This window comes from Drosophila mojavensis, unplaced genomic scaffold (genome assembly GCF_018153725.1).
Source record: "Drosophila mojavensis isolate 15081-1352.22 unplaced genomic scaffold, ASM1815372v1 contig_36, whole genome shotgun sequence".
In the NCBI taxonomy this organism is placed as follows: domain Eukaryota; kingdom Metazoa; phylum Arthropoda; class Insecta; order Diptera; family Drosophilidae; genus Drosophila; species Drosophila mojavensis.
Window position 1 is genome coordinate 23,466,038 of NW_025318858.1, and position 256,365 is coordinate 23,722,402.

At 38.6% G+C, this 256,365-nt stretch overlaps 33 protein-coding genes and 2 non-coding genes across 47 annotated transcripts; 20 read left to right on the forward strand and 15 right to left on the reverse strand.

The window, feature by feature from the left end:
- Nucleotides 1–20,091: 20,091 nt before the first annotated feature.
- On the forward strand, nt 20,092–26,930 carry LOC6577616 (T-box protein H15). The gene is made up of 4 exons (XM_002003531.4): nt 20,092–20,642; nt 22,850–23,288; nt 25,176–25,461; nt 26,004–26,930. The coding sequence occupies exons 1-4, from the start codon at nt 20,426–20,428 to the stop codon at nt 26,838–26,840; spliced, it is 1,779 nt and encodes a 592-aa protein (XP_002003567.1). The 5' UTR covers nt 20,092–20,425; the 3' UTR covers nt 26,841–26,930.
- Nucleotides 26,931–113,888: 86,958 nt separating this feature from the next.
- On the forward strand, nt 113,889–115,204 carry LOC6577618 (transmembrane protein 231). Its single transcript, XM_002003533.4, has one exon. The coding sequence runs from the start codon at nt 114,111–114,113 to the stop codon at nt 115,095–115,097; it is 987 nt and encodes a 328-aa protein (XP_002003569.3). The 5' UTR covers nt 113,889–114,110; the 3' UTR covers nt 115,098–115,204.
- LOC6577619 (mitochondrial import inner membrane translocase subunit Tim21) lies at nt 115,163–116,181 on the reverse strand. Its single transcript, XM_002003534.4, has 3 exons — nt 115,946–116,181; nt 115,481–115,890; nt 115,163–115,416 (listed from the first exon to the last, which is right to left on the reverse strand). Exons 1-3 carry the CDS (start codon nt 116,073–116,075, stop codon nt 115,252–115,254), a joined length of 705 nt encoding a protein of 234 aa, XP_002003570.1. The 5' UTR covers nt 116,076–116,181; the 3' UTR covers nt 115,163–115,251.
- A 123-nt stretch (nt 116,182–116,304) lies between these two features.
- On the forward strand, nt 116,305–117,779 carry LOC6577620 (thioredoxin domain-containing protein 17). Its single transcript, XM_002003535.4, has 3 exons — nt 116,305–116,636; nt 116,741–116,822; nt 117,497–117,779. The coding sequence occupies exons 1-3, from the start codon at nt 116,486–116,488 to the stop codon at nt 117,648–117,650; spliced, it is 387 nt and encodes a 128-aa protein (XP_002003571.4). The 5' UTR covers nt 116,305–116,485; the 3' UTR covers nt 117,651–117,779.
- On the reverse strand, nt 117,664–120,282 carry LOC6577621 (vacuolar protein sorting-associated protein 52 homolog). The gene is made up of 6 exons (XM_002003536.2): nt 119,322–120,282; nt 119,052–119,267; nt 118,839–118,994; nt 118,644–118,762; nt 118,461–118,581; nt 117,664–118,405 (listed from the first exon to the last, which is right to left on the reverse strand). Exons 1-6 carry the CDS (start codon nt 120,153–120,155, stop codon nt 117,776–117,778), a joined length of 2,076 nt encoding a protein of 691 aa, XP_002003572.2. The 5' UTR covers nt 120,156–120,282; the 3' UTR covers nt 117,664–117,775.
- A 93-nt stretch (nt 120,283–120,375) lies between these two features.
- Nucleotides 120,376–130,448, forward strand: LOC6577622. The gene is made up of 7 exons (XM_002003537.4): nt 120,376–121,188; nt 126,861–127,126; nt 127,193–128,005; nt 128,067–128,230; nt 128,290–129,476; nt 129,534–129,805; nt 129,868–130,448. The coding sequence occupies exons 1-7, from the start codon at nt 120,483–120,485 to the stop codon at nt 130,252–130,254; spliced, it is 3,795 nt and encodes a 1,264-aa protein (XP_002003573.1). The 5' UTR covers nt 120,376–120,482; the 3' UTR covers nt 130,255–130,448.
- On the forward strand, nt 121,417–122,510 carry LOC26527756 (cytochrome c oxidase assembly protein COX11, mitochondrial). The gene has a single exon (XM_015165768.3). It carries the CDS (start codon nt 121,736–121,738, stop codon nt 122,459–122,461), a length of 726 nt encoding a protein of 241 aa, XP_015021254.1. The 5' UTR covers nt 121,417–121,735; the 3' UTR covers nt 122,462–122,510.
- Nucleotides 122,655–124,906, forward strand: LOC26527811 (glycosyltransferase 25 family member). The gene is made up of 2 exons (XM_015165769.3): nt 122,655–123,008; nt 123,074–124,906. Exons 1-2 carry the CDS (start codon nt 122,827–122,829, stop codon nt 124,734–124,736), a joined length of 1,845 nt encoding a protein of 614 aa, XP_015021255.1. The 5' UTR covers nt 122,655–122,826; the 3' UTR covers nt 124,737–124,906.
- On the reverse strand, nt 125,051–126,640 carry LOC6577623 (ubiquinone biosynthesis monooxygenase COQ6, mitochondrial). The gene has a single exon (XM_002003538.4). The coding sequence runs from the start codon at nt 126,551–126,553 to the stop codon at nt 125,138–125,140; it is 1,416 nt and encodes a 471-aa protein (XP_002003574.1). The 5' UTR covers nt 126,554–126,640; the 3' UTR covers nt 125,051–125,137.
- On the reverse strand, nt 130,356–131,462 carry LOC6577624 (protein lin-54 homolog). Its single transcript, XM_002003539.4, has 2 exons — nt 131,053–131,462; nt 130,356–130,990 (listed from the first exon to the last, which is right to left on the reverse strand). The coding sequence occupies exons 1-2, from the start codon at nt 131,216–131,218 to the stop codon at nt 130,452–130,454; spliced, it is 705 nt and encodes a 234-aa protein (XP_002003575.1). The 5' UTR covers nt 131,219–131,462; the 3' UTR covers nt 130,356–130,451.
- Nucleotides 131,463–131,824: 362 nt separating this feature from the next.
- On the reverse strand, nt 131,825–134,437 carry LOC6577625 (glycoprotein endo-alpha-1,2-mannosidase). The gene is made up of 3 exons (XM_002003540.4): nt 133,053–134,437; nt 132,768–132,996; nt 131,825–132,357 (listed from the first exon to the last, which is right to left on the reverse strand). Exons 1-3 carry the CDS (start codon nt 134,021–134,023, stop codon nt 132,088–132,090), a joined length of 1,470 nt encoding a protein of 489 aa, XP_002003576.1. The 5' UTR covers nt 134,024–134,437; the 3' UTR covers nt 131,825–132,087.
- A 100-nt stretch (nt 134,438–134,537) lies between these two features.
- On the reverse strand, nt 134,538–137,563 carry LOC6577626 (ATP-dependent RNA helicase WM6). Its single transcript, XM_002003541.4, has 8 exons — nt 137,445–137,563; nt 136,983–137,239; nt 136,699–136,922; nt 136,451–136,634; nt 136,263–136,381; nt 135,239–135,370; nt 134,758–135,160; nt 134,538–134,691 (listed from the first exon to the last, which is right to left on the reverse strand). The coding sequence occupies exons 2-8, from the start codon at nt 137,179–137,181 to the stop codon at nt 134,678–134,680; spliced, it is 1,275 nt and encodes a 424-aa protein (XP_002003577.1). The 5' UTR covers nt 137,182–137,239; nt 137,445–137,563; the 3' UTR covers nt 134,538–134,677.
- A 271-nt stretch (nt 137,564–137,834) lies between these two features.
- Nucleotides 137,835–141,409, forward strand: LOC6577627 (lamin Dm0). Of its 3 annotated transcripts, XM_015165771.3 has the most exons (5): nt 137,835–137,926; nt 138,459–138,516; nt 138,585–139,075; nt 139,135–139,838; nt 139,899–141,409. In XM_015165771.3, exons 3-5 carry the CDS (start codon nt 138,601–138,603, stop codon nt 140,592–140,594), a joined length of 1,875 nt encoding a protein of 624 aa, XP_015021257.1. In that variant the 5' UTR covers nt 137,835–137,926; nt 138,459–138,516; nt 138,585–138,600; the 3' UTR covers nt 140,595–141,409. The 3 variants fall into 3 exon arrangements, with proteins under 3 accessions (XP_015021257.1, XP_043864699.1, XP_043864700.1); XM_044008764.1 differs by lacking the exon at nt 138,459–138,516 and having other exon boundaries at nt 138,582–139,075; XM_044008765.1 differs by lacking the exon at nt 138,459–138,516 and having other exon boundaries at nt 137,836–137,926.
- LOC6577628 (glucosamine-6-phosphate isomerase) lies at nt 137,837–145,375 on the forward strand. Of its 4 annotated transcripts, XM_002003543.4 has the most exons (6): nt 142,182–142,575; nt 143,083–143,195; nt 143,269–143,396; nt 143,464–144,005; nt 144,210–144,261; nt 145,170–145,375. In XM_002003543.4, coding segments are annotated over exons 2-6 (822 nt in total). In that variant the 5' UTR covers nt 142,182–142,575; nt 143,083–143,097; the 3' UTR covers nt 145,172–145,375. The 4 variants fall into 4 exon arrangements, with proteins under 4 accessions (XP_043864701.1, XP_002003579.2, XP_015021258.1 ...); XM_044008766.1 differs by lacking the exons at nt 142,182–142,575; nt 144,210–144,261 and adding an exon at nt 137,837–137,926; XM_015165772.3 differs by lacking the exon at nt 144,210–144,261 and having other exon boundaries at nt 142,183–142,486.
- LOC6577629 lies at nt 145,279–146,611 on the reverse strand. Its single transcript, XM_032728602.2, has 2 exons — nt 146,596–146,611; nt 145,279–146,535 (listed from the first exon to the last, which is right to left on the reverse strand). Exon 2 carries the CDS (start codon nt 146,365–146,367, stop codon nt 145,399–145,401), a length of 969 nt encoding a protein of 322 aa, XP_032584493.1. The 5' UTR covers nt 146,368–146,535; nt 146,596–146,611; the 3' UTR covers nt 145,279–145,398.
- A 76-nt stretch (nt 146,612–146,687) lies between these two features.
- Nucleotides 146,688–147,963, forward strand: LOC6577630 (probable serine/threonine-protein kinase kinX). The gene has a single exon (XM_002003545.4). The coding sequence runs from the start codon at nt 147,330–147,332 to the stop codon at nt 147,915–147,917; it is 588 nt and encodes a 195-aa protein (XP_002003581.1). The 5' UTR covers nt 146,688–147,329; the 3' UTR covers nt 147,918–147,963.
- A 3,495-nt stretch (nt 147,964–151,458) lies between these two features.
- Nucleotides 151,459–152,723, forward strand: LOC6577631 (transforming growth factor beta-1-induced transcript 1 protein). The gene has a single exon (XM_002003546.4). It carries the CDS (start codon nt 151,863–151,865, stop codon nt 152,412–152,414), a length of 552 nt encoding a protein of 183 aa, XP_002003582.1. The 5' UTR covers nt 151,459–151,862; the 3' UTR covers nt 152,415–152,723.
- Nucleotides 152,724–153,900: 1,177 nt separating this feature from the next.
- LOC6577632 lies at nt 153,901–175,408 on the forward strand. Of its 6 annotated transcripts, none has more exons than XM_044008865.1 (7): nt 153,901–154,044; nt 159,578–160,044; nt 168,628–169,430; nt 171,120–171,285; nt 171,956–173,694; nt 174,180–174,320; nt 174,379–175,408. In XM_044008865.1, the coding sequence occupies exons 2-7, from the start codon at nt 159,963–159,965 to the stop codon at nt 175,243–175,245; spliced, it is 3,798 nt and encodes a 1,265-aa protein (XP_043864800.1). In that variant the 5' UTR covers nt 153,901–154,044; nt 159,578–159,962; the 3' UTR covers nt 175,246–175,408. The 6 variants fall into 6 exon arrangements, with proteins under 6 accessions (XP_043864800.1, XP_032584972.1, XP_002003583.1 ...); XM_032729081.2 differs by having other exon boundaries at nt 159,604–160,044; XM_002003547.4 differs by lacking the exon at nt 153,901–154,044 and adding an exon at nt 156,070–156,732.
- Nucleotides 175,409–176,101: 693 nt separating this feature from the next.
- On the reverse strand, nt 176,102–178,963 carry LOC6577633 (protein MCM10 homolog). Its single transcript, XM_002003548.4, has 2 exons — nt 177,645–178,963; nt 176,102–177,590 (listed from the first exon to the last, which is right to left on the reverse strand). The coding sequence occupies exons 1-2, from the start codon at nt 178,855–178,857 to the stop codon at nt 176,434–176,436; spliced, it is 2,370 nt and encodes a 789-aa protein (XP_002003584.1). The 5' UTR covers nt 178,858–178,963; the 3' UTR covers nt 176,102–176,433.
- A 329-nt stretch (nt 178,964–179,292) lies between these two features.
- On the forward strand, nt 179,293–184,252 carry LOC6577634 (GMP synthase [glutamine-hydrolyzing]). Its single transcript, XM_002003549.4, has 10 exons — nt 179,293–179,711; nt 181,143–181,250; nt 181,324–181,628; nt 181,884–182,184; nt 182,248–182,344; nt 182,412–182,781; nt 183,076–183,268; nt 183,338–183,742; nt 183,814–184,005; nt 184,069–184,252. The coding sequence occupies exons 2-10, from the start codon at nt 181,161–181,163 to the stop codon at nt 184,168–184,170; spliced, it is 2,055 nt and encodes a 684-aa protein (XP_002003585.2). The 5' UTR covers nt 179,293–179,711; nt 181,143–181,160; the 3' UTR covers nt 184,171–184,252.
- LOC116804005 lies at nt 181,684–181,817 on the forward strand. Its single transcript, XR_004364053.1, has one exon.
- Nucleotides 184,253–185,082: 830 nt separating the features above from the next.
- LOC6577635 lies at nt 185,083–186,602 on the reverse strand. Its single transcript, XM_002003550.4, has 2 exons — nt 185,844–186,602; nt 185,083–185,394 (listed from the first exon to the last, which is right to left on the reverse strand). The coding sequence occupies exons 1-2, from the start codon at nt 186,276–186,278 to the stop codon at nt 185,209–185,211; spliced, it is 621 nt and encodes a 206-aa protein (XP_002003586.1). The 5' UTR covers nt 186,279–186,602; the 3' UTR covers nt 185,083–185,208.
- A 104-nt stretch (nt 186,603–186,706) lies between these two features.
- Nucleotides 186,707–191,011, reverse strand: LOC6577636 (probable aconitate hydratase, mitochondrial). Its single transcript, XM_002003551.4, has 4 exons — nt 190,840–191,011; nt 187,827–189,458; nt 187,258–187,761; nt 186,707–187,187 (listed from the first exon to the last, which is right to left on the reverse strand). The coding sequence occupies exons 1-4, from the start codon at nt 190,870–190,872 to the stop codon at nt 186,999–187,001; spliced, it is 2,358 nt and encodes a 785-aa protein (XP_002003587.1). The 5' UTR covers nt 190,873–191,011; the 3' UTR covers nt 186,707–186,998.
- Nucleotides 191,012–191,330: 319 nt separating this feature from the next.
- LOC6577637 (5'-3' exonuclease PLD3) lies at nt 191,331–193,448 on the forward strand. The gene is made up of 2 exons (XM_002003552.4): nt 191,331–192,714; nt 192,782–193,448. Exons 1-2 carry the CDS (start codon nt 191,452–191,454, stop codon nt 193,058–193,060), a joined length of 1,542 nt encoding a protein of 513 aa, XP_002003588.2. The 5' UTR covers nt 191,331–191,451; the 3' UTR covers nt 193,061–193,448.
- Nucleotides 193,358–193,961, forward strand: LOC6577638 (NADH dehydrogenase [ubiquinone] 1 alpha subcomplex assembly factor 2). Its single transcript, XM_002003553.4, has one exon. It carries the CDS (start codon nt 193,447–193,449, stop codon nt 193,897–193,899), a length of 453 nt encoding a protein of 150 aa, XP_002003589.1. The 5' UTR covers nt 193,358–193,446; the 3' UTR covers nt 193,900–193,961.
- On the reverse strand, nt 193,875–196,376 carry LOC6577639 (nucleolar complex protein 2 homolog). Its single transcript, XM_002003554.4, has 2 exons — nt 195,321–196,376; nt 193,875–195,261 (listed from the first exon to the last, which is right to left on the reverse strand). Exons 1-2 carry the CDS (start codon nt 196,299–196,301, stop codon nt 194,002–194,004), a joined length of 2,241 nt encoding a protein of 746 aa, XP_002003590.1. The 5' UTR covers nt 196,302–196,376; the 3' UTR covers nt 193,875–194,001.
- A 4,484-nt stretch (nt 196,377–200,860) lies between these two features.
- LOC6577640 (ATP synthase subunit g, mitochondrial) lies at nt 200,861–201,454 on the reverse strand. Its single transcript, XM_002003555.4, has 2 exons — nt 201,280–201,454; nt 200,861–201,221 (listed from the first exon to the last, which is right to left on the reverse strand). Exons 1-2 carry the CDS (start codon nt 201,317–201,319, stop codon nt 200,968–200,970), a joined length of 294 nt encoding a protein of 97 aa, XP_002003591.1. The 5' UTR covers nt 201,320–201,454; the 3' UTR covers nt 200,861–200,967.
- A 2,525-nt stretch (nt 201,455–203,979) lies between these two features.
- On the forward strand, nt 203,980–205,335 carry LOC6577641 (adult cuticle protein 1). Its single transcript, XM_002003556.4, has 2 exons — nt 203,980–204,090; nt 204,216–205,335. Exons 1-2 carry the CDS (start codon nt 204,085–204,087, stop codon nt 204,636–204,638), a joined length of 429 nt encoding a protein of 142 aa, XP_002003592.1. The 5' UTR covers nt 203,980–204,084; the 3' UTR covers nt 204,639–205,335.
- Nucleotides 205,336–208,009: 2,674 nt separating this feature from the next.
- On the forward strand, nt 208,010–208,873 carry LOC6577642 (adult cuticle protein 1). Its single transcript, XM_002003557.4, has 2 exons — nt 208,010–208,120; nt 208,188–208,873. Exons 1-2 carry the CDS (start codon nt 208,115–208,117, stop codon nt 208,614–208,616), a joined length of 435 nt encoding a protein of 144 aa, XP_002003593.1. The 5' UTR covers nt 208,010–208,114; the 3' UTR covers nt 208,617–208,873.
- A 1,902-nt stretch (nt 208,874–210,775) lies between these two features.
- Nucleotides 210,776–216,980, forward strand: LOC6577643 (sodium- and chloride-dependent glycine transporter 1). 2 transcript variants are annotated; one of them, XM_015165776.3, is made up of 11 exons: nt 210,776–211,070; nt 212,483–213,417; nt 214,253–214,384; nt 214,464–214,639; nt 215,075–215,115; nt 215,174–215,294; nt 215,354–215,693; nt 215,763–215,914; nt 215,975–216,103; nt 216,163–216,369; nt 216,430–216,980. In XM_015165776.3, exons 2-11 carry the CDS (start codon nt 213,030–213,032, stop codon nt 216,685–216,687), a joined length of 1,944 nt encoding a protein of 647 aa, XP_015021262.1. In that variant the 5' UTR covers nt 210,776–211,070; nt 212,483–213,029; the 3' UTR covers nt 216,688–216,980. The 2 variants fall into 2 exon arrangements, with proteins under 2 accessions (XP_015021262.1, XP_002003594.1); XM_002003558.4 differs by having other exon boundaries at nt 210,776–210,918.
- A 2,054-nt stretch (nt 216,981–219,034) lies between these two features.
- Nucleotides 219,035–223,365, forward strand: LOC6577644 (sodium-dependent proline transporter). Its single transcript, XM_015165777.3, has 11 exons — nt 219,035–219,135; nt 219,350–219,654; nt 220,762–220,893; nt 220,948–221,099; nt 221,163–221,275; nt 221,334–221,475; nt 221,534–221,861; nt 222,122–222,270; nt 222,460–222,588; nt 222,741–222,947; nt 223,013–223,365. The coding sequence occupies exons 2-11, from the start codon at nt 219,492–219,494 to the stop codon at nt 223,292–223,294; spliced, it is 1,797 nt and encodes a 598-aa protein (XP_015021263.1). The 5' UTR covers nt 219,035–219,135; nt 219,350–219,491; the 3' UTR covers nt 223,295–223,365.
- Nucleotides 223,359–227,128, reverse strand: LOC6577645 (sodium- and chloride-dependent glycine transporter 1). Of its 2 annotated transcripts, XM_002003560.4 has the most exons (9): nt 226,768–227,128; nt 225,475–225,770; nt 225,351–225,400; nt 225,168–225,291; nt 224,768–225,101; nt 224,552–224,703; nt 224,061–224,189; nt 223,806–224,006; nt 223,359–223,731 (listed from the first exon to the last, which is right to left on the reverse strand). In XM_002003560.4, exons 1-9 carry the CDS (start codon nt 226,943–226,945, stop codon nt 223,417–223,419), a joined length of 1,779 nt encoding a protein of 592 aa, XP_002003596.2. In that variant the 5' UTR covers nt 226,946–227,128; the 3' UTR covers nt 223,359–223,416. The 2 variants fall into 2 exon arrangements, with proteins under 2 accessions (XP_002003596.2, XP_015021264.1); XM_015165778.2 differs by lacking the exon at nt 226,768–227,128 and having other exon boundaries at nt 225,347–225,400; nt 225,475–225,567.
- Nucleotides 226,088–226,278, reverse strand: Trnay-gua. Its single transcript has 2 exons — nt 226,242–226,278; nt 226,088–226,123 (listed from the first exon to the last, which is right to left on the reverse strand). It is a non-coding gene; the product is annotated as a tRNA-Tyr (tRNA).
- A 207-nt stretch (nt 227,129–227,335) lies between the features above and the next one.
- LOC6577647 (peptide transporter family 1) lies at nt 227,336–229,619 on the forward strand. The gene has a single exon (XM_002003561.3). It carries the CDS (start codon nt 227,410–227,412, stop codon nt 229,603–229,605), a length of 2,196 nt encoding a protein of 731 aa, XP_002003597.1. The 5' UTR covers nt 227,336–227,409; the 3' UTR covers nt 229,606–229,619.
- Nucleotides 229,620–229,876: 257 nt separating this feature from the next.
- On the reverse strand, nt 229,877–242,718 carry LOC6577648 (CD109 antigen). Its single transcript, XM_002003562.4, has 16 exons — nt 242,205–242,718; nt 236,084–236,261; nt 235,535–236,013; nt 234,935–235,265; nt 234,573–234,856; nt 234,159–234,270; nt 233,950–234,096; nt 233,769–233,892; nt 233,571–233,708; nt 233,101–233,514; nt 232,914–233,045; nt 232,433–232,851; nt 231,437–231,784; nt 230,848–231,381; nt 230,325–230,778; nt 229,877–230,257 (listed from the first exon to the last, which is right to left on the reverse strand). The coding sequence occupies exons 1-16, from the start codon at nt 242,276–242,278 to the stop codon at nt 230,037–230,039; spliced, it is 4,389 nt and encodes a 1,462-aa protein (XP_002003598.2). The 5' UTR covers nt 242,279–242,718; the 3' UTR covers nt 229,877–230,036.
- Nucleotides 242,719–256,365: the final 13,647 nt, after the last annotated feature.

Genomic DNA, 256,365 nt, shown 5'->3' on the forward strand with positions numbered 1-256,365 from the left:
TACATCTGTACATATACGAGCAGAGGTAGATATAAAATTATATGGGCTGCCAGGTGTAGTCAACGCTTTTGGTTCTGTCTACACGTGTGTTAGCCCCCACGGTCACCCGCACCAGGAAAAACACTTGCTAAGTGGGGTCAGAGGGCACCAAAGTGAGTGTATAAAATTTCAGAAAATTTATAAAACACAAACAGGAGACATAAAAATGTCGAACCTACTTTAAGATCTGCCCATAATATTTAAATAAAAATAAAACAAAGAAGAAATAATATTTTGAGCAATTTATTTGCGCAAAAAATGTAAAAATTAAATTAGATTTCGAAAAACAGCTTTAAAATATAGGATTTTAAAAGCCCAATAAATGAAAAAAAAAAAAGAAAGAATAATAATAGAAGTTGATTTGATTAAATTCTTATTTATTTAAAAAAAATATATTTTTTTTTCTTTAAAATAAAATAGTTTTTTAGTTTTTGTTTGTAAGCAAATTATAATACTTTTTCTCTATCTTTTTTTATAAAAATATTTTATAACTTTTATTTCCTGTATTTCTGTTTAAAATTCTATATGATCTAATGATATGTTGATTTAATCATTTCTTAAATTAACAACACTTTAAGCAAACTAGCTTTATTTTTTTTATTTTATTTTTTTTTTTTTTAGATAAAATAGTTTAATATTTAATAACTTTCACTCTAAAATTCTTTGTTTAGTCTTTTTAATTATATTGTATTATTTTTTCTTTTTTTATAACTTGGTGTAATTCCTAACATCTTCTCCCTGAGGAAACTCATCCACTTGTAGGCTACTTGGTAATCTTGGATATCTTTAGCATTTCATCTAAAAATTTGGTGTCTAACGACCCAGTTAGGCAGCGAACAAAGCTGAAACTGTAATTTCCACCAAGTACAAAAAACACTATCACAACATTTTCATCTGCCCAAAAGAAATGATATGTATAATAAATATATGCATATATAAATGCTTTGTAAGCTAAGCAACAAAGTCATCTAACGGTGCTCAGCGCGATGTCAGCTGGCGATTACAGATCCCAAGCAGAAAAAATAAGTAAGAAAAAATGCTACGCTACACGAAACTGCAAAAAAAAAAAAAAAAAAAAAAAAAATGACTCCAGGAAATGTCAAGTGTCAATCAAATGCGCTGCTGGAGCTCTGACTTGGACTTCAGCTCTGACCAGAGAAAGAAAGAGGGAGAGGGAGGCAGAGAGAGGGAGAGAGTGAGTCGCACTGCCAAATAATACTTGAGCGCGAGCCCATTGAAAATCCTTGAACAGACGAACGATCCAATCGGGTCAGCGGCAAGCGAGCGTTAGGGGTCTCCCCAAAGAGACGGGAGTCGGCGTAAAAACTGTTTATCATTTAAAGTCAAAGTTGAGTGTAGTTGGCTAATAGAGGCGTTGCACACCGGACAGCTACAGCTGGACAGCAGCGGCATTATTAATTACTCTATTTTCATTTCATTTCATTTCCAATTCTACTTTTTTCTTTCCGAAAAACCTCAAGTGCGACGCCCATTTGAATTTGTGGAAGCCACTGCTTATTACAATTTAATTGTTTTACAATTTTGTTTCGCTGGCGCCCATTACCATGTTTTTTTAAAATATTTTTCGGTGTGGTGCACGCACCACACGTGGTGGTAAGGTCAAAACTGCGCATGGCTGACTTTCAGCTACAGCCGAAAAATATACACAACAATCATGTAATTGAAGTACAGTGAGCACTGCGCGAGAGAGACACTTGAAAAGCGTTGCGTCTGATTTTTACCATAAATTATGCAGATAAGCATAAGTGGGGGGAGTTTTCTTTTTCCCTATTTTATTTAATTGTTTTCGTTTTTTCTTGCTTTTTCGTGGCAACCATTTTCGGTTGTCTGTGTGTAGGTCTAATGAACAGTTTTGTATTGTATTTGGTGGGCGCTGGAGTCGGTGGATGGGCGGGGTTTCGAGGGTAAGAAGGCGTGTAATTGTCAGTTGAGTTATGCCAGAGTAAGGGAAAAGCTTTGAATGTTCTTCAATTCGGTTGGGACGAAGAGATACCCAGCCTTTTCCTCGTTTTTACTGCTACTACTATTAGTTTCTAGTGCTATTGTTAGTATCTACTACTATTACTACTACTATTACTATCTACTACTTATACTGCCATTACTAAACTTTCCTATTGTCACTAGTATTAATTATTTCTACTACTATTTATACCTAGTACTATCTACTACTATTCCTTCTACTGCTTCAACGCTTACTTGCTGTCGCTTCTTTTACTGTCTTCTTATATTACTTCCGACTGCTTTTATTACTATCTACTACTGATCTTATTACTTGCTACTTCTACTACTATTTATTCCTTCTACTACTACTATTTGTTTCTGCTACTACTAATTTCTCAACTACTACCACTATTTTCTTAACTACTCTCCTACTAACATTTTTTTTATACTACTACTAATATTGGTTTCTAATACTACTAATTTTTTCTATTACTATAACAATTTACTACTATACCAATTTATTCATCTACTACTACTAGTACTACTACTATTCATTTCTACTATTGCTACTACTGTTTTTTTCTACTATTACTACCCACTATTTTTTCTACTCCTACTGATACTACTTTCTTCTACATTACTTCTGCTACTACTATTTTGACATTAGATAATTTTACTTACAGTAACTACTTCTATTACACAGTTTTACTACTAGCCACAAGCACTACTCACTTTTACACTTTATTAAATATGATTTTTTATACTATTCTTACGATTAATTTTCTTACTTTTTTATTTCATGCTGAATTTATATCTATTTTTATTTATACGTTTTGCTTTCTTGCAATCTACAACATCTAATACTTCTTTATCTACTAAAACGAAAATTACTAATAAAACTAGATCAAAGTTCGCCTTTTTTTCTCACAAGTTACAGGATATCTTTTCGATTCGCTCTTGTGTAAGTAAGCCGGTATTCACATTTGAAATTCACAGCACATTTTCTCCGCGTTGCGCTGCAAGTAACAATATTGACAAAAACACGCAGACACACAGACGCACTAACACACACACACACACAGATATGGAATACGGAGGGGCAGGAGAAGGACGAAAAGGAGTCGCTGCTACTGCTGCTGCTGCTGCTTAAAATTCTGTGAGCATCGTTTCACAACTTTCCAACTTGCCAAAAAATCGAAAACGGCAAAAAGAGAAAACGCATCACGAATAAAAAAAGAAGGAAGAGAACAAAAATAAAAGAAGAGTAAGGAAAAGGCTGGCAAAGCGCATAAATTTCACGTAGCTGGCAAAGGACTTGATGCCCGTTCGGGAAGATAGCACTTTGTGTGTGTGTGTGTGTGTGTGTGTATGAGTGTGGGTGCGGCGCAAACAGATAGAGAAAGAGACAGAGACAGAGCGACGAGTGAACTGGAGCCAAAATGTGCGGAAAATAAATGAAAATGCTCAAAGCTCGTTCACAACGGTGCTTACGGCGTCCGCAAGGAGCTGTTGAAGTGGCAAATTTGCGCAAGCGACACCCGAGGCGAATGCCAAAGGAGGCGGCGGCAACCAAAGAGGGAGAGCTGCTCGCTAGATGGCACCAAGGCGTGGCAGGCAGGACAACGACTCGGGCTGCCATTTGCTGCCTCTGTTGCCGCTGCTGCCTCTGCTGTCTTTGCTGCCACGGCTGCCATCGTTACTTACAACAACTACATGCCAGTGTCAACACATACTTGGCCATTTAAGTGGGCAACGGCACAGCTGGAAAAAACATATATACATAGAGACACAGAGACAGAGAGACAGCGAGACACAAGAGACATTGGGCGAGGAGTCAGCCGCCATATTTGTTTCGCTTAACCCCAAACCCTTCAGTTTGATGTCTTTGACATAAAAACCAAATGCAGACGCGCAGAAATGACATTTGATATAGCTGCATCTCACTCTAACCCGTTGTCTGTATAATTAACCCATTTTTATGATTTTTTTTTCTTTCTTTCTTTCAGATACTCTACAAGCCTTGGTCGTAGCTGAGGGCATGTTAAAGCTGTGTGGGTGAAGTGAAAAACGTTTCTTAAGTGAAACATTTATTTTTAAGAACATTTTCGATGCAGGAAATTGTTTTCATACTTAGAAAACATTTTATTTATTTATTTTTTATTGTTTTCCTAATGAAAATTTCAGCTGATAAATTAACTAGGGCAGTAAAATAATAATAATATGTATATATTATGTACACTGACGTTCTGGTATGCTAGGCGTTCAGATTTCATAACATTAAAATAAGTCAGGGAAACTAACAAAAAACTCCCAATCATGCCAGCTTTACTAGAGTCTGATCCCTAGTAGACAGAAAGATCTACAGAGTATTTCAACACCACCAATCCTCCTTTACCAAACAGCTAAGTGTACCGAGTCTTTCCATAAATATATAAACAGATATGGAAGTAAACTTAAAGTCGTTTTCTTTTTTTTTATAAAAGTCATCCAAAATTCTCTCATTCTACGAAATTTTAAGCCTTAGTCCAACTCCTCAACAAAGGCTCAACCCTTAACAACTTCATTGAGCTTTACTATAGGGTATTGACCTAGTCAAAATGTCGCCTACCTTTACATCTTTTTTTTCTCTCATTTCACATTGGCCAACGCGCACTTGTGAGACAATAAACTTTCTGCTGAGAAAAGCCTTTTAATGCCTTTGGCGACAAAGTTTTGCAATTTTTTCGCAATTTGCCGCCGCAACAATTTGCGTTTAATTAACCAAAAGTTGCCATTGTGCTTTGGAAAGCTAATGAACTTGCCAAATTGTTGTTGCTGAAAGTTTTTGGCTGGCAATAAAATTAATTTTGATGACAACAGTTATTGCTATTGTTGTTGTTGCTCGAAATGATTGTCAAAGCACTGCATCAACAAACACGGCCCGAAAACTCGAAATGGCAATTGCCAAAATGTCTAAAACGACGATCCAAAAACTTGGCAAGAAAAGTTATGGAAACTGTGCAAGGGGTAATTAGTGCCAGAAGCTCATTTAATGGACTGTCATTTAAGGGGCTCAAGGTGTCTGAGCTTAAGTCATATCATCAGAAAGCAGTTCATCATGAAGTTGGTGCTGAGAAACTGAATCAACATGCAGAAGTAAGAATAAACTTTCCTTCCTATTGCACTGCCAACTGATTAAGTTTATATAGTTGTTTTTATTTTTTTATATATTTTTTATTTTAAGAAGTGTAACGAAAGTGATTTATGGCTTGCATTTTTAAACAATAATAAAAATAAACCCTTAAGCCAAACATACTTAAGTCCAGCAAATTTCTCCCAAAAATTGAGCCGCAAATTGATTGTTAAATCAAATTAAAGCATAAAACTTGATGCGGGAAACAACCCTAAACAAAATGCCACCTGAAAATAGTAAAAACTAAAAACACACAGAGAGAGTCAGAGAGGGGAAGGAGATGCAGAGAGGGTGAGAGTGAGTGAGAGTGAGTTCAACTTTAATCTGAAAATGCGGCGTGTAAATGATGCCATCATAATATTTTGATTTGTAAACCGCACCATGCCGCAGCCACATCATCAGTTAAGGGGTTAATAAAGCGCATAAAATACTCGCAAACAGATTTTCCCGAAAACCGAGAGACGCTGCGGGCAGGGCGGAGGGAAGATAGAGTCCCTCTCTCTGGCGGCAGCATAAGGTGCGCATTACTCATAATGCGAGCGTGTGATATGAAGACGAAGAAGAGTTTAGAGGATGCCACCTATTGTAGCAAGGCAGTGGCAGTTCGAATACACTGAAAAAATCAACACTTGATATGAATGGAAGCGAATTTATATATCAAATTTACCTTTTGTTTCCAAATATATATTTGAAAAATGTATGATATAATTTAATTAGTTATTTATTAATTTTTTTTAATGAAAAATAATAAATTAATTAGTAAAAATTACAAAATATGCAATATATATTAAAGATTAATAAAAAATATATAAAATAAATGCAAGCTTTTTTAATCAAACACAAATGTTCTTGAAAAAAATATATATTGTATATATCATTAAAAATTTTAATTTATTTACTATTTTCAAAATAAATATTGTAAAATGGAAAAAAAAAAACATCAGATCAAATAAAAAATCTAGTTTATAAATATACGCTTATTTATATAAAAACATAAATATATTTTAAATCAAAAATTCATATTATAAAATACACCGCATCAAAGTACAATATGCTGCCCACTTTCTCAGAGTGTACTCCATACAGTATGGCTCGGCATTCACCCCTCTTAAAGCCGTATACCGCCAATCAGGCTAATCGCTTTCGTTGCGCCGCACGGCTTAACTTTTGTTGTTGGCCAAAAGTTGATATTGAGCGACTTTCGACTCGAATAGAGGAGCATGTGTGGCACGAGCGCGAGTGTTGCATGATAATCAGCTACAACAGCAGCAGACACTGCCTCATCAACATTGTCAACCCCCAAGCCCCAATCTCTGTATGTGTCGCCATATTTGTTTTTATTGCTCTTCCTTTTTGTTTATTATGTGATTTCCTTCTTGCATATGGACGAGGCAATTCGTGCCTGTGTGTGTGTGTGTATGTGTGAGTGTGTGCTTGTGCGTGAGTTTTCCAGTTAATCGCACAAAATTTTATGTTAATTTTCATAAATTTTATTGCCGCCCCCTCATACAGCTCCCTTTTTAGACCCACCAAAAAAAATGTCTTCTTAATTAGTTTCTCTGTGTGGGATTTGTTTTATGTGCGCAATAAGTTTTTTATGGCCAGGGGCAGCTGCCTGGATGGGGGCGTGTTATTTTGCTTTTTAAGAGTTGTAACCCATAAACTTGACACAAGACAAAACACTCGTGCTTTCTTTTAGTGTTTTGTAGTAGATTTTTGGGTTATTTCATTTTGATTTTTTTTTTTTTTTCAGAAAAATGTTTTTTCTGCTTTTTAGCCAGCATTTTTTAAGACACGCAGTCAAGTGTCAAATTATATTTGACGCCGCTTTGGGAGCTGTTAACGTTTAGTCAGGGCTTTAAAATTGTGGGCAATAAAAGTAAAAACAAACAGCGAGAAGAACAAGAACAACAATAATAATGAATGAATACTTTCACTAATGATTATGTGTAAAGAAATATATCTAGTATAGATATAGTAGATCCTACATAGATTAGAGTATGACAGTTTGATAGTAAAGTATTTTAATTTTAGATATATGTAGTTCAAGAAATTTAGATCGTCATTTAGTATATTTAATAAAATATTTAATAAAATTAATATAGTTCTTATTCATAAACAACTCAAATTTGGAATGATCTTTAGTATCTGTTCTATCCTTAGCCAAATGAAAAGCAGCTACCAAGGGAAACAGATAGAGATCGATACAAAGAATAAGAATGTGAAGGATACAAGATAGAGTACTAAAAAGAGAATGAGCAAGAGATAAAGAAAACGAAGAAGCACAAATATAAGAGAAGGATAGGAGAACAAACAGGATGAAACAGAAGCAAAGAGAAAAGATAAATATATATATGCAAAAACGAAAAATAAAAAGATAATAGATATATAAGAAAACAAAATAAGGAAAAGAAACAGGACAGCAAAAGAAAAGAGCGACAAAGCGAAAAAAAAAATAGAAAAGAAAAATATTCAAAGCAAATGAATTTATATAAGAGCTTTAAGAGCTACCCCCAACTCTCCTTTGCTGTCTATCTACTCTTTATAGCACTATCTCTCTCTCTCACTCCAATTCTATTTCTGCCAATAAATAGACAACGTTCACGTGTGGCCTATCTCTGCACACACGATTCAAAGGACACAAAGCGAACGTGATCGTGCGATCGATCATCGTCAGACTGATTTTTGGCATGTGTGTGGTAAACAGTGAAATCGATGGGCGGCAAGCGAGCATGTGAGAGCGAAAACCTCCCTGATCTGCCATCAAAACCAGATCGATCAATGACGAAATGAGTGCAAAAATCAAAAGAAACCAAATTTCCAAAAGCAAACAAAATCAAATGGATATTTGATTTGAATACACGTTGAAATTGAAAACAAAATTGAAAAACTGTCGCACAATGAACAGCTGTGGTTACACGCATAAGTATATGTGTGTCCACAAATAACCATACAGAACTAATCGAGTCCTAAACAGATCTAGCCGCATTACCAATATGATAGATGGACGAGCCAATTTGAGTGAGTGCGTGGCGAGTTCGAATTATCGGAACTGCTGCTAATGTAATTACAAAACAACAAACCGAACAGCAGACAAAAAAATAAAAATAAATAAATAAAAGGACAGAGCACAAAAGCGCAGCGCATCAACTTAATCATTTTAACTAATTGCCAAAAGAGGGAGATAGACATAGAGAGTGAGAGAGAGAGGGAGCAAGAGAGAGTGCGCCTAAGATAGAGAAGGGCATAAAAAAGCGCTTAAAAAGGCTGAAGTGGGCCCAGGGGACCGAACCAATTATGTTGATGGTAAACAAATTGCGCACGTTTCACGTTGGCATAAAAATTAGTGAAAACAAAAACAGAAAGTGAACAAAAAAAGTAAATTGATAGCTACTTAATACTACTCTATATACTATAGAGAGTAAAATCGAGCGCAAAAAGGACACGCCAAGTCGGCAAAAGATCTAATTACACTAATGACAGCCAGCCAGCCTGATGAAGAAGAAGAAGAAGAAGAGTAGAGTAGAGTATTGTAGCTTAGAGTAGTTCGAGCGCCGTCTGGTTGCAATTAAACGCGTTTCAATTGCGCTGCGTGCAACGGCAACATAAGGTCAAAGCCAGAGAGTCGGTGTCAGCTGGCAAATGAATTGGCACGAGCATTATTCAGTTTGAGTGATATTCGTTTAATAACGAAGCCATTCGAAACGACAGAAGCTGCTGTCGATTTGTTGCAACGTGTGGCGCACGCAATGATGAAGCTATAAGCTGGGCTTTAACTTCAACTCGTTCCTTTCAGTCTTCACAGAGGGAGTAGGGCTAGCTACTCTCAATATAATTTTTTTTTTTTTTGTCTTAGTTCTGCTGGCTTTTGCCGTTTGCCATCCTTTACTTCCGTTCGGGCATTTAAGCGGATTTAGCGCCTGTTGACGCCTCTCAAATTTCTCGACCGCACACAACGCGTCCATTAACAATCCACCTACCGAAAACGAAGTCAAGTAAGAGACACCTCTATTCGTATCCTGCTTCTTGCATCATCATCATCATCATCATCATCAACATCATCGTCATTGCCATCGTCAGACGGGTTAAGCCCCCTTCGCCCAAGAAACCCTAAACGTGCTCACAGAAAATGGGGCGTTCCACAGACCTCACAACGCGCGCTGACTCTGAGCTACAAATACAAATGATATATGTAGGGTATGCGCGCATGTTGTGTAGAGCCAAGGATCTTAATTCTTTGTCCTGCTCATGTGTGAAAAGGTTAGGGGCGCATGTGTGAGAGGTTTAACACTTTTAGCTTATGTAATTGTAGTTATTGAAGATTGGTTAAGACGAGAGGAATAAACAAGAGCGTGGGAGAGATAAAGAGACAGAGAGGGTGTTGGAGAGAGATGGAAGGAGCTAGAGAGAGAGAGAGAGAGAGTGAGAGAGGGAGAGAGAGAGAGCAAGAGAGGAAGATAGAGAAAGTTATTTATTCAAATTCTTCTTCAACTTCAAAAAATTCTTTTAAGAAAGGTCAAGGATTTCTCTTTTATCCAAAAAACCAATCTCTTTAAAAAAAAAGAAACCAAATAACAGACTCATCTGAATACACTTACTCTAAGGCTATAATTATTAATCATTCTTCCCTAGATGTATACAATATGCAATAAAACAATAATAAAATTTGAATCAGTTCTCAAATTTCAGTAACTATTTAACTCCATAATAAACTAACTAAAAAGTACTTACTGAAGTTTTCATCTCAAGCAACATAACATATATATAAATATCATAACAAGCATATATACGCCCAAATGTGGTTAAAGCTGCATTATTAGTTGACAATATCCATAAATCTCTAACCCACTCTATAAATGTCAGGGAAAAAAACTAATAAAAGAAATCCTAGCCACACACAAGATATTCTAATTATGATTGATGTGAGAGCAGCCCAAGCCATATTCATATATAATTTTTGTGGAGAGTGAGGCCCATTGAAACCGCATCAAATGTGAACAATGGCAAAGCAATGGCTTCCTTCAGGGAAGGCGAGCTATGCAAATCGTAAATATGAAATAATTTCAAATATTTTGTTGGCACAACACAACAAATTTCAATATAATGGAAAAGGCAGCCACACAGAGCGTGGAAAATGATCTATTGCCGTGTCGCAGAGACCGAAACCGAACCGCACCAAACGAGACGAAGGACGAGACAAGGTCTCTGATCTTTAAACAAGCAGATGCTGCAGCATCTTGCGCTTGCCGTTGTCCTTACCCCGTCACAATTTGAATTCAATTTAGAGCAGCGAACGGTGTTTGGCCTAACTGCCTGCCTGCCTGCCTTTGACTTGTGCCCGGTGACAGAGGACATTTGGTTTGCTTGCTTTGCTGTCCTGGAGACAAAAGGACATGTGCAACCGTGAGGACTGTGTGCCCCTTTTTTATTTATTCATTATAAATGTCTGCCATTTTGAGTGCGTCTGTCCATTAATCAAAAATGCTGCTGCCGCTGCTGCTGTTGCTGCACGTGTCCTGGGCGCTAAGAAGTCAATTTATAGGCCCCCAAAAAGTGGGCAGGACTAATCCAGACAAGAAGACGAAGAAGCAGAAGTGTAACCTACAATTAGCTGCGGCCTCTATTATCTGTTGTGCAATGAATGAAAGTGAGATTGCGGCCAGTGTGTTGATCCTCTGGATCCTGTCGCTTTGTTTGCCATTTGTAATTGCGCTGCCCATTTTCACAGCTCTAACAGTCGCTACACCTGTGCCGGTTCACACACGCACGCACACACACACAGTTGGTGGGTTTCTCACTTGCGTTTAGTCCTCTCCATAATTGCAGTTCCTGTGCTGCCTGCACCGCCCTCCGACTGTGCTGTGGGTGTTGCGCCTTTAGCGGCTTAAGAGTTTAGGGCGCTGCCAAAAAAAAACCAACTTAAACGTTGCCGCTGCACATCAAAAAACGAAAAGGAATTTAGGGCCCAGAAATAAGAATGTTTTAATAGACAGCTAGACTAAACTCCATGCAGTCGGTCCAGTCTTTGATATATGCCTCACGCCAGTAGCCAAGAGTTCGCAGAATCGAGCACTACAAATGCGCCGACTAGACAAATGGGGATTAGCTTTTACATAGAACATATAGAGGGATATATAGCTAATGTTTTAAACTGAGAACTAGCTTATTTACTCAAAAATATCGATTTTTATATATATTAGTTGTGTAGATATCTTTAAAGGAAATATATTATATTTCTTATTATTATATTTATTATTATTATTATTATTATTATTATTATTATTATAATATTTTACTTATATTGTATTTAATATTTACTGACTAAACTTATATTTATATAAATTTAAAATTGAATGATCAAACTAATGTCATGTTTCTTAAATATAGCATTACTTTTGACTAGATAATTTACTTATTTAATTTGCATACTATTGTAGAACTTGAAACACATTAAGAATTATATAATTTGATCATATATCTTACAAAAATTATTGCAGGCTTGAAAAAATAAAAATCTACACCAGAGTTAATCAACAAGTTAAAAAATAAATAAATAAATTAAATAAAAGTAAATAAATATTTATTGTACAATAGAGAAATAAAGCTTTTTTCAACATGCATAAATACAAATAAAAAATTATAAAAATATAAATAAAATTGTTTTTCCAATTTTCATATCACAATTGTATATACGTGAATAACAATACATATAAAAAAAATTTATAAATATAGAAATTGAAAACTTATTTTTTCCCACTTTCATATGATCGTTATGTAACTATATATAGAGAGAAATAACATAACAATAAAAAGCACTGTTATAAATATAGAAACAAAATATTTTTCATCACTTTTATTTACATAACATGTCTATTTATTATAGCATCTCTACATATATTTAAAATTATAACATTTACGTATATTTAAAGTCTCAATTTTTGTAAAAAAGTAAAAAACCAATCAATTTGCCACATGAAACCTTGTTCGTAATTGCATCTCCTTTACAGAGCAACAGCTGCGGCTGCTGCAGGCCTCATCTCCACTCATCTCAATATTTCTTTATGTAAATTTAGTGTTAAGGTGCATAAAAGAGGCGTGGCTCATGAGGTTTACGAAGCGATTAAGCTTAACCACTAAAGAGCAACCAAAGAGTGTTTTTTTCTCTCTGTTATCAACTTCTTTTTCTGCTTCTTCTGTTTCTGTTGTTTAAAGGGCGTTGCACAACGCCTGTTGCAATGACATAAATTTGAAAATCGCAGCGGCAGAAAAGGCAACAAACATAAATAAATAAATACGAGCGCGTATTTAAGATAGAGTGACTGAGAAAGAACCAGAAAGAGGGGGAGGGGGAGGAGCGTAAGAGAGGCCTAAAGTAATTTAACGAAATTACGCATCGTTTAAGTTGTGATTTATGTGGCATGCGAGGCAACACATAGAAACCAAAACCGAAACCGAATCCAAAACGAGAAACCCTTCAGTCTCTGCCACACACACACGCAGCCACAGACAGGACAAGCCTCGTATTGTTAATGAGTCGAATTACACACACACATAGGGCGAGAGAGGGCGACAGCAGGGGCATCAGCTAAAGGGGAGCCGAGAGAGAGGCTTCGCTCTGGCTGCTGAGTGGCCGCCGAAAGGTGTGACAATTGCTACGCACACACACACACACACACATACACAGAGAGAGAATGAACAGAGATAAAGTCAGGCGCATGACTCTGGCAAGTTGGCAAAGATTTATGCGACTGCCAAATGGAATTCCCAGAAAATGCGAAACAATTCCTTGCTTGCGGTCGCTCGATCCTGGCTAGCTCTGGAGGCAGGATCTGTTTAGAGGGCGCCCTTTTGTCTAGGCTACACACTTTTTTTTTTTTTTTACCTTCTTTTCCTATTTCTTTTTTTTTTTTTTGCATAAGCCAAAAACACAAAACGTTTTAACGGAATTGGCTACCGGCATTTGCGGCGGCGCGCATAAAAAAGAATCTCGAAGAAAAAAGTTGCTGCGGTAGCCGCCAATTCCCTCGAGCGAGCGGCGGCGCACAATTTATCAAAGCGGCGGCTTTTACAGCAACAAGAAGAAGAAGCAGCAGCAGCAGCACAGCAAATGCAGTGCAGTCCAAAAGTCCGGCCAACTCCCTCGGGGCCTTGGCCAATGAGTTTCATTAATAAATTCCAAACAAAAAATTGTTTCTTTCTTGTGGACTTAAACATAATGAAACAGATTTTCTAGAGGCGTGCACTATGCATGGAAAATGTTTGGGAAAAACACATGAAAAATATTTGGTAAATATTTGCAAACTGTTGTGGCAACTGTTAAAGGGCACAGCATACAAATGCTGCAGGAGTGTGTGTGTGTGGTGTGTGTGGCATGTGTGAAAGGCAAGACTCTAAATAAAAGATGAAAAATGAAGGGACAACAAAAAGAAAATATTAATGAGAAGCAAAAGAAATTGAATTTAATATATAAATGAATTTTAAATATTTTAAGGGCGTATTAAAGGATTGTATTTTTTGCTACTCCATATATAGAGCTGGAACTGTAGATAAAATCTAAAGTCTAACTGCTCAATTAAACAAATACTAAATTATATTTCATACTAAATTATATTTATTATATTATTTATAATGTTTTTCGGTTACATTTTTTCATATCATAACTATAGAAACCATAAAAAATACATATTTAAAGTAAACTAATGAAATTTTTTTATTCTCTTCAGTTCATAAATAATATCACAATATTTTGAGTAGCCTAAAATGTTTATTTTTTATTTATGTTTAATATACATATTTAATAGTATTATTTTAATTATTTTTTTTTTAAATATTATTATTATTATATTACATTATTATTACATAAAAGTATATTTAGAAGCCAAATATGTATGCAGTTATTAAATAACGACTTTTCTCACTTCTCATTATATTTATATCAATCCAAAAAGAAACTTCTTTGATGCATCGGGCAGATAATATCAAATTTTTTCTACATTATTCACTCAAAGTTTCAGGAAACAGATATGATTCATGGAAAATCTAATTGAATTGAAATGAATTCTTTACAAATGATTCACATTTGAAATTCTATAACAATTCAAGAACCGAAATCAAATCGAAATTGAATTCTAAATATAAACATTTGAAACATTTCCGGCCACAGATTGAGGCAAGTGGCACTATAAAGTGTAGCCGGATGAACACGTGCCCCAAAGAGTTGCAAGTGCCCGGACGCACCTAAGAGCGACTCAAGTATTTGAATGCATTGATAAAGCCAAAAATTCAATTGTAATGGAAGTGTAAAGGAAGTGAATGAGGCGAGCTTAAGATCAACTTGAATTGTTTTTACAGCGATCAGCATTAGAGATGAGTTGAGTCAAGCCTCAGCATCAATCACAGATGCCGGCCACGTAGGTGGCCCAAAGAGGAAGTTCAACTGGAAGAAATGTCCAGAGATTGTTATTGAATTGAGCCAAAGAGATGTCCGCATTGTTTTCACTCGTCACTGGACCAGGACGAATTCAAGTCCTGGCGGCATTTCACACGACCAGCCAAAAGAAAGTGTTCAATTTCCAACAGACGATGTGAGGAGAAATGAGAGCTCGTTAAAAATATTAATGAGCAATTGGGCGGCACGAAATGAAACGAAGCACTTGAGGGGGTTTTACAACAACAGCAACAACAACAACAGCAACTGCAACTCAGAGAAAGTACAAGAGACATTTTACAACACTAATTAACAAGCGAAATCTTGCTCGTCTTTTTGTTTATTTTTACAAGTGGCACTTGGCTTGGTTCTTGAACTGTTTCTGTCCAAGTCTCGTAAATTAGGCGGCTGCTTTTGTTTTCACAACTTGTGTTTTTCCTCTTCTTTGGTGACATGCGCGTTTGCCACTGTCACACACACAAACACACACAGGCACACACACGCACAGTTGCTCACTCTCACAATCTGTGGCACATCCTTGAGCCGAGGAAGCTGTGCAAAGCGCGAAACGCGCACCACACACGTTGCGCTCTTTGGCATTTGACATTTGCCTTGGTGAAAGTGTCACATTGACAGCCCCAGAAACATGCCCACTTTGCCTGCCACGCCTCTAGTCTGTGCCCTTGAACGAGGGCTGTCATTAAAGTTATTATCCTACTATATTCATTGATCATATTCTAATTTTACCAAACTAATTTTTTTTTCTTTTAATTATTTAATTTAACAATATTTTTTATCTTGAGCAAAGGTTTTCAAATCTTCAACAACTATAAAATTCAAATTAAAAACTTGTTTATATCTAGATTTTAGCTAGGGCAGTAAATGAGCTGAATAATTTATAGACCAAAATTATATATTTTATATATAAGCAAAAATTCTATTATGACAAGATTTTATTAAATATAAAATAAGTGTTTAATATGAAATATCTTAAAACTAGGTTTTTAGAAGTAAGAATAAATAAATTAATAAAATAATAAAAAAAAAAGTAAAAAAATAAAAACAAATAAATATATAAATACTGAATATAACTTCAAAAATTCCTAATAAAAATTATTTTTATATTATATGTTTACTATAGTATTTCTTTATTAATTTATTACAAAGCCTGGGAAACTAAACATTTATGAAAAATCTTTCGATATTCATAATGCATTAATTCATCTATTATCTACATACATACACTGCGCGTCATCAGGTTAGCGCCCCCCTTTACACTCAACCTCAAAGCTAAATAAAATCTAAACCAGCAGAGCTCCATCTTTGAAATTTTTTTACAATATACTCCATTTATTTCTCTTTAAAATACAAAAAGAATGGCTACTGTAACAATAAGGATTATTTTTAAATAATTTTTTTTGTAAAATGTACAAAAAACATGTAACAAAAATTTGGTCATCAGATTAGCGCCCCCTGCGCTAAATTCAATTTATTTAAGTTAATTACCAAAAATAACACCTGTATTTTAAGCTATTGTTATTTTTAAGTAATATTAGTAGTGCGTAGTGCCGTTTTTGTTTGAAATTACTTTAAAAATTCGATTAGGAATGGAATTATAAAGTTGTTCAATATTATTCAAGGATATGGTTGATTAAGCGTGTTCAGTACCTTCGATTAACTCTGTCTTTGTACTATAATGCTTTCCGGACTCATATACTTTCCTGACCAACCATCCCCAGACGTTTCCAATGATATTAAGGTCGAGTGAGTATGGTGGCCACTCCATGAGATCAATTTTTTGGCCCTGAATCCAGGACTTCAGAGATCGGGCGGTCTGAATTGAGGCATTATCATGCTGGAAAATCTAATGCCGGTTTTCAGACAGGTTATAGAAATGCGGAACAGCAGTTTTAAACACGATATTATGGTCTTATGCGTTCATGCGCGATGTCAAAAATTGAAGCTTGCAAGTGCTGTAGTAAGATATTGATACCTACACAAATGCCACACCACCCCCCCGCCGCAGCGGCTTGGAAACCGTTCCAAATAATGCTCTTCTATGAGTAGGTCATGGATATAATAATTATATCCATCAGTTCCTTCCAAATTCAATTTTTCTCATCAGAAAAGACAACATGCTGCCATTGGGTAGACCACGTCATATTCGCCCGGCCAAAATTAATGCGTATTTCTTTTCTCAGCATATCGACTGGTGTCTTTTTTTTTACATTCTGTTTCTTTAAGTAATTAACTTTCTTAATTGCTCTTTAGACCGTTGATAAGCTCGTCCTAACACTGATTTTAACCCTAATCTTGGTGGTCGATTCGTGGGAATTCAAAGCTTCTCGAACTAATGCTCTTCTATTTCCTTCTGAAATCACTTGATTATTGCCGCTTATATAGTTTTTTCCATAGTTTTCCCTATTTGTAAGAAAATTGCCACTTAGTTTTGTGTTTTTTCCTGATTTTTCAGCAATTTTATGGTTGCATAGTCTAGATTCAAAGTATGCCTCAATCTTTGATTTTCAACCAAAGATAAAACTGTTTCTTTACCCATACTATAAATATATTGAATACTTTGAGCTTCACAAAAAATTTGGTGAGTGTAATTGCCAAAATAAGCAAGATAATTACAATTGCATTTGGGGGCGCTAATCTGATGACGCAAAATAAGTGCACACATTTTTTGCGAAAATTGAGCAGAATAGAAAATAAAACATAACGGGTTTTCACTCGCGCTTTTTTTTGGTATGAGAGACATCTCATATGATGATAATGAAATAAAAAAAAAACCAAGAAGTTACGTGCAATAGGCAAAGAGAAAAACGTAAAAGAAAATGAGTGTAAGGGGGGGCGCTAACCTGATGACGCGAAGTGTATATCTTTACTATATTCAATATACTATTTACATATTTCCACAATTGCTTCGTGCAACCCTCGTTAGCCTTGATCTCCGCGCTGAGTGTTTTGTTTAGCGCATGGAAAAGTGTCAAATTACAAAAATCACACGAGTGAAAGGTCTGCTGCTGCTGTCCCCTGCTCAAGGCAATCGAGGGCCAGCAATCGAGGGTTAAACGGGATTAGTGCGCAGACTTTCAGCAGTGAGTGTGTTTTGCCAGCTAATTGGCGAAAACTAGAGGCGACTCAAGAGCTGACGAACTGTCAAGCTAGACGAATCCTAGTTTGGCTCACAATTTTCCATTTTATGAACTTTCTAGGCGATCAGCTCTGAGAGTTTAATTGGCAATGACAAAGGTCTCGACTTGTTTAGCATGCAATTTAGCTGACATAGCAAACTTGTGTAACAAAAGGTGAATTTAGAGACAGACAAAAAACAAGTAGGAACGTTCCAATCGGTCGTTACCGACTGCTGAATTCTTACTCACAGCCCAAGCGGTGGCAGACCGATTTTTCGACCTACCACGCCCTACAAGACTCTCACGTCTCTAGCTTTAACGAACAGACAAACAGTGCATAGAGCCAATATACTCTTTTCACTTGCGTGAATGAGTATAACAAGTAAAGTTGCGCAACTGAACGAAATGACAGAGGGCCAACGAATGGGGCGTTTCTGAACTGTTTTGCATGTGCCTTATGTCCGGTTCAGTTGACTTAAGTTATATATACATACATACATACATAAATACACTCCATATTTTAGTTAAAGCCATGCATTATTTGTTTTGCAATAGCTGCATTCGCTAATGTGCTGCAATCAGCATTTAAATTCCAACTTGTAATTAGAGACAATCTTAAAAAAAAAAAAAAAAAAACAAATAAAACAAAGTACAAGAAAACCACAAATTTCCATGGAAATGGCCGGTTCACTTCTTCATATTTTTTTTTTTTTATGATTTTGCAATAGATTGGAATTGTGTGCACAAATATACAATTATGCTTTATTATATGTTATATTGAATGACATATTTCTCAAAATAAAAGCACGTTTTGGAAAAATTTTTTCTGAGCGAACGAAGGTTGCGCATAATTAGAATTACTTGAAAACTGCTTAGTAAAAAAAATAAAATACTACTAACAATTAAGCCAATGGGAATGCCAAGGGTTAAATTCACTCTATTAATGATTATAATATATTAATAATATTTTTAAATTTGGAATTCATAAAATAAAGTTATCATAACAATATACTTACAATCAAACTCAGAGAAATTACAATGTGCAATCAAAAATTAATAAATGAATTTAAAAAAATATATGTGTATATACCAATTAGAAATTATCAAATTTATGTACTATAAAAAATAAGAAATAAATAAAAAATACAAAATAAATTTGTATTACTATTTTTCTGAATTAAGAATTTACATTAAAGAAAAAAAGATTTTTATAAAAACCGTCAAAAAATAATAAAAATTGTAACAGCAAATAGAAATACTCTTTAATGTATATTTACTCTAATAGAAATATAGAAAATATATCAACTATTCATATTTATATTTATTATATATAATGAAAAAAAAAAAAAACATTTAATAAAAATACAATGTTTTTTTTTTCAGTTTATTTCCAACAAACCTCAAACATAACATGTCAACAGGTTGCAGTTAAGCAGCAAAGGAAAAATATAATAAATACGAGATATCCTAGAGCAAAAGCTTTCAGGAGTGGCGAAAGCGGAAACTGTTGCCAATTAGCCAGAACTGACCTGAAAAAGCAAACGAATAATTGAGCATGAAGAAACAAACAAACCGAAACAAGCAGCAGCAACGTCGCACAGAAAGAAAAAACTCACTCAACAACGTAATGCGGAACGTGTTGGAATTGTGTGAAACGACGCAAAGACGCTCAACGGCAGCGACAACAGCCTGGCAGAGATAACAAGAGACGACAACAGCGAAAAGTTGTCTAAAACCCCGAACTAACAAAAAATAACGAATACTTACAACACAAAGGAAACATGAAAAACCGCAAGCAAAACGTTTGCACTTCATAAATGCCACAACGTGTGCTAGAGCGAGAGCGAACGCTAAAGCGCCGACATTTTTAATTGTAAATGAGTTATGACGACGACGTCGACGTCGCAGCCAGCAAGAACATCTCTCTGCACAGCGCTGCGACCGCTGAGTGGCCATCAACGCCGTCGCTGCTCACTCCCACTCAGTCACACTCAGTCCGCGGCAGCGCATGCGTGCGAGTGCAATGACAGGCGACACGTACATGTGTACGCCTAATGGCTGTCACGCTCTTGCGCACACACCATACCGCAACCCCTGCGCTCAAATAGCAAATATGAGTTGAATATGTTCCAGCTGAATTCGCTGCGTCTGCTGCTGTTTGCCCGTTCGCACTTGTGCAAGTTCAGTTAGCTGTGCTGTACATGCATCCATCTCGCTTTCACTTGCTCTATGGTTAGTTGGTAAACTGGTTTCCCGCTGCCATTCGTCGCTGCTGCTGCCGCTGCCGCTGCTGGTTGCTTTTTTTCGCAGCCACAACACGTTCCCTCACAAATTTCCAACACACAATTCAGTTCGTCGTCGCCTGTCTTACGTAGCGCACACACTCAATTCGCGTTGCGCTGCATTTTTTGCATTCTACTCAAAACTCGCGTGAGTTACAACACTTGCTCAACACACTGTCTCCGTGTGTGTGTATGTCTGTGTATATGTACGTGTGTACGTGTGTGATCTAGTGTATTTATATGTGCGTGCATATGTATTGCATTTACAGTTACAATTACAATATATATACAACAATGCAATAAATTTGATTTAATTAGTGCTAAATTCAAGTTCAATCATATTTAGCTACGAAAACTCTATCTCGCAATTCTCTATAAAAAGCTTAAAGCTAAGAGCTCTACCAAAATGCTTGTTGGCTCGCATCCGTATCTATGCAATGGCGCTCTGCCGCCCGTCGCACCCACCAGCAACAACACCAACAACAATGCAGCCACGGCAACGCCAACAACAACAACAACGGCTGGCAACAAAAGTGCCGCCGGCTCAGCAACGGATTTCTCCATAGCCGCGATTATGGCACGCGAAGATGCCTCCAGTCGCGAGTCCTCGGTGCGCAGTGCAAGTAAGTTGAACAAAAAGAGAACCAAATAAAGATGAAGGAGAAGAAGAGAAGCAGAAGAAGAAGTAGAAGTAGAAGCAGAAGGATATAGTATTTATATATGGATATGAGATATTGGCTTATAGGTCGAGCTTACGAAGTTTGAAAAGAATTCAAGAATGTTGTATATATTTTGAAATTGTTTATAAATGTGTAAATATATAAAAGACAAAGCATATACAATATATAAATATCATATTAGCAAACATTCTGCATTGGGAGCTATCAAGCAATTTTAAGCTCAATTTAAACAAAACATTTTAAGAAGCATTCAACGGTAGTTTAACTACATTTAATTTTAAAACGATATTGTGGAAAGCTCTGACAGCTTAACTAATATTAAACTGGCATTTAGTGTAAAGAATCTTACAAAATTTTTTATGTGATTATAAAGCTTTTCATTAGTTTTCTTCTACTAACAGTTTTATTTTATAATTTCCTATATCAATTTCTGAATTCCTGTATATATGTCTTTTTTTATAAAACATTTCACTCAAATCAGCGCATTTCAGCTAAAGCTTCAACAATTCTCACATAATTTAAGCTTGACAAACTTGCAAATTGCTTTAAGAGCACGACAAAACTATAAATCATACAGGGAGAAAGTGAAGTTCGGCAACACTGGGAGCTCCTTATAGAGTGTGTCTATATAGGTCTATGAATATCGAAAATATTCATATACTATGATCATGCTCTATATATATGTCATATGCAAATTCAACTTGAAATAAGCTTAGACAAGAGTTAAGCAGCATACTTACTAAAATATGATTAATAAATATTTCATTTATATTGAAATGATAATCAAAGTACATCAAATTCATAAGCTTTATGGAAAATCTGATCTCAAGACTAGATAAATCATTTATCAAGCATTTATTCATATGTCTAGCTAGACTGGATATAAAAATTAAATACAGCCATACAAGAAAACGAAAAACTGCGAAAACGAGCTTACAGCTCAATAAAATGTCGCCAAAAATAGCCGACGGATAAAAAAGCTAAAGCTACTGCAACATTACTCAATTATTTATAGTGCTTAATATTTTAAATTCGCCAAAAACGAAACTTTTCAAACCTCAAGCTGATCTTAATAATAAAATTCCTAAGCAATTCTCATATGAAATCAACTTCAAGCCCAAACAAAAAGCAGTCAAAGTAAACAAGCAATACAGTTAACAACAACAAAAATCTCTATAGTTCAGCTACTAAATAATTATAAACAATTAACAAGCCAAACACAAAATATGATAGATAAAAACTTGTTTCTAGAGCAGCCGACGGCAAATGCAATTAAAGCTAGCTGAGACATAAAAAACAGTTGAGCAAAAAGTTAACTTAGTTTAAAGTTAGCTTAATAATACAATAGATTGTTAATTATGCTAATTTGTTATTAATTCCATAACGAGGCGCAAAAATAAGCGACGGCAAAATGAAATATTTATTAAACATGTGCATAACTAAACAAATTGAATATTATTATTTAGTAAGCTGAAAAAAAATAATTAAAAAACAAAAGCAAATTTTTTATGCTGATTTTGCATATGAAACGAAAGACAGCTGAACAGAGGCGGCGACTAAAAAGTGGGCGTGGGTTGGAGTAAAGCACAAACAGTACAGACAAACTATATAAATAAGATATATATATAAACATATATATATAGCAATCTATCTTGCAATTTCATTAAAAATAGATAAAGCTTAGTAAGTTTAATAAACTGAAACTTTTATTTTGGTTTTGCCTTTGCTCTGAGGCTTTGTTTGTTTTGTAGTTGAACGAGTTCACAAAAAAAAAAGCAAAAAACTGAACAAAATTGCAATTGCAGCGATTTTGTTAACTTGTTTTAATTGCCAATTTACCAAACGTAGCGGAAATTGTGACGACGGCCTGTCTGCCACAGTCAAAATCCGAGACAGACACACTGAGAGAGTGAGGAAGAAAGAGAGAGAGAGGGAGAAGTAGAGAGGGAGTGGTAGAGGTAGAGAAAGGTAGAATCCAGAGCGCGCGCTCGCAGCACTCAGCAAAGTCAGCAACATGGCTCGCAACATTGTTGCCGCAACATGCTGCGCGCTTTTCTTTTCTGTTTTTCGATGCAGTTAAATAACAATACTTTCATTCAATTTGCGCGCATTCGTTTTAATTTTCAATTTACCCAATCCAATTTTCCCAGGTCCCATTTCGGTTGAGGACGAGGTCGATGTGGATGTCGTTGATTGCAGCGATGCTGAAGAGCCGCCAGCCAAGGCGCGTCGCTTGAGTCATCATCACACTAATCATCATCATCACCATCACAATAACAACAACAACAATAATAACAACAACCATAACAACAACAACAACAATAGTGTGTCACACAAAAGTCGCAACGAATCACAGCTAAACACCAGCTCCACATCAAGCCAAGGACGCTGCTCCACACCGCCCCAATCGCCCGGCACTGAGGACAGCGAGGAGCGGCTGACACCCGAACCGGTCCAAAAGACACCCAAAATCGTTGGCTCCTGCAACTGTGACGATCTGAAGCCGGTGCAATGCCACCTGGAGACCAAAGAGCTGTGGGATCGCTTTCACGAGCTGGGCACCGAAATGATTATCACCAAAACTGGCAGGTAAGAGCGAGACAGAGTATAAGAGAGAGAGAGAGAGCTGTGCTACAAATAATTATTAGTTACAACAATCAGCTAAACAGTTAGCAGACAGTGTAAACAAGCTATACTTAAAGCCAAAGCAAATCAGTTAAACGAAAGAAAGTGCAAAAGTATCAAGAGAAAAGGGCCAAAATAATACAACAATTGATTTAGACTATAGTTGGATAGTGGGAGGTTTGTTTATTTATCCCTTAATATAAAATCTTATACAAGTATAGTATTTAAAAGCAGTTGTCTACTGCATTCTGAAATAGCAAAAAGCTAGATGAAAAGATCTTAGATTACTGTATTTATATAATTCATATAATATTCAACATTTTCGATATTTTATATCATATAAAATTAGTTGAAATATAAATTTTAGATATTGAATATTTGTTTAATCCTAATATATATTTAAACTGAAAAAATACCTTTTCGTCTTAAAGTTTTAGTTGCAGTATTAAGTAGACAGCGCTTTATAGATATCATATGAAATAATTTCATTATTTACTTCTTTTACTTACTTGTTCCCCTATTTCCTTTGCTCAGAAGACTCGCAGAAGTGCTTTGTGTTTTAGCATATTCACAATTTCCCCAAACACATTTCACCTGCAATAATATGGAAAGAAAATTTTATATGTTGATTATTATTGAAAGTTTTAGTTATTCAATTAGAGTTTTCATTAAATAAAAATTGTATTTTCTATACATTTTACAAATCGTATTACATATTTAAATGCAGCAAACTAATTTGAAATGTATTATTAAGTATATGAGCAGCTCTCTTAATAAGAATAAGCGTGATAGGCATATTATATACCCTATCATGTGCTATGTATCGATTGCTATAACATTACCTCGCCCATTCGCCCTGTTGAATATTTTAAAATTATACATCACAAATATTTAAAAAAAAAAAAAAAATCCTACACGAATTGTCTCTTTCTCGAATTGATTTCCAACTAAGAATCTCACCCACTCACCCAAAATAAATCAATTTCTTTGCCTTCCTTGCCCACTGCTTCAACTTCTTCGACTCTGCCAATCATTAGCCTTCTATCAATCTAGTCCGAGCTCTTGGCATGTCAAATTTTTGCAATGTCAACACAAATTTCATGCAGTTGCACGCATAAAAGCAAAGCAAGGGAAACACATTTGAGCCGTGTGCGGTCCGGTCCCCAGGTTACAATTGCAAAAGATTTTTTTTGCTTTGCGATCTACCTGTGCAACCACAGTAGAGTGATGTTTTTTTTTTCGGTTTTTGTTATTTGGGCGTTGCTCATGTCAGCAGGCGAGGAATCAAGGCTACAATGACCACGGGTTGTCCACACCTAGCTCCCACACAGCTGACCACACAGAGAGTGAGCTAGTTAAGGGCCCAAGAGATAGATTGAGAGAGAGAGAGAGAGAGAGAGAGGGAGGGAGTGAGTGTGAGAGGGGACACACACACGCACCTAGCTCTATTTAATGATATTGTAAAAATCACACCTTAGAGCACACACAGACACACACACGCAGCAGACAGCAGACGAGACGACGTAGAAGAGACAATCAGGGCGGTCCCCTGGTTATGTCACACGCAGCCTTCGAGCGCATTAAAGCCACAGGATGTCAGTCCTAAAGAGTTCCCACCTATTGTTCGCACTTGTCACAGCAACAGCAACTGGGGAAAATAGAAATAGAATCGAGAAATAGAAAGCAACCAGAATAATAATAATATTTCCACTCTTTTTAGTCGGGGTTATAAATTTCCCAGCTGAAATTACTTGTTTGTGACTTTAATTAATAACAAACTGAAAATCTTATGAAATTCCTTTAAATAAAATCTCTTTTTTTCTTTTCCTCCTTTCATCATTCTGCTTGCAGACGCATGTTCCCCACGGTGCGCGTCTCATTCTCTGGGCCATTGCGTCAGATCCAGCCAGCCGATCGCTATGCCGTGTTGCTGGATATAATACCGATGGACTCGAAACGCTATCGCTATGCATATCATCGCTCTGCTTGGCTGGTTGCCGGCAAAGCCGATCCAGCGCCGCCCGCCCGCCTCTACTCCCATCCGGATAGCCCCTTCAGCTGCGAGGCGCTGCGCAAACAAGTTATCTCCTTCGAGAAGGTCAAGCTGACTAATAACGAAATGGATAAGAACGGACAGGTGAGTTCAGATGCGAGATCAGACAGAGACAGACAGATATTGAGGGAGAAAGAGAGAGCAGAGAGAGAGAGAGAGAGAGAGTGTGTGCCAAGATCTCTCTGTTTGAGATTGTGGGCGCGATAGACGCGTGTTAAATGATTGATAATTGTCTGAGGATCAGCAACGTATGCTAGCAACATGAAAAGGTTAGCTAGAAGGAAGGGAAAGATATATTTATAAATCTGAAGTATCATATATTCATAAAACAATATATAAATTTAATCATATTATGCTTCTTTGATCTTTATGAAACATATATTCATATATTCATGCCTAATAGGCATTTAGATTTTGAGCATAATGTATTAATGAAGAGTAAAATAAATAAAATTAAATAATATATATTTAATTTTCTATCAAAATCTATTCACACATTCTCAAAGGCACCTCAAAAATACTTCTCTAGAGACATACACACACATACATACACCATAATTTCCTGAAATTTTACACACAACTAACGTTCGATTCCTTTCCATCTTCTCTTCCCTCATCCTACTTAGATTGTGCTCAACTCGATGCATCGCTATCAGCCGCGCATTCATCTCGTGCGCCTGTCGCATGGCCAGAGCATACCCAGCAATCCCAAGGAGTTGCAGGAGCTCGATCACAAGACCTATGTCTTCTCGGAGACCGTCTTTACGGCTGTGACGGCGTATCAGAATCAGCTGATAACCAAATTGAAAATCGACTCGAATCCATTTGCCAAAGGCTTCCGTGACTCGTCGCGCCTCACCGACTTCGATCGCGATCCAATGGAGGCACTGCTGCTGGAGCAGCAGCTGCGCTCGCCGCTGCGCCTCTTTCCCGATCCGCTGATGCAACAGTTTGCCGCCCAACAGGGCGCCGCCGATCCCGCTTCGATGGCGCTCTTCGAGAAGGCGCGTCAGCATCTGCAAATGTTTGGCGGCAATTCGCCGTACGCCCAGCTCATGATGCCGCAAATGTATCAGGCAGCAGCGGCAGCACCACCGCCGCCCGGCCTCGGCGCCTTTCACATGTTCCAGCAGCAATGGCCGCAGCTGACGGCCGGCTTTTTGGCCAGCGCCAATCAGCAGGCCGCTGCCGCCCAGGCCGCCGCTCAGGCGCAGGCGCAAGCGCAGGCGGCGGCCGCTGCGGCCATGGCCGCCAATCGCACACCCCCGCCGCCGCCCACAGCCTCCACGCCCTCGTCGACATCGTCGGGCTCGCCCTCGCCCGATATGCGACCGCGTCAATATCAGCGCTTCAGTCCGTATCAGTTGCCCGCGCAGGCTCAACAACAACAACAACAACAGCAGCAGCAACAGCAGCCGCCGCCCACAGCGGGCTCGCCAGCCTCGCGCAGCCCCGCCCACTAAACGCTGGCATAGGCTGCCCAAAAAAAAACAGTATTAATCCAAAAATAAAATTCAGAAATGAAAATGAGCAGATGAAAAAAAAAAAAAAATCAACTAACTAAATGTTGTAAATTATTTGTTATCCATTAATTCCCTCGCGCTCTCACTCTCGCTTCCCCTCTCTATCTCTCTCACTCTCTCGCTCTCTTTGTGTTGTAAAAAATTTCAACATTTTCGACCCGTGTACAGTTAGAAAATTTTAGCTTAAAACATATTGTAAAAAGTGTTTAAGTGTTGTTTGAAAACTCATCTCAGTGTAAAGTTTAAACAAAATTCGAAAAAAATCAATTAAAAAAAAAAACAGTAAATTAAAGCTTCATCTCCTGTAAACACTAAATGTTAGTTATGCTATAGCATAAAATTATATATATAAATATAAATAATAATAATAATTATATATGGCTAGTATTAATATATAAATTCATAGACGCTTCAGTTAGTTTTATTTATATGGAAATTTCTTATTTAAGTTTCGAGCAAAAATTTGGCAAACAATAAAAAATTATTAAATCAAAATAAGAAAATTACAAAAATAATAAAAAAAAAAAATGATATAAACATTAGAATAATATGTTTCAACAGTGTGAAAAAAAACATGAACAAAATATTTAAAGAAAATTTATTAAAAAAAAAAAAAAAAAAAAAAAAAAAAACAAAAAAACTAAATATGTGAAAAACAAAACAAAAATGGTCGTTTATTAAAATTAATTTATTTTTACCAATATTTTAAAATTTACAGAAAAGCTTGCAGATGAAAAGCTTCAATCATGGGCAGCAGAAATTATAAAACAATTTTGGAAGTATTTTTTTGTTGTTGTTTTTTTTTTTTTGTAAAAGAGCAATACAAATGCTACAAGAAATATTTTAAATAAAAACAAAAAATAATTTAATAGAGAAGACATTAATAATTAAACGCTATTCAAAATTTGTTCCCATATTTAATTTGGTTTGATATTTCAACAAGGTGCATAAATTGTCTTTAAAGAAAACTGGAACCCAAAGTTAAGTAAAAAAAAAATGACCACAGTTACTTTTTATTCAACTAAAATAAAAGAGAAATACAATAGTTTCCATTACAATTAAAAAAAAACTCTTCCGTCAAATAAAATTTCTAGCATTTTTTCCGGCACTTTCAAGAAAATGCATAAATTACATTTTTAAAGCCGAGCAAAAACACTTGAATTTAACTATCCAAATATCCTGCGCAGTCAAAGTGGGAATTTCTCACACGTCTGCACTTGTTTCGTCACACTGTGCACTCAGCATATCCTGCATGCCGAGGACTCTTTCTAGCTCCAACATAATAGGGCAAGCTGGGACAGAGGCAGACGCACTGAAATGGGCTTAAATAGAAGTCAAGGCATGGGCATACGCATAGGCGTAATTCCTTAGTTGGCAGTGAGGCATGCGGCAGAACAAATTGAAACCAGGCAGCAAGAGAAAGAGATGAAAAGTGGAAAGGGAGACAGAGACAGGCAAATAGAGTGAGGCAAAACAGCAGCATGGGGAATACAAATGTTTAACGAATGCATTTTCATGGTCACTCAAAGTGAAATTCTTGATGTTGAGAAAACTCGCTGGGCTCGTTGGGCTTGCTCGTCGCTCGTTGTGGAAAGGCAGAAACCAGAGAATTCGTTTGACACGCTCAACAGTTCGATGAATGATGCGTCTGTCTATCGGCGTCTTGTCAGACCCAAAGACTTGTGAATGAAGCGTAGCCAAAGAGCTATTGAAAGTTCAGTCAATAAATCTTAGGCATACAAAATATTATTTTGATAGCTACTATGTATGGAAAACAAAGAGAGAAATGTTCTGCAACCCTCCGAAAGGCATTTAACAATTATAAAGAAATTAACTTTTAATGTGCGTTAGGATAAAGATCTTAACACAATTATCTGAGGAACTTATTGAAAAAGGGCCAAATTATAAATATATATATATGGTAGGCTGTAATTACGTAAAAGGTGTTATCGACATTTGTCTATCTGGCACCTAGCGTGAACCCCTCTATGTACCTAGCTGCTTTATCAGCTAAAGTCAATCTACTCAGCAAAGTTAATTACAAACTAATCACAAGAAAATGAAGCAAGAGAGAAACAAATAAAACATTAGGCTATCTGGCAGTGAAAGATCTGAACAGTGGCCAGCCATATAATCGGAGGGAACATAATGCTATATGCACATGTCAAAATGTCATAGCTAATTTATAAGCAAGGCCGCCAGAGATCCATGTACTTCCACTGTCAAAACAAACACGAAATTCATGGGAGCAGACGGCGAGGAAGTGGAGTATGTGAAGAACTTTGGCTCCCTTTGGCATAAATTGTGTCTGCGCTCGCTTTGGCGTTCCTTTGGCGTTCCTTTTGGCGTTTCATTTTAATTTGAATGTAAATGAATGCTGCGCGACATTGGGCGCCCAGCCACATGGGAGCAGCTGTGAATGTGTCTGAAAGTTCTTTCAGTCCCTTCTCCCCCACAACGACGACGACATCTCTACCAACTGCTCCTCCCCCTACTCACGCCCCACTGTACACACCCACAAATCAGCGTTGGCAGGCGACACACAAGACAGACCGACGGACAGAGAGACAGACAGACCATGCGACAGGGTGTCAGTCGAGTGTGGGGGGAAGGGGGGCTCGTTGGGGGCTTTTGCAGGTCTTGAGGTTAAATGTCAGCAGGCGCTACAAAACAGTGACAAAATATTTAATTTTTGGGGCGTTTGTAAATATTTGAGCCACTTAATTGGCGGGGCTGGCTGCAATGTTGTTGTCTGCCCCCCCGCCCCATTGATTTATGAACTCGAATGGTAAACGGTTGGGGGCGTAGGGCAACGGAACTATATGCTAAGGCTAACTGAACTAACAGTCATTTTGGTATATCCGAAAATTAATTGGAGTTGTATAGAAGTTGGAGTGAAGTTTGCTTCAAAAATAAAATAAAACTAAAGTGAAAATTAAAATAAATAAAGTAGGTTAAATTCGTAAAGAATATGGAATACATATTTTCTAAAAGTTGATTAATTTTTTACAATAACTTTATTTTATATATTTTAATTTTTTTTTTTTTTTAAATTATTATTATAAAAAGTATCATTTATTTACTTTAATTAATATATTTAAATTATATTTACATTTTTATCACTCAATATACATGAGTTCTATATGTTGATAACACAGTGATTAATAATTGAATATATATTTTAAATTAAGATTAATGTATATTAATTATTATTTGCATGTTTTATAAATTAAGTAAAATTTTGAATATTAATCTTGTTCACCTGGAATATTTTATTTAAATTACCATTAATATAAATTATAATATATATAAGTAAATAAATAAAATTTGATTTCTTAATATATATTAAAATGTAATTATTATTATTGCGTTTTTTTATTTTAAACATTTTTATATATTAATTTAACAACTCTTACTTTTTTTTATATATATAAACGATGCTTTAATAATTATATATATTTTCAATTATTTGTATATTATATTATTGCACACTTGAACTCCCCTAACTTTATGCTTACACTGCTTCTGCTATCTGGCCCGTGCCTCTTCTTTGTTTTCTTTTTGCGCTGTTTGCCCTTATCACACTTTGTGCAGCTGTGGGGATGACATTTACAAACTGAACTGGGCAATCAACGCGCCGCTGCCACGCCCCAATCATTAACCCGAACATGACCAGGCAAACACTGTTTTGGGCCCTAACGGTAGATGGCCAGCACAGCAACAACAACACATGCAACATTATGCGGCACGTGCTGCGGCAATTGCCACGTGAGTGTGCCGGAGTCCATTGGGCAATAAGCTAGTTGAAGAGCCTCGGCGGCTCCATAACCTGCGCCATGATGACGCTGCCAACGCTTCTGCCGCGCTGGCGTCTGTCAAGTGAAAATTTGTAGAAATTAACGTTTTTTTTTTCTCCCTTCCCATTTCCATTCCCATTCTTTTTATTTGTAATCAAATGAAATTGCAGAAAAAAATCAATAAATTTTAAAAGACAAACTCTGTCATGCTATATCGAACTAGAGATCTATAAGGTTTTCTTACCCATATACATACATATGTATATCTATTGTTTTAGGGCCCTTTAATGACTTTATAAACACACACATCAACGAAACATGTCAAAGACAGAAGAAAAGAAAAACGTTCCCTGACACAACCACAACTGTCAAGCTAATTGAACAGAGACAGATAGAGAAAGAGAGAGAGAGAGAGAGAGAGGGAGAGAGAGAGAGAGAGAGAGAGAGAGGGAGGGAGGAAAATCAATTAGATAGCACTGGACGCGGGCCAGTTTCGTTTGATGGAAAAACTCATATATCATTAACAATTTTCATGTCATATTGCATTTACGTGTGACGTCTTATAAGCCCCCTGCCCCTCCCCTTTCCCACAACCAAATCGAAATTCCCAATCGAATCGAGGCAGACAGACAACCGTGTGCACATTCATCAAATATTCAAAATATAATATTTTACATGAAATCAATTTTCCAGAAGGCAAGCACAAAATTAGGCAAAATTGTCCGACCACGCCCCCTCTCGACAACTGGCGCTTCTATATAATTACAGTTGACCGGACAAAAGACGTTAGAAAATTGATTTTCTTTTGTGAAAGGCGCTTTATTGGCTTCCATTGAAGGGGCGTGTGAGGCCGTTGAGGTTAGCGTTGGCCAAAAGCAAAGCAAAGGCTCTTGCAAAGGGTTTATTTTCGGTTTACGGAAGAGAGGAAAGTCAAAAAAAAAAAAAAAAAAAAAAAACAACAACAGCATAAGGCTGCAAAGCAAGTAAATCCCATTCTGTCCCTTTGCTGAGCACTTAATGCTGCTCTAAATGAGAAACTTTTTGCTCCAAATCCTTGTGGTCAACGTCTGACGAAAATAACACTCGTTTAAGCGACTAAATGTGTTGCCTTGCGTTTGTGTGTGAGAATACCCTGTTAAAACAGTGACAAAAGAGTTTGAGAGACTCAATAAATGTATGATAAATACAACTAAATGACTATTGGGGAGATGGCGAAAGATTCTGAATCATCGCATCATAAAATCAAAATGCTAATACTTTCTATAAAGATCTAAAGATCAAAATTATATTTTTAGGTTTTAGGCTTTACTTAAATATAGATCGAAGGAAGTGTTCATAGTAAATTGCCTGCATATTTAAAACTGATCAAATAAAATTGTATATATATGTATATATTTTATAGCTTTAAAGATTTTATAATATTTTTGATTTTAAAGACAGATAAAGACAGCAGGAGAGCTACAAATTCTTGCCCTACACCCACATCCAGGGTATCTAGTATATCATACACACAGAACTCTTTACTCTTTCAGCCTCTGCTGGTTTTATTTGCTGTTGTTTTTGGCAATTGATTAAAAGGCTTAGCATTCGAGACAATCGGCTATTTCTGTGGAGCTCTGGTGCTCTGGAGCACAGCTAGTGGCATTAGTGGCAAATTAGTATCTGGCACTTTGGGTATACGGTTAAATGTTGGATGCCTAATGTGTGAGTTTATGGCTGAAGCCGAAAAACCAAATATGGGATTAGTGCTACACATTGCGGAAATTCATTAGGAGCTGAAATAAATGTGCTCAATGTGTAAATAATGAAATTAAATAAATGAAAATCAAATAAAAAAAAAACAATTTGAATTAACTTAACTTAAACTTAAGATATTTCAAGAAATATCAATTAAGTTTATAATGAATTTAAATTTGCTGTTAAAAGTCTCAACAAAGTATTTATTAAATTTTAAACAAAACTCATGCAATAACCAAAATGTAGGTTTCCATTGGACATTAATTTAATGGAGTTTTTTTAAAATTCCCAATGCTGGCTTATGAATTCTCATAAATTCTGTGATATGCAAAAAGTAGATATATTTTCTGCTATACGTTATTATTCACGTCGACTACTTGTATACTCTTGCGAGAAATTTTTATAGCTGTTTAATGAAATATAACATGTATTATAAAACAGCATACAACATATATATATAAAATATATTCTGATCTGATCATTAAGAACTGAACTGATATGACCCTGATTTTTTATATGTTTCATAGCAAACGAATATTTTAAATTTTCAAATATTATTTATGAAGTTTCTCATAGAAATTATCTAGAATGCAGCAGCATAAACAATATTGCTATCATATTAATAGATGTAAATGAAAACTCAACTGGGATATGAAAAGTTTTATAAAAATTTTACCACAGTAAATATATTATATATATATAGTATGTATGTACATATATTATATATATAGTATGTGTGCTACATCCGATAGCAAATAGTGTATAAATAATTCAACAAGTCGCATTCTGTGGTGCTTTTAGATTTTGCCTGTTTCACATTGCTCAAGCTGAAATTTATTAATTTCTATGATATACGTTGACACTTTGATGAAACGTTGCCATTGAATGCAGATAAGCATAAGATATATGATATGCCAGATACAATAACAACAACAAGAAGAAACAGCAGCAACAAAATGTTCAAAATGTTGAATACAATTTGTAAAACAAGCAAATGAAGCAACAGAAAAAAAAAACGACAAATATTAAATGAAACCAAAACGTGTTGCGAGCACATTTAAATAAATATATATATAATATAAATATGTATACATGTAAATTAAATATATACATATACCTTTCAAATTAACTCAAATTACGTTTCAAGAGGAAGTTAGGGAGCTGCATAACGACGCCAAACAACAACAACAACAACACTGACCAAAAATCGCATTAATATGCATAATAAAAATACAATAAGAACAACAATAATTTTAAAAAGATACAACACTTCATTAGCAGCAGACGACACAGCAATGAAATCTGTGGAAAATGAAAAAGAAGCAGACACGAGAGAGATATAAAAATATAAAAGTACAACAAGGTAAGTAGTAAAAATCTGCGGGTTCGACACGAAACTTAAAAAAAAAGAAAATAAAATAAAAAACGGTTTAATTCTTTAAAATATGCAAAAATCGTTAAAAAAAACTCAGCAGCAACAACAACCACAACAGCTAAAACTAGTCATAACAAAAACTTAAGAGGCAGATGATTTATGTGTGTGTGTTTGTGTGTGTAAAAGCCAGGCCAATGGGCTTGGCCAACATATCGATTCGATACGAAAAGGCTAAAACGAAGCATCAGAAAAAATATATGGAAAAAATTCTTTTGTTAATAATGTCTTAATAGAAATATTGTTGCAAAAATATGGTAAAAATAAACCAAACCCCGGCGGCAGAGAAACAGAGCGGAGGAAGTGCTCGACTAGCAGATGCCCTGTAATTTAATAGAAAATGTACTAAGACTAATTTAATGTTAGATATTAGATCAAATATTATTTATACCCGGATGAAGAGCTTTGCAAGACTATAGTATATAGGCAGACTAGTAGGTACCCCGTATTTTTATTTAATGTATATAATGTAATATTTCATAGACTGACTAGTGTACACTCTCTACATTAATTGTAAATGTTTCATATAGAACTTTTAGCTATTATCAGCTTCTAATTAGTCTGAAAAATTCCATCTACCTTATATTCCCCCAATCTAAAGTTACAGGGTATCATAACAACAATTAAATGATGACTACAAGTTGACAGAGTCATTAAGTATTTTGAAGCGAGCTTCGATTTCGCTCTTTGAACTTTGGGCAGGGCCAGTCCACAGAGCGGCAAAAGCTTCAAAACTTGAGCTTGTCTTCACATTGACTTTTTCATTATTGTTGTTGTAGTTTTTGTCGATTAATTCTTTTCACGCCCACAGAAACGTATTATGCCATATGGACAATTTTTTAGTTTTGCATTTTCTACTCAAATTTCAAGTAATTTTTTACATGGCCAAGAAGTCTGGAATTGACATTCTGAGAATTTGTTAAATGTATTTGAGAGTGTGGAGAACAAAATTTTCAAAATTAAGTTTGATGTGATTTATGTAAAGATTTTTTGATAGATATGCTTAGATATGATAGCGGAAATATGTTTTAACTATTGATTAGCGATTAAGATTAGCTGTAAAGAAACGTCTGCTCTTTGATTCCATTCGATGCTTAAGCAAACAAGTCTCTCAATCAAAACTTTGATTTTGACAAAGAATAAATTGATTATATTAAATAACAATTTTAAATTTTAAACAACAATTAAAATCTAATTTTAAAAAATAATTGTATTTTATTAAAGTTTTTTATTTTAAAAAATGAAGATATTTGCTTAAAAATAATTAGTTTATGAATTTTAAACTAGAATTTTAAGATAAATATGTAATATTTATTTTAAAAAAATATTTTGTATATGTGTTGCAATCTATTTATTCTCCGCAGCAAATAATTTTGCTATCACGGATATCCGGATGTTAAATATATGAGCATATGCTCTGTGTGTGTGTGTGTGTGTGTGTGTGTGTGTGTGTGTGTGTGTGTGTGTGTGTGAAGGTGACTACACATCGTTAGGCATTTTGAAAGTATTCCCAGGCATTGCTCATCGCACGAATTCAACCACCCAATAGTATATACATATATACATAAATATATCTAGCTGTAAAGCTAGAGTGGGTGCATGAAATTTTGATGGGAACTTGCTGTATGTCTGCGTTTGTAATTCTATTTGCTTGTTTTTTTTTTCAGTTTTGCTGCTTTTCCTCTCATTGAAATTATTGACAACACAAATGACAATTTTTGCAAGTATGTTGCACTTGTCTCATTATTGCCACATGTGTACGTGCCACGAAGCGGAGGTGATGCTTTTGCTGTTGCTGCTGGTGGTGGTGGTGGTGCACGCTTTTCTGCTGCCACTTTGATGTCTGGCCGAGTTTGGCACTTGTCAGTTTTATGGCTCAACATTTTTCCGATATGAACGCAAACGTGTGGGAAAATTATGGTCGAACGTTTTTCTGGGTGTCGATATGTAATTGCTAATTTCTAACTGAGTGTGTGCGTGTGCTTGTGTGTGTTTTGTTGGTGTGAGCGTATCCGTGTATGTTATGCGATATGTTTGGGAAAGTTTAAGTGTTAAAGAATGCATGCACACTAAGAGAAAAGAATGAATAACTTTCTAAACGATGCCAAAGTGAAGGAGAAAAGAAATCAAAGTAATTTAAAAGAGATTTTTTTTCAGTATATATAGGTTCTATGTCTATAGTAAACTGAAAAAGTAAATTACACTTGAATTGATCTACCAAAAATAATAATCAAGAAGAAGTGAGATCAAAGAACATTGGTAAATATTTCCTAATACTCCTTCAATATTTTTTTAATTTCTAAAAAATCGGATAAAATATTTAGTTTATAAATAAAAAATATCAGAAGTATAAAATCTTTTAAAATATATTAAAATTATTCGAACTCTCAGTTAATTTCAATTAATCAATATCTTTCTTTTTTCCAAAATCAGATTTTTCTACTTCTTTTTCCTTTCTAAGATTTTTCTGCTTGATTTACGAATATTTCAAACTACAATTTGATTTACCACACGTATGTTGTTTTTTTTTTCTCTCAGTGTAGTCAGTTTCAAGTGCAGGATATGCTTGTTGAGGGCAATCCTTAACGGGGTAATTCACGGCTACAATGTTTTGCGCCGGCTTCTAGCAGAGCCATGCAGTCTGGTATGTTTTAGTAGATCGGTCTGGAGCGCTATGCGATCGCATCTCTCTGTGTTGTGGTCTCTTTGGACTCTTTTGGACTTTGATGTTCTTTGGTTTTGCTATTGAAATGTGCAGAGCACATGTGGCGTGTATTGCGACTGTTTATTAACTACTAAAAATAATGGAAACAAGTAGTAAAAAGTATAAATTTACTATGTAAACAACAATGAGCGCTGAATTATGAATGAAGATGCGAGACAAGAGAGAGAGAGACAACAGATAGTACAAGTAGATATATAAATATCTTTATATATATATATATGTGTGTGTATATAATGTATTACAAGTTGAGCATAGGAAATCGTTAAGTAGATGTTTATGGACGTATTGCCCGGTTGCGCTTTGTGTGTGTCGCTTTCATGTGGTCGTCGTCACATTTGTTGCGCCCCCTTTGATGCCGTTAGCCGCAGGAGGAGGAGCAGGAGCAGGAAGAGAAGTAGGTGGAGTCAATCGAAGGGGCATGTCTGCTCTCTGATGTGGCAACAAATTGCACCGAAAGGTAATTATGACAAGTTATGTGCGGCCGTAAAATATGAATTCAGTCAAGGGTGGTCTATTAAATAGACATGATTCATATATAAATGCCCATATATATGTATAATCATACATACAGACACATAGCGAAAGTATATTTGTATAGAAAGCTTGCTTCAATTGCAATCATGAAACGCATAATCAAGTTATTAGCAATTTGTTACGCGTCAACAACTAAAACAAGCTAAAAGCGAGTGCTCCAATTTAGACAAACTAGACTGAAAAATACTCTTTAATATACTATGGAACAATGATCAAATTTCATGAAAATGTATTATTAATTTAAGAGAAAATATTAAGCACCTATATAGAGTAATTTCACAAAATCTCTTAATAATATTTACTATATGAGGCACTTCATATATTATTATTATGTTTATAATTTATAATTTATGTTTATCAAAGTTATCTAGCTATATATAGGGTATATATCTAACTACAATCGTATGCTCTATTTTCACCACGTAAGGGTCCCGTGAGGCATTTGCGTTGCGTGTTTACGCAACTACGACAAAAATCAAATAAAATATGTACAAATAATTTGCCATGCGTAATTTGTGCAAATAATATGCGTAATTGCCTGACGAGTTGCGACATTAAAAAGTATATGAGAGGAGAGCTGTGCGGGAGTAGGAGCAGTCTATATAGGGCTAGAGAGCGGGTTAAAGTCATTGCCGACGGCACATCAAAGCACACACACAGACACATGCACGCGATTTTCTTTAAACAAACTACTGAAAATTTATGTTTCATTTTTATGAGACTTTGAGACAATAAAATTTAAGGCCACAGGCGACAAAGTAAACACAACAATAAACAATTGATTGTAAAAACCTAACAAGACGAGGCAATAAATACACTATGCAAATGTAGATCAAGTAAAGGAGAGACTGTGAAGAGTGTATGCGAATTGGAGAGTAAGGTGCTGTAGGGAAAACAGAGTTATGGAATGGAAATATCAAGAGAAATGTTGTTAAATGCAATAGCTGAAGAAGGAATTGTGACACATAGTTAAGTAATTGCTGAAATAAATTTTAATATAGTATGTAATGTTAATGTCTGGACTATCTAGATATATGTTAAGCAAGATATCTTCAACTATAAACGCCTGAAAACATTCCTTTATTGCAAACAAAATAATAATAAAAATAATAAAAATAATAAAAATAAAAAAATTATAGAACATCTTTTATCTTAATTTTTTTTCTTTTTATTTTACTTTGAGGATATGTAAAAGATCAAATTTTTTAATGTTTTTTTTTAATTATATTTCATATAAACATATTAATAAAACCAAACGTTTTTAATAAAAAAAAAAAAATAATAATAATAATACTTTTTTCTTTATTTATTTATTTATTTTTTTCTTTAATATTTAGATATGAAGAACAAAATATATCAAAAACAAAATTAACATGTTAAGCAATAAATTGATTGCCTTCTGCGCAGCATATATGTATATACATTTATATTTTATATAATTAATATCACCATTATTATCAATACAATTTCAACACATTCACGTAGTGCACATACCCTAAACTAGACCAGAGCATATAACTCATGCCGAAGCCACATCAAAAATCAGTGAATCAGTTTGATGATTGATATACTGACTGACGCCTGACTGAGGCAAGTGCTAAGGCAGTGCCAAGGCGTGGGCGGCAACTGGAACGGAAGTAGTTACAAATGGAAAACCAAACAACCAAAAGCAAAGTCAACAGAATTGAGGAAAAGCAAATATATACATTAGGCGAGTGCGATTAAATAACTCAATTGGCAATTGCCTAGCGCGACAATCAGTTAAGTGCTCAATGCGAATGTACCTGGAGTACGAGAGCATCAGGATAACAGATCCTGGCGAACGTACTTCCATTTGTGTGTGTTTAGTGACCTTGGCCATATCAAGGCTCTGGCCAGAGCCATTAACTGCGTGTGGCAGCTCATTATGCACATTTTGGTCAAACAATGTCGCATTGATGGGCGAATGGGCCGGCAAATGGGTTTATGGCCCATTTACGTGTCCTTCGGTTGCTATGTGCTGTGTCCGGTAATGAGCAATGCCACGCCCTCCGTCACCTTGATTTTTAGTACACTTAGTACACTTACTCGTATGACATTTGACACGCGCATTTACAAAATTAATAATGGTATCTCTTCTTGGGCAACGCGTGTTCCCGGCCAATTCCATGGAAAACAAGGCAACCTTAAACTAGACTTTGACTTTTGCCTTTGGCCAGAGCATTTCAATGGCAACTGGCATCCGCGGGTGTCGCAGCGCTTGTAAAATTTTATTGATATCTTTTTGTCTGATCGATTCACAGTTCTTGGGCTTTTGTTCTCTCTGACTGTTTAAGTAGTCGTCGTGCTGTTGCAGTCGGAGGACACGCGCCAGGAGCTGGTGACAAGTTTTTCCTTTTGTCACCGAGAGCACTGGGAAAGTTTGACAAGCATTTAGGACACTCTCCTCAAGGTTGCCTCGAGCGAGCCAAATGACTATGCACTACCGGGGGGTGCTGGAGATATATAAATATTTACTATGCCAGAAGCCTGACACTAAAGTCCTTGAGAGTCTTTACTTAAGGGTTGCAGCGCTCACATTGAGACTAGCAAACAAATTTTTAAGTTTCAACTGGAGTCATTCTGAAAATACGATATTATATATATTTTCTTATATATTTATGGAATAAAATTATAAACTGAAAAATAAATTGATTTTTTTCTATATATGTATATGTAGGTAGGAGTGTCAAGATGTTCGATTTGTTTACATTTAAATTGAGACGACAGTAACTATGACTATATAACTATATACAGATCATATATAAAACCTGTATGTCATAATATAACATTTGTCATCGAAGGACCCGCCATACAAATTCATAGAATTCAAGCCAAGTTTGCATATCTTTGACATGCCTCCAGATCGTCAACTTCATGCACTTGAAATACAAAAAAAAAAAATATTCTGAGATACTTTTTACTGATATTTCCGCTCACTTCCTAACAAATGACTTTTTCTTGTACAATTCCCAGGACCCAGTCCTTTGGCCTAATCTTCCAGGAACAAATTTACTGGTACATCAACTAATCTGCAACTGTCAGAAAAATTACGTTACACGTGTATATAGATAAAGCCTGCCCCATATATCATTCAATCAGAAATGAGAATTTCAAATTCAAAGCTACCTGCCTTGATTGCGCCTTAAAAAATAACATCAACAAAATGAAAGAAAGAACAAGAGCAACGCCTTCGAACAGGGCACACTCGCTCCAGCACCTAGATCATTAAGAGTTGTTCGACCCACGTTGACGACGACTACTCCATAAGTTGTGTGTGATTAATGATTTCCAGCAAATAGAGGCACAAATCTGTGGCCCGAACCACAACAATAGGGAGCCAGAAGGCACACCTATTAACACCAAAGTCGAGGTTGGCCTAGCACCTACATGGCATACAGAGGATAGAGACTCTGGGAGACTGGCTTCCACGAAGCGAACAACAATTGCAGCAGCGGCAGCAGCAGCAGCAGCAGCAGCGGCAGCAAACAGCATTATTAATTACATGCATTAATTTCTGGCAACGGGGCAAGTGTTGCAATAGCTCTAGCTTCATATATATGGAGAGAGAGCGAGAGAGAGAAAACGTGAGCCAGGTTTTAGGCGCCACTGTTGATGGATTCGTGGCAAGCACTGTCTGAACTGTGATGTGATGAACAGCCGTCTAAATTATGGAAACGCGCCTGTCACCCGCTGAGAGACAAACGAAAAGAGCTCGACAACTGCCCAGTTAGACCCCACAGGCAGGCCGTGCAGCCCATGTGAACGAAAGAAACCTGTAAGTTTTAATGGTTATACATATAACGTAAAAAATGCCTAGTATATCATCTACACACACACACACACACAAAGACAGGTATACACTCACACTCATGCAGTGCAGCCGCCATATCGTTAATTTAATTTGTGCAATTTTGTGGCCAAATATTTTCCACACGGCCACAACTGCCAATAAAGCCCACGCAAGCGCAAACCTGGCAACTTGGTTGGCCAGTTAACCACCAACTGCACAAAATCTCAATTGCGACAAGTCTTCTATATATATATATATATATATATATATATATATATATATATATATATATATATATATATATATATATATATATATAAATATATTTATATATGTATATGCATCTCTTTCTGGCATAAGTTTTGCTTTGGTCGCTGAAAACAAGTTTTTCCAGTTTTTTGGCCAATTTTCTTTGTGCGCGCGCAATTTTTCATAATTATACCCTGTAATTTAGAGTGATGCATCAGTTTTAAGAACTAAACATGCACTTGAGAATGCATTTTTATCATTCTTAGACTTAGAAATATGAAATTCTTGGATTCAGTATAAATCTGATGCTTCTCTCCTTTAATATTTAAAGATAAATCAAATTTTCTAGCATTAAATTGCTGCAAAGTAAGAATATTATAATTTAAAAAAAGGATTATTAATAAAAACGACTACTTCAAAGTAAGAATATCATAATATATAAAATGCTAAGCTTGATCACTCAGGCCATTACTATGATAGCAAGCTATTTTTTTTTATTTTTTTTTTTATTTTTATTTTAAAAATATATACAATTCGGGAAATAGCACTTAGGATATATAAGACAATAAAATGGGATTTGGTATTATGATCAAGAAATTTTAGAAAGCAAACAAGACAGAAATTTTGCTATCCACAACGGAAGGAAAAAAGTTATGCTAAATTTAATAAATATAGTCCAGAAATAGAAACACTAATTTAGATGGCTGTTGACAGTGAAAAAGTAAATAATTAATCAAATAAATATTTATATGACCTTTATGTATAATAATTAAGAGAACAAAAAAGGCTAACTTGTGTCATATATTATAGATATTTCATATTAATGAATGATATCATTTTTTCTCAACTATCACTTGTAAGTCTCTATCAACTGATACTCCAGGGCATTTGCAGGTCCATCAGCTGGCACTTACAGCCTACTTGGCTACTTGTTTTAAAAAAGACACTTTGGCGCTTCCTGTTTGGCAGAGCGAAGGCAACACTTGAAGTTGCATTCGCTGCAATTTAGTTGCATTGTTTTTGTTGTGCACGCTGCACGCTTCCATAACAGCAAAACCCAAAATAAAATAATACACATAGATATCATATATATATCTGTATATATACATCCGATATAGTCAAACACACATTAGCACATATATACATATATTTATATTTAATTCACAAAAAGCTTTTTCGCAATTACTGTCGATAAGGCAAATGTGTTGTCTGTGTGAAAATTGTTGATCGAATTCCTGGAATTAACGCCAGCAGAACGGAAGCGCTTTTTGGCAACGTCGTCACTAAAAGACATTGTCGGATTGTTGCTGTTGTTGTTTTTGCTTGTTGCATTTGAATTTGAGTAACTGCTGCCTGACCCAATTTGTCAGCGCTTTGCAGCCGCTACAATTCTGTGTTATAAAATCAAAAAGTAAAATGTAAAAAAAAAAAAAGAGAATAAAGACAAAAAATAAATAAACCTGAGACGCTTTTGAGTTTGACGCGTGCCCGTGGCCAGCATGACATGCTACAAAAGCTTGTAAGAGAATTGTTTGTTTTTTTTTTCTTCTGCATTTCTCTTGTGTATTTTGTTGCACATCATTGTTGCAACATCAGCAGCAGCAGCAGCAGGCGCGTGTTGCATTCAAGTGCTCGATCGCGTCAGAGTCAAACTCTCGAGTGCTAATAAAATAAAAAATAAAAAAAAAACCCACAGAGTGACTGACAGTCTCAACAACAATCGTGAGTTATTGAGGCAGCTAATCTGGACTGGGCTGGGCTGGTCTGGCTGGAGATCTGGGCACGGGATTCGAGCCCTGCCTGGCCAACAGATCCTAAGCCTGTTAGACAGACAGGCGGCTGCGCATGAATTGTTGTTGCTGCTGTTGTTGTTGTGCGTGTGTACATATGTAAGTGTGTATGTGTGGGGTGCATAACAAACAAGCTATTTAACACCGCAACACAAAATGCTGAGCAATCGCCGCAATGAGACAGCGAAATACAAGCAACAGATCCACTGTAAAGCATGCTCCGCTCAGATATACCCAGTACATAGTTTTATTTTATATATGGTTGGCAAATCCAAATCAAAAGAAGTTTGTTCAAGCAGAAATCTCGTACAGATTTTCTAATCTGAGAGATCGAAATAAATATTGTGTTTCCCAGGCATCGATATCGATTCGATAGTGAGACACAAATAACATTGTTTTCCATAAATATCGATAGTTACCATAATCACAATGTGGCTATAATCGATATAAAACAGACAGGGTGACCATAAATGCAAATTGAATAAAATATTTGTAATATCTTTTAAAGTTTCGTATCAAGTGACATTCAATAACTAACTCCAATAACAACAACAATCACCGCCTGTACCGTTTACATACCTATGAAAACAACTTATATACTCACTGTAAATGCAAACAGGGTATCATCAGAAAAAATTACTGCAGAATACACACAGTTGAGATCTGAGATCTCTCTATAGAGATTCACAGCTTTAAAGTCTCCACACAGTGCCACAAAAAGTGTCGAAGATCAAAATCAGCAGCGTTAGCTGACGATGCCAAGGAGGGGCTATGGTCGGCGGTGGACGGGGGTTAGGTGAATTGATCGCGTCGATTAATTTGTCTTGCGCACACACATACACACAGTTATAGAAAGAGAGAACTGCGAGACCAGTGTCTGGGCAGCATGAGTCTGCAACATGTTGCCTGTGTAGCAAATGGAATGCACTTAATCACGATTAGTTGTAATCGATAAGCACAGTGAACCAACCAGCAACAGCAACAGCAGCAGATTCAAAACTTAGAAGCAACAGCAACAACAACAACAACAACAACAAAAACAAACATTAACTTAAATAAAATATATGTGAGAGTATTTTCTATTCGGGGTGGTCTACTATTTAAGCCATTTGCATATGAAAAGCTCAACACGGCGTTGCCTTAAATGGCTGCTCAATGATTTCAACATAATATTGTAAGGCATTGTTATGGCTGTCCTCCCCAGCCTCTTAGTTTTAACCTCCCCTCCCCACATCGATCAATGATAAATGGCGCAATTTATTAAAATCAACAAGCCCACATTCCATCCTACCTCCCTCCCCCACCTTGGAGCTGCTGCTCCAACTGTAGGTCTGCTCCTCTTGACCAACTCAATTCGGTGCTACTAATAATTTGGAATTTATCAACATTTGTTAGCCGCGATTATGAATGACGTGTGAGGCCAGAGACCGACCGGACAGAGGCAAAGCCTCGGCCAGGTAGCCAAATGGTCGCCAGCCAGCATCCAAATCACTAAAATCTCTTGTATTCATTCATAAAACGTTGCGCCGCGGGTTGCCTTTCATACAAAAAGAAACGAAGCCTTATGCAAAAAAAAAAAAAAAAAAAAAAAGGTATTTGTTTTCAATTATTTTATCTGTTTGCATTAAAAAACATGTATTTCCAAAAGAGAAATATATACATATATGAATTTTTTGCTTTCAGGTTTTATTTATCCCCGACTGTGTGAGTGTTCGTGCGTGTGGAATGCGTTGTACAACACTTATGACAATTGCTTTTAACAATTTGTAAAATGTTAAAAAAAAGAAAACGAATTGCAATTAATTTCTTTAAAATTTATGGTTATTCCATTTATAATTTAATCTGAACATTTTTTGCTCTTAAAAAAAAAAAAATAAATAAATGAATTGATTTATAGTAAAAAGGTTGATACACAAAAGAATTTTCTATGAATAATATTGTAAATTTAGGTCAGGAAGAGTAAAGCAAATGAAAGTAAAATTGAAGAGTAAAGAGAAAAAATTACATTTAATAGAGAAAAATTAAGAAATAGTAAAATATATGGGTACATAATTCTTATTTTAATTTATTTATGATTTATTTATATATTTGTATATAACATTTAAATAGCTTAAGCACTGGCTGCTAAGACCTTCAGCTTGATATATTGTATATAGCATTATATTCAAGCATACAAACTTACAATCTTATATAATAAAAGAATATACCCACACACACATATGATATTTACATTTCCAACCATAACTCATTTTTTTACCTTTTACAAACCTCATCCTTTTACCACCTGACATAGCTCATCAGCAAAAAAAAAAAAAAAAAAAAAAAAAATACAAGGACCAGCAAACAAATATTGAAAACAGATTTACAGCAATAAAAACAAAAAAACAGGAAAATTAAATATAAAATAAACCCAGACGATGCTAAAAAACGCTCCACTAAATTTCTGGTACATAAGACGGCGCCACGTGTGGTCCCTTGTTAAACATGAAGCGAAAAATGCATTAAATCAAAATTTTAAACAAGTGCAAAAATGTCAATAAAAAAGCAGAACGAACCAAAAGCTCTTTTGAGTGTGAAGAGCTGAGAGAAAGAGAGAGCCTCTCGGCCGTAGCATGCTGTGCATTTAATTTTCAGCTTTTGACATATTTATGATAACTTGGGTCATTTACGTGCAACCTTTGTCTTGTTGAACAACCCGAGTTGGTGCCCCGAACGCCAGGTGGAAGGTGCTGCGCATGCGCAACGCTTTATGTCTCCACCTTGTGGCATTCCACACACACACACACATACAACAGAGAGAAGGCAAGCGATTGCCAAAAGGGCAACCGAGAGAGTGTGAGAGAGAGAGAGAGACTCGGTCAGGGCAGACAGTCAGTCAGCAGACGACGCGGCAGGACATCGTTTAATTGCGAACAAGTTTTTTAACACGATGTTGTACAACTTCGCCTTGTTTGCATAAGCCAAAACATATAGTAAAACACAACTGGAAAATAATGCTGCGATCGAGCTGATGAACGCACAGATACCCTTGTTCGCTTATCTCTTTTGGAATTTGAACTTTTAGGATGTGCAGAAATTCAACTATGAAGAGGCTTCAGTAATGTCGTGTCTAAAGCTTGATTTAAATCGATATTTATCGATATATTGCAATGAAGTTTTCTTGAGATTATCTGAGCCAAATAATAATAATAGCTTATAAAACTTATCTTGTGTAGATAATCGATACTTATCGATTTAGTGCAAGGTAAATATCGATTTTGTGCAAGTAGCTGGTAAAGTCTGATAAATCAGAATTATCGACTCGACTGCTTAACGAGTCCCAATAACTCGAAATGCCTAGGGGATTTTGATTCTATTTACACAGAAATTCAAATTTTTAAGAACTATTTTTCTATTCAAAGGGATAGCATTATTTCGATTTATCGCGATTTTTGATTAAGCGAGGTACACATTATCGAGACTCGACTTTATATTTATAACATATATTTCTCAATGAAATGTATTCAACTGTAGCTTTAAAGACTTGCTCTAAGAATCAATTTGAACAAAATATTACTTTAATTTCTTTAATAATACAATTTATCAGTAAAAAAAAGAAAATTGTAAATATCATTTAAATATGCCAATCAAAAATAAACGAGCTTTTGCTTTACAGGGTATTTGCCTAAGATCTCCCCTCTATATGATTGTTAAGCTTGCAGTTAGCTGCTCGCATTTCTGAGCTCGTTTATTTAGAGCCACGTTTATTTTGGCTGATTATCCTGCTGCTGACCGCTGCCCGCTGGCCGCTGGCCGTTGGCTCCGTTCCCCCCACTTGCTTATCTGTGATAATGAGTCTTAACAGCAATTTTTATTATTTTTTTATTGGAATCAGCAGCTGCCCTTGGGCCAGCCATCACACACTGAGAGGATCCTGGCTCAGCGTTGATCCTGGCGCACTGATAACGCGCTGAAAGCCACACCACAAATTAATTAATTTATGAGCCAAAGCGAGCGACAGGTCGGACGGCAGCGATGGCAACGCGTCTTGGCATTGAGAAATGCGCCACACTGATGAGCATAAAATTGTTGACCATTCTCGCGCGAGAACTAACCCACATTCGCATTCGTGGCCAATCATAAATTCCAGGGACAACAACAACAACGACAATGAAAATTGTTCATGCTAATGAGCCGCACGCTAACTGTACAAATGTCTAGGCACTGCAAAAAAAAAAATGGGAAACGCGAAAGAGAAACTGAAACTGAATTATAAAATAAAAGTGCAACACATGTCCCTGCTCTGGACTCGGTCTCTGGCCATAGGCTTAGCCAAATGAAGCTTGGCCGTTCGGCCGCCTGCGCCTTACCTTGCCTTGGCTTGGCTGTTTTTGTCCTTGCATGGCATAACTCATAATTTTCCACTTTTTCTTCTCAGTTGGTAGGCAACCCTTCTCCCCTCCCCCCTACTCCATACCTTCACCCACTCCACCACCCGTCGTCTACTGCACGTTGTCAGGCAGCCCACACACGACTAGGTCTATGCGCCCGAGCATGGACTTAATTTACACTTTTGTGCTGGGGCGCGTGTTTATCGCGCACACAAAATCTCAAAACTTGTGGGCAGTGCTGCTCGGTCGGGAACTGGGGGGGGAGGGGTCTCTCTCGGTGTGTGTGTGTGCTATATGACTGCATTTTTATAAGCTGCCAACATGCGAAAATGGGCTTTAGCAGTTGTTATGAGTGTTAACACTCTCATACCTGGCTTACCTCGCAGTCCAGAGCAGAACGAAACTGAAACCGAAACTCAAATTCTCCGACTCTCTGAAGGCTTTATAAATTTTTGATACCCTTGCGTAGAGGTTTTTCCAAAAATTGTCAAGGAATGTGCTGAAACTTGAGAAAGAGTTCCTCTAACTGATTTCTGCTTTGAAATTTTTCGAATATTTTCTATTTATGGAATAGAGTCAATAGAATAAGTTTTACATATTTCCATATCAATTTTGCAAACTTATATAAATTTGTAAAAGAAGAGCTAAAATATGTATACTTCTTTTTGGTTTTTTCTTTTCATATATTATTATTTTTTCTCAGGGTTCGACAGAAAATATAGGAAAATATTGTTGTTGAAAGCTTTGCATACTTCTTGTTAAATTATATTTTTGTTTTTTAATAGATGTATGAGTAAAATTGTATCTGCTTTTCTAGGTCCTAAGGTCTTTATAAATAGGATTAATATGATATATCAAACAATGTATTTTTAAATTACTTCAACTGAATTCAACTGAATAAAATATTTAATTTAATTTAATTTATTCTCCATACAATCCAAATAAGGGTATTCAATGTTCAACAATTCAATAGTTAATTTTCTCTGGTTCTGGGTTATAATTATTTTTGGACTGGTGATATAATAGTTTTAGTGCTATCCGAGCTTAGTTCTCTGTGCATGCGAGTGCTGTAATTTGCAGTAAATGTTGTAAAATGTCTGCCGTGTAATTTAATTAATAACAACAACAACAGTAACAGCAACAGCTAAAGCTACAGCTAGAGCTACAGCAACAATTACAATAGCAACAAAGCAACAAAAAACGAGCAGTGAAAGTTTTGCAGTTATTAGTACGTTATAAAAATAGACTTTTATATAAAAGCAACAATGTGAGTGAATGAGCCGCTAGCAGGAGGAAGGGAATGTCGCTTGGTGTGGCTTTTATGGTCGTGTTAGCAGGCAAGAATTTTTTATTATGAGAAATGTCAACTAGTTGAGCTAGGTGAGGTGAGGTCCCACACAAGCCCAAACTCAACGAGGGTAATCTTAATTTTTTGTTGCCAGTCGCTAATTTAGAAACCATATATCAACGGGGTGCAGCAGCAATTCATAATGTCATGATATCAAGCGACAGTTCAGGGGAGTTGTTTTCCTTTTTATGAGCCCTAATGCAAATGATATTATTAGTGGAGCAGGAAAACGTATGGGATGAAGCAAATGCTTTGAAAATTATTCAATGTTTGCATAGATAAAAGATTTAATACTATATAGGTTACCATATGGAGGCGACACCTTAAGTTATTGAGTCATTACCTAGCTGAAGAAAAGAGCAAAAAACACAGAAGTTGCAAAGAGAAGACTTGACAGAGCAAAAGCAAGAGAAGAGGTTTTAAGGAATATGGAACGGAAGAATTATTAAAGACCTTCTAATAGTAAAGGGAAAAAGCAGGAAAAAAGGAAAGAAGAGGACTAGTTAAATTTGACAACCGACTGTCAAAGTTAACATATGTGATATATGTATATCTAGAAAATTAACGAATTTACATTAAACAAAATATATATAAGCCAGTGTTGCCACCTGGTAGCACATAAATGGCAGCACCACAACATATTCCTCACACAAATCTGGCTATTCAATTGTGAACTAGTACCTAGCGTTGCCACCGAGGTTAATTTCAATGAAAATAAATAGTCAGAATTAAGGGTCGAACCACTTCCAGGTTTAACTTTTTAGGCACTCTTAATGCCACATCAGATAAAAGACAAGTACCCTTAGTATTTCTTTCAGTGCTGCCAATCGAAATCGAAATCAGAAAATTAAGGCAATTACAGTTAAATATTTAAATACAGTCCAAATTACATGCATTAAAGATGATCGCATGCTTACATTGTATGCTAACCCAACCATAAGCATATCTCAAAGCCTGCACCTTCAAGCCCAAAAATTTCCCACTTTGCATGTTTGGGGTCTGTTGCATTCGCTGGCTACGTGCAGAAAATAACACGGCGATAATATTAAATTGCTGTCAACAAGAAAATATGTTGGTAAGTTTTGCAATTGTTGTGTTTTTGTTTTTTTTTTTTCTCTCAATTGATTTTCTGTCAGCGCTGCAAAACACTTTTCCACTTTTCTAATTTTCCATAGTTCCAAGTGTTGATATGTGTTATATGGTAGTTTCTTATCAACAATGCAGTCTATTAGTCTATGCGCAAAGCTGACTGACTGACTGACGGACGGACGTAGGGACAGACGGACTGACTGATGGAATGACGTACGAACATGCACAGAGGCAAACAAATAATAATCAACGCGCCAACATCAAAGGCGAAACAATTTTCCCAAGTTTTTCCTGTAATTGCCAACATGCGCCCTAGGATCATAAAGGAAAACACTAAACATAACCTTCGTTGTTGCTGTTGTTGTTCGGGGCGCCAAACTATTAACCGTATAGCTGTAAAAATTTGTTAATGCCTTTGTCTAAACATATGCGTTGGCAGGTGCCTAAAATTCATAGACTCCAGGTCCACCTTGACAGTTGAGCCAGCAGCTGAGCGCCTCCCAAGCCAGCGAGAGCGAAAGGAAAAAGGGTTAAATGTGTTTATTTGTTTATGGGGCGCCCCCCGTTGCCAGCAGAAAGAAGAAAAACAAAATATAGCTAAAGAGTGAAACAAAAAGGGTTAGGCTATAGTTAGTTGATGCCCCAGTGCGTTTGACTAATGTCTCATTTGCATGCCAAAAGCAGTTAACAAGTCTGAACAGCGCCGAGCACAGAGCGCAGAGCCGCCAAAAATTATGCCTTGCCTTGCTTTTAAAAACAACTTAGTGGATAATACACCCCTAGTGTTAAGCCGGAGCTACCCATCCATACAGACAACCAAGAGGAGCAGAAGCCACAACAGCAACAACTCCGAGAACAACAACAACGACACATTCATTTCCTTCTTGGCGCGCCTCAAGTGTTGTCACCTGTCATAATAAGTGCGGAAGCAGCAAACGGACCCAAAGAAGACCCAACAAAATGCAAAGCAAATACGAATATGGCAAAGCAAACAACGAATATGCAATACCCTTAAAAAGTTTATTGAGTGGATCAAAGAACAAATGCCAAGGTAACAACTGCAAACGGAACGACGAAAATAAATATAGATAAATATAGAAAATTATCATCACAGAGAGAGATCTAGAGAGAAAAAGAGAGAGAGAGTGAGATAAGAAGACAGAAAAAAAATAGTGATTGAACGCAAGAGAAGGAAAATAAAGTAAGAAAAGAGCGAAGCTAGTGGAAGGTTGTAAAGAAATAAAGAAAACTAAAGAGAAGGAGAATAGAAAGGGAGTAAGACAATGAAATAGTTAAAGAGAAAGAGAACGTATAAGAAAAAGAATAAGAATGAGAGAAGAAGAAGAGCAGAAAAGTAAAAGTAAAAGTAGAAGTAGAAGTAGATGACAATGAAATAGTTAAAGAGAAAAAGAATGAAGAAGAAGAAGAAGAAGAAGAAGAGCAGAACAGTAAAAGTAAAGGTAGAAGTAGATTGAAAGGCAAAGGTAAAGAGTAAAAAAGTAAGAGTTACAAAGGGCATGAAGGACAAAGACAAAAGAAAAAGTAAAATAAAGAATGAATGAATCAAAAATATAGATTTCAAAGGTAGTAAATATTAAGGATGTAATAGATTTAAATAAATGGGTGATATCAACTAAACTAAGAATGAAAAACAAAGAATTCTAGTTTCTGACAAAATTATAGTTGTGTATAACTTTGTTATACATTCGAGCAAATAAAAAAAATATATTTTTCAAACTTTAAACCTTTACCATAAAAAAAAAAAAACAAATAATAATAATATTAATAATTAAATGTAATATTTTAATATATTAAATATTCAAATTATATCAAGCTAACACAGAAGTCGATATACCCCACTTTTTGTCATTCTTAAGAAAATATTACTGCATTTGCTTTCAATTTATATTGTGAGCGTTTGCAGCGTAGCCTGCCGCTAGTTTTCAATGCATTTTCATAATTGCAGCAAATGTAAATTGCAATATAATTGTTTGCCTCTCTTTCTTGCTGCAGCAGTAGTTGTTGCCATTGTTGTTGTTGCTGTGGCCATTTCTTTATGCAGCATATGCGTGTTGCACTTGAATTTGTTTGCAGCGACTGTCGCACTTGAGCTGAACCTGAACCGAACTGAACTGAGCTGCATTGAAGAGCCTGAAGAACCTGCGAGTGCGAACCTGTTTCGAGTGGATTGTTAGGTGTTGTGTTGTGCTGTGCGGTTGAAGAATTGCCGACGGAGCTGCCGCTGCTACTTGGGGGCCCGCTGAAACGGAACCGCAAATTATTTTAATTTGCGTTAAATAATGCAACGAGGTGAGAAAAAATTAAGAGCATTGCTGAATGAATTGAAATGAAATGCAAAAAAAAAAAAAACGAAGTATAAAAAAAAAAACGAAAGATGCAAAAAAAAAGCCCGTAATAACGCTGAGAGAGCAAAAACTGTGGAGTATTATGACATATGGACAAGTCATGCGAGTTTTGTGTGTTGGAGCTGTCAGAGAAAAGCCTTGAAAGGAGATAGAATTGTTCACCGTGATGGACTAGAGTACACCCAGCAATGAGCAATTATCCTTTGGAATTTGAATTGATTGAAGTGGTCTGAAAGAGGTCTTCGGTGTAGAGTTGTTTGACAGGCAGATATCCTGTAATTGGTATGAGAATTTGAGTGTACCTTAAATGTCCTATTAGATTTGACTTAAATTCTTTGTAGCTTTATTATTATATGTATGAACAAAAAGAAATTATAAGAGAGAATATAACTTTTTTGATTATCTAAATTCAACGTTCTAGATCATATAGCTTCTGATTCTAGGTCATCTTAGCTAAAAGGAAATATCCAGACTAAATAGATCACATTCATAACTACGATTAACATTTCTAAAAATCTTAATAGTCCAAGCTTATAGCGTTCCTCTTCTCTTCGGCTACAGACAGCGAATTTGAAGAGCTCATCATTTTATATCTCTGTTCAGCTAAGCCCTCAATATGCCCGCTAACCAAAAAATAAAAAAATAAAAAAAGCGAAAAATAATTGCAAACAGGGTATTACGAGAGGAGCGTTTGTCAGTTGCGCCTGTAACACTCATTAGCTGACAGCAGAGTTGTCGAGGTATCAGTCGTTTGGTCGCTCGGTTGGTTAGCTGTCTCTGCCCCCTTTCATATCCTGGCACAAAGTTAAATGTGCCGACCTGTAATTTGCCTGCAATACGGCGGCGCAATAAACTCAATTTACGCTGCCAGCTTCGAGTGAGGCGAGTGCCACATGCCCCCAGAATGAAATACCATTGCAGTTAAAAGTCCGAGTCCGAGTCGAAGAAGAAGAAGACGACAAAGGTGTTTGCTGTTTGGGTTTGGCTCTGGGTTTGGGTTTGGGTTTGGGCTTGACTTTGGGCTCGGGTTGCGCGAGCTCCTTGTTGTAACGTGTTCATTGGGCTGGCTATAACGTAATGTTTATGTGAAATGGCTGTAGGGTGCTAAAAGCGAACAATGCCACGCAGTTTAGCTTCTGACATGTTGGGCAACATTGTGGCGTTGCCAACAGCTCGCGCATGTTGCTAAACTTCAAGAACCAACAAAAAAAAGGAAAAGAAAATGAAAACCAGGCTAAAAGACTTGTTGTTGTTGTTGGTGTTGCTGTTGTTGGTTATATGATAAGCAGCTGCCGTGTGGTAGCCTCGACTCTTGGCTCTTGTTGTTTTTAGTTTTTTTTTTTTTATGCCTAGCAATTTATGCATGTTTAGATCGATCATAACTCTTAATTAGCGGGCAGGCAAACCTTGTCAACAGTTGATTGACAAGACTTTTAAGGTTTCGGCAATCACCGACAAAATTGTATTTTGCGTAGGTCGCAAGTGAAAGGCAACTTATAAATGTTTTCATTTTTGTTATTTCTTTGTGTTGAAAACATAGAAAGTGAATAAATGTCCAAAGATAATGCGCACAAAGACTGTGAAAACAAAAATTTTAATTGATGATTTCAATAATTGTGCAAAACGAAAAAAAAAACAGGTATATCGATGATCAAGTGGCATAATCGAAACCTGGAATATAATTCAAATTTCTATATAATTTTATAACATTTGCATAAAAGACAACTAGATGATAATCTATTAATTGAAAAAATGGAACATTTTCATTTTAGCTTTAATAATTGTGGAAAAGAGACATGTAGAGCTTTCGATATGTGTATCGTATATCGATACTTAATTGGCATATTCAAAGCGTGGAAAATAATTCAAATCTCTATAAAATTTTCATTTTAGATTAATAATTGCTCAAATTAGACAGGCAAAGCTTTCGATCGTATATTGATGATCAATAGGCATAATCGAAACATAGAAAATAATTAAAATTTCTATATAATTTTTGTAACATTTTCATTTAAACTACACGCAATAAAAACTCGAAATACCCATTAAGACCCCTTGTAAATACCCTGTAAATGCTAAAGACACCTGATATCTGTAAACATTTATGATAGGCCCCCTATTTTATAGGCCAATAAATTGAATTGATATTTTGTATAAGCTAACCAGATTCTTTCAACCGATTCAAGTGATTTGCGGGCCCGCAGGCTAACCCACACGCGGATCAAACCAGACACAATGGCTCCGAGTGTGACTCAAAAGGCTGCCACCCACATAAACTACTCATGAGTACCCGCATACATACATACAAATATATTTATATATATACATATATATATATATCTGAATAGCCATAAGTAAAAGCCGCCTTGAATCAAACTGACAAACGCTGATCGATCGCCAGCGAGGCATAAATCTCGCGTGGCAATTATTTTATGATAACTAACATAAAAAAAAAACTGAAACATGTTCAAAAAGAAAGATAAAACCTGTAAAAATACTTGGCATGAAAAAGAGCGCATACAAAAGGACAACAAGTTGTTTCACTGTTTCGCTTTTCCTCTTTTGTTGTTGTTGTTGTTTTTTTTTTTTTTTTTTTTTTTTTTGTGGTACATGAATCATTTTGTGCGCATTCAATCGTTCAATCATCAATCATAATTTTCAACGATCAACAGTTTTGTAGGCAAACGTTTTCATGTAAAGTCTTAAATATTTTCACACCTTATAAACAATGTGCAGTCACGATCACGCTGTATGGCTCATAGTACACTTAATGCGCCCATTGTCTGTTCGATAACAATGGAAAACCTAAGCGACAGTTGAGCGTGGCCCAATAGATCGCAGCCCCAAAACCTAACTTGTTTCCTAACCATATTTCTTTCTAGCGAATTATGACGCGCATTCGAATGATCGATGAATGATACGATTTTTATGATTGTCTAGGGTTTGACTGTTGGACTTTCACAGACGTCGCATTCATCGATGAGTCAGTAAGGTAAATAATATTTTTATTTTGTAAGCGTATACCCTGTTTTTCTAATCAGGAATATAGGGTAGGTTATAGAGATAGTTTGCTTACATAAATAAATATATTTTATAAATATTGACAAAACTAAATGAGAGAAAGCAGAGAAAGTAAGACTGACGACTATAAAACTTAATGAAATCTAACGGTTTAAGAAATTCTCATTCAATAAGATATTTGTTTCTGAGAAAAAAAAAAAAAAGAAATACTTAAATATAAAAGTTATATATAGATAATAATATCGAAAAAGAAAAAGGAAATACTTAAATAATATATATATTATTAAGTATTATATATTATAATATATTCATAAATAAAATACAAATACTACCCCATTTACGAGGTATTTACTAAACTTAGAGTCCTCTAGAGAAGGGTTCTATCTCAAATATTCTTAAGCAGACTCTTCACATCCTTCGATTATATAGCGTCTACCATATTTACAGGGTACCTACTAAACATATACTCTTCTCTAGAACCCTTCTCACTCATTCTTAAGCCAAATAGTTCAGGACGTACACACACACACACACACACACATGGTTCGACCTTTCACTTCGTCATTAGCTATGGACTCGGACTATGAACTTCAAACTGCTGACGACTTCATTAATACATCTCAATATACACACAGCCCCCGTTACGCTGTCATCCACATGTGCATAGAAATTAGCAGACTTGAAATGATCACGAGTCGAATGCACACACAAACAAACACACACACAGATACAGCCAGCAGCAGCAGCTGACAGCGTTGACAAGTGTGTTGGGTTATGATTTTTGACAGGCCACAAGGCGTATACAGAACGCGCAATCAGTTAAGCTTTCAAATGCTTGCATACTAGTTAATAAATTCAAATTATAGTTTATTTTATGCTAATCAAATACAACAAACAACATCGCAAAACACATCGCATTGAGTCATAATTGTTAAGCAATGCGTCGCCCCATAGAATCGTAAATCAACAGACACACATTTGCCTCGAGTTCAATGGCATATAAGAAGCTGTGCAGTGCAGAGAGAGATGCCGAGAGAGAGAGAGAGAAAGAGAGAGAGCGAGCGGAGTGAAGGGAATAGAGCTGAGACACCTACACCCGGGCGGTAGCTTTTGGGGAACTGGAAGCCACTGAAGCAACTTAAGCAGCTTCCAAAGTTGTCAGCGCAAAATAAGACAAATGTTTAAGGCGGCAACGCGTTGACCAAACCAAAAAAAAAAAGAGAATTGAGTCAATGAATAAATACAACTGCTGACAGTAAATGAACGACTATGAGATACTCTGTAGACTGTTAAAAAGCGATCAAATTGGTAAATAAAAAGAAAGCTCAAAGGGCATGAAAGAATATAGCTTAAGACATATGAATATTTCTAGACTGGAACCAGTCTGAAAGATACCCTACCTACCTTTATGAGTGTGCGACATATTCCCTTTGACTTGTTCAATATAATTCTATCTAAATGTTTACTTCAAACATACATTAAACTAACCTATTCTACTACTCAATTCAATACAGGGTATTGCCGCACCAGCATCTGCCTCACAATGCATGTGTGGTCCAATTAAATATGCAACCGGGTCTGAATGCGTTACGGGTTCTCTGATCCCGTCTGCCACCAATGTGCGAATGATGCGTGAATTTGGAAACCGAGCAAATCTTGCACCACCAGCCAACCGCCAAAGAGCACAACCATCAGCAGCCACCATCCACCAGCCATCGCGTTGACTGATGAGCGCGCGTGAGGCACATTAATTGGAATTGAGCAAAAAGGAATACCCCAAAAAAAAAAAAAAAAAGCTGAAAAAAACTAAAGCAATTGGGGCTAACGGCTGCCTGACTGGCGCATATTTTATCGCTATTGAAGCGTTTGGCGTTAATTAAGACAAAATCAGGCGACATTTTTGTCACCATGCCGAGTCAGAGTACCCAAATGCATGCATGCGGCTTCAGATACCAAATACTCACTCACAGTGATTAATTGTGTCCCTATGTACGCTGACTGCCTCACTGCCTCACTGCTTGCCCCACTGCCTCCCTGCCCCGCTGCCTACCCAAATACAATCGCAAACTTGTAACCAAGTACTTTTTTGCTGGCCGCAAGAAAATGAAAAATTAGTCGAAGAAAATCTGGCGAAATAAAATGTCGTCGGCGACATTTTGCAAAGAGTTTCTATATGCACACATACATATGTACATGCATGTATATGCATGTATATAAATATCTGCTTTCTGCCTTTGCTTTGTGGCATTTACTTTACAAGTGTGCGGTCTGTCATTGGGTGTATATATATCTACATATATATATATGGGGGTGTATTCAAACTGTTTCTGTTGGGTAAGCAATATCTTGTATATACAACATACAAACATATATATGAGCTATATATTCTTAGACTTTAATTGTTGTGCATTAGTCAGTGGGTTGAATGAGTAAATGACATCAAGCAAGTGCTGCATATGGCAGACATATTAAATGCGCTACAATTTCAAGACAGCCAGTATGAAAATCTCAAGAATTTTACTTATATAAGAGTAGACTATATATAGATCAAATAAAAAAAAGAATTTATTTAAAATTTTATAGCATAGAAATGTTTGAAGAATGAGAAATTTAAGAAATAAATTCTTTAAAATTTGGCTTCAACATTTTTCTAGTCAAACCAAATTTATGATAAACTTGGTAAAATCAGTAAATAGTTGAATTTAAAAGGTTGACCTCTTCTACATATCGAAAAAAAAAAAATATATATATATATTAATATATGCTTTGACTTGAGGCGTGGAAAATCGAAAACTACTCAAATCAATTTAATATGGGTCAAAGTTAAATTTTTATAATTTATATTCTAGTAAAATAAAATAAAAACTAAAAACTTGTTCTGTTTCACTAAAATTTTAGAAGATGTATTTTTATGAGATTAAACCAAAAATATTCTTCAGATAAAATATGGTATAAAAGAATATTATATACAAATATTTATAAATAATTTTGAATATACATAAACAAAAATTAAATTATTATTCATAAGTATTTATACATACATATATAGTTAGGAATATACATATGGCAAAAATATACATATTGCATATTGTCATAATTTTAATTTTTAAATTAAGGCTTGATGACATTTTAACTGTTCAATAAACCAGTTTTCTCCTGCACTGTTAATTTTACATATATAAAACAAAATTAAATTAAATAAAAAAATATTTCTTTGCAATAAAAGCAAACAAAAATTGATTCTAATTATGCATACAATAAATAATGCGCTGCCTATTCCTCAATGAATGTAGAGCAACTTTATAGGTCCTGCTGGCCGTAAATATGTGGCAATGCTCGTTTTGTCACAGTAGATGGCAAAAATGTGCATTTATTGCTGTTGTCGCTGTTGGGTGTATTAAAAGAAAGATCAAAGCATTGAACATGATGTGGTTGTTGTCGTTGTCACATCAACGCATCGCCAACGACGCACACGCCAAAATGCGAACTACCCAACTACAAAGAGCGTTGCAGTCCCAGTGGCCGAGGCGACTAATTAATGTGCTTTTAATTATTAAATATGTGACCACAGAAAACTGTAAAAAAAAACTTTATATTTATACATACATATATGCAAAACCGCAAAAGCTTAGGCCAGAAAATGATACATAATGCATTTTAGAAGGGATCGAATGGGGGGAAAGGGAGGGGGGCAGTTGATGAGCAGTTTAAGTTTGAGGGTTGACAACCACAAGCTGAGTGACAGACACCCAGACAGCCAGACAATGTCCAAAAAGGGGTTCGTCTCGGCAGCAGCAATTGGAGCAATGCATTACCTGTCAAGCCAATATAACAATAACTGCTCAAGACAGCCCAAAAGTAACACATTCACAGAAAGGACAGCATACAGGATACGAAAGGTGCACTGAGAGAAATTTTGGTTGTTATATTAAAGCTATGAAATAGCCAATTGTGAAATAAACTTAAAGGGAGAGTTGAATACAATAAGAAAACTTTACTTCTTTCAACTGAACCAATATAAAATATTTGTAAAACCCCTCTACACATCTCATTCTCTCAGTGTACTGGGGCAGTCCCTTTAGTATCGGACATGGACATGGATATGTTGGCTTGTTAGCACACGACACACGACGCTGTGGTCAGTGGCAAATGAGCCCAGCAGCTGACCAGGCACTAAGGCATCAGCAGACGACTTGCTCTCTGGCTATCGCTATCTCTTTTCTACTCTCTTTTGTGCGCCTCACCTTTGGTAATTGTCGTGTCAATTAGTTCTTAGGTCTTGGCTACGTACTTGGTCTTTGGACAGCGTCGCTCGTGTCAAAATTTTAAACATTGATTATCTGGAGACATATTCAGCAATTAGCAAATCAACTCGAATGCGGCTTGTGGCAGAGGCAAGAGAGAGCATTCAGCTAAAAGGACTTCTTGCCACAGAGTGGGGCGGAAACCTCAGCATTTGTTTGCTCCATAAATGACAATTACCAAATGTGTCAAAAGCAGTAAGTGTATTTATGTGTGTGTGTGTGTGGGTGTAGCTGTGTTTGTCTTTTGTTAAGTTTTAATATGACAGCAAATAGATTGACACCACAAACATATTTTGATCAGTGCCATATTTGTTATGCAGATGAGACAAGCACAGAGATATTATCCATAAGGAAGATGAGTTTTGCTGCGATTTGAGTATGGAAAGCTTAGTAAGAAGCTTTCAAATAAAGGAAACGATTATTTTGACCAATATGTTTTTTCTTTAGTATATATTATAGCAAGCATTGTTGTCATCTCTATATGAAAACTAAATCAAGTTTGTATTTAGATTAGCATTTATGTACATTTGTAGTTCCATTTAGCTCTGCAAAGAAAGAGTCTATTTTAATCCAATTTTATTTTCTGTGCAAATTCTATTTCCTGTAAATCGATGTATTCAATTGCATACTTTATTTCAATGTGTTCTTTTTCAGTTGCAAATAAAGTGTAGAATATCTTGATTATATATTATAATATAATCATTTTTTTTTTTCTAGAATCTCTAGAGAAAACAATAAGTATTTCCTATTTTAGTCCAAAGACCTAACATTTTTAAATACTTTTTAAACACTCCGTTTCATTCCATACTTTTCTAATTGACATACATTTTGATTTTTATCTTCTTCTTTTTGATTGGACACATTATAAAGTATATTATTTCTTCCTTCAAGATTTGTAATTAATTTAATATATGTATCAACATATAAACTTTCTATTCAAGACGGCTTTGATTACTGGAAAAGTCATCAATTTCATCAATGTAGGCATATTCTTCATTTAAACAAATTACATTCGAAAATATTGCCTCTGACAAAGCTCAGCTCGATTATTCTTTTGTTTAATGGCAATAAACAGGCAGCATATGGATTCTGTTCAAGCATTCATCTAATTTGCATACCTTTGAGTGTTGCGAGAGCTACTGCTCTTAGCGCGCATTCACCTAGAAATCAACGAGCCCATCCCAATGGACATGTTTAACGGCTTCATTTCACACATCATTTAATGCAAAACAAGTTCGAGCCGAGGTATGTCCTTTTTTTTCTCGGCTCTGACTGCTTTGTTTTTGTTTTTGTCACTCAATTTAAATTTATGCAGCGAAAAGGGACACAGCGCAAAAGGAAACTCGATTGATTTATGGCACACTTCACTTTCAAGTTACCCGAGAGCTGCTTGAATCCGTTTCACTTGTCGGCCGACTGTTCGCAGTTCAGTGATTTTGCATTGTGCAATTACAAAGTGTTAACTAGAAAATGTTAAATAGATGAATGCCCGAATGCGAGTATTCGAGTGAAACACAACATATGGCAACAACATTTGCTTCCACTCTTAAATTTATATTCTAATTGGAACGGGGAGTTTCGCTGAAAACGATTATGTTGAGGGCGCTGGACAAAATTTTAACTCATCGCACGAACGGTTAGATCATGTCTGAATGATGTAACTAACAGTTTGGATTAAAAATATAATAAACACTTATATTAAAATATATTTCAAATAGCGATTATAAAACTGAAAAATTAATACATATATTTTTTTTATTCTTATCTCGAATGCAAATTTTACAATTTTTACTATCCACTAGCTATTTTAATTTTTTCAACAAATCCAGAAAATCTGTTATCGATCAGATTTTATTTTTTATGAAAATTGGCAAATATGAAAATAAAATAGAAAAATAAATAAAAGTTGAAATTAAATTTATGTGATGTGAGAATTTTTTTGTATTTATTAATAATTTTTTAATAAAAACTTATCTCCATCAATATAGATATTTTATTATGATAATTAGATATATTTAAACCCAAAAATAGAAATTTCAATAATACGAATCCTGCTTTTCTAATATGAATTGTCGGAGATGATAGTATTATTCGAATGGAATATGACAGTTCATGCTTAGTATTGGGTAATATTAGTTGAGTGAGATGTTAATTAAGGTAATCGAACGTGCTAGTGAAAATCGGACAGTTGATTAGCAAGAGGAAGCAGGGCAACAGTGCAGGAGCACGATGCACTCCACAAAATTATCTAATCTGCAGAAATATCCGACAAATATTTATATAGAATCATCTAATTAAGTTCTAACAAATTCAGCTTACTAAAAAATACTTTTATAATTTTTTGTGTCTGCTCTTGTCGCGTGCATTTCTAGCTGCGCGACATTTGGCGAACTTTGCCACATGGCACAGATGTCATTTGGTTGCAGTTGCAGTTGCTAAAAAACTTGTTCAATAATTCAGTTTTAATGTGTGTGAATATACATTTGTATATGTAGTTATGTGTGTGTGTACCTTTCCCACTGTGTGTATGTGTGCCTGGGACATGTCTGCAAAATATATACACACACACACACACAGACAGCCAAGCATTAGCATTGACAACACGCAAATGGCTCATTAGCTGCACCTTGAATAGGAGATGGAAACCCCTCCACTTGAAGCTCCTCAACTCGGCAAATTCGCGCTGGCAATTAATAAACTTTACAGCTCATTATTAAGCATTATTGTCTTTCAACGTCCGGCCTGAACGAACTATGCGGCCTAAATTGCAGTTTTGCCAACTTTTGCAACCACTTTGGTGGCTCAGTTGCTGCCGCTGCTGCCGCTGCTGCTGCTGCCGTTGCTGCTGCTGCTACTGCTGGTGGCTCCTGCCTTGGCTAATTGCCGCACAAGCGGTGACTCCATATTAGTTGCAGTAATAATTCATTTTGACTCATCTTCGCGTCAATTAAAAAGTAACATGTCGGCTATCACCTTTCGATCTGTGATGATGAGTAAATTGCATGCATGTTGATAACGCTTCACTTGCCAACGCTGCCATCGAGTCTGCCCCGTAAAAACAAACAACAATGTGTGTAGTTAGCTCTCCTTAAGCCACATTTGTTATTTTGCCTCTCAACATTGTCATTAAGTTGGCTCAGCTCTGCTCGCTCTCTCTCTCTCTGTTGTCAATCGACAAAAGGCTCACGACTTGCATTGTGAACTGTCTCTTTGCAGCTTTCAACACGCTGATTTCACTTTTAAGATTGCAACTTTACAGATAATGTGTCCATTGTCTTGACTTAAGTTTAATATGTAGTTGAAGTTACAAAATTGCAAGTGGATTATTTATTTAAAATATAAAAGATAAAGTGAAACAATGTTGCAGTTGGACGCCATGAGAAAAATTGTCTCAAATATGTTGAGCTTTCTTTGCTAGGTCTGATACTTCTGGAAACGCCCTCGCCATATATGGTTTTGTGCTTGGATACTTGATCTACTCGATATATATATTCCCTACTTCAAATCTCTAACATCTTAAATAGAATGAGAAGATTCAAGACGAATAGTGCATAGATCTAATATACTCATTTCTAATCTTGAGCGAGTATTTAATGCTGTGTATATACTTTATATTTTATACTCTATATATGCATATACTATTTATATCTATACTTATACAAACATCAACAAGTAGGAAAGCATTTATTCCGATTATATTAAAAATCTTATCAAACTATTTTCTAGCTTATTGAAGCGGAACTGAAGTATTTATTCAAATTCATTTATTTTCATTAATATACTTTTTATTGCAATGCCAATAATTTAACAATACAGTAAAATGTTAATTGCAAAAGTCACATTCGTGGCACATGCTCGCTGATCAATGTTAATGCCAGCCAAATAGCAAAACAATATTGCTAAATGTTTTAACACATGTTCAAAGACTTGTATCAGCAACACGGATAGAAACTCGTACAGCGGATGCAAATCTAATGCCAAATGTTCGCAAAAAGTCACGTTTTTTTGTTCAACAACGGATAAAACATAATATGCCCAAGCACGTTAGTTAACAACTAAACGGAAAAAGAAAAAAAAAAAAAATAAATAAATAAAAAATAAAAGTAGGCCAAGAAACCATACGGCATTATCTAACCAAGAACTTGTTAAAGCTCTTGGACTTTAGCTCGCTGATTTGTCTTTGTCCCACTGAAACTGATTTCAGACTTGACTGACTTTCCAAAAGAAACAGTCAAAAATCATTGAAGCATGCACAGCGATTTACCCCGTTAATGAGACCATAGATAACGGAACCCAAAAAACAACAAAAAACACACACACACACAAAGTGAGAGAGTAAAATAAACTGTCAAGTTGGCCAAACAGCAGCCCGACAATACAAAGAGTCAAGAGGCGCGTACGCTGATTAAGTCAACCCTAACAAATAGAGTTGCGTACGGGCAGGAAGGAGGCGCACCAAGAAAACGAGAGCGAGTCGAGGCCGCCCCTTTGGTTAACCTTCAGCAAATCGGCAGCCATTGAAAAGGGGTAAAATGTGCGAAATATCACAACTTGGCACTCGGCAAAACTGCGTCACAAACAACAACAGCAACAACAACAACACCAACAACACCAACAACAAGAGCAACCACTGAAAACAACAACAACAACAACAAGCAAATGAACAACGCAGCAGTTACGCCGGATTAACAACCCCTCGAGTCTCTTGACTGCGGCACGGGCTTCAATGCAATGAGCGCAATTTATAAAATTGTTACGCTTAATAAATTAAAATTTCGTTTTGAAGTATTGGCCGTGAAATTGAGCTTAGCTAGAGGCAATGGCAAAGACGAAGGCAAAGGCAGCAATAAGGGCCTAGGGTGAGGGCGTAGATGGCAGCTACTTATTTATACCAAAACAAATTAGACAAAGTTACTTTTAAGTTCAATTCAATTATTGGATCGGGGTAAGCAAAAAAATTGAAGTCAGTTAAATAATGTGAAATGTGAGATGATATTTGAAAGGATGGATATGTCAAGTACAATGCATAAGATGAACTATTGAAATGTGAAATGTTATATAGATTCATTATTAATTGAAAAACAAATTTAAGAAAATTGAAAATATCTTGATAGTTTTTGTAAGAACTTATAATATAAAATTGGTTGCATATAAATTTGCACGATACAACTATATGCTATTTAGAGGTAAAACTTAAACAAAAATAGTGTTATTTATTTTAAAAATATAGATGAGTAAAACAATTTTTATAAAAATAAAAAAAAAAACTAAAGCTTAAACTATTTTTATTTTAATAAAAAATCTTTTGAAATAATGTTGACGTCTAATAAAAATGAATACCATTATCTTAATTTTTAATGTGCCACAAACAAATTTTCTTATTTCTAATAAAAATTAATAACTATATTTTTACTTCTACTAAAAAACCTTTTTTATTCATTATACCCTGAACCCATTGAAAATGGGAAATCAGGGTATAATGGTTTTGTGAAAAAGTATGTAACGGGCAGAAGGAGGCGTGGCAGACCCCACAAAGTATATATATTCTTGATCAGCGCGACGAGCTGAGTCGATATAGCCCTGTCCGTCTGTCCGTCCGTCCGTCCGTCCGTCCGTCCGTATGAGTGCGTCGATCTCAGAAGTTACAAGAGCTAGAGAGCTGAAATTTGGCATGCATACTCGTGTGTACCATACGCAGTACGAGTTTGCTTTATTTTTTCGATAAATCGTCCGATAACTTTTTTATCGAGAATAATCGAAAAATGAATTTTGTTTTTCCAGCCTAATTTGAACACTTTTAGACCTGGACACTTCAAATTTGCGTTGTATATAAAGTTAATGGATACAAAGATTTTGTAATTTACAGATTTTGGATACCACGCCCCCTTCGCCCCCAATTTGTAAAAAACGCATTTGTGCTTTGGAATGTACACACATATTCACCATATGATTACATTCTAAAAGTTACATTAAGATCGTATGTCTACAAAAGAAATTATTCAACAAATAAATTCTCATAATATTGCCCACACTGCAGCGCAGCCCAAGCGCAGTCGCTGCTTACCGCGCAGTTAGCAGAGCGCGTGCTTATAAGTGCATGTGTATGTATGTGTGCATAAAATAAGTCCAGAATGTTTAGAATATCAGCTTGGAGGGTTCAGGGTATCTCCTAGTCGAGCAGTCTCGACTGGAGCCTTCTTACTTGTTTTTATTAGACATAAAAAAATTTTTTTTGTTTTAGTTTTATTGTTAAAAAAAAAAAAAATGACATACACTATATCTAAAACCTATCCCCCAGTTGAATAACATAGTTACTAGTCCGACATACTGATAAAAATTTAATTCATTTTTATTTCAATCTACAGTCTTTACAAAACATATCAAATATGAAATAAACCTCTTTCATAGTTAATATCTGCTCTAAAAGCATTTCATAATTACATAAATATATTTTCTTTATATCTCGTCTCTCAACCAATTACAATTATAACAAAATACGTTGAGCTGCTACATTTTAATTCATTTTTAATAAGTTTTTCTATAAATTGTTGCCGTTTGCTCTTTAGGCAGCTGCCCACATTAGATCAAAAATTATTGCTGGCGGCAAGCAACAAAAGCCGTCTCTACAAAAAACTTAAAAATAAAATCAAAATTAAGCCGAAAATCAAAAATCTTAGCCGACAGAAGCACGCAAAGCTTATGGTATAGGAAAACAAAAATGAAGAAAAAACCAAAATTCTAATCAAACATTTTCTCACCTCAGTCTGAGCTGGGTTTGAGCTGTTTGTTGTTGTAGCTGCTGTGTGTTGTTGTTGTTGTTGTTCTTGCTGTTAGCCTTTTGCCTTTAGTGTTGTGGGCGTGTTCACTGCTGAACGTTCTGTCGGCGTCATCGGCAGCGGCAACATTTCTGTGTTCTTCATGTGTTTCATTTTTTCTTTAGCTGCAGCCGCTTTCAAGTTGATTTCTCGTTGTTGTTGCTCCGACATGTGAGAATTTGCCGTAAATCAACCTGTTGCATGTTGTTGTTGTCGTTGTTGCCAGTCGCCTGTTGCCTGTTGCCGCACACAGTTTTCGGCGTCAGCCACTTGGCTTATGAAGTGCCACAGAGAAACAGGTTAATCGATTTTAAATCGGTTTTGATGTTGTTTTGATCGCTGCCTCTTGCAAGTGTCTGTGTATTCGTATGTATTCTATGTGTGTGTGCGTGAGTGTGTCTGTGTGAGTGGCACTGCTCTAGTTATCTAGTTTTTGACGTTTGAACTTGATTACAGGTGATTTTAATAATGATGTGTTCGCCTCTGCTGCTTCTACATGCAACCGTCGCAGTAAAAGCAGTTCATTAAATATAAACTCAAGTCAAGATGCGTCTCTTTAATCCTGTCCAGTGAGCTTCATATGCCAGCTGGCCAATTAACTAGCTGCTAAATGCCTTACATATACATTTGTGTGCCAAATGAATGGTTTCTACAAGCCTGCAAAACTCAAAACAGCTAAGCAAAAAAAAAAAAAAAAAAAAAAAAAAATCGCTTGACTGGCTACTAACCTGTAACTAGGAACTGTTTAAGTGCAGTCAAGCCCCAGCAATTGAGCAGCTTCTCAAGGTTGTATGGAATGGGTGAGCAGAAATTAATATGCAAAACGTCTACGAAGATGAGACAAAAAGGATGTAAAGACACTTGCCTTTCGTCAGCTGAAAAGAACGCATGAGAGATTTGTCGAAAAGGGGAGCAAAAGTATTATTGATCGGAGTATTTAGTTATAATACATACATAACTACATGAAATATAAATCCAAACAATTTCTATATTCTTTTCACTGCATTACATAATTAAATAATTAAACTTCACCTTCTCCTTCTCCTTCTTTCTTCCATCTACAAAAATCTTTTAATTACGAATCCAAAACATTTATTACAAAAGCAGAACCACTCAATTGCCCACATAATCCAGAGTGCAGCAACATAATTTTCCGCAAACGTAAGAAAACTAGCAGAACAAACTAAAGTAAAGTGTGTGAAGAGCAGGAATAAAGCAAAGTAGCACAACAAATAGTATGAGAAAAGAAGAGACGAGGAGTTGAGGTGGGGCGGTGGTAAAAGGAAAACTTACAGAGTTGGGGTTAGCGCAAGATGATTTATTTGCGAACTCGTCTGTTTGGTTCCACTCGAATGACAAACGCAGCGAAGACAATGATAATGATGATGCAGTTCGAGATGATAATGATGTTGCGCTGCAATGAAGTTGGCAATGAAGCACTTAAAAGTGCTGTAATTGCAGGAGCCAAGCCAAGAACCAACTGGGATAGCAGGAAGTATGCGCGCGTCCGCATATCATTCAACTAGATGGAACAGAGCATAGACGACGAAGCAGCAGGGGATGGAAGGGACACAGAGGAGCTACCAGATCTGTAGCACAACAAAAAAAAAAAAAAAAAAGAAGAGTGTAGTGCTGCCAGTGCGCGTCAAATGATGAATTACAAGCGGAAGAGAGACATTTCAGTGGCAGTAGCAAATGAAATTGAGAATCTGTGGCAGGCTCAAGTGTTTCTTTATTTTTTAGTGCCCACTGACAGGCACAGAGAGTCTGCGCTCGTATGGGTGTCCATGTGAGTGTGTATGTTTGTTGTGCACACACTAATTACCTAGTTAAACTGTCAAATTGACAGATGACAGTTTTGTCTGCTGCCGCTGCTAACCAAGTAACATTTTCCCCGTCAGTTCATGCAACGCGCTGTGGCAACCTTTTATTTCGCCTCGCTCTCGCAGCTCGCCTGCATTTTTTCTGCTTTGCATATTTGCAACATTTTTATTTGTCATGCGCTTAAATAATAACGCAGCCAGCCCCCATTTCTGTCAAAATGCAGTCCGACTCTCAAGGCAAATATCATAATTAACAATTTCGACAACAGTGAAACGAGAACTTCTGAGAAATGCCGCCACAACAATGATTGGGTTTCCTTTTGCTCTTTCTGTAAAAGAATATTACATTGTTGTTATGGAATAATATTAGCAATTTTATATATTATATAATACATTTTTAAATTGGGATAATTTCTATCAGTAGATAGTTTAACTGCTGGACTAAAGCTTTAAATTTGCTGTAGATAAAATAAAGCATTTGATTCAGTATAGAACACCTAGTTAGTATCACTAAATATATATAATTGTATTATTTTCATTTCTTAGAGAGCTATAGCTACTTCATATGCTCATTCGTATATAATATAGTCTATATGGCTAAAAATTGACTAATAGCTCATATATATCTCTATTTATATTAAATATCCCCATTTATAGTTTATGAATTGTCATAACAATCTCTTCTCAGTGAATTCCCATTAAAAGTTTCAATTTTTAATATTCTTTCCAGTGAATATTAATATTGAATAATTCATAAATATTAATCAAATAAATTCATAAATAAATATATAAAGAATAATTGTTAAAATTTCTTTTTATGAGAATTATATTTTATATATAAAAAAAAATCTATTTTATATGAAAAAAAAAACCTATAAATTTTAAGCCTTGATTAAATATATAAATATATATTTTTTTAATTATTGTGTTTATAGAATTCTCGTAGAGACCTTGTGTATATTCCCAGACACATGGAAGACTTCTTCAGAAATATATTTTATAAGTATACATATTTTATTTTTATATATTTTATATAAATATTAATTATACATTTTTTTTGCATGAGTACCATTTAGAGTTAAAATGGTCTACGCATACCCATTTTATTTAAATAAATAAATATTTTCACATTTTATACATATCATATCATTTCTTCATTTTTTGTGACTCTTATCAATAATCTCCCCACCTCTGGCTCTCTGAAATCAGCCCTTGCAGCGCATTTAACATTCGACTCAACCCAACCGTTTCATCTCACATTTGTCGCATATCTTTTTAGTTTGCCCCTGGCACAGTGTAATATACTATGCCAGTACCGCGCCGCTTTAGGCAAAGCCCCGCCCTCTCTTGATCATGTCTGGGCATTTCGCCGACAAGTGCGCGCTATTTGAGTATTAATTATGCAAACGTGTGAAACATTTTAATTGGGTGCAAAGCAGCACAGCAGCAACAACAACAGCAGCAGCAGCAGCAGCAGCAGCAGTCGTCGTCTAACAAGTTGCCTGCCAATGCAAATTTTCTTTCAATTATATTTCCACATTTTCAGCTTCTATATATGTGTATTTTTTGCAGTGCTACGGTCGACATGTAATTGCGCGCTTTCCTAGCCACAATTAAACTGTCATAGACATGACGCAGCATTATGACGTCGCAATTATAGCTGTCACTTTTGACAGCAACTACACGCCCTCCCTGTTTCATCTCAGATGCCCCCTCTAACTATATGTTGTAGTTATGATGAGTTTTCCAAGAGCTCAGTGCATTGATTGCATTTGACTATGTTTCTAATCATCAACAAGCTGTTGGGGGACCACCCAGCGAAATTCTTTGAATTCATATAACTATTTCCAAGAGTTTGCATGTTTAGAAAAGCCCAAGAATGCAAATTAGTAACGTTTCTATTGGCGAAAAGAGAGCTGCAGTTGCTGAAGACATAAAAAACTTTGATACATTTTTATAGAAATAATTTTCTAGATTTTTAGAATCAAGCAACAGTCAGGTTTATAGTTTCCGATTTATCAATCGGATTTATAATTTCCAATCTATTATATGAAGGATAAGCCACAGATGATTTGTAAATAAGAAAGAAAATTTCAAGATACATTTATAAAGACTATATATTTATTTATGCGTAAAGCTAAATAGTTATATTGATGGAGATATTACTAACAAATTTTCTATGAAAAATGCCAACGTGTGTGACATAAAGAAATAAAATTAATATACTAATATTTCTATTTAGTTAACCATTCTATATGAATTTATTATTTATATTATTCAAACTTTAAAAAATAAATAACTTAAAGAAATAAAATAAATATTTATTTCTAGTTAGATAATCATTCTATATAAATCTAATATTCATATTCATTCAAATTTAATTATTTACTTTGAAATTTCTATTTCGCCTGCAACAGTGTAGCCAGATCCACATTAATGTTGTCTGATCGTGCTGCCAGCATTTTTGTGCTAAGCTACGATTTATAGCCAAACATTAATAAGCTGTCAACACGTGCGTTAGACCCGAAAATATGTGAAAACACTGCAAAGCTCTAAAGGATCACTGGCGAAGTCGAAGGTCTCTGGGATGCTGTTTTCAATTTCACTTAACAAACTGCATACAAGCTGAACGCTAATGATGGCCCATAATTTTTGGCCAACACAAAGCAATTTGACAGTTTTATACGCGCTTTTAATGCCAAAGAACTTCGTTTCGGGGCCAAAAGGCTCAGAGAGCGAGAGCCCTGCACACTGGCTTTACCTGGCACCGTTTGGCATCACATCCAAGGAGAAATATACATATTTAGGTATGTATATGCATATGTATGTGGTAGTCAAATGTGTGTGTGTGTGTGTGTGTGTGTGTGTGTCGGGCTTTAGACGCATACCCTCGTTAATATTTTGATCGATCGTTCGACATGCAAAACAGCCAACTGCAAAACTCGCGATGACCGTTTGCCCGGTGTCGATCCGTAGACACGTTTTTATTAATTTTTTGTTTGACTTTTGCTTTATGGCGTGTTCATTGTGGCACCACAGTCAAATGTCAGAGTGGTGCTCACCAGCACACCACCACCACCACCGCAGTCAAAAGGCCTGCTGGCTTCTCCCCCAATACTCTGCTGCAGTTATTTAAACTGATTACAGTGCCTTGTGTTCGGGCTCAGCAGGTGGTTTTCACTGTGCCTCAGCTTCGATCCGCGAAGTTAAAGTTGAAGTTGGAGTTGGAGTCGGAGTCGGAGTCGCTACGTCTGCCTGGGTTACAGTCACAAAACAGAATTTTGTCCGCTGACAAGAATAAAAAAATCTTAAACGAGGCGACATTCCGCGCCTGGCAACGCCCACGCAAGGTTGAACAACTTCAACAACTTATTTTGAGTTTCAGTCTGGCCATAATTGTGCATGGCTAATACAGCTAGCCACACCCCATTACCTTTAATCATAATAAAAACATCAACGTTCGAAATTTACAAGCTGCCCTCGAGGCTAGCCGGCAAGTGTTGCAGCAACCCCTTTTCGTTGTTTTCCTGAGGAAGCAGAGCAATAATAATAAAAGAGTTGCTGTCGCTCGTTCTTCTTCTAGGCGTTGTTACTGCTTCTTAAATGCAACAATTTTATTTGTAAGTGCAGCGCATGCAACAAAGCTCGACTCAACACAAGACACAATGTGCTTACACTGAGAGAAATAAAAGTTAAAGAGAAGTTCAAGTACTAGTTCCGATGGCAACCAGTGCTGAACTAGTTTCTATTTGAGCTTTTTTAGAGCTATGAACTAAAGTAGTTCCAGAGTAAAGCATTGTGGAACTAGATTTGCTAAGAACTATTGATTGCTTTTCGCAACGAAAAGTTGCATTAAAGGTCTCGCAGTGAACTACTGAACAAGTTCACTAAAAAATATCATTGCAATTTACCAAAAAAAAAAAAGTTTAGAATCAGTGACTGAGCCAATTCACTATGAACTATTGAACCAGTTGTTATTAAATACTGAGTTACTTCGATTTTTTTTATTATTATTTTTTTTATTTATTTATTTTATTATTATTTTTTTTGTTTTTTTTTGTTTTTTTTTTTTAATATTATTAATCAAGGGTACTGTGCAACCAGTTTCAATGGAAACTATAATTGAACTATTTGCTTATAAACGATTATGATACACTACAAATTGCAGTAACAAATATGCCAGTTGATTATGAACCAGTTCATCGTTCACAAAGACTTCCATGGATACTCTATAAACTCTATTTTTTATTGTTTTATTTGCAATCATTATTTTTTTCAGTGTCATCCACACGCTTGCCAGTAGCTGTCAACCCAACGTCTCGCCGGCTCGTCTCTCTGTCTGTCTATCTGTCTGTCGTTTGGTCGCTCGGTCTGTCGGTCTGTCGGTCTGGCTCTCCGTCTGTCAGTTGGTCTGTCAGAAATTGCCAACATGCCAGAGATTACCAACTGTCAGTTGAATGTCATGCCAATGGAACATGCCGTCAACTGAAGTGTTGAACTAATTTAGCAGCTGTTGAAAAAAAGCCAAAGAGAGCAAGTGCGAGAGAGAGAGAGAAAGAGCCAGCTTGGCGTATGGGTAATAACAAAGAAATTGAAATTAAAAACAAAAAACTTTAACACAATGCAAAAATGTATGAAAAATTGCGGTTGCTGCAATTAAAATGTTCGCGTTGCCGCATTGTACAGTGAACACTGGCCACATGCGAAATGTGAATGATTGCAACACAATTAGCTGCACATTAAAAACATACGATAATTATGGCGTGCAAAAAAATAGCAACAAAAAAAAAAAAAAAAACAATAAACTGAGCATCATCACGATGTTGACCAGCCCACGCTATTACCATGAACCATCTTGCTGGCCAAGTTAGCAACGTCTGGTAGTCAAATGAAATCAACGCGACGACGTATCCGTTGATATATGCTACGATCCGGCTAGGAGCAGCGGTGTTGATGGTCGTGTAATTAGAAAATGTTGTGCATAATTGGAATTGTAAATGAGCTGAGCTTAAATGCGAATGGCCCAGACAAAAGCCAGAGCGCAGCAAGACAAAAGCAGAAGCAGAAGAAGAAGCAAAAGCAAAAGCAAAGCCATTGCCAGCAGCCGCTCAGGAAGTCGGCAATCTCGTGCGCGCTTTCCACTAGTTGCTACCTCTTTCTCCATCCCTCTCTCTCCATTCTCTGCCACCTTTCCTTTCCCCATTCGATTTCGTCCCGTGCGTCACTTTAAGGCCGCGTTTGAGCCAAGTTCGTGTTCGCGTTATTTCAAATGTAAATCGTCAGTTGTACTAATATTTTTATACTCTTTATAAAGACAAAGCATGTTACAAATTGAAGATGAAATGTGCTGAAAAAGCTAATAATTTCCTAACATAACTTTACATATATAAATATGCATAGGTTAGCTGTATACTAAGAATACTTTAATTGAATAATTTTAGAGTATTTTATTAATTTCAAAATTTATAATTTTACAATGTATAATTGAATATATACTTATAATTTCCTTCAAATCCAAGCATAAGATTTTCCATTGACTAGCCTTAGGCTGAATTTTCTAATTGGAATCATTTCGACCATAGTTCTCCAGTAGAGTATTTCAGTTTCGTTTTTTCCCACTGAAAAGTTTTTTCCCTTGTTTCACTTTTGTTTCAGTTGCTGATTTTTATCTGCATTTAAAAGTATTTGTTGTCTGCATTGATGTTTGCTGTATGTAAGCGTTGATTTTAATGATGTGCCACGCCACAGCGCCAACTGAACGCCATTGCCCCACTCTCGGTCCGCACCCAGGCAGACTAAACTGTATTAGCCAGTGGCTAACATGTGGATAACTCAAGCATTTTATTAGCCGTTGAATGAAATGACCAACTCCGGTTGACTAACTTGGTTAAGTTGATTGTCTGACATGGCTGTGGATAGCTGCCAGATACCAGCTACACACATTTACACAGATACAAGATACAGATACATTTATAGCCATAGATACGACAGTGGGTTAGATGCTCGCTTGGCCAGTTTGGTCTCAAACCACTCGCTGCTCACTGCTCACTGCTCACTGCCCGCCTTTGTGCATTAATTCGATTTGAAATTAAACCGAACATGATTTTAGATGTGGAATTTTAACGTTTTAATAGTCGCGTTTATATTGCCATAAAATACAGCACAAGAAGTTGAGCTGAGAAAACCACAACAGAGAGAAAAAAATATATACAAATTAAAATACTGTTCGTGCTACACGCGCCTTTTCAAAACAGATTTCTGGAGAAACCAAAAGGTTCTATTTGATGTGGGGCGTTGCCATGACAGAAGGTTGCAAGCCCCCAACCTGATGATGAGCCATAGCCATCAGCTCAAATTTACGTTTCAGTTTGGAATTCAGTCAAATGAAATAGGCAAACGAAATGTGAAAATACAAAATTAATATGAATTATTTAAATTTAAGAGAAATAAATATAAGCAATTAATTAGAAAATATAAATGAAAATAATGCTAAAAGCTAATTTAATGGAGCTTTTGTTAGCTTTGAATAGTTATATTAAATTTATTAACTAATAAAGGTGAAGATCAATTGAAGAAGAATTTAAGAAGAATGGGAGACTGGGATTGAGAGGTATAGAAAGAGTGAAAAAGACTTTGGACTTTTAGATAGAAACAGACAGAAATTTCAAAACCTCATTACTATATGCCTAAAATTTATTTTAGTATTTACTAAATTAAAAGAGAAATAATATTATCAATAGCATACAACAGCCGCTGTAACAAAACACATATGCTCACTTCTTTTTGCAAAAAAAAAGAAAAAAATAATAATAATAAAATAGAAGGTATTCCAGTTCAAGACCCTTAACCTCTATGTCTACCACCAATCAGAGATGATGCAAGAACTATATATGAACAAAATTGAGTATTTTTTACAGCTCATAAATTAAACGGACACCTGTAAAATGAGTTTAATGTCATACGAAATACCAAACGAAATATCAATGCGACTGCACTACAAACGGACAAAAAATGGGGAGGGGGCGTAGCCGTATTGGGCTATAAAAGCAAAAGCCGATTTACCATTTGAGAGAAACAGTTACATGCTACGATCAGGAGGGGCGAAAGAAAAGAACAGAATGCATTTTTATGGTGCAGCGAACGTTTTGTTGAACATATCATTAAAATATCAAAGTTTATCACCTTATGCCACACAGGCACTCATAGAAGGTCTTAAGATCAGACAAGCGCACACGCATACACGCATACATTCGAGCATGTGTAAACGTAGACGTCGTGTCGACTTAATCCGTTCATTAGGTTTACGGGCATAAGCTCATGTTGTTTAGTGAGGCGTTAGAAACGAGCATAACAATAGAGCCCATTGGATGTGAGGGCTTGGGCATGGGCTTGGGGTACAGGGTATCTCTTGGCCAAAAATGCATTCACAATCACAATCACTGGGACAATGGCACACCGAGAGAGCATGACAGCACGACAGCGTTTGCTGCCCCTTCCTCTCGTCAGCTTGAATTGTGTTTGTACTTTGTCAAAGGCCGCACGCATAATATTTTGACATTTTTAGTGTCGCTTATGAAATGCGTTAAAGAATTTCAGTTTGATCAAAGTCAAAATTCAAATCAAAAGTCTTTTAGTTTAATTAAATTCTAATTTCTTGTAATTTATCGCAGCTTAAAGTGTATTTTCATGTTTCACACACAAGCAAATGATGCCACGATTTGCATTGATACGATTTGATATTTCTTTTCTTTCGATTAATTTGACTTTTAAACAAATTAACACTTTTTTTTTTTTGTTGAATCAAAAGAAAATATATATGTATGTATATATATAAATATATATATAAATATATATATTCAAAAATTATTTGTCGATTGGCGCATAAGCTGCTTTAAACATCATATTGAACGCTTGCTGAGAGTTTTGTCTTTTGTAAGCAGCTTACAAAAAGTTTTTCCATATAAATTTGACATGTGAACGATCCGGCTGAACAATAGTTATCACAATATTATGACTTGATTATGTGGAAAGACTAATTTTTATTTGTCTAAGAACTTTTTTGTCTAAAGAGAATGAACAGAAAAAATGAAATCAAAATCAAAATATTGCTGCTGCTGCTCTGTATTATGTGTTAAATCGAGTATCAAGGTCATAAGACCTTTCACTTGTTATTGGACCAGCTGCCGGCTGATGGGAGTTTTGTGTATTATTCATTTTGTTAGTTAGCGGAACAGGCCAGCGAATGGACACAATAGCTGGGCAGCTTAAAGCCATAAACATTGAAATTTGTATGAGAGCGCAATCCAAATATAGTTTAATAACTTATTAAAAACGTTAAGAGCTAACAAATTTGACTAAGCGTTAGCATGGACAAATCTAAAGAAGTTGTATCTACTGTTATATATAGAATATTATATCAAAACTTAACTATTTATAGAAACAAATGATTATCTGCTCAAAGATGATTCGTTTTATGATAGTCTAAAAAATAAAAAATAATAAAAATATTAGTCTAGTCTTATTTTTATGATAGTTAAATCGGAATAAAACTAGGCTAAACATATTTGATTCTATTTTAAAACGTATTTTATATCCATTTATAGTCATCCTTCCTTTTTTTTCTAAACGCCTCTTAGCTCTTCTATGTATTATGCTACAAGGCATCCAAATGCAGATAAGCTGCGTACCCAATTTTTAAAACGATTTAAGGCACTTACCAAAATAAAAAGACAACCCAACACTTTTCCCAAATTGAGTGCGTGAGGGAAAAAGAGCAGAGAAAAAGAGTTTAACCCAAAACAAAGTCAAGTCGTAGACAACACACACACACACACTCACACTCCCCCGGCGAGCCAATTAAACGCGCGTTATCTGCGCCAAATTTTAAAGCGTTGATACATAAATCCTTTTCGTTAAGCCCCGCAGCGTTCTTGACAGCCAAGGCACATGCTAACATGCCATTTTCCGCACCCAGAAAAAAAACAGCCAACTTCACCCCAACTCAGCAGGCTGGCTCGCTCCAGCTCCCTCGCTCAAGGACCGACGCCCGACGCATGCTTGGAAAAAAAAAGTCGCGCGAAACTTTTTCGAAAGAGTTTTTCTCTCTTGGGGCGCAAACGACGCGTTCCCTTAAGGATAAGCCAACAGGACGACGATGCGTAGCAAATCCTTCTATCTCTACCTCTTACTCTCCCTCACACTTACTCTGTGTGCGACTCGATGTATTTTAAAATTCAACTGCGGCTTAGCATGCGCATCATAAAATAAATTTTAAGCGCAAGTGGCGCCATTAAGTCTGCTTTTAACTTTTTTGCACCCACTACGCGGCTGAGGCGATTTCATAGAGGATACCAAATGGCTTACTTTGCAGCCCGAGCAAGAGATGGGGCCGTGGCCGTGGCCGGGGTATATGATGGTTAGGAAGGCATAAAGCACAGTTTGGGTTGCCCGCTTGCTGTTGGCATATAATGTGTAAAAAGTTTATCAAACCCTTTCCACACCCAAAAAGCGTAAACGATATAAACATATACTCTATATACATTTATCAGTATATACAGAGTCGGAGGTTAGGGTGCCTCTAGATACAATGTTTTCTTAAACTTTTTTATTATAAAATAGAGTTCATTCTTTTCGAACTTTTATCAAAGATACTAATATACTAACTGATTTGAATTTTTGTATATACATATTCATATATCTGAAGATATCTAAGTATCAATTTTTCAAGCTTGATTTAACTTAAATTTCGTTAATTATATCATGCTAAAATATAATAGAATTTGAGCTCAAAATGTAATATGTCAATGCATATCGCACTATTCTAATAAGACTGCAAATAGAGCTAAAATGAACTATTGGGACTATCATTTCAATTTTCATTCAAGTATATTTTGCTCTGACTTTATCTTATTCTTTAATTTCTATATATTATTATTTTCTCGGACTCTGTATTATTTTTTATTCTCTGTATTATTATTAAAAGATAATATAAGTAATTTTAGAAACTTATCTAACAGTGAACTTATCTAGTATAGATATGATTTTGTTTTCGGTATTTCAGCTTTCAAACTCGTGAGTTCACGTTGTGTAAAATTCTTTTCTAAGCTTCTTGAGTCACCCTACTTCTATGCGTTGTCCTGTATCCCGTTGAGCCAAACAAAATGGCGGCACAACATAACACAACATCTTTTCCTTGCTTTATTTTTCATCTCATTTTTTTTTTTTACGCTACAAAACTTTTCGACGCGCTCTTTTACAAATTACCAACAACTTTGGAGCGTTGTTTTTACGATCCGATTGTGCGCTGATGTGTGGTCTGTGGGTGTTTCTGGATATATACATATGTATATATGTATATACAGATAGAGATGTCAGAGTGTGTGTGCGCACACATGTGTATATCTAAACGGTAATACATACATATATATTTTAGTGGCTTTGAAGCTGCGACCGAATCGCCCCGCGGAAATGCCATAAAGAGTGCATAATTGAATTTAATTTCCATTCACGTTTTTCGCGCACAACAACAAAAACAAAACTAAACGATTTTAATTAAATTTTCTGCACACACTAATAAAACCATTGCCGGCAGCCAAAAACAAAGACTTACGGAGCGCTTTTTAAAAGGCTTTTAAGAGCCAGAAATTTGACATTTATATTGACAGGCAATAATAGACAACATAACTAAGCAAATTGCTGGCCATTCAAGCGAGATGTGCAGACCCGCAAATCGGAAGCCGCGAGTCGTGGCGGCAAATCTAGCAAATCTGGGGGAAAAATGCTAAAGAAATCCCCTTGTGATACTGCATCTTGCAAAGCCTGCCCAACAGAGATGAAAGTCAACTAGCAAATGCCATGTATTAATTAGAGCTGTAAAGTATAGAAATCAATAATATATTTAAGTATGTGTATATATTTACATTTCACTAATATATAATACCATAATAATATAACAATTTATTTATAATAATAAAAAATAAATAATATTACATCAAATTATAATAATAATAATAATAAAATATAAAATAAAAATATATGTAAAATTGTCTATAAATAAATGAATTAAACGTATCTTGTATTTTATTTTATCTACTTACGAAAACTTATTTTCCAATTCATAGCTGGAAGTATATTAATATACTATTTATTATACATTTAATATACGAATAGAATGTTAGATCATCATCTATGCATATCAACTTAATCATGCCCTGCACTACAGATGTATACAGGGTATTTAAGGAAACCAGTAGCCAAAAGATATGCAGACGGTATCAAAAACCAAGTGAGGCGAGACCAGACCAGGCCAGGCAAAGGCAAAGGCCAGACGGTCTGCGCCCGATATGGAGAACAGACATACACACATACACACACACACATATACCCATAAATCTTTTTGGCGGGCATTTTCACCAAGGCAGCGCCGAAATGACAATTGTGTCAGCTACTGTGTGTGGAGTGCATGGCCCATAGGCGTAAATAGGCGGCGGATCGCTTAGAAGTGCAACAAATCTATGAAAATAAATTAAATTTATGGAAAGTACGATTTTGTACATTTTTCACTTCATTTATGGCTTAGAGTTGTAGTTGTAGTTGTTGTTGTTGTTGTTGTAGTTGTTATGCGCATTTGCATATTGCGAAAATTGAACAGCTCGAGGGGGTCATCAAGCGTGGCCTAGGCAATCATAATTAACCAACAAAAGCGTAACAAAAGTGTCTGCAACAGCAACTGGAGATTCTGCAGTCCAGAAGCTGCACTCGACAATTATGCGGCATGAGACAAAGAGAGAACGAAAGGGAGAGAGAGAGAGAGCAAGAGGAAGGCTGACGGGACGGCAGACATGTTGACGTACCTTTTGGGCATAAAATTGAAATCCCGGCCAGGATGCCGCTGCCACTGCCACTACCGCTGCCACTGCCGCTGTTGTTTTGGCATTAAATTTGCCACTTCTTCGACATGCGGCTGGCATACGACGACTGTGACGCAGAGGCAACGGCAGCGGCAACGGCAGTGGCAGCGGCAGAAGCACAAGCGGAGGCAACGACAACAGCAACATACAAATTTATATGGCTGCGGGGCATGTTGAAATTATGCCATCAAATTGGTATCAACAGTCAGTGGAGAGACGATGCTGCTGCTGTTGTTGTTGTTGTTGTTGCTGCTTCTGCTGCTGCTGCTGCTGCTGTTGCTGTTGCTAGTAGAAGTTGATTCTGGTTTTGCTCTTCGCTTTTCGGACTCCTTTTAAAATGCTAGTGGGCTGCGAAACAACAACAACATCCAGCGACAATTTGTGTGCGATGTGTAAAGTAAAATGTTGCCTGGGTGTGAACCTAATGCGTGTTGAATGCCTCATGCAGATGATGCATCAACAGCCACAGCAACAACAACAACAACAACAGCGTTCGAATCGTGTAGCTTGTAAGCAAATTAGAGCAACTTGTGCAGCAGCAAAAATTTATAATTACTTTGATAAAGACGTTAAGAGTTTAGATGTTGATGACCTGAACTAAGGCAAAAATGTAATGAAAAAACAAGAAATAAATAAAATAAATAAGAAATTGGTTAAATTTATGAAAGAAAATTAACATGATTTCTTATAATAAAATATAAATGTATAATATGTAAATAGATATATGTACAAAGTATATACAAAAATTATAAATCATTTGTATTCATAATAGGATCAAGCTATTCGTTTCTTTATATATTATATATATTAACTGGAAATAGTCTTTTTATAATAGATTTATTCAAGACTGTTTTTACACACTTTCACAAACACATCCTCAAAATTGTGATTCCTGCAAAAATCTTGTGCAATTTGAACAACTTTGTAGTTTGAGGGCAACTCATTTCGCTTTTGTTAATTTCATTTTTATTTAAATTTTTTATAGTTTTCAAAACGTTTTTAAAATCAATTTCTGCGAACGCCAGCACTTGGCACAGTTCTAAATCAAGTGGAGCGCCTCCAACTTTTGACATGTGTGCAACTTTGTCGCAACGAAGGAAAGAACCGAAAAAAAAAATATAAGGGAAACCGGCAAATCGTTGAATCTCAACATAATACGTATATTTATATGGAAACCGAGATACAATAACAACTACAACAGCAGCAAAAAATTATTTCATAGCCTGTCATAAATGTCGGCGGCAAAGCTTTTGCTGCTTGCATCAACTGTTGCTGCCTCAGCCTGGCAACAATTTGCAGCATCTTCATCTTCATCTTCATTTTCATCTACAGCTGCTGCTGCGGCTGCCGCTGCAACTGTTGCTGTCTCTACCGTTGCTGCTGCTGCATCAAGCGGCATTGCGCGTTATTATGATCTTTTAATAGCCCGCAATTTTCTCACCTCGCAAAGTGTGAATATTATGGTGTAATTGCATCAACGCATCAACTCCTACCAATTTCCAAGCTAAGGGCCTAAAAAAGCAGGCCGCACCAATTGCCAAATCGTCGAGACGACGTCCCCCCATAGCCCACCCTCCTCTCCACCTCTTTATACAGACCCATCATAACTTCTGTTGAGGCCGCCGTTCTGGCATTTTGGTGCAATCCAGCTAAGTTGGCCCGTGGGGCGTTGATTGTGGCACTACTCCTTCTTTTACTCTGCTTCTTCCTCTTCGGTCGAACGCTTTTCGGCCGTCCTCTTTGGATATCGCTCTGTATATTGCCGACAGGTTCATATTACCTGGCTTCTTCTTTTTTTTTTCTTGAATTTTTTTCTTTCAGAAATTATTGCAAAAGTGCGTAATTATTTTCTGTGCTCTTAATTTTCACAAGATTCGATAAAGTGAAGGGGATGCCTTTTATTTTTTTATTTATTGAAATTACGCGTTGCGTGCATGAATTTTACTTTAGCTGTAAGCGAAGCAGAGCTGAGTTATGTGGAATTTACTGCAGCAAATGAAATTACAAAATCAATTTAAAATCAATTTGAAATTTTAGATTAAATTAAAAGGGGAAATTTAAAAAAAAATATTTAAAAAAATAAATAAATAAATAAATAAAGATTAAAAAAAAAATTACGAACTGTGAAAGCTTAAAATATTAAGAAATCTTATATTTCCCATATATTACCAGGATTTCATATCTATTTTATTCCGATTTTATAGTATTACAGCTTCAATTTCGCATTTAAACACCTTTACATGCCAATAACAACTGGCTAATTTGCCAAGTTACGGCTAACAGCTAGCTGGACTGCAGTGCTGCCAGGGCTAGGCTAGCTACCAAGTTAATGGGCAATAGCAATACGAATTCCAGCAACCATTTACGCAATCATTAAGCATGAAACTAATTTGTGTGCCTCGAGAGTGGCATGCGTTGTGATAGCTCACACACAGCAATACAGCAGACAGACAAACAGACAGTCAGACGGACAGAGAGAAGAAAAAAATCCGACGAGTTGAGTTGGCATGTTGCACGTGTTGCATGTGGCCGACAGCTCAGCTTGGCTAAAAACACATGTTGATGATGACTTCAAAACGAAACGCCACAGCCAGAAACAGAAACTCAAGCTGAAATCTACATTATACAGCATATAAAGCTGTTGAATTATGGGCAATTATCATTGCCAGAAAGTAGGTGTGATGATCGCTGTCTCCTCTGGGACTTCGCAATAAAATAGCACAAATAATTGAAATGTAATTTTGTGAAATTGCGTTGAAATATGCAACACTTATAACAGATTGAAACGTCGAGCCATGCCACAGAAGAACTCTTTTGGCGCCCAGACGCTCGATTTCTTAATCAAAATTCCATAAATATTTGCATTTTACTGCGCTCGAACCCAAATGAAAGGGTATTTATCAATTTGTAGCGCTGATAAAGGGTTGATGTGAAATTGTATTTGATATTTTCTTTTTCATTAATCTGATTCGATATGCGACTCTATAGAAATTAACTCGAGGCACCAGCTCATTTTTGAATTGATCTATTAATCGTTTATTGGAATAGCCAAGCAAGAGAAAAGCATTCGTAATAATGTGTTGATGGCCACGATTCGCCAATTTATCGATTGGTTCAACTTGATTAACTGTATAATTTTAATTTTAAAAGGTAAGAGGAAAGCTACAACAAAAAGTAGACGATAAAAGCGGAACAAATAATATATTAATTTCTTAATATTAGATGTCTATCGTATTTTTAAGGAATACCAATAAATACTTCAAAATTCTCTTCATAATCTTTTTGTAACCCATTTTATATTATATTCAACAATCGTTTCTTAGCCAATTGATATGCGGATGACATTGAAGCATTTATGACATTTCCATTCACTCAATTCAATTTGCCAATATCTAAAGCGGTTTTCTATTTTATAAATTTTGATTACTTTATTATATAGTCGAAAGTTATGCGATTTCAAATGGGCAAATTATTCGCATATTAATATACATAAAGAACTGTGTACATTGTTATAAAAACATTTACGAGCGGAAATTAGTCAAGAAAAAACAAGTAAGAACGTTGCAGTCGGGCGTTACCGACTGCGGAATACTCATTCACATCCCGTCAACAATTTAGTAGTTAAGTTTTGCTCTAATACTGTAGAATATACAGGTTTTTCCGATTTGCCACGCCCCAACTGGGCGTAGACACCTCATTTTTGGTCAGTTTTTAGAAAGAGATAACAGTACCCTAACTGCAAAGTTTGAATGATTACCCTCAAAAAATGTGAAAATTACAGGGTATTTTTCGATATGTCACGCCCCTAAAGAGGCGTAAAAATTATTTTTGGGGAATCGATAGAGGAGGCTACCAGTAACTCAACTATCCAAATTTGAAGCTTTTAGCTATTATACTTTAGGAGATATAAACTTTTGCGGTTTGCCACGCCCCCCTGTGGGCGGACATATATCCGACAAAACTTTTTGGTCTTGGGTGATCAGTCCGAGTATATATACAAAATTTGAGGTCTCTGCCATCAATAGTGTCCAAAATATAGGAGAATTTAAAAAATCACTATATCTTCAGGTCCGATTTGCCACGCCCCCAATGGGCGTAGACTTATAATTTATCTTCAAACTTTATAGAATCATAACATTAGCTGACGTGCAAAATTTCAGCATTCTAGGTTTACAACTTTAGGAGATACAGTTTTATCCGATTTGCCACGCCCCCAATGGGCGTAGATATATCCGCCATAGCTTGTGATCTTGGGTGGTCAACGCGGACCTACATACCGAATTTCAGCTTTCTAGCTCTTCAACAAACATGATTTCTGGTATATCGGAAAATGCATTTTCCGATTTGCCACGCCCCTAGTGGGCGGATCGGGAAAATTTTAACACTTTATAAATCGGAGATATACACGAGTATGTGTTCCAAATTTCAAGTCTCTAGCTTCAATAGCGCCGAAATAGATTGCGTTCAGACGGACAGACGGACAGACGGACGGACGGACAGACGGACAGACGGACGGACAGCAAGACGGACATTGCACAAAACCAATATACTGATTCACTTTCGTGAATGAGTATAACAAATAGCGAATTCCGATTCCAGAATATGTTACAAACTTGAATTATATATTTAAATTAATAGATCCATAAAAAGTCAGAGTAATTAAATACAATAAACCATGCACACTACTACAAATAAATATATTTATATATACACAATATAGATCGATGGATATGTCAGATGTGATTTTCAAAACGGCAAACAATAAATTCCATTCACACAAATTAATAAAATGAATAAAATAAGAGCTAGATAGAGAGAGAGAAAAAAAAAACAGATAAACTCGTACACAACGGGGCATAACTTAGACATTTTATGAGCAATTAATTTATGCGTTGACAATTCTAATGAGTTTTGATATATAAGTATATATTCTTATATATATATACTCTATTATTGTGTTGAGTTGAGCCAAGTGGAGATTAATATATGTATGGCACTGGGGAAGCGTGTGTTGGCTGTTTTGTTTTGGTTTTGAACAAAGCGATAATCAACCTGAATATAAAAGCATATAATATTAATAATCATAAAATATATTGAAATGAACGCTAACTAGCTAACTAGCTGATTTGATTAAAGGTCGCTCGGTGTGTGAATCTGCTATGCATTTTGATCGTAATGTGATATTGTGTTAAAAATCACTGAACAGATTAAATAATCTTCGCCACACGAAACTAGGGATAGAAACTGGTTTTCCTAACGCTGTGAATCGAGACACCTAGTTAATTTGCTCAGCAAGATATAATTTAGATAGGCAAATTTTATAGAGCTAAGATGTGAGCACAAACAAAAGTCTATGACGTTCCCTTCTAAATGGAGATTGAAGGAAGTTACCAGACTGATTTGTGAAGAAGAAATATATTTACAATAGTCGATTATTCGATGGGGACCGTTTTTATACCGTAACGAATTTGATATATTGCCTTTAAACATGTTAAGTAATACAAATTTTAAAATTTGCGTACTATCGATAGTACTATCGATGTAAAATTGGTCAGAAAACATTAATAGAAAGAAACCTAACGATTAATACTCAAAGACTTATTCAAATGATCGATATAAAGATTAGATCAATATGCCTTCATAAATAAACTGTCGTAAATTCGACTCTCTTTGGTAAGTCGATAGCACATTATCGTTAAATACAGTTAACAATAGCAGAATAACAATAAAATTAATTTCATATACTATATATTGATGTATTCCGATTACTGCTTTTCACGCTCCACACAAATGACTGATATTTGAACTCAAATAATTTCATACGGTCTTCCGAACCTCCCAATCCATTTAAAAACTGCGGCATACAATGTGGCTATAGCCGCTGGCAAGGATATGAACAGCATATCATAAACCCAAAGCATAGCACATAACCTCAATTTAATAAAAACGAAAAGAGATCCAAAATCAAAAGAAATTATAACGTTGCGTGCCTTGACAAACACACGATATACCAATCAACAGCATGAGAATCAACGATAACAAAAACTGAGGAAAATAATATAAAAATTTTATTAAAAAATTACAATACCCAAATGACCAAAAATACGCCGAGACAGTGAACAGCCCCTATGAAATGATGTTCATTCCGATGCGATACGATGCGATGTGATGCGATGCGATGCGATGGGATACTTTACGAGAGACAGAAGAGACAGAGAAAAAAAAAACCTGTGCCAACTGCACATTAAATTGTGATGCATCAATAAAATTTGCCTGCAGCTAGTTTCCAAAAGCCATCGCTACGAAAGTGTTAACTTCGAAATATGTTGCCGCTCTATAATTATGGATGGTTTTTCGGTATAATTGCGCCCGGGTAGCGATCCACAATGCATGCGAGCAGCCAACTCCACGTCCAAGTCCAACTTCAACATTGAACATCAAAAAACCGACTGCTTCAATCAAAGCAACTGACGAGCTGCCGTTGAGGGTCCTCCCCAGACTCCAATCGGGTATCGGTATCTCTGTATCTGTGTCTGTATGTGGCCATAAGGTATCTGGCATCTGAGCTGGTAGCTGTCGACGTTGCTTGAAGTAGCTCAAATTCATTTATCTAAAAAAAAGGAAAAAAAAAATTCGAGACCCAAAAAGAGAACACGCCAGCCAATTCTAAGGTGTTGGCCCGCTTGCTTAAAGCCAGAAACGACGAGCCCAAAAATGAAAGAAAAACGAACGTTGGAGTAATTCCGGTAATTTACGAACCCTAAAAAATCAAAAAAGGTTTAAAAAAAATTGAAAAACAAAAAGCAACTCGTCGTCGCTTATGATTCATAATCACAAATTTCTGCAGCTCATGGGCGCTCTCTCTTCGCTATGTCTTTCTGTCTCTCTCTCTCTTTCTCTCACTCTCTCTCTCTTTGTATTCTCTTTTATTCACTTGGCAGCTATCTCGCTTTGCGTCTACATCTGATGATGATCAATGATCTGTAAAGTGTTTTTCGGTGAAGTTATGACTGTGGCGAAGGCTCCAGTCTCGAGTTCTCGACTTGCCGCTCGGACTCCGAGCCGGGGGCTAAACGTGCGCTTGCTTTAATTTTCAATATGTCTGGAGACTGGACAACGAGGCAACGAAGAGGACGACGGCGACGGCGACGACTGGGTCAATGCTGATGGCTTTTGTTTTTATGGCAGACATGTAGGCACCTTTCAGCTAATTTATAAAGCATAACCAAAAAAAAAAACTGAGAAAGTACATGTGTGTGTATGTGTACTGCGCGTGTATTGCGCTAAAAATCAGTAAAACCTGACACAGAACGACACACAAAAATGTTTAATTGAATGTTTTTCATTTTTTTTTTGCGAATTGCAATTATTATATAGTATTATATGCTAAAAAAAATTATGGGCGTAAGTGCCTGAAGGCCTTTGTCGCTCTGGCTTAACAAAAATTGTTATTTAGAATTAATTCTTGATAACAATAAATAAATAAATAATAGCTTATATGGGAAGTATACAAGTTGATCTGAATTTAAATATTAATATATAGTTTAATAATTATATTATATTAATAATTTAAATATTAATATAATATATAATATGTAGTTGAGCTAATAAATTATATATGTTTTAATTTATTTTAAATTTTATTCGCTGAATATGATTTGATTAAGTTGATTTCAAATAAAGTTATATATCGCATATAAATTTTTAATATCTCTATTTGATAATATGAGGAAGTAAAAGTACCATATAAATAAATTTAAACTTTAAACTTAATCTCAATGCAAGCTTTATATAAAATACCCTGTAAAAAATTAGGCCATAATATCCCATATGTACAAAATGATATCTTAAATCCACATTTTATGAGCTTTCCGTATTATTTATTTGATATATATTTTTAACATTTTAAAGCCACCGAAATCCCCTTCACAAAAAGCAAACTAAAGTGGAGTTCAATCAAAATTCTGTACCACCAATCACACAATATATTCTGCATCTATGCAAAAAATTGCATAATAAAACGTTATAATAAATATATGCATAAATGTGACCACAACAAACTCATTATTTTACATATCACACATATTTTGACATGACCATAACCAACACAGCAAATAAATTGCCAACAACCAATCGATTTGGACGTTATTTTCTTCTTCTTCTTCACATTTTTGCGCTTCTTTTTTGGTAGCCACCTCAAATGAGGAGCATTTCGATATGCCCTGTGTGACCAGCATCGCCAACAAAACCCAATTTACGGCCATAAATCGCAGCAGCAGCAACAATAATTCAGTGCGGGAAATATTTTTCGCTGGGTGTTCAAACAAATCAAACCGCACAGCATAAAAAAAAAAAAAAATCCAAAAAAGAGAAAAAAGTAAATAAAAGAGTACAAATAAAAAACAAACACGAAAACAACGTAAAAATCATTGCTGCACAAATTTATGAGCCAAATAACAACGGGAGATGACAAGAGCCCAGCAGCGGTCACCACCTACAGTTCAATTTGTGCTGCCTGCTTAACTATGCAATGGTGCGTGTGCATGTGCATGTGTGTGGTGCCATCTACCAGGTCATGTTTTGGCCACTTGGTCAATAAGTCAGTTACTTGTAGGAAAGATGTGAAAGCATTCAAAACTTACTAATACCACGCAAGAGGCTAAACAAAAATATTGTCTTGCGAAAAATATAAAAAAATATATGTATATCAAAATTAAATTGTAAAAAAAAAAAAAAATAAAATAAAATAAAATCAGAATTACTCAACATTTATTAGGCATATTCAAAAATTAAAATAAAGCCATATTCTATGTAGAGCTTAGTTCAAACAATATACATACATATATACATTCATATATGCACGCATACATACGTAAATACTTTCTCACTTATTCCAGCTGCATACCCCACTCGAAACCCTACCGTTCGCACAGGGTATTTGGAAAAACGCGTGATAAATATTTGCGTTTCATATGTGTGCTGCGCTTATGGAACGTATATAAATAATATTCGCACGATATATGTCCCCTTGGCAGGCAGACGACGCCATCGCCATCGCCTTTGCCATTGCCATTGCCTCTTGCCCATGCGAATGCGATGCGCAGGCGCAAAGAAGGCGCCTCTGGGCATCAACGGGTTTGGCCTACGTGGGCGCCGTCGCACTTTATGTGCGGAATTCCATTTCCAGCCCAAAAGCAACACATTTATATACACATACATATATAAACAGAGAAAGAGAAAAAATATAAAGTGAGCAAACAAACCAAACAAAACAAAACTCAAGTTGCCGTCGCCCAACTTGATATATGCGCTGCATGCTCATAAAAATGTCAAAAATTGTGTTGCACCTCAGACCGAGTGGAAAGAGCGACGCTTTGTCTGCCTTTTGGATCCTTTTGGACACTTGGACTACTCCACCATCGAGCTGGGCTGTGTTGAGCGCATGCGCGCATATTTCGCATTAATTGGCAAAAACGTAGCCACCACCAACAGCACCACCAGCACCACCAAGCAGCAGCAGCACCACCGGGGCACCGCCAACGATGACGCTAAATGTGCACAGCACACGCATAGGTGGGCCTCCAAGTGCCAGTTGTTACTGCACTGTCAAATACAGTAAAAACACCTGATAAAGCACAACTATCTTATATAGTCAATTTATGTATCGTTTTGCGTTAACAGATGAAACAGATCAAAAATTTAATCATTGAGATTAATAATAAAATTTTGCCATGATTATCAAGCCTTGTTAAACCTACCCTATTGTATTCTACTCAAATTTAGATCAGTTCAGAGTTAAGCAGTTCTTTTGTAGAGTATTCACTGTATCCACAGATCGGCAGCACCGCGCCCAGCTGGCTTAGCTACAGTCTGTCTTGGACGCGTTTGTTTAGCGCTTTAAGCGCATTTAATGTGACACAGAACGAAAAGGATAACGACGACAGCAGCAGCAGCCGCAGCAGCGACAGCAGCAGCACGTGACACAATGGGCAATGGGCACAGAAAATGCTGAATGCAGGAGAGGCGACGCATGCGTGCCAAAAGCAAATTTCACGCAAATCAAAATGTCATAAATTCGTGGCTTATGCCGCGCAGGAGGGGATCAGTTGGCTATATTTATAATGAAAATGATACGACTGCGCATCGACGTCGTCTTATACACAACAACAGTAACTACACAGCGAAACAAAGAGAAACGCAAGAGCGAACGAACGAACAAAACGGGACCCAAATGACAAGTGTTAAATTGGCGCGCGAATATCAACATGTCGTCGCTCGGCCTCTAACAAAGAGCAAAAACAACAACAACAGCAGCAAGTGAGAGAGCGTTGTAAAGTGTGAGTACAAGAGCGAAGAGCATGGAAGAGCTCCCAGCTGACAAAAATAAAGTACCAAGTGTACCAAAAAAAAAGGAGAGGACAAAAATTACAAATTAAAAATTTTGATTACCTACTTTATGCGTATTATTTAAAAGTACCTATTTTGGTACATTTGCGTCTTAGTATTTTTAACAGAAGTGGCAGCACCGCATGCAAGCGTATAAGAATCAGAGACAATAAGTAATTCGAATTATGCTTTACTTACCAACAACAAAGTGGCTGAATTTTATCCCATATGTGCATGTATGCGTGTGAGTTAAAAAACACTAGAAACGGGAAATTTATCTTCATTTTTCTTTCATCTGCTGTTCATATTCAAGCAATATTAAAATCATGTAAAACCTGCAACATTTTGCAAAATATTTTCGCCTACACATAACGGCAGCAGACTCCGCACGGTAGCTTTTTGTCTCGCTCTAACACAAGAAAATGAGGCGCCAAATAAGTGAAAGAAACGCAAGCGAGAGCCAATTAACATTAAACTTAATTTTCATGTATATTTGCACTTTAAACCACTGCAACAATTATTTCACTTTATTATTTAAACACAACACAACACTTTTTAACTAAGCGGAGCTTAGTAAACGCACATTAACGCACAAAAAAGAAACACACGCACGAGAGCAGACACTTAATAAGCCGGCAAAGTGTCAGGCGACCAATTAGCCACTGAAACGTATCGATGCTTATCGATAAGTGGGCGGCGATAGTGCAGCTAGAGCTGAGCATTAGATAGCGATATCTTAAGATTTCAATTGAAATGCGATTAATTGCAAAACTATTAGGCTGATTAAATAATTGAATATAAATAAAAAGTGTTTTATACGTTTGGCAGCTGCACTTTGTTTTTACTAGATGCCTTAAAGCACAGCCTGAGACGAAGTTCCTTTTTTTTGCGACAAGCAAACATTTATATCCTTTTCATGCTGTATACAACGTTTTTAATGGCCGTTAAGGCTTACGGACGGCAATATAAGTGTGCTCGTGTCATGTGTGTGTGTGTGTGCGTGTGTGCGAATGCGTATAATGGACGCCATGCTCTTAATCGCTTCGACAACAACAATAACAACAGCTGTAACTGTAGCAACAGTAACGGCAACAAGAGCCACTAACCATGATCTGTGGGCACAACTGCGAGAAAGAGTGGGGCGGGGTGTATATATGGGGATATCCTTAGTCCTTGCGACTGCGACATTCATAGTCTGACCAACGAACAGCAATTAAAACGGATTAAAAAGGCAACAAACTGATTTATGTGCCAAGAAACTCAAATAACGACAAATACGAGCCCTGTGCTAGAGCTGGGGCATGGGTAAAGAGGAGCTGGAGAATCTATCCCCATCTCGCTCGCTCTCTCACGCTAGTTGCTGCTCATCCAAAATTGAAATAATTGCGCAGTGAAGCAATTTAGAAGAATCACATTCACATGCGTTTCCAGTCACTGTGTCCCAATGCTGCCGTCATTGTTGTTGTTGTTGTTGTTGACTAATTGAAAAATATTAGAAGAGCAAACGAAATGGCACGAGGAAACCGAAAAGGAAAACTTTGCTGCTGCTGTTGCTGCTATTGCAATTTGGCGCATAGATCTGTGCAAGCAATTCATGTATTCGGAATTTATAACCGCATATAGCGCACATAAATCCCAGCCAGAGCAGCAGCAGCAGCAGCAGCAGCGGCAACGGCAGCGGCACAGCAACAACAAATCGAACTTTATCCGTTGCAATGCCAATGGCTGCCATCTGCTGCCACACCCCTAACCAGTCCCCCAGCTTGTCGCCAAAGCTATTGCCACCGTTAGAAATGGCTGACGACGGGCATAGCCCTATTTTGTTAGAGGTTGAGGCTGCGGTGGGGGTGGCACATATAACGGCATACAACGCTTATAATTGCCTGTTGTTGCACGCATCTATGTATGTTGGTTTGGCAGCTACACCCCATGCACATACACACACACGCACACACACACGCCCACCGAGTGGACGATTGTAAAATGTAAAATTCTAAATAAATGGCCATGAGGCAAGCGGCAGTGGCTGCCACTTAAGCGCCGCAGCCACCGACATCGACCATGTGTTATGGCCTAAAGTAAATCTTCATTAGATTTGCCAGAGTGGCCAAAAGGCTGCTGCTGCTGCTGCTGCCGATGCTGCTGCATGGTCATAAAAAGCAGCGGCACTGCACAACGGTATTTATGGCCACTTTTGTTGTCATTTTAATTGATTTCAATTTTTGCAATTGCATTTGAGCTGCCCGACCCAGAGATAAGCATGAGTAAATGCAAGACGAACAGCTTTCCTTCTCTCTCTCTCTCTACTACTCTTAGAAATTTGTTGTATTCTAACAAATTTACGATCTGCCGTTTTATTTTATGGTTTCTATTCAGCATAAGAAAATTCCATCTAAATCAATTAGTTACAATAAAATACTAAATGCAACGAAACGAAATTTTAGTACATGATAAAGTTATATACATACATACATACATATATATATTAAGCTGCTGAAAGATATGTCGAATCTGGCATTTTGTACATCGTTACTTAGGAATATCAAATGTTTAACTTTATGAGTTAAATTACAGAAAATATAGATGGTTTGGAGTCGAGATGGAAGTTGTAAAGAAGTTGCAGCAGAGCTCTAGCTAGCTAAGATTCTCAGGTGTCACTCTAATAGTCCGCCAGTTAAATTTTTTACAGAAAAATAAATCATCTAGGCAGAAATCGTTTATGTTTTAAAGATAACTGAGAGAAATATTTTACTGCCTGCATTACAGCTTGGGCGGAAATCCTATAAAGATTTCAGCACATAAAGCACTAACCGTTACTATTTGAATTTAAATATTGTTATTGATTTTTTTTCATCCAATGCAATTCAGAAAGCAAAAAAATTAATTTTGAATTTAATTGATTTTAATTTTTATTTTTATCCCTTTCAATTATTTAGGACATGTTTTAAAATGGGGCTTTTTAAAGACAAGACATAGAGCTTTACAGTATTGTCTTGACCGTAGTACTACTTACATTCAACCATGCTGTAAAACTCATTTCAAACTTTACTCATTCATGCATTACAGCCTCGTGCCAATACTCAACAATCTGGCTATCCTCTAGCCAACACCAAATTAAGCCCAATTCCGAAACTCTCTGACTCGCACCGCGCTCAACATTAGGCCACACCAGCCACATCTTAATTTGTAACTAATTTTGGCTTTATTAAATTGATATCACTTACAAATTAAATGAGATGTGGCTCAGTTCAACCGAGTTCAAGCAGACAATCGAGTGGTCGTAGCCGTACTTGAACCGAGTTGAGTGAGTAAATGACAACAGCTGGCAGCAGAGTCTCTTTTGCTCTTTGGACCCGGCTCAAACGCTCCACTCATTAGCAATTGATGAAGCGCATTGGGGGCAGCAATTGAAAAGGAAAAAACTTTATGAAATTTTGTGGTTGCTACCGTTTTGGACTCGAAAAATATGTCGAAGCTGGTCGCAGAGAGAGAGCGAAAAAAAAAATATTTTGGAAAGGGCAATTGGGCCTGGGCAACCCCTAATTGTTGTGGCTGGCGAGTATATAATGCAAAAGCGACCTGTACATAACAGTAAACTTGTGAAAGAGCAATAAAGATGATTAAAATGTAATTATGCTTAATTTTCTGACAGGGTAGAAAACAGAAATATATATATGCCCAGAAATATGTATATATATGTATGTATATATATTTGAAAAACTTTCAGGCTGTTTACATTTTAATTGATGAGCTGCCAGGGTTGAACTTTTTCAACTTTTCAGTCTCTCTTGTTGTTTTGTCTTTTTTGTGGGTTCGGTCGAGTGCTGGGTTGAGAATCTAACTTGAGTGCGAATTAATTTGTTTTCTGAAAATTTGGCAAAAGTTCTGGTTAAAATTTTGTTTCTCTTTTCCTCGTTTTCTGTGTGAACCTTTTTTGGCCATAACGATGAGAAAATATGAAAAATATAGAAGAATGGAAAACAAATGGAAAATTTGAGTGGTATGAGGGTAGTGTCGACTGTGCTGCGGTTGATTAGCTTTAGATGATATTCTGGCCATAAAATTGGCACTTGTTACGGCAATCATTGAAATTTCCGTCGTCTTCCGATCCGCTGGGATTTGCTCGTATTGCTCGTATGTGACACTGGAGGCATATGTGGAGTGTGCCGCATTTAGGGGTTGCACCCGGGGTGGTTGATAGCGGGCAGATAGTATTAATCACATATAGACATAAAATTAATGTCGTGTGTGTAAGTGTGGTAAATTGATATATCCAACCAGATATCAATTGCGTCGGTTTTCTTTGAGAATGGGTGGGAATATTTTCCTATATTCTAGAAATGTGGAGGAGTGGGAGGGTAAAACTTTTGTGGCAGGTTGTTGATTTAGATAATTGTCCAGCAGTTCATGGGAAAGCGAAAAGTTTGCTTAAAGTGGAAACAGGTGAATGTAGAAGAAGAACTTTTAAAGAATTTAGAATCAATAGTATTTTGTTATTCGATGATGATATAAAATTATAAAGATTTCTTTAAATGGAAATTGAAGTTAAATTAATTAAAATATTCCCCAATAGTCGATTCTCATACAATGAAGAAAACAGATATGTTTTGGCTAAAAATATATAAAAGGCTTTTAATAGAAGAGTGAAGTTGAAGTAAAGGATGAAAATATATGAAGGTAAAAAGAGAAAGATGTTATACGATATAGTAAAGCAAAGTCAAATGATGAAGGATATACACAACTCGATTTTGTTTCATAGAAAAACCTTACACGAATCAAACAGGATAAAGAAATTGAAAAGAGTAGCATTATAAATTCCTCCTCCTTCCAATTTCCTTATACCCTTTGCTTTGTGTAAGATTTGTATCAGATTCTAGGATATCCAACAATCAATTCAGAGAAACAAAAGTCTCACTTGTGATAGGCTGTATAAATGCCTATTGGAGGATTATCAAAGACAGAATATAAATTTAATAGAATCTTTTTCTGTAATCTTCAAAATATAAACCTCCCAAATCTCTCTGTCTTTTCCTATATGCATATATCTATTTAGATCTGTATAGCTCCAACCATTCAAAACTCATTAAGTGACTGAAATTTAGCTATATTATCTAACATATTGCCTGACTAACATATAAATAAGCCAAGCCAACTAACCCCATTTTGGTGTCTTGTGCTACTTACAGTTCCTGGTGATTGGCTTAAGAAATTGCCTCATTAACAATTTAACGAACTCAATTTGAGGCAGCTGCTTCTCTCTCTCTCTCTCTCTCACACACACTCTCTTTCAGTGTGTGTCGGTTTATAATGGAGTCGTGTTGCCAACATGCCAATTGCACATTAACGACATAACACCGTTATAAACAGAGGCAGCCCAAGCCAATACCACTCCGTTCACTCCTTTGCTTCCCCTCTTTTCACTTACTCGTCTCTGTCTGTCTCTCTCTCTCTCGCCACCTTCACTATTAAGCATACCTGTGCACACGCTTCAGCCCACATTTAAGCAGGGCATAGCTGATTACACCGATTACGCATATTGATCAGCCACGACACGTAGCGACCATCATTCATAGCGAACTCCCAAAACTCAGGCAGGCAGGCAGCTAGGCCACCCACTTCCAAACCTCCCATCTACCTGCAATTAGCATGAAATTACCTATACGGAATCGCACATGAGGCATATGCCAAGTGCTCTAGCTAATTGGTTGGCTCTTTGGAGTCTCTAATTCGAAATTGTCTAGCGGTTCAGCAACGCCGAAATTAAATCGAAGAGATTTTTCTGTTTTTGAACAGCGCTTGAAAATCATAAATATTTCAACATTCATAAATGCTAATGAGGCGCGCATCAAGCATGATTATTATTATGGATGCTCTAAGAGAGGTGGGCTATTCTGAGTATGTGAGAATGCTTGTGAAGCGAGCTCAGTTTTAAGATGATGTGGGATAGATTGGATTATGTTTCAGCATGTGTTGCTTATCGGTAACAGTAGTTGAAAGTGCTGTTAGATTATATGACAACTATATATATAGAAGAATCCCAATAATTCGAAATTCGCAAGGGTTTTTTTTTACGATTAACACAAAAATTCAAATTGTCGATAATTATTGAGAACGAATTTCTTTCAAGGGGATAGAACAGATAGAATCGAAAATTTATCGCGATTTTCGATTTAACATGGTACGAAATATCGAGACTCGACTGAATATATATGTATATATAGAGTTAACAAATGAAAGGTGAGACTCTGAATTAAGCATGTTGTAGTAGTAAGATTTTTTCAAAATAAAGTTTCGAATAGCTCACATAATTCTAAATCTATAGAGCGAAAGATATACAAAGAATATTAATAAATATCGAACATGGCTATTTCAACTCAGCTCGTCCACTTCATCGAGAATTTATTTATCTTATGGGGAACCTTTTCAGAGAGTATAATATTCGATATATAAACTCGCTTAACTTCAACCTCTTCGGCTGCTCAGCGCTTGGCGCTTAAATGCTTTGTACAAATTTGATGTGCGGTGCTTAAAGATTGCGTTATTCGAACATAACATATCCTGTAGTTTGGCGGCGCTTCGCTTCGCACAGCGGGAGCTTTGTGAGGGGAAGGGAGGGGGGCGGTGTTGGCCAGCTAGCCGAAAATCTTTTTAGCCGAACAACAAACAAACAATGGCCGTCTTAATGCCATAAACCTAAGGACACATGTCGACTTTTTTATTTTAACAGCTCATTTGTACGACGAGACGCCGATACAAAGAATGCCACTTAAAAAAAAAAAAAACGAACACAAAATTTAAAAAATAACGAAAAACGAAACGAAATTCTGTTTCAGTTTTTATGATCCATACTTGAAGTATTTGAGTTATTTGATACTTTTCTTCACACATTTCCCCCCGCTCCGCGTCGATTATTAAACAAATTTCTTAGTTTATGCAGCTCGCCCACTGTTTTAAGTGTCTGACGATCACATTTTTGCCTCTTATCTTGATTTTACGATACAAGATATAGTTGGGTGTAAACAAAAGTGTTCATTCAGCAGAGAGACTCTCTCTACAAAGCACTGACTTGGCTTTGTTTTTCGGTCGCAAGACAGATAAGCGGGACCTTCTTGTGCCGTCGCTCGTCGGGAGTGTGGGGGGGTTCTTTTCTGCCTTGCGATCAGAGTTCATAAATTTTAATTTGTAAGATCCCTTAAACTCGAGGTGGAGCTATACTCCACGAAAAAAAAAACAAATTATACTGAGGAATTAGGGGAAGAACGGGCACAAATTTACATCAAGAACACCGACACAACTAAGCGTGGCCATAGATGGCATTCGGCACACGCGCTCTTTACCCACCCAACCATGGTTTTTCACAAACAATTTTACCAGAAAAACCCCAAAGAAGCTCCAACACTAACTAGCCTACCCCATTATTTCAACCCTTCTTCCAGATTAATGACTCATATTGTTCTTGGTTTCATTCCTATTATTCATAATATTCATTTCCATTCATTTAAATAATATCTAGACATTGGGATACTAAGATTACAATCGATTATTTTTCTTATACAAACAATGTTGTTATTATTCTACATTATTATTTTACATTATTATTAGTTTTTTGTTTTTTTTTTTTTTTTTTTTTTTTTTTTTTTTTTTTATGCTATTCTTTAAATTGTTCTATTTTCTATCGTAAATCTTTCTTGCTATTCAATCCTATTTATTTGTTATTTATTTATTTCATATTTATATTCTCATTTTTTTTTTCCTCATTTCATGCTAAGTTTGTTTTATTTATTTCATTAATTTATTTAATTGTTCATTTTATTTAATATGATTATTATTATTATTATTATTTTTTTTTATATATATTTATATATAGATATATATTTATATAGATTTAACTTATTAAATTTGGTTTATTTATCTACTTTATTTATTTATTTATTTATTTCTCTGTTTATTTTACTCTTTTTTTTCATAATTTAGGTGAAATCATTTAGTTTAATTCACTTGGCAAACAAATAGATATAAATATAAAGAAAAATGGTCTTAATAATTTTATTTAAAAATGTGGTTGCAAAACAAATTATTTTAATTTAAAAAAAAATATGCTTTGCTTCATTCTTGCATGCAATTATTTCCAAACATTATATTATTACTTTTTTTTTTTTTTTTTTTTTTGTATATATTAATTCATGTAAAAAAAATATAATGGTTTGGGGTTGGGGGAGTGGGAGTACAGGGTATCTTCCAGCACTTACATGATCTTTAGATTTTTTCACTCCAGCGATGAAAGGCCTTTCCTCGTGGTAGCTGTAGCGTGGCGTTGAGGTTACAAAAAGAATATAGGGGCGGACAAACACACAGTTTTTGTTGTTTTTTTTTTTTCTTTTACCTTTACATTTTTATACTTCTTTTTATATTTATATCTATTCAAATTATTATTATTTTTTCTTTCTTACTTTTTTCGATTTTTTATTTATTTATTTTTTTTTTTTTAAACAAAAATAATTTTTTTTTTATTTATTTATTTTTTTTTTTTTGTTCTACATTTATATATAATTTCTTTTATTATTTCTTTTACTTCATTTTTTTTTTTTTTTTTTTTTTTTTTTTTGATATTGTTCTACTTTTATATGTGCATATATGTATCTATATATATATATATATATGCATATATATGATAAAGTTTATTATTTCATTATTATGTTATTGATGTTTTTTTTTTTTTTTTTTTTTTTTTTTTTTACGTCATCGTATTATTTTTCTATTTTCATGCTAGTTTTAAGTCGTGGGTTTTAATTTTTACATTTTTCTTCTTTTAATTTGGTGAACTATTTTAGTTGCTAGTAGCAAAATTTTTACAGTGTACGTCACATATGTAATTGAAGTGTGGTTTTTGTTCTTTTTTTTTTTTTCGTTTAGTTGATTATGGTAGAACTAGAGTTTTTGTTCTTGACTGTGTGTAATTTTTTTTTCCACTTTTAGATTTTCGCGGCTTAGAGTTTTTGGGGTTAAAAGTTTTATAGGTTTAATTGTCACTATGCAATTTATGAGCCACGATTCACGTTTGTGTTTCCCCGCCTGCTGTTGAAGTTCCTCCAGCCTTTCGATAAAGTTGCTGCGATCGATCTTGATGGGCCAAAAAAATTAAAACAGAGCCCGTGTCTAGGGCAGGCTTTTTCTATATTGCCGTGCCCAAATTTGACACGGGCGTCAAGAAAATTTGTTGCTGCGCTTTATTAATTATTGCAGCGCACGAGTTCCTCACCATATATGTATATATATTATATACATATATATATATGGATTTAGTGTAAAGTCGCAACGTGGAGTTCTAGAAAAAGGGCTCAATTTTGCACTTTTTCGGCTTATATAGCTTTGGGTAGATAAAAGCTTACAGGTTTTATTGCCCCTAAAGTTGGCTGCACTAATATTTGTCGCTGCAGAATTCGCACAGCGCGACAAGATCAGCTGTTGCGCGTGCGCGACAACTTTTCGGCACCCACCGAAAGCTCTCAATGCAGCGCTGCAAGCACTGAAAAAGGTTCGCTGTACCTTTTCAAAGCTTTTGCAAGCGCGCGTACTTTTTGAACTATTTCTTTCGTTATTTTTATTTACCCTTATTTTTTTTGTTTGGCTTGCGACCATTACACCACCCGATAATATACCACCGTTAGACGGAATATTAGCGGGAATATGTTCGGATGTCTATTGCTTGATGTCTTTGGCATGAAAGGTACCTATCTCTTGACCTTGCAAATTCTCTAAATGATAAAAGCAATTTCCCAATTTCGCATTATAATTGTGAGCGAATTTGCTAAGTGAAAAATTTCGGCGATACACTTCCTGCCCTTCCCTAAATGTAACAGGCTTAGAACGCAAATTATACTGTTTAACATTTCGTTCATAAGCTTGTTTTATGTTGGCCTGTATATCTTTACGAATTAGGGATAAGTTATCTGATCGAGATAGTGGTACTAATGGTTCTTCAAGCAATGTTAATTGCTTTATCAACTTGTAGTCTGAACCATGAGTTATCATATCTAACCCAAATAAAGCTCTATAAGGGGAGCATCCAGAACCAATCTCTAGCTTTCCCAGAGAAAAGAATGTGCAAATGTTTGCAAAGCCCCATAAAATCACTATCGAGAGTTTCGTCAGTAAGGACTCTCACACGATAAATAAATTCTTCCACTCCTAGTCCTTCAGATGACCCATCAAAATGGAGATTCCATTTCTGCATAATGTCAGCTGTTCTTCTGCTTTGGACAGACGAACCTCCTGGCGAGTATGCCATAGGAGTCGGAATAGACGGCAGCTGCTCGCTTGAGCTGGGCCGTGAATCAATACGGAGCGCCGACATCACACGAGTGACTGACTGCTCGATCATTTGCTGAATTATATTATAATCAACGCCTGCCGATTCTTGACGAGTATGGCCGGCTCGATTGGGTCGGCCTCGTCGGCGGGTACTAATGCCTCTTGGAGGAGGAACTACGTTTCGGTCAGAATTATGGCTTGCATCTAAACCGGATATAATTACCTCACTGCCTTCGAGCGATCGCTCTTGGGGATGCTCTAGAGACTCAGGCGGAACTTCACCTAATGCTTTGGCTAAATTACGCGTTACCATACGCGAACTACCTGGAATTGCTGATGTTGAAGCTGGTTTCGGGTCAGGTGAACAGTTACCAATAACCAGCTTAATTGACCTTGGGTCCAATGTGGACTGACATTCCGGACATTCTTGCTTATTTTCCAGCCACTGTTCTAGACATAACTTGTGAAAATTGTGCTTACAAGGGGTACAATAACATTGCTGGGTATTGCTCATCCCTTGGCTACAAAGACTACACAAACTAACAGTTTTCTCTACTGTGCGCATATCTTGAGGACTTCTTGAAATAGGCATTTTGTATCTAAATATTTTTAATTTGCTAATGAATGTAACAAGTTTGGGTTGATATAATGGGGAAGGTAGCTAGGTTTTGTGCTGTTGTGTGCTGTTCTTGCTATATTATACAATTAGGGGAAATAATGGATTTTGGGCTATTGCTACTAAAACTGGTTATAGAGTATTGCTATGCAAAAAGTTAACTAAAGTGTGAGTGTTCGGCAAGGATACGCCAATGCAGCATATACACAAGTTCCAGACAACACTCTCAACATTTAGCAACTTCTGTCATAACAACATCTACTGGCCAGACGGGTATGAGTTTATATTGCACCCAGATTCATCTCATTTGGCCCTGCAACAACTACCAGAGAACAATCAGTATTGATATCCGAGCTGGGCCCAATATACAATATTCTGGAATCGTATCTGATAATTTTACAAAACACAATTAAAATAATATCTAAATGAAATAACAACTATACGAAGACAAACGAGCAAACATGGTGATACAGGTGTTATTATAAGTTGAATTTATCTTATTCGGGTTTCTCGGTCTGAGATTCAGCTCGAATCTTTCAGCTTCGTAGTCCCTATTAAGAATTGATTTGACTCATCTGTCACAGTTGCGATAGGCCGACCAAGCAAGTCCAATCTATTTCAGCACTCTGGACACTGAGTTTTCAACCATCACCAAAATGGGTGTTTCAAACAGCCAACTCTTTTTCTGCGATTAGAGAAAAGACCGTGTTGATTATTTGAACATTAAAAATGGGACTCTGAAAGCGTGATGCCTATAAAGCTGCATACTTTCATGCCCCACGTTGGGCGCCAAAAATTTATGTAAACAAAAGTGTTCATTCAGCAGAGAGACTCTCTCTACAAAGCACTGACTTGGCTTTGTTTTTCGGTCGCAAGACAGATAAGCGGGACCTTCTTGTGCCGTCGCTCGTCGGGAGTGTGGGGGGGTTCTTTTCTGCCTTGCGATCAGAGTTCATAAATTTTAATTTGTAAGATCCCTTAAACTCGAGGTGGAGCTATACTCCACGAAAAAAAACCAAATTATACTGAGGAATTAGGGAAGAACGGGCACAAATTTACATCAAGAACACCGACACAACTAAGCGTGGCCATAGATGGCATTCGGCACACGCGCTCTTTACCCACCCAACCATGGTTTTTCACAAACAATTTTACCAGAAAAACCCCAAAGAAGCTCCAACACTAACTAGCCTACCCCATTATTTCAACCCTTCTTCCAGATTAATGACTCATATTGTTCTTGGTTTCATTCCTATTATTCATAATATTCATTTCCATTCATTTAAATAATATCTAGACATTGGGATACTAAGATTACAATCGATTATTTTTCTTATACAAACAATGTTGTTATTATTCTACATTATTATTTTACATTATTATTAGTTTTTTGTTTTTTTTTTTTTTTTTTTTTTTTTTTTTTTTTATGCTATTCTTTAAATTGTTCTATTTTCTATCGTAAATCTTTCTTGCTATTCAATCCTATTTATTTGTTATTTATTTATTTCATATTTATATTCTCATTTTTTTTTTCCTCATTTCATGCTAAGTTTGTTTTATTTATTTCATTAATTTATTTAATTGTTCATTTTATTTAATATGATTATTATTATTATTATTATTTTTTTTTTATATATATTTATATATAGATATATATTTATATAGATTTAACTTATTAAATTTGGTTTATTTATCTACTTTATTTATTTATTTATTTATTTCTCTGTTTATTTTACCTCTTTTTTTTCATAATTTAGGTGAAATCATTTAGTTTAATTCACTTGGCAAACAAATAGATATAAATATAAAGAAAAATGGTCTTAATAATTTTATTTAAAAATGTGGTTGCAAAACAAATTATTTTAATTTAAAAAAAAAATATGCTTTGCTTCATTCTTGCATGCAATTATTTCCAAACATTATATTATTACTTGTTTTTTTTTTTTTTTTTTTTTTGTATATATTAATTCATGTAAAAAAAATATAATGGTTTGGGGTTGGGGGGAGTGGGAGTACAGGGTATCTTCCAGCACTTACATGATCTTTAGATTTTTTCACTCCAGCGATGAAAGGCCTTTCCTCGTGGTAGCTGTAGCGTGGCGTTGAGGTTACAAAAGAATATAGGGGCGGACAAACACACAGTTTTTTTCATTTTTTTTTTTCTTTTACCTTTACATTTTTTTACTTTTTTTTATATTTATATCTATTCAATTATTATTATTTTTTTCTTTCTTACTTTTTCGATTTTTTATTTATTTATTTTTTTTTTTTTAACAAAAATATTTTTTTCTTTTATTTTTTTGTTATACATTTATAATAATTAATAATAATTTCTTTTATTATTTCTTTTACTTCATGTTTTTTTTTTTTTTTTTTTTGCTTTTGGTATTGTTCTACTTTTATATGTGCATATATGTATCTATATATATATACATATATGTATATGATAAATTTTATTATTTCATTATTATGTTATTGATGTTTTTTTTTTTTTTTTTTTTTTTTTTTTTTACGTCATCGTATTTTTTTTTTCTATTTTCATGCTAGTTTTAAGTCGTGGGTTTTAATTTTACATTTTTCTTCTTTTAATTTGGTGAACTATTTTAGTTGCTAGTAGCAAAATTTTTACAGTGTACGTCACATATGTAATTGAAGTGTGGTTTTTGTTTTTTTTTTTTTTTCGTTTAGTTGATTATGGTAGAACTAGAGTTTTTGTTCTTGACTGTGTGTAGTTTTTTTTTTTCCACTTTTAGATTTTCGCGGCTTAGAGTTTTTGGGGTTAAAAGTTTTATAGGTTTAATTGTCACTATGCAATTTATGAGCCACGATTCACGTTTGTGTTTCCCCCGCCTGCTGTTGAAGTTCCTCCAGCCTTTCGATAAAGTTGCTGCGATCGATCTTGATGGGCCAAAAAAATTAAAACAGAGCCCGTGTCTAGGGCAGGCTTTTCTATATTGCCGTGCCCAAATTTGACACGGGCGTCAAGAAAAATTTGTTGCTGCGCTTTATTAATTATTGCAGCGCACGAGTTCCTCACCATATATGTATATATATTATATACATATATATATATGGATTTAGTGTAAAGTCGCAACGTGGAGTTCTAGAAAAAAGGGCTCAATTTTGCACTTTTTCGGCTTATATAGCTTTGGGTAGATAAAAGCTTACAGGTTTTATTGCCCCTAAAGTTGGCTGCACTAATATTTGTCGCTGCAGAATTCGCACAGCGCGACAAGATCAGCTGTTGCGCGTGCGCGACAACTTTTCGGCACCCACCGAAAGCTCTCAATGCAGCGCTGCAAGCACTGAAAAAGGTTCGCTGTACCTTTTCAAAGCTTTTGCAAGCGCGCGTACTTTTTGAACTATTTCTTTCGTTATTTTTATTTACCCTTATTTTTTTTGTTTGGCTTGCGACCATTACATGGGCTTTTTTCTTGTTTGAGCAAATTGCTGCATGATATTTTTATAGTTTTTTATTTTTTGTATTTTTTTTTTTTTGTATTTTTCTTAATGTTTTCCACACTTGGCGCTTTTATGGCAGTTATTATATATTCATTGATTAGATTTAACGATTTGTGGCGGCTTTGTTTGTCGCCAGGCGGGACAGCAAATATTAAAATTAAAACAAGTCATGTGCTTCAGCTTGAAGTGCCTTAATGATAATGAAGCTTGAAGTGCCTTAATGATACCCTGTAAAGTCACTGGAATTGCGGAGTGAATTGAGTTGTTTATGATTGGATTATGATTTGATGAGATGATGACTTATATTGATATAAATGGGTATTACGCTGATAGATGTTAAATATATATATATTTTTTTTCAATATCTTATATATTAAATTCATATTTGGCTTAAAGATTGAATATAAAATATTCCCAATATTCATTTACATTTATAAATTGTATTTACTTCCTTTATCTTATCATTGTATATACTTTTTCTTTTATTCATATTTTATTTATATTATGATTTTATTCATATAATAATTATTCCTTTAAATCTTATAGATTTTAAACATATTATATAAAACTAAAGTATCAACAGATAAGGCGCTTCAATAAATTTAGAAAAAATTTAATCATAAGCTTGTTAAATAGAGACTAGACTAGACTAGACTAGACATCCAGATATTATCTAACCCTTTTTTCATAGTTTACTTAAGTTTTCTTTCCTCTTTCTAATTCTAACTTCTAACTTAATTCATAATTATGCATTCTCAAATATCCAAGCCCAATATACCCCTCTTCAACTTTACATAGTAAATGCCTTCGTATATACAACATAAGCTTAAAAACTCGCATAGTATTGTTTATTCAGCTTCTTTGTTAGAGCTCAATGGCTCTTCATATACGATCTTAACATTGTTATTAACTTTTTATACCCTGAACCCATTTTCAATGGGAAATCAGGGTATAATGGTTTTGTTGAAATGTATGTAACAGGGAGAAGGAGGCGTGGCAGACCCCACAAAGTATATATATTCTTGATCAGGGTGACGAGCTGAGTTGATTTGGCCCTGTCCGTCTGTCTGTCCGTCTGTCCGTCTGTCCGTCTGTCCGTCTGTCCGTCTGTCCGTATGTATGAACGCGTCGATTTCAGAAGATATAAGAGCTAGAGACTTCAAATTTTTTTTAAAATGTCCGTAATTACAGCGCGCATATCAAGTTTATCATTAAAAATCGATAACTCATCTCGATCTTTTTTTATCGATAAAAAACCTTATCGAAACCCAGTTATAAAATTATATCTTCTACACCTTTATTGTTAGAGTCCCCAAATTTTTAATGTATGCTTATATGCAATTTATACAATTTCGGTTTTTGTTAAAATTTACCCCCCACCTCTAAATTCACCCCCTCACCCTCACTTTTGTAAAAAGCGTATTTCAAATACTAGAGACTTGTGCTTTGGCAATTACATGCATATTCATGTTATAATCATAATCTAAAAGTTTCATGAAGATCGTACATCCATAAAAAAAGTTATTAAACAATTAAGTTCTCATAGTAAGCGCACACTGCAGCCCATGCGTGTTTATGCGTGGTTGCTTGTGTGTGTATGTGTTTGTGTATGTGTGTGTGTATGTGTGTGTGTGTATGCGTTTGTGTATGTATGCGTGTTTGCGTACGTGCGTGTGTGTGTGTGTGTGTGCGTGTTTCTTGTGTAAGCTGAAAGTCGCGAAAAAGTATTGAAATATCTATTGTTCCAAGGGTTCAGGGGATCTCGTAGTCGAGCAGTCTCGACTAGAGCTTTCTTACTTGTTTTAACTTCTTTTTTTTTTTATATTTAATGCGCTTTGCCCTGCTGCTCCTCCAACTCCAACTCAGCTGCTCACCTCAACATATGCCCTAATTTGCTCTCCGCTATTATTTAAATGCCTCTAATTGCGGCCGCAACGCCCCGTATTAAATGTTTTTTGTTCCGAATTTGTTCATGCAATTGAAACCGCAGGCATGCAATGCAATATCCTAAATGAATATCCTTCGATCAGTGCTTAAAAACTTTAATTGCAGTTAAACAGCGAACAGCAACACAGAAAAAAAAAAATGTAAAATACTTCAATTTGGAACATTTGGTCACAGGGCACGCCCAGCAAAAGCAACGGCAGCCGTTACAATCGACTGGCAAAAGGTGAGAAAAGTATTACACAAAAGGCGGACCAAAAAAGTGCCCAAAAATAAAACAAAAACAAAAAGGTGGCCCGGCCTCAACAAACCGCAAATTACATGCACATGTCTAAGGACCCGAGAAAAAAAGGTCTTCCCTTCTAATTCCTGGCCAGCCGAGAGAGAGCCCAGCGCCGTGTGCGTCCATTTCAGTTGTCTCCACTTATCATTTCGCCTGGAAGCCTCGCCTCGCCTCGCCTCCGACATCGCTTCCGCCTCGCAGCTTCCAGCTCCCAGTTTCTGACTTCCAACTGGCCGTTCGCAGCTCCCGTTGGAGCCGTTTAGAAAAGCGTTGCGAATGCGAAGCTGTCAGTCTCCAACCTGAACAGGTGTGCGCTGAGGGAGGCGCGAAACATAACAAAATAAACAAGCCAAAGTGCAACAGTGGCAAATGATCGGCTAAGAGATGCCCTATGAGTATATCTGAATGATTAGGTTATTTGCTGTATAAGTATGTAAATGAGATGTATATATTCATGTATGTGTCATCGATACTTATTAATTTAGTAAACACTAAGCTTGTTTTCGAATATTATATCATTATTAAAATCAGCGAGATTTCATTTGATTCTGCATATAGAAGCTATTAGATAAATTATAATCTTAGAATATCAGAAATTACTAGATGGAATCTAAGATATCTAAATATTTAAATTTTCCAAAAGGATAGAGCAAATTATCAATAAATCCTTCAAGATGGATAGACTGAACTGGAAACTCTATATTTATCGAGCATTGTCACATATAAAGTTGATTGTTTATAAATAAATATCCGCATTCTGTACCATCACACCCACTTCTATCAATTGCCCCCCACAATTACAGGGTATTCAAAAAAAAAAAAAGAACGCAAACAAATGTCTAACAAATGCGGATAACAAACTGTCAAAGTTTTGCGCTTATTACCCAAACAGCATAAAAAAACAGAGCAATAAAAAAATTGGAAACTGCACTTGTACATATTTGTATTTGCATGACATGATGTCCGGCGCCGGACTCAGCTCCACAGCCCCCACACAGCTCCGCCCCCGTGCGATTCCCTACACAACATGGACAGTTGTCATCTGTGTTGCTGTGTGCCCAGCGGGACGCGTTGGCGCTTTGTGCAGTTCGCGTAGTTGTTATACCCTGTAAGCAAGTGGAGATCAAGAGGGTATACATGTAACCTAGTTCATGAAAAGCCAAAAAAAAAAAACAAACAAAAATACAAGTATGACTTTAGAAGACAATTTGGTTGGATATCGAAAGACACAAATGAAATTAAGAAAGAGAGAGAAGGAAAGTGAAATATAGTTACATAGCTTGAGCTAGAGCAAAAGACAGCGCAATAGAGGATGTGAGAGAGAAAGAGAGAGGCAAACCTACCGAAAATATTGATGAAAGGATATTGACTTGAATATATATTTTTAAAATAATAAATAGATATTAACGGAAAGTTAATATTGTCATAAGTAAGGATATATATAAATGAATATATATTTTATGATACAAAAATCGGTATACAAGATGTTAAATACATCTTCCTATTTCCTATGTCATATCAATTACCTACTATACTTCCACAAAACCAATAAATATCTTAGGACATTTTCGATTTAGTCCGTAAGCCTTAATGAGTTAGAAGATGCCAACTTAGTATGCCCATTATAGTAAACTAGTTAAGTAATACATCACATCTTAACATAGACTCTTCACTCTAAGCCATGATCCATAGCTAAAGGGTAACTGTTAGTGGAGCTTTTCGTCTCCTCGCTGTCTCTTACACGTTTCCGCGGTTATTTTCAACTTGGTTTTCCTTTATTTTCTTTTATGTGAAGTTGTCTGCCAACTGCGCAGATTTTTCATAGCGCATCTGACTGCCAGTTGTCATTCGGTTGAAATTGTATTTTTATTTTGGATTTTCCATTTGATATGCATTGAAAATGTTGAAAGTATTTGGAATGCGTTATTATTTATGAGCGCGACAGCTAAGATATATTCTGAACCTTAGTTGAACAAAAATCTATGGTTGTATATATATACATACATCTATTTGTAAAGGGTAGGTATGATATATAAATATACATATTTATATAGTATGTAGATTATAAAGATCTTTGGTAGATTATAGATATAACGAATTTTCGTTAGAAAATAGAAATCTGATAAGTTCTATAACAGTATATTATGCTAAAATATATCATAAATAAATTTTAGAGTCGGAATATTATATTTATATTCAATATTTTTTATTTAATTAATTTATTAGTTTTTGCTTTTAAAATATGTAAAACCTCAAAAAATCATGTCAAAATAAAATATGTAATTATTTTAAATATAAAATTTAAATGAATTTTTAATAAGTATTATTATTTTGCAGTAGTTTCTAGTATTATATTTTAAAGTAGTTTTCATAGTATTTTCCCGTATTTTTCAAATAATGCCAATATTATGTACGCAATTTATTAATTTTGACTATTTATTTAAAATTGTTCGACTTACATTATTTTATAAGCCCCAAGTATTAAAGCTTTACTAGTTGAATACAAAAGTTAAATGGCGTCACTCCCCCAAATTTGAGTTAGATATTTGGCATCAACACATCTTGGCCAAGAGAGCCAGCCAAGAAAGTTAGCATATTGTTGTAAATTCATGTTCATGTTTAGCGCTTACAACATTTTGCATGGCAAATATATGCAGAGCATTATAATAAACTTTCAACAGATATGGTGTGATTACAGTTGCCTGCAGCAGAACGAACAGGACGAACAGAACGAACAGGACGAACAGGACTCAGCTCAACTCAACTCAACTCAGGCAATTGTCATTTATATAAAATGAAAAATGAAAATTATATAAAAGACAACCCTCTACTCACAGACACATAGAAACACACACACACAACCACACACACAACCACACACCCAACCACACACACACAAATACACGCACACAGACATAAACTTTTGCTGAAGCTCATCAAAAATGTTGCTTCAACACGAAGCAGCACACAAAATGGCGACAAAAGCTGAGAAGCGCACAGAGTGTATGAGAAGGAGAGTGAGTGTGTGTGTGGGAGTGAGACAGAGCATTGCCCGCAGTGGAGACAGCACGAGAAATGAGTCCCATGTCTTTCATTAAAACTTTCGGCAAATTATCGGGTAACATATGCTTGCGGCCTGATTGTCAAATATATATATATATATATATATGTGTGTATGTATGTATATGTATGTATATATATGTGTATATGCTAGTGTTGAGCACTTTACTCCTGCGTCTGCCTCTTCCTACCTCCCCCCACCCTCTCTCTCCCTCTCTCTTTGCAGGCACCTAGCACAACTACCCCTCTCATTCGTATGATTGTCTGTGTGTAACACTTTAGCGCTTGAGTGTTGTAAGGGGAATTATGAGCACATACATACGTACACATCCACATATAATATAAATATTAAAGCAACTTTCTCAACGTTCATACATTTTTCTTTGATTTCCTTGGGGATACTAACTAAATATACCAAAGAACAAAAAAAAAGGGGGGGACGCACAATTTCCCCTTCGTTTTTCCAGCATCCAGCCGAAAGGGGCTTGACAAGCCCACTAGGTGAAAAGATGAGAAAAAAAAGTGCACAAAAATAAAAAGGGAAATCAAATAAATTCGCGCAGGCGTTGTAATTTTAGAAAAGCAAAATAAAAAAAAAAAACAACAAAAACAAACGGGACTCTCTGCACTCTAATAAAATTCGCCAGCCGAAACGTTTTCAGCTGAGCTGCGCTAGGTTGGGTGGCCGAAAGGACATTAGTAGTCCTATGTTAATTTGGTGCGCCTAATAAACTGCTACTTTTTACCCCACACACACACACACACACACCAATACACAACACGCCCACCTGTATTTGCCTGGCCACCAGCCGCCCGCCCCCTCCTCCCTCTGGCGTGGCTGTGCAAATTTGGCACTTCAACAGCTCCTTTGCGGCAAACGGCGTCACGTACGCGCAGCCAAGTGAAAGCTGAAATTTTCGTTGAAAAAGGATATATGGGCGCAGAGCTGGCGTTGTCCTGGCTGCGTGCCTCGCATATCAAATGTGCGTCAAGGTGTGACTGTGTGGGGGCTGTGTTTGTGTCTGTGTGTAGTTGGGCATATGTATATATGTATGTATGTATGTATATTCGGCATCTTGACTGTATATGCGGCAGGAGAGTATATTAGTTTTCTCTTTTCCTTTTGATTTTTTAGCTCTTCTTTCAGTTGCTTTAAATGTGAAATGTTAGCTTTGTGCGCATTATCCAGCAGTGTTCATTTATCTATTTATCCATCATCCATATTAATTATCATCGAACTAGCTTCCCTAGGAATCCATCATCGTTTATATATCGTCCGCCCATTGCTAGACCCTTTGGGTTTTCCACCTGGCCTATTTGAGCAGCCAACATATTCTAAATCTGTCCCTTGATTAATATAGTAGAGCATTACGCAGTCGTGTTCAACTCTTGCGTAAGACAGTTGTAAAAATATTGATTTTTCTTTTCTTAAACCCCATTTTTTCTCCCAATTTTTTTTTTTTTTTTTTTTATACCCTGAACCCATTTTCAATGGGAAATCAGGGTATAATGGTTTTGTTGAAATGTATGTAACAGGCAGAAGGAGGCGTGGCAGACCCCACAAAGTATATATATTCTTGATCAGGGCGACGAGCTGAGTTGATTTGGCCCTGTCCGTCTGTCTGTCCGTCTGTCCGTCCGTCCGTCTGTCCGTCTGTCCGTCTGTCCGTATGTATGAACGCGTCGATTTCAGAAGATATAAGAGCTAGAGACTTCAAATTCTTTTTAAAATGTTCGTAATTACAGCGCGCATATCAAGTTTATCATTAAAAATCGATAACTCATCCCGATCTTTTTTTATCGATAAAAAAACCTTATCGAAAACCAGTTATAAAATTATATCTTCTACACCTTTATTGCTAGAGTCTCCAAATTTTTAATGTATGCCTATATGCAATTTATACAATTTCGGTTTTTGTTAAAATTTACCCCCCACCCTTAAATTCACGCCCTCACCCTCACTTTTGTAAAAAGCGTATTTCAAATACTAGAGACTTGTGCTTTGGCAATTACATGCATATCCATGTCATAATCATAATCTGAAAGTTTCATGAAGATCGTACGTCCACAAAAGTTAATAAGCAATTAAGTTCTCATAGTAAGCGCTCACTGCCGCCCATGCGTGTTTATGTGTGTGTGTATATGTATGTAATTGTTTGTGTATGTGTGTGTGTGTGTATGTGTGTATGTATGTGTGTGTATGTATGCCTGTGTGTGCGTGCGTGCGTGCGTGTGTGTGTGTGTGTGCGTGTTTCTTGTGTAAGCTGAAAGACGCGAAAAATTATTGAAATAGCTATTACTCCAAGGGTTCAGGGGATCTCGTAGTCGAGTAGTCTCGACTAGAGCTTTCTTACTTGTTTTTAGTAAAGCTGTAAGCTCGCTTTCAATCTGTTGTGTGAGTGTGTTTTGGGGGTATTACAGCGAATCAATCAAATAACATTTCATATTTCATGCACACACTTGGCAACCCTGTCCAACTGTCAAACACATGTAACTGTCAAAGAGTGCTGCGGTTTATTTATTTATTTATTCATCATATTTCTTAACTGCTTTTTCTTAGTTTTGACAAGAGCATGTCCATCAGCAAAGTCGCAGCACACCTATCACAAAAAAAAAGAGGAATATTTATATAAATGTATAAGAAAATATATTCAAGCAGGCGATATTTAACTGACATATCACGCAGACGACAATCCAGGATGAAGCAAATGCCTAAGTTACGAAAGTAAACAGTAAACAGTTGCACAACAACTTGACAATGGAATGTCAAAAGAATAAATAAAAATATATATTTTAATACATATTGTAAGCCTTGTCACAGCTCAGATTGGCAAAGTCAATGTTTTTGAGGACTCATTTAAACAGATTCAAGTCAAAAGAAAAGAGAATTTTTCTGTTTCTTTTTTGAGTTATGTCTAAAGGAATTCAATCATTTATAATATGATATAAATTGTAAATTAATAATTAATATAATAAATTGTAAATTGTAAATATAACATAAATTACAGGAAATAGAGCACACTGAAAACATTGCCAAAGTTTTTTAAAGAACTAGTTCACAAGAACGGCTTTTAAACTGTGATTCAGTCAGTAAAGTAAAGAGTTACGAGTATTTCTTTCACTTAACTGAAATCAATAGCAGCTGAAAACTTGAACAGTGCACGCATCCGCCTTAAGAATCGCCTCGAATCGGACGTTGCCAATCGCTTTATTAGTGAACTGGCCAACACGACTCTGGTCAATTATTTAGCTGACTCCGTTCGTCAATTGATCCTCAGCGAAATGCATCCGTTCCGGCCATATTCAGCTTAAGCATAAGCCGATACAGCAAAAGTATTGATTGCACATAATTATGGGATTCTTGCAACGAGACACCCCGATTTCCAACAACAGAAGCTGCAGCCCACATCGACCAAAAACCAAAATGTGAAAAGTAAATTTTTTTTTTTTGACTTGAGCAACATTTACGCAAATTTAAATGAAGTAACTGGTTTTCGACTGAAACGCATAAAAATCGGAAGTTGGAACTTTAAATTTAATGCGCTTACTTTAAAGAGTGTTGAAAGCGCTGTGATCAAATTGCCAGCAAGCGTGTCATGCAGTGAGATAGTTACAAAAAAAAAACAAGAAAGAGATCAAGTTTTTGGCAAATTGCTTTTAATCATTGCATTTTTTAAACGACTTTTAAAATAACGCTCATTTGAGCTGCTCCACACTTAACGAAGTTGCAGCCAGCTTAACGAAAAAATTCAGAAATACATAAACAAATAGCTACAAAACTTGTGAAATAGACACTTACCCCGCGTATGACCTGTCAGACACTACCACAAATTTAACGAGGCGTGCTATCTGTCGCAAGCTGACAGCTATGAGATATCTGAAATCGTCGGCAACCGTTTTGAGCAATAGATGGCGCCACTTGACAGACGTTGCCCAGCAACGAATTTGAATTAAATCAAAACACAACTTGACAATTGCAAATTTTGCTTCGACAGTCGAATATCAGTTGAGAAAATTGAGTAATCAAGATGAAATTCATACCGCTGCACACCACAAACACGGCCATTGTGTACAAGAACTCACTATGTTCGCTCGCCTCGCTGCTGGTGCTCGTCTTTATAGCCCTCTCCGTAATGCTGCCCGTCTTATTGGTTTCTCTTCTGAGTCCCTACTCCGGCATATCAGAATCGCGCGTGTTATATGAGCAGCCGGACCTGAAGTTTAAGTATCAGTATATATTTGTGGCTCACGTGGAGTCGTCGCAGGACAATGAGTCGCTAGAATCGTCCTTTCTGGCCTGCAGCAGCTTCGCCAACTTCAATGCACGCGTGCAAAACTTTTCGAGCCGCTGCGAGGCGAGCAAATATTGGACACAGGACCTGGACTACGATACGGTAACGGATCGCGTGCACTTTCAGCTGGAGCTGCAGCAGCTGCCTGCACCTCTGATAAACTTCGATTTGCTGCTGTTCTTCGAGGGGCAGCTGCGCCACAAATGCCTCCTTAATCCGCCCGCTGTGCTGGCGCATCAACTACAAATGCCGCATGCAGTGCGGCTCCAGAACGGACACATCCAGCTGAAAGGCGAACTCAAGCTGAAGCAATTTGTGGAGTTCACCTGCCCGTTTCCGGGACGTAACTTGCAGACCCACTTCCGCCAGGTGCAACTAGACACGAGCAACAGCTTGGCGGACATTTCACAATACAAAATGGAATCGCTGCTGGCCCAGGTGAAAGCTAATCCGGCCTACTTCCAGCTGGCTGTGCAGGAAACTTATTACAGGACCGCACCGCCACGCTTAACTCCCGGCCTAACCATCGACCTGGAGCTGGATGTGCTGCAGTTGCCGGCACGCTATCATTTGAGCATTTGGGAACGTCTTGGACAGTTCTGGTTGTATTTTGCGTCATTCTTTGGAATTTCATTTTACATTATGAACAAGCTGAAGGATTTTCTATTCGGACGCCATATCGTTCGCTCTTGGGAGATAATTCCATGGAAGAAGCTCTACTGACACGAGTCGGGCGCCATTCTAGAAATGGACAATTTCTCCATAGGCGAATGAGACACTTTTCCCAATTTCAGTCAATGTGTACATTAAATAACAAATCATACATGAAATTTTAAGTGTTTGTGTTGGATTATGGATTATGGTGGCTCTAGCTCTCCTATTTGTCGCGGCTGTTGGACATGAGGGCCAAATTGCCAAAGCCCGATTGGGCACGATCCGGCGTAGGATCATAGGCACGATTATCCGCCAGGACGATTGTGGTGCGTGGGTAATGATCTAATTGAACAAATAAATAACGGAACTCCAGCTGTCCCTTTGAGTCCTGCATTGAAAACAATAGTAGAAGATTATATATAACTCTTAAGATCTCTAGTTAGAGTGCGCACCCTTCTTGCTTCTAACTGTACGGTTGCCTTGTTTCGTAGTCCCTGCACATAGAACTGCATGCGCATGTGGGGCACTCCATTCCGCTCAAAGCTGGTGTGGGCCACATGCTGACGACGACCACGACGCGACGTCTCACCAAAGCCCTTGATGGGTGCTCCAATGGCATCCTGAACACGGGGATCATCAACGACTATTTGCAATGCCTTGGAATATATATTGCACGAACTCTCCTTGGAGAAGAGCTCGCGGAAAATGGCATAAAACATAATGCCCGTTACACCGAGTCCGGCCAAAATGATAGCCGTATAACTGGCCGTCTTAGTGTTCTCTTTGATCTTCTCGCCGATGGGTCGAACATCAGTAGACACATTACTACCTCCTCCGCTAGACTCCTGGAGTGCGCCACCATCTAACAAAATGATTTATTAGCCCAGTGTCACTTTCTTATTTTGGGAATTACAAACTGCTTTTCGCTTGCTGCGCTACGGAATTGCTCAAATGCAACGCTGCAAGAGATCGAAGCCGTGTGGTTGTGGGCAACAGCATCGTTTTCCTGTGCAGCAATAAACTGCGCAGTAGTATTGACTGTGCCATGTTTTGAGTAAAATAATTATCTAAACCAAATTATAAAGCAAACTGCCGTGAGTGTGAATAACAAAATATAAGTCGAACATCTGTTTTGATGAATTCGGTGATGAGTAAATTAACGATATATTTTATATAATCCATAGCAGCTATCGATGCACTTCAGAGGCGGCACTGTTTCTGTTCTTTTCTTACCCCATAGAGCATATCGGTAATTCAACTACTAACAGAGTATGCTATCGATAAGCAAACGTTGACTCTCATGATAACAAAATTAAGGCGATATAAAACAATAAGCTCGTAACATTTCTATACCAGTTACTTAAAAGTGCTCAATCACGTCGCCATCAACGCTCGTCCGGCATATCGTCAAGCGTACACTCGCAGGCGGTGTTAATAAATTAAAACAAGGCAAAATTATGGTCATAACACACAATGTTAAGGGCTACGAAGAGTTCTCCAAAAAAATGGAGGAACTAGAAACCGGTGACGGCAACAACCAAGTGCATGTCCTCTTCAGTGGTGGCAAAGACGAAAATGGCGAGAGCTGGTGTCCATATTGTGTCAAGGGTAATATGCAATGATGTCTAGTGGTTAACCGCAAAAAGCATACAATTACAAATTTAATTATTGAATTCCCAAATGGTTAATTTATACGTGCTCTACTCCCACAGCTGAACCGGTGATACATGATGCATTGAAGAAGGCCCCTGAAAACTCCCACTTTGTGCATGTCGATGTTGGCGAGCGTTCATAGTAAGTTGTAATATAATCATAGTTTTCAAACAAGTGACAGCTGACAGTTTCGCGGTGCCGAATATTTAATGCCCTTGCAAAAATGTTGCAAATGAAAATGAATTTTCTGCTTATTTGAATAAGATCAATACGTGATTCGTATAAGATTTAAATAGTATTCCAATTGGAATATGAAATACTTTTTATTGAATTAGTATTTATATTCGTATAATTTTGTTCCTCCATCTAAATGTTATAATAATCTGACGTGGCCCCTTGTACATGTTGATGCTGGCTACCACAGAACAAAGCTCCATGAAATTAGCTCAGAAGGGCGCTCATACCAGCCATATATTTCGAGCTAATAATTTACGTTAACTGCACAAGAGTATAATTAAATGTTGACCACTGTACAAAAATATATACGTACGGCTTGTTGTTTCAAAGTTATGAGGTCTGTCGACGATAACTCTCAAGAACATTTTACAGCACCTCTAATATAAATGCGAATGTGCACATATATGTGTAAGCATTTGTGTTGTGCATGTTGTCACGCCCATTAAGTTAGTGATAAACATTCAATTTAGCAAGACTGGCTGACTGTTTAAATAACTTTCTTTTGGTCTGCTTTTTATCTTTATATGGAACTCGTAAAGAATATGAGCGAATTATTTAATGAGATTATGATATTGCAGCTGGAAAGACTTGAACTGTCCATTCCGCAAGGATCCCAACACCCATCTGATTTTCTTGCCAACACTGCTGCGCTGGAAGTCGCCTCAGCGATTGGACGGCGAGCGGTGCTCCAACAAGGATCTGGTTGAGATGATGTTCGAGGATGAGGAATGATTACACAAGCAACTCCAAATTGATGGCAGCCTCCATTGCACATACTTACAACAGTTGTCGTATATTTTATTTTTGGAATGTTTCGCAATGCACGCATTATAATTAAAACATTTTAAATTGTCACTTCAATAGTTGCTTTTGTACTTCTTGATCTCGACCATAACCACATGGATATTGGTTAGTTGGGCGCGCGCATTTGGCGTCAACAATTTGTGAAAACGATGATAATATTGGACCAAACTGGCAAGCGCCAATTGCAGCAGTTGAGAGCCGGTCAATAGGGATGGGAACGATAGAAGCACCTCGCGATTGAGCTCCTCTAAAGATTTTTTCCAATTTGCTGAGAAACTGGCCACTAGAGCAAGACTACGTCTCTCCTGCTTACGTAGCTCATCGGCTTGATCCTTTTCCACATACTGCTCGCCCTCTTTGACAAACTGAATTATGCCTCCGAAGTGTGGCGCCAAGATCTCGTCCACATATTCAGCGCTGCGCGCATTCAACTGCTCACGAAACGCTTCAGCCTCTTTGGAGTTGTCGCGCGTATGCTCCATGAGCACGCCAAGCACTAGATCATAGTTATTGATCAAATAAATAAGCTGATCCTTGCGTGTGGCGAATATTGCAGCCATACGCAAAATGAAGCATTCGACTTCATTTTGCAGCTCCAGCAGCAGTCGACTGACCAGCTCATTGGGAAAGTGCTCCGAGATTCCAACAATGGCGGCACTAAATTCAGCATAGCGACGCGTTATCTGAAAGGAAAAGGATTTAGATTAACAAAGATTAGCTAGGAAATCTTACTCGTACATAATGTGGACCCATTTCCTTGTTGAACTTTGTGGGATCACAGTCGTGAATGCTCTGAATGTTTAGGCGAAACACGTACTCAAAACGTGGCCAAATAACTGCTTGCAAAGAGTCCCAGTATCTAAACAGAAATAAAAGGACATAGATGATATCATATATATATATATAGTATAGTATACTGACTTATCCAGTGCTGGCACACAGCGCTTGTGGCACATGAGCTGATAGCGAAAGATTAGGTGTATGCAAAGGAACATGGCAATAGTATCGTAGCAATCATGTATAGAGGTTTCCAGATTTTTCTTAAAAAAATAAAAATAAAAATAACAGCCAATTAACGATATTAATAAACTAGACATCGATTCAGCCTTAACATACAATCATCAAGGTTAACGTTTTGCCCATAATCTGATTGAAGAGATCCTGCGCTTGGGTGTTGCGCACCATAAAGAATTCAGTTACAAATAAATACTCTCGGCACGCATTGTCAACCAAGGCATATTGTTCCGAGCGGAACAGCGCCTCCGGCGTGTACTATAAAGGAAAAAATATATTAAAATAAAGTCGTATGCCAGCATTCTAGGGGCTTACGCGATTCTTGAGCTGTGCATGGGGCACTATAATTGGCGCCTCTAGCTGCTGGTTAAGTATGTCGCCGCGTTTGCCAATGGTAAAGATTGTGCTCTTATGCTTGAGACTCGTTGTCTTGGAAAACAGACCCTTGGAAGCGTTGTCCTCGATGCCCATTAGATCATCCTTGGTGCAGGATTCCTCAAATTTAAGGCTTGACAGGCGTGTCGAGTAGCTCTACGAACAAACGACAGATATTTAATTGAATCAATATCTATTCATTTAACTTACTTTGAAATAGCTATAGTAGATTTTTCCCATAGTATCGATGTATTCGCTGCATATCTCCTGGGCGACATGGCGCTCGTTGGACAATATGAACTCGAAGAAGAACTTATGCTTCAGCATCGCATTCTGCGATATCTGATAGTTGGTCATGGGCTTGCGAAACTTGTAGATCTGTTCGAGCAGATAGCTGCGTATCTTGGACATGGCTTTGAGGCGCAGCTTGTGCAGAACATCACTCACATCGCTCGTTGATTTCGATTCCTTAAAGCTTAGCTCCTTGACCAGCGACAGCTTATGGTTCAGCACATTCAGTTGGGTGCTGAATTCACGCTCTGTCACAGGCGTGTCCATTATTATGTTAATCATCTCCTCCGAGACGGCCATGTCCTCGATGAACTGTGACAGCTGCGCTTTAACCGACTGCCTGTTGGTCAATTGCAAAGACATGGACACGGACTTGCGTTGCAGCTGTGTTATTTCGGTGCTGATGTTGTTGAGCACGCTTTGGAAACTCATCAGCATGTTCTCCATGCGTTCCAGCACCTCATCACAGTCATTGATTTGATTGTGCAGATTAGCAATGTTCTGCGACTCGGCAATGTAATCCTCAATTGATTTGTTCTCCACATCCTTGAACTCCTTTTCAATTTGACGCGAATATTGGCGCAGATCTGTCGTGTTCTTTAGGATCTCGCGCACCTCGTCGTTGTCGAGGGACGCTTCTTTAAGAGCGTCCATTGTGTACGAGAAGTGCCAAATCAGAATTGGGTGTAGTTTTTTTTTTTCGATGTTATTTATCCATATGTTGATAAGGCCAGGTATGCTGTTCGCACACATAGTGAAATCACTCTACGATGCCAACGAATCGAATTTTATATGCATAATGCATAATGCATAGATTACTGATTACCACTAATTGATCATTTAATAAGATTTTACTATTTTTATAGAATAGTTCTTTTTTATTAAAGTTATTTAAATTGACCTGCATACCAGGCCTAGCTCGCAAGCAGCTGTTCGGTGTTGCTTCTATCGATGAATAACGATAGCCACAGCCATCGCTTAAGATGTGCCATTACATTTGCGTGGTAACTGTAAACAAATGTCCTCAAACCGTGTTTAGTGAAAACAACGTGTATATAGTGTGAAAGTTATTATGAAAACATGTCAGACCTTAATCGGATATTCTATGAGCTTAAGTCGGAGTTCGCACAAAACGTGGAATGGACTGATGTGGAAGATTGGCATTGCGATGATGACGACCAGTTGACAGGACAAAGAGCCCAAAAATTCTGGGCCCTGCCCATGTGCCGGCAGGATTTGCAACGACAGGATAATCAATTACAAACGCTAAGGGAACTTGCGCAATGCATCAGATTGATGCGATCAAGTGATATCGAGAGTGACACTCGATTCGACATTATCAATGATAATTGGGCTAAAATCGAGAACATTGCGCCCAAGGATTATTTGACATATATTTATGCATTATCGAGTTTAGCGTTCTTGCCACACGACTTGGTGCAACATGCTCCTCAGCCAATAAATGAGAATGTAAACGTTCATCTGGCGCTCAATGCAGTTAGCACGTATTTCCTAAGCCTCACCATTCCAGGCGCCAAAAGTTACGGCGTGTTCGATGAGGGCGTCATCGAGCATTGTCTCCGTGTTTTTCGCCTGCTGGAAAATTATTCCAATTCCAGTCCGCTAGCTAACAATATATGGATATTATTTCTAACAATTTGTGATGATCTCAAACTCGTCTTTCGCTATGTCCACTTCAAAGATCATCTAAAGCCACGCGATAATATAGTGCGTTGCCTGCTGACCATACTCTATATGAATTTCAGACAAGGCTATAATAACGCATGTGAGTATTACAACAAAATATTTTGTATTTATCTTTATCCCAGCGTAGCATTCGCTATTTGCTAAAAACTTTTAAATATTGAATGTGTGCCCAGTTGAGTATTAGATTGATTTGATATGCAGGACAAAATTAGAAGATTCTACGAAAATTTATTAAATTACGATAAGTTGGAATATAATTTTGAATATCGTAAATATGTATGTGTGTAGTAAACGCCAAGCAGCTCGATTTGCTATTGTGACATGCGTAAGCAATAAATAAGCAAATGTGTAATATACAAACCTTGGAGTACAGTTTACAGAATATCATTAATTTCTATTTAAAGTGCAGAACAAGCTAAAAGTCGTGAATGCATAAATCACTTTTAATTTCTGCGCATATCTATTAGATTTCTTCTGATGTAAACACTTAACGAGCCAACCGGTAATTCTTGTGTGTACACACTGGCAGGGGGCCAACAGCTGTTTTATAAGGCAAAGATTATACAAACGGTTGATTGTGAAGAGAGCTGTAAATTGTTAATAACAATTTCAACAACAAGTTTTAAATGTTGCGCACATTTGGCTCGTTGCGCGTGCACTGCCAGCAGCTGCTGAGGCAGACAAACAAGCAGCACTTGACGACGCGAACGTGTCGCAAACAGTCAACACTTGGTGGCAACCGCAACGATCCAGATGCAGCACGTAAATTACGCTCAAAGTCTACACTGTACTACATAACTGCAGGCGGAGTGCTGATTGTGGGATTCAGCTATGCGGCTGTGCCACTGTACAGCATATTTTGTCAAGCATATAGCTATGGTGGCACCACCTCGCAAGGTCATGATACCGAGAAGGTGGAGCACATGGTGAAAGTGAACGATCGCGTTCTCAAGATACGCTTCAATGCCGACATTGGCTCTTCCATGCGCTGGAACTTCAAACCGCAGCAGTATGAAATTAAAGTTGCGCCCGGCGAGACAGCGCTCGCCTTCTATACGGCCAAAAATCCGACGGACAAGCCGGTGGTTGGCATTAGTACCTACAATGTGATACCCTTCGAGGCGGGTGCATATTTCAATAAAATCCAATGCTTTTGCTTTGAGGAGCAAATGCTTAACCCTCACGAGGAAGTGGATATGCCTGTATTCTTCTACATTGATCCAGAAATCACGCAAGATCCGGCGCTCGAGTATTGCGACACCATTACACTATCCTACACGTTCTTCGAGGCCAAAGAGGGCTTAAAACTTAACTTTCCCACATATGCTAAACCTCATGCAGCTAGTGCATAAAATATTCTCTGTACAAATATTTAAAATAAATCGTTGTTACATTTTTAAAGAGCAATGTTACTTTTGAAAATATAAATTAAAGATGAGCAGCCACAAGCTCAGAAACCGATTGCATGCCAAATTTGACAATCGATAGTTAAAGTTACTGTTGACGATAGGTCCTGCATTTACAAATCGATGTGTTATCGTTATTCAGTAACTGATTATAAACATATGGCGAGCGTTCAATGAACGCTAGCAGCAAGTATAAAAATAGATTCCGGCCCGACAGTCGATCCGCACTTGTCCAGCAGCCGCAGCTACAGCCGTCGCATCCGTTCGTTTGACCTATTTGAACTGGACCATGTATTTGGAATGACGTGGAAATGCGTATAGAATTAGTACTGATCACAATATGCGCCTTGGGCGCCGGCTGGGCACTGGATTTGGAGTACGAGCAGCCAACAGTGCTTATAACGCTACTCGTGCGCAATAAAGCTCACATATTACCCTTGTTTTTGAGCTATGTAGATCAACTGGATTATCCCAAGCAGCGCATTGCCTTCTGGTAAGTGCGACGACTAATGAGCTCAAATTAGAGAAAATTATATACATATATGTGTATATATACAGGATACGCAGTGATCATAACAACGATAATAGCATAAAATTGCTACAAGAGTGGCTAGAACATTCGGCGGACCTTTATCATAGCGTCAATTATGCTTTCGATGATGAACAGTCGCGTTATCTTAATGAGAGCTCTGCTTACGACTGGCCGGCATCGCGTTTCAAACATTTGATTGCATTGAAAGAGGAGGCGCTGCAATATGCGCGCGATATTTGGGCTGAATTTATATTCTTTTTGGATGCCGATGTGCTGCTGACTGAGCCAAAGACTCTCAGAGAGCTAACAGCCTTGCGGCTGCCTATTGTGGCGCCCATGTTGCTGTCGGATAGTCTCTACTCGAATTTCTGGTGTGGCATGACTGAGGATTATTATTATCAGCGCACTCCAGAATACAAAGAGATATACCATAAGGAGAAAGTTGGCGTCTTTGCCGTGCCAATGGTGCATACTGCTGTGCTGGTGCACATGAGCTATGCGGGTGCACGCTATCTAACCTTTGACCGCCAGCGACTTGTGGAAATGCAGACTGCAAGGCATGTGGAAGTGTATAATGGACCCATGGACGATATCATTGTGTTTGCCATATCCGCGAATAGCTCTGAAGTGCCATTGCATATCTGCAATACTTTATCCTTTGGCTATATGATGCAGCCACTGGAGACGACGGATACACTACAGCAGGATTTGTATCAACTAATCAATATCAGAGCTAACATGGTGCACGATTTGGGAGCTGTACCCCCTGTGCATCCATTCTTACAAAAGTACATTAGACTGCCCGAGAAAACTAAGCTGAATCTAGATAATATATTCATGATTAATCTGGAGAGAAGGCCAGAAAGGCGTCAGAAGATGGAGAATCTGTTTGCCGAACTGGGCCTGGAAGTGGAGCACTTTGCTGCCGTCGATGGCAAGCAACTGAACACACAGCTGGTGCAGGAGATGGGCATTAGTTTCATGCCCGGCTACGAGGATCCGTATCATCATCGTCCCATGACAATGGGCGAAATCGGTTGCTTTCTCAGTCACTATCGCATTTGGCAGCAGATTGTAGAGCGACAGTTACTCCAGGTGCTCATCCTGGAGGATGACATACGTTTCGACCCATATTTCACGGCGAATGCACTACGCGTGCTCCAACAGGCAAGTAACTATGACTATGACCTCATCTACTTCGGTCGCAAGCGTTTGAAGGATGAAAGCGAACCTTGGGTGGAGGGCAGCGATAATCTCGTACATGTTGGCTACTCTTACTGGACACTGGGCTATGTCATTACGCTGCGTGGAGCCGAGAAGCTGCTGGCCGTTAAGCCACTAGAAAAACTTATACCGGTCGATGAATTTCTGCCCGTAATGTTTGGCCGGCATCCATTGCAGAATCTCAGCCAGGCTTTCGAGCCACGCAATCTAATTGCATTTAGCGCAGCGCCCATGCTGCTCTATCCCATCCACTATACGGGTGAAACGGGCTACATATCCGACACGGAGGACTCCCAACAAATTGCTGATATTTCGGATGGAGCTGGTGAGGCGCAACGGAAAAGCAATCGACAGCAAATCTTTCCGGAAGAGGACACCGTAAACATGCTCGATCAGGAACTAAACCTGGCCGATAGCAACACCTTACTACAGGTGGATATAACCAAAAGCCATCAAGAGCTTTAAAGCAATTCGTAGAATTAACTTAACCAAACTCTCTCAGAAAGTCTGTACCAAATGTGCCTTCTAATATTATGATTAAGCAAGTAAGTCGTCAAATGCAATATGTCAGCTATTGCCAATTACTACTTTTAATGAAGAACAAAATATAACTAAATTTTATGAACAAATCAAAATCAACTTATTTATATTATTTGAAAAATTGTTGTGAAGTAAAAAAAAAGTAAGAAAATGTTTTTGATAAATGAGAAGAAATGTGTGAGGAGCCTGCAGCCTGAAGCTGCAGCGGGTTAAATATCCGCAGAGATAAATAGATGTAATTGCATAGATAAACATCCTTTATTTGCTTTGTTAGCGACTATAAAACTGTAAACACTTAAAGATAAGAAATCCCTTTGCTGTCCTGCTTAGCCCATGGCGGTCTTCATGAACAAGTTCTTGATGGGCGGTAAATTCTGAGTCAGCTGCAGGCCAAGACTGCGCATTAGCACCACAGGACTGAAGTCAGTGGAGTAGAGCGTGTGAAGACCATGCACACCCACCATGATGGGCACATTTTTGGCCAAACATTTGCGTTCGTATTTAACCAGATGTTGTGTGTCGCCCAGCTTGAATCCGGCATAGGCTCCGGCGGCAAGAGTTTCCACCAGACGGCGCACATCACCAAAGCCCAAGTTAACGCCTTGACCAGCCAGTGGATGAATGCGATGAGCAGCATCTCCAACGAGAGCAGCGCCATTGCACACATACGAAGATGCGTGCAAGAAGCCCAGTGGAAACGTGGCCCGGGAGCCATCTTGAACGCCACACACTCTAGGCGGATATTGGCGCTGATGCTGGGCGCTGCTGTTTCCAAAGAGAGCATTGAGTCCTTGCAACGCCTTGTCCGCCAGATCTACGCGTGGATATTGTCTACAGAAGGCCTCATTGAGGGCATCCGTAAAGGCATTTGCGTCCATGGCCAGCAATTCCTTAGCATGCGGCACAGTTGTGCTCCAGACTAGGGAACTGTGCTTGGCACTCAGTGGCAACAGGGCAACCGGACCGGTGGGCAAAAAACGTTGCCAGGCAACAGAATTATCACAATCATCGTCCATGTTAAGGTCCAGCGTGGCCACCAATCCCATTCGGTCATAGTTGAATGATAGAACATCAACGCCCATTTCCTTGCGCACCACAGAGTTAGCACCATCGGCTCCAATAAGCAGTTCGCATGTGAAGCTGCGTCCATCCTGGAGCTTAACTTGAGAGTGGGGTGCGCCCGTCTTACCAGGCAAACCCACACACTCAATGCGCGCCTTATTCAACACCTTCACATTGTCCAATTCCTTGACACGTGCATAGACCGCATCGAGTATCAAATCATTCTCAATGATGCAAGCGACATCGCTGGCAAAATTATCATGCTGGAATTGAATGAGTGCGTCGCTGTTTGATTCCCACACTTGCATCTGTTTTACGGGCTTGTATCGCGCCTGCTCAATGTGTGTCCAGGCATTGATAGATTTAAAGAGCTCCACAGAGTTTCTATTGATAGCCGAAACGCGATTTTGATAGGGACCTGAGGGGTCAAAGCCCTTGAATGGCGGTGCACCCTCCAGCAGCAATACCTTCTTATCGGCCAGAGTCACATTGTTGACTAGCGCAGCAGCAAGTGTTGTACCAACTAAGCCACCTCCGCCAATAATGATATCATAGTGCTCCGTTGCCGGTGTTGTCTCTGGGTTTCGGTTTGCTGTTGTTGTGCTCAACAATCGTTTGGCAATGTTACGTGCCTGGCTGATTGCCGCACTGCCAGCATTGTTGCGCAATAAAATTAACATTTTACTGCTAAATTAACGAAAAAAGCTTATGTTTAAATTTCACAAATCTTATTCGTTGTTATCGTTCGTAATTGCACTGCTAGAGCAGAGAATGCGATTCGTAAATGTCATCGTATCACTTATCGTAGCTATCGATATACTAGTCGTGCCAACTATTGAAAAGCCAAACAGAAGCTAGCTCCAGCGGGAAAAAGCTAGACAGAACAAAATTGATAGAATAAACAGCTAAATATACGCACTGTTTTGTATATCGACTGAATATCAAAATAATAATGTCGGTTAAAAATTTTAAATATATTTTTTTCAGGTGCACCCCAATTACATGCGAAATGTTTTGAATTGTTAGACGAGATAACCATTGCGCAAAATGGAGACGTATACGAGACTTTGATGCATATAATGACGGAAACGTTTTATATGCATATTTATCCCGAAAACACGAAGGGTTCTGGTCCAAAAAGTGGCGAACATATTTCAGACTGGTTTATCAAGCTATTGGACAAGTATCCTGATATATTGTCAATAGTATTGGAAAATTACATTGAATGCGTGATAACAAATCCTATTAAAGAGGTAAGTTAAACTGTATGCTGCACCAAATTATAATACATATGTCATTTACAACCAAATTTATTTTAGTGGAAAGTTGGTGATGAGAAAATTGCTATTGGATATGCGGCCAAATATGATGCAGCTCTCTATTCCAAATGCAACAAATCCTGCACAGATTTGCTACTTCAAGCAATACAAGCAGATGACGCAGTGGGCTTACAGTTGAGATCTCTCGAGCTGATTGAACGCATTTTGCAGCATCAGACACAGGTGGAGTGGCGCATCTTTCGACACGATGTATCCACTAAACCCAGAGAAGTTGCTTTGATCAGAGAGACAATTCGCTGTCTCGATGACAAAACTTTCAGCGTGCGTCGCAAGGCCAGCCAGGTGCTAACCTTAGCCATTAGGAACGGTTCGCCCATCACAACCCGAATACTCCATGAGGTCATCAATTTTGTTCAATACGATGATCTAGAATCAAAAGCTAAATTGAATTCTCGACAAACTGAGATCAGTCTCGAAAGGCCTGATAATTTACATTATGTCTATAGCTTTGAGGGCTTCGAGGAACTGGAAGCGGAGGTTAAGAGAATGCCACGATTGATTTACGATCGCTTTCTTATGTCTAGCAATGGATTAGCTCGTTGCTCGGGCCTAGCTTTGCTGGAGCGTCTGATTCAAATTAATAACCGAATTTTATACAACACGCATTTTGAGCGAGAGATATCAGCGCTAGCCACTGACACGCTTTCTTCAGTGCGGAAAACAACACTGGAAACCATAGACGCTCTACTCCAGACCTACAGCAACTGTTCCATACTCGTCGATGTCTATTGTCGGATTTGGTCCTGCATGCTGAATGATGATGATGCTCAATTGCAGAAGCTTGCATTGCATGTGAGTGAGCGAAGTTCTTATTTCATAAGGGAGTTAAAGTTTTAATAACATTCAATTGCAGAGCTTCAATCGTAATGTGTTGCTGAACATCAAGCCGCTGGAGTATTCAAATGAATCAAAACATCTGCTGCCCTGGCACATTCTGACCACATTATTAGCTACCCAACCTCGTGATTATTTACAGCTGAGATTCAATTTGTTGCTGCAGAATGAGAATCTGGTTACGTGAGTAGCATCAATTTAAATATAAATAAACCCTATCTATATTCTATTTATTTTTATAGACCAACATTGGTAAATACAATTATCTCACACTTGAATACGCCCATGGCAACGGAAGCATGGACACTACTTCTTCTCATATCTAGTCGCATTACAAACAATTTGGATTCGATTATACCAACGTTTGATCGCCTCTCGTCGTACAATATGAAGTCTAATCAGGTCTTGGCACTTCAGTTGATCATCTACTGTCTGTCCAACTTTTCGAAAGCATCGCTTAATCAGCTCTTTAAATGTCTGCTCTCCCTGATGAGCACGGGCAGCATTTGGCTGGAAGTGATCTCCCCTGCAATGCTGCTGTTGCATCATATCGACCAACTGTCGCATAGCCAGGCGCCGCAGAATAGTGCGTCCGTTGAGAATTGGCAAGTACAGTTGCTAGAGGATGTGACGGCTGCGACCAAGGAATGCATGGAAAACTTTCAAACGGATCACATACGAATGGCCTCGTTGCTGGCTACCTACAGCGAACTGATTGTGATGATACCGCACGAAGCGGATGAGAAAATCATCGACTTTGTGCTCGGCTATGTGAAATTGTGCATGAGCTTGAACGAATCTAGTTTCGATACGGATAACGAACGTATGATGAACTGGATGGTTGTGATAGCAGGACGGCTCTCCCTACGAGACAATGATCTAGCATATAAGGTGGCCAAAATGTATGGCCAAATACTGAGCAAAAATGACAGACCCCAATTGATTAACAGCACGCTGATTTGCCTCAACGATCTGGGCAAGAAATATCCCACAATTCTGGAAAGCAACATGAAATGCATACTGGTCAAATTGTCCTCGAAATACGCGACAACACGCGTGCGCACCTATCGCTGTGTCAAGGACGTCATTCTGGCTGGCAATATTAAATTGAAGGGCTCCATTTTAGTCTCTCTGCTGGCTGGACTGGTCGATGATAGCATCGAGGTGGCACGCGAGGCAGATGCATTTTTTATACGTTATAAGAAACTGTATGACAAGTCGCTGTTTCATCATTGTCTGAAGGAGATTCCCTTCGATTTGAATGATCAGGCGTTTCTAACCGGATCGGTTCGCCTGGAAGCGGGCTTCAAGTCGCCATTAAAAGGACCAAATAAAAGAAAACTCCGACGACTATTATATAATCACATTCTCGCCGCATTAGATGAAAATACGCTCTTATTATACTTTGGACAGCTTAAGCTATTAGCTGGTAAGCTGGTGGGATCGCACTTAAATCTCAATATATTTTTCATTTATAATCTTGCAGAGAAAACAAAGGATGCGTCATTTATTGAACTGCCCAATGCCTTGGAAGTTGTCATCGATCTACTCTTTATAATGCGTCGAATATGCTTTTGTACCAAGAGCAAGTGGCAACAGGGCGCAGGCCAGGGCGAAGGCGAAGACGATGACACCCCACATGAGGAAGAACCGCCTCCAGCTCCAATTACACCGGCAGAGCAGTCACCAGCAACTGATAATGCGGCAGGTAGGGGACGTGGACGAGGCGCACGAAAACGAGAAATGGGCGAAGAGCCGGTGAGTCAATGATCTTTGAACTATAACCAGCTCTGACTCCTTTTTCTCCCCCTTTGAAACAGCTCAAGCAACTGGAGCGCTGTCTGCGCTACGTGGAGGAAATTCATCGCAATTTGCGAAATTATATGAGCTCTGATCTGCATCGGGAGTTCAATAAATTCTGCCGTGCCATGACAATGCGCTTTGCCAATTTGACGGACTTTGCACAGCCGGCGCATTTCTGGCAAAAGTACAAAACAAAATCCGGACCGAAATCCAAGCGACGTCGTCTCAACGAGGAGGGCGACGATGCGGATGGCGGCGATTCAACGGAAAGCAACAGCGATACGGACAGTGATCTGCCGCTGGAACGGCACAAGAATGTGTCCTCTGCAGCAGACGGCGCAGAGGTCAAGGATAGCTATGACATGCTGGCCACTGAGCTGATCTTTCAGCCGCTGGACTGGTAGAGAATATTCTAAGATATATATAAATGCATTTATAAGCCTCTAAAGTATCTCAAATACGTAATGAATCTATCTGTAAAATGAATTTATTTTGACCAGTTAAATACATTTATTGTTATATATTTCATTAAGAATTCGAATTATAGTCTATAAGTTATTTTGTATATTTTGTAAATAAAAGCAAACAAGTAAATCTATTTTCAAGCCTCATAGACCTTTATGATGGCCTGCAGCCCGCGCGAGAATTCGTGGAGTATTAGTTTGCCCACCTGCACTTCGGTGAGGCCTAGCTCCTCCGCTTCAGCAGCTTGCACTAGGACGCACTCGAGCAGCGCCACATTCACTGGCTGCTTGCACATATTCACCTCCTTTGGTGGCGTCAACGGCTGACTGGTGAAGAGCGATTGCCCCATTGCCGGTGGCAGCTGCAGCTTCTTGACTGTAGCAGCAGAAGCCACATTTGGTGGTGGCAATGTGATGATGGTCTCAATATCCAGGTCGGGCAGCTGTAGGATTTGTGACGGCGTAGCAGCAGCGGGTGGCGGAGCACCCACCCCAAATTGTTGTCCAGCAAAAGCAGCCGAGCCAGGAGCCGGTTTCAAATGGATATTGATGCCCGCCTTGGCGGCCGCAGCCGCTGCCTTGGCACTTAGAGCGGCGGCTCGTTCCCGTTTGGCCGCCAATGCAGTTTTCTTAGGCGGCGTCGCCACCGCCAGCCGCTCCTGAGTATTGCGACAGCCTGCAGGACATTGGATATGGGATATTTGAAGACCCATTGATTCAGCTGCCAATTGAGCTTACCAACGCATTTGCAGTAGATGGAGCAAATGGCCATGGACTGATAGCAATCGCAGTAGTTCTTGATGCATTGCGAGCGCTTGCAGCAGCAACCTTTGGGTGCCTGTGGCTTGGGCTGACGCTTCGGGTGCTCTTTGGAGAGGTAAATACCTGATCTTACCTGAGACATAATTTAATTTGTCAAGCAATTGTTGCCGTCTCTGACAGCGGCTGTCACTAAGGGAAATACTCTATTTCGGAAAGGAAGAAGGGTATATTAGTTTCTTGTTTGTTGATGATACGAAAATATAAGCTATAAGTCGGTAACGGAACTTATAACGGTAAAAACATTGTCTACGCAAATTAACGTTTACACGAAAGAAAGTCCTGTATCGTTTTATATGATAATAAATGTTGTTTTTCTTTTTTATTCTTTTTCGTTTCGCACTAGTAAATCTATTAAAGCTTAGTTAATGTAATTACATATGTTTTAATATATTTATACTGTATGTGTAATAAAGATAAAATTTGTTAAGTACCTTTCGTTTAACAAGTGTTAATAAGCTTTTGTTTTATATTTTCGTTTAACAAATAGTTAATTCTTGCTACATTTTCTATATATGTATATAAATGTATATAATATGGCATGGCTGATGATATTGTTTTAGTTTTTATAGTTATTGATGTTGTTAGTAGTACTAATCGAATTCTAGAAAAAATTTAAAATAATTTGGCGCTGCTTTATACGACCAGGCCCTAGTTAATCGTTACCTAAATATATATAATATATATATGCTTTCACTTTAAATAGAGTTTTATGTTTTTGGCAGATATATAGATAATTGTTCTGGTTGCTATATAGGCATATATAAGTAGTAGAAGACTTGTTAACAGTTAAGAAAGTAATTGAGTGGCAATTGCAATTGATTGCATTTAAAGTAAACGCACACCGAATGGAGGAGGCCGCTCCACGGGGTAAGGCAACACATTGAATCGACGATATGAGTTTGTTCGCGACCTGAGTTCGATCACGAATTGCGCACGCATAAACCGTCTGGCTCAACAAATCGTGTTATTGAGCAGCTCATAACAGTTCAGCACCGCACCCGCTGCCGCCGACGCCGCCTCCTGGCGCGTCTTCAAGAAGTTACCCACCCAGTGGGCCGTCAGATCCAGATACTTGGTACGCGAACCGGGATTGTAATCAAGGAAGCCGGCACGTGGCACCACCTCCTCAATTTGGCTGCCATCAGGCCAATTGTTGTAGCTGGCTATATTGATGAATCCCACATGGTTCAATATTGCTGTGCGCCAGGCAACGCCATAGTACTGTAAATGGAAATGGCAAATATTTAGCTAAATGAAAGCAATTAAGTGTGTCGAAGTCGTGGCTGCCCGACTAGCAGTTACCCTATAATATGTTGTTATTGAGTAATAAATGCATATGTATTGAAGTTATATATCGATATTTATCGATAGTTCTACTGTTACAATAAAAGTAATCTTTAATATCTCATGCTTATTTTCTGTAATATAGGCATGCTCTATATCTATTGATTTTAGCAAAATGAGATTGGACAAGTCTGCCCTATTCCCAGCGCTCTTAAAAGAACTGATGTACAAAGCCGTATGTGTTTCTTCTTGGCATGTTACATGTTTTGCAAGCATACCCACACTCGGACATGTACAACAATTACAGGGTATATTTATTACCCAGCCCTAGTTCCGCTGCCACTTACCCGCCCGTTGCTCCTGTGCCGTTGTATATCCCCGTGTCGCGGAAATTTATTGCGCTCCGCAAAGCCCGGACCCACCGTTGGCACGAACAACATTTTGTAGGACAGCGCATAGGACTTGAGATATGACCAGTTCTTCCAGGTGCTGGCAAAGACGGCGCCATTGCTTGGCAATTTGCTGTAGAAACCATCGAAGCACAAGCGACGCAGCACATCCGCATGACTCTTAAGCCTGAACGGAAAACGTTGATTAGAACGGGGAAAGACCTAATACGATGTCGATCCTACCTTATGTGCCCAATGAACAGTGCATCCAGCACGCGACGTAGTCCGCCCACGTTTTTGGGCACATTCAGCTGTTCGGCCAGCTCCTGAGCTGTGGGCCGGCACAGCTGACGACCCAGGCTCTCGCTTAGTTTATACGCATTGCTCACATACAACACGGGCAACAACGCTGCACGGGATTGACTATATACGTGATAGAAGCCTGGGAGGTCCACATATGCCGCAATCTCCTGTAGCTGCTGGCGCACAAAGTCCAACGTCCGATTGCCGGCCACGCTAAGCTCAAAGGTGACGCTGAGATTATGCTGTGGGGCCAGCTCGAGGATTTGATGCAGAAGCGCCGGATCCGAGGGCCGCACAAAGCTAAGTATGATGACGCCAATGCCACAGTTGCGGATGTTTTCAAAATGCTGACCCAGCAGCTTGGCACTCGGCTTATACAGACCCAAAGCCGGATAGAAGGCGGTGTTCAGAATCTTAACGGGCTTTGGGGTGGTCAGCGGCAAAGCCACCTCATTTGGATGCTCTGGCTGCGGCAGTGGCGGTTTCTTGGACTTGTACCACGGCACCGGAGCCGTATAGAAAATGTGCACAGCCGTGGTCAGAGCATCCACTGTGGTGCGCGACTGCTCCGCCTCGTTGTCCCGCTGCTGCTGCTTCACTTGCTGCAGGCGATTCTGCATGATGCGCGCCTTGATCTTATGCTCGTCATACTTCTCCGGCACAATGACGCCATTCTCCCGATGGGGCTGCAGCAAGGCCACAGCCTGCTCTTTGGGCTGCTGCAGCTGCTCCGACTGCGGCTGATAGGCGCGCGCAATGAAACGTTCGTCCAGCAAACGCTCAATGGTCGAACCATTTGGCCCCGAGCTGCCCAGCAAAATGATGCAGGTGATCACAATGAGCGCCACAATCGTCACCAGCAACAGAATCTTCACCTTGCGACGCGTTTTCACATATTTTTTCAATAACATTTTGAATTACTCAATTTGCTCTTCACATTGTTTGGCCTAACTCTGAGCTTCTTCTTCTGTTTTTCGTTTTTATACAACCACCGCACGTAATCCAGCCCCCGTGCCCGCTCAAGGACCTGCCCTTTAGTAACCCTACAACAGCCGGAAACTCAAGGCGATTTGCGCATGTCCCAAAACGGACCCAGAATGAAAAAAATGAACTGGACCAGCAAACAAAAGGATTGGATTACGTATTTTCTTTATATATTCAATTTTATTACATTTTCCAACGTTTTTTTCGATGTGCTCTGTATGAAATGATTGCAAATTGAATAGATTATAGAGAATCCATAATCTTAGAATAAAACTAATATTTCAAATGTGAAAACAATTCTTTAAATAATATTAATTTGTAATATTAAATTATTGTTCATGATTAAAATTAAGATTGAGATTCTTTTGAAAATTGCAAGTAAAACATGAACGCTATATAAAGACCAATTAAATTTCTCTGGTTTATCCACTACAAATACTATTCTTGATAATGAATTGACTTTTATTATTCTACATCAACACATTGATGGGATTGTATTTTTATTAGTTATAAAGTAAAGTTTATAAAAAATTGGTATCTTTTGTCATATGTTAAGTATTTTATATCTCCATGCGCTGTGACTAGCGTCCCTCAACTGTAAAAATAAACATTAGAACTGGTTAAATCAAAAACCAAAATTTGAAATCGTTGAAGAACTTACTATATGTAGATAGGTCAATTTCTTCGGGCAGTTCACTAATGTTGACATCGAAACGATCCTGTACTTCGTTAAGTATCTTGGCATCGTTCTCATCGGAGACAAAGGTAATGGCCAGGCCCTTGGTACCAAATCGCCCAGCACGAGCCACACGATGCAAATAGGTGTCCGAATCCTCGGGCATGTCATAGTTAAATACAATATTAACACGCTCAATATCCATGCCACGGCCAAAAAGATTGGTAGCCACCAGGATGCGCTTCTGGAAGTCTTTGAATTGCTGATACCGATTCAAACGCTCATCCTGATTCATGCCGCGATGAATGCCAATGGCCGGGAAGTTTTGTTCGGTCAAAAGCTGAGCCAGGGCCACACAACGTTGCACGGACTTGACAAAGATAACGACCTGAAGAGCAAATAAAACCAAATTAGTATATCTCATGTAGCAGTTATAGATTGCGGGGACAGGGTGCAATGATATTACTTGATTGAACTCGAGCACATCGAGCAGTTCGAACAGCTTCTTGTTCTTCTCGTTCTCCTTCAGATTGACATAGTGCTGCTGCAAGCCGTGCAGCGTCAGCTTCGCCTCATCGTCAACGTAGACTTCCATGGGCTAATAAAATGAAATGGGTGTTGTTTGCATTTTAAGAGGAAAACAATTATGATTGACAAATACGAATTGCAACTTAAGAGCTAAGGTACGCCTACAAATTCTACATACGGCCACGCTAAAAACCATCATCATCAACTAGAGTATGTATGTACGGGTATTTAAATGTTGTTGTTGTTCTTTGCTGCGGCCACGGCTGCGCATCTGTAGCGTCTATCATCACCTCAAAATGTTGTGCGACAGGATAGCTAGCGCTCCATGTGGGCATCAGTCGTATCAGCAGATGAATCGGACACATTATCCGTTTTGACTTTTTGATTTGACAGTGGTAGTTTTTTTTTTTTTTTTTTTAAATTTGTATACGATTTTGATATGTTGGTTGCATTGCGATTTTAAATATGCGTGCTTTTTATTATATTTTGATAAGGTTTGACATTGGCGTTTGAAGTTCCGCGTTTAACCATTTAAAAAATGGGTTTCTGGCAGTTATGGGCAAAATTTCGGCATCTTTTATACGCATTTAGCGCGTTTTCGATTGAAGTTAACGCGTTTAACCATTTAGAAAATGATTTTAGATAGTTATGGATAAGGATTTATCAGGCTGTTATACGCTTGTAGCGCGTACTCGTTTTCAATTTATGCGATTAACCATTTAGAAAATGGTGTTTAGTAATTATGATCAAGATATCGGTAACATTGAATCAATTCAGGATTCTCGTTTACAATTAACGCGTTTAAACCAATTGCAATAGGTTTGTCTGGCTTTTATGAGGCAAAGAGTGTGACAATTGTTTTTGGTAGTTTTTAGGTTGATTTGAATGGCGTGCGTAATTTCGCAATATATTATAGCTAGTGGTCGTAATAGTAGTAGTAGTAGTACGACGTAGATATTTACATCTTGCATAAACTTTTTGCAAACGGGACGAATCTCTTTGCTCAAAGTGGCGGAAAACATCATAACTTGTTTGCCGTGTGGTGTGCTCCGGAAAATCTCCTGCACATCACGACGCATATCTGTTAGAAGCAAATATAACCGAGTGTTAGCAATATAGGGATATATTTTATATATTTTTTAATAATTACCCAGTTGCTCTAACATCTTGTCGCACTCGTCCAGAACAAAGTGTTTCAAGTGTTTCAGGTTCAACTTCTTATTACGAATGAGTGCCAAAATGCGACCTGGTGTACCAACAACAATATGGGGTGTGCCATTCTTCAGAGTCTCCTCATCCTTTTGAATCGCTAGACCGCCAAAGAATACAGCAACCTATCGAAAAACAAACTAAACTGAAACAAGTCTCACGAATAAATTATGGCATAATCTAACTTACCTTAACTGTGGGCATATATTTGGAGAAACGTTCGTACTCCTTGCTTATTTGGAATGCCAACTCGCGTGTGTGACACATGACCAAAACATGGCAGGTGTTGTTATCAGACGGTTCCAGCTGCTGTAATGTAGCAAGCACGAAAACTGCCGTCTTGCCCATACCGGACTTAGCCTGGCATAGGATATCCATGCCAAGCACCGCTTGCGGTATACACTCATGCTGAACTGCAAATGTAATAGAATCATGAACAACTGTTCATACGCACAACTGTACGATTTATGTACCTTCTGATGGATGCTCAAAACCACAATCAACAATTGCACGCAAAATCTCGGGCTTTAGCAAGAAGTCACGAAAACCGGAGCTGTGAATGGATACATAAGTACCCTTAACATCTTTCTTTGGAGCCTCCTGGTTCTCAACAGCAGTGGTCTCGTTCTGCTCCTCATCCTCGTAATCGAGAAGATCGTCATTATCAGCCATTTTTCTGCTTTTTTCTTAACTCTGTGCGTATATGCCTAGCAAGAATTGTTTTACGATTCTGTAAGAAAAAATGGCTCTTGTAAATGAAATACTTTTGTATGTGTCGTTGTAAATGCCGCGTTTTTGTATGCCAAACCGGCATATGCTCTCCGCCATCTTGTTTTTCAGTATACTGAATCACACAGCGAAGGCTTGCAACATTTTGCGAAATATATTTAGCCTGAAGTTTGCTTTTCTTGTGCACATTGACCATAATGTCTTACCTTTGTACGTTTTTTTTACTTATTTATTCTTTTTTTTTTTTGGCAAAAGTAATAAATACTCCTTAGCTAGATTGAAAAAGTTGTACTGACATTGAACGTGACGTCGATAATGTAAAGAACAGTTTTTGCTATTGTTATCGATATAGCTTTTCGATAGAAGTGACAATCACATATTCGATATATCAACATATATCATAGTTTCAGAAGAATGTAGTACAATTTAAATCAACAACTAAAAAATATATTTTTGAAGATTACAATTGTATTGGATTTGCAAATGACGACTTAAACAATACTACGGCTTGAATTACAATCAGAGTTGCATTGAGTATTCACGATAGCTACAATTGATGCAATAAAATATCGATAGTGCCAGCGTCAGTCTACTCACCAGAAATTTCACGTCGGCCGCGTTTTCTAAGAGCGAATACAATTTTTTTGCCTTACACTTGTGCATCGCTTAAATAAATTACAATAACCACGTAAGTCTACTTATTGTTTAAAGTGTGCAAACTACTTATTGTTTAAATACGCAAACACATCAAGTGAAAAGTGCAATTTAGTCTCAATGCTTCAGATTCCCTCCCAAAGTTTCCATTGCGCTTGCCCCCCTGCAGCTGCAGCCAAATGCCGCTGTAAAAGGGCAAATTGTGAATTAAAAACGCCATATTGTGCAATTCCATGCTATTAATTGTATGTGCGGCAGCTAAAAGCATTTTTGGATTGAGTGCTTGTGTTTGTATTTAACATATATAACGGGCCTTTCGCCGCCGCACCCGCGTATTTTTACCCCACGCCCATAAACAAAACGCCGCAAAAGTCACTCAATTGTTTTTTTTTCCGTTCGTTCGCTTTAGTACAGTCGCTTGAGTGAATTTTTGTGTTACGCTCAAAGAGCGATGAGAGCAGAGAAACTCGTTTCGTTTTCATTGCGCTCTTTATACACTCGTGTTTGAAGAGTTTTTATATTTCTTTTGATATTTCTGTTTCTGTTTCTGTTTGGAATTTTATCAGCCTAAAGCAAGCGATTGCGCGCAAAAATATTTCGAGTTATAAGCATAAGCATAATAAGGTCAGTTTAAAGTCTGCTTTAGAATTCAATTTATTTGCATATTTTTTATGAATATATATCGTCAGTAGCAAGTGAACGTTAACAATGTCGTCTAAAACTCGACGCGCTGGCACCGCGACGCCGCAGCCCGGCAGCACCTCGACCCCTCGGCCGCCGTCATCTGGGCCACAGCAACAGACATCGGCGTCGTCGTCGCAGTCGCAATCGCAGCAGCAGCAGCAGGCGACCAGCCCCACACGCCATTCGCGCCTGGTGGAAAAGGTCGAGCTGCAGAATTTGAACGATCGTCTGGCCTGCTATATTGATCGCGTTCGCAACTTGGAGACGGAGAACGCACGTCTTACGATTGAGGTGCAGACCACACGTGACACCGTGACCAAAGAGACGACCAACATTAAGAGTATCTATGAGACGGAACTGCTAGAGGCACGTCGTATGCTCGATGAGCTGGCACGAGAACGTGCGCGTTTAGAGATTGATACCAAGAGGCTGTGGGAGGAGAACGAAGAGTTGACTGCCCGTCTAGACAGGAAGACGAAGGAATGCAGCGCTGCTGAGGGTGAGTGCACATCAATCACAATATTCAACCCTCCATTAATTGGCTGAATGTCATTTTAGCTAATGCCCGAATGAACGAGTCGCGTGCCAGTGAGCTGAGTAATAAATATAACCAGGCCAATGCCGATCGTAAGAAAGCCATTGATGACCTGAATGAAGCTCTCAAGGAACTGGATCGTCAACGCAAGCAGCTTGAGGACTCGCGCAAGAATCTGGAACAGGAGACTCTAGCGCGTGTGGATCTGGAGAACAATATTCAAAGTTTGCGTGAAGAGCTGTCGCTTAAAGATCAGGTGCACGTTCAGGAGATTAACGAGTCTCGACGCATACGCCAAACTGAATACAGTGAAATCGATGGCCGTCTCTCGTCCGAGTATGAGGCGAAGTTGCAGCAATCGCTGCAAGAGCTGCGCAACCAGTATGAGGATCAAATGCGCTGCAATCGCGATGATATCGAGGCCTTGTATGAAGCTAAGATACGTTCATTACAAGAAGCGGCGGCTCGCACGCACAGCTCAACGCACAAGTCAATTGAGGAGCTGCGCAATTCACGCATTCGTATCGATGGACTCAATGCCAAGCTCAACGATATGGAGGCGGCTAATGCCATGTTGAACACGCGCATACGGGAGCTGGAACAGCAGCTGGACCATGAGCGCGAACGCCATGCAAATGACATTGCAATGTACGATAAGGAACTGAATCGCTTACGCGAGGAGATGGCACAACAATTGCAGGAGTATCAGGATTTAATGGACATCAAGGTAGATATATATACAATTCAGTCAACTCTCTCAACTAATAACTATTTTGCTTTATTCTAGGTTTCTTTGGACTTGGAAATCGCCGCCTACGACAAGTTGCTCGTGGGTGAGGAGGCGCGTTTGAATATAACGCCCGCGAATTCGGCTACGGTGCAATCGTTCAGTCAATCGTTGCGTAGTTCTCGTGCCACGCCCTCTCGGCGCACACCGTCGGGCGGTTTGAAGCGCAAACGTGCCGCTGTTGAGGAGTCTGAGGATCATAGCGTATCCGATTTTTATGTGTCGGCTAGTGCTAAGGGCAATGTGGAAATCAAAGAGATCGACGCCGATGGCAAATACGTTAAGCTGTACAACAAGGGCACCGAAGAGGTCTCCATTGGCGGCTGGCAGCTGCAGCGGTCGCTTAACGATAATGGACCAGTGACAACCTATAAGTTCCATCGTTCCGTGAAAATCGAACCAAATGGCACAGTGACCGTTTGGTCGTCGGATTCGCGGGCCACACACGAGCCGCCATCGAACATAGTGATGAAGCAACAAAAGTGGATGACTGGCGATAATACGAAGATGGCGCTGTTGAATAGCGAAGGCGAAACGGTTGCCAATATGGAACGCAACAAGCGTATTGTCTCCACACATGTGTCATCCTCGCGCCTCAGTCGCCGTCGCAGCATCAGCGCCGTTGATGGCAACGAGCAGCTGTACCATCAGCAGGGCGATCCCCTGCAGACGAACGAGAAGTGCGCGATTATGTAATAGACAGCCAAGCATAAAGATAATAATATATTCACACATATGCAGACACAGACAGACAAGCACACACAAACAAACAAACCAACAAACAAACAGAAACAGACAAAAACAAAAAACAGACGGAATTATATATTATCAGCTAAGTTATTAATTTTTCTGTGGCTACCCCAAGTAAAGAGAGGGAAGAAAAAGGCGAACGAAACCAGAGCCAAGCAGCACCACTAATAATTTATTCAATTGTAAAACTTGCTAGCAACAGCAGTTCCATTTCAATTTAAATGTCTACGATTCTTCCACATGTTCAATATATTATTTAGTTTCTGTGCTTTTCCACCACCATATTCATTCTTTCCCTCAACGATTACTAATCCCCTTTGTGTTTATCTGAATGACAAATATTTAATTTACGTTACATGTTTCGGAAAGAAAAAAAAAACAAATTCCAACCAACCCCACCCCACCTTCGTACAATCTTAATTTTAAACAATAAGCATAATTTTTGTAAACTTTATTTGGTATATTTTAAATTCGGTTTTCTGTATGCCACATAGAATTTACAAAGAAAAAAATCAAGAAATTTTCAATTCTTATCATTTTTGTATTTGTGCATTCAAGTGCTTTGCGAATGCTGAGTTGACAGCATTTCCGATGCATTTGTATGAGCCACGGCTCCAGCATATAAATATAAATAAATATACATACATATAAATATATATATAGTTTTATAAGCAGAATTAAAAACAAACAAAAACGACAAGCTCATGTTAAAAGTAATTCAACGAAATATCAATAAAAATCGGTAAAACTACAAACTGTAACTACAAATTTGAGCTTCCCTTTTCCCTTTCTCCTCAGTACACACATGCACATGCATATGCATATATGTATGTGTATCTTATGTTAAGCAATTTTTTGTATTGAGAAATATTCTAAAAAATTTAAGAAAAGAAGAAAAAAGAACGCAAAAATAGCTGTGTGAGAAAAGAGCCTAGCAATATATTTTTAAAACGAGTTGGAATTTGATTGGTGCGCTCTCCCATAGGTGCTCAATAGAATGTTTTTTTTTATCATAGATTTTCGGCTGAACCGGTTTTTCCTGCAACAAGAAAAAGCAGCTCAACGTGGGTGTGTCCATGTCAAACTACAACATATTCTAAAGCAAAGAAATTAAAAGAAAACTAAAATTTAAATTTTAAACTTAAGACTACATGTAACTGCTAAATAAATAATTATGTTTCATAAAATAGTGTTTTGTACTCATAACGAATAATTTCAAGCTGCTGCTGAAAACTGATGGCCCTGTTGTAGGATATATTTTCTAATATTTCTCTGCTGAGTTATTTTCTAATATTTCTCGCCGCTTATTCTATGTTGAGTTATTTTTAGGCATTTGTATGTATGCATGGCATCGTAAAACACACTCAATTATGTGAACAGTCTGGCAACACCAGTATGTTAAGCCACTCAAAATGAACAACTCTCCCGCTCACAAATTTACACTCACTTTGACAGCAGCAAGTTCATTCAACTGTTGTTGCTGCGTATTAAACGCTATCGTTTTGGAGTATTTTTGTCTCTTTTCTTTTAGTTGGCAATTGCTGTTGCTGCTAAAGTGACGCTGCAGTTGATAGCCGCGGATCACTGCGTTGCACCCCTTGGAGTTTTTTTTTTTTAACGTGATAACGCCTTTTGCAAATTGTATCTCAAGGTTATGTTGTTTGAATTGCAGCTAACCGTATTCTCTTTAACACTAAGAGCGCGTTCCACACAATATGTGTATTGTATATAAATTGACAGCCAAATTGAAGCGGCGCTCACAGCTTGTTTGCCAGTCTCGTCGGCGATTCGTACACTCCACATCCGACCAGAGCTGAGCGCTATCGTTGCGATTGCTAGTGTGTGACTTTATTATTTATTGTTTAATACGACGTTAAGTTTTTGTTTCAAAAAGTTATTTACGGTAACACAGTGCAGGTGAACGGAGGTGAGCTGCTTGTCGACCCTCAAGTGTCCCCATTGGAATTCAAGTGCGAATGTCTCTGTCTCACTCGCTCTTTAGAAATTAAGAACGAAAGTGTTTGACTACTGTGAGCGCTCGATAAGTTGAACTATTGCTTGAGGGCGTAATTAATTTTTTCATTGATCTGTGCTTAAATAAAAGTAGCTTGCAGTGAAACGTAACGATAAAGAGAAACTTTGTTTGTCAAAAGTTAACGTAAATGTGTATAGTTCATAAATTACGTCAGCTGTAGCACGAAATCATTTAATTTCAAGTGTAAAACAAATAAATATATATCTATATACGAGATTATAATTTAATAATGACTATTCATCTTGTTGAATGCACACTGTAATTTTTAATCTATGGGTACCATATTAAGTACTTGCCTATTATTAATATGTAGGCTAGATCTACTCAGTCCTTATCAATATATTTTATAATGCCCCACACAAACCATAAGTTTACTTAGTGCACACTTCACATTTTCAGTACTAAATATTAAGAATGCGCTTAATTATCTTGGAGACGAGCAAATCGGTGGGTAGTTGGGCGGCCAAATATGTGGCTAAGCGGATCAACGACTTCAATCCGGGACCCGATAAGTAAGTGGAGAAGTTTTATCAACAGACTCTTATTATCATATTTTTCTTTCTTTCTTTACCTCTCCCTCTTTAGATACTTTGTTTTGGGCTTGCCCACAGGTAGCACCCCATTGGGGATGTACAAAGAACTGATTAACTTCCATAAGCAGGGCAAGGTCTCCTTTCGTTATGTGAAAACCTTCAATATGGATGAGTATGTGGGTGAGTGGCTGCGATTCTCACCTATCATTTACCTGGGTGTATAACTAAAGCCAAAACTACCTTCTAGGCCTGCCGCGTGATCATCCCGAGAGCTATCACTATTTCATGTGGCACAATTTCTTCAAGCACATTGACATTGAGCCGGCGAATGTGCACATTCTGGATGGCAATGCGAAGGATTTGGTCGCCGAGTGCAATTTGTTCGAGCAGCAGATTAAGGAAGCGGGAGGTGTGGAGCTATTCATTGGCGGCATCGGACCCGATGGGCACATTGCCTTCAATGAGCCGGGCTCCTCGTTGGTGTCGCGTACGCGTGTCAAGACCCTGGCGCAGGATACGCTGGAAGCGAATGCCCGTTTCTTTGATAACGACATGAGCAAAGTGCCCAAGCAGGCGTTGACTGTGGGCGTGGGCACGGTCATGGACTCGAAAGAGGTGATGATCCTGATAACGGGCGCCCACAAAGCATTCGCCTTGTACAAGGCCATCGAGGAGGGCGTCAATCACATGTGGACGGTCAGCGCCTTCCAGCAGCATGCGAACACCTTGATGATCTGCGATGAGGATGCCACGCTGGAGCTCCGTGTCAAGACGGTTAAATATTTCAAGGTATGCGCGGCGCATGTGCAATTGTAGTGATAATGGATATGGCGTGTCAAGGTGTTGGTTTTGTTTAGACTCGAGTCAATTGGTGCATATTAACCACGTATTTGCTTTTGCTTTTCCTTAATACCGGGTTTACTTAGTTTTATGACTCCGGAACGTAGATTCCGCTAATGTCTGGTTGGCATTTGTTTTCTCACCATTTCACAGGGCATTCTCAGAGATGCAAATGCAGCCGACTCCCCAGAAGCTTATACAAAGTGTAAAGTATAGTCCACAATGATTGTGCCTTTATGATATTATAATTTGATAATAAATGAACGAATTAAGAGACTGGCGATTACCAAAGCAAATCTGTATACACATGTGTCTAGTATCATTTATTATATGTATAAAGATTGTACTTAATTTAAGTAATCTACTAAAAATGAATTGAAATTTTTATGTTTTTGAAAATAAATTGAAATTAAACTATAAGTATAAAAAATATAAGTATAATAAATGCTTGAGAAAATCTTAATTATTAGTTTAAATGCGAAGAAAGTTTATTAAATAAGAAAGTTTATTTAAATAATATTAGATGACTCAGATTTATCAACTAAATTACTGAGCTAAAATGTAAAGATCTAGAATTTAAAAGTAAATTCTGGGAATATTCAGGAACTTTTGTGTCGCTATATACAGATATTGATGTTGTGTGGAATTATGATAGGATAACTTAAATATAAATATTGAAGACATAAGTATATTTATTATAAAAGTGAGATATTGTTAAGGCTGTATATTGTTGATAATGAATGATAAATGTATCAAAGTTCGGCTCATAGTATTTCTTTCAATATTTTCATAAAAATTTTGAGCTAAAGCTACAGTTTTGTTAGTTTATTTTAAGGAAAGAGAAAAAATTATTGATAATATTAATTAAAAATATAATCGTAGTTAGATTATTAAGTAATTGATCAAAATATTTATTATCGCTATTTATTTCTTTTAGCTTTTGAGAAAATTTGCTAAGAAGTCAAGATCTACTAAATATGTCATTGTTTATAAATGTCAGATACATACTACAGATTTATACAACTAGGAATCACAATTGCGCCATAGACTACATTTGATAAAGAACTGGATTTTTATGTATGTATTTTAAATATTTTAAAATTTCTTTTACAGAGCCTGATGGACGTGCACTCGCAGCTGATAGAACAGCGAAAGACGGAAACCTAACCAAGGAGCAGCTCATTCAACCTGCAATCTATCAACAGAATAACAACAAATCGAATTTGTTTTACGTTTCTAATGCATTTTATTTTTGTTCTATTTACTATTTACGCTACTGCTTATAATAAAAGACATTGTCTATATATTTTTATACAATACTACAAAGAATTTGAAACTCAACTTAACAACAGCTGCGGCCCATAATCTGTTTGTCCGTGTAGACGAACTCCTCGTGATCCTCGATCAGGCGAAACAGCTGCTTGGCATAGTAAATGGAACGCACCGACTCCTCCAGTATGAGCTGATGATTCTGGCCAGCGCGACGCACTTGCTCGTGCAGAAACATGGCCTCCAGGCGCTTGGCACGCTGCGTCAGCTGGCAGGCCTCGCTGCTGCGCATGCGCTGCTGCCCCTCGTTCAGCCGGCGCTGGACCGTGGGCTGATGACGTGCAGCATTCTGGTGGTAGCGGCAGATGTCGCTGATGACTGTCGCGTTCACGTTGTAGATGCCCTCGGTGGCATTGATGACCGTCTGGCATATGGCCGATGTGCCGGTCATCTCACGCTTCACGTTCTCAAGGATCAGCTGCTGGAGTACGATTTGCCGGGCCACCGTCAAGTAGCCGCGTCGTATGTGCCGCCTGCCGATCTTCGAGCGCATCGGCTTGAAGTTGAACACCTGTGTGCCCCACACCTGGCCACGTACGCTGCTCGTCGCCTTGCGCTTGCGCTGCGTCTCGCGGAACAGCTGCCGCTTGACACGCTGGAGGCTGGCATTTCGCCCACTCAAGCGCTCCGGCTGCAGGCACATGTTCACCTGATGCCACAGCTCCTGCTGAGTGCAGACCAACGTGTTGGGCGCCCAGTTCAGCTTGTGCACCAGCCCATTGATGATGTACAACTGGCGGATGCACTCGTTGAGGAAGCTGCGCTTGGTCGGGCTCTGATAGTTGGGATGATTGCTGATTATGTAATGATCCCGCTTATAGACCACACAATACCCACTCTCGCCCTCCAGCATCCCCGAACACTGATACACAATCAGCTGCTGATCCGTGTAGTCAATGGGCGAATTGAAGATGAACAGCTGATTCTCACCACCCACCGGAGTGCGAAACATCATCAATTGTGTCGTCGTCTTGCGGTCCATGGCCAACAGGAGTTGAGAAGCGAATGCTGTGGCTCGCCAATTGTTAAGCACCTTATATATTCAGCAGGTAGAATTGACCTGGCCAATGGGTAATATCCACAGCCAACAAAATCTTGCGTGTCTCAACTTGTTGCTCAGGTATACGCAATAGAGTTTAGGTCAAATAAACTAAGATTTTTGGCAAAGTAAGTTTACAGTCGTTCAGCTCAAGTTCTGGTGGAAATTTACCTTGTGAGCTAGGTTAGGTAGGGTTGGGTTATATAATTTTTATAAACACTGAAGAGTTGTGTCATATTTTGTCAAATTTCAAAAATATGTTATTTAATTGTAAATAGGTAGTTTATATATATTGTAACACCTGCGGTTGAGTTAAGTGGCCTGTTAGAAAAATTATTGAGGTTATGTTGTATAAATTGGTTTTGGTTCGATTATTGGTAAACATTTGCTTTCCTTAAAAGAAATAATAATTTTTGCTAGCACATCTTATTTGAGAAGTTATGTAGTATTATATTTTATTATGAAAATAGATCTGTATTCCACTAGTGTCCGTATTCCATCTCTCGTCTTAGGTGTATGAATATTGAGTAAATTCATAAGAAATATGTCATATACTTAAATCAAAAATTTATAGAGATATGCACGTGCATAACAATATACCCTATTAGCAATAAAATAGGACTGGTCTATAAGAAAGTTAGATTTTCGCATATTTCGGGTATTTTTGGTGGTCAGCGTGCGCTAATCCCTGACCAGGTGTTGCCAAATGTTGTGACCGCAGGCCTAGGTAGCTCGCGTCTATCCATTGTACCTGCCAACGTTTCTAATCCTTTTTGCAGCCCATATCGTATATGGTACAAATAAATATTTGATATAAATCGGGTTTGACAAGTTTGCAGCTGTCAGTGGCATTTGAGCTGGCGAAGCACAAAGATCATCACAGAAGATAGCGAAGATAGCGCAGCATGGGCAACGTACTGGAAACGAAAATGTCCTGCGAGAGGCCGGTGGCTGTGGTCCAACCCATGCCAGCGGAGGACCCGGCGTCTCCCAGGGACGAAGTGGAGGCGTGTCCTAAGGCAAATGTCACCTTGCAGTTGTTTAACTATCGCCAGCAAATGGCGCTCAAGGATCAACAGGTGGTCAAGTGGGCCACATCGAAGCTGTTGCTCACCGAGGAGCTGCTCAAGCAACAGGATCTGCCGCAGCAGCAGCAGCAGGAACAACACCAACACAAGCAGCAGCTTGACATGCCGGACCTGAGCATCGATGAGGACGACGATGCTGCGTGGGCGGAACGCCAATTGGCCATGTTAACGGATGACGAGGATGATGTCGAGAATGTTGAGAACCTGACGCCCATGGACCAGGGATTGGGCATTGAGCTGAACCACCTCATCAAATACAGACTAAAGCTCCGCAACACCATCGTCGAGGTGGCCCAGGAGAAGATGCGCAAGCGTGAGAAGACGAAGCTGAAGCGTTTGAAACGCCGCACTCTCATCTCCTCGAAGAAGCCCAGCAACAAGGACAAGCATCGGCGCTCATATTAGAGAGATAGAGTTAGAGATCCATTATTCTTTGTATATATGTTTGCATAGAGTAGTTAATATTATTATTTTTAGTAATATTTATATATGTATTTATAAGTGCCTCATTAAAAAGAAAACTTGAGCTTTAAAATTAAAGTCAAATGCTTTTTCCTTCCAATTTGTTTTCGACTCTATCCAAAGTCGGACAGCTGCAAAGTTCAATGCGCTGTCCTGTCCCAGGACTCGACCGCGTAACCCTTATTGCATAATTAAAAGCCTCAATTGGCGACCGTCAATACTAATTGGCGATTGGCGATTGGCGGTGGGCTCGTTGCGATGCACTGGACGGTTCGCAGTTTCCACTTTGATGAGATCAAGGACCTTTGATGCCTGATTGACTTACATTTTTATCTGATGGACACAGAGTGCGAGAAAGAAGCAGAGCAGTAGACACAAAGGTGCGCTAAAATTTGCAGGTGGAATGAGGATGGTCATTAGGTAATTTCTAATACAAATTTCTCTTTTCACTTATTACTCACAATGTGAGTTTCATGATTAAATTTTTGTCTTCAGGTAAAATAAATTTAAATTAAATAAATATTTTTAGTTTTATAAAAAATAATAATTAAATAATTATAAATATTAAATTAAATTAAAAGGTAATCTATGCTTTGTTTGCATTAAAAATTCATAGAATATATTGCATAAAAATATTTAAAATATAAAAATAATAATAAATCCAAATTGTTTAAATTTTTTTATATAATGAAAATAAATAATTAAGAAAGTTGTTCAAAAATATTTAAAATACATTTAAAGCATTAAATTATACCAAGAAAAAATTTTTAAGAAAATTAAATTAATAGCAAAATACAGAAAATATAACAAAATAAAGTCTTGATATAAATTTGTAAGTACAATTTTTTAATATGTTAATTAAACTAAATGACTATAAAAAGGAAAGAAATATATAAATATATAAATATAAATATATAAAAATAAATATATAAAGAAAACAAATAAATAAAATAAATAAAACTATAAAATGTTTAAGATTAATTAACTAGTTATTTATCTATAAAATTTAATGATGTATGACGGTTATTTCATATATTAATAAACATATTTATATACACATGTATTCATGTATAATTTCTATAAATCTTTTTAAATTTATGAGCAGTGCAAAGTTTCCGCTAGGCATGCAACCGAAATTAGTTACAGTTCGAGCCATTTATAAATTGGCTTCTGAGCAACAGGAAATGAGAAACCACCACTGCAATTCATGAAGTCGCAGCTCATAAGGGTAGCTTCATAGAAAAGTGAGCTAACGTCTAAATATGAGCAATTAATAAAAATAATAAAAAAGAATTCAATGTGTTTCATCAGAAATTATGAAAAAATTTAATTAAAGCAAAATACTTGGCGCTTCCGCATGCACAACAATTAAAACACACACATACACACATATGAGTGTGTATGTGCTTGTGTGGGTGTGTGGTCCAGTCTAAGCCAGAGAAGTCACCAAACATAGCCACCCTCTGGAATTTGCCAGATCTTTTGTTGTGGTTGTTGTTATACCCTGAACACATAGAAATTAGCGAACTAGGGTAGTATGGACTAGAGAGATATAAAGTAAATTATTATTGTAGGATAGAAATGTATCATGGATGGATACATTATCTTAACTGTTCTCCAGCGACGGTGCTCTAGATGAGATTTTCGTAATGAGTTATTGATTCAATCTGATTGACAATCGATCAAGAGACCTGATAATGCGGGTTATTTTTATTAAAGGATATTAATGTATCATATATACATAGCTATCTTAGTTGTTCTCTAGCTACAGACACAAGCTTGAAACTTTCAGAGCGTCTCATTGACTGAATCTGATTGCTTTTTTGGTCATAGCTCAAGGACTATAAAAACTAGAGACATGAAATCGAAGTATATATGCATTTGAGAAATGTTTCTTTTTTCCTATATCATTCCAAAGCTATGTATAGTATTTGGTCGGTAATACATGTATAAAGCACATCCCACACGAAAAATGTTGGGCTCCTTCGCAAGCATTTCTTAATTTTGGCAGCTTCGGACTCATATCCATGGCAGAGTACTTCCTAGTTCATCAGACCCAACTTGTTGCTATTTTTGCCTTGATAGCTGCCCTGGACGCCACGTAGCCAGTGAGGCATTGTTTTTGGCCTGAATGGCACTCATAACGCGAGGATTGCTGCGAACATGTCACCATTTCATTTGCTGCTCCAAGGAATTCCAAATTGCCAAGGGGCGGGTGGAGGGGCGCGGGCTAGAAGCTGGCTTGCCATTTGGACGACCCGCTCGAGAGCTTGTTATGCAAGTTGAAAGGGAATTTGTGTCAGGCTCTGCACTCGCTGGCGTCTGTCTGCGTATGCAGCTGGAGTGCGTGAGCTGTTGAAGGGCTGCAGAGGAATAGCAGGCGGAGGCGGGAGCATAGCTTACCAGTTGCATAATTATGATTAAATTATTTTATTAAAAGCATTTCATGTCAAATATGCAATGCATGCGTTAATTGCTGCGTCAGTTTCTAATTGCATGCACACGTTAGTGGGACAAGTTCAAAGGATCCATTTGGGAGCATATGCTCAATGGGCGAAGCATGTGGACATTTTGTGCCATATGAATCAAATACTTCGGATTCTTTTTGCCGATTATTCGAGTATTTAGCAGACCATTAAAATAGATTTTTTGTTCAACAACTTTCAAGGCAGCAAAATCGGCAAAAGATTAAATCTAGTTGAATTCTGTTTATTTTAAGTGGAAGACTACAAGTGGTCAGGGAATCTAGTCAGCTTTGGTCGGGAATCGGTCAGTCTCATCTTGCTTCTAAATAGTTTTACAATTTATTATTTACATAGAAAAAGTTTGTGTAAACTTAAATAGTATTTGATATTATTATATTTGTATTAATAATAATAATACATATAAGAAATTTTACCTTATGCTTTGCTCGACTTTGATCGATCACTCGAAACAGAGCTATGAGCTATCGGAAAAACATGACAAGTAAGGTTTCAATGTAGTACAAGAGCTATGTGGTCACATAGACTGACGGGCATAGAGGATAAACGAGTAACTTTATATGAATTTTTACCATACCAAGATCATTATGCACCTTAGCATAAAGCAAAAAGGGTTCTAGCTGATAAAAAGATAAAAGTTGCTTGGATTTTGAATGCTGTTGATGGTCATTGATAATGTGGCTATGCTAGTTTATTGACTGACAAAAGTTAAATTTGGCAGATCTATAGGAACTTTTATAATATGATCTACTTATATAAATATATGTATTAATACAAATTAAACAAAACAAGAAAAATATAAATAGGGTTCATATCAATTGGTTGAAAAGTATGAACATCTATGCAATAGATTTTTGTTTCGATAAACAACTCTTCAAGAAATTAAAATCCTTAGCTGCTTGGCATATTTTTACAGATCGAAGCAAGCTTTGAAAATGAAGTCCTGAGCATATGTTGATATAGCTGGACTGCTTCAGTGAACAGAATAGGCTGTGCTCATTCCTCACAGAGAGCAGCGAGTGTAGATATTGTAAAAGTCTCATTTAGTTTTTGAGTCTCACAAAATTAACTCGTTTTTCTTTGTTCTGTTTTCTTCTGAATTTATATCTCTATATATATATATATATATATCAAAATATATATTTTTAAAAATCAAAATTACGAAGAAAAAAAACAACAGCACACGCCAACGTTAGTTATTTTCCGATATATACGTCTATGTATATATATAGGCCCAATTCAGTACGTACGTGCGTGTGAGTGTGTGTGTATGTGAGCGTGTATATTCGTGTTTTCGAAATTCGAAATTGAGACCAGCTTTTGTGCGGACGCGTGCGATCGAGTTGACAACAATTTTGCAGTAGCAATCCAATCGGAAGTCGTCGTCGCCATCAGAGCAGCCAATATGAGCATCCAGGAGAAGGACAAGAGCATCATTTGCCACAAGTGCAACGAGACAATCACCAAGCGCGTGATCACCGCATTGGGCAAGACATGGCATCCGGAGCATTTCCTGTGCCGTCACTGCGACAAGCAGATCGAGGACGCCACATTCAATATTCAGGATGGTGAGCCCGTGTGCAGCGATTGCTTTGTCGAGCGCTATACGAGCACCTGTGCCGCCTGCAAGAAGCCCATCCTGGAGCGGACCATATGCGCGATGGGCGAGAATTGGCACGAGTGCTGCTTTGTGTGCGACGGCGCTTGCAAGAAACCGTTATCGAATCGTCCATTCTACGAGCGCGACGGCAAGGCCTACTGCAAGCAGGACTACGAGGACATGTTTGCGGTGCGCTGCGCCAAGTGCGAGAAGCCGATCACAGACAGCGCCATTGTGGCCATGAATGCCAAATGGCATCGTGATTGCTTCCGCTGCAACCGCTGCGAGAACCCAATCACCTCACAGACCTTCACCATCGATGGAGACAAGCCCGTTTGCCCCGCCTGCACCTGCTAGGATGGTAGCGAAATGCCACAGACACAGACATTCCACCGAGAATATATCGTACAGTACCCTGGACCCTATCGGAACTGATTAACCAACCAACCACACAATCAACATTTATCCACAACTATCTACATCTATCTACCCTTATCTACTTACATATACATAGGCAAGAAACGGAAAAGAAAAATCACAAATAATCGAAACAAAAAACACTTAGCAAAATAGACCAGACAAAAAAAAAAAATTAAGATACGGACGAAAATTATGCATTTATGAATATTACCGATCCATTGGAATTTCATACATTTATAGTTTTAAGCGTTAGTGCATCATCGACTATTAGAATTATAAATGTTACTTGAATCGAAACCGAAGGACACGACCGAGGAGATAACGACCCCGGCCAAGATCACAATTGGTCATATCCGCAGTGTCTTCGTTTTATTTTCAAAAAAAAAAAGCTTTGTACAAATTACTCATTATGGATAAATTACTTCCATTCATGGACAAAATTCCAAAAAAAAAAAAAAACAAAAAACAAAATATCGGATCCTAAATTGTAAATAAATTGAATATAAAAAAAAAAAAAAAAACCGACATATTTATTTTACTTTAGTTTAAACAAATTAAAAGCAGGTGAGAGCGTTGCAGACGGGAATCACCGGCAGCAGAACACTCATTTACGGTTCAAACACGGCTGATCCGTTTTTCGATTTGCCGCGCCCCCAATTAATATATAAATTAGTTGTGCAAGTTTATAAAAGATGTCAAATAGGATGATCTGGCCCACGCTCGGTAGGCGTTGATATATATATCTGCCATATCTTGATTTTAAGGATATAGGAATTTTTATTGACACTTACCACCCAGCATACCCTACTTAGATATACGATAATAAACGTTGCTGTTATAGTCTTCGCTCATTCATAAAGATAAGCCCAGTGAGTAATCAGAATCCAAGCGCTACCAGTGCTTTCACTTAAATATATGTACATACATATGTTTAGCAAATAAACAGATCCGAATCCAAAACATGTAAACAATACATAGATAAGAGCAGCCCTCGCTCAATGAACTCTATTTACCTATGGGTCGTAGTAGCATGAGATGAGAGATGCAGTAGATGAGATCATGTTTCAGCACGGCTGAGAGTGAGAGCGAGAACTGAAATATATGAAATACGTATATATAATAATCAGCATGAGATTATCTCATGAATATCTGCCAATATATGGGCTATCAGTGCGAGATTGGGCTAAAGATTACCCCGTTGATAAGCAAAAGTGCAGCAGCAGCGGCAGCAACAGGGCGAGCCAGAGGCAGGCTGCAGCAAGGGTGGAAATTGACGCACGCACACTTAGATAAACGCACACCCTCACCCTCACGCGTACACACATACACGCGTACAGGGAGTGCACGATGACAGCCGAGGACAAAGTCAACGACGAAAAGTTTTGTTGTTGCTGTTGGATTTTGTGGGTTTGCGGCTTTTCAGTTGCCTCGCAGCTGGTTTCAGTTTCATTGGTAAAACGTAGCGCATGGCAAGCGGTTCCATGTCAGCTCAGCGCGCTTGTTAACTTGGCCAAAATCCAAGCTTTTCCGTCTTCAAATAGCTCACTAATTAATTCACAAAAAAAAAGTAAAATAAAAACAAGAAAAATAAAAAAGACTGTGCATAAATATTGCAATAACTATAAAGGAGTTTTTTCCGCAGCTGCAAGTCATAAATTTAAGCTTTTCGCCAAAAAAAAAAAAAATACAAAATAAAAAAACGTATTTATTGCATATCTGTGGATATTTGTCATTGATAAGAAGTACAAGCACGTTTTTATGCTAAAAATCACAAAAAAAGCAAAAAAAAATAAAATAAAATAAATAATTTACATAAAGATCTGTTAAATACTGAGAAAAATTAATATTTCAAAGTTGGGTTGTTCGAATGCTTACAAAATGCCAGGAAGATGTAATAAATAAATAAAAAATAAAATAAATAAATAAATGAAAGAAAATAAAAGAAAATGTTTCGCCTGAAGGCGAAAAACATTCAACTAAATAAATAAAAAATAAATAAAATAAAATAAATAAATATATAAAAAAATTCAAAAAACCTAATAAATAAATATACAAATCAGCTAAACTTAACAATGACTTTTTTAAATTGTGTGTGTGTTTTTTTGTTTTAAATAATAATTTAATTAAAAGTTATAAAATTTAAGAAGATCTTAGAACACTTCAGTCGTCCATGATATAGAAAATATAGGAACAAAATCTAAGCAAAATTACATCTTATTTATCTGATGTTTTTATGGGCTTTTAAGACATATATATAGTACTTGTATTTTATCAGCTAGACATTTACGTTCATGTCTAAGTTTACAATATGGGCATAAAATCTTTTTATATACCCATTGCCACAGCCTATAAACAATACGAGTGAATGCAGAAAGTGACGTGATCCATCCAATAAATCATATTATTATTCAAATAATACTATCGTCTAGATTTTGGGTATTCTCTAGTCAGTCATTTTCTTTGTAACTGAAGCAAATTAATCAGATTTGAATGTCTCTAGCGAATTAAGTGGCTTTTAGTTAATATTAATCAGATTTGATCGTAATTATAGACAGTGGACTTGACCTACTGATTTTGGCGTAATAAATAAAAATACAAATTTTAGATTAAGTGTAAAAGTAATTTAAATTTTATTTACAAAATTTCTCTCTGTAAACAAGCAATTGCATTAAAAAATATAAATCAGCAGCGATAATTTATCAACTTATCTCATTAGTTGCTATTCGCGTGTTTTGCAAAGAGCTTTTCAGTACTATAATTAAATCTTGAGTGACACTTGATTAATGACTCTATCTCAGCTAATTTGCATATTACAATATTTGCATCTATTTGCAAATTCGTATTACAAATCGTTTTAAAGTGCTCCAATGTCAACGTTTCTAGAAATAAATTCTATATGGGTTCTACTTATTCAGTTAACTGTATAACATTGCAAACAAATAGTTAACTAATGAGTATATGTTTGAACACAAATATCACGCATACGCCACCGCAGCCATCTACAAAAATATTTTGAATGCCCAAACCCTTCTTCCTGGAAGTAGCAAAAAAAAAAAAAAAAAACAAAAACAAAAAAAAAAAAAACCAAATGCTGTTTTGTTCTGGCCCGATGAGATATTCTGTAAATGTTCATATACCGAGAAGTATTATGGGAAATGTGAATAAGAATTTATATAAGAATAGGTTATATTATTTGTAAAAAATTACAATAATTACCAATATTTAATTATATTTGGTAATTATGGTAACTTTTTTATAAATACAAAAAAAAAAAAAAAAAAAAAAACTGAAAACATAAATGTATTAAAATAAATAATTAAAAATATTACTATTAATATTTTAAATTGTGTTTAAAAATATATACGTATTTTTAAGGACGTATTGAAAATTATTAAAATATATTATGAATTTTTATACAGGTAAAAAAAAGACTATTTAAAATCATTTTCGATTTTTTTTTTTTTTTTTTTTTTTTTTTTACTTATAAATTTAATGGCTTAATTAAAAAAAAAAAAAAAAAAAAAATATATATATATATATATATATATATAGAGAGAGAGATAGTTTATTCTAGATATAGTCATTAACTTATATGTAATAATTCTATTGGTAGATTGGATTAACTGTAAACAAAACTAATTATTGCTTATAATACATATTACCACATTCAAAAGAAATATATATACTTACATATGTATTTGTTAGTTTTGCAGCTTGAGGAGTCAGATATACCATCTAGATATTCAAATGTGTACATACAGATAGTCTACATACCAAATACTGTTAACATATCTCTCAAAGATCCTCCTTCAAATAGACACAAACAGCTTTAAAAATGTATTCAACTCTTTAGCTAAGTTTTGAGTACAGGGTATTTTAATAGCCCCTTAAAGATTTTAAGCTACCGTCAAGATTCTCAATACTTCGAAAGCCCAACAAACATTTTTTTATTTTTTTTTTTGTGTTTGGTAAATGCGACAAGTCGGCGAATTGGCTGCGATAGAAGCAACAGCAATGGCTACGGCAACGGCAACGGCAACGGCAACGACAACGAGAAGCGCTTCTGAGAAGTCTGAAGCTCATTCGAGTTGAAACAGTTGTACTTTGTCTTTGGCCAGCGACGCGTCGGTTGTTGGTTGTCTGCGGATTGTTTGCCGCTTGTCGGATGAACGTTTCACGTTTATGGCGCTGCCTTATTCGGACGCAACAGGACGCACCTTAAAATATACATAAATGTATATGTATGTATAGGCGTGTATGTATATAAATCGCGTCGCGTTGTCTAACCTTTAATTGGAGAAAAAAACTAAAAAAAAAAAAAAACTGGCAGCTGCCAATTGGCAGGCAGTTGGAGTCGGCGTTGAAGTCCACTCAGAAATTGGCAAGTGCTTGGAGCTCGGAAGCCGGCTTTGTGTCAGTTGTTTGGGTGCTCACTGTGTCAAATGTGTTGAACCTTAAAGTGGCTGCAGCTCAAGTGCTTAGCACAGACGCAGTCACTCAGTCAGTCACTCAGTCAGTCTGTCTGTCAGGCAGTCTGTCAGCTTTTCAGTCTGTCCATGTTGCTTATCATATTGTTTGACTTTGAGCCTCTTTTGAATTATGTTTTGCTATCTGCACAGTGCCCCTACCCCGTCTCTGTTTTATCACACCTGCTTTGAATAGCCTCAAAGCACTTCCCCAACTCTAAAAGTATTTTTTATAAATTAAAAAATTCACTTCAATGTAAACTCGTGAGCTGCACATCCCGTTCGAAATTGAAGCAACAAGAATTCGTTACTTTTTAAGCTGTCCAAAAAAATTATCTTTAAAGTCGAATCAACAGTTTTGTGCACGATTAATTTAATAGGAACTGCGAAGTGCCGAAGCTTGAATACTCTTGTCCAGATTTGCTGGGGGTGTGATGGACTGTAAAGTTATTTTAGAATTGTTTAATGTAATCTAGTCTCGATGTCTGTGACAGTCTTAAATTATAACTGGCCGATCTGACTTAATATGATATATACATACTAAATTTATTCGAAATAGTCATATATACCAATTTTAGTGCAGCTGGCTTCTGTTCAAGCTGAGTTCTTATAGGGGTAAATTGTTGTACATATTGCAAAAAGTACTCCATTTACCGTCCGACATTACATAACTACGCCACAAGGCTCTCTTGAAGCGTATACAAATTATTTTCAATTTAAAGATCAATTAAATGTGCCAAAAGTGTATTTGTTCAGTGAGTTGGCAAAATTGATCGACCTGTGTGTAGCAGGGGCTTGGCCAGACTTGCCACAAACTTAAGGCGCAGAACACACTCCATATAAAATCGATTTGCCAAAAATAGCTGGAATTCATTTATAATAATACCAAAAATACAAAGAAATTAATCTAACAATTTTTTAATGCACAAAATGTATAAAAATAAACCTATGCAAAGCCCAAAATTCCTTTTTTTTTTTTTTTTTTTGTTTCTTTGAATTGCAATAATCAGAAATTGTAGACAAAGTGCGTCGAGTATTACGGAACTTTGTTGTGGCATTTGTGCTATGATAAATATAATTGAAGACCAGGCGCCAGCTTAGCAAGGGGAGACGATCGCGGAGTGCGGGCACTACGACTCGTGGGTGCTGCTATCAATAGAAATAAAAATTAATAACAAAATTGTCAAGGCGAGCTGTGTAACCCTTTAAAGATATAGTTAAATATTTTCATATGCTGCAAATTGCTGGGAAGAGAGGTATATATGTACATACTCTTAAAATGAAAAAAAAAAAAAAACAAAAAAAACAAAAGAAAATGATAAAAAAATAATAATAATCATAATAATAATAATAATAGGAAAATTAAAATATTGAAAAATGTTGTGTTCTATAAATGATTGCAGAGTGTTTCTTAGTCGAGCAGCCGTCGGAGTTTCTTTTCCTATATGAGTTTGCAAATCAAGTTGAAATTGACATGATTTACATACTTTTTAATAGGGTTAATTTAGGTTAAGTAGCCTGCATTAAATTAAGTATATGTTAACTTAGAATTGAGCACTTCAAATGAAATTTTCTAGAGCAAAGGGTAAACAAAAAGATTAGGGTAACTTAGGTTAGGATACCATCGGTTAGGCTAGGGTAAATTAAAGTTATGTTTGACTGTTGGGTTTTGTTGACATTTTCGTTTTATCGCGCCGTTTTCATTGTTGTCTCTTTTTTATACCCTGAACCCATTTTCAATGGGAAATCAGGGTATAATGGTTTTGTTGAAATGTATGTAACAGGGAGAAGGAGGCGTGGCAGACCCCACAAAGTATATATATTCTTGATCAGGGTGACGAGCTGAGTTGATTTGGCCCTGTCCGTCTGTCTGTCCGTCTGTCCGTCTGTCCGTCTGTCCGTATGTATGAACGCGTCGATTTCAGAAGATATAAGAGCTAGAGACTTCAAATTTTTTTTAAAATGTCCGTAATTACAGCGCGCATATCAAGTTTATCATTAAAAATCGATAACTCATCTCGATCTTTTTTATCGATAAAAAACCTTATCGAAACCCAGTTATAAAATTATATCTTCTACACCTTTATTGCTAGAGACTCCAAATTTTTAATGTATGCCTATATGCAATTTATACAATTTCGGTTTTTGTTAAAATTTACCCCCCACCTCTAAATTCTCCCCCTCACCCTCACTTTTGTAAAAAGCGTATTTCAAATACTAGAGACTTGTGCTTTGGCAATTACATGCATATTCATATTATAATCATAATCTAAAAGTTTCATGAAGATCGTACGTCCATAAAAAAAGTTATTAAACAATTAAGTTCTCATAGTAAGCGCACACTGCAGCCCATGCGTGTTTATGCGTGGTTGCTTGTGTGTGTATGTGTTTTTGTATGTGTGTGTGTATGTGTGTGTGTATGCGTTTGTGTATGTATGCGTGTGTGTGTGTATGTGTGTCTGTATGCGTGTGTGTGTATGTATGCCTGTGTTTGCGTACGTGTGTGTGTGTGTGCGTGTTTCTTGTGTAAGCTGAAAGTCGCGAAAAAGTATTGAAATATCTATTGCTCCAAGGGTTCAGGGGATCTCGTAGTCGAGCAGTCTCGACTAGAGCTTTCTTACTTGTTTTGCACAGTAATTGATAAATGTGTATTTTATCAGTTGATGATCAAAAGTAATTAAATGAGTGGAACGTGAAAGAAAGAACACCAACACACACACAAACACAATGTGAAAAGTGCGTAAAATGTGCGCGAGACGAAGATAATTGTCCAGAGAGAATTAACAGTAATAATTATAAAACTGAGCAAACAATTTGCCAAGTGGCTAAATAAATACCAAAAACGCCGAACCACCAGACGAAGCGGAATTTCAAACATAAATAGCAAAAACAACAACAACAACAAATCGACGCAGATAAAAACAAAGAAGCGTCGCGTCGCAGCAGAACGTTTCTGTGCAGCGCTGCGCGAAGGTAAGCAGCGCAGCAGCAGCGGCAGCAGAAGCAGCAGCCGATAAAAATGGCGTTCAAGTGCAGCAGAGCCAAGTGCTGCACCGTTATTCTGGCGGCCATTGTTGTGCTAAGACTGCATATCTGTTTGGGTAAGTGCGATAGAGACAGCGCATGCGGAGCAATCCATTGTGTTTGCTGTTTCTCTAGTAATTGGAATACAAATGTTTGCACGCGTCATGCAAATGTCAACAATTAAATATAAATATTTAATAGATAAGCGACTTGTGAAAGAGCGACGACAGCAGACGACAATTTTACAGTTACAAATTGTACAGCTGTTAATTGTAAGAGAGTGGGCGGGAGAGTGAGGGAGGCTGTGATAAAAGCATTTGTCACGAAATTGTAAAGCACTGCAGATGGGTGGATGAGGGGAAACGAGAATGTAATAAAATCAAAATAAAGAGAGAGAGAGAGAGACAGAGAGAAAAAGAGATAGAGATAGTAAGAATGAGAGAGCTAGAGAAAGAGAGCGCAAGAGATCCGCAAAGTTCGTGTTACTGCTGGCAGGCAACGAGACGAAAAGGGAATGGAATGAAATTGAAAACATCTAAGATTCATACCTATAACATAGAGACAAATATACCTGGATAATAAAAAGGGAGAGAGGTAGCAGATTAAGATTGTGGCAGATTAGGCAAAGGGCGGGAAAAAGAAAAGAGACACAGATAGAGAGATGAAGGGAAAAGAAGGGGAGGTGAGTGAGAGACAGTGAGAAAGAGGAATGGAAACAGAGTGCAATAAATATTTAGTAAGTGACAGAGAGAGAGAGAGAGAGAGAGAGAGAGAGAGAGAGAGCGGGAGAGCGAGAGAGAGTGAGAGAGAGTCAAAAAGGCGAATAATAAAATGTTCCTCAAATTTGGAGCACAAGCCTATGTAAACCAGGATAATAAGTACAAAGAGAAAGAAATAGAGAGAGAGAGTGAGTCTAAGAAAAATAAGGAATAGAAAATATAATTATAGTCTCCAATCGATAGCAGCAATATAATCTGATAAGATATTATATCATTATATTCCCAAAGCAGCCAAAAAAAGAATAATCTAATAAGCCGATTATCATAATATCCAAGCCAATTGAGCAATTGCTACATCTAATGCATAATGCTCTTTTCCATCGTAATAGTGATTCAACTCATCAGCAATGCAATCAATGATATTATATTATCACGCCCACACGCACGTCCAAGTGCAGCGATCATAAAAGGCAAATTACTCAAATTAGCTGGGGGAGCAAATCAAATCTCACGCAGCGTGGGAATGTCATTATAGATGCAAAGAGAGAGAGAGAGAGAGAGAGACAAAATTACTTGCCAAGTGCAGGTAACTGGGTTGCAGCTCACTCGGTTGCTATGCCTAATCATATGCTCAAAGGTACCGCACTTCATTTCATTTTGATGGGCTGTCCAGGTGCCTAACAGGTGTGAGCTTCCAATTTGACGCTACGGACAGCTTTGACACACTATTAGTAAGCGATATTCTGAGCATACCTGGGCGCTGCAGTCCAGCTGCCAAGGGAGTGCGCGTGTGTGTGTGTGTGGTTGTGTGTGTTTAACGAACACACCCAAAATTATTTCAACACACATATACATATGGACATATCATATTTTGTACCTCTGGGGGTTAGACCAGCCGGTAGCGTCAGCAGCTGACCTCAGCTCTGAGTTCGCAGTTCCTCAGTCCGCTCGCCCTCGCCCTCTCAGATCTACATCGGCCGCGAGTTTATCTCTCTGCACATACTACAATATATTGACTCGCAGTTGGCTTCTATTTGCACTTGGGCCAAGTTGAACGCACTGCGTGTGCCTCTCGCCTCGCTCCTCAGCCCCGTCCATTCGCCAGGTCAAAAGGTGTCGAAATGCCCAACAGCTGCTGGCCGAAACTTGACTGCATATATAGCTATGGGAGTGCGACAGAGAGAGGGAGAGGGAGAGGGAGAGAAAAAACTGAATTTATGCGAAATCAATTAAGTCAATAGGTGTGTGTTTGCTGTAAGGCCCCCTACTCTGCACCTACTCTCCTTCACCTCCTCCGCCTCCTCCTTCTGCTCCTCTCTTCAATCGTTTAGCTTCGTTTACAGTGCTCACAGCTTTTCGCATTTAAGTGGCCGTGGACGCTTGGCACTTGACACTTGGCTCGGCATCTGCCCCACCATTTAAGCGCATGGCACTTCAGTTACCTCAGCTACCAGCTCTTCCAGCTCCGCACGCCTCACTCCGCTTCACCTCAGTTGCTAGCGCAATCACACGGCTTTGATTAAATTGTTATAATTGTTTAATATTTTGTTGTTGTCTTGCGTCTTGTATTTGCCATCGGAGCTGCGCTCGTGATTTTGAGCATTACACGAGCTGTAGATCTATTGATATTAAAGTACAGTGTTTGACTAAAAATATGATGAATTTCAATTATTATTTAAATAATTATTATTTAAATAATCGTATAAAGCTTGTGGTACAAATTTACTTTGAATTTTAAGAATATATTATTGGCTGCCACGTATTTTAGTGAAACCCTCAGAATTCATTTGAGTCTCAAACTTTTTATTGATTAATAATATATTCTTTTATTTTGTGCTCATAGTAATTTAATATTGCATTTTTATTTATAATATTTGTACATATTATAATACTCGTGTATACCTAATGGAACTTAGCTTCCATATTTTTGTGTGCAACTCTCTATAGCCTTCTAGCTGGCATTATAGCTTGTGCTTGTAATATCTATAATCTACAATATATTTGACTACCAATAGTAAAACGTATTTTTGAAATATTATTTTATAATCATAATGAATATTTTGCAATGAAAATATGTTGAATTATTTCACCTAGTTTCCACACTCTACCCTGGAATTCTCTGGCATTAATATAGAAGCTTTCCCACTTCGCATGCAATATTCCAATTTTTCCAGTATAAGATTTTCGTTTATAATAAATGTACATATATTCGTAGCTCAGGCTTTCATGCACGATCTCACCCAGATTCCATGCCTAGCTTCCCGGCTGACATCGGAGTTCACTCACGTAACCCCTTCGCTGTGCAAAATGTTTGAATTATAATCAGCGAATCAAACCCGAAACACTTCAAGCTGAGGCAAGCCGAGCCAACTCAAGGTCTATTTCTCTCCAACACATTGCCCGGTCATAAATTCTTGTTGAGATTGTCAAAAAGAATAAAAATTGAGCACAATTATGAGATCTGTAGTCTGTCGCACCCAGATACGCCCCATAACGAATGCATTAACGTAGTCTAGCGGCAGACAAGATTTTCAGCTGCTTTTATTAGTTTCCTCCAAGATTTCCATAAAGCGTTGCATTCAGTCTGCAATTGCTCCTGGGCTGAATATCAATGCTCGCATGAGCAGCTACAGCGCCTGTCAGCTGAATAGTGACACCTTGAACTTCATACTTCATATTTAACTAATTGCTCGCAGTATGAGAGACACGATTTTAACTAATTGTAGGCTCCATTAATTAGTCGAAATTACAATGACAACAACAACTACCAGGCGGAGTCGCTTGACTTTGACAAATGTGCTCGACTCTTTGCTGACAGTTGACAATTAGTGAGCGGGCGGGCCATCGATCACCTTTGTTTTTGTAGGCCAGGAGCAATGTGCTCCTAATCGAAGCGTCAGCTGCGTTAGCATGTGTGAATAGTTATTCGTGCCACGCATACGAAAGGCTGAATACTGAATACTGAATACTGAAATATTGAATCAAATGAATAGACAACGTCTTTCAAGTTCATTTGCATTTGTCGCATAGTCGATGCCGATGTTTGTGTTTGTGTTCATGGGTTTCGCCTCTTTTATCTGCTGAGGGGTTCTGTTGGCGTTCTCAATAAGAAGCACTTCAAAGCGAAGTAGCTGTGGAAGTGCGACAAGTGCGACTTTGTCGCGATAAGCAGATCAATTAAGTTCTTATGCCCATTAGAAGTGCTTCGTTAGAAGGGGTATATACGAATACGATTGAGAATAGAAAGTTGTAAATAATTTTAAAAAATATATATTAAAATTAAAAAATATTTAAAATAACATCATTAAATCAGATCACTTCATAAACGCTTAAGATACATATGTAAATAAACAATAATATCAAACATGTGAAACGCCAAACAAACATTTTTCGGCGTTTCAGTCTTTGGCATTATAGATATATACAGATATACAATTGAGTCCCTATGATTCGATTTACACAGAAATTCAAACTATCGACAATTATCGAGAAAGAAGTCGTTCGATTTATCGCGATTTCGATTTAGTGTGGTACAAATTATCGAAACTCGACTGTACTATATACTTGATGCCCACAATAACAAATTATTGATTCAATATTCCATATAATCCTAATATGGATTAAAATTATTATATACGAATATTATATTACAAAGATATTGAAATGTTTCCTTGGGTTACCCATGTATGTATATTTGTTTTCGATATCGTTGTACTATATATATGCGAAATTACAGATTATATAGTATAGTTAATTTGCAAAATAGCAACTTAGAGTCCTCACTTTCTAGTCTAACCGTGTCTACAGCCTCAAGTGAAACATGCTTTAATAATCGATTATAGTCTGCACGGTCTGCTGGCTTCTTATACGATTTGAGCCATCGGACAGACGAGGGCAAACCAGCAGCGACAATTCAGGAAACAAGCGAAGCAATCGGACGACACACCCGCTCCACAAATATCAGAGGTTATCATAAGAACAGATGGATTCGTAAGTGTGCGCAGACAAAACGAAACGAATTTCATAATGTGGCAACAACTAAAGCCAAGAAGAAGACAATAAGCCAGCCAAAAGAAGCCAAATCCAGAGACAAAGCCAAAGCCAAAGCCAAAGGCGGCAACAGCAAATGCCAAGCTAAACAGAAGCTGAAAAGAAACTGTTGCAGGGGTCGTATGAGTAATGAAGCAAAGATAAAGCGAGAGCAGGCTGACAAAAGGTGAATGACTTGAAGATATCCTGTAATGAGTGCTAGCTGAAGGTAGAACTAATGAAACTATTTAATTTGTCAGTTGATAATAAAAGTTTATATCTTATAATACAATTTTAGTTTAACGAGCATACCCTGCCACACTCATTTAAGAGGTATGCGAGCACAATGCTAGGGAAAAACATTTGACACACACGGAGAGAAAAACACAACTGAGACAAAGATAAAGTTTTCATTACGCAGACATAAAACCAAAGAGAGAGAGAGAGAGAGAGAGAGAGAGAGAGGGCGAAAAAATACGAGGAAATGAAAATAAAAACTAATGTTCGGATGCTGTGTGGAAATTTTTGCGAGCAAATGACTCACGGCTGAAAAGGGACAACGCATCCTGGGTGCAGACAGGGTGGGGAGCTGCAGGCGCGCACTGTAAACAGCGAAAATATAATGAGTGAGAGGGTGGAGATGGGGCAGGCAAACAAGCGAACGACCTAATTCGATGCAAAGTCAATTAATTTGAGCAGATTAATTAGTTAAGTCGAAACTAGTTGACATCGCCGTGCCGCACCTCAATTACAATTTTTAGTCTCCTGTTACCCGGAACACCGCTGCCAACCGCCCCCCTCCCCACCCATTTGACAGCCGACTAAACGTTTACCCATTCCGGCCAAGTTCAGGTACGAGCCGTAATGGCCAACTGTGACATTTGTTGACTCCGGCTGTCATTAGCGTGTCCAATCCGACTCGTTCGTCCGCCCGCTCCAAAGCCTGCGTCTGTTATCTGCCCTTAGTTGAGTTTTTAATGCGCCATTCGCTGCTTTTAATTGTCCTTCTAATACATAGATAGTCCTGCTTGGCCCGACGTCTTCTGTCGCCTGGCCACCACCATTTAATGGCTGTTGACTTTTGCCCTAAGGTCTGTGACACCTCCCCAGGGTTTGATTGCGAGATTCCTTTTTTATTCCTTTTATACCCAAGCAAATTTTAAGTTGCTTTTTGTGGATTAAAGACGGAATACCTGCTTGGAATTTGAATACTAGGGTGATTACTCTTTGGATTACTGGGAATCAGTTGAGCCGCGTCTCAAAGGAGCTATTCGTATTTGAGTGGTTTGGCATTATAATTACTTAACTTAAGTGCATTGACATGGGATTAAGATATTATATCATGATTTTTTAGAATTTAGCAAATATTTTAGTTATTTATTTTTGGCAGTTTTAGCAGTTATGTCCATTTATCACACGCTCTAGTAGCTCATTAATTAACATTCAAGATGCGCGAAACCTTTCTAATTTCTTGTTTGTCATGCATAAATTATTGAACACATTCGCTGTGCTACCCAGCTCAAACTTTGGCCGAATTACTTTCCATAACTGGCAGAGACATAAGCGATGCTAACCATAAACAAACCATTTCGAGGGCATTGCAAACAAAGACATTGCTGCTAATTGGATGTTTCAAATGCTCGCTAACTAAATACCTGTCATAATTATGAGCACATACCCATTATTAGCTGTTGCGGTGCGGACAAGGGAATACCCTGGAAAAAATTCAAAATAATTTTATGAGTTGAAGAATGAAGAAAGTATAATAGAATCAAGAAAGAAAGTAAAAGAGATGAACTGAAAGATAACTAAAAATTGATCTACTTCTCTCTATGTTTTTCTTTTCTTTCTATGCTTCCCCTTTTCTTCCTGATCATCTATAGGGCATATTTAGTGTGTATATAGTGTTTATCCCATTGTAAGCCCCACACACTCTCTGCTGTGGCACCACTCAAACCAATGCGAAATAAAGCTATGCAGCTACCACATAGGAAATCCACTAAATATATAATCATGCTCTCGCACCCTGGTAAACCCGCAGAGTTCCCACATAGGGCTGTCGTTTACCATGTATATGAGTGTGATAAATTATGAACGTATTCATTACAATTGCTCTGGCGCTGAGGCATGCGAAATATGCTGATGAAATATGTAGATGCGTCGCGTGTGTTATGTTGGAGCAGCGACAACTCACAGACAGGCATTTCTAATGACATTCTAAGGGGCAAGGGGGCGCCCTGACGCCATTCACTATTTTTTTGTATACGTGTCCTTGGCGCTCTTTAAAAAGGGCAAACAAAACAAAATTAATTCAGCCAGCATTTATTCTTTTTTTAGTGAAATGGTGAGTGGAGTAAAGGAAATCGAATTATGTGCGAAAGTAGTGGAGCGTGGAGAGTGGAGAGGAGTGTCTATTTGTGTGTGTTGACATAATACCAAATGCTGAGCATAAGATGGCGCCAGTGCGGGGACATGGCAAAGTGCTTGGTGCTGGACTCAGAGTAACCAAAGGAGCTGCAAATAGATATATTACGTACTTAAGAGTTTGATATTTATTGAGAAAAGGGAATTTTTAAAAGGAGGTTACAAACCAAAATTTTTGGAGGAGGGGGAGAGAGTGTAAGAAAATCTCATAGATTTTATTAATTTATCACACTTCTCACTTCATTTACAGTTCCCATTTCACGCCCCTTACGAGCACCCCTTGCCCGTTCACCCTTCACATGAGTACCTTCCATCCCCCCACGAATTGCTCCAAATTATATTTGAACTAAACCTTTGTTACCAATTAGGCATTGCATTGTATTTTTCCGCTAGCCAAATTATAGAGTTTTTTGTTCATCTATAAAATTTGTTTGTTTATCTTCTGTGGCTGTTATCATAAAATCAATACGCGATGACGCTGACACTAGCCACGAGCTGAGGGGAGGGGCTGGGCGAGTTTGTTGTGTGGGTACGCTTCGATAAACCATATGCTAATAACTAATATCTGTGTATTATATTTATTTATGGCTTGTATTGGAGTTGAGCGTATGCAAGCACACGACCAAACAATAATATCAACAACAGCAACAACAACAACAACAACAACAACAGCAATAGAAATAGCAACAGCAAAGCGCGTCATTAGCAAGCTAAATCTTATCAAATTACGCATACGCCGTGTTGTGCGGAATGGGGTTGTTGGGTTAGATTTTTTTTAAAGCCTTGCTCTGCCTTCTGCTGCATTTGGCTCCACTCAAATTGAGGTCAAAGCGAGCTTATTAAACTACATTCATAATTTTTATGAGTCTGCTGATGAGCATAATGGGTAAATACTCGAAATCTCTTGATGGGTTTCCCAATGGGGTGAGCCCAACGCAAATAAAGCGGGGGTTGCACTTGATGAGTGTTAGGGAAGGGGGAGCTGTGGCTGTGGCTGTGGCTATGGCGGAGCGACCCTTAGTTAAATACCACTTATGGACGACACACTCTGAGCACAATTCATTTGTTTGGCCCAATCACTGCGAGAAATGTTCTGCACTAGAGAAATGAAAGTGAAATGGGAATAGAACTTGGATTTCATTGAGGGAAAGCAAGACTTCCTGAGTGCAAATAAATTGATTTAAATATATTTATAATATGAGCAAATGAACCTATTTACACTCAGAAAAAGAACTGACTAAAAATGAAAGTAAAATTTATATAGAAATGAACTTGAGCCATTTATGACTATTCGAGAAATTTTGTTTTATTTCATTTCATATAGATTAATTTATGCTCACAATATTCAATCGATAAACAATAATTTTTTTTTGGTATATAATATTAACAAATAGATATACGCCCTCGCATTTTCTCTGAGTGCATTCAATCAGCAGATTTCTTATAATATTTGTCTCCATTTCTTTTCTTTCATTGCCTTTTTCTCAGCCCTCGATGTTTATTTTCCCACCACTTCCGTGAAATTCAAGCTGCCCATCAATGAGGAGTCGGAGAGCATCTTCTCGAAGATACCCTTGGCACAGTTTCAAGTGCTGCGCCTGGACAACAATCAGCCGGCGACGGACTATATCTACAATCTGGAGCAGAATCCGCTGCTGCGACTCAACGCCAGCTCCGGCGAGGTTTTCATGCGCAGCGACTATCAAATGGTCAATGGCAGTGTGAAATATGTGCTGACCGCCTTTCCGCGCAGCCAGGTGGAGCATGCAGTCATGGAGCGGCCGGAGGAGCTGCTGCAGCAAGTGCCTCACCTCACGCTGGAGCTGCAGCCGCAAAGCCTGATTGACTACTGTGCCGAGCTGGAGCACATTTGCTTCTGGACGAGCGCCGATTATGCCATTGCCGAGACGAGCCGCAGCAGCAGCAGCAGCCGCAGCCGTAGCTTTGAGCCCGTGCTGATTGGCGCCCTGAACTCGAGAGCTGCCAAATATCTGTGCCCCAATCGCGCTGTGGAGTATGCCCTGACAGCGGGCAACTCCCACTTTGTCCTCAAACAGAATCGCTTGTACAGTCGCCAGCCGCTCGACCACGATGAGCTGAACGGGTTGCAGGCGCGAGCCGGCCAGCTGCTGGCCACGGTGGGCTGCACGGTGAGGCTAACCGGCCGGGAGCAGCGACAGTTCTGGCGCAGCTACAATATAACGCTGCTGGATCGCAACGACAATGGGCCGCAGCTGCAGGAGCGCCAGCCACACTTTAACTTCCACGTGAAGCAGCCCTACTTTAAGGCGGTGAGTGCCAAGACGCGAGCCAGACAAAGCGTCTGGACGCTGTCTGCTCTGGGGTGCTGTGGGTGCGGGCTTTATTGAATTCGCGCTTGATAAACGAACCCGAGACACGCAAACCCAAACTCGAACCACCCCGGCTGCCCCATTATTTGGCCATTACGAAGTCTGGGGCCACACTTCCGTGGCTCATCATTAAAAACGCGTAACATTTCACCAACTTTTATGATTGGCGCATGAAGTTAAAGCGAGTTCGCAAACTCGCCCCAACTGCCAGGAGTTGTTGGCCCCCCAGTAAAACTCTGTGTTTCAAATTATGTTGTCATGTTGCAGCCAAGCCTATTCCCGAGTTGCCTCAAAAACTATGTCATTTACGTAGTTGTTAGTTAGTTGCAAGTAATTGCTCGCCACATCCTCAGCCACAAGTGCTGCATTAACTAAATATATAAAACGAGAAACGAAACACGAGCAACGAGTCACTAAAATTGAGGCCATTATTCCTATAGCACTAGGAAAGTGGCCCCAGTTGGGTGTGCCTTTGATGGGCATTTGAAGTAATTGTCGAAATTGTTGACAGGTGTTTGGAATGCTGCATCGAACTGTTTGGGGCTCAAGTTGTGTTCTCATTTATTTATTTACTTTTTTTCTTGAATATTTTTTATAATAATCATATATTGCTAGAGAGAAAAACAGAGAGAGAGAGACAGAGAGACAGAGAGAGAGGGAGAGAGAGGGAGAGAGAGAGAGAGGGGGAAAGAGAGACAGATTGGGAGAGAGAGAGAGAGAACAGAGAGAGGGAGAAAGACGGAGAGAGAGAAAGAAATAGGACCTACAGAAATAGATATCGATAGCGAGAGATACAAACAAAGAGGGACCTAGGGAGGGATAGAGATAAAAGCTCAGAGATCGAGAGAGAGAGAGAGAGATAAATAGAGAGAGAGAGATAAATAGAGATAGAGAGATAAATAGAGATAGAGATATATAAAACATGGGCAAAGACACAATGAGTGATAAAAACTGAATATGAGAGGTGAGACGGTAATGATTGAAAGAACGAGACAGAGTGATATATATACCTACAGATTTATTGAGAGACAGAGAGATTGAGAGATAGAGCAGAAGATGACATTTTCATACAGATAGGGAGTTTCAAAGGACGAAAACGTTTACATAGATGTGTAGAGTTCAATTTTTCAAAGCTCCCAACTTTGAGCTGAACTAGACATACATATTTTCAGAAAATACCTTTTAATTTGGTATTGCTTGTACTGCTACTGCTTTTAATCTCCCTAGACCCTACCCTAAGCAAAATATTCCAGACCCATTTTGATCTAGCACCCAAGCCTCTGTTGCTACTTTACTTCCCTACACTTAAGCAGGTTACCTATGCAGCCACTAGGGAGCCATTTCCAGTTCCTAGCAAAGCCGCAGCTAATGTCAGCTCCCCTATGTGTTAACTGCGCCACCGCCCCCGAGACCCCCGCCGCTTGGCACCAATTGCTGACCTTGTGCACAGTAACGAAATAAAATGCTAATGAAGCTGACCGAGCGCCCAGCTCCTTGGAGAGCAGAGTGCGCACAATTTGTGGCGGAGGTCACTGGGAGTGGTCCACGTAGCATTTAATTATCGCTGGTCAGTTAATGCGAATGCTAATGAAGCTAAGGCCACCTTGCTTCTCCGTTCTTCAATTGCAGGCTGAGCCGGTGGGCGAGAAAATCATCTACTTGGACAAGGACACGTTGGCGGCCAATGCACATCTCAACTATGCCATACTCAATGACAAGCTGGAGCTCATAAAGCCGGATTGCCACGCCTACGAGGCGGATCACACGGGCAGGCCGCACACCATCATCAGTTGTCGTAAGTGTCGTAGGACTAGGGAGAATGAGAATGATATATGAATGAATGATTTTGTCATATTCCCAGATATGAGATATATATATATATGTATTTATAAGATTATGATAGTTAAACGAAAAAAAAATAATTCGTAGGTTTAACGAGTTTATTATAGAAATGAAACCCACATTATTTAAGTATAAAAAAAAATTAAATAAATAAATAAAATTAAATAAAATAAATAAAAATAGAATTTCTGATAATCTATATTCTGCAGTTTATACTAAATAGTTATATATTTCGGAAGTTCTAATCAGTATATATTAAAGTTTTAACTTCTGTAAGTAACTTGATTAAGTTAAGGAACTATTTTTTTTTTTTTTTTTTTTTTTTTGACTATAATAATAATTAAATATGTCTTGCACTACAATAGGCAAATATTTAATCTCATATAATAAATGTGTATACAATAGTAATAATAGTTTTCCCAAAAAACTTTTTATATCTGATTATATTTGCCTTCTAGCAATTTATAGATACTACAAAGTCATTTTGGCAAGGTTCTTAAATTTTCTCATATGTATATATACATATATAATATATTATATTATATTCAGTATATTAAATCACAGAGATCACAATTTCACCGATTAATTTCTAACTGAAACCCACTTGATTCTCCTTCCTGCAGAGCTGCGCTTTGCTCGCGACGGAGTGCTGCGCCAGGAGCCGTACTGCATCGATTTGCAGGCCCGGGACTTGACCATCCAGGCGCGCAATGTGACGAACACGGCGACGGCGCACATCTGCCTGCACGTGGACATCAACCGGCTGCACGCGAGCGATCAGGAGCCACCGCAGGCCTTGCCCTTGCGTGTGCGTCAGCAGCGGATCTTTGACAGCGCCGGCGATGTAATGCACACGGACTCGGGTCGACATCGTCGCCTGAGCATTGACTATGAGAAGGATGTGTTTGTGCATAGGGCAGCCGCCGCCTTCTATCGTGTGGCGCAACCGGATGGCTTTGTGGAGCTGCATCGCATGCGTGGCTGGCGTTTCACCTTGGCTGAGGATCGCAGCGGCGCCTTTGGACTGACAGAAGTGGCTGGCATAGTGTATGTGAAGGACGCCCTGGCGCTGGAGCATGCGCCGGAGACGGTTTACTTTTTGAATGTCACCTGGCAGGACGCCGAGAAGCAGTCGCATGCGTTTGTCATTAACGTGCACCTGGTGGAGGGCAGACCGGAGAATGCCAATTGCGAGCTGAGGTTGAAGTCGCGTTCACAGACCTGCGCCCAGGTCAAGTACCGGACGCAGTGCGTCAAATTCTGCGGCCTGGCCACCAATGGGGGGCCGTGTGTCTGGCGCGGCTCCAGCTCGGCATTATTTGGACGCAACTACGGCTCTTGCGTGCCGGATGCACGCTACTGTCCGGATCATGTGTGCGATGCACTTGAGGACCTCAATCCACACGCCTGTCCGCAGGACTGCACGCCGGCATCCCGCATTGTGGGTCCGCATACCAGCAATGAGAATGGCCGTGGCATACTGAGTGGCTCGGGCACCTGCCTCTGCGAGGACAACGGCAAATGCAGCTGTGCTCCGCTGCCCGACGAGGAAGAAGCGAAGGCGCGTCGCCAGCGCAAGCGAAAGAATGAAACGGAAGTGGAACAGGTCAGCATGGCGCCCGCGGCGAGTGGAGCCCAGCAGCCCGATCCGGATGCTGTCCTGGCACTGGGCGTGCTCCATCTGGCGGGCATGGAGTGCAATCGCTTTTGCCTGCTGCTGGTCGTCAGCTGCCCGCTGATCTTTGTGCTGCTGCTGCTCTGCCTGCTCTTCTCGCAGCGCAAGCTCTGGCAGCGACGCATCGGCAAACAGTCCACCACGCCGGCCACCAAGGTAGCCCTGCCGTCCAGCCTGGAGGGTCTGGGTGGCGAAGGGGATTTGCCGCTGATGCCACTGCAGACGGGCTTCAAGTTCGAGAGCGGCGATGCCAAATGGGAATTTCCGCGGGATCAACTGCGATTGGATACGGTCCTGGGCGAGGGTGAATTTGGACAGGTGCTCAAAGGATATGCCACAGAGATCGCGGGGCTGCCAGGCGTCACCACCGTCGCCGTCAAGATGCTCAAAAAGGGCGCCAATTCGGTGGAGTACATGGCCCTGCTCTCTGAATTCCAGCTGCTGCAGGAGGTCTCCCATCCGAATGTCATCAAGCTGCTGGGCGCCTGCACCCAATCCTCCGAGGCACCGCTGCTCATTATCGAATACGCCCGCTATGGCTCGCTGCGAAGCTACCTGCGCCTGAGCAGGAAGATCGAGTGCGCCGGCGTCGACTTCAGCGACGGCGTTGAGCCCGTCAATGTGAAGATGATGCTCACCTTTGCCTGGCAAATATGCAAGGGCATGAGCTATCTAACGGAACTGAAGGTGTGTGCAATTTTAGATCAGTTAGATGTAGATTGGGTGGGAGAAGAAATTTGCCTATTGTATATGATGATGTTTTTTCTTGAGATACGGGTTTATGATTAGACAGCTAGTTCTATTGGGATTACCAAAGCAAAAGGTAAGATGTACATCAGTGTGTAGATAAAAAGTTGGGGTGGTATACTATATAGTATATACATAAGGTAGATACCTGAGAAGGCTTTGCGAGGCTACAATATGTTATCATTCTCCCTCATTTCATTCATATTTCTGACATTAACATCTATGCAAATCTATCATAGTCTGCTCCCCATGCTTGAGGATCAGCCAAAGACAACCCAGAGACGATACAGCCTATAAGGATGCTAGGCACATTAGAAGCTAATATATTAATAAGTCTTCAACATCGAACTTTATATGACTTTATATATGCAAACAGCATATCATATATACGTAGATTTAATACCCTGAGTCCCTTTCCCTTCCAGCTGGTTCATCGCGATTTGGCTGCACGCAATGTGCTGCTTGCCGATGGCAAAATCTGCAAGATCTCTGATTTCGGATTGACGCGCGATGTCTACGAGGATGATGCCTATTTGAAGCGATCCAGAGATCGCGTGCCCGTCAAGGTGAGCTGAGCGGGAGAGCTGTTCCCATGCATATGCCTAATTGCCGCTCTCTTTGCAGTGGATGGCGCCCGAGTCTCTGGCGGATCATGTGTACACGAGTAAGTCCGATGTCTGGGCATTTGGTGTGCTCTGCTGGGAGCTGATCACATTGGGCGCCTCGCCGTATCCAGGCATAGCGCCCCAGAATTTGTGGTCTCTGCTCAAGACGGGCTATCGCATGGAGCGTCCGGAGAACTGCTCCGAGGCGGTTTACTCCGTGGTGCGCACCTGCTGGGCGGATGAGCCCAATGCACGGCCTTCCTTCAAGTACTTGGCCGCCGAGTTCGAGAAGCTGCTGGGCAACAATGCCAAGTACATTGAGCTGGAGACGAATGCCGTATCCAATCCGCTGTACTGCAGCGATGAGGCGGCTTTAATGCCCAGCGAGGGGCTTGTCGAACAGCTCGGCGAGCCGGAATCGTTGCAGCATCTCTGGTCGCCGCCCAAGATCAACAGCTACGACCACGAGCTGAACAACAGTCGGGACGAGTCGGTTACAGAATTTGCGTCCGCAGCGGCCGTAGTTCCGCCCGGATACGATCTGCCACGCCCATTGATCGAGGCCCGGACCACTGAGCAGGTGTTGCGCTACGAGAACGATCTACGCTTTCCGCTCAACATACGCAAGTCCAGCTGTGCGCCCAGCTACAGCAACATGACCTCAAATGGAGGTGCTGCTGCTGCTTCCTGCCTGCCCGACTATGCGGTGCCCGTGAAGCGTGGACGCTCCTACATGGACATGACCAATAATACGCTAATACCCGATAATCTCGATAATTGCGACTTTGAGAAGCATCTCTCCAAGACCATCTCATTTCGTTTCTCCAGTCTACTAAATCTCAAAGACCCCGAAACACCGCAGCCACATGCTGAGGATGCGGTCTAAAAGGGGCTTTCCTCAGTATTTCGACAATTTTTGTTTTTGTTATTATTATACTTGTTTTTAATTATTTGTAGATGCGCCTGATTTTTTAGTTCAAATTGTTTGTTAATTAGTTTTAAACCTATGTATCATATATTTAGCTTTATAGTATTGCCCAAAAATTTAACTCGAATACTCTGTTGCATTTAGAGTGTGAAAGAGACTCTGAAACTGAAGGGAAGTACTTAAGACATGATACCCCTCCATCTTCATCCATTGAGATATATATTTCATGATTTCTAATAGAAAGCTCAACATAAATTCCTATGTATTATTTCTTGATATGACTCGATTGAGCTATATATTTCATAATTTCTAAATAGGAAATTCAACATAAATTTCTTTATATTATTTCTTCATCTCCTTCACTTAGAATATCTTTTAAGCTTCAATCTGCAATTTACCAACTTCATAAACATTTACTTTTTATTTATCATTCTTTCTAACAAATTCCTTTTTGCTTCAGAGTCTAGCTCGCTTCAGTACTAAGTTTTTAAACTTCATAATTCAACTTACAGCACTATTACAACACTATTCTCCAATATCTTCGACAATCTTGAATCGAAATATTTATAAAACCTAACCTGCTAAACTTATGCCAATACTTTTAAGAGCTCTAGTTGCCTTTCAAAGAAAATTTGAATTTAAATGCTATCCATAGGCCTTAGATCTAAATATACCTATAAATATATACATATAATCTATTCTCGATTGCAGCAAATTAATGCGCTTCTTGTCACAAATATGAAACATACGAAACATGAATTAACTTTGAGCAAATCTAGCAAAATTGAGTTGTGGAAATCAGAAAACAAAAAAATCCATTTTAAAAAACTTACCAAAAATTTATATTTATAAAATCAAAAACCCAAAAAGTTTTGCTAAAGATTTGTGCACCATATTTTTAGGAATACATTGATTTAGCCATTTGTATAAGGCATACAGACACATACTAAACACATAAGCCTTAAGAATTTTGGACCATTTGTACTTCTTCAATGTGTATATGCCAAATACTAGACTGTATATAAAACTCTATATATAATATATATTTATAACTATGCCATTTCTATATAATATTCCAAATATATTTAACATACAATATAACGCAGTCCGAGTCTATTCCTCTCCTCGATCGAGTTTCGAACCCATCTATTCCTCTTCGGGCACGAGCAGATTGAGACTCGCCCCACTGGCCACGCTGCCCAAAAAGGTCTCCTCATCCCCCCGCACCGAGAGGGTTTCACGGCCCGTGAGTACCTTGCGCTCTCGGATCATGGCCGTGCGCTCCCAGCGTGAGCCTTTGCAGCTGCTGCAGCTGTGCTTGGGCATCTTGAAGACGGTGGTGGTGCGATTGCCGCAGTCTTTGCACTGATAGAAACGCTTCTCAGCATCCACGACTTTCAGTGGATGTTTCTCCTCCTTGCAGCGCTCGGCGGCTGAGAAGGCTGTGTATTTGCAGCGCTGGCAGATGACCGCCTTGCAGGGCATTTTATATGTGTTCAACATCTTCTCCTCCATGGCCTCTTTGCGCTCTAGCTTATTAAAATGGTCGTCTTGCGCCTCCTGTTCGCGCATATCGACCAGATTCGTGTGGGAGGATGTGGCAGCCATGATTCGCTCAATGCGCGATTTACGCATCAATTCGCGTTCCTCTTCCTCGAGCTTTTGCCGTTTCGCTGTGCTGCTGAACTTCTCGTGCAGCTCGTCGATGGCACGTCGTTTGCCAGACTCAGTGCCGCGCGTGGAATTCGGATTGACCTTCTCCAGCGGCTTCTTCTTGAGCAGCGCTGCTGCTTTTAGTTTGGCGCTCTGCGCCTGACGCGCTCCAATGTTCACTTCGAAGCTGAAATTCTCGCTGCCCGCCAGTTTCGGTGTCAGGCTGGCATCGAATGAGAATCCACGATTCTTGAACTTATCCGGCACGCTTTGTGGTGTGGTGGGCGGGTCAACTGCCTTGGGTATGGGAGTTGTGGGTGTTTCTTGAGTTGGTGCTGCTGCTTTCTTTTCAAAACGTTCGTTCTCTTCGCGGAGCAGACGCAAGCGTTCGAGATCCTTACAACGCTGCTTGGATGAAGCCTCCACATTGCCGGCCAGCCGTGAGACGGGTCCACCACGCTCTGCATAGGGCACACTGTCCGGCAGGCTGGAACGTGGTTTCGACTTGTGATCAACGCTGTGGGCAAAGGGCGAGATATCGTATCCAGCCAGCTTGCTGAGCCGGTCGCGTTCCTTGCTGATGAGCTTGGCGCTCTTGCGTGCCGGCACTGCCGAGAAAGATTGGCCACCATAGAACACCTCATTCTTGCCTGCAAACAGAGATGTTTATAAGAACTCTAATTGATTGGGATTGTGATACTTACCCAGAACCTTGTTTCGCAGCTCGTTGAGACCGCGTCCCGTTGTCGCCGACTGTAGCTCGGATCGGCGGGACATTTTACCAAACTCCTGCTTCACGTGGAAGACGCAGTAATCGCAGTCGGTCAGGTTCACCAGAGCTGTGCATTTGTCGCCGTTCTTTTTGGTTGCACGGCACGTGCCCAGGTCCTTGGACTGACCGAGAATCATGACCTTCTGGGAAGTGTCGATGGACAGACAGGCGACATCTTTGCTGCCCGCGCGCTTCTCAAAGATAGTTGGATTGAGCACGGCCAGACACATGCCTTCTGCTGTTTTCCACAATGATTTGTGTGCCTCCTTGAAGAGGAAGACGGTGGCAGTCTTCATTTCGCCACGCAGATCTGAGAGAGTCCACGTGGAATAGGGATCACCTTTTTTGGTATTTCGCACCGGCTGCTTGGTGACCAATGCACCGGCAATGACCCAATCCTTGGACAAATCACCGCGTTCAATGTGAAAGGCTAGACCAGAAAAAGGCACCGCTTTGCGGCCATTCATGCGCTCTTGCAGCAAAGTACTGGATATCAATGGATTGATCATACGCAGTCCAAAAACGGGATCCGTGTAAACAGCCGTGATCTTTGACTGCTGCAAAGATTGGCCAGAGGTTGTGGCAGCTGCTGCTGCTGCTGTGGCTGGTGGTCTTTGGAAAGAGTTGCTTGTCAGCGCCGTCCGTTTGATGGGATTATGCGGATTCTTAAGACGCAGTGCCTCCGGCTGTGACGATGAGGTCACCAGTTTTGTCGTTGTCTTCAAAGACTGATCCACCTCGCGTGCCACTTTGCTTTCGTGTGCAGTTTCACGCTGCTGTTTGAGTTTTTTATTGATATCGCTGCCGTATTCATTATATTTACGCTCCAAGAAGTTCTTGACCTCTTCGTCGTCCGATGAGTCGAGATCTGGCTCTGCGGCTTTCGCTGTTGTCTCTACATTTGTTTTTACTGGCTTGGCTGTCACCTCATAGCTAAAGGCGTCTGCAAAGCTGTCGTCTTCACGTAATCGGGGCACTGCGGTGGCTAATGCTAGTGGTTTCGGTGGTGCTGCAGCTGCTGCTGCTGCTGCGTTTGCACTTTCCGTTCCATCGTTTTCAGCTTCGCCTAGCAGTTTTTCAAGTGCTAGTATTTCTTCTTCGTCTTCTACGCTTATATCCGCCTGTGATTTGTTTGCGGGACTCATTGTTAGTGTTGAAATTAAAAATATGAAGAGATTTTCACGACGGATCCGAAAGAGCGCGCATACAAATCATTTTTGGCGGGCCAGCTGTTGTGTGCTGAGTAATGCTGTACGACCTGCATTTACCAACACTAGCATTTTAATGCTATCGATTATTGTTTAAGATATCCGCAGCAACGCTGGATTCAGTGGCCTTCCAGTGCTGTGAACTGTTATTTCAATTCGCTCGTCGCTCTCGAAATTAGAAAAAAATGATTTTGCAAATATATCAATATTTTATTGCTCTGATGCATTTCAATAAATTGATGATACAATTTATACAATTTTAACAGATAGATGAACTCCATGGAATACATGAGTGCGCATTATTAAATGCATATATACGGAATTCGCAATGATTTAGAACCCTTTATTCATTTGAGCCAATGGTTCATTTTTTTTCGCTCATTCACAACCCAACACTAATTTCTTCGTCAATATGTCATCTTTCGGCTTTTATTCACGAAAAGTTTAGTTGCAGAGCACCGTAATATTTAAATTGTACTGCTCTGGACAGTGGTAAATCGCCAACAGCCGCATATCTTATAAACGTTTACAAGGAATATTACTCAGACACCAATGTGCCAGCTGCAGCGGCTGTCGTAAGGCCCTAAAAATTGTCAAATTTTGCGGATTTGACGGAGTCGGACGCGGTGCCGATTTTCCAAAAAAAGCAAAAAAGATAGAAGTGTGCTGATCAAATCAAAGATAACCGGAATACTGCATCCAACATAAAACGTGTATTTAGTGTTTAAGAATAAAGTGTTTTTCTGCCTACTCAATAGGGCCCCACCTCCGCCCGGTAATTAGCAAACCAGGTAAGAAATTTAACATCAGCCAGCGCTTCCCCCACTAACTGCGAATCTCACACTTTTTTTCCTTTTTGCATTTTCGACGTGTGCAAATGCGTGTGCTTTTGACCGACTTTTGAATGCGCTCACAAATTGCATGACATACAGATAACCGTGGTCGTTTTGTGGTTATAGCTTGATTCAAACCCATTTTCCCCACGTGTGTCCCCCAATTGCATCTCAAATTGCATTTTGTCGTTGCTGTTGTTGTTTTTGGTGCTTGTTGATAGCCTTTGACTTATGCGGTTTTTTTTGTTGCCATTTGCTTATCGCAATGCAATATTGCCTGAGCGCATGCTATAGAGGAAACGGGCACACGAATAATTGATCCGAAAGTGTTTTAAAAATGCAAAAGCATAGAGTTGCCACATAATCACAATAACAACAGTTAGAATCATAGCCCAAACATCGTTTACCGTTTGCTTTTTGTACATTTCCCTTTAAGCATTTTCGCATTCCACGGCGTTTTGCATTCGCAGCGCGTGTTTTGAGTTTTCATTCGCCTGTCTCCTTTTTAGCGCCGCTCGCCTCTTCTCGTACTCGCACTCACACACTCACGAACGTAGACATGCACGCACAACACCCGCTCTCATGCTCTTTTTGCATGTCATCTGTCGCGGTCAGTGCCGGCCCCCACACACGCTCAGATGACAGAGCAAAAAGCAAATAAATAGCAAATAAAAAAAATCAAATAAGTGCAATTTTCATTTGGGGATAAAACAAAAACAACTAACAAACAAAAAATAACAAATCTGTGTTTTTCACTAAATTACGTCGAGTTCACCCCCATCCACACCCATTTCATATGCTCATAACACACTAGTAAAGAAAAATATATGCTCAATTCATTTGGAAGGCGTCGCCTTTTGACCTTTTTTTGTCACGCCGTTGCCGCCGCCACCTCCTCCTCATTGAATAGATTTTTGTTACTCATTGCTGTTGACCAAACTGAAAATGTTTATCTATCGTAGAATTGTCGCAAAACTTGGCCTGACAATTTCATGTCTGCATGTTGAATGATTCTACGTGTGATCCAAAAGATTTTACCGGTATGTGTTGTTCCATTTGTTTGTTACCTTACCAAAGTTAAACAGATCCGATGTGTTGTTTATTGCATTTGTTGATATGGCTTTAAATTCAATTCAATTCAATTTCGACCTTGTAGCACATGCTTCAATTACGCAGCCCGAAACATGGCACCACAGTTCCACACACCTATTGGCAGGCATATAAATATGCTTACAGATCTGGCGCATATTGCTAGTCGTATTTGGCTGCTTTAGAGAATTGCATGGCATTTATTATTAACGGCAGCTGCTAATCACGCCATCTTTCTCTTTGTCTCTCTCGTTCCCGCTCACTCTCTTTGTCTGTTCTCCTCGGCGTCATCCTGGTCAGTGCTGCAACGATAAAGATATGAGTACAACTATATACCTAACGACAGCGGAGAATGGACTGCGACACGATAAAATTGTTATACTCGATGCTGGTGCACAGTATGGCAAGGTAAGTCGTCTCTATAACTATCTATCTATATATAGTAATAGCTATAATTAAATATATTCAACTCTCGATGCAGGTAATCGATCGCAAGGTTCGAGAACTTTTAGTAGAATCGGATATTCTGCCATTGGATACGCCTGCCGCAACGATACGTGATAATGGCTATCGAGGCATAATCATATCCGGCGGACCCAATTCAGTTTATGCCGAAGATGCGCCCACGTACGATCCCGATCTATTTAAACTGAAAATCCCAGTGCTTGGCATCTGCTATGGCATGCAGTTAATCAACAAAGAGTTCGGAGGCAGTGTCCTCAAGACTGACGTGCGAGAAGATGGACAACAAAATATTGAGATTGAAACATCATGCCCTTTGTTCAGGTATGGTTGCCTCCTTGTCCCTATCATCTATCTATCTATTATTTCCTGATGCTAATCAGCAGCAACAAGAAAGTCTTCAAATTGTCAGTTTATTTGAGCGCTGATACAATGCTGCCAGAGCAAAGTTAAAGCCAAGAACAGTTCAGTTTAGCGTAGTTTATAAACTGATCTACACGTGGCTTGACATTCAATTAATTGTTTTTGAAATGCATTCTGTTGCTCACTTTATTATTAACCAATGTTTCTCTGTTGCAGTCGCCTTAGCCGTACACAGTCCGTGCTGCTCACCCATGGCGATAGCGTGGAGCGAGTGGGCGATAAGTTGAAAGTGGGTGGCTGGTCATCGAATCGGATTGTGACGGCTATTTACAGTGAGGTATTGAGAATCTATGGTGTTCAATTTCATCCAGAAGTCGATCTAACTATCAACGGCAAACAAATGCTATCCAATTTTCTATACGAAATTTGCGAACTAACGCCTAACTTTACCATGGGCAGTCGAAAAGAGGAATGCATTCGGTACATACGCGAAAAAGTGGGCAATAATAAAGTTTTGGTATGTATCTAAGCATAATATAATAGAAATCCATATCTCATTGTTTCACAAATTCTTAAACAGTTGCTCGTCAGTGGAGGCGTCGATTCAAGTGTCTGTGCTGCATTGCTGCGAAAAGCGCTGCATCCCAATCAGATTATAGCAGTTCATGTGGATAATGGTAATATTGACATTGAACAATCTTAATGCTAAGCCTGACTAACCATTTGCATATTTCTCTCTTATAGGTTTCATGCGAAAAAATGAAAGCGAAAATGTAGTGCGTTCATTGCGAGATATTGGCATTGATTTGATAGTGCGTAAAGAATGCTACACGTTCCTCAAGGGCACCACGCAAGTGAAACGACCCGGCCAGTATTCGGTAGTTGAAACGCCCATGCTATGTCAGACCTACAACCCGGAGGAGAAGCGAAAAATAATCGGTGATATATTTGTGAAAGTGACTAACGATGTGGTGGCTGAGCTGAAACTGAAGCCCGAGGAGGTCCTCTTGGCGCAGGGCACACTGAGGCCGGATTTGATTGAGTCTGCTTCGAATATGGTCAGCACGAATGCCGAAACAATTAAAACGCATCACAATGACACGGATCTGATTCGGTAGAGCGATAGCATATTCAAGATACTTTATTATATTTTAGTTTGTTTTTGGTATGCCTTGGGAAAAATATTTGAAATTCATATGTATATCGGAAGCAATCCATATATGGAACATATAACTGGAGCCAAACATTTTAAAGAAATTGAGCCTACAACAAGTTGTAGGCAAGTGATGGCACCTCGCTGCCAAGGATATAATTATTTGTGTTCACCTATCCATATATTCTATATATGAACGAGGTCAATTAGCAATTTTGATATTCTTATTTTAATGTGAGTCAAATTTGTTTATAGGGAGCTGCGTAATGCTGGCCGTGTCGTAGAACCATTATGTGACTTCCACAAGGATGAGGTGCGTGACCTGGGCAATGATCTCGGCCTGCCAGCGGAATTGGTCGAGCGCCAGCCGTTCCCCGGTCCTGGTCTCGCCATACGCGTTCTTTGCGCCGAGGAAGCATACATGGAGAAGGATTACTCGGAAACACAGGCAAGTAGCAATCAGAAAATGCCATTTTTTTAAACGAATTCAGCTAAATTGAAATCGATTTGTTCACAGGTCATTGTGCGCGTTATAGTGGACTACAAAAATAAACTACAAAAGAATCATGCGCTTATTAATCGTGTCACGGGCGCCACTAGTGAAGCTGAGCAAAAGGAGCTGCTGCGCATCTCTGCCAATTCCGATATCCAGGCTACTCTACTGCCGGTACGCTCGGTGGGTGTACAGGGTGATAAACGCACCTACAGCTATGTTGTTGGCTTGTCAACGACGACCCCGGAGCCCAACTGGACTGACATGTTATTTTTGGCCAAAATCATACCACGCATATTGCATAACGTTAACCGAGTCTGTTATATCTTTGGCGAGCCCGTGCAGTATCTAATTACAGATATAACGCACACAACTCTGAACACTGTAGTACTGGCGCAACTCAGGCAAGCGGACGCTATAGCCAATGAGGTGAGTTGTATTCTAATCAATCAAATTGCTTATGATTCGAAGGCTTTTTCTATTCTTCCCTGATTCAATAGATTATAATGAAAGAGGGACTGTATCGCAAAATCTCACAAATGCCCGTAGTTCTGATACCCGTGCACTTCGATCGTGATCCCATTAATCGTACGCCTTCCTGCAGAAGATCAGTGGTATTGCGTCCATTTATAACGAACGATTTTATGACTGGTGTGCCAGCTGTGCCCGGATCTGCTCAACTGCCATTGCATGTGCGTTACATGATTCATGCTCATTGAAACAGATGTTAGATTCGTATTATTTATAATTCACAGGTTCTAAATCAAATTGTGCGAGATATTTCTAAATTGGATGGCATCTCGAGGGTACTCTACGACTTGACAGCCAAGCCGCCTGGCACCACGGAGTGGGAATGATGCGTTCCAAACCAAAATCTTTAACAGCCATTTCATAGAAATAGAGATATGTAGAATCAATAAACAACTACAAAATGGTAAATTACAAAATTACAAACCAAACCAACAATAAACAATATTAGACGAGACGCATGAGACAATAGCAGAGATGCCGCCAGCTGCTCAGTAAAGTCCCATGTCAGCTAAATCAGGTATTGAGGAATGCTGAAGGCAATTGACATGAGGGACACTGACAGAGACGAAAAGAGCGTAAATATTATTTAGAGTGCCGCTTACACAAAAACAAATGATGAACAACACCAACAACAAAATATTAACAAATCAATTCAGGTTTATAATATCGATTATTGTGTGTAATTAATAGTAACGCGAAACGATGTTAAGCATAAAACAGAGAATAACACCAGATGAGAAGATTATATGATATATTGCTGTATATTGAAATATGAACATGTTCGATCGGCATGTGCGATTTGTTCCTTTTATGAAAAGGAAATTAACAAAACACATAATATACATAAGAAACAAAAACCAATTTATTTACGCATTTTTTAGTTATATACATAATTATACATATATTTATATATATGCATATATATACACTACAGTTATATATATATATTCATGTATATATATACAGATATTAAATTAATGCAAAACCATGTTCTGAACGTTGTATATTTGCATGAAAACTGTTTTCGAGGAAATCGTGTTTGCAAAACAGAAAATTGTAAGAAGTATGAAATATATAAAAACACATACACAAAAACATAAGAAACACTATTGTAAGCTAAAATTATGAATTGTTATATAAAAAACGTTTTACTATTTAAATGGCAAAAAACAACCACAGCAAAGCAAATTATTATGATTAAAGAGAAACACAAAACCCAATAAAAAACCGAAATGTAATAAATTTGAAAAGGCTATTATAATGTAAATACAAAGTAAAATGTTATGAAATTACGAAATGGACGACTGTTCTCTTTTTCAGATTTATTTAATTCGGCTCTCAAATACTTCAATATGAGCCCGACTCTACAGTATTCGATGTAGTGCCTCTGGCGATAGGCACATTGTGCAGCATCGTTTATTTCGGATCTTCTCCATTGTTCGCAGCTTTTGTCCAAAGGATGTGTGAAGTTTGCTCTTACAACGACCCAAACGCATGCATTTGGCGGCGAGGCTCTCCTGAGTGGGCGAGGTTAATGGCTCAGGCGTTCGCTAAGAGAAATCATAATGTTAAGGGTATTAATATTATATATTATATATTTTGGTCTGACGAGAATTCCTATTCCTATCTGCCATGTAGCTATAATAATAAATAGTTATAGTTTAGTCATGAAGATTGTGTTTAAATAATTATTCTTAATAGTATACTAAGCTCGACATTGCATAGGTTATATACATAGATTATGTTGAATAACATACGATTCAGCGAGATAGATTCAGAATTGATTGATTGTTGCTATACAGACAAGCTTATATTATTATACTCAACAAATGTATAATATGTTATATGTTTCTGATATAAGTTATAGGTATAGAATTACTTTCATAAATTCGTGAACAAATTATGATACCATCTACTATTTATGAGAATCTATGCTATAAAGTTTTCTGCTCTAGTTATAGTTTATGTTCGGGATAGTATTCCAGATCTTTAAACTTACCGCTACCGGCGTTGCTGCTTGTACATTATTTTTGCGATCGAATGTATGTTTGATTAGAAACTGCAATCTATCCGAATAGCGCAGTTTGCGGGGCAATTCATTCAGTTTGTCGAAATGTTTCGCCTCCTGTTTACGCAGTTGCTCCAATTGGACGTTGTAGCGCCATTTGATAACCAGATGTCTCCATTTATCAGGCTTCGGATGGGGGCGTTCAGGGCAGCACATTTCCTGGGCAAGCTGCTCCCAGACCTCGTCCTTCAATTCAAAATTGAGAAAATCTTTGTGATTCTCCATCCACAGACATTCCTTCTCCTTGTACAAATCGAGAAACTTAAATTTGTAGCGCCATTTGCGCTTCGCTTGCTTCGAGCAGAGCGTCAAATTTGTTATAGATGTGGACCTAGTCGAGCCCGGCAATCGCCATTGATTAGCCATAATACAAACTGGAAATTTAGACAATTGGTATTTCGATCGATTGACGTGAAAATCAGGAGATTGTGGAAAGCGTTTCTATGCTTCATTTGCCTTACAACGTTTCATAATTTGAAAACGGAAAGCATTATTGAATTTCAAAGTTTTATTTGCTTCATAACGCTTACTAAATTTAAATTTCATAATTGATACAATTAGTTTAAACAAATGTGTGAGTGAGTGAGTGTGTTGGATGTTGCGACTAGGAGATGGTTCAGCACTTCTCCACGTTTGGATTGTGTGTTCGTTTATTGTCCGCTTCGAGAAAAACAAACAAAAAGCAAAAAATAATAATTTACATGAAACATCTTTGCTTTCTTTCATACAATTACAATAAATTTTATTCGCATTCGCAGCAAACAAATTTGCAAATAAACAAAAGTTCAACTAAATATAATTAATGTATGTATAATTGTATATATATATATATAAAACTGTTTCACAATTTCTCGATTTTATTTTTTCGATTACATAACCTTCACTATTTGCATTTGCGACACTGAATAAAAAATTTAAAAGCAACGCGCCAAATAAAAAATTAAAAACATTTTTTTAAAAACAATACCATAATTTGATTGCTTGCGTTTTATGTCGGGTGTATATATATGGTTGGCTGTCTGTCTTGAGTGTATGTGTCTGTGTGTGTATGTAAGGCTTCTCGAGAGGGGGGGAGGACTAAGTAACTTAATTGGCCAACTCCTTCATGCGGTTAAGAGCGCTGCCTGCCTTGAACCAACCGATCTGCAGTTCGTTGAGCGTATGGTTCAGCTTAATCCTTTCCACCTTATCGCCGTTCTTGATTTCGCAGTCGACGGGCTTGCCGGGCGCCAAGCTGTTCAGATTCAGCAGTGAAATCTTGCTTGTAGGTTGGATCTACAAATATATCAAATATTATAATTTTCCATTCTATTCTTTATCTATTTGTGTATCTTATCGTAGCTACCTTATCATAGTCGGCAGCATTGGCAAAGGTCAATGGCAGCAGACCCTGTTTCTTCAGGTTAGTCTCGTGGATGCGAGCAAACGACTTCACAATGATGGCGCGTCCGCCCAAGTGACGTGGCTCGAGTGCGGCATGCTCGCGAGAGGAGCCCTCGCCGTAGTTCTCATCACCGACGGCCACCCACTTGATGTTGTTGGCCTTGTAGTCGCGGGCGACTTCGGGCACATTGCCCCACTTGCCAGTGCGCTGGTTCTTGATTTTGTTCATCTCGTTGTTCTCGAAGTTGGTGGCGCCAATGAACATGTTGTTGGAAATGTTGTCCAAATGGCCGCGGTACTTCAACCAGGGGCCAGCGGCAGAAATGTGATCTGTGGTGCACTTGCCCTTAACCTTGATCAGCACAGTCATATCGGTCAAATCCTGGCCAGACCACTTGTCGAATGGCTCCAGCAGTTGCAGGCGCTGCGATTTCGGATCTACAACAACTTTGACATTTTCGCCGGACTGTTGAGCAATGAAATTTCAATTATCTTTTAATATCAGAAATGAACGGATAAATCTTAACTTACAGGTGGTGGTGCGGTGTAGGTATCCTGACCGGGGTCGAAGCCCTTGGCGGGCAGCTCATCACCGAAGGGTGCCTTCAGCTTGAACTTCTTGCCATCGGCACCAGTGAGCTCATCCGTCAATGGGTTGAAGTCCAGGCGACCGGCAATGGACAAGGCGGTGACCATCTCGGGACTGGTAACAAAGCAATGAGTAGCCGGATTGGCATCGTTGCGACCGGTGAAGTTGCGATTGTACGAGGTGACAATGGTGTTCTTGTCGCCCTTCTTCACATCCTGACGATCCCACTGACCGATGCAGGGGCCACAGGCATTGGCCAGCACAGTGCCACCAAACTTGTCGAACACCTCAGAGATGCCATCGCGCTCAATGGTGGCACGGATCTGCTCAGAGCCGGGTGTCACATTGAAGGGGATCTTTGACTTGATACCGTGGCTCATGGCGTCCTTGGCAATGCTGGCACAGCGACCCATATCCTCGTACGACGAGTTTGTGCAGGATCCAATCAGGCCAACCTTGATGTCAAGTGGATAGCCGTTCTTCTTGGAGTTCTCGCCCAGCTTGCTGATGGGATGAGCCAAATCTGGAGTGAATGGACCATTCACATGCGGTTCCAGTGTATCCAGATTGATTTCAATCAGCTCATCGTATTCACAATTTTTGTCAGCGGACAGGATCTTGGACTGGAACTTCTGGGCTTCGGCGGCGATTCCACCGCGACCGGTAGACTTCAGGTAGTCGGCCATGCGCTGATTGAAGGGGAACAGTGAGGTGGTTGCACCAATTTCAGCACCCATGTTGCAAATGGTTGCCATGCCCGTGCAAGAGATGGAGTCAACACCCTTGCCGTGGTATTCAATAATGGCACCAGTGCCGCCCTTGACGGTCAGGATATCAGCCACCTTCAGGATGACATCCTTGGGCGAGGTCCAGCCGCTAATCTTGCCAGTCAAGTTGACACCAATGACCTTGGGGCACTTCAACTCCCAGGGTATGTCGGCCATGACATCGACGGCATCAGCACCACCGACACCAATGCACAAGCCACCGAGACCGCCGCCGTTGGGGGTGTGCGAGTCCGTACCGATCATCAGTAGGCCGGGGAAGGCGTAGTTCTCCAGGATGATCTGATGGATGATACCGCTGCCTGGCTTCCAGAAGCCCAGACCATACTTGGCGCACGTCGACGCCAAGAAATCGTAAACCTCACGGTTCAGATCCTTGGCACGGGCCAAATCCTTGGGTCCACCCACTTGTGCCTCGATCAAGTGATCGCAGTGCACGGTCGAGGGTACAGCAACCTTCTTCAATCCGGAGGAAATGAACTGCAACAGGGCCATCTGTGCAGTGGCATCCTGCATGGCCACACGGTCGGGCCGCAGACGCAGATACGAAGTGCCACGCACAATATCCTGATTCGCCGGATCATCCAAATGCGAATACAGAACCTTCTCGGACAGAGTCAGAGGGCGATTCAGACGACTGCGCACCACTTCCAGACGCTTGTTCAGCTTATCGTAAGGCAAATAGACGTCCGAGTCGAATTTCGACAGGGCCACCTTGGAGGCGGTGTAGCAGGAAGCATGGAATTGACGTGCCATGGGATCCACAACATGTTTGCCCAATTTGCACACCTGTGAAATTAAATTGGAAAAGGGTTGAGCAATTAGCATATTGGAATTGAGTTAGATTACAGCTTATAAGATGGTGTGGAACTAGGCTAATAGCATAATCCAGTACTAACAGTTACATGTTATGTAACATTTGTTATTGGACTATCAGAAATATTAACATATAAATATATATAAATAACATTTATGCCACTATAGCAAGCTTAGGCAAATATTTATAAGATACATATTTACATTAACAACACCATTATTAACAGCAAACATTTTGTTGCAGTTCAGTTAACATTTGTATTTAATCATAAATCATTGACTAAATAATTTGTTTGCGCATCGCTAATGCAATGCGTAAACCTTGTGATTCGCACAGGGGCCACGCTATAAATAATAGTTGATTAACATATCACGGACGCTTATATTATTAATTAACTGTATCAACAGTCTAACGATAAGATAGCCATTGACAACAGGGCATGCCACTTGGTTAGAAAAGAGGACACTACTATTATCCAATAATTCCCATTTATCTCTATATAGATACTTTTCTAACTTGATAGTTCTCTCAGAGTGGAAAAACCACTTAAAATCAACATTCAGGTACTTTTGACTTTATATACATTACTAAACACTTCGTATTATTTCACGTGACCAATAACAACAATAAAGAGAGTAGAGAGAACGCAGCAAACTACGTCAAAAGTTCAATAGCATCTAGGCATCGGAGTTGGAGATGTCATTGCACTCATTGAATATATATCAAAACTCCCAAACTTCAGGCTGTTTGCATGTTTATTCTTAATTTTTTTATTACTTTCACATGCACACTTTCATATATATTTATGTACTCTAATTAAAAATACTATCAAAGTGTCAGCAGATAAGAACTAATAAGATATATGGCAGTGTTTCTCGCAACGTTGAATAACGATGCTTACATAAATACATTCTTAGCACGTTGCTTAAATTGTAGCAATTAATTATTTTTATGAAAATTATTATTCGTTTTTATTTCTGCTACTGAGTTGCAATAATTCACACACACTCACACGCACTCATATTAAGTATATACTACTTTTTTGGAAAATTAAAAAAGAGCAGCAGAAAATGCTCGGTTAGGTAACAACTTTTTGATTAGCTTTTAGGTTAGAAAAGCGCAACGCGAAAAATTCCAATTTGCATTTAATTTTCCTGCAAATATGCATATGAATATGCACCATTTAATTGACGACACACTGTTTTAATATATTGTTATTGGACTTTAATTGTCTTATCAACATAAATTGATTTTTCTGCATGCGTGTGCGTGTGCGTATGTGTGTCTGGATGCACAGGTTCCCGCTTCGCGCTTCCAGAACTTTTCTTGGCATGCTTATTTGGCAACACGTACCTGTGCCTGAGCGTTCATTAATCTCGCTGCCATAATTACGCGACTTCTTTCGTACAATATCAAACTATATATAAACACTCGAAATTTTGTATGGTGGCTTTAAGTGATAACACAGTCGTCAAAATTTTCAGCCTTCTCAGCCGGAAGATTTTAACACAGACTGAGCGCAAATCGCGAAAACTGGCTGGCGGTGAGGGTGACATGGTATTAGAGATGAGCATAATTGATGTGATGTGACTGGCACGTTTCGATAAAACAAGCACAATTTTCCTAAACATATAAAACCCAAATATATTATAACTGCATCATGTGCAGTCTAACTAGATGTTTTAAAAAAAACGTTCTATGTAACTGTCAAATTTTTTTCTGATTGGTTATTATTATTCAATATTGGAAAGTCACTTGTGACCGTCAGCTCACAGCTCAGCTCTAGCTGAACTCGTTAATCGATAACAAAATGAAGTGTTTGTCAACACTGGTTTTATGTTTTGTTTGCGTGGGTGGATGGGCGGGCGCAACCATTTGTCACAACTGGTCGAATAATATATTAGTTGGAAAACATAAATTAGAAATCACTAGAAATGTGCAGCCATTTTGCTGTTTGGCATTGCAATGTCGGACCGTCGTAAGCGTGGGCACATGCCCGAAAAAACCATCGATTATCAAGCAGTGCCGTTACATGCATGCAATGCAACGGAAATTATCAATCGAAATTCAAACTCAACGTCAACAACGTCAACGACTACGTCATGCTGCAGGCGCCCCGCTGTAGCTGCGCCAGAGGGCAACGCTTTATGCTATGGTCATGGATATATTATACCCGTACTCATACTGTTTGTGCTTGTGTTAACTGTGCTCTTGTTGCCTTGGGAAACACGAAACGGCCATATGGACGAAACTACCCCCGTGGAAAAGCCATTGCCTTGTCAATTACAGTTGGTGGAGACGATACCCATTGGCCTGAACTACACGCCCGATAGTCCGAAGTTCTTGAGCACTTTCGAGGCATGGCAGCTGCTGCTGAATAAAGCAAAGGCAACAATTGATATAGCTGCTCCGTATTGGACATTGCGCGGAGTCGATGTCAATGACAGCAGCACACAGCTGGGTGAGCAGCTGTTCCAGCGTTTGCTCTCGAATGGAGATCCGGGCAAGCCAAAATTACGCATACGCATTGCTCTTAACAAGAGTGTGGAAAGCTCTTGGCATGCGGATGCCCGAATCTTTGCCAACTATGGCGCCGCTAAGGTGGTGGCCGTTAAGCTAGCCAACGAAGGTGCCTTACACACAAAGATGTGGATTGTGGATGGACAGCATTTCTATTTGGGCAGTGCCAACATGGACTGGCGGTCGCTAACGCAGGTCAAGGAGTTGGGTGTGCTTGCCCAGAACTGTCCGCACTTGACACGCGATTTGTCGAAGATATTCAAATCCTACTGGCAACTGGGCAGCGACGGAGTTGCAGGCATACCCAGGCCGTGGCCCTGGTCCTATCATTCATTCTACAATCTGCGTCAGCCTATGCTTATACGAATTAATAATAACTATACCATGCGTGCCTATATATCCAGTGCCCCGCCGCCACTCACGGCAAGTGGACGTACCCATGACCTGGATGCCATCCTCAACTGCATAGATACGGCAGCGGAATTCGTGCATATTGCAGTCATGGACTACTATCCGTTAATTGTGGTTGGTGCCAAGCTGGAATTTTGGCCACTCATCGATAATGCTCTGCGGAAAGCAGCCCTCGAGCGTGGAGTGGCTGTTAAGTTGTTGGTTTCCTGGTGGAAGCATTCGGATCCCAATGAGGACAACTATCTGCGTTCGCTGCAGGAATTGTCAACGTTCAACCACCAAGTAGATATACAAATTGTAAGTATTTTTTATAGAAGTTCCTTACACATACATACATATATTCCATGTTCGACTTCCTCCACAGCGCCGTTTTATTGTGCCTTCGGATGAACAGCAGTTGAAGATACCCTTTGCGCGTGTCAATCATAATGCTTATATGGTCACTGAGCGAGTGGCTTACATTGGAACCTCCAACTGGTCGGGCGAGTACTTTACATACACCGCTGGTGTGGGTCTTGTGCTGGCCGAAGTGGATTTCGAGAATGAAACGCAGCATACGTTGCGCTCGGATGTTGTGGATGTCTTTGCCAGAGACTGGCATAGTCCGTATGCGTTGCCACTGAAATATAACCTCCGTCTTTGAATTTTTTACGTAATTTGAATATATTGCGCGCTCCCTTCCCGCCGTGCTGTCATTTAACAACACTGCCACAGACAGCTGCTACTCCATGTTATAAACAAAATAGTCGAATCAAACCTTAAAAATGTGAAAATATGTACAAAAAACTAGAAAATTATGATCTCAAGCCAACCAGCTCTATAATAGTTAATAGCTTACTAATAATTAAAACTGTGGCAAACAATAAACGATCTCTTATATTTAAATTTACCGCGTTCTCAGCTCCGTAAGTTGTTTTACAGCACTACCTCGGCAGTCCGACAGTCAGCTGGTGCATGTCATAACAAATATTGTAACCGTAAAATCTAACCTCAATAAACAAATGATAAAATAAATAGAACTCAAAAATTATGGCAGGCAAAAAGCCGACTCGTGATCTTATTGGCATTATTTGGCAAAATTTTTGGCGTTCGCTGCAGCCGCGCCAATTCCGTGGGACCTACATTGGCGAGGATTATTTTGGCAATAAGTACTATGAGATACCGCCAAATCCTTCGCTAGGCAAACGCAAACCGTCGCGCTGGTTCGTGCCAGCTGAAAAAGATGCTTTCGACCAAGAGTTGACAGCCGAATGGGAGGCATGGCTGCGTGGACGACGTGACGATCCGCCAACGCGTGAGGAGTTGGTGAAGAATCTGCAGATCATGGAGCTGAAGAAGCGCAATGCAGCCGAGCTGGAGGCGCACTACAGTAAAGAGAAGGATGCGGGCGCGCTGCCCAAGCAGGTGGAAGGAGAAACCATAGGCACGTTTCCCAAGTACAAAGAATACGAAATAAATCCTGGCAAGAAGCCGTTGGGCTAAGAAACCTTTATTTCTGTACCTAATTAATTAATTTGTTAATATATGTACGTATGTCTAGTTTATTTCTATGGTACAATCATTTTTTTGTTGTTTGCTTCTGTTTCACCAATCATTCAAATCTAAGTCCTTGACAATATCCACAGCTGTGCCAGCGTCGTCGTATTCATCTGCAGGCTCTACAGGCGCTACTTCCTCCGGCTGCTTCTTTGCCTCCTGATTTTCCTGCTTGCGTTTAGATTTCTTCGGTTGCGGCTGTTCCACCTCTGAATCATCATCGTCGTCAGTGGGCAATCCCGCTCCATCGTCTTCTGAATCAGATGGGAAGAGCTCAAGTTCACCATCTTCATTGCGCATCGGGACACCTGTCTTGGCAGCGGGTCGCTTCAGCTTGGGTATATCGTAGTCCGCATTGATGTCGTCCGTCTGAGCCGCTTGGCGTCGCTTCTTCGTCTCGTGCGTCTTCAACCAGCTGGCATAGTAGATGTCCAAGGGAGTGCGCTTGTTACGCACTTGTTGTTCCCATGCCTGCACTGCCTGAGCGTCCTTTAGGTCGAATGTGACGTTACTCTTGCTGCGCTGTTGCTCAATGAAGCGGCTACTCTCCTGAATCTTATCCAGCAGCTGCTTCAGCTTTCGCACATAGTTGGCATTGCGGCACTCTTTGAGATAAGCCTTGAGGGCCATCACCACCGGCACAACCAGATCACTAAAGGCCAACGTAGACGACTGATAAGCCAAATACTCCAAGAGCAGGCCACACACCTGCTCCACGACCTCATCTCGGAATCCATTCTCCGCCAGCTGCGATTTGTTCAAACGCAGAATGCACGTAAACTGAAGAGGCTTCATGGACACCGATGTGTGTTTGCGGTTGAACGTGTTGCTGCGCAGCACCTCCACAATGAGGGGCAGCACAGGCACATAGGTGTGCGTCTCTTTGGAGAGCGAGATGAGCGACTGCAGGCAATGGAAACGTAGCGGAAAGTACTGAGCCGTCGGTATCAAACGGATCACACCTATTGTAATCGTCACCAGTGGATAGATAAGTGGTTGCAACTGTGGTTTATTCGCGCTGGCTCCCAGTAAATCCGCCCAGAGACGCAACGAATTGATGAACTGCCAATTGTAAACGGCCTGGAAGCTATCCTTCTTCTTCAAGATAACAGCATTGCGCAGATGTATGGCCAACTGGCGAATGTAGAGGAAGGCATGCTGGTAGCTAACATTCAAGTCCAGGGCGAACATCTCCACTAGCGAGCGGCGCATGAAATTAATGCCAGGCAGCGTATTGGGCGAAACGAACTTGGAATTCCGCACATATGCCAGATACATGGCTTTCAGAACGTGGTTTAGCATGGTGGCCTGCAAGGGATGATGCCAAACATTAATTCAAATCCTAGACAGAATTAGATGCAACTTACCTGTTGTTTACGTGTGATCTTAAGTATGCAGAGAAAAGCCAACACACGCACTGTCTCATCACCTGTTGCCCACAGCACAATGAGACGTTTTAGTATGGTTTTCCCCAGCGCTGTGAAGGGTGCCACCATGCCGGCCATTTGATGCAGATGCTTGAGCAGCACGGTCAATATATTCGAACTAGACACCTGTTCTATGAGGCGTATCAAATCACCCAAATAATAGCGCAGACAACCACGCACCTTCACCCATTTTTTGTGCTTGTGCAAAGGTAGACTACTATTGGGCTTGACGCCCAGCACTTGGACTATGGCCGGTTGCAGATGGAGCACACATAGTTGGATGACACCATTGAAGGTGGCGGCGCCAACAACTTTGTAAGCAGCGGCATTTGCCTGTTCGCCCTCGGCATCGGCACTAATGCTAGCCAAGGCGGAATTGAACGCTTGAATGACCTGTCGGACTGCCTCAATGGGTACATTGGGCTTCTCCAGTTGCAGTTGCCATTGGCGCAGCATATTGAGTGTAATTTTTTGTTGACCGCCTGCAGCTATTGTTTCCTCGTCATCGTCTTCTCCTTCGAAGTCACTCTCATCGCTGGCCACGGCCAGATCATTGCTGGGCTTGTGATACTTCGCCTCGTCCTCTTCGCTGTCATCGGCAACAGTAGCTTCTTTTTGTTGCTTATCGTCCTCCTCGTCATCATCATCGCTGTCCATAAGATTAAAATCCAGCAGTTCCTTGTCATTCTTTTTAAGGAAATCATAGAACTCGGGATCTATATCCTTTATACCCTCCAAGTCCTGTTTGTGTGATTTCTTAGCCGTCTTCTTCTTTGGCTGTTTCTCAACTTTACTTGGCTTCGCTTTCTTCACGGCCTTTGCCAACTTTGGGATCTCCTCTGACTGTTGTTTTTTCTTTATAACTGTCTTTTTAGACTTTGTTTTGTCCAACGACTTGACTTTTTTCGTTGCTACCTTCATTGTTTTCGTGTTTAAGTAATTTTTATAAAGTGCAACACGTGCGGCTTCCCACTTACAAAAGTACTCAATACTTAATAGAAGTATCGATGTTTAACAGAATGAGTATTTGTTAACAGAATGGTGTGCAGCTGTCGATAAATTGTGGTGGCTCTTCGATATTACTTTGGCGGTTGTTTGAATTTTAAATGTAAGAAAGCTTAGATTTGCTTAACAATGGAAATACTATATAAATGCATATTATGATTGTACATAATAAATTTGTATTTCTTTTTATAATACCAATGCAATTTGGTTTGGGCATGACAGAGAAATTGAAATTTATGTGCGCAGATAACTCATTTAGAAAGAATGAAAGCAAATCTAATCATTTCCCAGCTGCACTACAATTAATCATATAAATACGTCAATCAATTAATGAAACCGCTTCAGGGGGGCGTTGACTAAACTCTACTATCATTTTTCAGTTGCAGTTACGCCTGCGACTGCGACTGCGTCAGGGGCCACACATCTGGCTAACTTGTTGCTAACTGCCGCTCTGCGAGCTGCTGCTGTTATTGTTGTTGTTGTTGTTGTTGTTGTTGCCGCTGTTACAGCAACTGAAAACGAGAGTTTGGCTTAAGTGGAGCAGGGGTTGTTTGCCTTGATCAACGGCACTCGCAATTATTAATAGAAAAATTCACGTAATGTAAAAAAAAAATAAAATAAAATTAAAATAAAATAAACAACAGCAAAGCTTGATACGGCCAGCTTAAATAATTGTATGCAAGCGGGGACCTCAGATCCGCCTTAACACCACCTACATTGCCTTGCCGTCCCTCGCTCCACCTACTGTTTACAGTTATGTGTTGAATTTCTGGTGAATGTACTCGCGCTCGATGTGCACAGCTTCCAGACATCCCTCCAGTGTTACGAAATCGCATTTAGGCAGCGCCTGATAAGCTTTAAGCGCTAAATGGCCGCTTCAATAAAAGTGTCAAATGCTGAACGTGTGTCTGCAATTGTCAATCGACGCCCACAGGTTCCCTGTTAAGAGTTGTTGCAGTTACAGTTACAGTTTCAGTTCCAGTTCCCGCTGCAGTCACAGCTAGTTCCAGCTCACACGCAGTAGCATTCGACGCTGTTGTTGTTACCATGTCATGTTGGCAGCCGCGCCCAATGGCAATTGCCCATAAATCTTGCCCGGCCAGTTGCCATTCACTTTTTTGCTCAGTTTTTCTTGTCGTTGTTGTTGCTTTTTCGCTTTTTGCTTCCCTATGCTACGCGTGCACGCAGAACGAACGCATGACGCAGTCGCTGTGTGTGTGTGACAAATTTCCTTCTATGCGTCCAAGTTCAAGTTTACGCAGCTTTTCGGTTACAGTCGAAACGCTTCCTGTTTGTCGGCTTGTCGGTTCATTGGACGCACGAACGCACTTTACTGGTTTCTATTTTGCACGCAGCTGCTTTTGGCCCACTAAATGCGCGACAGCAACAGAAACTGCAACTGCATTCAACATCACTTCAACGGCAGCTTGAGCCAAGGCCAAGTCTGGCATTTGGGCCAACAACGCATTTGGCATGCGCCGCCCGTGCAATTTGGTTTTTGCTGCCGGTTTGTCGATCTTGTTTGTGACTTGGGCTTTGTTTGTAGCGCATGTTGTTGTTGTTGTTGTTGTTGTTGCTGCTGTGGATATTTCTATTTCGCTGTTGCGCTTATGTTTTTTATGTATGATCGCATGTGGGTGCGATGCTATGAATTACCGAATAAGGTTAATGGACTAAATGATCTTAGTGAAGTTTGCAGAGGTTTGACTTTGTAATTGGCTTTAATAGTGTTTGCATTTTATTAGTCGATTTTTTGAGAGAGATTATAGGGTGTTTATATAGGGTGATGAAATAAGTGCAATCATTCTCGAACAATTTAATGCAGCACTTAATATTGGTTTTTGGAGAGAAGATCTTATTTAACCTCCAAATTTGAGCGTTTACTTGTATTGATTGAGTTTAAGGTTTAAGGTTAGATAAATGGATATTTTGATAGCTCTAGACTATTTTTTTTTAAATTAATTGTTTGTAGGAATTATAAAGATATATCTATTTGTGTATTACTGTAAGGCTTTATTTATATTACACTGCAGTTATTATTGCGGCTTATTGAATAACAAATCTCTATCTTTCTCTCTTGCCCCAACTGTACGCAGCACATTTTTCTGCGACTTCTACCTATTCTGACTTCATCAATAATATATTTTCTACACCCAGTTTCGGCGAAAGAGTGATCTGATAATTATGATAGAAACCCTAATACCAACTACAGTTATACTTTTCACTCAAGTTATTATTATAATATAATCTGAAAGAACTCTACTTAAAAAGCTTTTTATCTGCCAACTTCCATATAGTAAATCAATCAACTATAACTCCTAGTAACTACTGACTACCTGTCTAAATAGTTTATAAATTCCTAAATTCCTTTACATGCAAAAAACGAGTTCTGTTTGCGAATCAAATGCCTATTTCACATTTCGCTAAGCAGCTTCCCCGCACCTCCGTTGCGTATGGTCTTATCAAGTGAATTGGCAATAGGCAACAGGCAATTGGCAATTGGCAATCGGCAGTTGGCTGTTGGCAGTTGGCATCCCGTGAAACGTACTCTGTGATTGTTGAAGCGTGAAGCACTTCAACTTTCAAGGCGGAGGCATGTCATAAGCACTCAAAACTAACCATAGAACGTGTTAAATATATAATACTTAAACACAAGACGCGGACCCGTAATACTTTTCTGCTCGGTTGTGACAGTTCTCAAGTGGGTCTGACTTCTAAAGTGGTTAATTATTGCGTTAGCTTTTAATGGCCATTAGCTCTGCTTACTATCACATGTAATTGTAATTGGATTAATTACGGCAAGAGATTGATTATGCAGTTATGCAAAGCAAAGATAATCAATAGTCAGATATATACATATATATTTATATAACTGAAATACAATTGCTGCAATAGGCTCGCCAGTTTTGCAGTTTTCGGAGGCCACCCACTTGAATTCCATTAATCAAGTCGAATGTTAGTTAAATTCAATTATTTGTAAATAATAAAACTAATAGAAAGACAAAACTTATCGAGTATATGCGACCTACAACTCATACTTATATTTTCATTTAGAAGTAAATAAATTTTGATTTGAGCTGAATTACTAAACGAATTGTTAAAGTCGATGTCTAGTGGTTATTCTATGTTATTTAAATAATATAAATCACACTGATATGATATTATGATTTAAAATTAAATTCCACTTAAATTGTTCTATTTAATTAAATAGTATATGTAATTTTAAATATATATGGAAATTTCTAAGGAAATGGCTGAGATGAAATTATTTACTTTATGAAATTGTTTTCTCAGAAATAAGTGATTACTCTTTTATATAATTATAATTATATTATATATTTTATGCTAAATCAATTTCGCTAATCAGTTTAGTATATTATTATGTACTTAAAGTATTCCAATTGGTTTTATAGGTAATATTATAGGTAATAGATATGATAGGTTGTAGCATGTTCTGTATGTTAGTTATGATAGTTAATAGTTAATTGTTATTAAGATTTCTAAAATACTTATTGCAAATTAAAAATAAGCTTAAGACCTGAATGTCGTAGTCCTATTTATTAAATGCAGTTTCAATTGTTTTAGAAATAATAAATTTAAAAGAACGGGCTCAGGTTATAAAAACTATTGTTAATAATTATTCTCTGTGAAACCACGCACAAATATACTTCGATAAATCATTTTCGCATGAGTAGAGTATGACAATAAGAAAAACAACAAAAAAACGCAAACTAAATGAAATAATGAGCAGCATGTTTAGCCTAGGATAGGTGTTTAGGGGGCGTGGGTGTAGAAGGCGTTGCAGTCAACCAGGCAGCAAATTTTGCACAGTTGCCAAATATGTTGCAGGCCACAAAAACAACAACAGCAACAACAAAATCGTTGATCAGGTTCCCAAATTGAATTGAAGCGTGGCTAGAGCATTGTTGTACAGGCTAGAGCTAGAGCCAGTGCCAGTGCCAGAGTCAGTGTAAGAGTCGGAGCCCAGACCCCAGACCCCAGAGAATGGGGCCATAATTAGTTTATACGATTTTAATGCGGAATTCGCATTTATCTGCGGCTCGTACCATAAGTGGGCGTTACACTGTTAGAAAACTGAAATATTTGTTGATAAGGACTTGGTGTATGATGCAATCGAGGCTCGAGATTGCGTCAAGCGGCACTTGTTTTGGGGCAGGGCAAGAGCCATTCAAATGCCATAAAAATTGGGCCAACCACTGTGAGTGTGAGTTGTTGTTGTTGTTTTTGTTGCTCTGGTGCGACATGTGCATTGTTTGGAATTATGCAATTGCGCCGGTGTCAGTCTGATTTATGCCAGAGCAGCTGGTCAAACGCCTCGATGCTTGAACGCCTCCTGCGGGCTGCACGTCACGTAGCATTTGAGCAGCCGTGTCCAAGATCAATGCCACAACAGCTGCGATTTGCATTATGGAATGCGAGGTGTGGCCTTTAGTCAGAGTAAATGGAGGAACCTATGATCCGTGAATGCTGCAGTTTTATTTGATGCTTGAGACAATTGAAATATATTTGTATAATGTAACGAATTAATGGAATACGATAATATGGTGAAGTTCCATCTCTCTTAGACTTTGTAGCCAACAAAGTGACGACGTCCAATGACCTCGCCCATGAAGAACCAGCTGATCACCTCGAAAGAGACCAAAGCGCCTAGCCAGACTTCTGAGACGGTTTTCTTGCCAAGGCCTCCCTTAGCCTTCTTGGCCTTCTCGGCTGCGCCGCGCAGCTCTTTGAAGTCTGCGGGAGTTGGCGGCGCCAGCTCCACCTTGGCATAGCGCATGAACTCATCAAACATCGGACGAGCCTGAGCCTTAGCGGCTGCAATTGAATAGGATGAGCATCAACTTACTTATATTGAAATTTCTTAGACACTTACTGGTTATTAAAGCTTTGGTTTTTGCCACTAGACCAGCCATATTCTATGTGAAACGTGAGTATCAGTAAAAAAGTTAGAAAAGTCTAAAAATGTTTCGATTTGAGGCACGTTTGAAAGCAGTTTTTGTGTGAACTGAAGCTGAAGCAAGCTAAAGCTGACAATGCAGTCAAGGCTAGTGGGAATGAAACAGAAAAGTGTTTGAACAAAATATCGATGACAATTAGTAAATGTGACAAATGATAGTTATCGACTAGTTCAATATCGGTAACAATTGAAAAAGAAAATGAATTTGGATAAAGCATATTTATTAATTGGAGATCAAAATGTAGAGGATAGAATGAATTCCAAAATATCTCTAATAGCTAAGCACTGAATTGGAATTCCGGACACGAAAATGTTTGACAACAATTAGTTATCCGGCAGCTTGTAAACTATTAAATTAATCAAGAAATTAAATATGATATTTGGCATTATAGATATATTTAAAACGTACACTTTATTTTTGCATATTATTTTGCATATTAGGTATTAAAAATATAAAAATCAGCAAAAGTCTGACACTCACGCCAATCAAAAGCAACTTGTTTTTAGGCAAGAACAAAACCTGCAATTCAATGTATAAAAATTATTGGCAAATTTGCATAATCGTTCACGCTAGCTAGCCTGGTGCTTGCCTTACAAGTTTCGTGAATAGAGCCAGGCAGGCAGCTCCAATTAGTCGATTTTGTGGCGATAACTGACCGATCATTACAATGCAGACAAGATAGTTATTAGCCAAGCGGCTTAAATCTCCACCCACCGTTTTGCCCAATACAATTTTTGCCACGAAACAATGGACCTGAATGGCACATGTACAGGGCAAAGTAGTACAGATACAAATTTGATGAAATCTTCAACGGTTATACTAATACTTAAAAAATAAAATACGCCCAGAAATTGCATCATTGGCTTGTATAGAAAAATATGAAACAGTTATCGCTTGATTACCATTTAAACGGCTTAAATCATAAAAATGAATTCCGATTTAATTTGCTCGGTTTATGAATATTAAAGTTAAGGTTCTTATTGGATTCGCTGTAATGGCGCAAGTTGATTGCATTCCAATTGCCCCGTGGATAATCACATTAAATGTGATTAATGCCGGTTGCCCATTTTTTCCCTCTTTTTATTTTCGTAGCTGTCAAAAGCGTGCAGCTGTCTGTAAATGGTTCTGGTCGTGTGTATTAACATGGTGCTTAAAATTGTCTTTGACTTTTTGACCTGCTCGTTAAATGAGCGGGGTCCGTGTTAAATGTGATTTGCATCTTATGTCAATTTCAAGTTGAATGAATGCTTGGACCATGCGCAGAACGTACATATGTACATATGTATGCAAGCCTTTGCCAATGCTTCCAAATATAGCAAAAGTAGTTCAGTTCAATTTGATTTTCTTTTTTTTATTTTATTTGCATTTTTATTGTTTGCCAATGCTGACAGCGTTTGATTATATTTATTTTTGGGCGTTGCCCGCGCACATGCCTTCCTACTTTGGAATCAGCGAAATGCAATTGTGCACAGCACTGAGAAAAATTCAATTCCAATTCAATTTAATATTTAACAATAATCAAATGCATTTCAAATGCATTTCAAAACTCAGTTCAGTTACAGCAGAAAAAATGCGCAGGACAACAAATAGAGATGGCTTGTGCTACCTATCGAACTTAACAGTCATAAGTTATCGAACTATCGCTGACACGCTTTGCCTGTCATTTGTGTTCCTTGTGACGTCACCAGCACGCGCACTTCTTGCGCTCAAAAATGGCGCTATTTTGCTTTTATTGTGTTAACTGTTTTCTTGCAGTGCAAGCACGCGACCATTTCAGTTTTTTTATGGAAGTTCGCCAAGTGATATATAATTAAAAATATTCTGACAATCACAATAGCAGCAGCTTATAACTATGTTTTGTATGCACCCAAGTAAACAATATTGTGGAGCATGGCGCATGGGCAGCAGAGGGTGAAGGTGAGGCTGGCGGATTGCGGGTGCGCATAGCTGTAAGCGTTTGCTTATGGCTTTTAAATGTGTTTGTGGTTTTATCAATATAATTTCGTTTGTTGTTGGTGTTGTTATTGCAGTTTTCGCGTTTTCGATTGCTATGGCCGATAGTTTTGAGTATGTGTGTGTGTGTGTACGTGTGTGAAGGTGTGCTTGTATGTTTCCTTCGGCTTTAAATTCTTGCTTATTGCAATTTGCGCAACAATGCGGCCCCGCCCGCACTCGTCTGACCCACCACTAGATGCTCCATAGAGAGACGCCGACACCACCCAGCAGATCGCAGCCGGACGATTTGACGCCGACGTCGACGGCGACGGCGACGACTCCGACTGCGCAGCTGGGCAGTGAAAGGCTTAGACCAGGTACATGGGCAGAGCACTTAGACAGATCTGCTCCAATTCTGCGACAGCGACGCCAGCTGAGCCTCTCAGCCATTGGCTTGTGCCAGCCTTTGGCTTGGGCGTCGTCGTCGTTGTTTTGAGTCTAGTTTTTGTGTGTTTATTCGAATTTGATATATATTTGCTTGAGTGCATTTGTTGTTGCTGTTACTTTTGTGTGGGGCAGGTTTTTTGTTGTTTTGTTTAGTTCAGTGTTGTTGCTTTTTTGTGCTGCTGCTGGAAATGCATTTGCTGTGCGAAGTCCGCGCCAATTTTTTAGTATAAAAGTTACCACAATTTGGTAGTCGAAATCAGAATCAACTCGTTCGCTGAGCAATCAACAAGTCTTCCTTCTACTCCTTCAACTTCTTCACAAAACCCCTCAACAACAACATGAAGGTAAGAGACTTGGTCTCTGGTTGGCCCAAGATCTATTTAACGCTGTTCTAATCCTGGATCCCTAACCCTCTCACCTTCTCTCTTCCTCTCTCTCTCTCTCTCTCTCTGTCTTTCTCTACTTACAGTTCGCCATTGCCGTAGTCATGTTCGTGTGCGCCGTCGCCGGTGCTCAGGCTTCGTGGGCCGCGATTGCGCCAGGTGTCTCCTATGTGAACTCGGTGGCCCATGGCAGTCCCGCTCTGTGGGGCGGTGCCTGGAATGGTGCCTGGAACGGTGCTTGGAATGGTGCATGGAACAACGGCTGGGCCGGCCCAGCTTCCGTTGCCGTCCAGGCCAGCGCTCCCTGGGGTCTTGGTCCTCTCGGCTGGAACGCTGGTATTCCCGGCATTGCCCTAGCTCAGGGTCCTGGACCCGCTGCCCTGGGTCCCCATGGCCCTGAGGGTGTCTATGTTGCAAAGACTCGTGGTGCCATCCACACCGCTCCCCTTGCCGGTCACATCAACTCTGCCACCTCCGTGAATGTGGCACCTGCTCCCGGTACTCTGTAAATGCTGCCAAAAACACCCACAACATGCCAAATGAAGTGAGCGGCAGGCGGGGCAGGACAACAGTCGGGAGTGAACCGTGCGAAGCAGGCGCAACCAGTTGTTGTCTCTCTCTCACTCTACGCTATCCACTTCTTTTCACGATTTCAACGACTCTCTACTCGGATACTCTACCACCACCACCACAACACAGCCACCCATTAGTTATTAAGCACACCGCTCTTAGTCCCGTTTGCGAATCCGAGAACCACTCGGTTCTTCAACTGAAACACACTCGCACTCACGCGCACATTTGAGTTAAACCTGTGTTCAGCAAATAAGTCCAACAACTGCAATTACAACAACTACAACCAACAAATAACAGCATGTTAATTTCTTATTATTTGAGAACTTTATGAACCACCTGCCTATCCGACTATTCCTCTTATGCTTCTTCAATCTATCTATCTTTCTATCTATCTATTGCAACAATATACTTTCTATCTATCACACTCGATCCGCTATTCTATTTCTTTCTGTGTAATTCCCCAGCTGTATATGCAACACTACAAAAACATATCTGTACATATTCAGTGTATATATTCTACATATATATATACATACATACATACATATAAACATACTTAAGTAATTTGCAACAATTGTAAGATTGACGAAAAACGTTTTAAATAAATTCATTCAACGTTTTTATTTATGCGAAGATTCTATGCCGTTTTATTTCAAGAACAAAAAAAAAAAAAAAAAATAATGAAATGATGCAAGATCATTTATAATACTTGAGAAATCTGCTTTACTATGTACATATGTCTAAAAAATGCCGTGCTCATTAGAAGTCTATATGAATTATACGACATAATATTCTAGAATGTTCATTGATATCCTGAGATAAGTTAATTTCTACATTATACTACTCTCTCTAAAATCGATGATCAGACTTTGTTATACCTTCAAATCTATATATGTTCAGATTCTACATTGTCAGCATTATCATGTTACCTATATACCTATATATAATACAGTTGTATGAAAAAATGTTTTTGACGGAAAATATGTGTTAGCTCCAAGACACTTTAGAGTCTCCAATAACAGTTTATACTAAGAAATCAATAAGATACTTTGGTAAAACAGATGTATTGTCTTTTATTGATAAAAAAAAATTTCCATTTAGTTCCTCTTCGTCAACAATACAGAAACTCCTCATCACCAACTCTGTCCTGTTAAGTTGTTTGCATTAAGTTGTCAGCTCATCGAGTTAGCTGCATTACAAAGCACCTATTAAGCTTATTAAGTTGGCTGAAGCTGGTTACTGCTTATTTCTCCCGGGCGCAAAGACAGCCCAGCCTCTTTTGAGCACCTGCTCAATAGAAGCCAATTATAATGTGACTAAGAAAAGGAAAGTAAAGGTGGTCATTAAATTAGCTTTAGCCATGTATCTAAATTAATAAACAAATTAATACGTGAGACGACCTTGGGCTGAGTGCTCGCTGATGTAACCTTGAAAAAATTACAGATTGTTTAATTGATTGCATATCGCAAAAGAATGTCGAGATTAAAGTTGTCTTTGTCTCTGGACTTAAGTGCTTTCAACAGCTATGTACTTAATAGTTTAGTTTAATACATTTGGACATTAGGTATTTTTTTTATAGCTCGGCTCAACCGAGCTAATTGAACGCAATTTCAATTGCGACTACAGGGCGTATGCTTAATTATGCATACGCTTAAAGCTAATTACAGCCCAGCATTGGTAACAGCCAGCACCTGTGCATGGGCGAGACCCCATCGATCTATCATAATAATAGATAGATGAGTGTATTTGAGTGGTTGCAGTTGATACTATATAGAACTATAAATTATAGCCACAGCTAATTACAGCTTATCAGCAAAAATATCTCAACTTGAACTCTTTTAGTGTTGGCTAATAATTTTGTTTGTTTGCTAACCGAAACTTTGAGCTTGGCTCAAAGAAAATGCACTTAGTGCAACGACACCTGACTGGTTTGCTTTGAATTTGTTTTGGCTTTTTTTCTTCTCTTGGCGTCTTTTGCCGCCTTCAAACAGGTTTGCAATGCGGCTGCAATTCGCAAGGTTTCAAACTATTTTCGTCAGCTTCATATAGTTTTTTTTTTGCCTTTTTTTTGCATCCAAATCGAATTGTTTTCCATTTGCATAATTGAATCGACTTTTTTTCTTGTGCTGCGATTTAATTGTTTCACCTAATGGCTGTGTAGCGTGGGCGGATCCATGGAATCCGGCTATATATCTCTGACTGTGTATAGCACCCACGCATTTAAATGATACATATATTTAAAGACAGGGGAGTGCTCTGGAGTGTTATGTAAAGTCCATTTGAACACGCTCCATTTGGCTATCTAGGGCGGCATAATTAAAAGAAAGCAAGGAGCCCAAAGTGCACTGAATAACTTGGGTACGTCGCGAGGTGCAGTAGAAAGTGAAGCATGGCTTAAGACTGGAGCTCTAGAGTACATTATATTATCCTGTATGTATTGTAATAGACCAGGACACAATTTTATAGATATACTATACGATTAGTGTATCATTTTTAGGTATTATTTATTTTTATTTACTTTTCATAAATTTAACAAACATTTGGAATAAATTTTTTTTGTTAAATGCAATAAATTTAAAACTTGCATCAGCCATATGAGCGCCATATGATTTAAATGGCTATGAATTTAGCTACGAATATATATATTCATTCATATATACATATTTGGGAAATTTTTTATTTATTATTATTTATTAATTATGTTCTTGCTTAGTTATAATCGCTTTATCCATAATTATATTTTCATAGGGTATTTTACTTTCAAAATTTTTCGCATTTCATATCATATTATAAAGATATCATCTGTGAGCAATTGGCTTGTAAATCAATTAGATCTATTGCCTTGCCCAAATCAGGATATGAAACGAACCATAATTGGAGCACAGGCAAGTCACATTATATGCTAATGAAATACAATAACAATTAAGTAATTATAGGAAAAAATATTGAACAAAATTATAATAAATAAATGCTGACGCGAGTGAAAATAGATTAACCGGAACTGCAGCTGAAAAGTGGGTTGGGTCTCGCTTGGCTGCAATGCATTTGTGAACATGGCCAAGATCGTTTGGCTATGATCGATCAGACTCGACTCTTGAGTCTTGACTCTTGAGTATTGAGTGTGAAACATGTGAACGCCTGCATGTGGCATGTCATTAGCTGTAATCACATGTATGCAAAAGATATATATATAATATATAATATATATGTATGTGTGTATGTATATTGTGGCCGAGTTGTAGTTGTCGTTGAACTCTCACTTGGTTAAACTTTTGCTGACCATTGTTGTTGGATCCGTTGGGGTCTGAAGCTGGTTTGCTCTGCTATAAAACTGGCCACAGGTTCTGCCAAGAGATCAGTTCAGAACAAGAGTTCAAGCCGAGCGCAACCAAGCAAAAAACCAATTAGCAAAATGAAAGTGAGTATTGGAAGGATCGCAATCCTTTCGAGGACTCGCCTAACAGATATTTATGTTTCGCCTGCAGTTCGCCATCGCTGTCGTCTTCACCCTGGCCCTGTCCATGGGCGTGCAGTCTTCGGTGATTCCGTTGATCTCCCAGCTGGCTGGAAATGGTCTCTCCTATACGGCCGTCTCTAATCCCGTGCTGGCCTCGCCTTGGGGTGTTCCAGCTGCCAACTGGCCCGCCGCCGTCTCTGTCGCCTCCTGGCCACCAGCAGCACCCACCGTGCTTGCTGCACCCGGTCCAGTGCTGGCTGCCCACGGTTCCGCTGTGATTGCTGGTCCTGGCCCCGCTCTGGTGGCCGGTCCTGGTCCCGCCGTGGTTGTCGGTGCCGTTGCCCGCGAGGGTGTCTATACCGCTCAGACCCGTGGCGCCGTTCACACTGCTCCTCTGGCTGGACACATTCAGTCGGTTGCCTCGATCAATGCTGCCCCCGCCCCCGGCACCCTCTAAGCGCCAATCCGAGAATGTTTGCTAACCACCTGCCTTGCGGCACTCTGCCTGGAACTTGTACTGGACTTGAATATGTTATTTTGATAAATGTTGTAAATACTTGAATGCTTATAAACAGGGTACTCGCACCATCCACCTAAATTTCCCTTTCGAACGCACTCGCAACTATATTTCGCTCTATTTATTCAAAAGCCATTTTCGTAACAAATGCCATAAAACGACTTTCTTTCTAGACAATAAATCTATGTAAAAAAGTTATAAAATCCTTTTTTAACTGCTTATTTATTTATATTTTATTTATACATACATATGTGTGTATAAAAGACTTAAGATTTTTAGTTTATGATAGCAGCAAACAAAGCGAGCTTTTGCATATAGAATCTCAGACTATAGCATGGATATATAATGTTGGCATTTGGTGGCGGATATCCATTCTTCTTCATATGTTGTATAATTCAGCTGGTTATTTAGTTCAAAATCGATTTTACAGCTTATATATGTGTATATAATATATATACACATATATGATTGAATGATTAATATTGCTCACAAAGTTGCTCAAGGTTTATAGAAAACGTTTGCAAGCTGAACTGAACTGGTGCAAAATTGATTGCATTTATTGGTTTGATTAGAGGTTCTAGTTTTGGAATTTGTATAGTCATTCAATTTAGTTAGTCAGCTGCTTTAACCAAAGGTCTTGACTTTAATTACGCGAATGAGCGGTTCTGTTGCAATTATCTAAGCTTAAAACGTGTCTCATTTAACTGTAAGTTAAGTAATTTGCAAATGTAACTTTTCTATGTAGTTCAAAATATAATTGATATTTTAGCGTAAGGTCCAATGGAATTTCGATTCAAGTGAACATTGAACTCTTCAGCTCAATGAATACATTTCCATATTCTTCCTATATACACATACCCACATACATGCCTACATACGTGAAATTTCGTGAAAAGCCCCGCAGTTATGGCCAAGTTAATAGCCAAGTTCAGTCGTACAGTGCTTATGTGCATGGGCGTGTTGCATATTTGCAGTACACACTGTAATTGCAACCGCAGTGTCTAAAATCCCAACGATTCGTCCCCCATTTCCCCTGTTCTCCCCCCTTTTCACTATTCTCAAACGCCTTGCCAGAACAAGTATTCGCATTAAATTTGAACTGTTTGCTGTGAACACTCGACGCTCTTGTGAATGACGCGTGATTTGCCTGAAAGTAGATCCGCAGCTTGAATAGCATATACAATATACTTATATATATATATATATATATATAGTGGCTGGGTGTACAAAGTTTCGCGTTTGTTTTCGCTGTTGTTTGCCGCATTTGGCTGCTGCTCAATGGCCGGGTTTGGGGCGGCACGACGAAGGCGATTGAAAAATGCGCCACTGCATTGATTTATTGCACTGGCCCCCCGGCCAAGAGTCAATCGTGTTGTTGGCACAATCATCGAGTGTGGCAAATGCGATCGTCAGCAGCCACAAAACTGCATCTCACCTTATTGGGGCAGAGTGCCTGAAAATGGTTAGAAAATTTCCTACAGCCTTTTTGCTAGCTAAGTGATCTGCAGTTCAAATAATGGCTTAAACGAATTGGCATTGCACTTTCTTGTTGGCCTATTGCAAGTAGCAATGAGGTGTGAGCTTCAGCTTGGCAAAACTATTTACAAATAACTTACTATATTCACATTTTCTTTTTTAGTTTCCTTATTTGATTTACGCACGTATACTTCATTTATGCAAATTAAGTATACTTTGTTTATACATACTACGAATTTTATTATGTTTTAGTTCATTGAACTGATTCTACTCATAGATTGTATATTTTTTTATAAAGTTTTTGCCAAATATAATAACTATATATTACATATTTTAATATTTTGAGTATGTACAGGGTATTCATATACGTTTTTTTTGCACTCTTACGCCCATTGCAATGTCTCTGTAGGAAAGAGAGAAAACAAAATCCCATATATGGCAAAAAGAAAGAAAGAAAGATGGAAAAAAATAAACAACACACATCGATAGAGATAAGAGCAACCAGTGTTCGTGGCTGGTGAAATGACTCGAAGTTGGAATCGGATTCGGTATTTGGATTCGTTCGACGGCGACTCTCTGGCTGTTGGGCCAAATCGCATTGACTCTGGGCCCGGTGTGGCCTGGCGAGTCGGTCGGCCGTTAGTCGTCGGCAAAGACGCGCTGGCAACGCTTGTCGCAAACGAAAGTCGGGAAACGGCGTCAATTGGGAACGTCAATCGATTTGGCAGATTCACGCTGCTGATGGGCATGCAAGGGGATGCTAACGGTTCGCGTATAGTGCAAATTGTTGCCGGCCAACAAATGCAACAACAGTAAAGTGCACATATTGCTGTTGTTGTGTTGTTGTTGTGTGTGAAAGTGTGACACTTGATTAGAAACGATTGCATTGCACTGTGATAATAATAGCCGGGCGACAATGTAATGATAATCTTAATAGTCTAAGGCTGGACAAACAACTCTGCGGCAGCTACTTGATGGCTCTTGATGCATAATATACTATATACATTATTTTTATACCCACTTGAGAACATATTTGCTCACATTCTTGGCCATTATTTCTTTGTTGTCTGCGCATTTGCGAAATTTCAATGTTTCCATTTTGTTTTGTTTGTTAAGCTATACAATTTCATTTGGATTTTGCTAATTTGCACATGCTCACGATTTGTGTTTGCGCAAATACAATTCTACCGTTTGTTCAATAAAATGATATATTCAATCATGCTTATGCTAATTGACGTCATCATGTGTGTTTGGCTCTCCCATACCTGCCCAATGCACGCCCATGAGCACACATGCTTTATTGCCATTCAAAACAAAAAACAGCTGATATGTGTGAGCGAATGAATGAGCGATCCGAAAACAACCACCAAAATAAAAGCCAAACAAAAACAAAAATATTTACATTTGCTCTCCCTCACACACGCTCTCTCATGCATTCATCACAGATTGCTTGCTCATTTTACGCGCTATCCCACTCTCGCCCACATTACACTGCGTATGCTTGCTCATTTGCCTGCTAGTTTTTGTTGTTACAAAATTAACTTGTTGAAAAAAGCATTTCAGCTGAGCGAAACGGGCGCTGCGCCGAATTGACGCTATTCATTCCGTTCTCTCTCGCATGGCGAATTTCGTGTGCGAGCAGCGAATGTCAAGTGTGTACAGTGCAAACAAGAGCGAAAGGGAGAGTGCAGAGTGCAACTATAATCAGCTGGCGTACTGCCCGCTGGTGTCCATTGCCCCCGTGATTACCATCAGATTATTTTAAATACGCGCTTTTTGTTTTGTTTCTAAATTGATTTGCTGTCTTTTCCGTTTTCCTTCTGAATAGAATTTTCTTTCTTTGTTGATACAAACAATGTACAATGATTGAGATGCCATAGAGTATTTACGTTTATTGTGCACATTTACGTATGCATGACTGTATATAGATGTGTGCGTGAGTGTGTGTGTGTATTAAAGCTGCGTAGCTGCGTTTTTGTCACTATTACGCATACATATACATGCATACACGCATACATTGTTGTTGAAACACTGAAAGCGAGTGCAACTGCAAAAGTCAAGCAATGTCATTGCACAGTGGGCTCAACATCATTTTTGATGGATTGCCATTTAATAATCATTATGTATTTTTCTCATTAACAATTTTTGTTTGTAATTATCAAAATTTATTTAAATTGCGTATTAATTAATGTTATCTTTACACTTCACATTTCACAGCTCACTGTGTATCGGTGGACTTTAGCACACTGTGCACATTGTATACGCACATACACATGCACATATGTTTATATTTAATTAAATCCATTTTTTTTTTCATTCGAATTATTTAGCTTGACTTAGTGGCGGCAGGAGGAACCGCAACTACAAATCGCATCATTTGCCTTCGAGCATCGCAATCGTTTGGGTGTTTACAGTGCTGACAAATTAAGCTAGAGATAATCGCGCGAGGGGAGCTGGCGAAACGAAAATAAACGCGCTTCATTCAATTAGCTGCCGACAGCAACGGCAGTTACTTTTGAGAATCTTAAAAGCAAAAATTCTCATAAAATAATTTATTACCCGGGCAGAGTACGAATTTCTGCTGACCCAAAAGCCGTTAAGTGGGTCACTGGGTGCCGAATAAGAAGCGAATAAAATAATGAAAAGTGTTTGCAGTGACGAAACGAAATGAACTTGAAACATAAAATACATTAAGTTACGTGCGAACAAGAATCAAGAGCAATCGAATCAGTTTTTGTACTGCCAGGCAGCACTTCAACTTAAAAAATAGAACAAATAGTGCCAATTGCCAATTGCCAATCGCCATTAGCCAATAGCCAATTGACAATTGCCAATGACGTAGCCGCTGCCAAGGTGGCTGATTAGCTCGCGAGCAGCATGAAGGGCATCTGCGGCGATGCCATGCAGCAGCTGAACCAATGCATGCTGCTGGCCGACTGTGACAATGCAATCGCTGAAAATGGCAGTGCAAATGCAACAACAACAATACCAGTTGCCAATGGAAATGGAAATGGGATTGGGAATGCAAATGAAAGTGGCAGAGGTGCTTCGCCGGCACGTCGCGTTTTTCGCGCGCGTCAAGTGCACAGCCTGGCCATACGGAATACCAGCTCCTATGACACCATGGAGCGACCCTTTCGACCCGACAATCTGCGCGGTCGTTGGGCCAAATCGGCCGATTTCTACTTTGCCAGCTCAAGTTACGCCTTCAGCACAATGGTCTTCTCGGATGCCCCGGTCTGGGGTCTGTATTTCGGTGGTTGGAGTAAGTAAAGATCCCACATGGAGGGATAGTTCAATTTGTCCATTATTTAGTTGACCTTCACGTTTCTGTTGTCAGTTAAATGGCAGTTTATGCTCAACCTACGCTTATCAGCGGAATTCAATTAAATTTTGTTGTAGAGGTTATCAGTGGAAGTCAGTCATGAAAAAAAAAAATAAATTTAATTAATAAATTATACTTATTTATATACATATACATTATAATCTTTTAGTTTGTAGTAAAAATTTCGCCATTAATAAAACGGATTGCAATTATTGTTTTATGTATTATAAAAGCTAAATTCTATGAAAATCTATTAAATAAATATTCTCACATTTATTTCCATGGCTAATAATGACTTATGAAATTGGACATAAATCTAATAAATTATACATCAAAAGTTTTATGCGCAATTTAGCTGTTCGTGAACTGAATCAAGTGCCGGAATTTACATTTACTATTTGTACTTAAATGCAAATGTAAATTATGACTCTTGAGCAACATGACGTATGCTTAATATATGATTGTGCTTGCTTTTAGATTTCTTTCTTTCTATTGCAATTGCTTTTCTTTGTATGTATTGTAAATAAATTAGTTAACACTATAATTGTCGCCGTTGTAATGCACTTCAAAACAGATTTTCACGGCGCACAACGAGGCGTATGAGTAATATTATTTAAGTCTGTTTTAATCTTTAGCTCAGCATGCGCCTTCTACTCAGCCTTCTGACTCATCCTTGTTTATTTGAAATAGGAACCTATATTCTATATAATAGTTTGTATTATTATCTGATATTTCCTTATTCTAACCTTTTTGTTTTTTTTTTTATATCTTTCAGAATACTATCTAAGTGCTTATCTGTTGTCAGTTTGTTTTTATTCACTGCCCATATTTCTGATACAAACTTTTTTGGGACAATTTTCCACATCGGGCGCCATTTCGGCATTTCGTGTCTCGCCCATATTCAAGGGTAAGTCTTGTGATTTAAACGGTTTTCTCTCTTTTCTATATATGTATATATTTTTGACTCATTACGAATCTAACTTCAGGCATTGGTTATTCCATTTTATTGCTTAATCTGGGCACACTCACGTACTATAGCATAAATGCGGCTGTGCCATTCATCTATGCCGTCAATTCGCTGCGTAAAGTTTTGCCCTGGATGAGCTGCAACAATACGTGGAATACGCCCGAGTGTTCCACGCACAGTGAATATAATGAGGATGTAAGTCATCTAAGCACATAAGCAATAGATAGAACTGTGTGTTATGGGTAATGATTGACAATTGAGAAAATAAAACAAGAAAGAAAATAAATTGAGAGACATCTTTATAATACAATTTGATCTCAATCAGCTAGTGAATTCAAATCCACTGTAATATGTGGATAATGGGTGGAATTAAAGTAAATCAATTTGTGTTAAAGGTCAAAATGTATTTTCTGTTATGATAAGATAGATAGATCTACGACTTAGTCAATTCACGAACTCAAAGGCAACTTTATTTCTATATTAAAAGTAAATTAAAATCGTGTTTCTTAAATCCAAGTTCAAATTTGCAAATATACAAATTTAAATATATATAAGACCTTTAATCGAACAAACCCGGATAATATTTATTCGTATTATATTTAGCTAATCATACGTTCTATATATTCACAGGCGCTGGTACAAAAGCCGCATGCGATTGTAGAATTCTTTCAGTAAGTTCTGTAAATATACATATTAATTTGTCATAATATTTATAAATTTCCTCTTCAGCTCTGTGATAGGATCGATAACCTCAGATTCCAGCTCTTGGACCATATCCTGGCCTATGGTGCTCGCCATTATGGGCATCTGGTGCATTGTGCTCGTGCTGCTGCTGAGCAACGTCTCATTGGTAGAAGCAGAAAATAGTATTTCATATGGGCAAAGCTCATCTTTAATCTTAACTTGCAGATTGGCAAAGCATTGCGCTGTGCTGGGGTTGTAATGTTCAGCTTCTTTGTGGCTGTCTTCGCTTACCTGGTGATCCACGAGCAGGTTAACTGGCAGTCATTCCTTGAGTATCTGCATCCCACAGTACCCAGCTGGAGCGCCATCCAGGCCGGACTGGGCACGGCCATATTGCAGGCGAGCATGGTGCTGGGTCCTGGCTGGGGCAGCATCATAACGCTCGGCAGTTACAATAGTTTTCGCAGCGATTCCGAACGCCTCAGCATTTGGGTATGCATCACCCACGTGCTCATCACGATGATGGCCTTGATCTGCGGGCATGTGGCCAACGATCATTTTGAATGTGAGTTCAAGATTCTAATGAATTCTAGTATAGATATTAAATGTGTTTTTATTTATATTTCTATTCTAGTGCATGTGGCCATGTGGCATGTGGAGAAGAAGCATACGATGCAGTTCCTTTATCTGGCCCATGCGTATCTTCTGGGCAGTTTTACAACAATGCCGCGACTCTGGTCTTTCCTATTCTTTACCATCATCTCTCTAGCCGAGTTGAGTGCATTGGTAATATGAATATCTAAATAAACATTTCTATCAGAATCTATATCTTCTTCCCTTTTACAGATCATTCAAATGATGTCGGTTTTGACGGCCATCTTTGATGAGTTCGAGCAGCTGCGACCCAGAAAGAGAACCATTACGATATTCCTGGTTCTGTGGCTGATGCTCATATCCATTTATTTCTGCACAAAGGTTTGTTTATGACTACTTTATAAATAGACGCGGCTAATATCAGTAACTATTTCTTGTAGTTGGGCTTTAGCCAAGTTAGCGCCCTGTCCTACATGTCGGTATTCACACAGATCATCATCTCAGCCTTGTTAATAGTAATGGCCACTTGGATTTATGGACGCGTGCGCTTCCAATGTGATCTCCAATTCATGCTGGGGAAAACGATCTCAAATTTTAAGATAACTTGCATACGCTTCGTGGTGCCCTTTTTCCTCGGAGTCGCTTTGGTATGCTCCATAGATATTTAGTCTGATATTTAAATGAGCTGCAATTTTCGGTATTTTCAGTGGCAGACTATCTATATGATGTCGGCGAATGGTGTCGAGGACACCTTGATTTGGGTCAGTCAGAGTCTGATATATCTGGTTGCCCTGGGCTACATGGTCTACCGACTCTGCCAGACCAACGGCAACTGGCGCAAACGGATGCGGCAATGCTTCTCTCCGCACGATTGGCATCCGGTGAATGCGGACAATCGCCGGTTCTATGAGGAGATCATGGGCACCTCCGAAATGCTTGTCATTGACAATGGCAACGCCGCCTAGCAAAACTGCATAGTGCCTAACTTACTCATTATATTTTTAATTTTTATTTTGATATTGTACTTAAGCGATGGACCTGCAGCTCAGGTCGAACTGAACCCAATTTTGTGCATTGAACAGCTGAAATATTTTAGATGAGCGCAAGCTATTTCGTTTTTATTGAATGTACTGATATTTCCCAAATCTAGTTATAGAGAACAATTAACTGGTGATATTTGTAGTTGCATATATATGTTAGATATACATACATATATCTGTATGAATAAAACAGCAAAGAGCTTTTAAACAATTTTAAATGAAAGCTTTTTCTTATTTTGAAATTTTATTTAGTTTAATAAATATTTTGTATATAGTTATAGACACAGAAATATCACTTGGAGTACAGTTGGCTTGAGCCTGGTTTAAGAATGGATTTCCATATACTCACTCACTTCTCAAGGCTATTAAGTTCTCCAACTTCCATGTTGGAACTAGTTCCATTTGATGCCGCCTTGATTATAATTTATAATTTATAAATAATGTCTAAAAGAAAAACTCTTAAATAGTATCCAGATGTTGATTCTCTATGGTATTAAATCTTCGTTATTTCCAAGCTCAACTTGCTTTTATGTAATTTACTTACATTGCTTGCATACTTTTTGGCATTGCACAAATATGTATGTGTGTATGCTTGGCACTCATAATTAAATATTCATATATATAAATATATATCATATATATAAATATTTCTATGTAAATGCAATATGCGATTGTTTCGCCAGATTAGTAATAAATAAAGCACATGATCGGCTTTACAGGGAACAAATAATTAAACAAGTAAGAACGTTGCAGTCGGGCGTTACCAACTGCGGAATACTCATTCACATCCCATCAACAATTTAGTAGTTGAGTTTCGCTCTAATACTGTAGAATATACAGGTTTTTCCGATTTGCCACGCCCCAACTGGGCGTAGACACCTCATTTTTGGTCAGTTTTTAGAAAGAGATAACAGTACCCTAACTGCAAAGTTTGAATGCTTACCCTCAAGAAATGTGAAAATTACAGGGTATTTTTCGATATGCCACGCCCCTAAAGAGGCGTAAAAATTATTTTTGGGGAATCGATAGAGGAGGCTACCAGTAACTCAACTATCAAAATTTGAAGCTTCTAGCTATTATACTTTAGGAGATATAAACTTTTGCGGTTTGCCACGCCCCCTGTGGGCGGACATATATACGACAAAACTTTTTGGTCTTGAGTGATCAGTCCGAGTATATATACAAAATTTGAGGTCTCTGCCATCAATAGTGTCCAAAATATAGGAGAATTTAAAAAATCACTATATCTTCAGGTCCGATTTGCCACGCCCCCAATGGGCGTAGACTTATAATTTATCTTTAGACTTTATAGAATCATACCATTAGCTGACGTGCAAAATTTCAGCATTCTAGGTTTACAACTTTAGGAGATACAGTTTTATCCGATTTGCCACGCCCCCAATGGGCGTAGATATATCCGCCATACCAAATTTCAGCTTTCTAGCTCTTTAACTAACATGATTTCTGGTATATCGGAAAATGCATTTTCCGATTTGCCACGCCCCTAGTGGGCGGATCGGGAAAATTTTAACACTTTATAAATCGGAGATATACACGAGTATGTGCTCCAAATTTCAAGTCTCTAGCTTCAATATCGCCGAAATAGATTGCGTTCATACGGACAGACGGACAGACGGACAGACGGACGGACGGACAGACGGACGGACAGCAAGACGGACATTGCACAAAACCAATATACTGATTCACTTTCATGAATGAGTATAAAAAATAAAATTCAAAAATGGACAAGAGACGGCTGTTGCCTTTTTACACTGCAATTCAAATTCTGCTTGAAAATAAACAAATCAAAATTTTTGAGTGTGTTTACTTTTCTTTCGGTTATTTTTTTATTTTCTTTATTTTTTTAATGGCTAAGATTTTGAAATTGAGCAAAAAGTTTATTTTGAAATATTTCTGTATATATACATATATTGCGTATATTTTGTTCAGAAAACTTTTCGCTGTGAAATGTATGAAAAATCGCGAACTGATTCTATATATGTATATGATTGCATACATACATAAATACATATTTATATATACTTATATTATAAATATTGAAATCTTCGACGTATTTCTAATCAATGCAATGTCATGTACTGCGGTCGCCGCGATGTGTTTTCAATGCAAATATCAAATTTTTTGCTCAGCCCATTTGGATTTCTCTCAATGTACTATGTATTACGTGTCAGCTGCTGCTGCCGCTGAGAACTTGGCAAACTGTTGCTGTATTTATATAGACAGCGGCCAGCGTTGATAATGAAAAATGAAAAAAGTATCTATCCAATGCATGGATGGATGCTACGGATGCTCTCGCAGGCCTCACATTCAGTCTGCCGGCATCGTCTCTTCTAATTAGAACGTCAATTTAAAGTAAGCGGGCGCGCGAAAAACCAACCAAAAACAAAAATAAAAATAATAATAATAAAAGTATAAACTAAGAATAAATAACAACGACAACGAAATAGACAAAATTAATTAAAATTCACAGCGACATTGCGTCGTGTGTTAATCGCATTTTGTTTAAACATTCATTTTGTTGTCTTTCTTTTATGTTTTTGTTTGTTTTCGTTTTATGTTTATGTAGTATACGCGATGCATTGGATGCTGTGATTCAATTTCTATATAAAGCTAATTTATATTCGGTGCAGTCATATATATATATATATATACACACATACATATATAAATATATTCGACGATAACTGCTATCAGCTGCTGCCAATAAAATGGTTTACGAAACGTCCTACGAGAGCGGCCGCAAGCCATTCAAACCAGATCCGAATCGTGGAAAATGGGAAAAGCCAACGGATTTCATTTACGCCTGCTTCGGTCTGGCGCTTAAATTGGATCTATTTGTTATTTCGTATTGGTTCTATTTCGACATGGGCTGTAAGTATATACATATATGTGTGTTTGTGTGTGTGTCAGTTTTAAATGAAATGAAAAATGCAATAGAAATTGTTGAGACTGATATTGATAAGCTTATCAATTCGACAGCCATGAGGTGAGATCAAGAAATTCTATGTACATAATCTGAGGAATGCAATAATTTTCTTTCAGTGACCTCTTTTAGTTTTTAAACTCTTTGAGGTCATTTATTTATTGATAGTTAGTAATTAACAAAAACAAGCCATAATCAGTCGGAGATTAGGCAGGTTTCAAGAAACTTTCATTCTTATCCATAGCAAACATTTCTATTAAATTCTGGGCCGTAATCAGTTGCTTATGACAATAAGATGGGAATTTGATTGAGTTCAAAGTCAAGGCGAGAAATGCTTACACTCATTTTGTGCCGATTCATCAGAAATTGGTTGAAAATACATATAGCTTATAAGAATATATATGATGGAGTAATTTAATTATAATCCCAATAAATCAAATGTTTTTCATAATCAAAACTCAATTAGCATATGTTATTGGATATTTATGGTATTTATAATATGTTTTTAAATTTAGGGGCGTTGAAATGAAATGCACTTGCAATAGTTTAGCACGCACTTATATAATGTTCATATATAGTTTTGATAAAAAGGGCCTTGGCTGAATAAATATTTTCAATGAAGAGAAATATGATAGCTGATAATTTATGGTAATTAATTGTTATATATGACATATGCTGAATAGTAATATATATATGTATTTACAAATATATATAAATATATAATTGTTCTGTATTAAAAGTTGTGCTTGCATATTTTTTTGATTAGTCATAGGCATTTATTTATTATACCCTGAACCCATTAAAAATGAGAAATCGGGGTATCATGGTTTTGTTTTTAATTTTATTTTTTTAAAGATATATTTCTAAAACAGCTTATCGGATAGAAACTAAATGCTTGGACGATGAGGAATATTTAGATCTGATAAGCATATCTAACTATATCATAAAGTTGGTCAGGCAAGCATTTTACGAAAAGCTTAGATTTGTAAAGGAAATCAAATCCGGGAAAAACTGTTTTCACATTTACATCAACTCTCTTCATTCCTTTTTTTCAGTGTTTGGCATGTTACCCTACTACATCTATATGGCTCTCTATCTGGTGCCCATTATGGTCATACACTCGTTTATGGGTCAATTCTCTAGCAGCGGCTTCATCTCCTCCTTTCGGGTGTCGCCCTTTTTCAAAGGTAATATAAGCATATATAGGACTTGGATTTTCATATTAATATTTTGCTATTTAGGAATGGGTTATATGAGTTTGATACTAAGTTTGGCGAGTCTATTGTACTATGGCATCTTTGCCATTGTGCCATTGATATTCATAGTTCACTCCCTGCGGCCTGCTTTGCCTTGGAGCTGTGAGAACTTTGTGCCCGACAAAAATGTAACAACTGTAAGTATGAGAATGTATAATAGCCTAATCAAATTAGTATTTAAATTTTAACTTGTATTAAAGGTTTGTAACATGTCGGAAAAAGCTGTGGAGACACTTGTGTCCTCGGATTATGATAATTACAATGAATCATATTCATTTACTTTGATACATGTGCCATCCACGATATTCTTTCAGTAAGTTTTGCAACAGCTTTTTAAACTACTCTTAATGCCACTCCTGACTATCCAATAGAAATCACTATGAGGGATCCCGTGATACTGAATCCTATCATATGTCCGAAAATACTAGTTTGTCCTGGCACATCGTGGGCTACTCAATTGCCGTTTGGGCCATAATAACATTCATATTCTACAAGTTTTCCGAAACTGCTAAGGTAATTATTAGATAGTTATTATTATAGATAGTATTTTAATGAATTTTTGATTTCTCAGTTTGGTAAATTGATTCGCTATATGGTGATCTTCACTTTGGTCTTGTTGCTGATATGTATGACACGATTCCTCTTTCTGCCGGGCGCCTTGGATGGTATTGTTCACTATATGAAACCGCATTTCGAGCATATGTTCGAGGGAGGCCTCTGCATGTCAGTTGTAGTACTGCAAGCTTTCGGATCCGGCTGGGGCACCATCATAGCTTTATCTAGCTATAATAATTTCAAGACCAACATCATGAACTACAGCTGGATCATTGCCTTTGGCCAGACACTCGTATATATACTGTTTGGCATGGTCACCTTTATGCTAAAACATTATTTCGAAAGTGAGTAGACTATTAATATTAGAATTATTAAGTATTGTAGTATTAGTATAACTATACTTCTCTTGAGAAATGCTAGCACTCGTCCATAGGTCATAGTAATGATCTTATAAAAAAGGTATCAATATTCGTATTAGTATTAATTTCAGTTTGAATATTTGTAATATTATTATTAATATTAATATTGAATATTATTTATTATTTACTTAATAAAGTTTGCTTTTATTTTATTTTTTTTAATATTTATCTATATGAAATGTCAGCAATTCGTGCCGATACTTTCAACTCATATGTGGAGGGCAATTGGGCATTGTTCTTATCGACTGCCAGTATCCTTTCCACAATGGAATTTCCCAACTTTTGGACAATACTTTACTACACCATGTTATTGATGGGCTCACTTATTGTGATGGTGGGTACAAATTTCCTATATCGTTTACAAATGAGGACTTACACTAGTATGTGTATAATACATCCCATAGTCTATATATATATATACATATATAGATTGAATAGAATGGGCATTTTAATTTTGAATATACTTAAAAATTTTCGATTTAAAGTGAACAAGTTTCATATATTATTTTTTCTCACCTAACAGATCACACAGTTATTTTCTGTATTTACGAGCCTGTTCGATGAATTTGAGATGCTGCGACACCGCAAACAGGAAGTTATCTTTGGTACATTAGGCTGTTTGTCACTCGCATCCCTGTTCTTTTGTACGACTGTATGTATCTAAGAGCTGATATTTTTATTTAATAATATATTCGATTCCTTCATACATTTTTTTTAGAATTATATTTTATTTTATATTTATTTATTTTATTTTCTAATTTATTTCTTATATATAACCATCTCATTCTATCTCCTTTATAATAGAATGGGGCTGAATATTTTTCGGCATTATCACTGGACGCAATTATGACGCACAGCCTGATGCACTTGATTTTGCTGCTGGCCATACTTTGGGTTTATGGACGTGAGCGTTTCCAGCGCGATATCGAGTTTATGCTTGGAGAACCTTTTGCCTCGTGGAAGATATTCATACTGCGCTTTATAGCACCCCTATTTCTACTCTTTGCCTTGGTAAGCAATTAATGATTATGCAGTGAAGATTGCTTATGTTTATGTTCTGTTGATTTCCTTCCCAGGTCATGGGCATATTTATCTCCTCGTTTGAGCATGCATTTAGCTCTGACATTATGGTAACCATGAGCTTGATTGTGGTGTTGCTGTCAGTGCTCTTCATTCCCGGCTATGGCGTCCTGATAATGTGCCAGAACACGGGCAGCTTTTGCAATCGGTTCAGGCGCGCCTGTCGCCCCAACGATTGGTATCCCATTGAAATGGAGGATCGCCAGCAGTACGAGGAAGTTGTGGGCAATGCCGACATTACACATCAGCTCTATGAGGTGACCGAGGAGGTGCATTGATATGAATTGTGAAGCTGAAAGCATTTGTTATTCTTGTTCGCAATGTAATAAAAAGACGTTTGAATTTTGAATTCTTAAACCACTTTATGGCATATGCAAATACAAATAATATTGCAGATTTGTTACTTCTCAGCTGTCGCCGGGCCTTCTGCCTCTGACTCTGTCATAAATTTAGGTAATCTCCGTTGCCGTCTGAAGGCTTCGTATTCCTCGCGATCTTGCGGATCCGCTGGGGTCCAGTCCAGTGGCCTCAATCGCCTTTTCAGGCTACTGCACAACGTGTTCCGCTTGAGGATCATAATAAAGAATATGTACAGCGGTATCCATATAACCGAGGACACAAAACTAAGCCAGCCCAGCACAACGGCCCACTGTGGATACTTGACTCCATTGTACGTGATTTCTCTTAGAAATATAATACTGGTCAGAAGAATGAACTAAAAATATCAAAAAATGTCGAGATATATAATTATCATATTAAGTAGAGCAATGTGTATAACTGAGGTCTTACAATTAACACTATAGGCGTTATATACTTCCAACTAATCCTCCAGAAAAGATTCGGCCGCTTACCCAACATGAACTCGACGTCTGTTAAGAAATTATCTGTGCCATAGATGTACATAACCATAATAATCTCCACCAAACAAATGACAATAATCGATAAAGCCGATGAATACCAATCGAATAGTTGCAGTATATACATGCCAGCCTACAAATAATAATTGTCGTTAGTTGCTCTACATCCACTCCACCAAGTACTCACATTGGTGCACATAATGATCGAGCAGCCGAAGGAGAAGATGCACAAGGCTGTGGTCAGCACTACCTTGTATTTACGCAACACTTGGATTTCATCCAGAATCGATGTTGTGATGGCCTCCAGTTGAACAAACTAAAGTGGAGGTGAAAAGAAGAACGAGTTGATTGAGGTTAGCATAGCATAGAATATTCCTTGAATTACTCAAAGTGAAATGAGTATATTGGTTATTATAGACAAAATCTTTAAATATTAAGTACATATCTTAACTATTTATATATATATATATATATATATCTACTATCATAAGTGATTAAATTATTGATTATTCCATTATTAAATATATGTTTTCTCTTTTTATCGATATCTCAATCTTCAATTGAAATCATAGCTAGAAATTAGTATATAATTTTTAGTGAATTAAGCCAAGCTCGAGTTGACGGAATAAAAAAAAAAAAAGTTAATTTTCACAAAGGGATTCTTTAACTTCTACCTACCACACTGTCAATGCCCAGGAGGAAGAGCATTATGAAGAACAGAAATGCCCATAGTTGTGGAATGGGCATCTTGGCAATGGCTTCGGGATATGTGACAAAGGCCAGTCCAGCGCCTGAAGTAGCCACTGTTCTCACAGGTTTACCCGACATTTCTAGCAATAAGCAAACATTAGTTAGTTAGAGTAGTATTTATATAGGTATATGCCTCATACTCACTCGAAAAAAAGCCCAACACGGAAAAGACCACGACACCGGCGTAAATGCTAGTGAAGACATTGATCATTACGACCAAAACTGAATCGAATTTGGCATTGTTGTGGAAGCGATTGAAGCTGGCCATGTTGATGATGCCGCCCCAGCCTGGACCGAGGCCAAAAAACATTTGTACGGCCGCATCCGACCAGACGCGCAAGTCAAGCAGGCGATGCCATTCCGGATAGAAAAAGAACTTGATGCCAGTCGCGGCGCCGGGCAAGGTGACGCCACGGACGAAAAGTATAGTCAGCAGTAAATAGGGAAACGGTGCTGTAAAATAAGCCACCTTGCCCACCTGGTCAGTGAAACAATGTTAGATGTATAGCTTTGTTACTGTGTCGATAAGTTATCGATATCATACCGATTTTATGCCTCGCACCACACATGCGAATATTATGATCCATGTGATGAGTAAGCAAATCAACTGCTCCCACACAATGGTACCAAGTTCAGCAATGCTGCTCGAGATGCGCAAGACTTCCAGACTGAAATGAAGACAAAAATGAAGATATCCTCTATATAGAGAAAACCCAGTTTCACCTACTGAAAGAACTCATCGGCTGGCGTGACGAATTTATCAGTAGCATTATTCACCTATATTATTAAAATGAAAGAAAAATATATAAAAATAAATTAATGAAAATATAATCTGAATCGTACGCCCTTACGCCCTCAATCTTTGTACAGTTTTTCGTATTCCATGACTGCTCACAGTTTATCCAGGGCACTGTCTTCCAACAGCTATAGTATAACATGCGTATGGGATACGAGATGATAACAGAATAGTAGCTTACACAATACATATTCACAATCATTATACAGATGCCAGTGCCCTTTAGTAAAGGAGCCAGACGAAACATACTGGTACAGCCGGTGCTTGAGAATTGACCGATCAGCACTTCCATATAAAATAATGGAATGCCGCATAGAATCACCATCAGCATGTATGGCACGAGAAATGCACCTGGAATAAATGAAACGTTATTTATTAGATGGCTGGGGAGTGAGCATGAACCTTCATTTTATTCATGACCAATTTTTAAAAAACTTTTACGAATTATTTACAGCTCATTAATGAGAGAGAGAGAGAGAGAGAGAGAGAGAGAGAGCGTGAGTGTGGCATAAAAGGAATGGAATCAGAAGCCAACATATTATTGTTTTAAGACTTAAATAGTAACTACAGGAGAAAGATTTATGTTCATTAAATTGAAAATTTAATAAACGTAAATTTAAAAAAAAAAAAAAAAAAAATTATAAAATGAAATTCCCAAAAAGGTAAGATCCTTCGAGCCGGATTTGAACCAGCGACCTATGGATTTCAACATATCGATTCCACAAACTGATGGTAATAAGATTAAGATTGCGTTATCTAGACCAAAGGTGTATTGTTTAGGTATAGATTTCAGCCTTGATTTATTCATCAACCTCGAAAACTCTACAGTCCATCGCTCTACCAACTGAGCTATCGAAGGCCTCCGCTGGCCGCCGTCGAAACAGCAACAAAAGCTACCTCAGCTTTCACTCGAAAGCTACAAAAATCGCTGTGGAGCTTAATATAGACACTGCACTCGCTGTAAACACGCACACCAAGACTGTGCTTTGCTGTGCAGTGTGTGTGTGTGTGCGTGAGTGTGCATGACGTCAGAGCATGCGCTATTTTTAGCTTAAGCACAGAGGCAGCGCGCGAGGCACAACTGAGTGAAACGAGCAATGAAGACTCATTGAAATGCTCACTCACTCATCGTCAATTGCTGGAGAGTGGACTGGAGGTTGACTATGAGATGCCCTGTATGAAAGAGAGTATTTCTATAAAGATAAAGAAGATGCCTCTCAATCCGATTGCCAATACAACCCCTTAACATAAATAAGAAATGGGTATGGGTATACAAATTTTGAGCACATGATACCATACGCCCATTGACGTAGGCATATATCCATTTGGGGATTTGTAGGGGACTTACCTCCGCCGCTGCGGTAACAGAGGTAGGGAAACCGCCAGACATTGCCAATGCCAATGGCATAGCCGATGAGAGTGAGTACGAACTCTGTTTTGGATGCCCAATAGCCGCGTTGCGCATCGCGCTTGATTCTCTTCTCTTTCGCTGTTGGCTGGGTCTTTTCCTCTTCTGTACGTTTCATTCCACGATTACACTTTTAATTTTCAATAATATCTTTGAACATGTTTCTTTTTGGTATAAAAGTTAGCAAAATTCTGGTTTGCAACGGTTCACTCTTTGAAACCACTCAATAAATAAGAAAATAATAAATAATGAAAAAAATTGTATATAAAATTTGTAATAATACCAAATATGAAACGAAACTTTGTTTTATTTTTTTATATTTAAATCAATTTCATTGACATTAAAGAATTTGTTTCCTATTTTTTTCTTTTTTGGAAACTTTTATAATAAATAAAAATAATTAATTTCACATGGATCTGAAGTAGACGTGAGTGCTTAAGTGATTTTTATGCAATGTTATAACAAGATCGATAATTATCGATTCTTTGGATTCAATTAAGAGATTAATTATTAATTAGCTATCGATTGATTTTGCACTTTTCAAAAGTTCACTTTTAAGAATAACAACAACAACAATAAATAATGAAAGCTGCAGACGTTGAAGCAACAACAGAATCAAAGGAGCTGGCAATCAGTGAGAAGCAGCAAGCGACAGAGAAAAAGCAAGAGCTGCTGGAATACCCAAAATCCGTGGCATTCATCGTTAGCAATGAGTTCTGTGAGCGCTTCAACTATTATGGCATGCGTGCTATACTGGTGTTCTATCTGACCCAAAAGCTGGGGTACAACGAGGAGACGGCGACTGTGTTCTTTCACGTATTCACGATGCTCGTCTACGTTTTCCCCATCGCTGGAGCTCTCGTTGCGGACGGCTGGCTGGGCAAGTACAGGACGATATTGTACCTATCGGTCGTATATAGTGTCGGGGCGATGATTGTCGCCATTGGAGCGATACCTTTACCGTTGATGCCTGTTAAGATTGTCACCATTGTGGGGCTTCTGATGATTGCTGTGGGCACTGGCGGCATCAAGCCTTGCGTGTCGGCCTTTGGCGGCGATCAGTTCCGCCTGCCAGATCAGGGCGCGGAGCTGGCCAAGTTCTTCTCGCTGTTCTACTTTGCGATCAATGCGGGCTCCATGATCTCCACGGCGGTCACTCCCGTCCTGCGCGCAGATGTTCAATGCTTTGGGGACGAGGACTGCTACTCCCTGGCATTCGGGGTGCCCGCTGTGCTGATGTTCGTCTCGATGGGGATCTTTGTGGCCGGCAGATTGCGCTATAGGGTGCGCCCGCCATCGGGCAACATGATCTTCGGCGTTTCGAACTGCATATCGAACGCGTACAAGGGCTGGCGGATGAATCGCAAAACGAGTCCTTTGCCACACTTTCTCGACTATGCAGCGCCCTTTGTGGGAGATCAGATGGTGTACGAGACAAAGTGCCTGATCAAAGTCCTGCTGCTCTATATACCCTTCCCTGCTTTCTGGGCCCTATCCGACCAGCAGGGCTCGCGCTGGACCTTCCAGGCCACCCATATGGATGGCGACGTGCTTGGCTACCACATCAAGCCGGACCAGATGCAGGTGATCAATCCGCTGCTCATCCTCGTCTTCATTCCACTGTTCGACTATGTCGTCTATCCGCTGCTCGCACGCGTCGGCATCAAGCGCCCGCTGCAGAAGCTCAGCCTTGGCCTGCTGTTCGCCTCCATTTGCTTCTTTCTGTCGGCGGCCGTGGAGCTGTGTCTCGAGCAGCTGGAGCCGAAGGCTGCGCCCAGGCTCCCAAACATGGTCCACCTACGTCTCTACAATGGGATGCCGTGTCGCTATGATCTCATTAGCGAGCACGAGGCAGTTGCCGACTCCATCGATTCGCTGTCCATGTGGTCCAATTTGGACCTCCGCGTGCCTCGGGCTATGGAGGTGGGCCTTCGGGCGAAGTCCTCGAGTAAACGATGCCCGAATATTGAGGGACGTCTGCACCTTCAGCCAGGCCAATCAGTCAGCTATTTCCTAACCAAGGGCGGTCTTCGGGAATTCTCCGACGGCTTGAGCACTGTGCAGCGCCTCAATCGACCTCTGCTGCTGCGCACTTTGATCAACACGCCACCAGAAGAGGGTCCCGTTCGGTTGAGGACTCCCGCTTCAAACCTCGCCAGCGTCCAGCTGGACATCGGCAATCTCTCGGCCCTGCACGAAGTTGCCCTCGGCTATGGCGAACTCGACATCAATGGCAAGCGAGCCGCTAGCTTCGATGCCCAGAAGGGAGGACTCTACAGCCTCCTGGTTCAGGGCAATGCACGCGACGGATATGAGTACAACATGCTGGAGGTGGTACCCCCCACAACGCTCTCGGTACTCTGGCAGCTGCCACAGATTGTGGTCATGACAGCCGGCGAGATAATGTTCGCGGTGACCGGGCTGGAGTTCTCGTTTACTCAGGCACCGAGCAACATGAAGTCGGTACTGCAGGCCTGCTGGCTGCTCTCCGTGGCCATTGGCAATATGATGGTGGTGGTCGTAGCGGAGGTGAAGCTCGTCCGCAGCCAATCGGCTGAGTTTGCGCTCTTCGCCAGCATAATGCTGTTGAATATGATGCTCTTCGTCTTGCTTGCACGCAACTACACATACGTAGAGGAACCGGAGCCCGACTCGAATACTGAGCCTGCCCAGATGAGCGACGACACTCAGCCAAAGGAGTCCTCCATCGAGCAACAGCCGACAACAGAGGAGACAGCTGAGCAGGTCATCTATCGGAGCAATGCGTACGAGCTATGATCGGGGCAATAGCGGCTAACCCATCTGTATTGCTTATATATGTATATATATATATATATATATAAATTTTTTTAAATATTGTATTTACTAAATGCTCGTGTAAAGGTGTAAAGCGAGTCCATTCGGGAACGTGAACGGACTGCAATGCTCTCACTTTGTTATTATCCTTTATATCATTTATATTTCACTATTAATCAATAGTCACATAACCATGTATTGGTATCCTATATATAGAGTTCTTTAATTTCTATACAAATGAAATAACTCGTAGTTTTTTAGTAGATGTTAACGGTTTTTTCTTTATTATTGGCAACTTTTAGCATCGTTAAGATTAATCGGTTTTAGTTCACATTTGTTCTACGTCTAGCTTATTAAGTAGATGAGTGGTATTTGTTAAAGCTTCCGTTTATTTCGCCTCCCGCTTCACCCCTCTAACAGCGCAGTTGTGAGAGCATGCTCAGTGCCAGCAACAGCACGGATATTGCCTTCTGGCCATCGCCAGCTGAAGTACGTCCTGCTATGGCCGTATAATCATCGGGACGACGCGATTCCCGCTTTTCGGCCTTCTCGCAGATGTTGCCGCAATTCGCATGCTCACAGATGTCGCAGATATTCGACTTGGGCGCTCGATAAAACTGACGAGCGCGACGAGCTGTAGGGGAGAGTGAAGGCAAGAAGGATTAGCTGTGGATGCTGGAAGCAGAATTCCCAAAGCTTACCACTATCATAGTAGTCATACATGACCACTGCCACGGGTCGATGCTTGGTGACCTTCACAGTTTTGTATGCATGCAACGTGGGGCAGACCTCTCGCCTGTCCAGATAGTCAAAGTAGATGATGACCTTGGTGTTGCGCTGCTGTGTTTCGACCTTTTTGATGCGCTCGCTGGACTCCAGCGTGGGCAGCGTATCGGTGTCCACCACAAAGCCACTGGGCAGCTGCACCTCCATGACAGCCATATTGGAGCGCTCCGCATCGCCAGGCACCGAAACAAAGCTGGCGCAGGCAGACAAATGCAAGTAGTCCGCATGGGAATTGCGATTCACTGTGGGATCCAGCACGAATCTCGGCCAGGCGCTGGTCACATTTGTGTTGTACTTGTAGCTAACCTGAGCCAGCGCCAAGCCACGCCCAGTGGCCGAGACGCTGACGTTCTTAATGTTGTTGGGCAGCTGTGAAGTGGGCCAATTTGATTTGGAATCAGTTAAAGTTTTTATTAACTTCCACTGACTTCATCTTACCTCCACACTCTGCAGCGCCAGCGAATTCTCTGCATTCACATTCAGTATGGTCTCAGCACCCTCACCGTAATTGAAAGCCAACTGCACATTGTTGCCCTGGCTGGAGAAGCGTTCGGCAAACATGAGCAGGGCCTGCAGACCCACAACCGTATCCTGCGAGCCCACAAAGCCTCCAAATATATTCCGTTGATCCATTAGCCAATTGAGCACGGGCAACGCATCGCCCACCAGATTATTCTCAAGCAGCGCCAATGCGCCATAGGCAGAGATCTCGATGTTGACGCTGCGCGTGGCATTGTACCAGGGCGACTGCTGTTCCGCAGCCGGGGCCGTCTTATTCCACCATTTGCGTCCATCGGCATTCATAGCCAGCGAGTCGAGTCGCTGCAGGAAGGCGGCCTTGGCATTGTGATTGGCCCGGGACAGCACATAGGTGCCCAGGGCCATGGCATGCAGATTATTGGAGGCATCCAGGCCTCGCGTGATAAAGTCCAGCGCCTTGTTGATGTTATTCCGATACTCAGGATGTAGATCCTGAAAAGTATTCAATGTAAATTGAATTCTCAACAATCTTCCTCATACCACCTACCACATTCTCCATCATGGCGAGCGTCACAAAGGCGGTGAGACTAATGCCTCCATCGTCGAACTGCTCAAAGATATCGCCGTGCTCCTCATAGCCGCCATTGCTGGACTGCACGCTTGCCAAATAGGCCAGGGCGCTCTGCAGCACATGTTCGTCCACCTGAATGTAGGGCGCCGCCTGGCGCAACGATCTGGCCACATAGGCCGTCAGCCATGTGGAGCTCTTCTTGGCGGACAGACCAAAGGCGCTGAATGCTCCATTCTCGTGTCGATAGTAGAGCAGGCGCTGATAGCCCACGGCCAAGTTGTTGGTGGCGGCCAGTTCCAGCTCGGGAGTTAGTTGACGCAATCGCTGTGAGGGAGACGATTGATTGATGATGACAGATTTAGTGAAAAGCTAAGTAAGTGATTGACTGATAGTTAGTGATTCTGCTTTTATTGACTATCTGACTGACTGATTAGTTTGATGTGGGTTGACTAATATAATGAATGACTAAGTGATTGACGGAAATATAGTGATTGGGAGTTAAAACGATGATTGACCCACTGTTTAATTAAGTAGTTGTGTGTCAATTCAACTACATCTGTTTGATTGTCTGAGTTCCCGATAGTCACTCTGATTGATAGTATGATTGATTGACTGCTTGATGGGTAGCTTACAAGCAGGTGAACTACTTTAAGCTCACAAATTTCATGATTCTTTAATTGAATGACTGACTGGTTCATGATATGATTAAAATCTGATGACAAGAACTTAGTGGAATTCTTTTGACTGACTTGGTGACTAGAACCTATTGGAATTTAATGGCCGATTGATTGAATATATGACTTGTTGACTCGACCTTACAGAGAAATTAATTAAATAATTGACTAACTGTTGGTTGAACTTGCTGATTGATTGATAAGTTGCTTATATGATTAAGTAACTGATTGATGGTAAATAGAATGATATTTCTCTACAATTCTACAATTCTTCAGCTGTAAATGCTTTCAAACTTACGCCCAAATAACGCAGCACCATTAGATTCGGCACAAAGTTGACCATGGTCTGCTCGCCACAGCCCGTTGGCAGCTGAATGAGCTGCTGCAGGTTGCCCACAATGCTGCCCACCAAATCGCCCACAGCGCTGACTTCGATGCTGGTTGAGTCGGGTATTGCGTTGCGTGGCACCTTGATGGTGACATTCTGTTTTCGCTGAGCATTCGAGTTCAGCTCGAAGAGGAAGCCGCGATTCACGCGCTCCGTTGCGCCGGGATGCTCGACCAGCAGGGTACGTTCGACGGTGTCGCCGGCCTGGGATGTGGTTGCCACAGCCTTTACGGGCAGTGCACCGACTCGTCGGGGCGTCACAATGAAAGAGATCGAGCGAGCCGACTTTCCGGGCACCTCAATGGTGCGACGACTATAGAGCTCCAGCTCTGATTGAATGATATGAATTCACGTTATAAGAAATTTTATGCTACACAAGTGTTTTACGTACTTGGCTTATTGGTCTGGTTGATGTTCAGCTGGGGAAAGTCAAAGTCCTGCGCTGTGTTATAGAAAGTCACATCAACACTCAAATCGCTGTCCCTGTTATTATGCACCACAAAGGGCAGGGCAATCAGTTCATCTGAAAGGATGGGGATGGTGAAAAGGTTCTTTTAGTCTTCCCAAACTCTCACCACCTTTTCGTATGGAGTACGGCAGCTCGGTGGCTATATAGAACTCCTTGTAGGCCTCCAGCTTACTCACGGGCGTATTTAGACCCAAACCATTGACCGGATCAAGCGTGAAGGCCGTCAGCAGCCAGGACGTCATGTCGCTAGGTATGCGTCGATGTATTGTGTTGCGGCCATCGCTGCTTGAGGAGAGATTGAGGAAGAGCCAGGTGTCTGCTGGATCGCGCATGACATGAACTCGCGGATTATGCCAATAGGGCTTGGGTGTATAGGAGAAGGCATAACGTCCCTTGCCAGGTGGCAAGGTGTTTACCTCTATCTTATGAGCGGGTCCAATGTCTGTTTTACGCACCGCTGTTAGTTTATCGTCCTCTATCGTAGTGGAGCTATCCCTACCTATAGCCGGTGTGGTATCGACCTCTATAAGAACTTGAATTTTAATTAAGGTGTTAGATTAAATGAGATTTTAGATCTACCTCTTTCCACAATATAATCCGTGTTGGACATGATTATGACACCAGATCCCTTGCCGGGCGAGTCGATGGGCGTGTTGACATCGCTTAGCTCATAGGCATTCAGAGCGTCCATAAGTCGTTCGTGTGTTAGATCGTGACCTGAATAATATGAAAATACATCAGATGTGTGGCGATGGAACTTCAAGTATTTCAACTAACCGCTACGCAGCGCAGCTGCATTTTGATCAACAACCATGAGACCCACGTAGGAGTAGGGTTTGGTGCTGATGCTTATGTCTATATCCTGGCCAGGAGGTGCGCGGATGGGCGCTTCGATTTGCACCTATACGAGATGAGTTTAGTTTGAGTATATACTATAATGAATATGAGCTCTACTTACAGCATTCAACAGATTCTCCTCAAAATGTATGATCTGCTCGTCGTAGACAAGCTCTCCGTTGACTATCATATAGACGAATAGCTTGGCACGCGGCATCATAGCAAAGGAGGCCAGAAACTTGATCGTATGATAGGTATTATCACCCACCTGTTGAGCAAGTTAATGAGTATGCAATAATTTCTTTAAATTGAGTTGATTTGCTCACTCACATCTACAGTGCGCGTCAGTATTATATCACCACGACCCACAACTTGATACATAAAATATTTCATGGGCTCATTGGAACGCACTGCTATAGCAATTTCCTGATTGACCATGGGTCTAGAAAAATATTATGAGATTTTTATAATGTGTAGAAACGTAGAAACGAAACGAAAGAAAAATATGAATAGGAAATACAAATACAAATACAAATACTAATTTATAAATAAATGAATGCTATAAGATCTATATTATTTATTATATTATAATTTATAAAAAATTAAAATCTTCAATAAATAATATGAGGACAAATTAAAATATTAATAGAACGCCTAAACAATTCGTAATATTTCTTTCTTATTATTTTTACTAATATTTTCATATTTACCTATAATCTATTCGAATTACCTGTCAGTACTTACTTATCATTTAGAACCTTGGCGGTGATATAATTCTTGCTGTGCAATTGTTTACGTGGCACCTTGCCCACATCGCTAATAACGCCCAGATAGTCCACAATAATCGAATGGAACTCATCGCGATCGCCCACTGCCACCGTGAACTTCATCTTGACCTCGCCTCTACCATCCAAGGTGTACGTGGTGCGATTATACATTTCGCTGCTGCCATAGACATTTGTTAAATAAGCCGTGATCTCGGGATTGAAATCTTTCAAGGGGCTGCCATCATTGCGAGCTATGCGTGCCTATCAGATACAGTCAATAAACAAATAAATACAATAAATATATTATGTATAATTGCTCATAGTAATTCGTTAGCTTACTGTTGCCTCAAAGGGCACGCCGGGTATATAATAGCTGGGCAGCTTGACTGTCTCCACGCGGAAGTGATTCAGGTAGAGAGTGAGCACCGTGGAATAGTTTTGCACCGAGCCCGTCGATCGCTCCTCGACCAGCGCATCCAATAGATATTGACGCTCATAGTCCTGCTTCAGATGCAGCTCCTGCTCAATGTCAAACTCAAAGTAGGCGCTGCCATCGATAGGCACTACCTTGCGAGTGATTAGATCGTTGACAAACGGTTGCAGCGAGCCAAAGAAGGTGGGATAAATGGAGAGCGTCGCTTCGCCCACAATGGGTTGACCAAAAGCGTAGCTAGAATAGAGGTAAGGAAACATATATAGAGGTGTGGATAAGGAGTAGATTTCCTAAATACGGTATATACGAGTTAGACTTAAATTCACAGCTAAAAATCGATATTATCGATATATGCAAATACATTTATACATCGGGCTAGTATATGGGATAATCGTCAAATAATCTCAGATTTTTAGCATCTCTTATATTTCCTTAGTGCTGTATATTCAATTCGGATCGTACAGAGCAGCATAGGTAGGAAAAAATTTCATGTTGGTCTCACTTACTGCGCTTTCACTGTAGCTGCAATTTTGCCATCCTTATAGATTGCTTTTCGTGGCGTCTCAATGTCCACCACAAATTTAGGCAAGATGTGATCCAAGATCTCAAACGTTTGCTTATGCTGCTGCTCGGCCACGTCAACGACTATGGACCACTCGCCAAAGCGTGGATAGTCCGAGAGCTGCAGCTCATTTGAGTAGATGGCATTGGTCAGGCGTATGTCCTTATAGCTTCTGATGAGATTGTTGCCCGAGTCCCGGATCTCGACGTGCACGCGTCCATAGCCTCTCGCGGGCTTCAGATTCGCATCGAGCAGCAGTATGCGATAATGCACCAGATCTCCGGGCTTATAGATGCTCTTGTCCGTCTGCACCAGCACCGTATGCTGCTTGGGCTCAAAGTGTAGCTGAGTTTCGTTCGTAAAGATTATGCCGCTAAGGCCTTCCGCTGTCAGCCGATAACGATCAGACTTGAGTGCGGGCAACTGTGGGAATGGGCGAATGGAAAACTATTTTATTTGACTAATTTAAGAGCAGCAGAGTTGTTTAATTCACCTCAAAGTGCAGCAGCTGCGTTGAGTAGGGCCTCAGCTCGACGGTCTTGAAGTCTGTGTAAGTACTGCTCAGTATGCCCACCTTCACTCTGACGGGCTCCGCTGCCTTGTGTATGCTCACAGCCACATGGTACTGAGAGTTTGGTCTTACTGTATTTGGCGCAATTATTGAGTAGAGGCTGACGAATGAAGATAAACAACATTTTAACAAATCGTTTATTGAGGATTGTTGAATATAAAGAGTCGAAAGCAAAGTCTTTGGATAATCTTGACAATAATAGGTTTAAAAGTGATCCATACTGAAACATCCCTTATTAAACATTTAATAACTAAAAATTGGTTTAGTTAGGTTAAATATTTCAAAGGCAAGCCTCCAATGCGAATCTCAATTATTGCTGTGGCAACCGCATTACTGAAGAAAATTGTTTGAGGAAAATACAAACACAATACATATATGGAGTATTAAAATTTTAAAATTTTTTGTATATGTGTAATTGATTTATTATTTTTTTATTATTTTAATTTAATTCTGTTATGTCATTATTATTAATTATGTATGTTTGATCAATAGATAATTACTAGATTATTTTACATTCATATTCATTATTAATTACTTTCTATGTTTAAACGTGACACCCCATTTACCCTCTCACCACCTTGATGACAAATGAATAATATCTTGGTCCGGAGCAGAAACCGAATAGAAATTCAAGTACTTCATTTAGCCGTTGAAAGCAGTGAAGACAATGTTCCGCTAGGGTATTACATGCTTTTGTGTGTATGTGGCTGACATGGTATCTGAATCTGTGGCTATTTTTCAGTTCAGTTTACTATTCATTCACGCGCTTAACGGAAGAGAAACACTTAAACAATACCGGGGTAATGTACTTTACAGCGCTGCGTCTTGGGCTCTCGCGCTTGAGTTCGGGTCAGAGTGTTGAGAGCGGCCGCGTTTCGGTTTGATTCATGTCGGAAATGGCATAGAGCTCATCGGGGGCGTTGCGGCCAGCTATAACTATTATGTATATATATTTTATTTTCCAGTTTTTTGGTTTTGTGGTTTCTCTAAGTGCTCGGCATCATTCGATGAATTTGTAATAACACAGTTTTATGGCTAACAATTGGAGATACAGGCGAATGAGTCAAACTTTTGAAATGTATATTAAGTACACACTTTAGATATATTGTTTATGAATATATTTTACACTTTTGTTTGTTGTTTTTCGAAATGGCCAATAATAAGATTTTTATATATATACTGCAAATGTTTATTCATGGAAATATACAAGTTTTTAAGCTGTAATTCTCTCTACTAAAAATGGAAACAGTTGACTTTTTAAGCCGTTTTCATAGAGAATTTTCTGCTTTCCTATTTGCTTTTGAGTGTAAGTTGAAGTTCTTTGCTAATTTAATGTACAAGACTTTTAAATATTTATATAATAGCTTGCATGCCATTTATTGAGTAAAGTATTAAGTATACTGAAATGTAATACATTACTATTTATGTATGACATAATGACCCTTTGGAACATTACTTTATTACTTATATACACCTATATACTAAAATATACTACTATACATTACTTTTTAGTATACTCCTATTTGACATACCAATATTCTATGTCCCATGGTTTATTTAATATTTAAATATACAACTTTTTATGCGGCCCTCGCTCTTTATAGATTTTCCAAATTTGTTGTAATTATCATAAAGCTTATGCATGTATATGTAGAGTGTATGCCTTATTCGGTGCGCCACTTATATAATACAATTTTACAATTTTGGTGCTGAGCTCGGAGCTTGTTTTGGTTTTAAGGGAATCAAAAATGTTATATGAATACCCTCTATACATTGAGTACGGCAAAGTGGGTGTAATGTATAAGCAACATTGTAAAATGCGATGTAAGATAATAATGTGGTATAAAAGGTTCATATATAGAATTACTATGGTAAGTTATAGGAAATGTATGTATATATAAGATACAATATATAATTATTATTAAATATTTATAATTATCTACGTAATTGTGACCTCATGTTTTTGTATTAAATACTATAATATAAACAAACATTTTAAAATATCTTGTGGAGTTGATAAATATCGATTTATATACAAAGTTATAGGAGCATAATCAGCATTTGATATAAGGCAAACGAAAGTGAATTAAATCATACTTATGTAAGTAAAATGCTCATATTCCATTATGGGGCTTGGACATAAGTAAATCCCATATTTATTTAAAAGTTACACATTTAATGAAATAAAATCTCTTCTAACACAGGGTATCTTCTAGTCGCTTTCACTTAGCCCACTCATTTGCTGGACTACAGCTGGACTCAGCTTTTTCTTATTTTACATCACTTTTTATTTAGCCGCCGCGCGAAACTCGTACGGCTTGAGCTGGCTAACTGTGCCGTGTTGTCGGCGTATTTTGTCTGCCTTTTTGTCTCTTTTGGCGCAATTCACAGTTTCGAGTTGTTCTAATTTCAATTGCTGTTGCCGCCGTTGTCGCTGCCGCGGCCAACGTCGACGTCGACGTCGCCGTTTAACCTGTTCCCACATTTTCTTTTGTGTTTATGTCACGTTTTGTTAGACGCCAAACAGGTTCCTTCAGCTCCACTCTTCGCCCAAAATGGCAAAAACAATTTCGCTTTTTTCTTATTTTTTTTTTCCATTTTTATTTTGTTGTTGTTTTCGAAATGCAATTGGGTTTCATTGGAGAGGTCTCACATGATTGCATCGCGTTGGGTTTTGAGTGTGTGCTAAATGTCGGCTTCAGGCAGTTGATATCAACTTAATTAACTCGCATAAGCAAGCATGTATAATATATATACATATGTATATATGTACGTATGTATATATGTACGTATGTATATATGTACGTATGTATATATATTTATATTGCTGCCTTGAGCTGCACCCTATATATGGTCAATGTACAAACTTGAATTATCATATGGCATATGGCTCGCTCACAATTGAACTTATCCCATATATGGAGAGTGTATCAAGAGAGGGCTTCAAGAGATTGCTCCAAGAGATTGCTTCAAGAGATTGCTTCAAGAGAGTGTATCACTTGGCAATAACTGAAAGGCTTCAACAAGAAGCTAGAAAAACAAACGCCAGCATTCAATTTAGAACTAAAAATGAAATAAGTACAAAAAAAAAGGAAGACATATCGAAACTTGAATACACTTAAAACATTTTGTATGCGAAACTTTAATCGGCTGCTGATTGTTATACCCTGAACCCATTGAAAATGGGAAATCAGGGTATAATGGTTTTGTGAAAAAGTATGTAACGGGCAGAAGGAGGCGTGGCAGACCCCACAAAGTATATATATTCTTGATCAGCGCGACGAGCTGAGTTGATATAGCCCTGTCCGTCTGTCCGTCCGTCCGTCCGTCCGTATGAGTGCGTCGATCTCAGAAGTTATAAGAGCTAGAGAGCTGAAATTTGGCATGCATACTCGTGTGTACCATACGCAGTACGAGTTTGCTTTATTTTTTCGATAATTCATCCGATAACTTTTTTATCGAGAATAATCGAAAAATCGGCATTGTTTTTTCAGCCTAATTTGAACACTTTTAGACCTGGAGTCTTCAAATTTGCGTTGTATATAAAGTTAATCGATACAAAGATTTTGTAATTTACAGATTTTGGATACCACGCCCCCTTCGCCTCCAATTTGTAAAAAACGCATTTCAAGTACTAGAGACTTGTGCTTTGGAATGTACACACATATTCACCATATGAATACGCTCTGAAAGTTTTATTAAGATCCTATGTTTACAAAAGAAATTATTCAACAAATAAATTCTCATAATATTGCTCACACTGCAGCGCAGCCCAAGCGCAGTCGCTGCTTACTGCGCAGTTAGCAGAGCGCAGGCTTATGCGTGCGTGTGAATGCATGTGTATGTATGTGTGCATAAAAGAAGTGCAGAATGATTAGAATATCAGCTTAGAGGGTTCAGGGTATCTCCTAGTCGAGCAGTCTCGACTAGAGCATTCTTACAATCAATTTTTCGATTATTCTCGATAAAAAAGTTATCGGATGATTTATCGAAAAAATAAAGCAAACTCGTACTGCGTATGGTACACACGAGTATGCATGCCAAATTTCAGCTCTCTAGCTCTTATAACTTCTGAGATCGACGCACTCATACGGACGGACGGACGGACGGACGGACGGACGGACGGACGGACAGACGGACAGGGCTATATCGACTCAGCTCATCGCGCTGATCAAGAATATATATACTTTGTGGGGTCTGCCACGCCTCCTTCTGCCCGTTACATACTTTTTCACAAAACCATTATACCCTGATTTCCCATTTTCAATGGGTTCAGGGTATAAAAATGTTATAGTCGGGCTTTAGTGACCGCAAAATACTCTTTCAAGATGCATGATCTGTTGAAGCATATCTAATAATACATAAACTCTCTTCTCAACGGTAAAGAGTATTGCAAAAATTAGCATGCATACTTAAGCTACATTTGTGATAATACTCATTCATGTCAGATTAAAATTGTTTTGATCATTGTCTAACTATTGGCATATCTATAAGCTCATTTACTCATTTCTATATAAGAAAACCAGCACAGCTTTGCTTAAAAAAATTTATATGAAATATCTTACGATCTCATAAGCATTTCCAATCACGTGCTGCGCACTCTTCCACATAGTGCTAATGCCCGCTATAAGACTATCTACACTGCTGCTCTATAGATTTACCTTTGCAGCTGGCCAACTTGACAGGTAGTCAAGGTGAGCCATGGGAAATGAGGTAGTAAATAAGTGTTTGCAAATGTGTCACCCGGCATTAGGGTGGCTCGAATGAACTTTTGTCAATGAAAACAACTTCAATTGTAATTGATACCCCCAGTTTGTCAGGTTAGGTCAAGTTTAAAAACAAGTATGAATCCTCGCATAGGCATTCGGCAAATATGAACAACATTCAACATTGCATCACCCTGGTGTCGAGCTGCGAGATGTTGGCAATGCGTGCGTAGGTCGACGGATATCTCGACAATCTCGGCTTGAATTTATTTTATTTTTTATGTCATTCAATTTACGTGTTGAATTTTTTCTTTTTTGCTGTCACGGTACGAGAGACGAGAAAGAACAGTTATTTTCGTAAGCTGAAGATTTGCATGATGCGTGGGATTTAGCTATCTAATATTAAGCAATAGTTTGCTTGTGTTTGTAAGGGTATAAGACATGTATTGTACAAAAAGTTATTCCTAACTATTTGTTCTTATTGTATATGAAATATAAATTATATATAAATCGAAGTCGAAGAATATTATATTATACATAACTAATGAAAAAAAAAAATATTTGTATTGAAGTATACAAAATTTGTATATGGTAATTTCGCTTAGTTCACATAGCTTGGATTATATTATTATATATGATATCAGAGCTATTCATTTTTTGACATATTTATAATTATCTTTTGAAGATCTGAGCGCTTTGAACACTCATTGCAAAGTATATTTGTTTTCGATCAACAAAAACGAATGAGTCAACCTTTTGAAATACTTTAATCTAGAATCAATATGTGCTGAATGTGATTCATAGGGTATGCTTGGCTGAGTTGAGATAACTAACGATGGCATACCTAAGCTACGACTTAGTTAACAGATTTTTTTATTTATAGTTAAAGTGTTTATTGATGAAAGCAGATTAACTATATTATATATAGAACACTCCTCAGCAAAGTCCAGGGTATCTGCTGAGCAGACACTGAATCTTGGGCAACATCTACCCTGGAAGCTGTGGGTCCATGTATTCAATGTTAATTTCTTCTTTGATTACAAACTTGTTAATTATATGGCATGGCATGGATAATGAACGATGTTCGAGCTGCCGGCCTGGCAAATAATTTTGGGTTTGTTGCTTAAGTCTTTTGTTTTGAGCTGTTTTCTTGTCGTTTCGACTCGCTTAAGTGGCGTGATGTCATTTTCAATGTTATTTGTATATAATTTGTGTGCAACATATTTGTCACACTCGTTGTTAGCTATACTGTGTGGGAGTCTATATAGAGAGATATTTGTTTGGGCGTCTCTCTCTGTATTTAAGTGTGTGTGTGTGTTTGTGTGATATTTACTAACCCCTGAGCAGCTGTCAGCGTTAAAAGTAAACAAGTTGCGAGCGTGAAAACAAAATAAATGCGGTACGAGCACATTTTGCAATATTTATATAAATTTACTTAAAAGCAATATTTAATTATTGCTTAATTAAGATAACTATTATTATTTTATATGTATCTTATAACAGCACTCATCATTCACATTCGATTTATTATTGCAATTTTTTTTTGTTCGACTGTCTTTTTACGGGTTTGTTTCGTCTTTCCGTGTGGGCAGTCGACAATTTTTGCTCTCGAGCCGCGCGTCCCGCTAGCTTGATTTTGGCCAATGGTTGTTGTTGTTTTTGGTTGTTGCTTGTTGCTTCACTTGTTTAACCAGCACCAGACGCTCGAGATTCGCGATTGCGCCAACGGCCAAGCTCACGTTTATTTTGTTGCTTTGCTTTTGTTTTTGTTTCGTTTTTCACTTTCGTTTCGAGGCGCTGCCACCTGTTGAGCGTTCGCGCTGTTGCCCGCTCGTAAGCTCGTTCTCAACTGATTTTTCGGCTAACGCTTACAGCTGGTATTGGCCACAATCAAGCTGACTGCAAAGCTTTAACGTGGGCCACAGAGCTTGTTGCAGTTGTGCGGTTGTTGTCCTCGCTTAGTGTGAGCCATGGATTACGAAATGGGTTGAGAGCGTCTTGGCTAAAAGTTGTAGCAAGCAAATATGCATTAAAAATGCAAATTCTTTGGTAATGAAAATACTTCGAATTGATCAGTTTTAATTCATAATTCTTATTTTTATTTTATTTATTTATTTATTTATTTTTTTTAATACGCTTATGGGACTCACATAAAAGAAATAAATAAATAAAATGTATGTACTCTAATTTTTATGATTGATTTTTGTAGATCATTTTGTAGCTTATTTATTTTGATATGCCAGACTAGTGTAACTTTTCAGTAAATAGTTTAGAATATTAGATATTTTAAAATAATTCAAATCAGTCTCTCTTGCTCTAACCATATCTTTCTAAAGGCTGAATATGAGGTTTGTGTCTTAGCTATGCTGAATTAATAATTTTCAAGCTACGTAGTTGCCAGACATTAGCATAAAAATCAAATATTCTTTAGTACATCAATTGGCCGTTAGGTGCGTCGCTCAATTTTTGAAAATATTGCATTATTTTTAACTTTCAACCAATCGCATGCAGAGAGAGACAGAGAGAGAGCGAGGGAGAGCTCTTATTTAATTCTCTAACAATTGCCTATCTTTTAATTCAATGAAAATAAGCATAAACTTTTTTGCAGTGCATTCGATACTAAATGGCAGACAGACTCACATATATAAACACACACACACACACACACTCACATAAATAAAGAAAAGTACAATCGCGTCGCATATTCTAACATCAATATTGCAATACCATTTGACATTTGTTATGGCAATGGGCGCAAAACGATGCCGACTGCAGAGCAAAATAACGGATGTTCACTGAATGCAGGGTGGCGGGGAAAAAGCAGGGAGGGTGTGATGGCGGTGGCAGGACAATATGAGGTAGGCGGAGGGGCGTGCCTGGACAGAGACCCCAATGTAACCGGTCAAACGGAGTGATTTTTATTGGCTTGTTGCTTTTTCGATTCACTGATAAATTGTTAATGTCACGCCACACACACATACACACAGAGAGAGAGAGAGATAGAGACACACACTCATATACATATGCTTGCTCGTAAAATGCAATGTTACAAATTTATTATTTATGTGACGCTAAGCTTTGTGCGCATAGAGCGAGCCCCGCATAGAGCAAATGTAGCTGTCGAGAGACAAATGAATATATGTATATGTATATTTATATTATGTATATATATATGTATCTACATATATGTATATGTATATTGTTATTTGTATATCGTCTTTTTGAATGTCTAAAAATGTTGTGCCCCATAAAATTGCATGATGGGTGCACCGAATATTCCCAACCAACAATTACAACAGCAACAACAACAACAACAGCAATGATAATAATTGTCATAATTGGTTATGGGCAGAGGGTGCACAGTGGAACTTCAATAAATCAAACACTTGCCTGAACTATGCAAGTGCAAATACACTGAGAAAAATTGGGAATAGCAAATGGGAAAAAAAATGGTATACAAGCAGAAAAGTTACATTATATAGTTAGTATGTGGTAATTCTTGTCAGTGTACCCGACTAGAAAATACCCAGCATATCGAACAGTAGACGGTATCATTCCCATCCGAATGAAAAAACAAACTTCTATAAAATATACATAAAACTAAATACAAAATTAGATTTTTTCCAATAATTTACCATTTTATTACCAATTGATAAATTTTCCATTCATACAAAGCTCTTCATAAATAGTGTTACATAATTTCGTGCAGTGTATTTACTGGCAACATGTTTACTGTTAGGCGGCTGGCAATTAATGCAGCTGCCAAAACAAGCAAACGACCCTGGTGCAATTCGCACTTTAATTAATTAGACATTCATTTTCAGCAGCAACAACAACTGCAGAGGGAGGGCAGATGCAGGAGCAGGAGCAGCAGGAGGAGCAGCGGCAACAACTGGCACAGCAGCCCCTGAAGGAGCAACCTTTAGCCCTGTCCCTGCCAAGCTGGTCAACAATTTAACTATCCACCTGTCTGTCTGTCTCTCTCCATCCGTCCGTCTGTCTGTTTGTCTCATTGTCTTTCTGTCCGTTTGTCGCTTTGTAATGTGCACCGAGTTTGTCCCCATTGGAATCAGTAGCTCTGTCGACGTCGTCGTCGTCGTCGACATTGGTGGCAGCCATTATGCTTCGCAGGCGTAATAAATTAGCACAAACATGCCACTAAAATGGCACGCCCATTCCGCCCACCAGCGGCAGTGACCTGCACGGCAACAGTAAAATGCTGTCAATGCAGTTCACATGCCAATGCAATTCCGTTTTCGATGCAATAGCAACAGCACCTCCGGGATTTCAACTGGGATTTGCGCACAATGTGTTTAGTGCCCAAACAACTCCGCATAGACCTAACTCAGCCTTGATGAGCTCCCCCTCCAGACAAAGTACATCAAGTGGAATATCTGCAACCAGATGCAGTGCCAATGCCAAGACCTTTGAATTTGACGAAAGCCTTATGAAATTACAGTTTAGTTTTATGTCATTACGTCATTTCATTTAATGTACAAAAATATTACTATTCGGAAAACAATTCTAAACAAATTTATTTATTTATGAAACTCCATTATCTCAATTTATGCCACGCCAGAAATAGGCTACCAGTATTTCTGAGAGCAGCTAGATTAAAATGGAATTTTTCAAGGACAATATTAGGAATAATATTTAGATAATTTGAATTCTTTTTTTTTCACTATAAGGTTTATATGTGAAATATTAAAATTAACAAAAAGTTTTTGTCGTTTTGAATTTACCTTAGTAGTGTCTCTCTCTCTTTCTCTATCCCTTCCATCAATATGTATGACCTTGATATAAGTACATTCTGTACATTCACCGTACATTCATGCGATTGTTGTAGGGTGATCATGAAATGGAATATATAGATATTTCAAATATATGATGTTCCACGTTAAAATAGTTGCCCATAATAGAGTTAAATTAAATGGCTTTTTCATCAGATTTTGGTGGCTATTCTAGATCCTATTCGATTCATCCAAGTGGTTAAGCAACATTGTTCCAGCGTGGGAATTGCTTGCAGAAATTAAAGTTTAAAGGTCCTGCGAGGCGTGCGGCAGCTACATTGTTGCACAGTTCTCCCAAGACTAAGTGGAAAGATAGAGAGAGCATTAGCGTGTGAGCGAGGGAGAGAGAGAGAGAGAGAGAGAGAGAGAGAGAGAGATACGGCTTTATCATCGACTTCGATTGAAGGCATGGCAGTTGGGGCAGATGGAGCAGATGGGCAGATGTGGTATGTGGCATGTGCGGTACGAGCTGCCAGATAGTTTTTACTTGTCTCCCTCTCCTTCTTTATGTCGCCCTCTCTCTCTTTCTCTCTCTTTCTTCACTCTGACTCTCTCTGTCTTTTGTTGCTTGCGCACTTTTCATCTTGGCGCTGCATACGAAATTTATGGGTTTTATTATGTGATTTATGCAATGCGCGCTGTCCGCGACGGGGCACGCAACGCGCAATGCGACGCACAGTGCGGCGTGCGGATTTTTACGCCGGAAATGTGCCCATCGACTGCGTGTTAAGTCTCACACACACACACACATGCGTACAGAGACACACGGCCCTCACCCTGTATAGAGAAGGGTCGCGGGTGCATAAGTGTTTTTTATTATTGCCCGCCAGTTTTTATTGCGACGGGCGCGCTTCGTGTTTTACTTATTTAATTTCTCAGCTGCTATCGGCTGCTCGACCGGCATTGTCCTTGTCACTGGCAGGACACAGAGGACACGCACGTGAACGCCGGACACATTGATATAGAGCTCGCGGTGCGACGTTAATGTGCGGCACCTCCCCCTTCCACCACTGCTTTAACACACCCCCTCACCTTCTCTCCCTCTTTCTTGCATTGCATTATACGCATTTCAGGGCCCCAATAACGGTATCTAACCGAAAACGTGCTATAAATTCCAATCAGAGTCGCCACAGTGTCGCGCATTGCGGCCCATTGTCAATCAACACGCACACACGCTCACGCTCACGCACACACACACTCACACACACGTTCACGCATAGACTCACGCACACAGAGTAGCCTGAGCGTATTTACATTTCCGGTCGAGTCATGCGAGCTGCTGGCAAAGGGCACAGGTGCAAACATGTTACTCATAGAGCTGGCAGCAGTCGCGTGTCGTGACACGACATGTGCGTGGTATACGGATATAACAATTGGCATTCTTGTGCATAGCATGTTTAAGTGCATTCTTGACGTTTCTGATTCGAGAAATCGTCTGTTTGAATCGAGAAATCGATATATATATATCGATGTGTCTTCATTTTTTAGCTATGCATAATCACTCAACGTTTTTATTGAACTTGGTGTAATATTAAGGTTGTATACGATATAGTTTTATTTGACCTTTGCATATATATGTAGATCTTATCTGTGCATAATTAAGAGTTGACGTTATTCATGTTGCATCGATAAGTATCGATTTGCGTCTGATGCTTTTGTTATGTGAATATAATTATAAGGCTCTTTTTTGAGCTTATTGAATTAATGTGAATATAATCTAAGCAATTTGAAGCTTTCTTTTAGTATTTGAAATATTTATCAGAATATACCCCATTTTTTATTTTAATGATATATATTTAATGTTAATATATTTTTCACATTTAAATATAAATATAAATGTATATAAAAATGTATTTTTAATAATTTATAAATACATATGTATGTATATAAAATATTCATCGCATAGATCTCGTCTCGTCTCTAATTGACAACAATCGCTTACCGCATGTTGGCTCGAATTGCACATGTTATGGCCGCTTCCGTTAACTGCTTTTCTTTATTTTATTTTTTTTTTTTTTTGCATTATTTTGAGACTTCAGTTTAAAGCGTTCAAATAAAAACCAAATTTATTGAAGTTGTGCAATTATTGCAAAGCAAAGCCATAAACGATCTATGGAGCTTGACATTGCCCGAGGCCGATGGTGAGAGGCCGAGTCTGTTTCACGCCTCGCTAACTTGTCGTCTGGCCTCGCCAATGGGGGCGTGTCTAAAAGGGGGCGTCTGTATGTGTGTGAGTATCGGCAAGGCCTAAAGGAAATTTCATTTTTATTGTGCTCGACACTTAACTTTATTAATTTTCCAGCCAATGACGAGTGCCTTGCCAGGGTGTGTGTGTATGTGTGTAGGAGCAGGCGCAGGGCTAGGGGGCTGGTGCTGTGGCAGTTGTTGCTTTAGTAATCCATTACCGCAGGTGCCGTAAAAATGCTTAGTTTACGATATGCGATTAACGCGAAACAAGTGCGCCATAAAATTTGCCGCGTTCTGCCTTTTGTTTTGCTACGAAACGAATCCAGCACGTTTTTCCAGCCAAGACTCAAAGAGAAGCTACTGATGGGGTGTCCCGATGGTGGTCACCCCCTTCTACCCCTCCGTCACTTCCACTCGACTAACATTCGATTCATTTCAATAAAATGACAAATTTCCCTGTTTGTCTTATCAAATGCTGGCAATAAATACACTTGACAATATGTCTGCCTACTTTGGTCCCAGCGAGTTTTAGTGTCGCAAATAAGCATAAAATTCGTGTAAGAATAACAAAAGTTTATTTTACGAGAACTAAAAAACTTTAATTGTCGTCAAAGTTTTAATGAAAACTTGCCGATCGAGGGGGTGCGGTAGGCATAGTTCGTAGTATTGTTGTCTAAGTGACCTATTTAGGTAATTAAACTTTTGAGAGAGGGATTGAAATTCTCTGCTTATGTAGGTATATAGTTATTTGTTTCTTTTATAATGATTTATTATTATAGACCTCATATCGGGAGCTGTAACGTACAGAAATTGCATTAGGGGAACTATGGATTATTGTAGATTATTCGGATCAGAGTTACGCAATCTAATTTAGTTAATTATTTACTTAATATTTTTATTTTTTATTTTTATTTAGCTAATATATTTACGAAGTGAAGAGAATTGTGTGCACAGTTCCAAAAGATCTTCAGCTGGAATGTATGACGCTCCGGCTTAAAGCTGATCGATAACTGAATTCTCTACCATATTTCGACATTTTGAGCATAACTAGCTTTTTGATATATTTTATGAATTTCGATTATCCTTTACTGATTGTCATTTATCGTCTATAATTAGCATTAACATATATCACTGACCAGAGAACAGTGCATATATATATCTGGTCAGTGCATATATATATTGTCACTTACGCCTATCGATAAATATTGATTTAAATTAATTTATTGCGACTTACCAAAGTTTTTTCGAATTTGTAAACTATCATGCCTTGTTTTATATAAGCAGTTATTTAGCTGGATCCCTCATCTAATTTACATATAAGATTCATATCTGAACTAAAACAAGCATTTCATAACAATTTCTTTACCCAAAATATAGACATAGAACCCAACGAGTTTATCTGCCAAGCAACCTCCCCTCCAGTATTAGCTCCTACAAAAATTACTTATCCTCTTACCTACTAATTAAGAGCTTAATTTACTTTTCATTTCGCGCACGTAAAGACAATTTCTGATATTATGGAATGTAATGCGAAATCCTTGAGCTGCTTAGCAGGAATAGCCGTAATGTCGCACAGCTCGACGCATACGGCGCCCTGAAATTAGGCGGGCAAATTATGCAAAAAGCATAAGTGCAAAAAGCGGACACTTAATCACTCAACTTCCTGCCGGAAAAGGCAGCAGGCAGGCAGGCACAAGGCACTAGGCTAACGGGCGGGCAGAGAGGAAGGCAGACAGCACGAAGGCAGGCAGCAGGCAGCAGGCACCGTCAAAAGAAATTAAAGTGAAGTATGCCCAAAACTTTGGCTGCCTTTCAAATGGCGCTGCGAACTGGAGAGGCGCGCATATCCGGAGTCAGTGCCAAACTATACGACGCGTCGTCGTTGCGCTTCGAAAGCACATAAATTTTAATAATTTATCCCATATTATTCCACTTAAGTCGTTTAGATTTTCATAATAAATTAATAACGACAAACGCTGCGACGTCTTTGGCGACCTTGCGGGTCTGCCTGACTGCTGGCTGCTGGCTGCTGACTGGACAAACAACGACAGCCAACAGGCAGGAGCCAGGAGCCAGGAGCCAGTAGCCAGACAACTGCCACGTGATTGGCGGCCGCATCAATTGCCAAGGCGCAAAAGTTCTTAGCTCTGTGTGTGCTGTGAGTGCTTTGACTGCCTATAGCAAGAGCTGAGCGCGTGTCTTGTTTGTTGACGGGACACGAAAATTCGAGTTAGTTTCTGGGCTTGTACAAAACAAAATTGTTTATATAAAATTCGTTTGTATTTTAATATATGAAATATTTGCACAAATGACTTAACCTTTTTGATGAAATAATTAAAGAAATATAAAAATGTGATCATACTCCAAGTGTGGTAAGGGGATAGATGGGGCTTGGAAAGTAATTCTTATATTATATATATATATATATATATATATAAATATAATTGTGTTGTTTTATATTGTGTTTGTTTTGAGAAAAAAAAAAAAAAAATAAAAAAAAATAAAATAAAATACAGATAAGAATACAAATTTATTAAGCATTGGGATTTTTTTTTAATGAGGAGTTTTAGAGTAATTAATAATCAATATTAAATAAATACTAAGTTTCAAGCTCATTTGCTCGTTACTAAAATTATTGAATATCCAAAAAATAATATAAATGAGTATATATATATGAGTATATATATATTTCTATATTCTCCTCTCGTTATTTCACGCTCTCATTTCTAATAGACAGTCACAATCTAAAGCTTTGCTCCCGTCCTCAAAAACTCCATTTCAACTCCTGCTCCACCTGCTGCTGCTGCTGTTACTATTATAGCTACTGCTGCTGTTGCTGCTGCTGATGATGATGATGGTGAGCGATACAATGTCGGGCAGAGCCGTCGATTGAGCTGGTGTAGGGCTCGACGGGCGTGCGTATCAGTAAGGGGCGGCAGCAGGGGCAGTGGAGCAACAAAAAACGGGATGGGGCAGGGTGAGTGGGCCGAACGGATGTGCGTGGTTGTTACGTGCGCGCTGCTGGGCGCTGCTTTTGTGGCTTATTTATACGCTTAATTTGCGCCACAATTTTATTTACAAATTGTTGCCAAAACGCCAAAAGTTGCGCCTTGCGGCCGGCAACTGAGATTTGCGGCATTTTCGGTTAATGTTTATGTGAGACAAAAGCGGAAATTTATTGTGTTGCACGCACTGGCGAGGGTCGGCTCAACTTTGGGGCCAAGCCGTAGCGCTGGCAATTTATTGACACCCACCCACACGCACCCAAACACACACGCATAAGAGAGCAAGTCGAAGCGGGCAATTGGCTAAAACGCCTCGCTGATTAGCTTAATCCTGGCTAGCACTTGCTCTCGCACTCTTCATCTCTCTCTCTCTCTCTCTCTCTCTCTCTCTTTCTTTTACACTGTTGCTGTCTCTCTTTGCTGCTTCAGTTAAAGCAAGCTCTGTTAACAGCTCGTCAAATACAATTTGCCAAGAGTAGCGCACTTAACCACAGCATCACACAGGACTCAAGACACACGAAGCACACACACACACAGGATAGGGCAGGACATACTGGCCACAGGACTCGGCCAAGCAGCCGCTAGTGAGGTTGTTTATCAAATTTTGCAGTCATTGATGCTGATGCGGCAAGGCCAACAACAAACCGCAATCATGAAGCGTTTTATTATAAAATATGTGCTAGACACTTCAGCAAGACAAGTAGAGAGCAAGAAAGACGCTCTCTTTCTCTCTCTATCTCTCTCCCGCTCTTTCACTCTGCATACTTTCAACATTTTCAACATTTATTAGCAGCAGACGAATGAGAGAAACGCTCAGCCACGTCTCGAACTTGACATGACTTGACCAGCCCCAGTCAGCTCAGCTCGTCTGTAACAGTTTTGACGTGTGGCAGCTACTGTGCACAGTGGGCTACATTAGGAAAAATTTTTAATTTGATTGATAACAGATATTTCTATTTGAATCTTCTCCATTGAGCAAGGGCGTAGTGAAACAATTATATTTGCTCGAATTGAATCAGTTTATATTTATTTATGATTTTATAATATATGTACATTCCAAATAAAATAAACATAAAACAAAATATAAATATAATTTAATTATAATCCATAAATAAAAGATTAAAACATATAATAAATATAGTAGTATACAAATTAAAAATAATAAATTTTGGCATTAATTATGTTAAAAATTTTTTAATAGTCTATTTTTAGTAATATATAATAAATTTAAAAGAATGGTGATCCTTTACACTTGAGTATTTAATTTTATTGTTTTATTATTATATTAAAAATATTTAAAATGGGAAATCAGGGTATAATCGTTTTGTGAAAAAGTATGTAACGGGCAGAAGGAGTCATCGCAGACCCCACAAAGTATATATATTCTTGATCAGCGCGACAAGCTGAGTCGATATAGCCCTGTCCGTCTGTCCGTCCGTCCGTCCGTCCGTCCGTCCGTATGAGTGCGTCGATCTCAGAAGTTATAAGAGCTAGAGAGCTGAAATTTGGCATGCATACTCGTGTGTACTATACGCTTTATTTTTTCGATAAATCATCCGATAACTTTATGGATAACGAATAATGGAGTCTTCAAATTTTCGTTGCATATAAAGTTAATCGATACAAAGATTTTGTTATTTACAGATTTTGGATACCACGCCCCTTTCCACCCCAATTTATAAAAAGCGCAGTACTAGAGACTTGTGCTTTGGAATGTACACACATATTCACCATATGATTACGCTCTAAAAGATCATACATATGTCTACAAAAGAAATTATTCAACAAATAAATTCTCATAATATTGCCCACACTGCAGCGCAGCCCGAGCGCAGAGTGCTTATGCGTGCGTGTGGATGCATGTGTATGTATGTGTGCATAAAAGAACTGCATAATGTTTATAATATCAGCTTAGAGGGTTCAGGGTATCTCCTAGTCGAGCAGTCTCGACTGGAGCCTTCTTACTTGTTTTTTATTTATTTATTTATTTATTTTTTTTAAATTTGATCAGTTCAATTTTTATAGTGTAAAATACAGTCTCCCAGTAACCTACTTCACACGACTTATTTTTATTTTTTATTTATATATTTTGTTCACATGTCAAAAATCAAATAAAAAGCAAATTAGACATTTCAAAATTTAAAATTGTTATATGCAATGCTTTTGTAATAACTGGTTCCACTGTGCTTTGGTCATGTGTTACCTCTACCCGTCGTTTTTTTAGCTAAATAGAAAATTACACATTTTCTTCTTTTTATCTGTGTATCGTTTCTCTTAACGTATAAAGCTATCGAAGCTGTCATTATGGATTTTCCGTGATCGAATGGCTCACAAGAGCTGCATATGTATTTGCTCTTGTCTGTGCGTGTGTGTGTGTGTACAAGTGCATTTCTGTATGCAGCCTTTATTGTGTATACTTAAGCTGTGAGTCACTTAATATTGTGGCTTTGCATGTGTTTTCCACTTTTCATTATATGCTTTTCACGTGTTCATTTTCCAAACTTCAATGACTTCAGCTTCAGCTATCTCTCAATCTGCATTTGCATCCGCAATTCGTGTGTATGTATGCGTGCTAGTGTGTGTGTGTGTATGTGTGTGTGTGTGTGTGTGTGTGTGTGTGTGTGTGACTTTGTGTGTTGGTTTCGAGTACCATTGAATTGATTGATGTTTGATGCACTTCACCACAACGACATGCAGCTAACCGCAAGGCTGCTGCGGCTTCAGCTGCTCGGTCTCTACATTCCTTGCACTCTCACTCACACACTAGTCCCTCCCCCCCCGTGGCACGCACCCTCTTCGGGCACTCTCGGAACCCTGACGCCCGCCTGCCCAGCAGCTGTCATTGCGCATTTCTGAAGCATACTTTTTGCAGCGCCGCTGGCAGTCAAGCAAAGCCAAGGCATGCAGAAGTACTCGGCTTGTTGTATGCGTATTTCTGCGTCAATTGCGACCACATCCGAAATGACGGAAAAAAATAGATCGAGTGCCTGAGTAGCTTTGAGCGACTAAAAGATACTATGCAGTAATAGTTTAATTAAAGTAGCATTGTATTTTATTCATTTCATCTCTAGACTTCTTCGATATGAGAATTTCAGAGGAAGAGCAAACAGTGATGCGTTCCTGCTGCGCTGCTTGAATACAAATGTCTTATAAGCTCAAATATGATTATTGAAATCCACACTTGATCAAATATACCCAACATTTAAGCCAATGGGTATAGAACCGTTAAAAAAATTGAAGCAACGAAAAAAATAAGAGCTCGAGCTTTTAGCCATGAATTACCATGAATTCGAGTGCAGTAATCTGAGCACACATAAATTTTGTGACCAGTTTTTAACAAATAATATATATTATATATGTATGTATATATGAATATGTGAAATATACATGTGTGATTCACACATGATACTTTATATGTATAAGCGTGGCGTAAAATAAATGTGCGAACACGTTTTGATTTACGCCAGCTACAGCTACAGAGCGATTTAATTATATTTTAATAAATTAAATGTTTATTATAAAAATGGGGCAATAAATAAATAGAGTAAATATGTGCACAAAAACCAAAGAGAAACAGCAATAATGACAGCAGCAGCTACAGCAACAACAACAACAATTTACAACAAGTTCAAAGATGCAGTCAGTTGTGTTTATTAAAATACCCTAACGGAAGAGTGCACTATTATTTTTTAGAGAAATATTAATTAAATTTTTATTTTTAATTAATTTTAAAAATGAAATAATTAATAATGTGTACATCGTCTTGTGGTAGACTGAAATATATTGATATATTAATATATTGATATACTGATGTGTTGAAAATTGATATACTGATATTGGTAAACCGATTGATAAAAGAGTAATTCGAAAGCGAATTTCAAATTTCTTAATTCACTTATTAAATATCTGTTTTTATTTTCGAGCAAACACTTTAGTTTGTTTACTCAGCATTTTGTCACGCATAAATTGATTTCATTTATTAGTATTTTTTAAATACCACACTACAGCAGTTACCAGAGCCAGGTTCATTTGCATAATTTGTACACAACAAAAACCTGATGAAATGAAATGCATTTATCAAATTGCAATAATTTTTTTTTACAGTTGCCTTATGCCTGCTGCCACGCCCACACCCACACCCCATCGACTTGCTCGCCTCCCATCATTTTGTTGTTGCCCCTTTTCTTTCGGCGCGTGCAATTGCGCAAGTATTTTCGTATTTTTGCACTTCCGCTATAAATTCTCGAGTTTATGGTGCGTATCACTTGGCCCAATGTTTTACATGCAATACCCCCTTCAGCCGCCATAGCAAAACAAGCAAACTAAAAATATAACACCAGAAACTAACTAACCAACTGTGCCACAGCACAGACGAACTTAATTTATTAGCCTTTAAAATATAGAAATAGTTTTCGTTGCGTTTCACAACTTGCTTAACATTAGATTAATAGCGAGCTGTAGCTTAAGAATTCCAAAAGTTTTCTAGTTTCCATAGAAGAGTCTTTTCTATAAACCGGGATGCTGAAATTGTGTCCACAATTTCCTGTTATTTTGTTATCGATTAAAAACATTATTGAAAATTCGTTATTTTATTATATCTCCTACACATTAAGAGCTAGCTTTTAAATGTAGATTCATATGCATTTTATAGAATTCCGACTTTTTTGTAATTTACCTCCCACCCCTAATTGGGGAAATATGAAACTAGTCTCTCTTCATCTCTCTTTTCACCAGTCGGTCCCCTCCCTATCCCTACCCATCCGTCGCCTAACCCCTCCCTCACCATTACCCACCCTCACCCTTAACATCAAACTCTCTTCCACTCCACCTTCCCATCCCTCTATATGCTATCCCTCACTCATTCTATACCTCTCTTATTCTATCCCATCATATCCTTCTCTCTTCCCATTCACAATCAAGTCACTGGCCCCTCAAGGTCACTGACCCCTCAAGGTCACTATATCGTAAGGCTCTATAGGAAGGGTTTGCTAAAGATTTTGTTGAGATATTTGAAGTTATCTCCATCGGCTAAAAAAATATTTATTTAATTTCTTTTAGCTTACCTTAAGTTGGATAAATGGCAGAAGAAGGAATTGTATGTATGCCAAAAAAAATAAATAAATTGAGAAAAACTTTTATGTATAGACACATGATTTTATGATAAGCCACATTATGTATAATATTTTTCTTTCCTAATTTACACTTCCCATTGCTAATGTGATTACCTTAATTTTGATAATTACTAAATACATATTTTAAGTTTATATACTTTTTGGAAAAATCCATTTATGTTAGCTAGAAGAAGTATAACAAGGCAAGGAGTTGCGCAGGCAACTATTTGATAAAAAGAGACGAAGCGTAAAGAAGAAGCTGTAGGTAGTAGTAGCTGGGCAGCAGCTGGGAAAGCGCGACGGAGTTATGCGACATGAACGAAAAACTTTCGCGACTTAAGGGTTGACATGCAGCTAAAGGAAGTTTTTGGAGCACTAACTGAAGCCAGAACAGGAGCCGGAGTT

Excerpts from the sequence above, each read along its gene's own strand:
- LOC6577616 (XM_002003531.4), top strand. The coding sequence starts at position 20,426 with ATGCTTGTTGGCTCGCATCCGTATCTATGCAATGGCGCTCTGCCGCCC. Across the intron at positions 20,643-22,849 it reads GTCCTCGGTGCGCAGTGCAA|GTCCCATTTCGGTTGAGGAC; the intron begins GTAAGTTGAACA and ends CAATTTTCCCAG. Across the intron at positions 23,289-25,175 it reads ATTATCACCAAAACTGGCAG|ACGCATGTTCCCCACGGTGC; the intron begins GTAAGAGCGAGA and ends TTCTGCTTGCAG.
- LOC6577618 (XM_002003533.4), top strand. The coding sequence starts at position 114,111 with ATGAAATTCATACCGCTGCACACCACAAACACGGCCATTGTGTACAAG.
- LOC6577619 (XM_002003534.4), bottom strand. The coding sequence starts at position 116,075 with ATGGCACAGTCAATACTACTGCGCAGTTTATTGCTGCACAGGAAAACG. Across the intron at positions 115,891-115,945 it reads AGCGCAGCAAGCGAAAAGCA|ATGGTGGCGCACTCCAGGAG; the intron begins GTTTGTAATTCC and ends TCATTTTGTTAG. Across the intron at positions 115,417-115,480 it reads TACAGTTAGAAGCAAGAAGG|GACTCAAAGGGACAGCTGGA; the intron begins GTGCGCACTCTA and ends TTTTCAATGCAG.
- LOC6577620 (XM_002003535.4), top strand. The coding sequence starts at position 116,486 with ATGGTCATAACACACAATGTTAAGGGCTACGAAGAGTTCTCCAAAAAA. Across the intron at positions 116,637-116,740 it reads GTGTCCATATTGTGTCAAGG|CTGAACCGGTGATACATGAT; the intron begins GTAATATGCAAT and ends CTACTCCCACAG. Across the intron at positions 116,823-117,496 it reads GATGTTGGCGAGCGTTCATA|CTGGAAAGACTTGAACTGTC; the intron begins GTAAGTTGTAAT and ends ATGATATTGCAG.
- LOC6577621 (XM_002003536.2), bottom strand. The coding sequence starts at position 120,155 with ATGTGTGCGAACAGCATACCTGGCCTTATCAACATATGGATAAATAAC. Across the intron at positions 118,763-118,838 it reads AAACGTTAACCTTGATGATT|AAAAATCTGGAAACCTCTAT; the intron begins GTATGTTAAGGC and ends TATTTTTTTAAG. Across the intron at positions 118,582-118,643 it reads TGTGTGCCAGCACTGGATAA|ATACTGGGACTCTTTGCAAG; the intron begins GTCAGTATACTA and ends ATTTCTGTTTAG.
- LOC6577622 (XM_002003537.4), top strand. The coding sequence starts at position 120,483 with ATGTCAGACCTTAATCGGATATTCTATGAGCTTAAGTCGGAGTTCGCA. Across the intron at positions 127,127-127,192 it reads TAACAAATCCTATTAAAGAG|TGGAAAGTTGGTGATGAGAA; the intron begins GTAAGTTAAACT and ends AATTTATTTTAG. Across the intron at positions 128,231-128,289 it reads CAGAATGAGAATCTGGTTAC|ACCAACATTGGTAAATACAA; the intron begins GTGAGTAGCATC and ends TTATTTTTATAG.
- LOC26527756 (XM_015165768.3), top strand. The coding sequence starts at position 121,736 with ATGTTGCGCACATTTGGCTCGTTGCGCGTGCACTGCCAGCAGCTGCTG.
- LOC26527811 (XM_015165769.3), top strand. The coding sequence starts at position 122,827 with ATGCGTATAGAATTAGTACTGATCACAATATGCGCCTTGGGCGCCGGC. Across the intron at positions 123,009-123,073 it reads AAGCAGCGCATTGCCTTCTG|GATACGCAGTGATCATAACA; the intron begins GTAAGTGCGACG and ends GTATATATACAG.
- LOC6577623 (XM_002003538.4), bottom strand. The coding sequence starts at position 126,553 with ATGTTAATTTTATTGCGCAACAATGCTGGCAGTGCGGCAATCAGCCAG.
- LOC6577624 (XM_002003539.4), bottom strand. The coding sequence starts at position 131,218 with ATGTCTCAGGTAAGATCAGGTATTTACCTCTCCAAAGAGCACCCGAAG. Across the intron at positions 130,991-131,052 it reads CATCTACTGCAAATGCGTTG|GCTGTCGCAATACTCAGGAG; the intron begins GTAAGCTCAATT and ends AATGTCCTGCAG.
- LOC6577625 (XM_002003540.4), bottom strand. The coding sequence starts at position 134,023 with ATGTTATTGAAAAAATATGTGAAAACGCGTCGCAAGGTGAAGATTCTG. Across the intron at positions 132,997-133,052 it reads CTGTTCATTGGGCACATAAG|GCTTAAGAGTCATGCGGATG; the intron begins GTAGGATCGACA and ends TTTTCCGTTCAG. Across the intron at positions 132,358-132,767 it reads GGCACAGGAGCAACGGGCGG|TACTATGGCGTTGCCTGGCG; the intron begins GTAAGTGGCAGC and ends TTCCATTTACAG.
- LOC6577626 (XM_002003541.4), bottom strand. The coding sequence starts at position 137,181 with ATGGCTGATAATGACGATCTTCTCGATTACGAGGATGAGGAGCAGAAC. Across the intron at positions 136,923-136,982 it reads TTTTGAGCATCCATCAGAAG|TTCAGCATGAGTGTATACCG; the intron begins GTACATAAATCG and ends TTACATTTGCAG. Across the intron at positions 136,635-136,698 it reads AATATATGCCCACAGTTAAG|GTTGCTGTATTCTTTGGCGG; the intron begins GTAAGTTAGATT and ends GTTTTTCGATAG.
- LOC6577627 (XM_015165771.3), top strand. The coding sequence starts at position 138,601 with ATGTCGTCTAAAACTCGACGCGCTGGCACCGCGACGCCGCAGCCCGGC. Across the intron at positions 139,076-139,134 it reads GGAATGCAGCGCTGCTGAGG|CTAATGCCCGAATGAACGAG; the intron begins GTGAGTGCACAT and ends ATGTCATTTTAG. Across the intron at positions 139,839-139,898 it reads AGGATTTAATGGACATCAAG|GTTTCTTTGGACTTGGAAAT; the intron begins GTAGATATATAT and ends GCTTTATTCTAG.
- LOC6577628 (XM_044008766.1), top strand. The coding sequence starts at position 143,098 with ATGCGCTTAATTATCTTGGAGACGAGCAAATCGGTGGGTAGTTGGGCG. Across the intron at positions 143,397-143,463 it reads CAATATGGATGAGTATGTGG|GCCTGCCGCGTGATCATCCC; the intron begins GTGAGTGGCTGC and ends ACTACCTTCTAG. Across the intron at positions 144,006-145,169 it reads AGACGGTTAAATATTTCAAG|AGCCTGATGGACGTGCACTC; the intron begins GTATGCGCGGCG and ends TTTCTTTTACAG.
- LOC6577629 (XM_032728602.2), bottom strand. The coding sequence starts at position 146,367 with ATGGACCGCAAGACGACGACACAATTGATGATGTTTCGCACTCCGGTG.
- LOC6577630 (XM_002003545.4), top strand. The coding sequence starts at position 147,330 with ATGGGCAACGTACTGGAAACGAAAATGTCCTGCGAGAGGCCGGTGGCT.
- LOC6577631 (XM_002003546.4), top strand. The coding sequence starts at position 151,863 with ATGAGCATCCAGGAGAAGGACAAGAGCATCATTTGCCACAAGTGCAAC.
- LOC6577632 (XM_044008865.1), top strand. The coding sequence starts at position 159,963 with ATGGCGTTCAAGTGCAGCAGAGCCAAGTGCTGCACCGTTATTCTGGCG. Across the intron at positions 160,045-168,627 it reads AAGACTGCATATCTGTTTGG|CCCTCGATGTTTATTTTCCC; the intron begins GTAAGTGCGATA and ends CCTTTTTCTCAG. Across the intron at positions 171,286-171,955 it reads GCACACCATCATCAGTTGTC|AGCTGCGCTTTGCTCGCGAC; the intron begins GTAAGTGTCGTA and ends TCCTTCCTGCAG.
- LOC6577633 (XM_002003548.4), bottom strand. The coding sequence starts at position 178,857 with ATGAGTCCCGCAAACAAATCACAGGCGGATATAAGCGTAGAAGACGAA. Across the intron at positions 177,591-177,644 it reads GCTGCGAAACAAGGTTCTGG|GCAAGAATGAGGTGTTCTAT; the intron begins GTAAGTATCACA and ends CTCTGTTTGCAG.
- LOC6577634 (XM_002003549.4), top strand. The coding sequence starts at position 181,161 with ATGAGTACAACTATATACCTAACGACAGCGGAGAATGGACTGCGACAC. Across the intron at positions 181,251-181,323 it reads CTGGTGCACAGTATGGCAAG|GTAATCGATCGCAAGGTTCG; the intron begins GTAAGTCGTCTC and ends CTCTCGATGCAG. Across the intron at positions 183,269-183,337 it reads AGGATTACTCGGAAACACAG|GTCATTGTGCGCGTTATAGT; the intron begins GCAAGTAGCAAT and ends ATTTGTTCACAG.
- LOC6577635 (XM_002003550.4), bottom strand. The coding sequence starts at position 186,278 with ATGGCTAATCAATGGCGATTGCCGGGCTCGACTAGGTCCACATCTATA. Across the intron at positions 185,395-185,843 it reads AAGCAGCAACGCCGGTAGCG|CGAACGCCTGAGCCATTAAC; the intron begins GTAAGTTTAAAG and ends GATTTCTCTTAG.
- LOC6577636 (XM_002003551.4), bottom strand. The coding sequence starts at position 190,872 with ATGGCAGCGAGATTAATGAACGCTCAGGCACAG. Across the intron at positions 187,762-187,826 it reads CCTACACCGCACCACCACCT|TCCGGCGAAAATGTCAAAGT; the intron begins GTAAGTTAAGAT and ends ATTGCTCAACAG. Across the intron at positions 187,188-187,257 it reads ATGCTGCCGACTATGATAAG|ATCCAACCTACAAGCAAGAT; the intron begins GTAGCTACGATA and ends ATATATTTGTAG.
- LOC6577637 (XM_002003552.4), top strand. The coding sequence starts at position 191,452 with ATGTCGGACCGTCGTAAGCGTGGGCACATGCCCGAAAAAACCATCGAT. Across the intron at positions 192,715-192,781 it reads ACCAAGTAGATATACAAATT|CGCCGTTTTATTGTGCCTTC; the intron begins GTAAGTATTTTT and ends CTTCCTCCACAG.
- LOC6577638 (XM_002003553.4), top strand. The coding sequence starts at position 193,447 with ATGGCAGGCAAAAAGCCGACTCGTGATCTTATTGGCATTATTTGGCAA.
- LOC6577639 (XM_002003554.4), bottom strand. The coding sequence starts at position 196,301 with ATGAAGGTAGCAACGAAAAAAGTCAAGTCGTTGGACAAAACAAAGTCT. Across the intron at positions 195,262-195,320 it reads AGATCACACGTAAACAACAG|GCCACCATGCTAAACCACGT; the intron begins GTAAGTTGCATC and ends CATCCCTTGCAG.
- LOC6577640 (XM_002003555.4), bottom strand. The coding sequence starts at position 201,319 with ATGGCTGGTCTAGTGGCAAAAACCAAAGCTTTAATAACCA. Across the intron at positions 201,222-201,279 it reads AACCAAAGCTTTAATAACCA|CCGCTAAGGCTCAGGCTCGT; the intron begins GTAAGTGTCTAA and ends ATTCAATTGCAG.
- LOC6577643 (XM_015165776.3), top strand. The coding sequence starts at position 213,030 with ATGAAGGGCATCTGCGGCGATGCCATGCAGCAGCTGAACCAATGCATG. Across the intron at positions 215,295-215,353 it reads TGCTGAGCAACGTCTCATTG|ATTGGCAAAGCATTGCGCTG; the intron begins GTAGAAGCAGAA and ends CTTAACTTGCAG. Across the intron at positions 216,370-216,429 it reads TTTTCCTCGGAGTCGCTTTG|TGGCAGACTATCTATATGAT; the intron begins GTATGCTCCATA and ends CGGTATTTTCAG.
- LOC6577644 (XM_015165777.3), top strand. The coding sequence starts at position 219,492 with ATGGTTTACGAAACGTCCTACGAGAGCGGCCGCAAGCCATTCAAACCA. Across the intron at positions 222,589-222,740 it reads CCCTGTTCTTTTGTACGACT|AATGGGGCTGAATATTTTTC; the intron begins GTATGTATCTAA and ends CCTTTATAATAG. Across the intron at positions 222,948-223,012 it reads TATTTCTACTCTTTGCCTTG|GTCATGGGCATATTTATCTC; the intron begins GTAAGCAATTAA and ends TTTCCTTCCCAG.
- LOC6577645 (XM_002003560.4), bottom strand. The coding sequence starts at position 226,945 with ATGAAACGTACAGAAGAGGAAAAGACCCAGCCAACAGCGAAAGAGAAG. Across the intron at positions 225,102-225,167 it reads TGGTGCGAGGCATAAAATCG|GTGGGCAAGGTGGCTTATTT; the intron begins GTATGATATCGA and ends TTCACTGACCAG. Across the intron at positions 224,007-224,060 it reads CGATCATTATGTGCACCAAT|GCTGGCATGTATATACTGCA; the intron begins GTGAGTACTTGG and ends TATTATTTGTAG.
- LOC6577647 (XM_002003561.3), top strand. The coding sequence starts at position 227,410 with ATGAAAGCTGCAGACGTTGAAGCAACAACAGAATCAAAGGAGCTGGCA.
- LOC6577648 (XM_002003562.4), bottom strand. The coding sequence starts at position 242,278 with ATGTGCTCGTACCGCATTTATTTTGTTTTCACGCTCGCAACTTGTTTA. Across the intron at positions 233,046-233,100 it reads GCCGTACTCCATACGAAAAG|ATGAACTGATTGCCCTGCCC; the intron begins GTGGTGAGAGTT and ends CCATCCTTTCAG. Across the intron at positions 230,258-230,324 it reads GTATGACTACTATGATAGTG|CTCGTCGCGCTCGTCAGTTT; the intron begins GTAAGCTTTGGG and ends TCTCCCCTACAG.